Source organism: Pseudophryne corroboree, chromosome 4, assembly GCF_028390025.1.
Source record: "Pseudophryne corroboree isolate aPseCor3 chromosome 4, aPseCor3.hap2, whole genome shotgun sequence".
NCBI lineage: Eukaryota > Metazoa > Chordata > Amphibia > Anura > Myobatrachidae > Pseudophryne > Pseudophryne corroboree.
In genome coordinates this window covers 311865741-312145200 of record NC_086447.1, presented here as the reverse complement: position 1 = coordinate 312145200, position 279460 = coordinate 311865741, and the positions used below count along the sequence as shown (strand labels likewise).

The following is a 279460-nucleotide window of genomic DNA, read 5'->3' as shown; positions in this document are numbered from 1 at the left end:
CACTCCAATTTATTCTCAGTGCTGCTGCCCAGCTCATCTTCCTTTTCCTCTCCAAATGTAAGTCCACCTCCTTTCTCTTACAAGCCCTACATTGGCTCACCTTCCCTTTCAGAATCCAATTCATGCTTCGCACACTCACTTATAAGGCCCTCTCCCATTCCTCTCCCATTTACTTCTCTGACCTTATCTCCCTTTACACTCCTGCCCGATTGTCCTCTTCACTCCACAAATGCACACCATCTCTTTTGTCAACTGATTACTTCCTCCCATTCCTGTCTCCAAGATTTTGCATGTGCTGCTCCCTATCTCTGGAATTCTCTACCTCTCCTCATTAAACTCTACACCTCTTTACAAAACTTCAAATGGGCTCTCAAGACCCATTTCATCAAATCCAGCCATCTTTCATCCTAAACCTCACCTTCATACTTACTGTCTACCCCATCTGTGTAAGTTGTCACGAGCAGGGCATTCTCGCCTCATGTGCTTTTCCTTCTCTTACTTAGACTATCTTCTACTCCTTTGATCGGCACCTAGACCTTGGCTTCGGCCACCCTAATACTTATTTCAGTGTTATGCCCACTGATTCAGCAATGTTTATATACCTTGTACTTGCGCTACATTGTCTTGTGCTGTAAGTTGCTGTTTTTCTTGTTGTGCCCATTTGTTTATGTACTTTGTTAAAGTTATTAATATTTAAAAACCAGTGCAATCGTAAATGTAACCGGACACAACTCTGATGAGGAGAAGTGTAGCACTTAACCTTAACTGAACACGTTACAAGTGTACTGCGCTCCAACCCGCAAACATTTAATAATGTAAAAAGGGAAAAACAGATACAGATCGCAGTAATAATTGATCAAACAATAAACACAATTATACAGAGAAATGCAAGTACAGTATAATACACCAATAAGGGCTTACAGGCAACAGACCAAATACATACACTGGCGCCACTGAATCCAGGTCTCAGTCATCTAACAAGATGACCTCTGAGAAAGGTGACTGAAACCTCGGCCAGGTGCGTGTCTTTTTATACAATGTTCCAAAAACAGTATAATGGGGAATGTAAGCTCTTCTTCCATTGGTCCACTGGCGGGACATATTCAGTACACCGAGGGTCGTTGGTCAGTTTGAACACTGGACGATGCCTAATCTTGGGATGTGATTACAGTTGTTTACCTCTAGGCTCCCACCTAATGACCAGTTCAAACCAACCACAGTATCATACAGGGTTTTGATATTAGTGTGTAGTGTAGATGAATCAGCGTGGCTGATTCGGTGTGGGATGAAAGATTTCAAAGGGTGAAAATTTCTAAGGGTGCCGTTTATGACTTATACTGGACGGAAACTGAAAGGAAACACCAAATGAAGGCAAAAAAAAAACCTTCACAAACCAACAATACTTGGACTGCAGCTACAAATGTTTGTCCACTCCTAATATTCTCCAATCCTCACTTACTCAGGAAACTATACATTCACTTTCTGCAAAAACACCTGCAATGCAAATTTGACTCGGACCCTGCAAATACCTGGAAAACAAATGTTTAATTGAGAAGCATTGTTAATGAAGTAACACTGACTTACAGTTTGCTAACACTGTGTAATTTTCCATCTAACAGCAGCAAAATATTTGATTTACTGTTAACCTGTATACAATAACCATATTTTACATACTTGCAAATCGTACTTATTTCTGCATATTTCACTGCTTTCTCATTCAGCCACCACTCTTCCTCCTATTCTCATTTTACTACCACTATTTACCCCATCCACACTATGGCCAGGCTGGCAACCCCCATTAATCCTTGTCTTCCTAATCCTTTATTCTGTCCCCTGGTACCACCTCTATCCCTCTCTCCCAGTCTCCTACATCTCATCCTCTCTCCTCTGTCTACCATCCTCCCCTCTGCCTCCCTTCCCATTTTCTTCTGTTTCGCCATTGCAATTAACTTCTGCCCCTTCACAGGCTCTCTACCCCACCACTCAACCCTGCTCTCTCCCTCCTCTGCCTGTCACCTCACCTCTCCTCCACCAGTATCATACAGCACTCCCTCCCTGCCTCACTCCTGCATTCTCCCTTCCTAGCCAAGTACCCAGCACCATCATTACACCCTCTTTATCCTTCCTTCCACATTAATCTTACCTCAGCGCTACAGCAATCCTGATAATCTCATTCACATCTCTCCCACAGACTCCTACCCCCTATCCTGTGCCCTCTGTAATGCCAGATCTGTTTGCAACAAACTGGCCCCCACTCATGACCTTTACATTTCCAACTCCCTGCACCTCCTGGCCATTACAGAAACCTGGATTACTCCCTATGAAACCACTTCTCCTGCTGCTCTCTCTGCTGGGGGCCTCACATTCTCACACACACCCCGACCCGGGGGTCGCCGTGGGGGTGGTGTTGGGATCCTTTAACCCTCAAGCTACACATACCAACTTATACCTCCAGAACCATTCCTTACATTCTCTACATTTGAGGTCCATGCAATACGCCTCTACCAATCTTCGAGTTGCTGTCATTTACCATCCACCTGGCATTTCCTCCAAATTCCTCAACAACTTTGCTTCCTGGCTACCTCACTTCCTCTTTACTGACATTCCCTCCACTATTCTAGGTGATTTCAACATCCCTATTGATAACCCCACAAAATCACCTGCCTCTAAACTCCTTAACCTCACCCCTTCACTTGGTCTCTCCCAGTGGACCACCTCACCCTCGCATGTGAACGGGAGCTCACTGGATCTGGTTTTCACTCACCGCTGTGATATTTCTGATTTCTCCAATTCCCCTTTTCCCCTCTCTGACCACCACCTGCTCTCTTTCAACTTATCTATCTCTGCTTCCCCATCTCTCCCTCCTAAGGCTACCATCACTAAGCGTAACATTGAGGCTATTGACGCCTCATCCCTATCCTCCCTGTTTGACTCGCTTCTCTCTCCTCTTCTCTCTCTCACATGCCCTGAACAAGCCATAACCCTATACAATGCATCTCTTACTCCTGCCCTTGACTCTGTAGCTCCGCCAACCACTATTCACCCTCGCAGAGCAACACCTCAACCCTAACACACCAAATGCACCAGATATCTTCAAAAATGCTCACATACTGCCGAGAGACAGTGAAGGAAATCACGCTCTAAAGCAGACTTCCTCCATTTCAAATTTATGCTCTCTTCCTTCAGTACTGCCCTATCCCTTGCTAAACAATCATACTTCAAAATCCTTATCTCTACTCAGTCTTCCAACCCCCGGGGCCTCTTTGCCACTGTTAACTCCCTCCTCTGCCCACCACCACCTCCTCTCCCTTCCTGATTGTCTGCGCTTGACTTTGCCACTTATTTCACATCCAAGATTGACTCCATACATCAGGACATCACATCCCACCAGACCAGCAACCTGCCACCACCTTTCTCTTGCCACCCCTCCCCTTCCCTCTTACCAACTCTGGCATCTATCTCCCATGTATCTGGTGAGAAAGTCATGGCCCTCCTCCATCCCCCCACAACCTCCCCACTTGACCCTATCCCCTCCCACCTCCTCCGCTACCTCTCTCCTTCTGCCTGTTCCAATCTTGCCCACCTTCTTAATCTCTCCCTCTCATCAGGCACTGTCCCCTCAGCTTTTAAGCACGCTCTTGTCTCCCCTATTCTTAAAAAACCTACCCTTGATCCAAACACTCTCTCCAACTATCGACCCATCTCTCTCCTCCCTTTTGCCTCCAAACTTCTTGAGTGTATTGTCTATAATTGCCTCACTGCCTTTCTTTCCTCTCACTCCCTGCTTGACCCATTCCAGTCTGGTTTCCATTCTCTCCACTCCACTGAAACTGCCCTCACAAAAGTATGCAATGACCTCCATGCAGCCAAAGCTAAGGGCCACTACTCTCTGCTTATTCTTCTTGACCTCTCTGCTGCTTTTGACATTGTGGACCACCCTCTCCTTCTGCAAATCCTTCACTCTCTTGGTCTGCATGATACTGCCCTCTCCTGGCTGTCCTCCTACCTCTCTGATCATTCCTTCTCTGTCTCCTCTCATGATGCTACCTCCCTCCCACTTCCACTAACTGTTGGTGTCCCCCAAGGCTCTGTTCTTGGTCCTCTCCTTTTCTCTCTCTATACGTCCTCTTTAGGTGAACTCATTAGTTCTTTTAACTTCCAATACCACCTCTATGCTGATGACACTCAAATCTACCTCTCCTCCCTTGACCTCTCCCCCGCTCTCCTCACTCGTACCTCCAACTGTCTTTCTGCTATCTCTTCTTAGATGTCACAGCGCTTTCTTAAACTCAACATGTCTAAGACTGAGCTGAGTATCTTCCCACCCTACCGCACAACCTCACCTCCCACAATCTCATTATCCATTGATGGCACGACTATCTCCTCTAGCCGCCAGGTACGCTGTCTTGGCGTAATCCTTGACTCCTCCATCTACTTCAAACCGCACATTCAGCATCTCTCACAAACCTGTCATTTTCATCTCAAAAACATTTCCAGAATCAGATCTTTTCTCACCCAGGATGCCACTAAGATCATTATTCACTCACTGATTATTTCCAGACTGGACTACTGTAATCTCCTCCTAACTGGCCTCCCTGACAGTTACTTTGCTCCACTCCAATCTATCCTCAACGCTGCTGCCCGGCTCATCTTCCTCACCAAATGCACTACGTCCACCTCCCCTCTCCTACAAGCACTTCACTGGCTTCCCTTCCCTTTCAGAATCCAATTCAAACTTCTCACACTCACAAAGCCCTCACCCACTCCTCTCCCATTTACATCTCTGACCTTATCTCCCTTTACTCTCCCACCCGCCCTCTTCGCTCTGCTAATGCACGCCGACTCTCCTGTCCTCTGATTACTACCTCCCACTCCTATCTCCAAGATTTTTCACAAGCTGCTCCCTTTCTCTGGAATTCTTTACCTCTCCCCCTCAGACTCTCCACCTCTCTACAAAACTTCAAACACGCTCTTAAGACCCACTTCTTTACCAAACCCAGCCAAATCTCATCCTAACCCTCTGTTCCACGCTCTCTATGTACCCCATCTGTGTCACCCCTGTCTGTCCACCCCTCCCCTTAGAATGTAAGCTCTCACGAGTAGGGCCCTCTTCCCTCATGTGCTTATCCTTTTCTTACTTTAATAATCCTCAACTGCCCAAATCCCGCAGTTTTTTGGCCACCTTGGAACTTATCTCTATGTTGTTTACTAGTGTAGTTATGCTTAGTTACCCTGTACTTGTCCTATATTGTCTTCAACTGTAAGTCACTTTTTTCCTGTTTTGATTATGTGCATATGTACTCTGTAATTGGTTGCTGCGGAACCCTTGTGGTGCCATATAAATAAAGGATAATAATAATAATATACCTGAATCCGGTATCGCTAATAACTTGTTGTCGCAATATGTGACAATATCCTCACAACCACCGGATTACTACTTATATGATCCTGAACAATTTGATCCCACACATGGTGTCATTATGCAGTCCCATCCCTGTATTACACGTATGGCTGGATATCTAATGACACTATATATATATTGTAACACTGTAGGGGTGCAAGGTGCCTTTTCCTGGGGAATATGGCAGGACGCAGCAGCTGAGGAACAACACAAGTCCAGTTTCTGGTACAACTGACCCCGGCCAGTTTTATTGAAACAGAAAATAAAACAAACCCCAAAATAAAAATACCTTGCCTGTCCGGCACTAACTAAACATAAGATGTTCCTAACTGTCACTAAACAAAACACAGAGTTCTTCAGTACATACTGTATAGCTTACTTGCATCAGAAAGCGTGTCTCTCACACACAGATCCTGCAGCCTTCCCAGGCAGTCTGCCCATACTAATCAGGTTAGAAGCACTATATCACTCTTACACAGCTGAAACCCTGATTAGCCCTCTGTGAGGCCAAAGACCCGAACTGGGCCCAATGTCTAGAACTCGCCTTATCTCTCTCTCAGAGCCTTTACCCAGCTTTTACAGCAAACTGAAAAGGTTCAGACAAAACAAAAAGCATTTTTCCTAGAAGTTAACATTTTCTAAAACATGTAAGACAAGAACCTGGGACAAATATACCTGCCCTCAAACACTATCCCAGTGTTCTTGTCACATATCCCCCTCCCCTGTTTCGACCTAGGGGCCGGAACACTTGTAGCCCCCAAACAGAAGATGCGAGACAATGCATCTGCGTTGGCCAATTGTGTTCCCGGTCTATGTTCGACAGTAAACTTAAAGTCCTGCAACGCTAGAAACCATCTAGTTACACGAGCATTCTTGCCTCTATTTACATACATCCATTTTAAAGGGGCATGGTCTGTCACTAGTCTGAATTGTCTACCCAAGAGGTAATATCTCAAGGTATCTAGTGCCCACTTAATGGCCAAAGCCTCCTTTTCCACAATGGCATACCTTTTTTTCATGCTCATTGAGTTTCCTACTCAAATAAATGATAGGGTGTTCGTCCCCATCTCTGGTTTGGGACAGCACAGCACCTATCCCTACCTCTGAGGCATCTGTCTGTACCACAAATTCTTTTGAAAAATCTGGTGTTATCAACACCGGTTGTGAACACAAAGCCACTTTTAACGCTTGGAACGCCTTTTCTGCATCAGGGTTCCATTTCACCACATTTGACTGCTTCCCTTTGGTAAGGTCTGACAACGGCACCGCTGTGGTCGCAAAATTAGGAATAAACCGTCTATAGTACCCAGTAATTCCCAAAAAAGCCCTTACCTGTTTTTTATTCACTGGACGAGGCCAGTTTTGAATAGCATCAACTTTATTCAATTGGGGCCTAATCAGACCTCTGCCTATGGTGAAGCCCAAGTATTTGACCTCCTCCATTGCGAGGCAGCACTTCTTTGGGTTAGCAGTTAACCCTGCCTCTCTGATTGAGTCCAGTACTGCTTGTACTTTAACCAAATGTGACCCCCAGTCTGTACTGTGAATTACCACATCATCCAAATAGGCAGCTGCATATTTTCTATGGGGCCTCAAAATTTTATCCATCGCCCGTTGAAAGGTTGCTGGAGCCCCATGCAACCCAAAGGGTAACATCTTATACTGGTACAGCCCCTCCGGAACCGAAAAGGCTGTTTTTTCTTTGGCGCTATCAGATAAAGGTATTTGCCAGTAACCTTTGGTCAGGTCCAATGTGGTGAGAAACCTGGCTGTTCCCAGCCTTTCTACAAGCTCAACCACACGGGGCATGGGGTATGCGTCAAACTTGGACACCTCATTTAACTTACGAAAGTCATTACAGAAGCGTATGCTACCGTCGGGCTTCGGGATGAGCACTATGGGACTGGACCACTCACTGTTAGACTCCTCTATGACTCCAAGTTCTAACATGTTTTTAACTTCCTTAGAAATAGCTTCTCGCTGAGCTTTAGGAATCCTATATGGCTTTAAATGAACCCTGACCCCTGGTTCTGTGACAATGTCATGTTTTATTATGGTCGTTCGGCCAGGCAGCTCTGAAAATACCTCCCTATTTTGGATGAGAAATTCTTTAACCTGATTGTTCTGATCAGCTGATAATGTCTCTGACACCTTCACTGCGGGAAGCAACCGGGGTGAAGACACCGAAGGGCAAGGCTCCGCTGACAGAGACAACCTATCTTTCCAGGGTTTGATTAAGTTAACATGGTAGATCTGTTCGGGTTTTCTCTTTCCCGGCTGGTATACTTTGTAATTAACCTCATTCACTTTTTCCCTAATCTCAAATGGACCCTGCCATTTAGCTAGGAATTTGCTTTCCACAGTGGGTACCAAAACAAGAACTCTATCTCCAGGAGCAAATTCCCGTATCTTGGCACTCCGGTTATAGACCCTCTGTTGAGCACTTTGGGCCTGTTCCATGTGCTCTCTGACAACAGGTACCACGGCTGCAATCCTATCCTGCATTTGTGTTACATGCTCAATAACGCTTCTATAAGGAGTGGGCTGTCCTTCCCACGTCTCTTTGGCAACATCCAACAGCCCTCTGGGGTGTCTACCATACAACAAATCAAATGGAGAAACCCCCGTAGAGGACTGAGGAACTTCTCTGATGGCCATTAACAAGTAGGGCAACAAACAATCCCAGTTTTTCCCATCTCTCTCAACAACCTTTTTTAACATACTTTTTAATGTTTTATTAAACCTTTCCACCAACCCGTCAGTTTGGGGATGGTAGATGGACGTCCTGAGGTGAGTGACCTTAAATAACTTGCACAATTCTTTCATGATCCTTGACATAAATGGAGTACCTTGGTCAGTCAAAATTTCTTTTGGTATTCCCACTCTACTAAATACCTGCACCAGCTCCCTAGCTATCGCCCTGGTTGTGATAGTGCGTAAAGGGACAGCCTCAGGATATCGAGTGGCATAGTCCATAATTACCAGGATATACTGATGGCCCCGAGCAGACTTTAACAAGGGCCCCACGAGATCCATGGCTATTCTGTCAAACGGGACCTCTATAATAGGCATGGGAACTAGTGGGCTCCTGAAATGGGGTCTAGGGGCATGATACTGGCATTCAGGACAGGAAGAACAATATTCAGACACTTCTTTATAAACCCCTGGCCAAAAGAACCTTTGTAAAACTCTTTCAGTGGTTTTTTCTGCCCCTAAATGTCCTGCGGTAACGTGACTATGAGCTAAATCTAGTACCGTTCTCCGATAAGGCTGGGGAACTACCAGCTGTTCCACCACATCCTCACCCCTTTTGACAATGTGGTACAAGAGCTCATTACAGATGGCCATGTGGGGATACGTAACCCTGTCACCTGGTACCACAGGTTCCCCATTAACAATCTTAACATTCTCTCTAGCCTTTATTAAGGTAGGATCCTTTAACTGTTCAGACGCAAACAGATCCTTCTTTACCTCCAGGTCAGGCACGCTTTCAGTTCTAACTACTATGTCTCTGTTCCCGGCAAGAGGGTCCTCACTGGACTCCCCATCTGTCACTTCCCCAGCCAAACTAGCAAAAGGCAAAGGGCCAGAAAGTTCCGAAGACCCACGTACATCCATAAAATCACCGGTATTATCAACTGGCTTTTTACTTCTCACATCTGTTGATAACCGTGATTCCCACAGTTTCCAAAAATGAGGAAAATCCCTCCCTATTATGGCCTCATGCACCAAGGTAGGGACCAGTCCCACTTTAACCATTGCTGACCCACAACAAGTTTCTATATTCACCTCAGCAGTGGCATAATGTTGGGTATCCCCATGTATGCAAGTTACCCCAATAGGTATTTGCTGGACCTTTAAGGGGTTCACTAACCCAGCTTTCACGAGGGTAACTAAACTTCCTGAATCTAGCAAGGCCTCTACCCGGTTACCTTCTAAGAACACATCACACATTTGTTTTTCCAGCTCAGGTGAAGGTACCACAGTACAGGCTAACCTAGCAAAGAAAGATATTCTGCGACATTCAAAGGCAGCATCACATTGCATGGGTTCTTGCGTGACTGGGCAATTGGCAATAACATGACCTGGCATACCACACCTAAAACATTTAACCACACGATTATCAACCCATTTGGGCAGCATAGACCGTTCTAGCCCCATTGGCCTGTTTCCAGGGCCAGTGTTTACAGTCTCTCCAGCCTTGCGTTCTCTTAACCGCCCAGCAACGTTTTCCCACGGAACAGTCTTACCAGTCTTTACTGAAGGGCGCTGTCGAGGATCTATGGGTTGCTGGGTGGTCATCAGTAGTTCCTCTGCTGCCAAATACCTCTCTACCATGTCCACTAATTGGTCAGCAGTACCCGGGTTTCCATGGCTCACCCACTTGCGCAGGACCATGGGCAAAGATCTCAAGTAGCGGTCCATGACGACTCTTTCCACCATCTGGGGACCAGTTAATGTCTCTGGCTGTAGCCATTTTTTTGTTAGCTGAATAAGGTCGTGCATCTGGGAGCGCGGAGGCTTCTCCGTGGCGTACAGCCAACGGTGCACCCGTTGTGCTCGTACTGACAGCGTGACTCCCAGGCGGGTCAGGATCTCAGTCTTTAGTTTATCATAGTCCCGAGCCTCAGCAGGGCTTAAATCAAAGTAAGCTTTTTGGGGCTCACCTGACAGGAAAGGTGCCAGCAGACTGGCCCACTGTGCTTTCGGCCAGTTCTCACGCTCGGCAGTCCTTTCAAACGTGGTCAGATAGGCCTCCACATCATCAGCCTCTGTCATTTTCTGCAGGAAGTGACTGGCTCGTATAGAACTAGAGCTGGTTGGAGCACTGACGGCCACATCTCCAACCCGAGCTGCAAGTCTCTGCACCACTTCTGCTAAGGCCTCTCTATCCTGACGCTGTTGCCTGTAAAGTTCATCAACAACTGCCTGCTGTTGTCTCTTATTTTCCTCCATTGCCACCTGCTGCTGTCTGTTGGCCTCCTGCTGTAGTCTCCAATTTTCCTCCATTGCCACCTGCTGCTGTCGGTTGGCCTCCTGCTGAGCCGCTGTAGCTTGCAGCAAGGCTTTAAGCAGATCCTCCATGTCAACAGATTTTTCAGGCGGCTTTGCAGCTGCTTTCACCCAGGACATATATCAAACCCTCAGGGGTGAGTCTCAGTAACTTCACACTGGGCTGTATCTGCATAAACCACCGTTTTCTGCAGGCCTCACAAAGCTGCTGCTTTCACTTATGCGCAGAACGGCCTGCTCGCATTCTCCACCAAGTTGTAACACTGTAGGGGTGCAAGGTGCCTTTTCCTGGGGAATATGGCAGGACGCAGCAGCTGAGGAACAACACAAGTCCAGTTTCTGGTACAACTGACCCCGGCCAGTTTTATTGAAACAGAAAATAAAACAAACCCCAAAATAAAAATACCTTGCCTGTCCGGCACTAACTAAACATAAGATGTTCCTAACTGTCACTAAACAAAACACAGAGTTCTTCAGTACATACTGTATAGCTTACTTGCATCAGAAAGCGTGTCTCTCACACACAGATCCTGCAGCCTTCCCAGGCAGTCTGCCCATACTAATCAGGTTAGAAGCACTATATCACTCTTACACAGCTGAAACCCTGATTAGCCCTCTGTGAGGCCAAAGACCCGAACTGGGCCCAATGTCTAGAACTCGCCTTATCTCTCTCTCAGAGCCTTTACCCAGCTTTTACAGCAAACTGAAAAGGTTCAGACAAAACAAAAAGCATTTTTCCTAGAAGTTAACATTTTCTAAAACATGTAAGACAAGAACCTGGGACAAATATACCTGCCCTCAAACACTATCCCAGTGTTCTTGTCACAATATATATATATATATTTCACAGATTTTCGTCAGGATAAAAGGTAAGTAACACAGCCAAAACTTAAATACACCCACCAAGTGAAGACACCCCCCCGGCCCATCACAGACGCGGCCAGAATGACGTCACAATAACAAGTGAAAACCATCACCATTAATTACATACAGATGGAGATACTAAAGAATACATAGGAAAAAATATTAGCAGCATTCCACAATATGTAGTATACAGCTGTCAGCAATTGTTGCAAACTACTTAATAGAACTTGTAACGAATAACATCTTATCAATGAGGCTTCTACTAATCACCTTGGTAATTGATCCCAAATTTCTCTACAAACACTAACCTATTAGATATACAGCTTGGTTATCTCAAATATAATTAACCCTTTAACACTGACAATAGATAGAGATTCAAGACCTCAAGGGTAATAGTTAATTGATGTAATACAATTCACCATATGGTATATTTATCCTAAAGTTGGCTTATGGATGTAACCCCCTCTGATTACAAAAATACGTGTAAACCAGGATTCTCATTTAACCCTTTAGGGGCAAGGGTATTCAGTTTGAAAATCCATTTCTGCTTCCCGCTGCAAGAGGAGACGTGATCTGTCCCCCCCTCGTGGATTAGCTGGGATGTGATCTATGATTCTGTAACGGAGAGATGCTAAGTTGTGTTTGGCATTAAAAAAATGCCTAGCAACCGGCTGATCCGTTTTACCTTTCTCCAATGCTTGTCGTATTGAGGTGCGGTGCATAGTCATTCTTTCTTTAAACATCCTATCGGTTTGACCGATATACACTAAACTGCAGGGACAGATGATCATATACACCACAACTTTTGTGGTGCATGTCACCTCTTGCTTAATAGGAATAACTTTACCAGTGTGAGGATGTCTAAATGAACTGCCACTAAGCATATAACTACATGTGGTGCAGTTCGGGCATCTAAAACAGCCCAATTTCTTGGACCTTAAAAAATGTCCAGACAGCCGGTTTGGATCAGTAATGTCCGATTTTAACAACAAATCACGGAGGCTACGTCCTCTAGTATAGCATAATATTGCAGGTTGATAATGATTTAAGCTCGGGATCATTTTTCACAATAGGCCATAAAGTTTTGGTATGTTTTTTAATCATCTGACTGGAAGTATTATAATGATTAACCCAAATAAACTTAGATCTATCATCAGTCCTGTCAACAGAAGTCAACAGTTCACATCTTGATTTTTTAAGAGATTTAGTTTTTTGTTTCAATAGGCTGTTAAGATTATAACCCCTATGGAGAAATTTCAAGACCATATTGTCTAATTGTACAAGGGCTTTTTCACTGTCACTAGTAATACGCAGTACTCTCAGGAACTGCGAATAAGGTAACCCTTCCTTCAGCGGCAATGGATGGCAGCTCTGATATTTTAACAAATTGTTATGATCAGTGGGTTTAGTATAGATAATTGTCTCCACTCTATTATTAACCTTCTGAATTGTTACATCAAGAAAGTTTACCTTCTCCAGACTCATATCATAGGCAAACTTAATAGGATGCTGTCGTTCATTATGCTGGTCTAGAATGGATTTTAGGTCCTCAACAGACCAAGACCATATAATGAGTAGGTCATCAATATATCTTAAGAAGACCTTAAGATCCCTGATGATAGATACTTCTGAAAAAAAGATGTCCTTTTCTACCATGAACATATAACAATTGGCGAAGGATGGTGCCACGGAAGATCCCATGGCACACCCAGCCATCTGATGGTAAAATTTCCCATCAAAACTGCAGAAAAAGTTCAACATTCGGACCTTTATATACCTCATTATCCGTAATAAGTCTCCGAACAGCGCTAAGTCCCTGATCATGTGGGATACTAGTATATAAACCAGTTACGTCTACAGTGCACAGAACCGTATCATCAGTCAGATATGTTAATGTATTCAGCAAGACTAACAACGAGTTGGCATCTTTTAGGAATGTCGGTTCCCGCTGCACACAAGCCTGTAAAAACAAATCCAGATAAATTGAGATGGGCTGATACAATGATCCCCTGGCAGAGATAATTGGTCTGCCAGGTGGATTCACTAAAGACTTATGTATCTTCGGCAAGGTATACAAGGGTAGGGCAACGGGAAAACGCACTGTTAATGCTTTTTGAACCTCACTCGTAATAAAACCCTCTTTCACACCATCATCCAAGATCTTATCCAATTCCTTTTTAAATTTCAAACCAGGATCAGTAGGTAATAAACGATATACCTGATTGTCTGCTAACTGTCTATAGATGTCAGTGCGATAATCACATTTATTTAAAATAGTAATTGAACCACCCTTGTCTGAGCGACGTATCACAATATCATCATAACTTTGCAAATCTTTAATAGCTTGTTTCTCCTCTACAGACATGTTAGAGTACTTTTTTTTACACATTGGGACATCATTTAACACTGCATCATTCAGCAACCTTGAAAACGTTTTAATTGAGCCATTCGATGATGGAGGGTCAAATTGGAAACCAGGCAAAATAGCTTTTAATTTAGCAGGAATCTCACATGCTATATTCGACCCGCCAGCATCGTGTTTGGAAAAAAATTAATTAAGTCGTAGCTTCCTGTTAAGCTTGAAGCCCTCTACCCGCCATTTGAAAGCATCAAAACCAACAGTCGGCACAAATGACAAGCCATAATTCAGAACCTTTAATTCAGCCGAGGTTTGAGTCCTATTAGATAAATTAAATATTAAGTCCTCAGAGGGAGCGGTGGTCTCCAAGCCCCTCTTCTGCCTCTTGTTCTGCCCTGCCCGGTAAACTTTCTTGATGTAACAATTCAGAAGGTTAATAATAGAGTGGAGACAATTATCTATACTAAACCCACTGATCGTAACAATTTGTTAAAATATCAGAGCTGCCATCCATTGCCGCTGAAGGAAGGGTTACCTTATTCGCAGTTCCTGAGAGTACTGCGTATTACTAGTGACAGTGAAAAAGCCCTTGTACAATTAGACAATATGGTCTTGAAATTTCTCCATAGGGGTTATAATCTTAACAGCCTATTGAAACAAAAAACTAAAGCTCTTAAAAAATCAAGATGTGAACTGTTGACTTCTGTTGACAGGACTGATGATAGATCTAAGTTTATTTGGGTTAATCATTATAATACTTCCAGTCAGATGATTAAAAAACATACCAAAACTTTATGGCCTATTGTGAAAAATGATCCCGAGCTTAAATCATTATCAACCTGCAATATTATGCCGTGCTATACTAGGGGACGTAGCCTCCGTGATTTGTTGTTAAAAACGGACATTACTGATCCAAACCGGCTGTCTGGACATTTTTTAAGGTCCAAGAAATTGGGCTGTTTTAGATGCCCGAACTGCACCACATGTAGTTATATGCTTAGTGGCAGTTCATTTAGACATCCTCACACTGGTAAAGTTATTCCTATTAAGCAAGAGGTGACATGCACCACAAAATTTGTGGTGTATATGATCATCTGTCCCTGCAGTTTAGTGTATATCGGTAAAACCGATAGGATGTTTAAAGAAAGAATGACTATGCACCGCACCTCAATACGACAAGCATTGGAGAAAGGTAAAACGGATCAGCCGGTTGCTAGGCATTTTTTAAATGCCAAACACAACTTAGCATCTCTCCGTTACAGAATCATAGATCACATCCCAGCTAATCCACGAGGAGGGGACAGATCACGTCTCCTCTTGCAGCGGGAAGCAGAAATGGATTTTCAAACTGAATACCCTTGCCCCTAAAGGGTTAAATGAGAATCCTGGTTTACACGTATTTTTGTAATCAGAGGGGGTTACATCCATAAGCCAACTTTTGGATAAATATACCATATGGTGAATTGTATTACATCAATTAACTATTACCCTTGAGGTCTTGAATCTCTATCTATTGTCAGTGTTAAAGGGTTAATTATATTTGAGATAACCAAGCTGTATATCTAATAGGTTAGTGTTTGTAGAGAAATTTGGGATCAATTACCAAGGTGATTAGTAGAAGCCTTATTGATAAGATGTTATTCGTTACAAGTTGTATACTACATATTATGGAATGCTGCTAATGTTTTTTCCTATGTATTCTTTAGTATCTCCGTCTGTATGTAATTAATGGTGATGGTTTTCACTTGTTATTGTGACGTCATTGTGGCCTCGTCTGTGACGGGCCGGGGGCGTGTCTTCACTTGGTGGGTGTATTTAAGTTTTGGCTGTGTTACTTACCTTTATCCTGACGAAAATCTGTGAATAAGATTGAAACGTTGAACTCTAGATTGGGGTCCGTGTGATTATTTCAAGTCGTCGTGAGTGCCGCCTTTCCTTGCTATGTGAGGTGACTGACCGTTCCTGGCCAAATACACCCGGAGGGCACCGGACGCAAAATCCCTATGAAGTACAGAGTGGAGTGCCGGCTTCACGATTGATTGATTTATATATATATATATATATATATATATACACACACATACATGCACACACAGTTGACCAGCTGTGTAAAGACTATAGACTATGTGTAACTCATTGTGTAGGGGAAAGGCCAGTACTGTGTAAGCCATAAAGCCAGAATGCATAATACATTTGACATATCACTATTAATTCAAATATCAATGTCTGGTCTGTATTATATTGAATATCACTTAAGATGCACACAAAATTCTGGTATATGCAGGGGTGTGTTTAAGAATGCAGAATTATAGCACACAATCAGGAATCTTCTTATCTTTAGCAATTGTATGGTATCTGGCTTCTTGTTTGTTATACTGTAATTCAGAGACAATGACAGCATAGGATCAATGGGATTATCACCAAATCCCAATTGTTCATGCTAACAATTGAGGCAAACAATGGTATTTGCACATCCAATCAGTCAAAGGTCTATCTTCCATGAATAAAAGAATACCACATTTTATGACACTATGCTTGTTTGGACAGAACAATCTGATATGTTTAGGACACTATTTGATTTGTATTTCTGGTTGGAACACGTTTGAGTGTATATTTTCTGTAAGTAAGAAATATTTGCTATTGTGTTACAGTATGATATTTATTAACAAATGCGTCTTCTACCGTATTACCTATAGCATGCGTATTTGCCGCATACTTCGTAGACGCATCCATTAGTAAATGCCATAGTGTATTCTAAATATCGACATATGCAATTTGACTGTGACATCTTTGTTAGGTGCTGCAGAACCCTTGTGATGCCATATAAGTAAAATAATAATAATAATAATAATACTAAAAAACATGGGCCCTCATTCCGAGTTGTTCGCTCGCAAGGCGATTTTAGCAGAGTTACACACGCTAAGCCGCCGCCTACTGGGAGTGAATCTTAGCTTCTTAAAATTGCGAACGATGTATTCGCAATATTGCGATTACAAACTACTTAGCAGTTTCAGAGTAGCTTCAGACTTACTCGGCATCTGCGATCAGTTCACTGCTTGGCGTTCCTGGTTTGACGTCATAAACACACCCAGCGTTCGCCCAGACACTCCTCCGTTTCTCCAGCCACTCCCGCGTTTTTTCCGGAAACGGTAGCGTTTTTATCCACACGCCCATAAAACGCCGTGTTTCCGCCCAGTAACACCCATTTCCTGTCAATCACACTACGATCGCCGGAGCGAAGAAAAAGCCGTGAGTAAAAAAACTATCTTCATAGCAAAATTACTTGGCGCAGTCGCAGTGCGAACATTGCGCATGCGCACTAAGCGGAAAAACGCTGCGATGCGAAGAAAATTACCGAGCTTACGACTCAGAATGAGGGCCATTGGCCGCTTGTGTCCAATGTCACCACTGTGTTCTTCTCTGAATCAGGTCCTCAGTATTTCAATCACTTAAGGTGAGTACACACTAGACAATTTTGAAACAATAAAAATAAAACATTCCCTTAAAATTTTCCCTGCTGCAGAATGAACGATATAGAGCAGGGGTGGCCAACCAGTCACCGACAAAGAGGCAAGAAAATTATTTGGGTATGTCAAAGAGCCAACACCATGCGTGTAAAAATGGGCTGTGGCCTTATGCCTGCGAGACCATGGTCCTGGTATAAAATACATGAAAAAAGCCAGGTCCAACATAACATACATTGAAAGGGCCAGATCCACATTAAATACATTTTAAAAGCCAGATCCACATAAAATATATTGCAAAAAAGCAAGATCCACAAATAAAACACATTGAAAGGGCCAGATCCACATAAAATACATAGAAAAAGCCAGCCCTTGCCAACTCAAGAACCCCCCCCCCCCCCTCCAGATCTCAGGCAGCCCAGCACTCAGGCAGCATCCCCCCAGCTCTCAGGCAGCCCAGCCCCTCCCTCCAGATCTCAGGCAGACCAGCACTCAGGCAGCATTCGCCCAGCTCTCATTCAGCCCAGCACTCAGGCAGCGTCCCCCCAGTTCTCAGACAGTCCAGCACTCAGGCAGCATCCCCACAGCTATCAGGCAACCCAGCACTCAGGCAGTATCATTTCAGCTCTCAGGCAGCATCCCCTCAGCTCATGCAGTGTGGGTGCCTCCGTGCTGCAAGTGAAGCTTCCTCTGAATAGCTATGCGCTTGTCAGAGCAGGCAGGCTGTTAGTGTCAGGAGTAGGACCAGTGCCAGGTGCAGGAGCCGCATCACGCCATTGAAAGAGCCGCATGCAGCTTGAGAGCCGCGGGTTGCCCACCGCTGATATAGAGCATAAACACTGAGCGATATAGTGAACGATATCATTCATTGACGTCACACCTCCCATCCCTGGACATGCAGTCATGAAAGATATAGCCTAAATTGGTCAGCATGTTCAGTTGATTAAGATAAACTATAACAACCCATGGGAGTGTGCATCATTATTGTTATTGCATACACACTTGACGATATGCATGATAATATCTTTATTGTGCATATTGTCTACTTATATCGTCTAATGTGTATGCACCTTAAAGAAAAGATTCTGGACACTATCAAAACTCAGAAGCCCTCTAAAGTGCCAGAATCCATGTTCTACTTACCAGTTTGGCAGCTGTGATCCCAGGACATGGCTGTGGCGGTTGGCGGCACCCGTAGCACTATTCCCACTACTGGATGCCCCTGCTTCCATGGCTCCCATAAGGACATTTGTGCCACTGTGTTCCACATTTAAAGGGAAAGGGGCCTATTGGTCCTCTTCAGATCCTTCAGGTAGTTAACCCAGTGGCATTTTGACTAAAACTTCCATGCACACTCAGGATACTGAATATATTCCATGTTAATATATTCCAGCACCTGGAAGCTACCAAGGTGGATATTACCATTATCCCCAAACCAAATAAGGACTCATTGATCTGCTCCAAACACTACAACATACAAGAGAGCACAATGAATATTAATGAGATACAAATGTAATTGTTAATGTACAAAATAAAAGATAATGTTTCACAGTATTAGAAAGGGCTCTTTGCATAAAAAGAACTCAAATTGAGTAACTGGTGCAGTCCCACTGTTGCTCCTAAGCATATGCTGGATTATATTGGTGTAGTTCCAGATGTTCAGTTTATGATGCAAAGTGTTGTGGCTGGTTGATTTGTATTGCAAGCACAGCAAGTTGGGTAAATGTAGATTAATGGATCAAGAGCTCTCTATATAGGAGAGCTGTGCTATGCTATCACCTCCCACATTAGATGTATGCTCACCGCACGTTGGATGTGAATCCTCCCCGTAGGCAAGGGAGACCGCCGGATCTTTGAGCTGTGTATGTGTAGCGGGGGACAGTACTCACTTTCGCTCGAGTGTCCTCAGTCAGAAGCGGGAGTTTGTGGCTCAAGTGGGGAGGGAGGGTGCAGCTCTGCAGGCGGAAGATGAGCGGTATATGTCCACTTGTCCAAAATGATTCCCGCGGTGCAGGAGCAATATGCAGCTTTCGGTGCGTAGTGTACTGTAATCACCAGGGGATCCTTGACGCATTTCTCCGCTATCCCAAACAGGTGGTTTCATCAGAAGGTTGTATTCAGTGTGCAAAAAGCCCCATATTTAAATGAGAATCCTCCAATAGGAGCATGTTAATTTGTGCAATGCAGGTGGAACCAATTAGTATCCAGGTTTGTTTGTAAAGGTTTTTATGTAACCAGTAATTTCTCCCTGGATTTATTACATAAAAGTAGCAAATGATAGAATATGGATAATACATAGGCATCTCACTACAGAAATAAATTAGTATAGCACAATATAAAAATATATAAAAAATAAATGGCCATCAGTCTGAAGCATTGTTGGATAATTAACAAGAGAACAAAAATGTCAGATACTCAACATTTTCACTGTGATTTCTGTAGCCTAGTGGGCTAAGGCTGCAATTCACTAAACAGCGAGACCCAGCATACTGGGTTCAAGTTGTGAAGATCTCTTCAAGTTGTTAATTTTAATTTTATATTAATTAACATTTTTATTTTCATTATTTCCTGTGTCTAATTTATATTATTATTATTTATTGAGTATATCAGACACATTTGTAATTGTGAAGATTTATTTTTAGATCAAAAAGATGTTGATAATAAAAAAGAAAATAAGCAACTGCTGAAGGACAACAGCAGACAACTTTATACTGATAACTTCTAGTGCTCAAAAAAGGAAAAGCCCAGATTGGAGCAGTAACTAGTAATGATCACTAAAAGACACAGTAACTACTTAAAGACACAGTGACACATTTTTTAAGAATATGTTGAATTTGTGTATCAAAGATGACTAATATAGCGCTCTTTGAGCATAAAAGAGTCATATAATTAATATTAATAATACATAGGCATCTCAGTACAGAAAGGCATTAGTATAACACAATAATAAATGCATACCTCCCAACATGACCCTCTCCAGGAGGGACAGAATGCTCTGCTCCTGGACTTCCCTCCTAATTTGATTTCCATCACCTGTGCTGAAACACCTTTCTCATCCCTTAACGCAGGCATGTCCAAACTGTGGCCCTCCAGCTGTTGAGAAACTACACATCCCAGCATGCCCTGATACAGCTTTAGCATTCTCTGACAGCAAAACTGTGTCAGGGCATGCTGGAATATGTAGTTTCCCAACAGCTGGAAGGCTGCAGTTTGGACATGCCTGTCTTAACCTGTTTAAAACAGGTGCCGGCAATCTTAAATTAAGAGAATAGTCCAGAAGCAGAGCATTGTGTCCCTCCTGGAGAGGGTCATGTTGGGAGGTATGCAAATGGCCATCAGTCTGAAGCATTGTTGGATAATCAACAAGAGAACAAATATGTCAGATACTCAATGTTCACACTATGTTTCCTATAGCCTAGTGGGCTAAGGCTGCGTTTCACTGACCCAGCATACTGGGATTGAATTCCCTATTGCCATCCTTGATACATCCAGATCAAGTCAGCTTTGTCCTGTCCAGGCAGCTGCTGGATAACAATAGAAGCACAACTGATAACATATCAACAGCCTTAAAATTCCCTCCCTAGCACTCTCTCTGGATGTGGAGAAAGCATTTTACAGGATCACTTTCTGGCAGCTTTTTACAAGCTTTCTTGGCCCTTAATCCTCAACCGTTCTGCTTCCATGGCAGGTATTTTGTCTGATAGTTTTCCTATCAGTAACAGAACCAGACAAAAGGTACAAAACTGCTGAATAGTGCCTCAGATCATGAATATAATTTATATATTTGTACAATTGTTCTGTCATCTGCGCTGCCGTAAAACACTGTGTGTGTGTTTATAATAAATGGATAATAATAAGAAAAAACGGCTGCGCAAAAGTGGAAGAACAACCACCAATGGCTAATGGGGAATAATTAATAATAAGAGCTGACGTGGAAAAAGAGAAGATTTATTATGTTAATAACATTAATTAAGACATTCAAAGTCTACATATAAAATGCAATAAAAAACACATAAAAATAAAATTAAATATGTCAACACCTAGATCATAGGATGTATGAGCTGTAAATACTTAATCTGCTTATTGAGAATGGGAACCACAGAGTCCAGGGTTAATGTAATTGGAATGTCCACAGTTCCAGATAAACAGCCGATCAGTGTGTGGCTGATGGTATATGTCTTGAGAGATTTTCACAGGCAGGTGGACAAATGAATGATTAAGTTATGATTTCCTTCTCCTAGGGCTGGTCCGTACCGAGCGTCCTCGGTATTGCGGTCCTGCAATGCCCAGTGTCCGTCTGCGCGGCGAGGAGATGACTGTATGGTAACCAAGGCAACCAGCGGTAAAGATTGTAGTTATAGCCGCGTTCTAAGAAAAGATGTCAGCAGCCATGCACAGGGCCGATGCATGGGGCTGAAAAACCGGATGGCTTACGGGCAATTCACTGCCTGATATATGGTGGTCTCTCCAATATAATGAAAGGAGTAGCTGACGGCCGTATAATGAGCCGGGATGTGCAGCCGGTGTGGAGCCGGGATATCTGTGGTTCAATGAGCAGTTTGAGCCAAGATGTAGGGCCGGTGTAGAACCAGGATTTCTGTGGCTCAGTGTGCGGCTTGTTACCAAATAGGTAGAATGATCCAGGTGTGCAGAGAGGCGGGGTCCTGACGCGTTTCGTCACAGATCATGTGACTTTGTATGACAAAGGTTTGACAAAGTCACATGATCTGTGACGAAACGCGTAACAAGCCGCACACTGAGCCACAGAAATCCTGGTTCTACACCGGCCCTACATCTTGGCTCAAACTGCTCATTGAACCACAGATATCCCGGCTCCACACCGGCTGCACATCCCGGCTCATTATACGGCCGTCAGCTACTCCTTTCATTATATTGGAGAGACCACCATATATCAGGCAGTGAATTGCCCGTAAGCCATCCGGTTTTTCAGCCCCACGCATCGGCCCTGTGCATGGCTGCTGACATCTTTTCTTAGAACGCGGCTATAACTACAATCTTTACCGCTGGTTGCCTTGGTTACTGTACAGTCATCTCCTCGCCGCGCAGACGGACACTGGGCATTGCAGGACCGCAATACCGAGGACGCTCGGTACGGACCAGCCCTAGGAGAAGGTAATCATAACTTAATCATTAATTTGTCCACCTGCCTGTGAAAATCTCTCAAGAGATATACCATCAGCCACACACCGATCGGCTGTTTATCTGGAACTATGGACATTCCAATTACATTAACCCTGGACTCTGTGGTTCCCATTCTCAATAAGCAGATTAAGTATTTACAGCTCATACATCCTATGATCTAGGTGTTGACATATTTAATTTTATTTTTATGTGTTTTTTATTGCATTTTATATGTAGACTTTGAATGTCTTAATTAATGTTATTAACATAATAAATCTTCTCTTTTTCCACGTCAGCTCTTATTATTAATTATTCCCCATTAGCCATTGGTGGTTGTTCTTCCACTTTTGCGCAGCCGTTTTTTCTTATTATTACAGAACCAGACAAGGCTGTCATTTTCACAGTTGATCTTTGCCTCGATTGTTGAGCCTCTGGCCCCATAGAATATGCTCCAATCCAGATATTACTGGAATTGTCGTCAAAGACTCACATTATAAGATTTCACTCTTCGTGGATGATGTCTTCTATCAACTATTTAGGCATCCATATTACTAAATCATACTCCCAACTTTATAAAGTCAGTGATACCAGACTACATCTCGCTCTGTCACAAACATTACATTTCCTGAGGGGGTCGAGTTAAAGTGGAAAAAATGAATATCCCCCAATACTACTGTACCTTTTTCTGATACTCCCTGTACCCATGCCTGTGTTTTCCGCTCCCTTCAAACCTCCTGCTCCCAATTCATTTGGAACTTTAAAAATCCCTGCATCAGCAAGGATTTATTACATAAACCAAAGTGTGCCGGAGTCAAAACTCGCCACAACTTTTACAGCTATTGTGATGCCACATGGTAAACTGCGTGTAAGCAGAAACAAATGCTGGCTCCTCCGCAGTGACATGGAGCTGGCTTCTGCACTGTGAGGAGCCGGCAGTGCAGCCAGAATGCTGGTCACACCCCCAGGGTGATGTAACAGGGGCTTCCCATGAGGCCACACAATTCCCTGTGAGCCATGCCACCCCTTTACCTCTTTTAACCTCCTTGCCCACTGTTCCAGTGGTGTGGAGAACCCTAGGCTTTCAACCCAGGACTGGTTGTCATTAGGGAGAGGGATCCCATGTTTGCACTCATCCCCACTTCCCTAGGTATTACAGGTCTTGGCTAACCAATCTAGAGCTAACTGACAATATGACAGGATGACTCCACACTATGAATATCTCCCTGCTATAGTCTCACTAACCCAGGCCAGTACTAGTTATTGAAAAACATACCAGCCTAGGGAAGGAAGCTCAGGATCTCATTTTGAGGTGATATCAACACAATTTTTCTTCTTCAATTTTGACGTTTTTACACAATTTACATCAAAGCCTGCACAGATCAGTAAATGCTTGCTGCAAACTCTCCTGCTAGAGGCAGTTCTTTTACTGGCTGAGTTTTCCGTCAGTTTTGCAACGGGTTCTAAAATGTGTGGTTTCTATACTTCAAATGTAAAAAAACATTGATGGGGATCCACAGCTCAATATTGTTCTAAATTTTGTAATAATGTCTGATTCCTGTCAGCTTTCCCTTAGTGTCACGATCCGGGTATCTGGACGCCATTACCTGCCGTTTAGGTGTCTTCTGAGACTGGCCCAGCGTTCTAAGTCCGGATCTCATCTGTGTCAACACTCTGCACATCCCTCCTGTCATTCTGAGACACTACCACAGCGGCGCCATGTTTGAATCCAACATGGCGTCTTCCGTCCTCCGCGGCCTCCGCCGCCGTTACTGTGTTATTGCTGCAGGTTCTCAGAATCATGTATCATGCCTGCCGCGGCCTCTGCTGCCCTCCAAGTGTCTCAGCATATAACTGTCATCTGGCGTCTCCTGTCCTCCGCGGCCGGCGCCGCCATTATCACTATGTTTGCACATTTCATTTCAAACTAGTTTTCCCTCCAGGTTCCAGCATGGGCGCAGCCATGTTGGATTTGATCACATGCTCCAATTCCTCCAATCCACCGTCTCTGGAATCTGCATAATTGCCCAGCCAATGCCTGCATAGCAGCAGGTATAAGTATCCTGTGTCTGGGCCAGATAGATGTCAGTGCTTTGAATGTCATACCTTGTTCCAGTCTCTCTCTCTCCTGTGGCTTGTTTCTCCAGGTTCCAGTTCCTGTCTCCAGCATCCACAAAGAGACCCGCACCTGCTTTCCATCTTGCAGTGCAGCCTGACTCCACAGCCTTCCGTGGCTGTCCAGTTTCCAGCTATCTACTATCTGCTTCCAAGCAGCCAGCTTTCAACTGATTCCAGCTTCTACCAAACACCGGTGCTGATCCAGCGGATCCTATCTTATCAGCAGTATCCACTACCACCGGTAATTATCTATCAGCTATTCTGTTTCTACGCTCCCTAGCATCTCACATCAACCACTCTGTGTTTTATCACCTGGCTGGTTCCATCCAGCATCCACTCCGTGACTTTAGTACCTGGCTGATTCCATTCAGCATCCACCCTGTGTTTCATCACCTGGCTGATTCCACTCAGCATCCACTCCGTGTTTTACCACCTGGCTGGTTCCATCCAGCTGATACAGCAGCATACTCAAGTTACAGATTCATCTGCTACAACTACTGGCATGTTCCTCGGCTATTTCTACAACTACAACCAGGCCTGGTAAGGTGATTCCATCAAAGGACTTTTACATCTGTTCTAAACCTACCAGTGCTCTGAGAAACCTTCTATGGTTATGTATTCCAGGAACTGTGTTATTTGCCACTGTCTTTGCTAAACTTGAATACTGCTTGTTATCACACGGAGTCTGTTAATAAACTTTTATTTTGAATTTTAAACTGGTTGTCATGGTCACACCTTCGGGTAATCATTCTGCACTTACATGTCCAGGGGTCTGATTAAACCTCCCAGGTTTAATTTCATCTCAGCCCCTACAACTGAGGCTTCCTCCCGTCAGCCTAAACCCTCAGTTGTGACACTTAGTAACATAGTTGATGAGGTTGAAAAAAGACAAAATGTCCATCGGGTTCAACCTATATTATAAAATTTTACTTAATTTAAATGCTGTATCCTTGGATATTTCTTTCAGTTATCTAATCCATTTTTAAGCTTATTGACTGAGTCCACCATTACTACCTTTTCTGGCAGAGAATTCCAAATCCTTACTGCTCTTACTGTGAAGAACACTTTCCTCCGTTGTGTATGAAATTTTTTCTCTTCTAACCTCAGGGGGTGTCCACGTGTCCTGGGTAGCGTTTTTTTGATAAACAGATCGTCTGATAATAATAATGTCCCCTCTCAGCCGCCTCTTTTCCAGTGTAAACATATCTAACCTTGTAAGTCTTTCCTCATAATTCAGTGCCTCTAACCCCTTTCGAGTTCCAAGATATCTTTTTTATAGTGACGTGCCCAGAACCGTACACAATATTCCAGGTGTGGCCGTACCTATGATTTATTCAGTGTCAGGATTACACTCTCATCCCTTGTCTCCATTCCCCATTTTATGCATGCTAACACCATATTTGCTTTTGTTGCTGCATTTTGACATTGCGTACTGCTATTAAGTCTCTTATCGATGAGCACACCCAAATCTTTTTCAACTACCGTTATCCCTACATTTTCCCCATTTAATTTCTAGGCTGCCCGATTGTTCTTAGTCCCAAAGTACATAACTTAAAATTTTTCTATATGGAATCTCATTCTCCATTTGTCTGCCAAAACCTCCAGTTTAGATAAGTCATTCCGTCTGTCCTTGTCTGAATCAATCACTCTACATACAGTAGTTTTATTATCGCCTGCGAAAATGGACGCTGTGCTTTCCAAGCCCACTCCTAGGTCATTAATGAATATGTTAAACAGCAATGGCCAGAGTACTAAACCCTGCGGTATTCCACTGAGGCCCAATCAGAGAACATCCCATTAACCCCCACTCGCTGTTCCCTGTTGTACAGCCAATTACTCACCAAAGTACAAATAGTGTTTCCTATGACAAGCTCTCTAATACCCCTTTCAGACTGACAGAGCCAGGTCACACCCGGGAATGTGTTCCTGGACGCATCCCGGGACACAACCCGGTAATGTACCCTTTCACACTGCACTTAGACCTGGGATTGACCCGGGACAGCCCCGTTTACACTGATCCCGGGAAATACCTGAAAATGCATATGTATGTCATTAGAAATGGACATTTTTCTGGCTCACATATATGAGGTCACAATAGACAAGCAAAGGGAGGGGTGGGCCTGCTTTTTCAGAGTCTTCAGAGTCTCCAGTCATTTTAAACATAAACATGCATGAAATCCAAATAATTTTAAAACCTTTTGGGGGATACAAACCATTAACCCCACACCACACAATAAGGAGATAGATGTGACCCTTTCAAAAACAGAAATGAGGTGGATCTATAAGTTAAAAACTTTGGTCCCTCATGGTCTTATTAGCGATTTTGAGTTGAAATGGTTTTTATAAGTGTCTCCTACCCCTACTGCCTTTTAATTGTTTTATCCGCTTTTTAATTGTTTTATTTATCCCCGTATTGTCAAGAAGATTTTCATTATTATTGTAACAAACAAATCTTAAAGTTTTTATGTAGTTACGTATGTACATCTCTGTTTTATTTACATTTATCCTGGATTTCTATGGTGGAACGCATGCACCGCGATTTGGAACGCATGTTAATGTCCGGATGCGTCATTTCCTGGAATAAAGATATCAGCTGACTTCCTGGTTTCCGCTGTGAGACGCACACAGCGGTTTTGGTGACTTCTTCCACATCCGGATACGTCACTTCCGGGTGACGTCACTCCGGAATCGCCAGCTGTATTGAATGAATTTAATTCCACTAGTATTTAAGGACGATTTAGTTAGCACAGCTCCCATGCTTCTGAAGAAGGACATTTGTCCGAAAGCGCTCAAGCAGGGAGACGGTGCAATACGAGGACCTGGAGATTGGAGCTGCGATTTCCAACTGTTGGGGACACCGGAGCTACCGGGGCTTGTGGTGATTATACCCTTTCCAGCAACTTTGTCCATGAGAATTTCCTTGGCACCTATATGTTGTTTTTTGTCGGATGTTTGTGAGTGCATTTTTGTTCATTAAAAATCTTTGTCTTAACGTCTAAGACGGTGTTGCACTATTACTACTACTTTTCTTTTAAGTGACATATGAATAAGAATTCTGCTATGGAGTACAAAGCTGTTTCATCTTAAAGATTGTTGAACCTCGATTCTCTTCATGCAATAAGATCTCATATTTATGTGAGTGGATCTAAGCAAATACCAACATTATCTGTTTCCAACAGGGTTACGCTATGCCTCTATTTGTTTGTCTATTTTAGTGATATTTCATCTATAAAAAGAACCACCTGTGGAATTGAATCCTGCTGTATATTGATTGTGTAAGCAATTTTTTTTGAGGGTGTGGAGTAGCGCCACGTGGAGTCACAACTATTTAGTATTTTATTCTGTTTGAATCACGGTGAAAGGTTCTTTTTTGCCTCCAAGGGCTGCTATTAATATTTAAGCGCACGAAGGGGACTGTTCTTTTCTCTTTACTGTTCAAGTTGTTTCACCTTGTCCTTAGTTGCTGCTAAAATATGTTCACCTTCAGGGACAATAGAAGGGTCCTTTTTGATGAAATGTTTACCACTGATGAGGCTGACTCTGCACTATGTGATGAGGATTTATCCTCAGTTTTACATAAGTTAGATTCAGCACTCATTAAAGAAAACCGCCTATGGTGGGAAATTAATACATTAGAGAGGTATCAAATCGATAAATTAATTCCAAAAGGCCTACAAATTATCAAAGAACCTTCTTTTGGTTCTACCAATTTAGATTTTAGAAAAGAATGGAATTCCATTCTAGACCATTGTTCATTGAGACTAATGGAATTAATTGTTCTAGAGAGAAAAAAAGATTTACAGAAATTAAACGAAGAAATCTCCAATCTTAGAGTTACTATAGACCCACTAATAGATCTGGAGGACGTAAAAGAAGCAGAAATAGAGATAGTACGTAAATTAAATAAAGAGACTAGGGAAATTAAAGAAAGAAAAAGAAAGAAGTATTTAAGAGATAGAGGGTTCACAAATAATACACAGATTGATAGTGAATTCAATATATCACAGAAAGGATATAAGAATAAGAAACAAAAATCCCAAAAAGAGGAAGTTAACAACAGATTACCCAATGGAGAATGGCAAGAAGTAAGAAATAGAAGGAATCGCTATTATAGAGAAAACCAGAGATGGACAGAAATAATTCCATATAATTCTAATTACTATAGGAAGGATAATGGAAGGAATTATTATGCGAACAAAAGAAGGGAAAATTACTATAGAGCAGAGGACCGATGGGAGGAGAATGTTAATCGAAGAAATGCTAACTATCAGGGTACGCATTTTTTAGACAGAACACCGCCACGAAGGAGGTTTGTCTGAATAGGTCTGGTGAAAATACCCCTCCAATTAAAGCGACTAAATTGATACCCAAAACCAAAAAGTTAAAAACTAAAAGGGGTAAAAGAGGGGGTATAAAGAAAAAACGCCCAATTATATCCAAATCTAGGGCCATAAATCAGGATCTAAAGGAAAATAATACAGTGAAAATTTTCAATTTAAGTAAGAGGGTCCTTACGGTGGACGAGAAGAAGGTACTTATGAGGGGGCTCAAATTCTCACCCACCAGTCAACTCGAACCGTTTGAGTTCTATATTGATCTACAGAAGTTTATACGCAAACTCACATTGAAAAAGTTTTTCGCAAATAAGGGAGATTTGGGAATTGAGAGCACTGGAGGTTCCTCGGGCTCTCAATTCAAACCTAAATCAACCTTTTATCCCTCATATGTAAAGGGAAGCTTTATTGATTGTTTCAATAAACTCGTTCTAGACGATGTAGAAAAAACTCTAAGTAAAAAAAGGAGGAAGTGCAACCTTACCAAAAAAGAATGGGTTGCGCTTAAATCACTTAGAGAAGATACAGACTTGGTTATTAAGCCCGCCGATAAAGGCGGTGCTCTTGTACTTATGGATAAGAGTGATTATGTAGCTGAGTTAGATAGACAGTTGGGTGATGGTGTTACATACTCCAAAATTAAATCTGATCCTACCAACAAGATCAGTGAATCACTACACCTATTCACTACTGAAGCTCTATTAAAACAGAGTATTACAAAGGATGAGTTTGAGTTTATCAACATTAAACAACCCTCTATACCAACAATTTACTGTTTACCAAAGGTTCATAAAGACCCTATACACCCACCTGGAAGACCTATAGTATCAGGCACTAATAGCATAACTTTGAACCTATCAATGATCATTGATCATTATCTTCAACCATTGGTAAAAGAGACTAAATCTTATTTGAAAGATACTGGGCAGTTGTTAGCCTTATTAGAAGATTTTGAGTGGAAGGAAAATTATATGCTTATCAGTGCAGATGTATCAACGTTATATACGATTATTGAGGAGGAGAAAGGTTTGGAAGCAGTGTCCTATTTTCTTGACAAATCCGATTATGATAGAAATTTGAAAGATTTTATTTTAGAGGGGATCAAATTTATACTCAGAAATAATTACTTCATTTTTAATGGAAGTTACTATCTTCAACGAGTAGGTACCGCCATGGGCACCAGGTTCGCCCCCAGTTACGCCAATCTCTTCATGGCATTTTGGGAAGATCTTTTTGTATGGCCTGGAGATGTCTTGGGGGCGGACCTGGTGCTATGGCGTCGTTACATAGATGATATTTTATTTGTGTGGGAAGGCAGTTTGGAGGGTTTGAATTCCTTTTTAGATATCCTTGGTATAAACACGTTTAACATCAAACTATCCACCATGGTTAGTTCTAAAGAGATCACCTATTTGGATATATGTATATATATAGAAAATAACCTTTTAAAAACTAAATTATACCGTAAAACTACTGATTCCAATAGTTTTATTGAGCGCACTAGCCAACATCATGAACATTGGCTCGATGGAATTCCATATAGTCAACTGCTCAGAGTCAAAAGAAACTGTACAGACCCTGAAGTTTGTTCTGCACAGTCAAAAGAACTAATGGATAGATTCCTTGAAAAAGGATACCCTAGTGAATTATTAACAAAAGCTCAGGAGAAAGTAGAAGGTACCAATCGACGTGATTTGATAAGGGGGAAAGAGAGGGAAAAACCTCAAGATGACTTCTTAAAATGGTCTTTTATAATGAATTTTAATTCACAACATAAGGAAATTGAATCCACCATAAGAAAACATTGGAAAGTTTTAACTAAAGACCCAACACTAGGTGAATTACTGCCTTCAAAACCAAGATTCATCTATAGGCGGTCCAAATCATTGAAAGATCGGCTAGTTCACAGCTCTATAAAAATTATGAAAAGAAATAGTGTTAGGAGCAAAGGCTTTTTTAGATGCGGGATTTGTGCAATGTGTAAATGCACTAAAGGGTCTAGTAAAATAAAGGATTTTACAGTGAATGGGATTGCTTATCCCATCCGTGATTTTATTACTTGCAATTCACGAAATGTCATTTATGCGATAGAGTGTGATTGCGGATTGATCTATGTTGGGAAGACCAGCCGCAATCTTAAGACCAGACTCTACGAGCATGTCTATAATGTAAGAAAGGGTGTGGAGACTCATACTGTCTCCAGTCATTTTAAACATAAACATGCATGTAATCCAAATAATTTTAAAACCTTTTGGGGGATACGAACCATTAACCCCACACCACGCAATAAGGAGATAGATGTGACCCTTTCAAAAACAGAAATGAGGTGGATCTATAAGTTAAAAACTTTGGTCCCTCATGGTCTTAATAGCGATTTTGAGTTGAAATGGTTTTTATAAGTGTCTCCTACCCCTATTGCCTTTTAATTGTTTTATCCGCTTTTTAATTGTTTTATTTATCCCCGTATTGTCAAGAAGATTTTCATTATTATTGTAACAAACAAATCTTAAAGTTTTTATGTAGTTACGTATGTACATCTCTGTTTTATTTACATTTATGCTGGATTTCTATGGTGGAACGCATGCACCGCGATTTGGAACGCATGTTAATTTCCGGATGCGTCATTTCCTGGAATAAAGATATCAGCTGACTTCCTGGTTTCCGCTGTGAGACGCACACAGCGGTTTTGGTGACTTCTTCCACATCCGGATACGTCACTTCCGGGTGACGTCACTCCGGAATCGCCAGCTGTATTGAATGAATTTAATTCCACTAGTATTTAAGGACGATTTAGTTAGCACAGCTCCCATGCTTCTGAAGAAGGACATTTGTCCGAAAGCGCTCAAGCAGGGAGACGGTGCAATACGAGGACCTGGAGATTGGAGCTGCGATTTCCAACTGTTGGGGACACCGGAGCTACCGGGGCTTGTGGTGATTATACCCTTTGCAGCAACTTTGTCCATGAGAATTTCCTTGGCACCTATATGTTGTTTTTTGTCGGATGTTTGTGAGTGCATTTTTGTTCATTAAAAATCTTTGTCTTAACGTCTAAGACGGTGTTGCACTATTACTACTACTTTTCTTTTAAGTGACATATGAATTAGAGATGAGCGGGTTCGGTTTCTCTGAATCCGAACCCGCACGAACTTCATGTTTTTTTCACGGGTCCGAGCAGACTCGGATCCTCCCGCCTTGCTCGGTTAACCCGAGCGCGCCCGAACGTCATCATGACGCTGTCGGATTCTCGCGAGACTCGGATTCTATATAAGGAGCCGCGCGTCGCCGCCATTTTCACACGTGCATTGAGATTGATAGGGAGAGGACGTGGCTGGCGTCCTCTCCATTTAGATTAGGGTTGAGAGAGAGAGAGAGAGATTGACCTGAGGCTGTGATACTGTAGAAGAGAGTGCAGAGTTTAGTGACTGACGACCACAGTGACCACCAGACAGTGCAGTTGTTTGTTTTATTTAATATATCCGTTCTCTGCCTGAAAAAAACGATACACACAGTGACTCAGTCACATACCATATCTGTGTGCACTGCTCAGCCCAGTGTGCTGCATCAATGTATATATATATCTGACTGTGCTCAGCTCACACAGCTTATAATTGTGGGGGAGACTGGGGAGCACTGCAGTGCCAGTTATAGGTTATAGCAGGAGCCAGGAGTACATAATATTATATTAAAATTAAACAGTGCACACTTTTGCTGCAGGAGTGCCACTGCCAGTGTGACTAGTGACCAGTGACCTGACCACCAGTATATATAATATTAGTAGTATACTATCTCTTTATCAACCAGTCTATATTAGCAGCAGACACAGTACAGTGCGGTAGTTCACGGCTGTGGCTACCTCTGTGTCGGCACTCGGCAGCCCGTCCATAATTGTATATACCACCTAACCGTGGTTTTTTTTTCTTTCTTTATAGTCATACTAGTTACGAGTATACTATCTCTTTATCAACCAGTCTATATTAGCAGCAGACACAGTACAGTGCGGTAGTTCACGGCTGTGGCTACCTCTGTGTTGGCACTCGGCAGCCCGTCCATAATTGTATATACCACCTAACCGTGGTTTTTTTTTCTTTCTTTATAGTCATACTAGTTACGAGTATACTATCTCTTTATCAACCAGTCTATATTAGCAGCAGACACAGTACAGTGCGGTAGTTCACGGCTGTGGCTACCTCTGTGTTGGCACTCGGCAGCCCGTCCATAATTGTATATACCACCTAACCGTGGTTTTTTTTTCTTTCTTTATACATACATACTAGTTACGAGTATACTATCTCTTTATCAACCAGTCTATATATTAGCAGCAGACACAGTACAGTGCGGTAGTTCACGGCTGTGGCTACCTCTGTGTCGGCACTCGGCAGCCCGTCCATAATTGTATATACCACCTAACCGTGGTTTTTTTTTCTTTCTTTATAGTCATACTAGTTACGAGTATACTATCTCTTTATCAACCAGTCTATATTAGCAGCAGACACAGTACAGTGCGGTAGTTCACGACTGTGGCTACCTCTGTGTCGGCACTCGGCAGCCCGTCCATAATTGTATATACCACCTAACCGTGGTTTTTTTTTCTTTCTTTATACATACATACTAGTTACGAGTATACTATCTCTTTATCAACCAGTCTATATATTAGCAGCAGTCACAGTACAGTGCGGTAGTTCACGGCTGTGGCTACCTCTGTGTCGGCACTCGGCAGCCCGTCCATAATTGTATATACCACCTAACCGTGGTTTTTTTTTCTTTCTTTATACATACATACTAGTTACGAGTATACTATCTCTTTATCAACCAGTCTATATATTAGCAGCAGACACAGTACAGTGCGGTAGTTCACGGCTGTGGCTACCTCTGTGTCGGCACTCGGCAGCCCGTCCATAATTGTATATACCACCTAACCGTGGTTTTTTTTTCTTTCTTTATACATACATACTAGTTACGAGTATACTATCTCTTTATCAACCAGTCTATATATTAGCAGCAGACACAGTACAGTGCGGTAGTTCACGGCTGTGGCTACCTCTGTGTCGGCACTCGGCAGCCCGTCCATAATTGTATATACCACCTAACCGTGGTTTTTTTTTCTTTCTTTATACATACATACTAGTTACGAGTATACTATCTCTTTATCAACCAGTCTATATTAGCAGCAGACACAGTACAGTGCGGTAGTTCACGACTGTGGCTACCTCTGTGTCGGCACTCGGCAGCCCGTCCATAATTGTATATACCACCTAACCGTGGTTTTTTTTTCTTTCTTTATACATACATACTAGTTACGAGTATACTATCTCTTTATCAACCAGTCTATATATTAGCAGCAGTCACAGTACAGTGCGGTAGTTCACGGCTGTGGCTACCTCTGTGTCGGCACTCGGCAGCCCGTCCATAATTGTATATACCACCTAACCGTGGTTTTTTTTTCTTTCTTTATACATACATACTAGTTACGAGTATACTATCTCTTTATCAACCAGTCTATATATTAGCAGCAGACACAGTACAGTGCGGTAGTTCACGGCTGTGGCTACCTCTGTGTCGGCACTCGGCAGCCCGTCCATAATTGTATATACCACCTAACCGTGGTTTTTTTTTCTTTCTTTATACATACATACTAGTTACGAGTATACTATCTCTTTATCAACCAGTCTATATATTAGCAGCAGACACAGTACAGTGCGGTAGTTCACGGCTGTGGCTACCTCTGTGTCGGCACTCGGCAGCCCGTCCATAATTGTATATACCACCTAACCGTGGTTTTTTTTTCTTTCTTTATACATACATACTAGTTACGAGTATACTATCTCTTTATCAACCAGTCTATATATTAGCAGCAGACACAGTACAGTGCGGTAGTTCACGGCTGTGGCTACCTCTGTGTCGGCACTCGGCAGCCCGTCCATAATTGTATACTAGTATCCAATCCATCCATCTCCATTGTTTACCTGAGGTGCCTTTTAGTTGTGCCTATTAAAATATGGAGAACAAAAATGTTGAGGTTCCAAAATTAGGGAAAGATCAAGATCCACTTCCACCTCGTGCTGAAGCTGCTGCCACTAGTCATGGCCGAGACGATGAAATGCCAGCAACGTCGTCTGCCAAGGCCGATGCCCAATGTCATAGTACAGAGCATGTCAAATCCAAAACACCAAATATCAGTAAAAAAAGGACTCCAAAACCTAAAATAAAATTGTCGGAGGAGAAGCGTAAACTTGCCAATATGCCATTTACCACACGGAGTGGCAAGGAACGGCTGAGGCCCTGGCCTATGTTCATGGCTAGTGGTTCAGCTTCACATGAGGATGGAAGCACTCAGCCTCTCGCTAGAAAAATGAAAAGACTAAAGCTGGCAAAAGCAGTAGCACCGCAAAGAACTGTGCGTTCTTCGAAATCCCAAATCCACAAGGAGAGTCCGACTCCAATTGTGTCGGTTGCGATGCCTGACCTTCCCAACACTGGACGTGAAGAGCATGCGCCTTCCACCATTTGCACGCCCCCTGCAAGTGATGGAAGGAGCACCCGCAGTCCAGTTCCTGATAGTCAGATTGAAGATGTCAGTGTTGAAGTACACCAGGATGAGGAGGATATGGGTGTTGCTGGCGCTGGGGAGGAAATTGACCAGGAGGATTCTGATGGTGAGGTGGTTTGTTTAAGTCAGGCACCCGGGGAGACACCTGTTGTCCGTGGTAGGAATATGGCCGTTGACATGCCTGGTGAAAATACCAAAAAAATCAGCTCTTCGGTGTGGAAGTATTTCACCAGAAATGCGGACAACAGGTGTCAAGCCGTGTGTTCCCTTTGTCAAGCTGTAATAAGTAGGGGTAAGGACGTTAACCACCTCGGAACATCCTCCCTTATACGTCACCTGCAGCGCATTCATAATAAGTCAGTGACAAGTTCAAAAACTTTGGGTGACAGCGGAAGCAGTCCACTGACCAGTAAATCCCTTCCTCTTGTAACCAAGCTCACGCAAACCACCCCACCAACTCCCTCAGTGTCAATTTCCTCCTTCCCCAGGAATGCCAATAGTCCTAGATGGGCCCGGTGTTTGTGTCGGCCACTAGGGTCGCTTATCTTACTCACACAGCTACCTCATTGCGCCTCTTTTTTTCTTTGCGTCATGTGCTGTTTGGGGAGGGTTTTTTGGAAGGGACATCCTGCGTGACACTGCAGTGACACTCCTAGATGGGCCCGGTGTTTGTGTCGGCCACTAGGGTCGCTTATCTTACTCACACAGCTACCTCATTGCGCCTCTTTTTTTCTTTGCGTCATGTGCTGTTTGGGGAGGGTTTTTTGGAAGGGACATCCTGCGTGACACTGCAGTGCCACTCCTAGATGGGCCCGGTGTTTGTGTCGGCCACTAGGGTCGCTAATCTTACTCACACAGCTACCTCATTGCGCCTCTTTTTTTCTTTGCGTCATGTGCTGTTTGGGGAGGGTTTTTTGGAAGGGCCATCCTGCGTGACACTGCAGTGCCACTCCTAGATGGGCCCGGTGTTTGTGTCGGCCACTAGGGTCGCTTATCTTACTCACACAGCGACCTCGGTGCAAATTTTAGGACTAAAAATAATATTGTGAGGTGTGAGGTATTCAGAATAGACTGAAAATGAGTGGAAATTATGGTTTTTGAGGTTAATAATACTTTGGGATCAAAATGACCGCCAAATTCTATGATTTAAGCTGTTTTTTAGGTTTTTTGGAAAAAAACACCCGAATCCAAAACACACCCGAATCCGACAAAAAAAATTCGGTGAGGTTTTGCCAAAACGCGGTCGAACCCAAAACACGGCCGCGGAACCGAACCCAAAACCAAAACACAAAACCCGAAAAATTTCCGGCGCTCATCTCTAATTATGAATAAGGATTCTGCTATGGAGTACAAAGCTGTTTCATCTTAAAGATTGTTGAACCTCGATTCTCTTCATGCAATAAGATCTCATATTTATGTGAGTGGATCTAAGCAAATACCAACATTATCTGTTTCCAACAGGGTTACGCTATGCCTCTATTTGTTTGTCTATTTTAGTGATATTTCATCTATAAAAAGAACCACCTGTGGAATTGAATCCTGCTGTATATTGATTGTGTAAGCAATTTTTTTTGAGGGTGTGGAGTAGCGCCACGTGGAGTCACAACTATTTAGTATTTTAGATGAGGTCACAATAGACAAGCAAAGGGAGGGGTGGGCCTGCTTTTTCAGAGTCTTCATTTTATTAACAACTTGCTGTTGTGTACGGATAATTCCTCTGGCTTCAAGCAGCTTTGCAATGTTCTTATAAATAATAGCACCCTTCACTGTGCCTGTTATCTGTCTCTTTATTTCCTCCTCCCCCTTATGCTGAGCAGCTCTCTGATCTCCTGATCAGTCCAGGTACCATATTGCCTGTCTCCTACGCTTCCAGGACGCTTCCCCGGGCTCTGGATGATGACATCATCATCTTTTCTGAGCCCAAGAAAACTTCAATGAGAGGCCTTTTAACAGTCCTATGTACTGAATACCGGGTAGAGCCCAGTCACACTACACTGCATCCCGGGACGATCCCGGATTCAACCCAGGTCGAGACCTGGGATGAAATGCCGGGACGCTCGACCTGAGATATTCTTTCAATACCCTTTCACACTGAGCAAATTCCCGGGTTGATGCACATTCATGTGCAATAACCCGGGAAATATTTGTCATTCTGAAAGCAGTGGCGTAACTAGAAATTTTTCTCCCCCAAGCCAAAAAATTCTTCGGCGCCCCCCCCCCCCCCCTAAATGCTCCATAATTGGGAGCAAGAAAGGGCTAAATATGCGCGCGCCAAAAAAAGGGGCGTGGTTTTGTTGGAGTGGGCGTGGTTTCGCATAAAGGGGCCTGGCATTGCAGGAAAAGACTACCTTATACCCCAGTTTTGCAACCTGCACGCCCAGACGTTGGCCACCACAGGAAAGAAAAATAATCCTGATTCATGCCCCTTACATTATTTGTCATTTTTCCTCCTTATAGTAATGCCCAGTATACATTATGCCACATACTGCAATGGCCCTTAGACATTATGCCGCACACAATAATGCACGACACAATATGCACACACTGTAATGCCCCCGACACATTATGCCACACACCGTAATGTCTGTGACACATTATGCCACACACCGTAATGCCTGTGACACATTATGACAGGAATCGCAATGCCCGTTATACATTATGCTACACACTGCAATGCCCCTGATACATTATAGCACATACAATGTCTGTGACACATTATGACACACACCGCAATGTCCGTGATACATTATGCCACACACTGCAATGCCCGATACATTATAGCACATACAATGCCTGTGACACATTATGCCACACACTGCAATGACCTTGAGACATTATACCACAATGCCCGTGATATAGTATACCATACATCGTAATGCCTGTGACACATACCGCAATGCCCTGCCCGTTATACCCTATGCCACACATCGCAATGCCCGTTATGTATTATGCCACACTGCAATGACCCTGAGACATTATACCACATACCACAATGCCCGTGATATAGTATACCACACACCGTAATGCCTGACACATTATGACACACACCGCAATGTCCGTGATACATTATGCCACACACTGCAATGACCCTGAGACATTATACCACATATCACCATGCCCGCGATATAGTATACCATACACCGTAATGCCTGTGACACATTATGACACACACCGCAATGTCCGTGATACATTATGCCACACACCGTAATGTCCATTACACATTAAGTCCTACAGTAAGGCTTCTAATTACTTTTCAATTACCTGCTCGTTGTCAGGGGTTTCATGCACTGGGTGTCATGCTCATTGCCAGGGGTTTCATGCTCTTGGTTCCATGCACGGTGCCAGGGGTTTTCATGCTCAGGGTGTCATGCTCGTTGCCAGGGGTTTCATGCACTGGGTGTCATGCTCGTTGCCAGGTGTTTCATGCACTGGGTGTCATGCTCGTTGCCAGGTGTTTCATGCACTGGGTGTCACGCTCGTTGCTAGGAGGTAGTCCTTGTTGCTAGGGCTGTGCTCCCAGTGCCACATATGTCCCCAGTGCCAGATATTCCCCCACTGTGCCAGGTACTTACATGCCCCAGTGCCAAATATAGTCGTCGTCCCCATGTGCCAGGTACACATATACCCCCCCAGTGCCACATATGCCCCCAGTGCCAGATATTCCCCCCCAGTGCCACATATGCCCCCAGTGCCAGATATGCCCCCAGTGCCATATATTCCCCCCCATTGCCAAATATGCCCCCAGTGCCATATATGCCCCCAGTGCCAGATATTCCCCCCCAGTGCCAGATATTCCCCCCGTGCCATATATGCCCCCAGTGCCAGATATTCCCCCCCAGTGCCATATATTCCCCCCGTGCCATATATGCCCCCAGTGCCAGATATCCCCCCCAGTGCCATATTCCCCCCCCAGTGCCAGATATTCCCCCCAGTGCCAGATATTCCCCCCAGTGCCAGATATGCCCCAGTGCCAGATATCCCCCCCCCCCAGTGCCAGATATTCCCCCCAGTGCCAGATATGCCCCCAGTGCCAGATATGCCCCCAGTGCCAGATATTCCCCCCAGTGCCATATATGCCCCCCGTGCCATATATGCCCCCAGTGCCAGATATCCCCCCCCAGTGCCATATATGCCCCCAGTGCCAGATATTCCCCCCCAGTGCCATATATGCCCCAGTGCCAGATATCCCCCCCCAGTGCCAGATATGTCCCCAGTGCCAGATATTCCCCCCAGTGCCAGAAATGCCCCAGTGCCAGATATGCCCCCCTCCCCCCCCCTGTGCCATATATGCCCCCAGTGCCAGATATCCCCCCCAGTGCCAGATATCCCCCCCCAGTGCCAGATATGCCCCCCCAGTGCCAGATATGCCCCCAGTGCCAGATATTCCCCCCCGTGCCAGATATGCCCCCCTCCCCCCCCCGTGCCATATATGCCCCCAGTGCCAGATATTTACACCCCCCCCCCCGCCGTCGCTTTTTGGAGGGACACGGTGGGCACAGCTCGTCTCTCCTGTGTCCCTCCTGCTGCATCATCTCCGGCGGCCGCGGGTCTAATAGGGGGAAGCCAATTAGAGCTCACGGACGGCACTTCCCCCTATTAGACCCGCGGCCGCCGGAGATGATGCAGCAGGAGGGACACAGGGAGGCGCGCTGTGTGCCCTCCGTGTCCCTCCAAAAAGCGGCTGAGGGAAGGAGACTGCAGACTGACATGCGGACGCTCGTCCGCATGTCAGTCTGCTGTAAATCAGTGGCGCCCCCGCAGCCCCTCGCCCCCAAGCCACCGCGAGGACTGCGGGGGCAGTAGTTACGCCACTGTCTGAAAGGGGTATTAATTTGAAAATTAGTCTCTTAGGTGGGACTTTGTCAAGGGCCTTAGCAAAGTCCAAAAAGACCACATCCACTGCTTTACCCTGATCAATATTATCGCTCACTTTCTCATAGAATCTGGTTTGACATGACCTGTCCCTCACAAAACCAGGCTGATTCCTATTAATAACCTTGGCGGTATACAAGTACTCTAGCATGCTATCCTTTATTATACCTTCCAGTATTTTCCCCACTATAGATGTCAAACTTACCGGTCTATAGTTACCGGGATGAGTTTTAATTCCCTTTTTAAATATTGGGACTACCTCTGCTATACGCCAGTTATTCGGTACCATTACTTTGGAAATCAGCGGATTGCAAAATCGCCAAATAATGCAGCAAAACAACGAACTAACAGTTAGGGCGGGATGCAGCAGTGCTAAAACTGCAGCCAAACCTCAGAAAATGCAGTTTTCAGAGGTTTGTCTGCTTTTCTCGTATCCACCAACTCCTGATTGCGATACATTCCAATGCTTGGATGCGGTGGGCACCACCATCTTTAGAAGCCTATGGGCTTCTTTTTGTGTTTCCCCCTGAGGGACCCAGTCGGATCCCTCCCAGCACTGCCCATGGCAGATGCGTCATTTGATGCATTCGCAAAAGGACTTCCAGGTCCTAAACCCGAAAGTCCTTCTATCACAAAAGACAGCTCTTACCATGACAGCTGTCTTTTGCAATTTTTGTTCAAGCTTAATAAATGGTGTTATTTTTATGATGGCTAGTACCTGTATGTGCTTTAAGCATTTGGAAATCATTTGCATTTGTCCCTGTAAGTATCAGTGTATAACGATTCAAATAATTATAAACAACCTGTCAAGAATAAGGTTTCTTCATCATCCCTTAATTCCATGACATACTGCTAATAGAGTGTGTCTGACATATCCCTCCCTCCTCATGCAGTGTACAGTATGTAACGCAGACATAATACCAGGATAGTATACAGTAGACTGACACACACACAACCACCCCGTTAGCTGTCTGGAAGGTTGCCGGGACACCTGTATGAGCCCCGCTACATGGATGCTACATAGACTATTACATCGCTGTACATCAGCAGCCGCCAGCCGGGCCAGTGTGAGTGTGGCAGGCAGGCAGCCAATGGGAGGGCGGGAGGCCCCGGAAGCCGCCGCTCATACACAGCCAGCAGAGAGGAGGAAGGGACTGCGGAGGCTGCGGGCAGGCTGGAGCATAGAAGCAGCTGCTCACAGGGAAAGCAGCCGGCTTTTTCCGGGCCTTATTCTTCCTGCATCCAGAGGATGATGCCACATCCGACTGCCTCCTCTCAGAGGGGAAGCTTCAGTGAGAGAGCATAGTGCAGCAGCAGTGTGTGAGTAACCCTTCTCCACCCTTCCATGACCCTTCCATGTATACACAGTGTACTTTGCCATATTCACTTGCTGCACATCAGTCTTCCTAGTAGAAGCACAGGCATACTCAGCATACCTCTTCCATGTCACTTGGAGCCAGCAACCTAGGAATGCAAACCCTTTTTTTTTTTCCTTTAATTGGTTTGCAAACACAACATGTTTATTTACAGATGTAGTGACTTGCTGCACTTAGGTACATTGTGATAGCATTATCCCACTCATTGTAATAAAGATTTGATTTGCACCCTGGCTGAATTATTTCAGAAGCCTAACCAGATTAGCATTACCATATGTTGTGCCTCTGTCTTTCAGATTAATGTAAACTATATTTGCAGTTTACAGTATGTTGTTGGATATCACTAATTAAAATAACTGTATACCTAAAGACATTGTTCATTATCAAATCATTTATTTTGTTTATGTTGCTATATATTGTTATCCTTTGTGTCTGCGTACAGAAAATGAAGATGGATACAAGTCATTTCCTAGTTATTAACTCATCCTAATTTTGAGATGCAGCCCCAGATTTTATAGATTTGTCCCTGGACGTGATCCTGTTTTTCAATATTTGGCCAGCTCCATAAACACATTCTTAATTTCCTGCATGTTCAATGCAGTTCTTCCCATCTAATGTTATTATTTGTTATTTATACATTAATGTTTATAGAAGAGGCACGTTTAAGATGAAAAAAAAAATGCATGCTCTAATTCAGTTCTGTAAACCTGTCATGATTTGGGATTGTGGTACTCCAAGAACTACGAGACAGTATTGCATGTCATGTGTTCATTCAACAACTCTGTAAAAATGGCTCCCTTGACAGGATTTTAAAATGTTGCCCACTATGTAATTGAATGTGTTTTAAGAAGTTATTTTATTTGATCTTGCACACATATGCATTCAGTGTAAATGACTGCTATATAATATTAGAACACACTATATACTGAGCAACACACACACACACACACACACACACACACACACACACACACACACACACACACACACACACTGTACTTTACTGGTAAAATTGTTCTGTTTAATCACTTTTAAAGTAATACATGCAGACTATTCAAGAGCTACAGCAGCACTTGCTAGGTTGCACAGTCCCCTATTTCTTACACATGTCTACATTTTGTTACATTGGATTATGAAGTATTGCACTGAATATTGTTTTGTTCTGTGTGTAATATTATCTTGCGAAGCCGCAGGGTGATGAAACCTAGCATATGATTGAAATTGCCTTTCAGGATCTGCAGTATTCATATAAGATGTATTTTACGTGTACAAAACTGTTGCATAGTTCAAATTTTGTATTATAAAAATATTTTAACCTTTTTTTCAAAGTCCCGTGCATCACACACTTTTAATTTTTTTTTCCCTTTTAAACTGATCTGTTAAGAAATTGTAGTTCTATGAAAATGTAATTGTTTAGTAGCAATGACATACCCTATAACTTAAGACCCACTATAATCTTGGTATTTTGTAGAAGTATGTCACTTAAATTTGTGTAGCTGTCCCGTGCATCACGGAGAATAGCCCTATATCCCTTTTACACCAAATTTATAACACAGGTTATTGCTGGGGCAACCTGGGTCCAGATGTGGTGTGAAAGGGTCTACCCAGGTTGTGTTACATGAGATTCTGACCTTGTAGCTCCCAGCACCAACCTGGGTAATTGCGGTTTTAACGGTGTGACCCGCGACACACTAAATGCATACAGAGAGCCGGATCACCGGCACTTGGATATGATGCCATCTCCAAGCGCCGGCAAAGCAAAGACTCTGTGTGAATGATATTTTAAGCCGATATGACACTGCTTGAAACTGTGTTTAAGTAATCCAGGTTGGACCCAGGTTTTTTGGTGTGAAAGGGGTGCAGATGTGACCATGTACATCTCGCCTCCCTGCATGTTAAACAGCCCTTCAAGTTACTTCATGCCGTGGCGTGATTTGATAGCGCCGAGCAGTATTACATGCGACTTTTCCATTAAAGTGCGTATTCGCAAAAGGAGCACAAGCAGGTCATGCTGATATGTGGCATGCCTATATTCTCTATGTGACCGCAGCTGTATCTGCATGTTTCCTAGAAAGCACTGTAATGTACCATTTCAGATGCAGATACAGGCGCAGACGCACCCAGTATATAGGCATTCTACATATCATTTTATATCAGCAGAGTCTGCTTGTGTGTCCTATTCGCAGAGGGTGATACAATGTTTAAAGTGGCTAGCCGCTTCTTGGGCTGATAAGCTTGCCCCCTATCTCGCTGACTAGGCACAAAAAGTATTTGCTGATTTGTCCTCCACTGATGCAGAGAAGTATGATGTTGTCAAACCTGCCATTCTGGCCGGGTCAGGACTCACTCCAGCTGGGAAGGCGCAGCGCTTCCACGAGTGGACCTTACTACCAGGGGTCCAGGTTCGGAAGCAACTTGCAGAACTCGCCAGATAGGGGCAATGTTGGCTCCAGCCGGAGGTCTGCAGTGCTGCACAGATTGTGTAGTCGATAGTTGTCGAGCAGTGCATCGGGACCCCAGGTCGAAGTATGCAGCGATGGGTGGTATACGCTGATCCTCAGAACCTGGAGGAGTTAGCTGTAGTGTTGGAGCGGTATGAAACTGCAGGAAATATGGTAAAAATGCTGGAAAAGAGACCAGGTTATGTGCGTCCCGTTAAGTTGGCACCCCACCGACCTGTGCCCTTGTCTACGCCCACTATTCACATATACCCTGTTGTCATCTGCTCTGAGTGCAGAGAGCCAGGCCACGTAAGGCAGGCCTGTCCAAAATATCAGAGCCTATGGAGTGTGGTGTGGCCAACATGGGATCTATGTACCAGCATTCTGTACTGTGTTTCCCCTGACACCAGACCTCCATTGATGTCAGAGGGGTATATGCAATTGCGGGCGAATTGCGGCACTTTTTCGCCCGTTTTTAAATTCGACACAATTCGACCGTCGAATTCCGACAGGTGGGTGCCGGAATTCGACATATTCAATAAAAAACAAATTTGACAGTTCCGCTGTCGAAAAACGGCTGATTTGACGGATTTTGATTAGATTTTTAAAAATGTTTAAAAAACGAAAAAAAAAAAAAAACGGTAAAAAACCCGAAAAAAAATTGCGTGGGGTCCCCCCTCCTAAGCATAACCAGCCTCGGGCTCTTTGAGCCGGTCCTGGTTGCCAAAATACGGGAAAAAAAATGACAGGGGATCCCCCGTTTTTTTAACAACCAGCACCGGGCTCTGCGCCTGGTCCTGGTGCAAAAAATACGGGGGACAAAAAGAGTAGGGGTCCCCCGTATTTTTTGGACCATCACCGGGCTCCACTAGCTGGACAGATAATGCCACAGCCGGGGGTCACTTTTATACAGCGCCCTGCGGCCGTGGCATTAAATACCCAACTAGTCACCCCTGGCCGGGGTACCCTGGAGGAGTGGGGACCCCTTCAATCAAGGGGTCCCCCCCCCAGCCACCCAAGGGCCAGGGGTGAAGCCCGAGGCTGTCCCCCCCCCCCCCCCCCCCCCATCCAAGGGCCGCGGATGGGGGGTTGATAGCCATGTGTAAAAATGTAAGAATATTGGTTTTTTTTTTGCAGAAGAACTACAAGTCCCAGCAAGCCTCCACCGCAAGCCGGTACTTGGAGAACCACAAGTACCAGCATGCGTGGGGGGGGGGACGGGACGGGCCCGCTGGTACCTGTAGTTCTTCTGCAATAAAAAATACCCAAATAAAAACAGGACACACACACCGTGAAAATACAACTTTATTTCACACATGCCGACACATACATACTTACCTATGTTGACACGCCGACTCTGGCCACGTCTCCAATGTCGACGTCCGGGGTACCTGATAATAAAATTATACTCACCTGATCCAGTGTCCAGTTCTTTTATTGTAATCCACGTACTTGGCAAAACAAAAAAATGCATTAACCCGAACCAGACGGACTGAAAGGGGTCCCATGTTTACACATGGGACCCCTTTCCCCGAATGCAGAGACCCCCCGTGACTCCTGTCACAGAAAGGTCCCTTCAGCCAATCAGGAAGCGCCACTTCGTGGCACTCTCCTGATTGGCTGTATGCGCGTCGGAGCTGTCAGACGCGCATCACACAGCCCCCTCCATTATCTTCAATGGTGGGAACTTTGCGGTCAGCGGTGAGGTCACCCGCGGTCAGCGGCTGACCGCGGGTAACCCCACCGCTGACCGCAAAGTTCCCACCATTGAAACTAATGGAGGGAGCTGTGCGATGCGCTGTCTGCCAACTCAGACGCGCAAAGCCAATCAGGAGAGTGCCACAAAGTGGCGCTTCCTGATTGGCTGAAGGGACCTTTCTGTGATAGGAGTCACGGGGGGGTCTCTGCATTCGGGGAAAGGGGTCCCATGTGTAAACATGGGACCCCTTTCAGTCCGTCTGGTTCGGGTAAATGTGTTTTTTTGTTTTGCCAAGTACGTGGATTATAATAAAAGAACTGGACACTGGATCAGGTGAGTATAATTTTATTTTCAGGTACCCCGGACGTCGACATTGGAGACGAGGCCAGAGTCGGCGTGTCAACATAGGTAAGTATGTGTGTCGGCATGTATGTAATAAAGTTATACTTTCACGGTGTCTGTGTCCTGTTTTTATTTGGGTATTTTTTTTGCAGTAAAACTACAGGTACCAGCGGGCCCGTTTCCCCCCTGCATGCTGGTACTTGTGGTTCTCCAAGTACCGGCTTGCGGGGGAAGCTTGCTGGGACTTGTAGTTCTTCTGTAAAAACCAATATTCTTACATTTTTACACATGGCTATCAGCCCCCCATCCGCAGCCCTTGGATGGGGGGGACAGCCTCGGGCTTCACCCCTGGCCCTTGGGTGGCTGGGGATGACGACCCCTTGATTGAAGGGGTCCCCACTCCTCCAGGGTACCCCGGCCAGGGGTCACTAGTTGGGTATTTAATGCCACGGCCGCAGGGCGCTGTATAAAAGTGACCCCCGGCTGTGGCATTATCTGTCCAGCTAGTGGAGCCCGGTGCTGGTCCAAAAAATATGGGGGACCCCTACTCTTTTTGTCCCCCGTATTTTTTGCACTAGGACCAGGCGCAGAGCCCGGTGCTGGTTGTTACAATACGGGGGATCCCCTGTCATTCCCCCCCCCGTATTTTGGCAACCAGGACCGGCTCAAAGAGCCCGAGGCTGGTTATGCTTAGGAGGGGGGACCCCACGCATTTTTCCCCCTGATTTTTACACCATTCCATTAAAAATAAAAAATAAAAAATAAAATAAAAATAATATTTAAAAAAATATATAAATAATACTTGTGCCTCCTAAATAGACAAACCAAGTACCTAATCCCTTCTAATATAAATATATATGCTATTACCAATAAAAAAACCACAAAAAAAACCACCATGTTTTTAAAATTTTTTATTAGATTCCGCCAGCAAAGTGTGGTGGATTGAAAATGACGAATTTACTGTCTAAAAGCACTGTTGTCGAATTTACAATCTTCAATTGAATATACTTTTGTCGAAATGCCGCTTTTGTACCATTGCAGAAATGTCGAATTTGACAAATGTCGAATTTCAAAAAGTCGAATTTGGAATGGCCGTTTTTTTGGCGAAAAGTACTGTATTGCTTTATCGATTTTTTTTTTTTTTTTTTTTTTTTGGCGGAAATGTCAGTTTTTCGACATTTTCGGGAATTCGACCGCAATTGCATATACCCCAGAGTCTGTTTTGTTGGATGGCTGAGAACTAACTGCTTTATTAGATTCGGAGAGTGAGCTAACCCTGATTTCAAAGGCTGTCCTACCCAGGCCAGTAGAGAAAGTAAAAAGGTTAGTTGAGGTACTCTGTGTAACAGGTTCCACGGAAAACTTCTCCCGCATGTGATTAAGTCTCACCCTAAAGGGGCGCACTTATGAGGTAGTAGCCGTGATTGGGCCCAAGATTTACCTGCTTATATTGGGATGCTATTTCCCAGGATTCGCTGAGCTCTTAAAGGATCCTCAGACAGAACAAGTATAAAGTCCCTAAGGCCCTACCTCAGAAAGTGGGGAGGGGTGTAATAAAACGATCAGTGCTATTTGGAGAAGAAACCCCTGAACAACCAGTGCTGGACAAGAATACTTTTAATCCAGATTGGGGTACTCTCCCGAATGATATAGATCTGCAAAGCTTTGCCCGGGTCCAGCAAAAAAGCTGCCCTCAAGAAAGTTATACTCAACACGGGTGATGCCAAGGGTGTGCTGAAAACCACATTTCCACTGGCTCCTGAGCACCTTCCTAGTTCACCTGGACCTTCGTATTTCTTGTTGGCATATATATTTTCAGCAAAACTATGAAAAGAAGCAGAGCTTTTGGTCTGTAATAACTGGAATGTGTTTTCTGCTCTGCTAGGGCGCATTACCTTGGTGGAGCACGACATAAATACACCTGAATGGTTGGTCATAAATCTGCGACCGTATCAAATTCCTGAGGTGCGGCTTCAAGCTGTCCGACAAGATGTGCAGGAAATGCTTCAGCTTGGGGTCATTGAGGAGTCCAGAAGTGATTGGTCAAGTCCCATTGTCTTAGTCCCCAAGCCTATGGGGCCAATACGTTTTTGTAACGACTTTAAATGTCTGAATCAAGTTTCTGGGTTCAACGCGTACCCGTTACTTTGGGTGGACAAACTGGTAGAAAATTTGGCAAGTAGCAGGTATCTTATGACTTTAGACCTCACGAAGGGGTATTGGAAAATTCCCCTAAGTGAGACCGCCAAGAAGAAGACTGCCTTCTCGACGCCTCATGGCCTGTATCAATATAAACTACTCCCTTTATGCCTTCATAAGGCACCAGCGGCATTCCAGCGTGCCATGGATTGCCTACTACGGCCACACCAGGGTTATGGCGTTTAGACGACATTGCCATATATACCGAAGATTGGGAAACTCACTTGCTTAAAGTCCAAAATGTACTGGACAGCCTAAGACAGCACAGGATTCCGCTAATCCAGTCAAGTGTACCATCGGACTTTCAGAAGCCAATTACATTGGGTATATGATTGGCAATGGACAAGTGAAACCCCAACTACGGAAAGTGGAGGCTGTTAAGTCCTGGCCAAGACCCTCCCACAAAGAAACAACTGAGGACTTTCCTTGGGCTTTTAAGCTATTACCACCATTTCATTCCGCCTTTCATTTCCTGAGCTTGACCGATGACTGAGACCCTTAAGGCTCAGCTGGAAAGAATCCCCTGGTCCGAAATAGCTGAGGCAGACTGGGAAGTTATGAGGATGGCTCTGTGTTCCAATCTGGTTCTATAGGGACCTGATTTCCAGAAACCCTTTGTCCTGCGCCTCCACAACAGGCTTGGGAGCTGTTCTGTCACAGTCCATTGTGAGTAAGAAGCCTATCCTCTACTTAAGTAGGAAACTGCTGCCACGTGAAACAGAGTACGCTATAGTCAAGCTAGAATGTTTGGCGATAAAATGTGCAGTAGAAGCGCTGGCGGTGGACACTGTGGCAGTACAGGCGATCCCATTAGATCACCAGGGCATGGGTGCAGGTCAGGTTTTCTCTCTAAACCTTTTTTACAAGTAGCCCGCAGTACCCGGTGGTTTTGCCAGCAGAGGGGATAAGGCTTAGACCTGGAGCCCCTCCCCCAGCCTCAAGGCGCCATTTCCCGCAAATGTTCCCGCCCTGGAGCTACATATCTGTCTCTCCCTCACTCCCTGGCAGTGTCTGCGGTGCCATTATCCCTCAGCTCACTGTTCCTGGGAATGCTTGGGCAAATCCTCCTATGTTAAGCCGCCTGGTTGTCAGTGCTGTGACTTTACAAGACACTTAAGTATTCTACCTGCCTTTTTTAGTTAGTGTTAGTTAAGAAAGAGTGCATTTAGTCAGGGTTTCCTAGTACAATTACCCTGTGATATACATCCAGTTCTTACTGTATACTGTTATATCTATTGTTATATAGCTGTGTAAGCTAGTCCAGTGCAGTATTATTGTTAGTAATAACCTCTGCACTGTACAGACTGTGGCTATTTGTGTGTGCATTTGATAGCTGAGTGGTGTCCATTTCGTGTCTTTCACTCAACCTGCTATCCCTATATTCTATAACCTGAGGGGGCTTGGTGCATCAGGTTTTATCTAATATAAAGATATACTGTATTACGTATTTTTCTCTGTGATTTAGTCACCATATCTCTCCTTTATCTCTGCTGGTGCTGACTACACTGCGCAGGGGTTTGGGCTAGAGGTATTGTGCTGCTGACAAATTGTAGTGTGTTACCCGATACTGCAAGTTATATCATGTCTGCTTCTGAGGGTAACGGTTCTGGGGCTGAACACACTGCCAGTGTTGCTGAAGCCGCAAATACCTATGAGGAGAATATAGCAACTTTGGGCTCTGGTTCTGGGGACTCCTTGCCCCCCAGTGGGACGGTGGCAACGGGGGCAAATAATGACCCGCCGTGGGCCACTTTTTCCACGCTTCTGCATACGCTAGTTCATAAACTAACATCCCCTATGGGATCCCCAATGCCGGTGCAACCGTTTGTGGTCCCTGCAGCTAACCCGCCGTGGGCGGACGATTTATCTGCTCAAATAAAGAAGTTGAACCAGTCCCTGACTACTAAAAAGTCTGACCGGCGCTCGCCTACGTCCAAGTGGTCCTCTAAGCGAGCGCTTGTCTCCTCACAATCCACTGCTGTCACTGACACCTCGTCGGATAAAGACGGCACTTACACTGACCCCACAGGTTCTGACTCAGACACGGCTGATGGGGAGGGTGGTTCACATGTGGATGTTCCTGATCTTTTGGAGGCTGTTAAGTTGATTTTACAGTGTACGGATGATCCCGAGCCATCCGTTCCTCCTAAGAAACCAGATAGGTTCAAGCGTCAGAAGGTGATTAAACAAGTTTTACCTCACTCTGACCACCTAATTGATATACGTCAGGAACCCTGGGAAAACCCGGGTACGAAGTTTGTGCCTCAAAAGAAGATGCTGGCTCGCTATCCCCTTGCGCTGGAGCTGTCTAAGAATTGGGAAACGCCTCCTCTAGTGGACTCACATGTGGCTAGGATGGTGGTTTCCTCAGCTCTACCGGTCACCACCGTCACGTCTCTAAAAGAGCCTACGGATAAATGTGTGGAGGGTTGTCTGAAAGCGATTTACACCCTCACGGGTGCTGCACAAAGGCCCACTATTGCAGCTACTTGGGCTGCAGAGGCCATTGAAGCATGGGCCTTGGAGTTAGATGCTGAAATCTCCTCTGACCATTCTAGACAATGCTTGTCTTATATTGTCACAGCTTCTCATTGTATTAAAGAGGCGGCTTGTGATGCCGGTATCCTGGCAGCCAAGGCCTCTACTACGTCAGTCCTGGCTCGCCGGATATTGTGGCTGAGGTCCTGGTCTGTGGATCTGGACTCTAGAAAAACCCTGGAGGTTCTCCCTTTTTAAGGGAGATATTCTGTTTGTGGAGGATTTAAATAAGAATGTGGCTGACTTGGCTACTGCCAATACTGCCTGTCTGCCAAAGGTCAGGCGTACAACAAGCAGGCCCGCACTTCCAGACCTGGTGATCCTAAGCCCAAAAGAGCCTGGGCGGCCCGTCAGCCAGCTTCCAAGACAGATAAGCCTGCCGCATGACGGGGCGGGCCTCCCCCTGGGGGATCCCAGGGTGCGGGGCCGGCTTCTAGGGTATACCCAGGAATGGTTGAAGACCACTTCAGATGCCTGGGTACGGGAAGTCGTCACTCGAGGTTACGTCATAGACTTCAAAAACCGACCCCCTCATCGATATTGCCAGACAGATGTCCCGTTGGACAAGACAAAGGCAAACACTCTACATTCGGTAGTACAGACCCTCTTGGATACAGGAGTCGTAGTACAGGTGCTCTTGCGCAGGTACTATTCTCCGCTGTTTCTAGTCCCGAAACCGAATGGGTCCTCCCGGCCCATTCTCAACCTCAAGGCATTGAACAGGTTTGTGAAGGTTTCCAAGTTCCGGATGGAAACCCTTCGCTCTATAGTTCTGGCCTTGGAACCTGGGGACTTCATGGTCTCCCTGGATATACAGGATGCTTACCTTCATATTCCTATAGCAGTGTCTCATCAGCAATACCTGAGATTTGCGATTGGCAACTGCCATTACCAGTTTTGGGCGTTACCTTTTGATTTAACAACGGCTCCGTGAGTCTTTACAAAAGTCATGGCGGTGATGACGGTGGTACTCCGCCGTCAAGGGGTCAGGATACTGCCGTATTTGGACGACTTGTTAATCCTGGCAAATTCCCCAGAACTTCTCCTGCGTCATCTAGATGTGACGGTCCGGTTTCTGCAAGCCCACGGGTGGCTCATCAACTGGAAGAAGTCATCCCTGATCCCTGCTCAGAGCATGGTGCATCTGGGAGCACTGTTGGACACTCACAACCAGCGGTTGTTCCTGTCTCAGGAGAAAGTCCTGAAACTTCAGGACAGGATTCGTTGCTTCCTATCTCGTCCGCAAGTGTCTATACATTCGGCGATGCAGGTGCTGGGCCTCATGGTGTCAGCATTCGACATGGCGGAGTACGCTCCGTTTCGCTCTCGCCCTCTCCAGAGGCTGATTCTAGCCAAATGGGACGGCCTGCCTCACCGGATCAGGTCTCAAATGATCTCATTGACTCCGGCGGTCTGTTTGTCGCTGCTCTGGTGGCTCCGGGACCAGCAACTGAGCAGGGGCCGTCCGTTCTGGATATCCAACTGGGTCCTGTTGACGACAGATGCCAGTCTAAGAGGTTGGGGCGTGTTGCTGGAGCAACACTCCCTTCAGGGGCGGTGGACCAAGGAGGAGTCCCTCCTCTCGATCAATATTCTGGAGTTGCGGGCGGTTTTCAATGCCTTGATCCTTGCCCAGCATTTAATTCAGAACCGTCCTATTTAAGTACAGTCGGACAACGCCACCACAGTGGCTTACATAAATCATCAAGGCGGCACTCGAAGCCGCCTAGCAATGAAGGAAGTCTCACGGATTCTACAGTGGGCAGAACGCCATCTACCGGCCATATCGGCAATATTCATTCCGGGAGTCCTGAATTGGGAAGCGGACTTTCTCAGTCGTCAGGACGTGCATGCCGGCGAGTGGGGCTTCCATCCAGAAGTGTTTCAACTCCTAGTGGAAAGGTGGGGCCTTCAAGATGTAGATCTGATGGCGTCTCGACACAATCACAAGGTTCCGGTCTTCGGAGCAAGGACAAGGGATCCTCAAGCAGCATTCGTGGATGCGCTGGCGGTACCGTGGAGGTTTCGGCTGCCGTACGTGTTCCCTCCGGTGTCGCTCCTGCCCAGGGTAATTCGGAAGTTCAAGCAAGAAAAAGAAATTCTGCTTCTCATAGCTCCAGCGTGGCCCAGACGCACTGGTTCTCAGACCTGCAAGGCCTATCGTCAGAGCGTCCAATTTTACTTCCACAACGCCCAGACCTCCTCGTTCAGGGCCCCTGTGTCTACCAGGACCTAGCCCGGCTGTCTTTGACGGCGATGCTCTTGAAGCTTCTGTCTTAAGGGCTAAAGGGTTTTCTGAGGTGGTCATTCAAACTATGTTGCGGGCCCGGAAACCGGCTTCTGCTTGGATTTACTATAGGGTCTGGCATTTTTACTTTGTTTGGTGCGCATCTAACAATTATGACGCTTCCAAGTTTAGTATAGCCAAGTTGTCGGCTTTTCTTCAGCAGGGCCTGGACTTAGGCCTGCGTCTGGCCTCCCTCAAGGTTCAAATATCTGCCTTGTCGGTGTGGTTTCAGAGAAAAATTTCGACCTTACCTGATGTGCATACCTTTACTCAGGGTGTGTTGCGTATCCAACCTCCCTATGTCCCGCCTGTGGCTTGTTGGTGGTTTTGCGGGAGTTACAAGAGTCTCCGTTTGAACCTCTTGGTTCAGCTGACCTTAAGTGGTTTTCCCTTAAGGTGGTGTTTCTGCTGGCTATTGCTTCAGCTAGAAGAGTGTCGGATTTGGGTGCCTTGTCCTGTAGTTCCCCATATCTGATATTTCACCGTGACCGGGCGGTTCTTAGGACTCGTCCCGGCTATCTACCTAAGGTGGTTTCTTCGTTCACCTTAATCAGGAGATTGTAGTTCCGGCACTTGTTTCTCCTGATCTGTCTCCCAAAGAGCGGTCTTTGGATGTGATACGGGCTCTCCGTATCTATGTGAATAGAACTGCTCTTATTAGGAAATCTGATTCTCTTTTTGTTGTGTTTGGGTTTCTCAAACTGGGCTGGCCTGCTCACAAGCAAACTTTGGCCAGATGGATTAGAATGGTGATTGCACATGCTTATGTGAAGGCTGGTCTCTCTTCTCCTGATCACATTATGGCCCATTCTACTCGGTCTGTTGGACCTTCTTGGGCGTCCCAACGTGGTGCGACCCTTGAACAATTGTGCAAGGCGGCTATGTGGTCCTCTGTGAACACGTTCATAAGGTTCTATGGCCCTCATTCCGAGTTGTTCGCTCGCAAGGCGAATGTAGCAGAGTTACACACGCTAAGCCGCCGCCTACTGGGAGTGAATCTTAGCTTCTTAAAATTGCGACCGACGTACGCGCAATATTGCGATTACAAACGAGTTAGCAGTTTCAGAGTAGCTCCAGACTTACTCTGCCTGTGCGATCATTTCAGTGCTTGTCGTTCCTGGTTGACGTCACAAACACACCCAGCGTTCGCCCAGGCACTCCCACCGTTTCCCCGGCCACTCCTGCGTTTTTTCCGGAAACGGTAGCGTTTTCAGCCACACGCCCCTGAAACGCCGTGTATCCGCCCAGTAACACCCATTTCCTGTCAATCACATTACGATCGCCGGAGCGAAGAAAAAGCCGTGAGTAAAAATACTTTCTTCATAGTAAAGTTACTTGGCGCAGTCGCAGTGCGAACATTGCGCATGCGTACTAAGCGGATTTTCACTGCGATGCGATGAAAAATACCGAGCGAACAACTCGGAATGAGGGCCTATGCCTTCGATACTGTCGCTTCCCAGGATGCTTCCTTTGGACGCAGGGTTCTTGTGCCCGCTACAGTGCGTCCCCTCCCATAAGGAACTGCTTTAGGACATCCCCTATGTCTATCCTTGTGGAGCCCAGTGTACCCCGCTGCAGAAAACGAGTTTTATGGTAAGAACTTACCTTTGTTAAAACTCTTTCTGCGAGGTACACTGGGCTCCACAAGGCGCCCACCCTGACGCACTTAGCTTCTTTGGGTTGGTATGGCATTAGCCGCTGACACTTCTCCTGTCGGGAGAGTGTGGTGTTTGTGGCAACTGGCAGTTGTCGTCTCTTTTACTTGCTACTGCATTGGGCTGGTTAACAAAACTGAGCTTCAGTGCACGGAGGCGGGGTGATATAGGAGGCGGCGCTATGCATCTTGGGAAGAAGGTCAAAGCTTTTGAGCCTGTTGGTGCTTCGGATCAAGATCCTACTCTACACCCCTATGTCTATCCTTGTGGAGCCCAGTGTACCTCGCAGAAAGAGTTTTAACAAAGGTAAGTTCTTACCATAAAACTCGTTTTTTCTATATATACACACACATGCACGGTGTATATTACTTGTGAATATAGCAGGCGGCGTGAATGCTGAGTTCCTGAAGCATGGATTCGGGTAAGGTATGGGAACACTGAACGCAGCATTCTTTGAGGATACTAGCGTGAGCGTTCTAGGAAAACAGCATTCGCACAGCTTGCTATGTGCCACCAGATGAAATATGTGCAGCTGAGTTTTATAGGTGCATGAAGACACTAGACATTGTATAGATAAACCCAGAACAATGCTGTACATCAGTAGTTCCCAAACTTTTTTTTATCACCGCACCCTAGAGAATAAGAATTTTTTTCATAGCACCCCTAGGCCAAACATTTCTTATTGAGAAATAAAATATATATATATATATATATATATATATATATATATATATATATATTCAATTAAGTAAATTGTGTTTATATGTTCTCCTTAGGTTCAATTATGTGGTGAGGGACAGGATTTACTTGTGTTTTTCCATATATTTTATGATAGGCCAAACCAGTGCTGGTGGCTGCCAATCACATTGACCATAAATAATCTGAATTGGCCCTGGACCGCAAAAGACACCTGCTGCTGTACATAGTTTCTCAAGTTCATGATGTCATGATATGTTTGTGTGCCAGGGCTGTTAACCACTGTAGCAACCTTTTACTGAAACGCTGGAATTGTATTATAAACAAATATTTGTTTTCCGACATATTAGTAACTTTTTTGCGATTAATAAAATAGAGATTAAGGAGCAAACGGATCTCGTACAAAATTGTTCACTGCCCCATAAGGGGGTGGTAGTCATGTGACCGCCGGTCAGCTGACCGACAGTCACATGACCTCCTCCGTGAGCCCGACGGCTCACTATCCCGATGGTCGGCATGCCGACCAACAGGGACTATTTCCACTCGTGGGTGTCCACGACACCCATAGAGTGGGAATATAACCCGTGGCGACCGCAGGTCGCCACTGAGCCCGCAGCGTGGCGAGCGCAGCGAGCCCGCAAGGGGCTTGCTGCACTCACCCCTCCCCGCCGGGATCCCGGCGTCGGTATGCTGCCGGGATCCCGGCGTCGGTAAGGTGACCGGCGGTCAGGAGACTGCCGGTCACCCGTACTACACCCCCATAAGGTAGCAAGCACTTTTGTGTGAAATTGGGATTTGGCCAGATGGGCTAACGGTGCGAGATGCAGTTTTTAAGCAATGTTTCTTTATTGAAGCATGTGCAGATTACATATCAAAAATAGATTTGACAGTGATTTACGTCAGACAAATTTAACATATATGACAATAGTGTTACATAGTATATTAACAGAAATAACTATGATATTTTGTGATGTAATATATATCAAAAACAGGTTTGATGTATCTGACAATATTATTATGTGATTTTTCTCTAACGTCCTTGAGGATGCTGGGACTCCGTAAGGACCATGGGGAATAGACGGGCTTCGCATGAGATAGGGCACTTTAAGAAAGCTTTGGATTCTGGGTGTGCACTGGCTCCTCCCTCTATGCCCCTCCTCCAGACCTCAGTTTTACACTGTGCCCAGAGCAAGATGGGTGCACTGCAGAGAGCTCTCCAGAGTTCTCTGCCCTAAAGCATTTTTGTTTGGATTTTTCTTTCTACTTTTTACTACTTTTTCACAGGGAGCACTGCTGGCAACAGGCTCCCTGCATCGAGGGACTGAGGAGAGAGGAGCAGACCTTCTTGTCAAAGATAGGCTCTGCTTCCTCGGCTACTGGACACCATTAGCTCCAGAGGGGGTGAACGCAGGTTCTTACTGGGCGTCCACCCCCGGAGCCGCGCCGCCGTTCTCCTCACAGAGCCAGAAGCACAGAAGTCAGAAGACGTCTCAGGCGGTGGCGCCCTGGGCAGCAATATAAACCTCTGCATGGCAAAAAGACTATATACATGTACAGGTGGGCTCTGTACATGTATATAAAAGAGCCCCCGCCATATTTTACTAAGTTTGAGCGGGACAGAAGCCCGCCGCCGAGGGGGCGGGGCTTCTCCCTCAGCACTCACCAGCGCCATTTTCTCTCCACAGCACTGCTGAGAGGAAGCTCCCCGGACTCTCCCCTGCTTACACACGGTGAAAGGGTGCTTAAAAGAGAGGGGGGGGGGGCACATAATTGGCGGTTTACATATTACACAGTGCTGCTGGGGAAAAACATTTTGTGTTGGTCTCCAGGGTTATTGCGCTGGGGTGTATGCTGGCATATTCTCGCTCTGTCTCTCCAAAGGGCCTTGACAGGGATACTGTCTTCAGAAAAGGGGTTCCCTGTGTGTGTGTGAAGTGTGTCGGTACGCGTGTGTCGACATGTTTGACGAGGAAGGCTCGCTTACTGTGGAGGGGGAGTGTTTGAATGTCAGGTCGCCGTCGGCAACGCCGACACCGGAATGGGTGGATATGCTGAATGTCTTGAATGCAAATGTCAATCTATTGCATAAAAGGTTAGACAAGGCAGAAGCTAGGGATCAGTCAGGTACCGAGTCCATGCCTGTCCCTGTGGCGCCAGGCCCGTCGGGGTCTCAGAAGCGCACCATATCCCAGATCGATGATGACAGATGCCGACACAGATTCTGACTCTAGTGTCGACTATGAAGATGCTAAATTACAGCCGAAGGTGGCAAAAGGTATTCGGTACATGATTATGGCCATTAAAGAGGTTTTGCATATTACTGAGGAACCCCCTGTCCCTGACACGAGGGTACACTTGTATAAAGAGAAAAAGCCTGAAGTCACTTTTCCATCATCATTTGAATTAAGTGAATCGTGCGAAAAGGCTTGGGACTCTCCAGATAGGAGACCACAAGTTCCCAAAAGGATTCTTATGGCGTATCCTTTTCCACAAACTGATAGGATACGCTGGGAATCTTCACCAAAAGTGGACAAGACGCTGACACGCTTGTCCAAAAAGGTGGCACTGCCTTCTCAGGATACGGCTTCCCTCAAGGAACCGGCTGATCGCAGGCAGGAAATTACCTTGAAGCACATTTACACTCACTCCGGTACTATTGCTAGACCGGCTATGGCGTCGGCCTGGGTTTGTAGTGCGGTTCTGGCATGGGCAGATTCCTTATCTACGGAGATTGACACCTTAGATAGGGATGCCATTCAAATGACCATAGAGCATATCAGAGATGCTGCCTTGTATATGAGAGATGCTCAGAGAGACATTTGTTTACTAAGCTCCAGAATAAATGCTATGTCTATTTCTGCTAGGCGACTCCTGTGGACCCGGCAGTGGACGGGAGATGCCGATTCTAAGCGGCACATGGAGTCCTTGCCGTACAAGGGGGAGGAGTTGTTTGGAGATGGCCTCTCGGACCTTGTCTCTACGGCTACGGCTGGTAAGTCGAATTTCTTACCTTCTGTCCCCCCGCAGCATACTAAGAAGGCACCTCATTATCAAATGCAGTCCTTTCGTTCCAATAAAAACAAGAAGGTGCGGGGATCGTCCTTTGTTACCAGAGGAAAAGGCAGGGGAAAGAAGCTGCACACAGCTAGCTCCCAAGAGCAGAAGTCCTCCCCTGCGTCTGCAAAGTCCACCACATGACGCTGGGGCTTCCCGGGGGGAGGCAGATCTGGTGGGGGCTCGTCTTCGGTTTTTCAGCCACGTCTGGGTTCAATCGCAGGTGGATCCCTGGGCAGTAGAGATTGTTGCTCAGGGATACAGGCTAGAATTCGAAGAACCTCCTTGCCGGTTTTTCAAATCGGCTCTGCCGACTTCCCCGTCAGAGAGGGAGTCAGTGTTGACAGCAATCCAAAAATTGTATGTTCAACAGGTGATTGTCACAGTTCCTCATCTCCAGCAGGGAGAGGGATATTATTCAACCCTGTTTGTGGTCCCGAAACCAGACGGTTCGGTCAGGCCCATTTTAAACCTGAAATCTCTGAACTTGTACTTGAAAAGGTTCAAGTTCAAAATGGAATCACTCCGGGCGGTCATCGCCAGCCTGGAGGGGGGGGATTGGATGGTGTCCCTGGACATAAAGAATGCATACCTTCATGTTCCAATATTCCCCCCCCACCCCCCCCCACCCCACCCCACCCCACCCATCAGGCGTTCCTGAGATTTGCAGTGCAGGACTGTCACTACCAATTTCAGACGTTGCCGTTTGGGCTTTCCACGGCCCCAAGGGTTTTTACCAAGGTAATGGCGGAAATGATGGTGCTCCTGCGCAGGCAGGGGGTCACAATTATCCCATACTTGGACGATCTCCTAATAAAGGCGAGATCTCGGGAGAAGTTGCTGGACAGCGTGTCTCTGTCCATGAAGACGTTGCAGCTACACGGCTGGATTCTCAATATACCGAAGTCCCAGCTAGTTCCTACAACGCGTCTGACCTTTCTGGGCCTGATCCTAGACACAGACCAGAAAAAGGTTTTTCTTCCGATAGAAAAGGTTCAGGAACTCATGACCATGGTCAGGAACCTATTGAAACCAAAGAAGGTTTCAGTGCATCAGTGCATGCGGGTCCTGGGGAAGATGGTGGCTTCATACGAGGCCATCCCTTTCGGCAGATTCCATGCGAGGACTTTTCAATGGGACCTCTTGGACAAGTGGTCCGGGTCCCATTTACAAATGCATCAAAGGATCACCCTGTCTCCCAGGACCAGGGTATCTCTCCTGTGGTGGCTGAACAGTGCTCACCTTCTAGAGGGTCGCAGGTTCAGCATTCAGGACTGGGTCCTGGTGACCACGGACGCAAGCCTCCGAGGCTGGGGAGCAGTGGCACTGGGAAGAAATTTCCAAGGTCTCTGGTCAAGCCTGGAGACTTGTCTCCACATCAACGTCCTGGAGTTGAGGGCCATATACAACGCCCTGCGTCAAGCGGAGAACTTTCTTCGGAGAAGACCGGTTCTGATTCAGTCAGACAATGTCACGGCAGTGGCTCATATAAACCGCCAAGGCGGAACAAGGAGCAGAGTGGCCAGGGCAGAAGCAACCAGGATTCTACGCTGGGCGGAAGGCCATGTAAGCGTGCTGTCAGCGGTGTTCATTCCGGGGGTGGACAACTGGGAGGCGGACTTCCTCAGCAGGCACGACCTGCATCCGGGGGAGTGGGGACTTCATCAAGAAGTCTTTGCACAGATCGCGGATCGGTGGGGCCTGCCTCAAATAGACATGATGGCGTCTCGTCTCAACAAAAAGCTAAAGCGGTATTGCGCCAGGTCAAGGGACCCTCAGGCGGTAGCGGTAGACGCTCTGGTGACACCTTGGGTGTTCAGATCGGTCTATGTGTTTCCTCCTCTTCCTCTCATACCCAAGGTGTTGAGAATTGTAAGAATAAGCAGGGTCAGAACAATCCTCATTGTTCCAGATTGGCCACGGAGGACTTGGTATCCGGAACTGCAAGAGTTGCTCACAGAAGATCCGTGGCCTCTTCCTCTAAGGCAGGACCTGTTGCAGCAGGGGCCCTGTCTGTTCCAAGACTTACCGCGGCTGCGTTTGATGGCATGGCGGTTGAACGCCGGATCCTAGCGGAAAAAGGAATTCCAGAGGAAGTCATTCCTACCCTGATCAAAGCTAGGAAAGACGTGACGTTGAAACATTATCACCGTATATGGCGGAAATATGTTTCTTGGTGTGAGACCAGAGCTGCTCCTACGGAGGAGTTCCATTTGGGCCGTCTACTTCACTTCCTTCAAACAGGAGTGACCTTGGGCCTAAAATTAGGGTCCATGAAGGTCCAGATTTTGGCCTTATCCATTTTCTTTCAAAGAGAATTAGCCTCTCTTCCTGAGGTACAGACTTTTGTGAAGGGGGTGCTGCATATTCAGCCTCCCTTTGTGCCTCCGGTGGCGCCTTGGGATCTTAGCGTGGTGTTACGTTTCCTCAAGTCACCTTGGTTTGAACCACTTAAAACTGTGGAGTTGAAATACCTCACGTGGAAAGTGGTCATGTTGTTGGCGTTAGCTTCGGCGAGACGTGTTTCAGAATTGGCAGCTTTTTGCATAAAAGCCCATACTTGGTTTTTCACGTGGATAGGGCAGAGTTGAGGACTCGTCCTCACTTTCTGCGAAAAGTGGCCTACCCTTCACAGGATGAGATGAACTAGACAAATGGATTTCCAAAGCTACTGTGGGTAAGTCCACGTATCTTCCTTCTGCAGCCCCCCCAGCCAGGAAGACCTACTCAGGACCTAACCTACAGTCCTTTCGGACTGCCAAGATTAAGGGCAAAACCAGAGGTTCTTCTACAGCCAGCAGAGGCGCTAGAGGTAAACCACGGTAAACAGCAGCTGCTGGTTCTCGGGAACAGTGCTCAAGCTTTGCTGCCTCAAAGCCTTCAGCATGACAGTGGACCATGATGCCTGGAAGACTGGCAGGTGGGAGCCCGACTAAAAAATTTCAGTCACATCTGGACAACATCATGCCAGGATCCTTGGGTCATACAGATCTTACTTCCCAGGGCTACAGACTGGAGTTTCAGGAGTTCCCACCTCACAGATTCTTCAAATCGGGCTTACTAGTTTCACAAGAGGTATGTATAACCTTACAGGATGCCATTCAAAAACTGGTACAGACTCAGGTCATTGTTCCAGTTCCACCTCATCTACAAAACAAGGGATATTATTCCAACTTGTTTGTAGTACCAAAAACTGGATGGTTCGGTAAGGCCGATTTTGAATCTAAAATCCTTGAACCCGTACTTACGAGTGTTCATATTCAAGAGTATATGAGAGCGGTGATCTCCGGTCTGGAGGAGGGGGAATTCCTAGTGTCTCTGAATATCAAGTATGCGTACCTTCACATTCCGATCTGGCCGCCTCATCAGGCTTATCTACAGTTTGCACTGCAGGACTGTCACTACCAGTTCCAGGCCCTGCCTTTTGGTCTCTCCACGGCACTGAGGGAGTTCACCAAGGTGATGGCAGAGATTATGTTTCTCCTTCGCAAGCAGGGAGTGAACATAGGGGGTCATTCCGAGTTGATCACACGTAGTAACTTTTTGCTGACCGTGTGATCAACTAGACGCCGCCTATGGCTGCGAACACTTGTGCAGCCGAGCTATGCAAAATCATTTTGTGCAGTTTCTGAGTAGCTCTGGAGTTACTTACCCACTGTGATGTCTTCAGCCTGTCATCTCCTGGAATTGACGTCAGACACCCGCCCTGCAAACGCCTGGACACGCCTGTGTTCGCCGCACCACTCCCAGAAAATGGTCAGTTGACGCCCCGGAACGCCTTCCTCCTGTCAATCTTCTTGCGATCACGGCAGCGATAGCTTTCTTCGTTCTGCTTGTCGTTTCACTGGGCAACGACGCGCCTGCGCATTGCGGCCGCCGCAATGGATTTACCGGTAGGTAATTAAAATCCTATTTATTTTTTTCAGTAAGGCTTCTAACCAAACCATCCTAAAAATTATGAAATAACTTTTCTAAAAAAGTTGAAAATGGTGGGACGGCTGGTTGTATCGACATTTGGAGAATGCGTTTCTTGGCCACCGCTAATATAACCAGTAATAATTTGTGTACCCCCTTTGCCACATGAGTGTTCCTAGGTAAGATGCCGAATATAGCCCATTCATTTGCCAATGGTAGGTAAGATACAAAGTGGCAAATTGCATATTATTTGGGTCCAAAACTGGCGCATCACTGGGCATACCCAATGACAGTGTAATAAGTCTGCCCTGAAAGACCTGCATCTGGGACAAAAGTGATCCTCCGCTATTCCCATTAAGTATCTACAATGAGGAGAAAGATATGTTTTGTGGAATATGTTAAGGAAAAGTTTAGCATATGACGCTGCAGGTATCATTCTAATTGAGTTGTTTAGTGTTTGTAACAGTGTCAGTATGGTTAAGGACGGGAATTGGTTTCTCCATTGAGCAAGCCCAGTTGTTATCGGGTCACATTTAGTGGGGTATTTAAGAATAAGTAATGAATGGATATGGCTTTCTTACTTGGAGTTTCTTGAAGTAGTAATTTATCCAGGGGGTAATCCCAGTCTGCCGGCGATAGTTTTCTAGAAAGAGTTGCCACGTAATCTTGTGCTTGGAAGTAAGCTACAAGGAAAGACCTAAGAGCTGGATATTTGGTAAATACTTGCAAAAATAATAGGGGTTTCCTAGTCGAGGGGTCTGTAAATTGCCGAACGGAGGTAAGGCCCATTTCAGACCACAGGGTAAAGGGATCTCTCTTCTCTCCTTTTGTAGATTTATTGACAATAGACAACAACATTTATCAAGTTACCACCATAACTAAACCAATTAAATGCCACTCTCATGCAAAATGTTGGTTAATGAAGCCAGAATACTGTACACCCCCCCCCCCCCCCCCCCATCCAAGTTTTACTAAAATATACTGGTAATTTGTTCTGTCTCGATTCTGTGCTTTACAGCAATGTACACACATTCTCAAGTAGAATTGTTTTTATTTCTCTTACATCCTAGAGGATGCTGGGGTCCATATTAGTGCCATGGAGTATAGACAGGTCCACCAGGAGCCACTGGCACTTTAAGAGTTTGAAAGTGTGGGCTGGCTCCTCCCTCTATGCCCCTCCTACCAGACTCAGTTTAGAAAATGTGCCTGGAGGAGTTGGTCACAGCTAGGGAAGCTCTACTGAGCTTTTCTAGTAAAGTTTATTCTAGAGTTTATTTTTTTTACAGGAGGCTGCTGGCAACAGCCTGCCTGCAACGAGGGACTGAGTGGGGGAGCAGTGTCCGCCCTGCGGGGTCTGAGCCACTGTCTTCGCTGACTGGACATTGAGCCCCAGAGGGGATAGATTGCGCCCCGACACAGAGGAACGCTCACCCCAGCAGCTGTCCGCTACCCCCTTGCAGAGCTGAAGTGTGGCGAGTGAGACACCGACCCCCCCCCCCCTAACAAGCGGGGGGTCAGTGTGAAGATGGCGGCTTCATGGGTAGGAGCGCAGTATTAACTGCGCTCCCAGATGGCTCAGCGGTACTGCGGTGCGGCGCTGTGAGGGGTGCCCCGAGCCAGCACCTGACCCTACACTGACCAAATCAAGCCTGTCGGGGTCTGCGGATCTGAGCCAGCACAAGATCCTCAGGCCAGTATAATCTCAGAAGAGCGGGAAGACAGCGCCATTAAGGGTGCACAGCTTCTCCTCAGAGCGGACTCAGCAGCGTTTCAGCGCCATTTTCCTACCTGCAGTCGGATGCAAGTGGAAGATCAGTCCCTCCAGTGCAACTCCAGCTATCTGTACGGTACCAGGGGGTTGTAGAAGGGAGGGGAGGCTGTGTAAAGGCTGTGTCGCCTATTAAGGGACATAGTCAGCGCTGGTTTAGGGTCTCTCTATACCTATAATAGTGCTGTGTGTGTGGGTTGGCTCCAATCTCTGTGTCTCTCTGCCATTCTTGGGGGGGGGGGACGACGACTCTGTCTGCCCTGTACCCTTTGTGTATGTGGTGTGATTGGTGTGTATTTGCAAACATGTCTAGGGACTCTGTTTCATATGCTGCAGAGGATTTATCTTCTCAGGAAGATCCCATGTAATCAGGATTGCACTGTTGTAGCGCAGATCCCAGCTAGAGAGCCGGATTGGTAGCCTATCTTAGGGGGACTATTTCTCAGATTTCTGAAAGAGTTATTAGAACTGAGCATGCCATTCAGGTACTGCGATTCTCTATAGTTGTATGGTCAGATACTGCTCCCTCAGGGTCTCCTGCGGTACATTCTCACAAACGTGTACTTGCTAACATTGTGCAGGATGACACTGACACCGATTCTGACAATGCAGATGGTGAAGGGGATGTGTTGAGGGGGACAGCATCACTTGCTAAGGGGGTGCAGTTGATGATTGAGGCCGTACGGGATGTGTTGCACATTTCTGACAACTCCTGAGCAGATTGAGGAGGCCTTTTTCACGGATAATAAAAAGCCCCCCCCCCCCCCCCCTCACCTTCCCAGCATCTAAGAAATTAAATGCTATCTTTGAAAGCCTGGGAAAATCCAGAGAAACAATTCCAGAGCCCTAAGAGGGTCTTAGTTGCTTTTCCCTTCCCAGAGGAAGATAGAAAGAAGTGGGAGTCTCCACCGATAGTTGACGCCTCTGTCTCTAGGCTATCAAAACAGGTGGTTTTACCAATCCCGGGATCTACTGTGTTGAAGGACCCGGCAGATCGCAAGGTGGATGCTACGCTAAAATCCATTTACACGGCTTCAGGGGCTATACTGCGGCCTACTATTGCTTGCGCATGGATTTCTAAAGCTATTGCCAGGTGGTCAATCACTCTGCAGGAGGACTTGACTACGATGGATAAAGGTGACGTTGATTTATTTTTACGTAATATTCAGGATTCTGCAGGGTTCCTGGTGGATTCCATGAAGGACCTGGGTTCCATGGCTGCGGGGATCTCCTCCATGTCCATCTCGGCTCGCAGGGGTCTCTGGCTGCGCCAATGGTCTGCGGACGCGGAATCCAGGAAAAGTGTGGAGGGCCTACCATATACAGGTCAGGCTCTCTTTGGGGAGGTGCTGGTTGCCACGGCTACCGCGGTAAGTCTCCTTTCCCCCCCTCAGCTGCGCCGGCTACGAAGAAGCCTTTTAAACCTGCTACGTCACAGTCCTTTCGGCCCACGAGACCTAGAAAGAACAAACAGTCTCACACTTTCTTCAGAGGTGGTCGTGCTAAAGGAAAGAAGCCTTCTCCCAGAGGTTTCCAAGACCAGAAGCCTGCTTCTGGTACCCCAAAGTCCTCAGCATGACGGTGGACAGCTCAGCCTGGAGGAAGGTCAGGTGGGGGCAAGACTCCGACATTTCAGCCACGTCTGGATGTTGTCAGGCCTGGACCCCTGGGTACAAGACATTGTGTCCAGGGGATACAGGCTGGAGTTTCAAATTCTCCCACCTTCTTCAAATCAGGCTTGCCAGCTCCGCTGGCAGACAGAACATTTCTTCTGGAGGCTATCCGAAAATTGGTGGTGTCCGAGGTCATTGTTCCAGTTCCACCCCATCAGTGGAACAAGGGTTACTATTCGAACCTTTTCGTGGTACCGAAGCCGGATGGTTCGGTATGTCCAATTCTGAACCTAAAGTCTTTGAACCCTTATCTCAAGGAGGTCAAATTCAAGATGGAGTCTCTGAGAGCTGTCATCTCAGGACTAACAGAGGGGGAGTTCCTGGTGTCCCTGGTACCTCCATATTCCCATTTGGTCGCCACATCAGGCATATATCAGGTTTGCACTGTTGGACGATCATTATCCGTTTCAGGCGTTGCCGTTCGGCCTCTCCACAGCACCGAGGGTCTTCACCAAGGTTATGGCAGAGATGATGGTTCTCCTCCGCAAGCAAGGGAGGACATAATTCCGTATCTGGATGACCTCCTAATCAAGGCGTCGTCCAGGGAGAAGTTGTTAAGATCCATTGCTCTCACGACACAATTGCTCAAGGAGCACGGTTGGATCCTGAACCTTCCAAAGTCCCATCTGGAGCCTACAAGGAGGCTGTCTTTCCTGGGGATGATCCTAGACATGGAAGTGCAGAGGGTGTTTCTACCAGTGGAGAAAGCATTGGTGATTAAAACAATGGTCCGGGATGTCTTGAGGCCTAACCGGGTATTGGTTCATCAGTGCATCCGCCTTCTGGGGAAGATGGTTGCCTCCTATGAGGCTCTCCAGTTCGGAAGGTTTCATGCTCGATCTTTCCAGCTGGATCTCTTGGACCAGTAGTCGGGATCTCACTACACATGCACCAGAGGATACGTCTGTCACTGAAAGCCAAGATTTTGCTCCTCTGGTGGCTACAACTACCACACCTTCTGGAAGGCAGAAGGTTCAGAGTTCAGGACTGAATCCTTCTCACCACAGATGCAAGTCTAAGAGGTTGGGGAGCAGTCGCTCAGGGGGAAACCTTCCAAGGAATGTGGTCGAATCGGGAAACCCTTCTCCCACTGTACATGGCTCTTAGTCCCAGGATGTTTAACGGTCTTCTGCAAGCAGCACACCTTCTTCAGGATTGGGCTGTTCAGGTGCAGTCGGACAACGTGACCAGTGGCCTACATAAACCGACAAGGCGGAACGAAGAGCAGGGCTGCCATGTCAGAGGTGTCAAAAATACTCCTCTGGGCAGAAAGACACGCAGTGGCGATGCCGGCAATCTTCATTCTGGGAGTAGACAACTGGGAAGCAGACTTCCTCAGCAGACACGATCTCCATCCAGGAGAGTGGGGCCTCCATCCGGAGGTGTTTTGAGGAGGTAACCGGTTGGTGGGGGGTTCCTCACATAGACATGATGGCCTCCCGCCTCAACAAGAAGCTGCAAAGGTACTGTTCCAGGTCGAGAGACCCACAGGCAGTGGCGGTGGACGCACTGGTAACACCGTGGTTGTTCATATCAGTGTATGTGTTCCCTCCACTTCCTCTGATTCCAAGGGTTCTTCAACTGGTAAGAAGAACAAAGGTTCTGGCAATCCTCATTGCATCGGACTGGCCAAGGAGGGCTTGGTACGCGGATCTACAGGATCTTCTGCTGGAAGATCCATGGCCCTTACCTCTTCGGGAGGATCTGCTGCTGCAGGGGCCGTTCGCTTATCAAGACTTACCACAGCTATGTTTGACGGCATGGCGGTTGAGCGCCAGATCTTAGCTCGGAAGGGTATCCCGAGTGAAGTTATTCCTACCCTAATACAGGCTAGGAAGGGGGTAACGTCTAAACATTATCATCGAATTTGGAAAAAATGATTCCTGATGTGAATCCAAGAAATTTCCTGCGGTGGAGTTTCACCTTGGGGGTTTTCTCCTTTTCCTGCAAGCAGGTGTGGCTATGGGACTGAGATTAGGCTCCGTCAAGGTTCAGATCTCTGCTTTGTCTGTTTTCTTCCAGAAACAGTTGGCTGTCCTCCCTGAGGTTCAGACCTTTTTGAAAGGGGTTCTGCACATTCAGCCTCCCTTTGTGGCGCCGACGGCACCCTGGGATCTTGATGTTGTGTTGCAGTTCCTACAATCAGCTTGGTTTGAGCCTCTACAGGAGGCTGACATCAAGTTCCTCACGTGGAAGGTGGTCACTTTGTTGGCCTTGGCTTCTGCTCGATGTGTGTCGGAATTGGGGGCTTTGTCTTGTAAAAGTCCCTACCTGATCTTCCATGAAGATAGGGCGGAACTTAGGACTCGTCCGCAGTTCCTGCCTAAGGTTGCATCGGCATTCCATATCAACCAACCTATTATGGTGCCAGTGGCTACTGACTCCTCAATTGCTTCAAAGGCCTTGGATGTTGTGAGGGCTTTGAAGATTTATGTGAAGAGGACGGCTCGTCATAGAAAATCTGACTCTCTGTTTGTCCTCTATGATCCCAAGAAGATTGGATTAGGTTCACTATCCAGCTTGCGTATTCTACAGCAGGATTGCAGTGTCCAAAATCTGTAAAGGCCCACTCTACTCATAAAGTGGGCTCTTCTTGGGCGGCTGCCGGGGTGTCTCGGCTGTACAGCTTTGCCGAGCAGCAACTTGGTCTGGGTCGAACACATTTGCTAAGTTTTACAAGTTTGATACTTTGGCCTCTGATGACCTCATGTTTGGTCAAGCAGTCTTGCAGGAGCCTCCGCGCTCTCCCTCCCATTCTTGGAGCTTTGGTACATCCCCATGGTACTAATATGGACCCCAGCATCCTCTAGGACGTAAGAGAAAATAGGATTTTAATTACCTACCGGTAAATCCTTTTCTTGTAGTCCGTAGAGGATGCTTGGCGCCCGCCCAGCGCTGCGTTTTCCTGCATTGGTTTTATAATTCAGTACTACCTGGTTCCTAGGTAAGTTCTGCGTTCTTTACTGTTTCAGTACTGGTTCAGCTGTTGCTGAGTATTCCGACATGTTAGCCGGATTTGCCTGTTGTGTGAGCTGGTATGAATCTCGCCACTATCTGTGTAATTCCTTCTCTCGCAGTATGTTGTCTCCTCGGGCACAGTTTCTAGACTGAGTCTGGTAGGAGGGGCATAGAGGGAGGAGCCAGCCCACACTATTAAACTCTTAAAGTGCCAATGGCTCCTGGTGGACCCGTCTATATCCCATGGTACTAATATGGATCCCAGCATCCTCTACGGACTACGAGAAAAGTATTTACCGGTAGGTAATTAAAATCCTATTTTTTTATTGGCCTGTGATGTGAAGCATTGCTGGAATCATATTGTGCATATTTGTGTCATAACCAAGGGCAACACATTATCATATATGTCTATATCACATTCCCTCAGCATGTGGATTACTGCAGTATGCAAATAGAAGATACAACAAATATAGTGCTGACGGTAAATTTTTGTTTTCCTGCCGTGAAGTAGCTGGTGTGTAATTCTTGCAATATGCAAGAAAATATTCAGCAGTCATTTGAAGTCTTATAACGTACAGCACCAGATGCAGTCATTTTGAATTGAGCTAATCCGGTACTGACAGAAGGGCATGAGTCATCCGATATCTCCTCTCATCATGCTCCATGTATTATCCTACTTGGAATTTGGATTTGGTACAGTACCATTAAATAAGCAGAATGTCTCTACGTAAAAAAGATAATTAATACAGAGATGTGCTGATTTGATTCTGTTTATGTTAAAATACGGAATACAATTATTGTAGTAAAAGTTCCAATTTCACCATGATAATCTTAAACTTTTTTTTCTGGAACCTAAAAGAATGTAAACAATATAAGATAATGTAGACAGTGTATTGTAGAACAATGTTATTTTATGGTCTGTAATTAATGAATATCACGTTTTGTTCAAAACAGTTAATTTGCATTATGTTAAGCTGAATGAGCAGTTTATTGAAATGCTTGATATTGTATCAGATTTAGGATACTTCATAATACATTGTTTTTGTAGATTATTGTAAGGGATTATATCATTTGAAATATCTTCAACATCCGACATAATCTTGAGTCACTTATCATTGAGAGTTGTTTATCACTGCTATGCAGACATCAGTGCTCGTTATGTGTTAAAATGAAAACTGACCTGCAGAATGGAAAACAAAGTAGATTTCAATGCTGGGCTATAGACACTCACTATAACCATAGCAACTGTTGAGCTAATTACAGAGTTCAGTGTCTTGTGTTTGGGATCATAGGATGTTTGCAAATGAATTTAGCCTGTGATCCTGAAGTTGATAGATCAGAGTTCCAGCATAGTTTTATCATTGGATAAAAAACAATATATATATAATTGTGTAGAGGTGGTGCGGCACTCCAATGATTTTCACACTAACGCCAAATAGGTGAATGCAACGTTTCAATGCCCGTTTATTAGATCGGCATTTTCGTCAGGTATTAATGAACAATAAAACTGTCTTACCTTAAATAGAAGATATCACCCAGTGTGGCGCGAATACCGCCACGGCGCTGCAAGCCTGGTGGTCGCGCATAGTGAGTGACGTCATGACGCACTGGAAGCGTCCGACGCCACGTGACACAACCCGTAACCAAGCAACATAACAAACAAAAACACAGAGTAACATGTACAGGCGCTCATGGAACTGCTAAACACGGAAAGCGATCCCCACAGGAATATCATGCAAGGTGGAATAATTAGACTAATAAATATACATTAAACACCAAAGCTAAGATAGTTAGTAAATACTATGCAGAGAAATATAGCAAATAACAAAGGCAGGAGGGGACAAAGGTTAGAACTATGCTAACCATACAATATGAGAGAAATGTGCAGTTAGCATCATATTAACAATGAAAAACAGATACCTTAATGTAGTACAACAACTACTAAAACACATCATGCAAATAAAGTTATATTAAGAAAAAGTTACCACACTAACTATTGTTAGCCAGAGTACTAATTCCTGAATGCTCGTTAAGTCCCTTGGGGGCAAGTGTCCCCAAGCGAAAAATCCAACGAGCCTCACATTGCAATAACTTAAGACCACGATTCCCACCACGCAAAGAGTGTGGAATGTGGTCAATCATTCTGTACGTAAGAGAGGCAAGATTGTGAGCCGCCTTTGCGAAATGCCTCGCAACTGGCTGGTCACTCTTACCAGTCGCTAATGCAGCTTTAATAGACGAGCGAGGTGCCGCCATCCGCTCCTTAAAAGGCCGTTCCGTCTTTCCTATGTAGGAAAGACCGCACGGACAAATTATTTGATAGACCGTAAAAATTGAATTACACGTGAGTCTATGATGAATCTGTAAGGTTTTACCAGTTAAAGGATGATAAAAGGAATCACCTGGAATCAAATATTTACAGGTCACACACGTGCATCTTATACAGCCTACTTTACCCCGATAGATACTGGGGACTGGCTCTGTGATGTCTGACTTTACTAATATATCACGGATGTTTGGCCCGCGCTTGTAGCTGGGCATCAATTGTGAATCAGATAAAGAACAGTCGGGATCAGATTTAACAATAGGCCATAGATTTTTAGCTATTTTATTAATCATAGGGCTGGATGTTGTATATTGTGTGACCCAAGGAAAAATAGTTTTCTCATTTCTGGGTTTAGGTTGTAGAAGTGTCATTCTATCAATACCCAATACCTTAAGTTTAGTTTGTTGTAACTGATTATAATCATAGCCACGTGCCAAAAATTTCTGTAACAACATGTCAATCTGAAGTTCAGCTTGCTTGGTGTCAGATGTTATGCGTCTTACTCTAATGAACTGAATAAGGGAGTCCTTTAATTAAGGACCTGGGATGACAACTATTAGATACTAACAAATTATTACGGTCCGTAGGTTTTGAGTAAAGATATGTTGAAATATATCCATCATTGATGGAAATGGCAACATCCAAATAATGGATCTCAGTAGAACTCAATGAAAAGGTGAACTTTACAGGGCTGTCACTAGAATTATATACATTAAGATGGTTAACAAGATCTTTGTTATCACCCTGCCAAAAAAACAAGTAAATCGTCGATGTAACGACAAAAAAATAAAATCCTGTTAGCAATGGAGCTATCTGCAAAAAATATAGAATGTTCTATATCGAAGATAAATATATTTTCTCATACGTCCTAGAGGATGCTGGGGACTCCGTAAGGACCATGGGGTATAGACGGGATCTGCAGGAGACATGGGCACACTATAAGAGTTTGAATGGGTGTGAACTGGCTCCTCTCTCTATGCCACTCCTCCAGACTCCAGTTAGATTATGTGCCCAGGAGAGACTGGACACACACTAGGGGAGCTCTGCTGAGTTTCTCTGAAAGACTTTATGTTAGGTTTTTTATTTTCAGAAAGACCTGCTGGCTACAGGCTCTCTGCTTCGTGGGACTGAGGGGAGAGAAGTCAGACCTACTTCTTCTGAGTTAAGGGCTCTGCTTCTTAGGCTACTGGACACCATTAGCTCCAGAGGGTTCGATCACTTGGTGCACCTAGCTGCTTGTTCCCGGACCCGCGCCGTCACCCCCCTCACAGAAGCCAGAAGAAAGAAGCCGGGTGAGTATTAGAAGAACAGAAGACTTCAGTGACGGCAGAAAACTTCAGAGTCTCAGCGGTACCGCGCTGCGTTCGCGCTGCGCGCCATTGCTCCCACACACCTACGGCAATAGTGAGGCTACAGCGCGCCGAGAAGGGGTGGGGCTTATCCCTCACAACATGATACAGCGCCATTTTCTCCACAGTCCCCGCCAAAGCACTGTGTACAGACTAGCAGTGTAAACGAAGGGGGGCACAGTGATTTAGTGCATAATAGAATAAAATATAGCACTATCTTAGATAATGGGCGTGTAGTCATTGAGTTGTGCATATGTGTCTGTGTTTTCCCTGTCAGATATACCCACTATAGCTTTTAGTGCACATGTGTCGACATGTGTGAGTGCTCTGTGGCAAACAGCTATGGGAATCTCTGTCGGCATCGCTGACTCCTGTTGGTACTTGATTCAGTAGATGCAGTGTCAGCAGGTCGGTAATTGTATGCTTTTCAAAAGTAAACACTGTATGGGAGACACAGTAGTATGTGGGTGACCCTGTCGGCACCAACTGTTATTACTGGGTGTAAATTAACATGCTGTAACTAACTTATACCTGTATATATATTTATATGTATATGTATGGTACGGTTCCATGGGCCTGTAGCTCGAGCACAGACATGGTAGTATTTGTGGGGGAGTGATATTAAAATTATATATGTATACTTCCCTCGGACCCCTCGGGGTCGCAAGAATGTTATTTTGCCTGGTTACTACTCACTGCTGTCGATGAATACTAGGTTTTCTGCCGACCATAAGGTTTCCTGGTTAGATCCACAACTGGGGCATTCAGTACATGGTCATACACATTCAGAACACATTAATGTCACTGGGGAATCGGCGGTTCCGGACAATCTGCTTATATGTATGATATATATATATATATTCATATTATGATTTCTAATGAATGCTGAAGTAAAAGTATTCCTTCTCATGTGCTGGTCGCTCTGTTGATAAAGCTCTAGGTCGGTCGTGACGAGTTGGTCTCAGATCCTCACAAGGAGTCCGAGTGTTTATTCTTTTCCCACCGCGGATAGAATACTGTGAAAGTCAACTTCTGGTCGGCACGGGGCCCAGTCACAAAGGATCGTATACAGGAAGCTAAGTGATATTTTATTTCTATGCTTTGAAGTTATTTGCATTACATGCGCATGGGGGAGTGCTTGTATTTGGAAAGGCATCCGATAAAATTACCCTAGAGAGAGAGGGGATTTTTCTTATGTTGGTTCTTCTCTATAACATTGCGGCAGGCTGCCGTGCGACTACAGGAGGTGTGGCCGGAGGAATGCTGAGGCTGACTCCGAGAGATACTGGAGTTTTTCCCTGTGACGGTGTATCGCTGTTTGGGGATGCCTCAGTTAATTCACTCTTGGCGGATACCACTGGTAAGTCTACCTTCGTGAGTTAGATTCCCTCACAACGGTTGGTGACGCATTCTTTTGTGGGATGCAGTAATTTTAACCGGTTCGATAGCGTTCTTTTTTCCCTTTTGCAGATCGTGGAAGGTGAAAAGGTAAGAGTTCTGCAGCCTTGTTAGGTTCGCAGAAGCGGATATCGTATTCTGTTTCTACCACATCCACCGCATGTCGCTGGGTCTATCTGGCTGGAGCACACACCGGTGGGAACTTCAGTCAGTCCGGAAATGGACTTGGACCTGTGAGTTAATAATAGAATCCAGAGGGGGACATACTGGAGTTTTCAGATGATTCCCCTCACTGTTTTTTTCAAATAGATTTTACCGATTCCCCTCTGGAAGGGGAGGTAGTACGCAACGCCATACCAGAGTTGCATCAGGTTCAGGACATGGTCCTGCTGTCCCTGTTAAAAAAAATAAAAAAATAAATAAAAGAAAAACAAAGATTTCTACTTACGAAGTTGAACTAAAGAATGGAATCTCTCAGGCCAGGGAGCTCCAGCACGTAAAGGTAGAAAAGGGTTTAAATGCGTTTTTTCTCCGCATTCAGCTTACCTGGGTTGGTATGCAGGATTGTCTTTGCCATTTCACCGGAGTGATGGAAGTATGATGGTTTTCTTTCAATAGTAAGAGCCATTGTTGTTCTGTACTGAGACGCTCTCCTGATTACGGCGAGGTCAAGAAACCAGTGGTGCAAATCGTTGTTTCTCTCTGACTGTTCTTCAACACAGGGAATGGCTGTTGTTCCCAACGACGCAGATGTCGGAGGTGGGTATCAGAGTAGATACTGAAAGGTTGAGGTTCTGTGTTTTCCTGTGGAAAGAGGTCTGAGGATCCAGAGTCGGATCAGATTTGCAGTGACATTCCATCAATATGTTCAGTTGATGAAGAAGATGGGTGCGGCCTACGAGGCCTTTTCGGTGAGCAGGTCAAATGCCAGAGTGGTTTTCACAGGACCAGTTGGAAATGTGGTCCGGGTCTCACCTACACATGCACCGGAATATAATCCTAATGGCCAGGATATCGCTCCTGTGGTGTCTGCACAGTTCTCACCTCCTAGAGGGATGAAGGTTCGGGATCCAGGATTAGATCCTGGTGTCCATGCATGCAGATCTCCGAGGTTGGGGAGCAGTCTTTGCAAGGGAAGTATTTCCAGAGGAAAAGGTCAAGCTGGTAAGCTTGTCTGCAGTAAGCTTTCTTGAATTAAGAGCTATTTTCAACGAACATATTCTTCGTGATCTGCCCGTGTTAATTCTGTCGGACGACTTGACAGCAGTGGCGTAAGTAAGCCGCTAGGGCGGAACAAGGAGAAAAGCGGCAATGGCAGAAGCCGCAAAAGTTTTCCGCTGGGTGGAAAGACAGGTGAACGCTATATTGGCAGTCTTCGTTCCGGATGTAAACGACGGAGAAATAGATTTCCTCTGCAGATGCGATCTCCATCCGGGAGAAATACAGTCGTCATCGAGAAGTTTTCACAGAAGTGACAAGTCTTTGAGGAGTGCCTCAATTGGACATGTTGGCGTCTCGCCTCAACGAGAGACCTCAGGGATATTGTTCCAGGTCAAGGGACACTCAAGCTATAGCAGTGGATGCCCTCGTGACACCTTGGGTGTTTTCAGTTGGTCTATGTGTCCCCTCCGCTTTCACTCTTTCTGAAGGTGATAAACATAAGAAGAACAAAGGTTCAGGCGATCCTCATTGTTCCGGTCTAGCCAAGGAGGGCTTGGTATCCAGTTCTTCAAGATTTACTTATAGAAGATCCCTGGCCTCTTCCTCTACGTGAGGAACTGTTACAGCAAGATCCGGGCGTGTATCAAGACTTACCACGGCTGCGTTTGACGGCGTGGAGGTTGAACGCCATATCCTAGCCCGAAAGGGTATTCCCAGTGAAGTAATTTCCACACTTCTTCAGGCTAGAAAAGATAGAAAATATGCGTCTTGGTGTGAATCCAAGAAGGCTCCTACGGAAGACTTTCAGCTGGGTCGTTCTTCTCCATTCTTTGCAAGAAGGTGTGGATGCAGGCCTAAAGTTAAGCTCCATTTCAGTGCAGTTTTGGCCTTATAAAATTTCTTTAAAAAAAAAAAAAAGAATTGGCCACCATTTCCGAAAGTTCAGACTTTCGTGAAAGGAGTACTGCACATCCAACCTTCATTTGTGCCCCCATTGGCACCGTGGGACCTTGACGTGGTGTTGCGTTTTCTTGTGTCACACTGATTGGAACCTTTGTGAAAGGTTGTGTTAAAATTTCTCTCTTGGAAAGTGGTCATGCTATTGGCTTTGGCATCCGCAAGGGGGGTGTCGGAAGTAGCGGCTTTGTCTCACAAGAGCCCCTGTTTGATTTTCCATGTGGATAGAGCGGAATTGAGAACTCGGATAATAGTTCTGCCAAAAGTGGTTTCTGGGTTTCGCAGAAATCAGCCTATTTTGATGCCTGTGGTTACTTAGGCATTAGCTGATTCAAAGTCTCTCGATGTAGTCAGGGCTTTGAACATTTAGGTCGCCAATTTGGCTCAGATTGGGGAAACAGAGGCTCTGTTTGTCCGGTATGCTCCCAGCATGATTGGGGCGCCTGCGTCTATGCAGTCTGTTACACGCTAGATCTGTGATACGATTCGGCGTGCTCGTTCTACGGCTGGATTGCCGTTACCGAAGTCGGTGGAGACCTATTCTACTAGGAAGATGGGCTCTTCTTGGGCGGATGCCCGAGGAGTCTCGGCGGTTCAACTTTGCCGAGCGCCTACTTGGTCGGGTTCAAACACTTTTGCTAAGCTCTACAAGTTTGATACCATGGCTGATGGGGACCTCATGTTTGCTCAATCGGTGCTGCAGAGTCGTCCGCACTCTCCCGCCCGGTCTGGAGCTTTGGTATAAACCCCATGGTCCTTACGGAGTCCCCAGCATCCTCTAGGACATGGGTCTTCAACCTGCGGCCCTCCAGCTGCTGTGGAACTACACATCCCAGCATGCCTTGTCTCGGTTTTACCATGCCTTAATAGCAAAACTGTGGCAGGGCATGCTGGGAGGTGTAGTTCCACAGCTGCTGGAGGGCCGCAGGTTGAAGACCCATGCTCTAGGACGTATATGAGGAAATAGGATTTTAATACCTACCGGTAAATCCTTTTCTCTTAGTCCGTAGAGGATGCTGGGCGCCTGTCGCAGTGTGTTCTGTGTCTGCAGTTATTGGTTATGGTTACACTCTTGTGGTGTTTCTTTTCTGTCAGGCTGTTGCTGACGTTGTTCATGCCATGGCATGCAGTGTCTTATTATTGGTTGTGTTACATATTCTCTCAGCATATGGCTGTGTATTTTTCATGCCGTTGGCTGGTGTTCTATTGAATGCCACGCTCTGCGGTATGTTCGAGGTGTGAGCTGGTATGACACTCACCGTGTTTAAACAATAAATTCTTTCCTCGAAATGTCCGTCTACCTGGGCACAGTTCTCTATCTCGAGTCTGGAGGAGGGGCATAGAGGGAGGAGCCAGTTCACACCCATTCAAAGTCTTATAGTGTGCCCATGTCTCCTGCAGATCCCGTCTATACCCCATGGTCCTTACGGAGTCCCCAGAATACTCTACGGACTAAGAGAAAATAATTTACCGGTAGGTATTAAAATCCTATTTGCATATGAGGGGGCTACCACCGCCCCCATAGCACATCCAACTAGCTGTAAATAAAATGCCACATCGTATAGAATTTTTTTTTTTTGTCAGAATAAACCGTAACAGATCTAATATAAACCCAATGTCAGGACCGTTGTAAGACCTCTGTCTATTCAAAAAACGTCCCACAGCCGCCAAACCAAGGGTGTGTGGTATGACGGTATACAGACTGACTACATCGATAGTAAACATGGTAACATCAGAAGTAAGTCTAGGCAAAGCCGAAAGTTTAACTAATAAAGATGCTGTATCCAGCAAATACCTCGGATGTTCCCTTATGTACGGTTGTAATATACTATCTACATATACCAAAGCAGGTTGAGTAAGGCGACCACGGGTAGCAATTATAGGCCTACCCGGGGGGGTCAATAAGAGATTTATGAATCTTCGGGATAGTGTAAAAAAGGGGAACCAAAGGATATGCTGGAAGTAATGCTTTGAATAAATGATCAGAAATTAACCTATTGTCCACAGCCTGTTTCAAAATGAAGGACATTACTTCCAGCATATCCTAACTATCCTAACTATTGCTAACAGGATTTTATTTTTTTGTCGTTACATCGACGATTTACTTGTTTTTTTTGGCAGGGTGATAACAAAGATCTTGTTAACCATCTTAATGTACATAATTCTAGTGACAGCCCTGTAAAGTTCACCTTTTCATTGAGTTCTACTGAGATCCATTATTTGGATGTTGCCATTTCCATCAATGATGGATATATTTCAACAAATCTTTACTCAAAACCTACGGACCGTAATAATTTGTTAGTACAGGTTGAGTATCCCATATCCAAATATTCCGAAATACGGAATATTCCGAAATACGGACTTTTTTGAGTGAGACTGAGATAGTGAAACCTTTGTTTTTTGATGGCTCAATGTACACAAACTTTGTTTAATTCACAAAGTTATTAAAAATATTGTATTAAATGACCTTCAGGCTGTGTGTATAAGGTGTATATGAAACATAAATGAATTGTGTGAATGTAGACACACTTTGTTTAATGCACAAAGTTATAAAAAATATTGTCTAAAATGACCTTCAGGCTGTGTGTATAAGGTGTATATGAAACATAAATGCATTCTGTGCTTAGATTTAGGTCCCATCACCATGATATCTCATTATGGGACGCAATTATTCCAAAATACGGAAAAATCCGATATCCAAAATACCTCTGGTCCCAAGCATTTTGGATAAGGGATACTCAACCTGTATCTAATAGTTGTCATCCCAGGTCCTTAAAGAAAAGGACTCCCTAATTCACAGTTCATTAGAGTAAGACGCATAACATCTGACACCAAGCAAGCTGAACTTCAGATTGACATGTTGTTACAGAAATTTTTGGCACGTGGCTATGATTATAATCAGTTACAACAAACTAAACTTAAGGTATTGGGTATTGATAGAATGACACTTCTACAACCTAAACCCAGAAATGAGAAAATTATTTTTCCTTGGGTCACACAATATACAACATCCAGCCCTATGATTAATAAAATAGCTAAAAATCAATGGCCTATTGTTAAATCTGATCCCGACTGTTCTTTATCTGATTCACAATTGATGCCCAGCTACAAGCGCGGGCCAAACATCCGTGATATATTAGTAAAGTCAGACATCACAGAGCCAGTCCCCAGTATCTATCGGGGTAAAGTAGGCTGTATAAGATGCACGTGTGTGACCTGTAAATATTTGATTCCAGGTGATTCCTTTTATCATCCTTTAACTGGTAAAACCTTACAGATTCATCATAGACTCAATTTTTACGGTCTATCAAATAATTTGTCCGTGCGGTCTTTCCTACATAGGAAAGACGGAACGGTCTTTTAAGGAGCGGATGGCGGCACATCGCTCGTCTATTAAAGCCGCATTAGCGACTGGTAAGAGTGACCAGCCAGTTGTGAGGCATTTCGCAAAGGCGGCTCACAATCTTGCCTCTCTTAAGTACAGAATGATTGACCACATTCCACACTCTTTGCGTGGTGGGAATCGTGGTCTTAAGTTATTGCAATGTGAGGCTCGTTGGATTTTTCGCTTGGGGACACTTGCCCCCAAGGGACTTAACGAGCATTCAGGAATTAGTACTCTGGCTAACAATAGTTAGTGTGGTAACTTTTTCTTATATAACTTTATTTGCATGTTGTGTTTTAGTAGTTGTTGTACTACATTAAGGTATCTGTTTTTCATTGTTAATATGATGCTACTTGCACATTTCTCTCATATTGTATGTTTAGCATAGTTCTAACCTTTGTCCCCTCCTGCCTTTGTTATTTGCTATATTTCTCTGCATAGTATTTACTAACTATCTTAGCTTTGGTGTTTAATGTATATTTATTAGTCTAATTATTCCACCTTGCATGATATTCCTGTGGGGATCGCTTTCCGTGTTTAGCAGTTCCATGAGCGCCTGTACATGTTACTCTGTGCTTTTGTTTGTTATGTTGCTTGGTTACGGGTTGTGTCACGTGGCGTCGGACGCTTCCAGTGCGTCATGACGTCACTCACTATGCGCGACCACCGGGCTTGCAGCGCCGCGGCGGTATTCGCGCCACACTGGGTGATATCTTCTATTTAAGGTAAGACAGTTTTATTGTTCATTAATACCTGACGAAAATGCCGATCTAATAAACGGGCATTGAAACGTTGCATTCACCTATTTGGCGTTAGTGTGAAAATCATTGGAGTGCCGCACCACCTCTACACCATTATCTGCCATTGGAGTGCCGCACCACCTCTACACCATTATCTGCTTTGCTGTGAGGGCACCCAGTGTAACACTGCATTATGTAGCTGTGCCGGACCCCGACTGCTCTCTCTCTCTGTATATATATATATATATATATATCTCTCTCTATATATATATATCTATCTATCTCTATATATATATATATCTCTATATATCTCTCTCTCTCTCTCTCTCTCTATATATATATATATATATATATATATATATATATATATATATATATATATATATATATATATATAAAATCTACCATAGAAAGGATTCCACTCAGAGACTTGTAGTGATTAAACATAGATGACATATTTCACGATCGATGTTTTGGGATGCAATCCCCTTTGTCAAGATCTCACCAAAGCAAAAAAAAAAGATCTTGATAAAGGGGGTTGCACCTCGAAACACCGATCGAGGAATACATCATCTATGTTTTATTATTACAAGTCTCTGAGTACCATCCTTTCTATGGTAGACTGTGCATTGTTTGGTTGGATGGGGCACCGGGGCACCTTATCCACATGTGAGTGCCAGCAGATATGTCCGCTATATATATAAACTCACAAACATCTAATGGGAAAGGTTGCATACCTGTTTGCATAGTGCATCCTGTGCTTTATCGCAGTTTGCATGCTCTAGAAATACACATACCTATGACTCTCCATTACCCATATTTGTGTATTTCAGTTGCATCTCCATTTTTGACTGACAGGACATAGGGGGTAATTCAGGTGCGTTTTCTGCATCCCTGCGATCAGGTAGTCGCTCTCTAAAAGGGTAGGGGAAAATCGCTGTACAAGTGTGTGTTCGGATGTGTAGCAGAGCTGCACAAATTAATTTTGTGCATTCTCTGCGCAGACCAAGACTTACTCTTCCAGTGCGATGATCAGGGGCGGAGCTGACGTCAGAAACCCTCCCTCCAAACGCCTGGTCCCTACTGCGTTTTTCCGGACACTCCTTGAAAATGGTCAGTTTCCACCCACAAATGCCCTCTTCCTGTCAATCACGTCGTGATTGCCGGTGCGTTAGGATTTTTCACACCATACCGTCGCTGGCCTGCGCCCCCCGACGCTGCATCCCGTCGTGCCTGTGCATTGCGGTCCATGTGCAGTTCAGACCTGAACGCCCGCTGTGCGGAAACGCACAGCAGCGATCGGGTCTGAATTTGCCCCATAACTGGGTGTTCTGACATAGGCAATGTTCAGTGAGGGTGGGTGGGCGCACCTGCAGGCTATGCTGAGTTGGCATTAAGCGTATATGTGGCTGGAGACCCGGCCATTATGAGAAGATGGCAGCTGTGGAACTGAAGGGGTTAACCCTCGTGCTGCTGCGCTATTTTCAAATGAACTACCGGTGCTAGGTTGCCAATTTCAAATGACCTACCTGTGCCAGAGCTAGCATATTTAATAAACAGTCATGTGCCCCTGTTTAAAATGCACTTATATAGTGTAAAAGTGTATTAAAAGAATTTTACTGGAATGACCTGCAGCTATGCTGCATTGCCTTGGTGTGTAAAGCCTGGTGCTGAGCGCCAGATACAGTATTTCACATTGTGTTTAATGTGTATGTGTATAAAGTAAGAAATGTACTTTATGAATGTATTACAAAGGTATTTTGTTTCATAAGGAATTACCATTTGGAACAGATTATTCTCATAACATTCTCACAATGGAAGTGTTAATGACTGTATTCTAAGATCAGCAAAGGCTAACGGGATTTTAAAGCACTTTATATTAAATGCAGTCTAGGGGTTCTGTGTTTCTCTGTGTAACATGTACAGCAGGTATATTTGAGGAAGACATGTCCTAATTCTGTTACTGTTGAGTGGTAGATACTGTATATGAAAGGAGGAATGCAATTGACTAGTTGCTTTGAAATGTAAGATGTATTTATATTATGGAGACAGTTGTATAATTTGTCTACTAGTCTTACATGAAGACAACATGAAGGATTGTACTTTTGTGGGTGTAGTATGTTATGCCGGCGGCCAACATACCGGCGCCGGAATCCCGACCGCCATCTTACCGACAGCTGGGTGAGCGCAAATGAGCTCCTTGCGGGCTCACTGCGCTCACCACGCTGCGGGCACGGTGGCGCGCTACGCAGGCCATGCTATCTATTCTCCCTCCAGGGACCCCCAAGAGGGAGAAAAGCTGTCGGGATTTCGGCGTCGGTATGCTGGTCGTCGGGAGCCCGGCTGCCGGCAAACTGAAGACCACCCTACTTTTGTGACATCTGTATGCTGTGATTGGCCCAAGTATCTTTTGCAAATGGTTTCTATTTTTAAAGACATTGAGACCTTAACAGCTTGCCTTAAGATGCCTGCATTTGCTTGTATCCTGTGACTACCAGAATAGTGCCAAACGCTCCTCAGTTCTAAAACTGTTCTGGAATGAACCCAGTGACTCCGAGCTGAAACCCACTGCCTGTTACCCAGTGCAGATTGTTCCATAGTTAGGGACCAGTGGGAATTAGCCAACACTACCCGGGAGGTGTTCCAGCAGCATGTTACACATACCCAGACGTAGGCTGTTGTGCTGCCAGTATTACTAAGCACTAACCACAGTTTATAGTGTGCTTCTGTATCACCATTCACCTTTGCTGGGCTATAACCTCAGACTCCAGTCACTCATTGCTGTCTGCCCGGTGTGCACAATAGTGTATCTGATTCCTCTGGTTTTCAGCTTCTGCATTTGTCATTGTGCTCAGAACTCTCCTGCTACTCCAGGGTGCATTTCCTATTGCTCACCTACAGCCTACCAGGTGCACAGTGTCATCAGTCTGCATACCTCCCAACTGTCCCGATTTTTTTGGGGGGACTGTCCTGCTGTTCCACCCGCGAGTCGCAGTGTCCCGCTGTGGGGGGGAGTTGGGAGGCTCCTGTCACCCGCTGCCCTGCTTAGCAGAGCAGCTGTGAATAGATGCTGTGTGCATGCTCACAGCGTCTATTCATGAGAGGCAGAGGGACTGGGGGCATGCCAGCAGCTCATAGAGCGGTCAGGTCTGAATCAGCCCCCATGTCCAGAGAGCTGCACCGATGTGGATGCATCACTCGTTCACTTATTCACTCACTCAAGTTTAACCAGACCTGCCCAGTGGCCCTAGCCCAGACTCTAAAACAAATCCCAGACCTGACATTTGTTCTGTCCAATAGATTCGGTGTGAAAACAAACCAAAGTGGCAGAATCAATGCAAAATCTAATGCAATAGCTGCAAGAGTTTTCTACCTGTATGGACTCTCTCCAAACTACCATTGAGTGTATTGGTTCTGTTTCTCAAGTACTTCAAACCAAACCTAACTCCTCCAATCCCTGTCTTCATCTACCTACACACGTGAGATTCGATGGTCATCCTTAGTCTTGTAGCGGATGCTTTAATAAGCATGCAGTGCTATTTGCACTGCAACCTAATTATTCTCCTGCCAACTGGAGACTGAAAAACTTTTTTTCCCCTAATTAACCCCCAGGCTTCTGAGTCTGTACGACTTGGGATTCTCAGAGAACAGCTTATCCAATTGCAAACTCAGTTAACCAGTACACTACTGGTATTGCCTGAATTCTTGAGGAGACCCTTGGGCATTGTTCAATTTACAAACCAAGGAATGGTGTCAGGGGGCAAACTGTAGTTTCAGGCACCTATAAGCAATCCCAAGTTCCAAGAAAGGATTTCAAGTCTTTCAGCTTCATGGAGGAGTTCTATATCTATTGGTCCCAGTGAGGGACCTTTGTCTGCCGGCCCCAAGGAGGAAATTCTGTCTGCCGGCTGCTGCCCAGCCTAAGTTGCTTCACAGTAGCGCCACAGCCCGGGAGGGTATATTGTCTGCCTGGCCCAGTCAGGAACTTAAAACTGCCAGAGGGTGCCATCCCTCCAGCCAGCTGCCCTTGCCTTTGGGTATGAGGTTTCCTGTTGCCCTTGCCCTTGGGCATGAGGTTTCCTGTTGCCCTTGCCTTTGGGCATGAGGTTTCCTGTTGCCCTTGCCTTTGGGCATGAGGTTTCCTGTTGCCCTTGCCTTTGGGCATTCGGCTTCCTGTTGCCCTTGCCTTTTGGGCATGAGGTTTGCTGTTGTCCTTGCCTTTTGGGCATGAGGTTTCCTGTTGCCCTTGCCTTTGGGCATGAGGTTTCCTGTTCCCCTTGCCTTTGGGCATGAGGTTTCCTGTTGCCCTTGCCTTTGGGCATGAGGCTTCCTGTTGCCCTTGCCTTTGGGCATGAGGCTTCCTGTTGCCCTTGCCTTTTGGGCATGAGGTTTGCTGTTGCCCTTGCCTTTTGGGCATGAGGTTTCCTGTTGCCCTTGCCTTTTGGGCATGAGATTTCCTGTTGCCCTTGCCTTTAGGCATGAGGTTTCCTGATGCCCTTGCCTTTGGGCATGAGGTTTCTTGTTGCCCTTGCCTTTGGTCATGAAGTTCAGGCATGAGGAAAGTAACAGTTGTATCAGCCACTAGTCCAATGGTCCTTAGATAGACCAGTTCAGATCGTCCAGTGCCAGAGATCCATGAAGGGATAGCTGAGGCTCTGGTCCTGTCAGGACCATCTGAGAGTTCGGTCCAGTTAGGAACATCTGAGAGTCTGGTCCTGGTATGGTCATCTGATATTCTTGCCCAGCGAGGGCCCGCTAAGCTCCCGCCCAGTCTAATCCTTTTGAGTAACCAGTGTCTGCTCAACCTCAGTTCTTCCAGCTGATAACCAGTTTTCTGCCTATTACTACAAGAATCTTAACCAATTCAGAACTCTGGTGCGCCAATGCCACATACATTTCCTGACCATCTGATGCTCAATCCTCGAGTTCTTAGGATCCTGAACAAATTTAGTGTTTCTTGGACTGATGCATTAAAGACCTCCAAGCTGTTAAGAAGAGACATATGCCAAAGTGTGAACAACATCCACGTGTCCTCAAAAGTACGCCATGGTTCCACAACTTTGTTTACTTCTGGATCCTTGATAAATCGTCGTTCCATGAATGCTCTGCTTGATATGAATACTGCTATCTCTGAGAAAAGGTGCCCAATGCTAATATTGAACTTGACTCTGATTCCGACAGTGAATTTGTGGACAAATCAATTTACATAATGGGGCATCCCATCCTTCCAAGCCATATTTCTCTGACGTCCTAGTGGATGCTGGGAACTCCGTAAGGACCATGGGGAATAGACGGGCTCCGCAGGAGACTGGGCACTCTAAAAGAAAGATTAGGTACTAACTGGTGTGCACTGGCTCCTCCCTCTATGCCCCTCCTCCAGACCTCAGTTAGATTTCTGTGCCCGGCCGAGCTGGATGCACACTAGGGGCTCTCCTGAGCTCCTAGAAAGAAAGTATATGTTAGGTTTTTTATTTTACAGTGAGACCTGCTGGCAACAGGCTCATTGCAACGAGGGACTAAGGGGAGAAGAAGCGAACCTACCTGCTTGCAGCTAGCTTGGGCTTCTTAGGCTACTGGACACCATTAGCTCCAGAGGGATCGACCGCAGGACCCGTCCTTGGTGTTCGTTCCCGGAGCCGCGCCGCCGTCCCCCTTACAGAGCCAGAAGCATGAAGATGGTCCGGAAAATTGTCGGCAGAAGACTTCAGTCTTCACCAAGGTAGCGCACAGCACTGCAGCTGTGCGCCATTGCTCCTCATACACACTTCACACTCCGGTCACTGAGGGTGCAGGGCGCTGGGGGGTGCGCCCTGAGCAGCAATAAAAACACCTTGGCTGGCAAAATAATCACAATATATAGCCCCAAAGGCTATATATGTGATAATTACCCCTGCCAGAATCCATAAAAAAGCGGGAGAAAAGTCCGCGAAAAAGGGGCGGAGCTATCTCCCTCGGCACACTGGCGCCATTTTCTCTTCACAGTGTAGCTGGAAGACAGCTCCCCAGGCTCTCCCCTGTAGTTTTCAGGCTCAAAGGGTTAAAAAGAGAGGGGGGGCACTAAATTTAGGCGCAATATTGTTTATACAAGCAGCTATTGGGGAAAATTCACTCAGTGATAGTGTTTATCCCTACATTATATAGCGCTCTGGTGTGTGCTGGCATACTCTCTCTCTGTCTCCCCAAAGGGCTGTGTGGGGTCCTGTCCTCAGAGCATTCCCTGTGTGTGTGCGGTGTGTCGGTACGGCTGTGTCGACATGTTTGATGAGGAGGCTTATGTGGAGGCGGAGCAGATGCCAATAAATGGGATGTCGCCCCCTGTGGGCCGACACCAGAGTGGATGGATAGGTGGAAGGTATTAACCGACAGTGTCAACTCCTTACATAAAAGGCTCGATGACGTAACAGCTATGGGACAGCCGGCTTCTCAGCCCGCGCCTGCCCAGGCGTCTCAAAGGCCATCAGGGGCTCAAAAACGCCCGCTCCCTCAGATGGCAGACACAGATGTCGACACGGAGTTTGACTCCAGTGTCGACGAGGTTGAGACATATACACAATCCACTAGGAACATCCGTTACATGATCCCGGCAATAAAAAATGTGTTACACATTTCTGACATTAACTCAAGTACCACTAAAAAAGGGTTTTATGTTTGGGGAGAAAAAGCAGGCAGTGTTTTGTTCCCCCAACAAATGAGTGAATGAAGTGTGAAAAAGCGTGGGTTCCCCCGATAAGAAACTGGTAATTTCTAAAAAGTTACTGATGGCGTACCTTTTCCCGCCAGAGGATAAGTTACGCTGGGAGATATCCCCTAGGGTGGATAAGGCGCTCACACGTTTGTCAAAAAAGGTGGCACTGCCGTCTTAGGATACGGCCACTTTGAAGGTACCTGCTGATAAAAAGCAGGAGGCTATCCTGAAGTCTGTATTTACACACTCAGGTACTAGACTGAGACCTGCAGATAGTGCTGCTGCAGCGTGGTCTGTAACCCTGTCAAACAGGGATACTGTTTTGCGAACATAAGTCGTCGTCTTATATATGAGGGATGCACAGAGGGATATTTTGCCGGCCGGCATCCAGAATTAATGCAATGTCCATTCTGTCAGGAGGGTATTAGAGACCCGACACTGGACAGGTGATGCTGACTTTAAAAGGCACATAGAGCCTTATAAGGGTGAGGAATTGTTTGGGGATGGTCTCTGGGACCTCGTATCCACAGCAACAGCTGGGAAGAAAATTTTTTACCTCAGGTTTCCTCACAGCCTAAGAAAGCACTGTATTATCAAGTACAGTCCTTTCGGCTTCAGAAAAGCAAGCGGGTCAAAGGCGCTTCCTTTATGCACAGAGACGAGGGAAGAGGGAAAAAGCTGCACCAGTCAGCCAGTTCCCAGAATCAAAATTCTTCCCCCGCTTCCTCTGAGTCCACCGCATGACGCGGGGGCTCCACAGGCGTAGCCAGGTACTGTGGGGGGCCGCCTCAAAAATTTCAGCGATCAGTGGGCTCGCTCCCAGGTGGATCCCTGGATCCTTCAAGTAGTATCTCAGGGGTACAGGCTGGAATTCGAGGCGTCTCCCCCCCGCCGTTTTCCTCAAATCTGCCTTACCGACAACTCCCTCAGGCAGGGAGGCTGTACTAGAGGCAATTCACAAGCTGTATTCCCAGCCGGTGATAGTCAAGGTGCCCCTACTTCAACAAGGACGGGGTTACTATTCCACACTGTTTGTGGTACCGAAACCGGACGGTTCAGTGAGACCCATTTTAAATTTGAAGTCCTTGAACACATACATAAAAATATCCAAGTTCAAGATGGAATCGCTCAGGGCGGTTATTGCAAGCCTGGAGGAGGGGGATTACATGGTATCCCTGGACATCAAGGATGCTTACCTACATGTCCCCATTTACCATCCTCACCAGGAGTACCTCAGATTTGTGGTACAGGATTGCCATTACCAATTCCAAACACTGCCGTTTGGACTGTCCACGGCACCGAGGGTCTTTACCAAGGTAATGGCAGAAATGATGATACTCCTTCGAAAAAAGGGAGTTTTTATTTATCCCGTACTTGGACGATCTCCTTATAAAGGCGAGGTCCATGGAGCAGTTGTGGGTCGGAGTAGCACTATCTCGGGAAGTGCTACAACAGCACGGATGGATTCTATACATTCCAAAGTCACAGCTGGTTCCTACCACACGCCTGCTGTTCCTGGGGATGGTTCTGGACACAGAACAGAAAAAAGTGTTTCTCCCGCAGGAGAAAGCCAAGGAGCTGTCATCTCTAGTCAGAGACCTCCTGAAACCAAAACAGGTATCGGTGCATCACTGCACACGAGTCCTGGGAAAAATGGTAGCTTCTTACGAAGCAAAATTCCATTCGGCAGGTTCCATGCAAGAACCTTTCAGTGGGACCTCTTGGACAAGTGGTCGGGATCGCATCTTCAGATGCATCGGCTGATAACCCTGTCTCCAAGGACCAGGGTATCTCTACTGTGGTGGCTGCAGAGTGCTCATCTTCAAGAGTGCCGCAGATTCGGCATACAGGACTGGGTCCTGGTAACCACGGATGCCAGCCTTCGAGGCTGGGGGCAGTCACACAGGGAAGAAATTTCCAAGGACTTTGGTCAAGTCAGGAGTCGTCCCTACACATAAATATTCTGGAACTGAGGGCCATTTACAATGCCCTAAGTCTGGCAAGGCCTCTGCTTCAAAACCAGCCGGTACTGATCCAATCAGACAACATCACGGCAGTCGCCCATGTAAACCGACAGGGCGGCACAAGAAGCAGGATGGCGATGACAGAAGCCACAAGGATTCTCCGATGGGCGGAAAATCACGTCTTAGCACTGTCAGCAGTGTTCATTCCGGGAGTGGACAACTGGGAAGCAGACTTCCTCAGCAGACACGACCGACACCCGGGAGAGTGGGGACTTCATCCAGAAGTCTTCCAACTGTTGGTAAACCGTTGGGAAAGGCCACAGGTGGACATGATGGCGTCCCGCCTAAACAAAAAACTAGATATTGCGCCAGGTCAAGGGACCCTCAGGCAATAGCTGTGGACGCTCTAGTGACACCGTGGGTGTACCAGTCGGTTTATGTATTCCCTCCTCTGCCTCTCATACCAAAGGTACTGAGAATAATAAGAAAATGAGGAGTAAGAACGATGCTCGTGGTTCCGGATGGGCCAAGAAGAGCTTGGTACCCAGAACTTCAAGAAATAATATCAGAGGACCTATGGCCTCTACCGCTCAGACAGGATCTGCTACAGCAGGGGCCCTGTCTGTTCCAAGACTTACTGCGGCTGCGTTGGACGGCATGGCGGTTGAATTCCGGATCCTAAAGCAAAAGGGCATTCCGGAGGAAGTCATTCCTACGCTGATAAAAGCCAGGAAAGAAGTAACCGCAAACCATTATCACCGTATTTGGCGAAAATATGTTGCGTGGTGTGAGGCCAGGAAGGCCCCAACAGAGGAATTTCAGCTGGGTCGTTTTCTGCACTTCCTACAGTCAGGAGTGACTATGGGCCTAAACTTGGGTTCCATTAAGGTCCAGATTTCGGCTCTGTCGATTTTCTTCCAGAAAGAACTGGCTTCACTGCCTGGAGTTCAGACATTTGTAAAGGGAGTGCTACATATTCAGCCCCTTTTTTGTGCCTTCTGTGGCACCTTGGGATCTCAACGTGGTGTTGAGTTTCTTAAAATCACATTGGTTTGAGCCACTTAAAACTGTGGATTTGAAATATCTCACGTGGAAAGTGGTCATGTTATTGGCCTTGGCTTCGGCCAGGCGTGTGTCAGAATTGACGGCTTTGTCATGTAAAAGCCCTTATCTGATTTTCCATATGGATAGGGCAGAATTGAGGACTCGTCCCCAGTTTCTCCCTAAGGTGGTATCAGTTTTTCACTTGAACCAACCTATTGTAGTGCCTGCGGCTACTAGGGACTTGGAAGATTCCAAGTTACTGGACGTAGTCAGGGCCTTAAAAATTTATATTTCCAGGACGGCTGGAGTCAGGAAAACTGACTCGTTTTTTATCCTGTAGGCACCCAACAAAATAGGTGCTCCTGCTTCTAAGCAGACTATTGCTCGCTGAATTTGTAGCACAATTCAGCTGGAGCATTCTGCGGCTGGATTGCCGCATCCTAAATCAGTAACAGCCCATTCCATGAGGAAAGTGGGCTCATATTGTGCGGCTGCCCGAGGGGTCTTGGCTTTACAACTTTGCCGAGCTGCAACTTGGTCAGGGGCAAACACGTTTGCTAAATTCTACAAATTTGATACCCTGGCTGAGGAGGACCTTGAGTTCTCTCATTCGGTGCTGCAGAGTCATCCGCACTCTCCCGCCCGTTTGGGAGCTTTGGTATAATCCCCATGGTCCTTACGGAGTTCCCAGCATCCACTAGGACGTCAGAGAAAATAAGATTTTACTCACCGGTAAATCTATTTCTCGTAGTCCGTAGTGGATGCTGGGCGCCCATCCCAAGTGCGGATTGTCTGCAATACTTGTATATAGTTATTGCCTAACTAAAGGGTTATTGTTGAGCCATCTGTTGAGAGGCTCAGTTATATTTCATACTGTTAACTGGGTATAGTATCACTAGTTATACGGTGTGATTGGTGTGGCTGGTATGAGTCTTACCCGGGATTCAAAATCCTTCCTTATTGTGTCAGCTCTTCCGGGCACAGTATCCTAACTGAGGTCTGGAGGAGGGGCATAGAGGGAGGAGCCAGTGCACTCCAGATAGTACCTAATCTTTCTTTTAGGATGCCCAGTCTCCTGCGGAGCCCGTCTATTCCCCATGGTCCTTACGGAGTTCCCAGCATCCACTATGGACTAGGAGAAATAGATTTACCGGTGAGTAAAATCTTTTTTTTTTTTCCCAGGAGGCAGTCCCAGCATCTCCAGTGAGATTTAAAGGTTATTGGAGAAAGAGAAGGAGCAAGAATCATCTCGAGAGGATAAGGATTCCGCTCCTGTTTGCTCAATTATTATTCATACCTCTTCCAAGACTTCTCCAGTTACTATAAGTACATACTTTCATCTCAAGTTTTTTCTGAAACCCAAATGGTGTCCAGTGGCCACCTTGAAAGTGAGGGGAATTACTGTGACATGCCGGACTGGCTGTTCTGTTATCTTACCTGGCACTGCCACTTCCTTGCCTGCATCTGCTTTCCAAGGTATCTGGATGTGTCCCATACTGTGCTGCTGCCAGTTTCTTTTTGTTTCCTTCATGTGAAACCACCGCCACCAAAATAAGGCATCGCCATCTTGCCTGAGATTTAACAATTTTAGACCTGATTCCCTGCTTCCTTGCACAAGAGTCCAGTGACCTATCAGCAGCCAGTGCTCCCTATAGTCTCTCCCTGGCCACTACTCATTCCCCGAACAACGTGTGCAATAACCTGCTTGCTAATTCCAGTCTGCAGCTAACAGAGTTTGGCTCCCCAGTCTTCTGTGTATTCTGATGAGGACATCTCTGTTAATCCAATAATAATCCAGTTCACAGAAATAATAATCCAGGGCAAAAGTAAAGTTTTATTTACAGTAGATATCCAATTGATACATCATGTGGACAGTTCTAAAATTAATAACTGTCCCCTAATATTGTTATATTTTTATACTTTAACAGTTAATATGCAGATTTATCTGAATCAAATCACACATATAAGATACACCGTAAAATATGTAATTCATTGTAAATACATGGTAAGTGGCTAAGAACTCACGCATGGATTTAACGTGGTAACTCCAAGTCTGGGGCATTTTGGTTCCTGTAATGGACAAAACATCTTATGTTGTGCTTAGAACATCTCAGTACATTCTCTATAATGATAAAAGTCTCCTCATGAAGTTTGGTATATTGTCTAAGGTTATATGCATCTATGAGAATCACAGTTTCTAATAAAATGCTATTATATACAGGTTGAGTATCCCTTATCCAAAATGCTTGGGACCAGAGGTATTTTGGGTATCGGATTTTTCCGTATTTTGGAATAATTGCATACCATAATGAGATATCATGGTGATGGGACCTAAATATAAGCACAGAATGCATTTATGTTACATATACACCTTCTAAACACAGCCTGAAGGTTATTTTAGACAATATTTTTATAACTTTGTGCATTAAACAAAGTGTGTGTACATTCACACAAATCATTTATGTTTCATATACACCTTATACACACAGCCTAAAGGTCATTTAATACAATATTTTTAATAACTTTGTGTATTAAACAAAGTTTGTGTACATTGAGCATCAGAAAACAAAGGTTTCACTATCTCACTCTCACTCAAAAAAGTCCGTATTTCGGAATATTCCGTATTTCGGAATATTTGGATATGGGAAACTCAACCTGTAAATGCTTCTGACTGAAGTGAATCCATTTTATCACAACTTATAACTAATACATCTACTTTTCCCTACCTATATTTATCAACTACCATGAACTCCTATATTTCTTCCACCTCAGTGCTCCATTTGATATGTGTAGTTTATATCACATATCTAACCCCTCCTCCACCCCTATTGAAAACTAAGAGAATTGGTATAGGAAAACAAGTACAGACACCTGGATTCGGATATAAGGGGTAATTCTGAGTTGATCGCAGCAGCAAGCTTGTTAGCAATTGGGCAAAACCATGTGCACTGCAGGGGGAGCAGATATAACATGTGCAGAGAGAGTTAGATTTGGGTGGGTTATTTTGTTTCTGTGCAGGGTAAATACTGCCTGCTTTATTTTTACACTGCAAATTAGATTTCAGTTTGAATGCACCCCACCCAAATCTAACTCTCTCTGCACATGTTATATCTTCCCCTCCTGCAGTGCACATGGTTTTGCTAACAACTTTGCTGCTGCGATCAACTCAGAATTAGGCCTATAGTCCACACTCAACATGTAAAGCTAAAGAAGTCCCTAATCGTCAATCATTTCATATAGTAGGAGATCAGATGAGGGAGATGCTTCTGGAACCATTCTCACAATTATGCATTCTTCTGGTGTCTTCATTTTCCATTGTATTTCCCCTTCCAAAGGGCGTGCTGCAAGGCTGCAACTCTTTTCCAATATAGCTAAGTGATCTATCATAAATACCCATCATGGGGGTAAATTTACTAAATTGGGAGTTCTATTTAAGATGGGATGTTGCCCATAGCAACCAATCAGATTTCAGGTATTATCTTGTAGAAGGTGCTAGATAAATGAGAAGTAGAATCTCATTGGTTGATATGGGCAACATCCCATCTTAAATAGAACTCCCATCTTAGTAAATTTACCCTATGGTGTCAAATAGGTTTCCCAGGTCTCTAATATGGTGCATACATGTATCATGAATACCCACTGGCCTTCAGTAGAGGTAGGCCTTCATTCCGCCAATTGATAAACATTTTCTGACAACAGATATATGGTTGGTAATGACTAAGTGCACATTGCACAGTTGTAAGTGTATCACCTTGGGTATAACATTGCATGGTTTGTTGAAGCCAGATTGTCATTTATTCCTTTATCAATCTGTAACATTTGCTATAAATGGGATTTCTTCAGGAATTTCAATTACATTTTTCTCATAAACACAGAAATTAAGGAATGTACCGTAAACAAAAACATTTCCAGCAGGTAACATGGGAAACCCGCTAAACCACAATTTGTTTCCTCTGGGTGCTTATCACTATTGCTCCTAAAAATTCATGTTGTATATTTGTTAGTTTCCTTGTTACTATATGTGTATAGTATTGTATATGATAATTATCATTTGGAATGGGAGGGCTGAGAAATATAAAGTTACTGAGACACTCCCACTGCTAGTCCCTGCTACTGAGAGCTCTCATAGCTTCCCGTGTGTTCGTAATGTGCTGCCAATATTACTAAGCACTATCTACATTCTCCAGTGTGTTCCTGTTGTGCTGCCAGTATTACGAAGCCCTATCCACAGTCTTCTGTGTGCTGCTGTTACACTCCAGATGCTGGTTATGACTACTGAGCTCTCTCACAGTCTACATTGTGTTCCTATGGTGCTTCAAGTACCAGCTAATATTACTGAGTGTCTCAGTCTATGTTGCCAGTATTAATAAACACTTACTTTTCAGTGTGCTCCTGTGTCACCTTCACTTTTGCTGGGCGCTAAACGTAGACTCCAGTTACTCATTGATTCCTCGGGTATGGGTCGATCCAACTTAGGTCGACAGTCATTAGGTCTACCACTGAAGGTCGACATGGGCATTAGGTCGACATGCACTATGTCAACATGGGACTTAGGGCGACATGTACTAATTCGACAGGTGAAAAGGTCGAAATGAAGTTTTGGACTTTTTTTGGTGTTGTTTTCTTCGTAAAGTGACGGGGAACCCCAATTAGTGCACCGTGTCCCCTCGCTTCGCTTGGCACAGGTTACCGTTCTAATCATAGTCCACGTGGATCGTCAACTATGGAAAAATCCCCCCCCCCCAAAAAAAAATAAATGTGAAAAACTCATGTCGACCTTTTGACATGTCGACCTAGTACATGTCGACCTTATGACCATATCGACCTTCAGTGGTCGACCTAATGACTGTCAACCTAAGCTGTGTCGACCTAACGACCGTATCCCGATTCCTCATTGTGCTCATAGCTTTCATGCTACGCGATAGAGCATTTCCTATTGCTTTGCAGTCTCCGTTGCAGCCTACCAGGTACACATAATCATCAGCCTGCAGTCTCACCTACAGCCTTTTTAGTGCACATTGGGGGTCATTCAGACCTGATCGCTAGGGTGTGTTTTTTGCATCCCTGTGATAAGGTAGCCGCCGCCTACAGGGGGGGGGGTATGGAGTGTGTGGAGGTGTGCGATCGCATTTGTAGCAGAACTGCAAAAAGATCAGTTTGTGCAGTTTCTACTCAGCCCAGGGCTTACTCTGCCGCTGTGATGATCAGGCCGGAGCTGACATCAGAAACCCTCCTTCCAAACCCCTGGATCCTCCTGCATTTTCCCGGACACTCCTCTAAAACGGTCAGTTGCCACCCACAAACGGCCTCTTCCTGTCAGTCACCTTGCGATCGCTTTGTTCGCACCATCCCTTCGCTGCCCGGCTCTCACCGTTGCTGCGGACTGATACGCATTGCGGATCATACACATGCGCAGTTCAGACCCGATCGTCCGCTGTGTGACAATGCACAGCAGCGATCGGGTCTGAATTAAACCCATTGTTGACAGCCTGCATTACCTGTTACCTCATTACAACAGCGTGCTTGTCTTTTTCAGCCTGCGTACCTGCTTGCAATGCCCTAGCCTGCATGTTTCTGTTTGCCATGTTAGCCCTGCACATTCCTTACTGCGGTCTCGATCTATATTCTACTGTGTACAGTCTCTACCAGTGTCTTCCTATATGCTATAGTTACCACTGCCTGTTAATATCATCGTGCAGTACCTGTCTCAGCCTGCAGGCTTGCAGTGTTCTTTTTTTTTTTTTTAAACATCATCTGCAGGGGACCCATATTCCTACTGTTTTTTGACTGTCTATATTCCTTTCCTATCGTATCACGTCTCCTGTTCAATGTCCATAGGGTAGAACCAATTGTAAAAGCATCACTCATTTACTCATTCACTCCAGTTTAATTAGACCTGCCCAGTGGCCCTAGCCCAGAGTCCGAAACCCAAACCTGACAGCTCAGAGTCCTGAATGTATGTTCTTGTGTTTCAGGAAAGACTAGTAAAAGCATTGCACTTTTACATTTCATTGATAAACACAATTGGAAGTGCCAGGTTTTAGATCCCAACTCTAAAGCCCTGAGAAACTCTCACAACACTCAGAAACGGAAATTGTAAGAAAATACAGATGTGTCCTCATACATCTAGCTTCAATACACCACGCAGCGCGAGATGCCAGAGGGGAGCGAGCTGCCAGGTCACATGCAACTCTGCTAGTGTCGGGCGTCTTTTTCTGCAAAAAAAAAAGTCTTAATCGCAACGTGATGTGACCAGTGATGCACCAGGAGACTGTGCTGATTAATTTGATATGCAACACTTGTATAACTGTCCTGACACACCCACAATTTTGCTGCTACTTCCCAGTACCTCCCAGGAAACGGCTGCTTTTTGTCAATCACTTGCTAATTAATCCTCATTGCGAGCGTAATCGCAAAACAATCACTGCAGTTTACTGATAATCGCTCAATTGCAAGAATTCGCCATAGCGTACAACTATGAATCAGGTCAAGAGTGCAGTCTTTCGTACAGGAATCATACTTTCTCCTCATTCACTTGAACCAGTGAACATAAACATTAAAGTGTCACTCTGAGACAATTGGATATTATTTCACCTATTGGATCTGTAGTTGAAAAAAATAAGATTTTACTCACCGGTAAATCTATTTCTCGTAGTCCGTAGTGGATGCTGGGAACTCCGTAAGGACCATGGGGAATAGCGGCTCCGCAGGAGACTGGGCACAACTAAAAGAAAGCTTTTAGACTACCCGGTGTGCACTGGCTCCTCCCACTATGACCCTCCTCCAAGCTTCAGTTAGGATACTGTGCCCGGAAGAGCTGACACAATAAGGAAGGATTTTGAATCCCGGGTAAGACTCATACCAGCCACACCAATCACACCGTATAACTTGTGATACTATACCCAGTTAACAGTATGAAATATAACTGAGCCTCTCAACAGATGGCTCAACAATAACCCTTAGTTAGGCAATAACTACATACAAGTATTGCAGACAATCCGCACTTGGGATGGGCGCCCAGCATCCACTACGGACTACGAGAAATAGATTTACCGGTGAGTAAAATCTTATTTTCTCTGACGTCCTAGTGGATGCTGGGAACTCCGTAAGGACCATGGGGATTATACCAAAGCTCCCAAACGGGCGGGAGAGTGCGGATGACTCTGCAGCACCGAATGAGAGAACTCAAGGTCCTCCTCAGCCAGGGTATCAAATTTGTAGAATTTTGCAAACGTGTTTGCCCCTGACCAAGTTGCAGCTCGGCAAAGTTGTAAAGCCGAGACCCCTCGTGCAGCCGCCCAAGATGAGCCCACTTTCCTCGTGGAATGGGCTTTTACTGATTTAGGATGCGGCAATCCAGCCGCAGAATGCTCCAGCTGAATTGTGCTACAAATTCAGCGAGCAATAGTCTGCTTAGAAGCAGGAGCACCTATTTTGTTGGGTGCCTACAGGATAAAAAGCGAGTCAGTTTTCCTGACTCCAGCCGTCCTGGAAATATAAATTTTTAAGGCCCTGACTACGTCCAGTAACGTGGAATCTTCCAAGTCCCTAGTAGCCGCAGGCACTACAATAGGTTGGTTTAAGTGAAAAGCTGATACCACCTTAGGGAGAAACTGGGGACGAGTCCTCAATTCTGCCCTATCCATATGGAAAATCAGATAAGGGCTTTTACATGACAAAGCCGCCAATTCTGACACACGCCTGGCCGAAGCCAAGGCCAATAACATGACCACTTTCCACGTGAGATATTTCAAATCCACAGTTTTAAGTGGCTCAAACCAATGTGATTTTAGGAAACTCAACACCACGTTGAGATCCCAAGGTGCCACAGGAGGCACAAAAGGGGGCTGAATATGTAGCACTCCCTTTACAAATGTCTGAACTCCAGGCAGTGAAGCCAGTTCTTTCTGGAAGAAAATCGACAGAGCCGAAATCTGGACCTTAATGGAACCCAAGTTTAGGCCCATAGTCACTCCTGACTGTAGGAAGTGCAGAAAGCGACCCAGCTGAAATTCCTCTGTTGGGGCCTTCCTGGCCTCACACCATGCAACATATTTTCGCCAAATACGGTGATAATGGTTTGCGGTTACTTCTTTCCTGGCTTTTATCAGCGTAGGAATGACTTCCTCCGGTATGCCTTTTTCCTTTAGGATCCGGAATTCAACCGCCATGCCGTCAAACGCAGCCGCGGTAAGTATTGGAACAGACAGGGCCCCTGCTGTAGCAGATCCTGTCTGAGCGGTAGAGGCCATGGGTCCTCTGATATCATTTCTTGAAGTTCTGGGTACCAAGCTCTTCTTGGCCCATCCGGAACCACGAGTATCGTTCTTACTCCTCGTTTTCTTATTATTCTCAGTACCTTTAGTATGAGAGGCAGAGGAGGGAATACATAAACCGACTGGTACACCCACGGTGTCACTAGAGCGTCCACAGCTATTGCCTGAGGGTCCCTTGACCTGGCGCAATATCTAGTTTTTTGTATAGGTGGGACGCCATCATGTCCACCTGTGGCCTTTCCCAACGGTTTACCAACAGTTGGAAGACTTCTGGATGAAGTCCCCACTCTCCCGGGTGTAGGTCGTGTCTGCTGAGGAAGTCTGCTTCCCAGTTGTCCACTCCCGGAATGAACACTGCTGACAGTGCTAAGACGTGATTCTCCGCCCATCGGAGAATCCTTGTGGCTTCTGCCATCGCCATCCTGCTTCTTGTGCCGCCCTGTCGGCGACTGCCGTGATGTTGTCTGATTGGGTCAGTGCCGGCTGGTTTTGAAGCAGAGGCCTTGCCAGACTTAGGGCATTGTAAATGGCCCTCAGTTCCAGAATATTTATGTGTAGGGACGACTCCTGACTTGACCAAAGTCCTTGGAAATTTCTTCCCTGTGTGACTGACCCCCAGCTTCGAAGGCTGGCATCCGTGGTTACCAGGACCCAGTCCTGTATGCCGAATCTGCGGCCCTCTTGAAGATGAGCACTCTGCAGCCACCACAGTAGAGATACCCTGGTCCTTGGAGACAGGGTTATTAGCCGATGCATCTGAAGATGCGATCCCGACCACTTGTCCAAGAGGTCCCACTGAAAGGTTCTTGCATGGAACCTGCCGAATGGAATTTTGCTTCGTAAGAAGCTACCATTTTTCCCAGGACTCGTGTGCAGTGATGCACCGATACCTGTTTTGGTTTCAGGAGGTCTCTGACTAGAGATGACAGCTCCTTGGCTTTCTCCTGCGGGAGAAACACTTTTTTCTGTTCTGTGTCCAGAACCATCCCCAGGAACAGTAGGCGTGTGGTAGGAACCAGCTGTGACTTTGGAATGTATAGAATCCATCCGTGCTGTTGTAGCACTTCCCGAGATAGTGCTACTCCGACCAACAACTGCTCCTTGGACCTTGCCTTTATAAGGAGATCGTCCAAGTACGGGATAATTAAAACTCCCTTTTTTCGAAGGAGTATCATCATTTCTGCCATTACCTTGGCAGTGTTTGGAATTGGTAATGGCAATCCTGTACCACAAATCTGAGGTACTCCTGGTGAGGATGGTAAATGGGGACATGTAGGTAAGCATCCTTGATGTCCAGGGATACCATGTAATCCCCCTCCTCCAGGCTTGCAATAACCGCCCTGAGCGATTCCATCTTGAACTTGAATATTTTCATGTATGTGTTCAAGGATTTCAAATTTAAAATGGGTCTCACCGAACCGTCCGGTTTCGGTACCACAAACAGTGTGGAATAGTAACCCCGTCCTTGTTGAAGTAGGGGCACCTTGACTATCACCTGCTGGGAATACAGCTTGTGAATTGCCTCTAGCACAGCCTCCCTGCCTGAGGGAGTTGTCGGCAAGGCAGATTTGAGGAAACGGCGGGGGGGAGACGCCTCGAATTCCAGCTTGTACCCCTGAGATACTACTTGAAGGATCCAGGGATCCACCTGTGAGCGATCCCACTGATCGCTGAAATTTTTGAGGCGGCCCCCCACCGTACCTGGCTACGCCTGTGGAGCCCCCGCGTCATGCGGTGGACTCAGAGGAAGCGGGGGAAGAATTTTGATTCTGGGAACTGGCTGACTGGTGCAGCTTTTTCCCTCTTCCCTCGTCTCTGTGCAGAAAGGAAGCGCCTTTGACCCGCTTGCATTTCTGAAGCCGAAAGGACTGTACCTGATAATACAGTGCTTTCTTAGGATGTGAGGAAACCTGAGGTAAAATTTTTCTTCCCAGCTGTTGCTGTGGATACGAGGTCCCAGAGACCATCCCCAAACAATTCCTCACCCTTATAAGGCTCTATGTGCCTTTTAAATTCAGCATTACCTGTCCAGTGTCGGGTCTCTAATACCCTCCTGACAGAATGGACATTGCATTAATTCTGGATGCCAGCCGGCAAAATATCCCTCTGTGCATCCCTCATATATAAGACGACGTCTTATGTTCGCAAAATAGTATCCCTGTTCGACAGGGTCACAGACCACGCTGCAGCAGCACTATTTGCAGGTCTCAGTCTAGTACCTGAGTGTGTAAATACAGACTTCAGGATAGCCTCCTGCTTTTTATCAGCAGGTACCTTCAAAGTGGCCGTATCCTAAGACGGCAGTGCCACCTTTTTTGACAAACGTGTGAGCGCCTTATCCACCCTAGGGGATATCTCCCAGCGTAACTTATCCTCTGGCGGGAAATGGTACGCCATCAGTAACTTTTTAGAAATTACCATTTTCTTATCGGGGGAACCCACGCTTTTTCACACTACATTCACTCATTTGATGGGGGAACAAAACACTGCCTGCTTTTTCTCCCCAAACATAAAACCCTTTTTTAGTGGTACTTGGGTTAATGTCAGAAATGTGTAACACATTTTTTATTGCCGGGATCATGTAACTGATGTTCCTAGTGAATTGTGTATATGTCTCAACCTCGTCGACACTGGAGTCAGACTCCGTGTCGACATCTGTGTCTGCCATCTGAGGGAGCGGGCGTTTTTGAGCCCCTGATGGCCTTTGAGACGCCTGGGCAGGCGCGGGCTGAGAAGCCGGCTGTCCCATAGCTGTTACGTCATCCAGCCTTTTATGTAAGGAATTGACACTGTCGGTTTATACCTTCCACCTATCCATCCACTCTGCTGTCGGCCCCACAGGGGGCGACATCACATTTATCGGCATCTGCTCTGCCATCTCATAAGCCTCCTCATCAAACGTGTCGACACAGCCGTACCGACACACCGCACACACACAGGGAATGCTCTGACTGAGGACAGGACCCCACACAGCCCTTTGGAGAGACAGAGAGAGAGTATGCCAGCACACACCAGAGCGCTATATAATTAGGGATTAACACTATATTGAGTGAATTTTTCCCAATAGCTGCTTGTATATACAATATTGCGCCTAAATTTAGTGCCCCCCTCTCTTTTTAACCCTTTGAGCCTGCAAACTACAGGGGAGAGCCTGGGGAGCTGTCTTCCAGCTGTACTGTGAAGAGAAAATGGCGCCAGTGTGCTGAGAGAGATAGCTCCGCCCCTTTTTCGCGGACTTTTCTCCCGCTTTTTTATGGATTCTGGCAGGGGTATTTATCACATATATAGCCTCTGGGGCTATATATTGTGATATATTTGCCAGCCAAGGTGTTTTTATTGCTGCTCAGGGCGCCCCCCCCAGCGCCCTGCACCCTCAGTGACCGGAGTGTGAAGTGTGCATGAGGAGCAATGGCGCACAGCTGCAGTGCTGTGCGCTACCTTGGTGAAGACTGATGTCTTCTGCCGCCGATTTTCCGGACCTCTTCTTGCTTCTGGCTCTGTAAGGGGGACGGTGGCGCGGCTCCGGGAACGAACACCAAGGCCAGTTCCATGCGGTCGATCCCTCTGGAGCTAATGGTGTCCAGTAGCCTAAGAAGCCCAAGCTAGCTGCAAGCAGGTAGGTTCGCTTCTTCTCCCCTTAGTCCCTCGATGCAGTGAGCCTGTTGCCAACAGGTCTCACTGTAAAATAAAAAACCTAAAATAAACTTTCTTTCTAGGAGCTCAGGAGAGCCCCTAGTGTGCATCCAGCTCGGCCGGGCACAGAAATCTAACTGAGGCTTGGAGGAGGGTCATAGTGGGAGGAGCCAGTGCACACCAGGTAGTCTAAAAGCTTTCTTTTAGTTGTGCCCAGTCTCCTGCGGAGCCGCTATTCCCCATGGTCCTTACGGAGTTCCCAGCATCCACTAGGACGTCAGAGAAATAGGTTTTTAATACCTACCGGTAAATCCTTTTCTCTTAGTCCGTAGAGGATGCTGGGGACTCCATAAGGACCATGGGGTATAGACGGGATCCACAGGAGACATGGGCACTTTAAGACATTCAAAGGGTGTGACCTGGCTCCTCCCTCTATGCCCCTCCTCCAGACTCCAGTTTAAGGAACTGTGCCCAGGAAGACGGACATTTCGAGGAAACAATTTATTGTTAAATCATGGTGAGCATCTTACCAGCTCACACCGCAAGCATGCCGCAGAACGTGGCATTCAATAGAACCCAAGCCAACGGCATAAAGAATTATTAGCAATATGCTGATAAAACACTGTAACACAACCTGCGGTAGGTATTAAAATCCTATTTTCTCATACGTCCTAGAGGATGCTGGGAACTCCATAAGGACCATGGGGTTTATACCAAAGCTCCAAAACGGGTGGGAGAGTGCGGATGACTCTGCAGCATCGATTGACCAAACATGAGGTCCACATCAGCCAGGGTAACAAACTTGTAAAATTTAGCAAAAGTGTTTGAACCCGACCAATTAGCTGCTCGGCAGAGTTGTAATGGCGAGACTCCCCGGGCAGCCGCCCAGAATGAGACCACCTGTCTGGTAGAGTGGGCCTTCACTGATTTCGGTAACTGCAATCCAGCCGTAGAATAAGCATGCTGATCCGTAGTAGAGATGCTTGGAAGCAGGAGTCCCAATCTTGTTAGACGCATCCAGGACAAACAGAGCGTCTGTTTTCCTCAGACGAGCCGTCCTGGTGACATAAATCTTCAAGGTCCTAACTTCATCGAGAGATTTTTACTCAGCGAAGGTGTCAGTAACCACTGGCACCCCAATAGGTTGGTTCATGTGAAAAGATGAAACCACCTTTGACAGAAATTGTTCTTGAGTCCTCAACATTGCTCTATCATCATGGAAGATTAAATACGGCTCTTGTGAGACCAGGCCGCCAACTCAGACACCCGCCTTGCAGTTGCTAAGGCCAATAGTATGACCACTTTCCAAGTGAAAATTTTCAACTCTATCTTCTGCAAAGGTCCAACTCAACATGAGTGGGGCACAAATGGAGGTTGGATGTGCAGCATGCCTTTCACAAAAGTCTGAACTTCTGGAAGGGAGGCCCATTCTTTTTGAAAGAAAATGATACAGACAAAATTTGAACTTTAATTGAGCCTAACGTTCGTCCCGCATCCACACCTGCTTGTAGGAAATGGAGAAAACGCCCTAGCTGAAATTCTTCCATACAAGCTTTCCTGGATTCACACCAAGACACATATTTTCTCCAATTATGGTGGTAATGTTCCACCGTTACTCCTTTCCTAGCCTGAAGAAGTGTGGGAATGATTTCACTGGGAATATCCTTTCGGGTTAGTATCCGGCGTCCAACCGCCAAGCCGTCAACCGTAGCCGCGGTAAGACTTGATACACGCATGGCCCCTGCTGTAAGGGAGCCTCTCGTAGAGGAAGGGGCCAGGTATCTCCTATGAGTGATTCTTGAAAACCTGGATACCAAGCCCTTCTTGGCCAGACCAGAACAATGAGGAACGCCTGAGCCTCCGTTCTTCTTATGATCTTTAGCATTTTCGGAAATAGTAGAAGTGGAGGGAATACATACACCGACTGAAACACCCACGGTGTCACTAGTGCATCCACTGCTATTGCTTGATGGTCCCTCGACCAGGAATAAGATCACTGAGTTTTCTTGTTGAGACGAGACGCCATCATGTCTATTTGAGGAATTCCCCAAAGACTTGTCACTTCCGTGAAGACCTCTTGACGAAGACTCCTGTCTCCTAGATGGAGAACATGTCTGCTGAGGAAGTCAGCTTCCCAGTTGTCTACTCTTGGAACGAACCTTGCTGACAGAGCGCTTGTATGTTTTTTCCGCCTCGCGGAAAACCCTTTTGGCTTCTGCCATTGTTACACCGTTTTTCGTTTGTAGAAAAAATGTTGTAAACGGCACTTAACTCTAAACCGTTTATGTGGTGACAAGAGTCCTAACTTGACCCTCTTTCTTGGAAGTTTTCCCCCTGTGTGACTGCTCCCCAGCCCCGGAGTCATACATCCGTGGTCACCAGGATCCAGTTCTGGATCTCGAACCTGCGCCCTTTTATGCAAGGAGAAAGGCGCAGCCCTCAAAGGAATGAGATTCTGGTCTTGGAAAACAGGATTACCCTCCGAGGTATGTGTAGATGGGAACCGGACCATCTGTCCAACAGGTCCCCTCAGAACACCCTGGCCTAAAACCTGCCAAATGAATGGCCTCATAGGCCGCAACCATCTTCACCAGCAACCGAATGCTTGGAAGGATTGACCCACTTGCTGATCTGACCAGACTCTGGATCATCAGGACCTTTTCCACTGGAAGACAACAAAACTCTCAGCCGTTCTGTATCCAGTATTATTCCCAAAACCCCGACAACCGCGTTGTTGGGATTAACAGTGATTCTGGCAAATTCCGGAGCCAACCATGTTGTCGAAGAAGTGTCAGGAAGAGTGCAATGTCTTGCACCAACTGGTTTCTTAATCTCGCCGTTATCAGGAGACCGTCACAGTACGGGAAAAGTGTGACTCCTTATAAGTGAAGGAAAACCCTCATTACCGCCACCACCTTGGTGAAAATGGTAAAGACAATCCTGAATTGCACCCTCAGACAAGCTAATGCGGAGGAAAACCTAATTAGACCACCTTTATCCTTCAACCAAATTGGAGATCACTGCCCTGAGAGACTCCATCTTGAATTTGGACTTCTTTAAGAAGAAATTGAGGGATTTCAGATTTAGGATTGGCCTGAATAGTAGCCTGTTCCTAATTTTGACAGGGACACCAGGACAATGACCTGATATTGACACAACCCTTGTTGCTTCGCCTAGCCACCTCCCCTTCCGGAGACGAAGTGGTAAGGTCGATTTGAAAAAAACAGTGAGGGCAAACTTCTGGAAACTCCAGTATGCCCCCTTGGGATACTATTCTTAAAACCCACGGGTCCAGGTTCGATCCAGGACTGACTGAAGAGTTTTAGACGTGTTCCCACCGGTGTGGGTTCCCTCGAGAGACCCAGCATTATGGTGTGTATGTGGCAGAGACAGATGATGATTTTTCCCGTAATCTTGAAGAGGCAGCTGACCTTTTCCTTTTTCTCCTTCCTGTACCTGCAAAGAAAGGGGAATCTGTATCTGTTCGGCTGAAATGACCGCATCCTACAATGATGCGTCATCATCCGTTGTGAGGGAACATAGGACCAGAAGGTAGACTTACCAGCGGCATCTGCCGAGATCAGAGTAACTAGGCCGTCACCAAACCAGGCATTACCTGCATAGAGAAGATTCTATTTCCTTTTGGAATCAGCATCAGCCTTCTATTGGTGAATCCACAACGCCCTCCTAGCCGAGACCGCCATGGCATTGGCCCTCAAACCCAAGAGTCCTATATCTTGCAGTTGCACGAAAGTATGCTGCTACAACTCCCCCATTTGCATGCAATGGCAGGTCTAACTCACATACGCGTGGACACATAATTAGAATATCATATAGCTTCCTGCATGCGATCCTTTGTGACAGGACCCCGTGCAGAACAGGGGTTCCCACTTCATTCTATCCTTGGCGGGAAAATAATAACAATCGCAATTCCCTTGAGGACTTGAAACCACCCTGTCAGGACTGACCTAGACTTTTTGAAACAGAGCGCTCAGCACATGAGAAGAAGGAATGTCACCTCAGTATTTATTATAAATGTTTTTCTACACATATATATATATATATATACACACACACACACACACACACACACACACACACACACACACACACACACACACACATATCTCCTCATATATGGACACTTTTGTCAGGAACACAGGGTCCCTAGTGACGTGAATATACGTTCTTAATGTGTGTAAATCATGTACTGATTGCTATATAATTGGATCTAATCAGGAAACATTACGGTCGACCTAAGCAATAGTATCCGTGTCGATCTCAGGGAGTAGTAACTGGGTAAAATAACCAATTTTTTTGCGACCTCGAGGGGTCTGAAAGAGATATAGCTATGACTATGACAATCATAGATATTTCTACGTCTGTGGCTGGGTCACAGATTTATGTAAACTTACTACATATATTCATGTATAGTTTCTGATATGCATCATATTATCATTCAAATTCTTTACCCAGTCAGATATTGGTGGTGCCGACAGGGCCACCCACACACATCAGAGTCCCCCATATAGTTTACTTTTGTGGAAAAACATTCATGTACCAATATGTTGACACATATGTACCCAGTATCCTCCGGAGACGGCGGTGCCGACAGGTCACTCCCCCAGTCGTTTGTGGGAAGCACCCTGCCCCAGACACGCCGACATGTGTGTACTAAACACCTACTGACATATAGGGGACAGACTCTCAGTAATTTCTGTCAGAGCAAACACATAGAGGGTTTTTCAGCTTATCACCCAGCGCTTAAAGACTGTTCTGAACACTTATACAATGCCCAAACCTGCAGCCCATATATATTAACATATATTTTACCACATTTACTGCGCCCCCCTCCCTCGTTTTACACCCTGATACTGCCAGCAGTGTGAGGAAGAGCCAGCGTTTGTGATAGAGAAAATGGCGCTGGCTGAGTGAACTGTGAGGGCTAAGCAATGGCGCGCTTCAGACCCGCAATTTTTGTCAAAATCTTTATACTGGCGGGGGTTAGGACAGTGCCCTGGCACTATGTCCCCTGTTGCCAGTCAAAATTGAGGTTATTTATGCTGCCCAGGGCGCCCCCCCTGCGCCCTGCACCCTGTAGTGCCTCTGTGTGGGAGCATGGCGCGCAGCGCGGCCACTGTGCGGTATCTCATATGCCGTCTCTGAAGTCTTCTGATCTTCTTCTACTCACCTGACTTCTGACTCTGCAAGGGGGGTGACGGCGGGCTCTGGGAGTGAGCCCCTAGGCGTACCTAGTGTTCCAAACCCTCAGGAGCTAATGGTGTCCTGTAGCCAAGAAGCAGAGCCTTTAAACTCCCTAGAAGTAGGTCTGACTTCTCTCCCCTAAGTCCCACGATGCAGGGAGACCGTTGCCAGCAGCCTCTCTGAAAAAAAAAAACCTAACATAAAGTATTTTCCGAGAAACTCAGTAGAGCTCCTCAGATGTGCATCCAGTCTGCCTGGGCACAGATCTAAAACTGGAGTCTGGAGGAGGGGCATAGAGGGAGGAGCCAGGTCACACCCTTTGAAAGTCTTAAAGTGCCCATGTCTCCTGCGGATCCCGTCTATACCCCATGGTCCTTATGGAGTCCCCAGCATCCCCTAGGACGTATGAGAAAAATCATATTCATATATTGGGGAGCCACCAATTTATCAATTTATTTGTAAAATCTGATCATAGTGATTAGTTTAGCAATTACCAAAATGAAGTAAGATCTCTATGAAGAGAGCAGCAAACTATATAGTTCATATGTCAATTGACATTCTGTTACTTTCAGATTCATTCATTCATTCATTCATTCATTTCCATATCTTAACCGGAGGTTGTGCCATCTAAACGTCATGGTTAGTTTGTAAACCGGCTCAAAGCATATAAAGAATAACAACTGTCAATGCTAACTGCCTGAGTGAAGCTAGCTTGCCCGTATAATATTAAACATGAATCTGCTAACCAGATCATCAGTGGACTTGATATGTTTGCTAGGGCTGGCTCGAGGGCCTCTTAAGCAGAACAGCCAAATGGGGCCCACCCCATTAGGGGTACTGGCCTGGCAGTATTCACATTGATATCACCCCCTTAGTTTACAGATGCTTCACCTCTTTCCTCCCCACAGCTCTTCTCCACCTGCCCCAGCCCATCTAAGTTCGCCTTCTCTCCATCCAGGGGGTAAATTTACTAAGATGGGAGTTCTATTTAAGATGGGATGTTGCCCATAGCAACCAATCAGATTCTACTTCTCATTTATCTAGCACCTTCTAGATGATAGTACCTGGAATCTGATTGGTTGCTATGGGCAACATCCCATCTTAAATAGAACTCCCATCTTACAAAATTTACCCCCAAGTCCCCATAGTAAGCCCTCCTTCTCTCTGTCCCAGTTCCCAAAGCAAGCCTGCCTTCTCTCTGTCCCAGTTCCCACAGCAAGCCTGCCTTCTCTCTGTCCCAGTTCCCACAGCAAGCCTGCCTTCTCTCTGTCCCAGTTCCCACAGCAAGCCTGCCTTCTCTCTGTCCCAGTTCCCACAGCAAGCCTGCCTTCTCTCTGTCCCAGTTCCCACAGCAAGCCTGCCTTCTCTCTGTACCAGTTCCCACAGCAAGCCTGCCAACTCTCTATCCCAGTCTCCACAGCAAGGCTGTCGTCTGTCTGTCCCAGTCTCTACAGCAAGCTTGCCTTCACTCTCTGTCCCCATAGCAACCACACCTCTCAGTCCCCACAGCAAGCCCGTCATCTCCTTCCCAGTCCCCACCACATTCCTTATCCACTCATCTTCTCTGTCTCAGTCCCCACAGCCCTTTTGCACCCACCTTCTTTGTCCCTGTTCCCACTGCCCTTCTTGGTCAAGTTAGCAGTTTGCACTTTTAAGTGGTAGGGCAGGAGCTGAGAGCAGAAGCTGGCTCGCAGCATTGGCAGCTAGGAGGAAGATGTGCACTGCAGTCATGACACCTCCTAATTTCAACAAATACAGCATGGCGGCACCATAGCAACCAATCAGATTCTACTTCTCATTTATCTAGCACCTTCTAGATGATAGTACATGGAATCTGATTGGTTGCTATGGGCAACATCCCATCTTAAATAGAACTCCCATCTTAGTAAATTTACCCCCAAGTCCCCATAGTAAGCCCGCCTTCTCTCTGTCCCAGTTCCCACAGCAAGCCTGCCTTCTCTCTGTCCCAGTTCCCACAGCAAGCCTGCCTTCTCTCTGTCCCAGTTCCCACAGCAAGCCTGCCTTCTCTCTGTCTCAGTTCCACAGCAAGCCTGCCATTTCTCTGTGCCAGTTCCCACAGTAAGCCTGCCTTCTCTCTGTACCAGTTCCCACAGCAAGCCTGCCATTTCTCTGTACCAGTTCACACAGCAAGCCTGCCATTTCTCTGTACCAGTTCCCACAGTAAGCCTGCCATTTCTCTGTACCAGTTCACACAGCAAGCCTGCCATTTCTCTGTACCAGTTCCCACAGTAAGCCTGCCATTTCTCTTTACCAGTTCACACAGCAGGCCTGCCATTTCTCTGTACCAGTTCACACAGCAAGCCTGCCTTCTCTCTGTGCCAGTTCCCACAGTAAGCCTGCCATTTCTCTGTACCAGTTCACACAGCAAGCCTGCCATTTCTCTGTACCAGTTCCCACAGTAAGCCTGCCATTTCTCTGTACCAGTTCACACAGCAAGCCTGCCATTTCTCTGTGCCAGTTCCCACAGTAAGCCTGCCTTCTCTCTGTACCAGTTCCCACAGCAAGCCTGCCATTTCTCTGTACCAGTTCACACAGCAAGACTGCCATTTCTCTGTACCAGTTCCCACAGTAAGCCTGCTATTTCTCTGTACCAGTTCACACAGCAAGCCTGCCATTTCTCTGTACCAGTTCCCACAGTAAGCCTGCCATTTCTCTGTACCAGTTCACACAGCAGGCCTGCCATTTCTCTGTACCAGTTCACACAGCAAGCCTGCCTTCTCTCTGTGCCAGTTCCCACAGTAAGCCTGCCATTTCTCTGTGCCAGTTCCCACAGTAAGCCTGCCATTTCTCTGTGCCAGTTCCCACAGTAAGCCTGCCTTCTCTCTGTACCAGTTCCCACAGCAAGCCTGCCATTTCTCTGTACCAGTTCACACAGCAAGCCTGCCATTTCTCTGTACCAGTTCACAGAGCAAGCCTGCCATTTCTCTGTGCCAGTTCCCACAGTAAGCCTGCCATTTCTCTGTGCCAGTTCCCACAGTAAGCCTGCCATTTCTCTATACCAGTTCCCACAGCAGGCCTGCCATTTCTCTGTACCAGTTCCCACAGCAGGCCTGCCATTTCTCTGTACCTGTTCCCACCGCAGGCCTACCATTTCTCTGTACCTGTTCCCACAGCAAGCCTGTCTTCTCTCTGTACCTGTTCCCACAGCAAGCCTGCCTTCTCTCTGTACCAGTTCCCACAGCAAGCCTGCCATTTCTCTGTACCAGTTCACACAGCAAGCCTGCCTTCTCTCTGTGCCAGTTCCCACAGTAAGCCTGCCTTCTCTCTGTGCCAGTTCACACAGCAAGCCTGCCTTCTCTCTGTACCAGTTCACACAACAAGCCTGCCTTCTCTCTGTGCCAGTTCCCACAGTAAGCCTGCCATTTCTCTGTGCCAGTTCCCACAGTAAGCCTGCCATTTCTCTGTGCCAGTTCCCACAGCAGGCCTGCCATTTCTCTGTACCAGTTCCCACAGCAGGCCTGCCCTTTCTCTGTACCTGTTCCCACAGCAAGCCTGCCTTCTCTCTGTACCAGTTCCCACAGCAAGCCTGCCATTTCTCTGTGCCAGTTCCCACAGTAAGCCTGCCATTTCTCTGTGCCAGTTCCCACAGTAAGCCTGCCTTCTCTCTGTACCAGTTCCCACAGCAAGCCTGCCATTTCTCTGTACCAGTTCACACAGCAAGCCTGCCATTTCTCTGTACCAGTTCACAGAGCAAGCCTGCCATTTCTCTGTGCCAGTTCCCACAGTAAGCCTGCCATTTCTCTGTGCCAGTTCCCACAGTAAGCCTGCCATTTCTCTATACCAGTTCCCACAGCAGGCCTGCCATTTCTCTGTACCAGTTCCCACAGCAGGCCTGCCATTTCTCTGTACCTGTTCCCACCGCAGGCCTACCATTTCTCTGTACCTGTTCCCACAGCAAGCCTGTCTTCTCTCTGTACCTGTTCCCACAGCAAGCCTGCCTTCTCTCTGTACCAGTTCCCACAGCAAGCCTGCCATTTCTCTGTACCAGTTCACACAGCAAGCCTGCCTTCTCTCTGTGCCAGTTCCCACAGTAAGCCTGCCTTCTCTCTGTGCCAGTTCACACAGCAAGCCTGCCTTCTCTCTGTACCAGTTCACACAACAAGCCTGCCTTCTCTCTGTGCCAGTTCCCACAGTAAGCCTGCCATTTCTCTGTGCCAGTTCCCACAGTAAGCCTGCCATTTCTCTGTGCCAGTTCCCACAGCAGGCCTGCCATTTCTCTGTACCAGTTCCCACAGCAGGCCTGCCCTTTCTCTGTACCTGTTCCCACAGCAAGCCTGCCTTCTCTCTGTACCAGTTCCCACAGCAAGCCTGCCTTCTCTCTGTACAAGTTCACACAGCAAGCCTGCCTTCTCTCTGTACCAGTACCCACAACAAGCCTACCAACTCTCTATCCCAGTCTCCACAGCAAGACCGTCCTCTGTCTGTCCCAGTCCCCACAGCATGCTACCTTCTCTTGGTCCCTGTCCCCACAGCAAGGCCGTCCTCTGTCTGTCCCAGTCCCTACAGCAAGCCTGCCTTCACTCTCTGTCCCCATAGCAACCACACCTCTCAGTTCCCACAGCAAGCCTGTCATCTCCTTCCCAGTCCCCACCACATCCCTTATCCACCCATCTTCTCTGTCTCAGTCCCCACAGCCCTTTTGCACCCACCTTCTTTGTCCCTGTTCCCACTGCCCTACTTGGTCAAGTTAGCAGTTTGCACTTTTAAGTGGTAGGGCAGGAGCTGAGAGCAGAAGCTGGCTTGCAGCATTGGCAGCTAGGAGGAAGATTTGCACTGCAGTCATGACACCTCCTAATTTCAACAAATACAGCATGGCGGCATTGAGGTATCATCCTTACATACTGTATTTTATATAGCTTTCATATTTCTATTAGGCTATGTGCCTGATTCTGGGTCACACGCAACAGTGTTTATTGGTGGTTGCCTGTCTGCATGTTTATACAGGGGCTTACAGACTTGTGTACATTCATGCAGCTGAATGTGCATGGAGTGAGACACCCACTTTCAGTGTCCATGCACGCTGTTACACCAATTGGTGCGTCCTTATTCGCCACCATTTATTGCACCATTGGAACTTTCATCAACCCTGTAGCATGCACAGTTTCACCGTCTGACTAAGGCCTCATGTGCCTACGGCTGTGCGTTTAGGAAAGCAGCCGCCTTCATTGACATGCCTGTGAACACTGGATCAGTGATGCCTTGTCACCTCATTCCTGATTCTCCTCGGTAAGTGAAGGGTGGTCTCAGTTTACCGGCTGTCGGGATCGCGGCGCACCGTATACCGATGCCGGAATCCCGACAGCCGGCATACCGACACCTTTTCTCCCTCTTGGGTGTCCACGACCCCTCTGGAGGGAGAATAGATAGCGTGGCGCACGTAGCGAGCCCGCAAGAGGCTCATTTGCGCTTGCCCAGCTGTCGGTATGCTGGCGGTCAGGATTCCGGCGCCGGTATGCTGGCCACCAGCATACCCTACTACACCCGTAAGTGAAGACTGGATCAATGATGCCTGGTTAGCACCTTCCTGGGTTTCCTCCGCAAATGAAGACTGGATCAGTGATGCCTGGTTAGCTGCTTCTACGAAAATAGGTAACTAGGCACCACTAATGCAGTGTCCATGTAACGAGTAGCCCCAGGAGATTGACTTCTGTATTTTACAACTGCACTTACCCATTTGAACTCTGGTAAAGTTGCCAGCCTGGCACATATGTCCTTCTATTCTTCAATTTTACTTTCATGTATGTGACACATACACTGTGCATTAACCACTTGCCTGGGCTTTACCTAACATGGTTGCATCTGATGTGACCAGTTAGAAACGCTGACTGGGCGGCTACTGGAAGAGAATCTTTCAGCAGCTGCCACTCTCAGAGGGACCTCTCAGCCCCTCTGCTTCCTGGTTCCCTTCCCCAGCTCTTGCCGTGCAGCTGATCACTGCTGATCAGGCAGCCTAGCAGCATCGCACACCCTGCGGCTGCAGAGATTAGCAGCCATTGGGGAAATTTAAAAGTCAACCATCCCCTTTCCTCTGGACACCCTGTGATTACAGAGAGGCGCGGACACCAGAAAAATGTAAAGTTGTGATGGTCACAATGTTCCGATCATCGATGGTAAGATATATCGTACATAGGGGGTCATTCCGAGTTGTTCGCTCACAAGCTGCTTTTAGCAGCATTGCACACGCTAAGCCGCCGCCTACTGGGACTGAATCTTAGCTTCTTAAAATTGCGAACGAAAGATTCGCATTATTGCGAAAATACATCTCTGTGCAGTTTCTGAGTAGCTCGAGACTTACTCTGCATCTGCAATCAGTTCAGTGCTTGTCGTTCCTGGTTTGACGTCACAAACACACCCAGCGTTCGCCCAGACACTCCTCCGTTTCTCCAGCCACTCCCGCGTTTTTCCCAGAAACGGTAGCGTTTTTTCCCACACACCCATAAAACGGCCTGTTTCCGCCCAGAAACACCCACTTCCTGTCAATCACATTACGATCACCAGAGCAAAGAAAAAACCGTGAGTAAAATTCCTAACTGCATAGCAAATTTACTTGGCGCAGTCGCAGTGCGGACATTGCGCATGCGCACTAAGCGGAAAATCGCTGCGATGCGAAAAAATGTACCGAGCGAACAACTCGGAATGACCTCCATAGTGGGAATTCAATCAGCATGAAACATTTTCAGATGCGAAAAATTTAAGTTTTAGGGCAGCACAGACGGTGTAATAGTTAGCATTACTGCCTCACAGCACTGAGGTCATGGGTTCGATTCCCACCATGGCCCTAACTGTGTGGAGTGTGTATATTCTCCCGGTGCGTGCGTGGGTTTCCTCTGGTTTCCTCCCACAATCCAAAAATTTACTGGTAGGTTAATTGGCTCCCTACAAATTAACCTTAGCGTGAATGTGTGTGCTTGTACGTGTGGTAGGGAATATAGATTGTAAGCTCCACTGGGGCAGGGACTAATGTGAATGGACAAATACTCTCTGTTAAGTGCTGCGGAATGTGTGTGCACTATATAAATAACTGGTAATAAATAAATTACGTTTTTGCGACTTTTTTCAGATTTCTCACAATTTTATTTTGCACAATTCAAGTAACCCCCGTTTTTTGCTTCCACAAAGTGTACGGACCTATGCATTTTCGCGTTCACTTCACAAAAATGTGACTGATATCTGGGATTTTTTTTCCACCTGCCTCGGGCAGTTGAAGAAAAAATCACTGAGTGCCGGCTTTCGGGGCTAATTGGATAGCCCCTGGGGGATCGATTAGCCGTGTTAAATTACTGCGGCTGATTGAATTCCCAACATAGGGTTCTATTCAATTGATGTGTGATCCTCTCCGGCGGAGAGGATCTGACACTGCACTATTCAATTTGCGTACATTTCCGACAGCTCTAGCCCATTTTCGACAATGCCGATACAACTATTTTCTGCAGCGGGGTACACTGGTATTACACAGGGAATTACATCGGGGTGTAGAGCTGGATCTTGATCCGAGGCACCAACAGGCTAAAGCTTTGACTGTTCCCAGGATGCATTGCACTGCCTCCTCTATAACCCTGCCTCCAGGCACTGGAGCTCAGTTCGTAAGTTGGTGCCTGCAGTGCAGGTCACTAACAGGTGGGGCTGCGCTTGGCAGCCCTGAAAGGAGCTTTTTAAGAAGACTTCAAGGGCCGCAGCACTATTTATGTCAGTCTGACATTCTGTGCATCGGCTCCCTCACCTCCCCAGCAGCGCTGCATACTCCCGTGGCCGGGTTCCCGGGTACTTGCAGCGGAGGGGCATCGTTCATCAGGCACACCACCGCTGACGCTCCCCAGGATAGCGTGGCTGCACATCAGGGAGGAGGTAAGAGGGTCCCCCAGGTGGGACCCGCCGGTTAATCGCGGTCCCAGGAGACGGGCCGCACCGCTGTCGTTGACACTGTACTGCACTATATCCACCAGGGCAAGGGAGCACAGGTCGGATTTACTAAAATCCGTTTGATATAGGCTCCACAGTACGCGGTGGTGAGGACCAGCATAGAGGATAAGACGCAGACCTGTAGCCCCTCCCCCAGCTCCGGACGCCATCTACTGTTGGTGTTCCCACCCTGGAGCTGCATTTCACTCTCCCTCACTCCCTGACAGAGATTTTGGCGCCATCTTCATTACTAGCTGGGCTGATCTCCGGGACTGCAGGGCTCTGTCGCCTCTGTAAAGCTGCCTGTCTCATCAGCGCTCTGCATTTACAGGCACTTAAGTATTCTACATGTTATTTTAGACAGTGTTAGTTTAGAACAGGTGTACTGATATCTGAATATTTTAGTACAAGTATTCTGTGATATACACCCAGTATCTACTGTGCATTATTATATCTATACTCATACATATTTATATGTAGTTTTACTAGTCCAGTGCAGTTTTATTGTTTATATGTAATAACTTCTGCATTGTACATGTGACAGAGTGTGGGATTCCATTCTCCTGTATCACATATTGCTATCACTATATTCTGTACTCTGAGGGGCTAGGTGTGTCAGGGTCCATATATATAAATAAATAAATATATATATATATATATATATATATATATATATATATATATATAGGCAAAAAAGTATTTGGACAGCCACTTAAAAAGATGAGAGAAGTCTGTAATTTCCATTATAGGTGCACTTCAACTGTGAGAGACAGAATCTGAAAAAAATACCCAGGAGATCACATTGTATGATTTTTAAGCACTTTACTTGTATGTTCTTGTGGAAAATAAATATTTGGACACCTACCAAGCAGCAAGATTTCTGGCTCTCACAGACCTGTTACTTCTTCTTTAAAAAGCTCTTCTATCCTCCACTCGTTACCTGTATTAATGGCACCTGTTTGAACTGGTTATCTGTATAAGACACCTGTCCACATCCTGAAACAGTCAGACTGCCACCTCTCTACCATGGCCAACTCCACACCAGGGACAAAATTGTAGAGCTGCACAAGGCTGGGATGAGCTGCTCGACAATAGGCAAGCAGCTTGGTGAGAAGAGATCAACTGTTGGCGCAATTATTAAAAAATGGAAAAAATACAAGTTCACTGACCATCTACCTCGACCTGGGGCTCCATTCAAGATCTAACCTCGTGGGGTATCAATGAGCTTGAGAATGGTGAGGAATCAGCCCAGAACTACACGGGGGGACCTGGTCAATGACCTCAAGAGAGCTGGGACCACAGTCACAAAGGTTACCATAAGTAACACACTACGTTGTCATGGATTGAAATCCTGCAGCGCCTGAAAGGTCCCCCTGCTTAAGCCAGCACATGTCCAGGCCCGTCTAAAGTTTGCCAGGGACCATCTGGATGATCCAGAGGAGGATTGGGAGAATGTAATGTGGTCAGATAAGAACAAAATCAAAATTTTTGGTAAAAACTCCACTCACCGTGTTTGGAGGGAGAAGAATGATGAATGGCATCCCAAGAACACCATACCCACTGTGAAGCTTGGGGGTGGATACATCATGCTTTGGGGCTGCTTTTTTGCAAAGGGGACTGGACGACTGATCCGTATTAAGGAGAGGATGAATGGGGCCGTGTATCGTGAGATTTTGGGCAAAAACCTCCTTCCCTCAGTAAGAGCATTGAAGATGGAACGTGACTGGGTCTTCCAGCATGACAATGACCCCAAACACACCACCCGAGCAAATAAGGAGTGGCTCCGTAAGAAGCATTTCAAGGTCCTGAAGTGGCCTAGACAGTCTCCAGACCTCAACCCAATAGAAAATCTGTGGAGTGAGTTGAAAGTCCGTGTTTCCCGGCGACAGCCCCAATACATGACAGATCTAGAGAAGATCTGCATGGAAGAGTGGGCCAAAATACCTGCTACAGTGTGTGCAAACCTGGTCAAGAACTACAGGAAACGTTTGACCTCTGTAATTGCCAACTGAGGTTATATTACAAAGTATTGAGTTAAACTTTTTGATGGTCCAAATATTTATTTTCCGCAAGAATATACAAATTGTTTAAAAATCATACAATGTGATTTCCTAGTTTTTTTTTTTTTTTCAGATTCTGTCTCTCACAGTTGAAGTGTACCTATGATGGAAATTACAGACCTCTCTCATCTTTTTAAGAGCGTCAACTTGCACAATCGGTGGCGCCTTGCTAAAGTTTTCACCCCCTTGGCTTTTTACCTATTTTGTTACATTACAACCTGCAATTTTTTTTTTATTTTTTTTTTATGTGATGGATCTGCACAAAATAGTCTTAAGTTGGTGAAGTGAAATGAGAAAAATGTATCTAAAATTTTTTTTAGAAATAAAAATTTAGAAAATTGGCATGTGCATATGTATTCATCCCCTTTGCTATGAAGCCCCTCAAAAGTTCTGGTGCAACCAATTAGCCTTCAGAAGTCACATAATTAGTGAAATGTGTCACATGATCTGTCAGTATAAACACGCCTTTTCTGAAAGGCCCCAGGGGCTGCAACACCACTAAGCAAGAAGCATCACATCATGAAGACCAAGGAGCTCTCCAAACAAGTCAGGGACAAAGTTGTTGAGTAGTACAAGTCAGGGTTGGGTTATAAAAAAAATATTGAAGTCTTTGATGATCCCCCAGAGCACGATCAAATCCATCATCTTCAAATGGAAAGAACATGGTACCACAACAAATCTGCCAAGATAGGGCCAGCCACCAAAACTCACAGACCGTGCAAGGAGGGCATTAATCAGAGAGGCAGCACAGAGACAAAAGGTAAACCTGAAGGCGCTGCAGAGTTCCACAACAGAGACTGGTGTATGTGACCACAATAAGCCGTACACTCCGTAGAGCTGAGCTTTATGGAAGAGTGGCCAGAAAAAAGCCATTACTTAGTGTTAAAAATAAGAAGGCACGTTTTGAGTTTTCCAAAGTTCATGTGGACGACTCCCCAAATGTATGGAGGAAGGTGCTCTAGTCAGATGAGACTAAAACTGAATTTATTCAGCCACCAAGTAAAACGCTATGTCTGGCACAAACCCAACACATCCCATCACCCCAAGAACACCATTCCCACAGTGAAACATGGTGGTGGCAGCATCATGCTGTGGGGATGTTTTTCAGCAGCAGGGACTGGTAAACTGATTCGAGTCGAGGGAAAGATGGAAGGTGCTAAATACATGGATATTCTTGAGCAAAACCTGTTTCAGTCTGCCTGTGATTTGAGACTGGGATGGAGGTTCACCTTCCAGCAGGTCAATGACTCGAAGCATACTGCTAAAGCAACACACTCGAGTGGTTTAAGGGAAAACATTTAAAGTGTTGGAATGGCCTAGTCAAAGCCCAGATATCAATCCAAATAAGAATCTGTGGTCAGACTTGAAGATTGCTGTTCACAAGCGGAAACCATCCAACATGAAGGAGCTGGAGCAGTTTTGCCTTGAGGAATGGGCAAAAGTCCCAGTGGCAAGATGTCACAAGCTCATAGAGACTTATCCAAAGCGACTTGCAGCTGTAGTTGCCGCAAAAGGTGGCTCTACAAAGTACTGACTTTAGAGGGGTGAATAGTAATGCACGCTGAAGTTTTCTGTTATTTTATCCTATTTATTGTTTGCTTCACAATAAAAAAAAACATCTTCAAAGTTGTAGCCATGTTCTGTGAATGAAATGATGCAAACCTTCAAACAATCCATTTTAATTCCAGGTTGTGAGGCAACAAAACATGAAAAATGCAAAGGGGGTGAATACTTTAGCAAGGCACTGTATGATTTGGTATTTTTACTGTGTGTTTCAGTCACCTCATACCGCTTAAATCCTCTGTTTTGTGTCCTGTGTTTACTGTCGCATAACATAGGGGGTTATTTGCAGGTATTGTGTTTGTCTGGCTATATTGTACTGTTACGCCCTAAGGCTACATTCCTTTTAACGTCTGCCACACAGAGCGGGAAATCCGTGGACGTTTCTGCATCCTGCAGTACTGGCACCACGGATTTACCTGAGGGAGAAGTTTTAGCTGCTGGTTCAGGCGCTGAGTGCCATACACCCAGTCAACCTGCAGCACTTGTGGCCAATCAGGACCCACCTTGGGCAGCGTTCCCAAGTATGCTGACTAAACTTGTGACACGTCTTATGCCCCTTGTGGGACCTCCTGTGCCATTGCAGCCACATATTGCTACTGTAGTTAATCCGCCCTGGGCGGACACTCTGTCTACCCAATAACAACAATTAAATCAATCTTTGGTTAGACAAATGTCTACCCCACGCCTCTCTGGGGCCAAGGGGTCATCTAAACAGGCCATTTCTTCCTCACAATCCACTAATATTTCGGATAATTCTTCCGATGAGGATGGGGAATATACTGATCCGTCAGACACTGTACAGTTGCTTCTGATGAGGAATCTACAACCCAGGTTGATGATACTGACCTAGTGGAGGCTATTCAGCTAATTCTTCAAATAGATGATGACATTGAGCCTACTACTGCGTTTAAGAAACCTGATAAGTTCAAACGTCAGAAGGTTGCTAAAATAGTCTTACCACATTCTGACCATTTAATTGACATACGTCAGGAATCCTGGTCGTCTCTGGAAAGAAATTTTCCCTGTCTAAAAAGAGGCTAGCTTGTTATCCTATCCCTGCGGAGTTGAGTAACAAGTGGGAAACTCCACCGCCGGTGGACTCTCATGCCGCCCGTCTTCTGGTGTCATCTACTCTGCCTTTCACCACTGTCACCTGACTGAAGGAACCAATGGATAAGTATGTGGAGGGATGCTTGAGGTCTATTTACTCTCTTACTGGTGCGGTACATAGACCCACTATGGAAGCCTCCTGGGCTGCGAAAGGAATTGAAGCATGGGTTCAGGCAACTGAGGATGAGCTGCCTTAGGATTTTTCTGACACTGCCAGACAATGGGGGTCATTCCGAGTTGTTCGCTAGCAGATTTCGGTCGCAGCGATCACGCAAAAATATCGTCACTTCTGCGTATGTGGCGCAATGCGCACGTGCGTCATACTATTACAACGAACAATGTAGTTTCACACAAGGTCTAGAGAAGCTTTTCAGTCGCATGCTGGCCGCAGAGTGATTGACAGTAAGTGGGCGTTTCTGAGTGTCGACTGACCTTTTTTAGGGAGTGAGCGGAAAAACGCAGGCGTGTCAGATAAAAACGCAGGCGTGGCTGTGGCAACATAGGCGTGGCTGGGGAAACGTTGGCGTGGCTGGCCGAACGCAGGGCGTGTTTGTGACGTCAAAGCAGGAGCTGAATAGTCTGAAGTGATCGCAAGCGCTGAGTAGGTCTGGAGCTACTCTGAAACTGCACAAAATTATTTTGTAGCCGCTCTGCGATCCTTTCGTTCGCACTTCTGCTAAGCTAAAATATACTCCCAGAGGGCGACGGCTTAGCATTTGCACGGCTGCTAAAAGCAGCTAGCGAGCGAACAACTCAGAATACCACCAATATCTCTTATATTACCACAGCCTCCCACTATATTCAGGAGGCGGACTCTGATGCAGGTGTAATGGCGGCCAAGGCATCTACTACGTCTATCCTGGCTCGTCGAATTATGTGGTTGAGGTCTTGGAAGGTGGATCTGGACTCCAAAAAGACCTTGGAGGTGCTCCCTTTTAAAGGAGACATCCTATTTGGGGAGAATCTAAACAAGATTGTAACTGACTTGGCTACTGCCAAGACTGCGTGTCTCCCAAATACTAAGCCTTCTGCTCCAAAGGCTAAGAGTACCACCTTTTCGTTCCTTTTGACCTCCAGGGAAAGCAAAGGGTCAAGCGTATCAGCGACAGGCTTGTGCTTCCAAAACCACTAAGCCAAAATCTAAACAATCCTGGTCCGCCCATCAGCCTGCTTCCAAACAAGACAATCCTGCTGCATGATGGGGCGGGCTTCCCCCTGGGGGACCCCAGAGTGAGAGGCCGCCTTCTGCAGTTTGCCCAAGCCTGGTTAAAGACCACTTCGGACGCCTGTGTGCGGGAAGTTGTCTCACGGGTACGCAATCTCTTTCAAGAGATGTCCCCCTCACCAGTTTTGCACAGCGGTTATCCCTGTGGATCCGTTCAAAGCGCAAGCTCTACACTTGGTTGAGAGGCAGGGGATACTATTCGACCCTGTTTCTAGTTCCGAAGCCAAATGGGTCCTTCTGGCCTATACTCAACCTCAAATCATTGAACAAGTTTGTGAGAGTATCCAAATTCCATATGGAAACTCTGCGCTCTATAGTGCTGGCCATGGAACCCGATGACTATATATGGTTTCCCTGGACATACAGGATGCTTACCTGCACATACCTATTGCCATGTCGTATCAACAATATCTGCGGTTTGCTATTGGCAACTTACATTATCAATTCCAGGCACTGCCTTTTGGATTGGCCACGGACCCTCGGATCTTCACCAAAGTCATGGCCGTAATGACGGCTCTTCTCCGGCGTCATGGAATCAGGATCCTGCCGTATCTGGATGACTGGCTGATCCTGGCGAACTCCCAAGAGGTTCTCCTCAGTCTTCTCGAACTGACGGTCCAATTCCTATTAGCCAACGGGTGGCTCATCAACTGGAAAAAGTCCTCGCTGGTCCCTGCTCGGACCATGGTGCACCTGGGGGCACTACTGGACACACACAGCCAACGATTGTTTCTGTCTCCAGAGAAAGTCCTGAAACTTCAGGACAGGATCAGATATTTCCTCTCTCACACAAGAGTGTCGATACACCCGGCAATTCAAGTACTAGGCCTCATGGTGTCGGCTTTCCACATGGTAGAGTACACTCAATTTCATTCCCGCCCTCTGCAGAGGTTAATCCTTTCCAAGTGGGATTGCCTGCCTCATCGGATCTGGTCTCAAATTATCTCCTTGACTCCGGAGGTTTGTCTGTCACTAAGCTGGTGGCTACAAGACCAACAGTTGACAGTTGAGCAGGGGCCGTCCCTTCTGGATCTCCAACTGGGTCCTCCTGACAACGGATGCCAGTCTGCGGGGTTGGGGCGCGGTGTTGGAGCAACACTCTCTCCAGGGTCGGTGGACCAGGGAGGAATCTCTCCTCCCGATAATCAAACATTCTGGAATTGCGGGCAGTGTTCAATGCGTTGACACTGGCCCGGCCTCTAGTACAGAACAGGCCTGTTCAAGTACAGACAGCGCCACCACGGTGGCATACATAAACCATCAAGGCGGCACTGAAAGCCGCATGGCAATGCTGGAAGTATCAAAAATCCTCCGTAGGGTGGAACGCCATCTGCCAGCAATATCGGCAGTGTTCATCCCCGGAGTCCTCAACTGGGAAGCGGATTTCCTCAGTTGTCAGGACATTCACGCCGGAGAGTGGAGTCTTCATCCAGAAGTCTTTCAACTCCTAGTGGACAAGTGGGGCCTACCAGATGTAGACCTGATGGCGTCTCGACACAATCACAAGGTTCTGGTCTTCGGATCAAGGACAAGGGATCCTCAAACAACGTTCGTGGACGCACTGGCAATTCCATGGAACTTTCGGCTGCCCTACGTGTTCCCTATAGTTTCACTCCTGCCCAGGGTACTACAGACGTTCAAGCAAGAAAAAGAAATACTACTACTAGTCGCTCCAGCGTGGCCCAGACGGCATTGGTTCTCAGACATGCAGGGTCTATCGATAGAGCTACCTTTTCTACTTCCTCAATGTCCAGACCTCCTCGTTCAAGGCCCTTGTGTCTATCCGGACCTGGCCAGACTGGCTTTGACGGCGTGGCTCTTGAAGCTTTACTCCTGAGGCCCAAGGGATTCTCCGAGGCAGTTATTCAAACTATGTTGAAGGCCCGCAAACCGGCTTCTGCACGGATTTATTACAGGGTCTGGAACTCTTACTTCACATGGTGTGCTGCTAAGAATTATGATACCTATTCGTTCAGAACTTCTAGGCTTTTGGCTTTTCTGCAATAAGGCCTAGATTTAGGCCTTCGTCTGACCTCCCTCAAGGTTCATATATCTGCCTTGTTTGTGTGGTTTCAGAGGAAAATTGCATCTATTACTGATGTTCATACTTTCAGGGCGTTTTACGGATTCATCCTCCCTATGTTCCTCCTGTGGCTCCATGGGATCTGTCTGTTGGCTTAAATGCTCTACAAGAGTCTCCATTTGAACCTCTTGAGTCTGTGGATCTTAAATGTCTTACACTTAAGGTCATGTTTTTACTGGCTATTGCCTCTGCTAGGAGGGTGTCGGACTTAGGTGCCTTGTCCTGCCGTCCACCCTTTCTGATTTTTCACTGCGACCGGGCAGTTCTTCGAACTCGCCCTGGTTATCTACCCAAGGTGGTATCATCTTTTCATCTTAACCAAGAGATTGTGGTTCCGGCCTTTAGCTCTTCTGGTTTGTCTTCCAAAGAGCGGTCTTTAGATGTGGTATGGGCTCTCCGTATCTACATAGAGAGGACTGCCTCCCTCAGGAGGTCAGATATCCTTTTTGTACTTTCTGGTTTTCACAAACGTGGCTGGCCTGCAAATAAGCAAACCTTGGCTAAATGGATTAGAATGATGATTGCACAGGCTGGTCTTCGAGCTCCTGCTGCTATCAAAGCCCATTCTACCCGGTCTGTTGGACCTTCTTGGATGGCCCGCCGAGGCGTGTATGCTGAAAAATTGTGCATGGAGGCTATGTGGTCCTCTGTGAACACGTTCATCCGGTTCTATGCCTTTGATACTTCCGCCTCCCAGGATGCTTCCTTTGGACAACGGGTTCTTGTACCCGCTACAGTGCATCCCCTCCCATAAGGAACTGCTTTAGGACATCCCCGATGTTTTTCCCTGTGGAATACCAGTGTACCCTGCTGCAGAAAAGGAGATTTATCGTAGTCTTACCATAGTTACATCTCTTTCTGTGCGGTACCCTGGATTCCACGGGGCGCCCACCCTGACGTACTTAGCTTCTTTGGGTTTGTATGGCACATTAGCCCCTAGTCCCTTCATCTGTCGTGAGAATGTGGTTCTATGTGACTAACATCTACCGTCTCTTTACCTGGTTAACGAAACTGAGCTCCAGTGCCTGGAGGCGGAGTTATAGAGGAGGCGGTGCAATGCATCCTGGGAACAGTCAAAGCTTTAGCCCGTTGGTGCCTCTGATCAAGATCCAGCCCTATACCCCGATGTAATTTCCTATGGAATCCAGTGTACCTCGCAGAAAGAGATTTAAATATGGTAAGTCTACCCTAAATCATTTTCTCTAGCATCCATAAGGGCTATTGGGGGAAATTAGTATGATGGGGTATAGACGGGGTCCAAAGGAGCCAGTACACTTTAAATTTCTTCAACCGGATGTACTGGCTCCTCCCCTCTATGCTCCCTCCCACAGACCGTTTAGAAAAAAGCGGCCTCTGGAGAGGATGCACATCTCTGTAGTTCCAGAGAGTTTTCTTCAATTTCTTTTAAAACTTTTATTTTTGGTATGCTGTCTGGACTACAGCATACCTGCGCCGTGGGAGTTGGGGGGGGGGGGAGCCGTCACTGGCCTTACGAGGTGCAGAGCCGCTTCCCCGCTGCAGGACCTCCGTCCTGAGGGGTTGTTGTTCAGCGGGGCACTGCGCCTTGGCTGCACACCGCACACCCCTAATGCTGCCTGATGGTGACATCGGTGGTGAGTACAAACCGTGGGCCCCGCTAGGGGGTTCATCGGGCGCGGCGTACAGGACCCTCCCTGGGGGGTCCTGCTAGCATCCCCCATGTGTAAACTGGCACAAAACTGCCTGACTAGCACTTGTGTGATGTTTTAAGCGATTTAGAAGACTTTGCCAGTATTAGTGAGTCAATAAGATTCGGTTTTGAGAACCGAGTAAAACCGAGTAAAACCGAATCCGCTCATCACTATAAAAAATATGTACATCTGCGGCGCCATTGGAGGAGGCGGAGCTTCCTCAGAGCGGGACTTGGGGTGTTTTGGCACCTTCCTCTGCTTACTGCAGCCATCTTACAGCACACACACAGCGCTTCCTTCCTCACAAACACGTTGGGAAACTGGTACATGGTGTAGCAAAGGGGGAGAGCCGCTTGTGTACACTATCCTGAGCATATTTAGAATTGCAATTGTTAGTGTTTACTTTGACTTACAGAGCTGACAGTCTCACTGGGGCTGTGCAGCTCAGGGTGTGTTGGTATCATCCCTGTCTCTGTATCCTCTCACATACAGTAGGGCAGGCTTGCATAATATCTATCTATGTGTATGTTATTGTGCTTACTGTGAAATATGAGTAAGCACAAGCTGTGCAGTATATGTCACACCAGATTCTCTCCATTATCTAATGACTGTTTCCTGTGAACAATCTAGTTAATCTTCACAAATTAGTGAAGAGGCTAGGGGAGAGGGTTCAGAGTCCCACTGGTTAGGGTCTCTTAATACTATGATATCAGATATATCTTCCCAGCTCACTGCTAATTTGCAGAAGACTCAGCTACTGCAACAAGCTGTTGCAGATTAAGCTGCTAGGGCAGATGCATAGCCTCCCTCTCTCATGCAGGTCCCCAGAAACGTGGTTTACTTGCACTACTATCTGATACAGATGATGATATACAAGATGATGGGTATAATCTGGATCCCGTTAGTGGGGATCCCGATTCTACTCAGGGTATTGAACCCCTCAATTTGGCTATAAGGAATGTATTAAAGCTCCCTCAAGAGGACGCTGCATCACAGCAGTTGTTTTTCTTTGTACAAAACAAGCCCAATGTCACTTTCCCTGATTCTCCAGAGTTAGATGACTTATTCAAACAGGCCTGGAAAAATCCAGACAAAAAAACTCCAAGTGTCCAAAAAGTTTTTGCACACTTTCCCTTAAAGTAGAAAATTTTGGGAGGAACCCCCATGGCGTGGATGTCTGTCTCTCGCCTGTCTAAGAAGGTGGTGCTGCCTGCCCTGGGCTCTTTTACCATGAAGGATTCCGGGAATCGGAAGATAGAGGCTACCCTAAAGTCTATATACACTGCAGCGGGATTCTCACAAAGACCGGATATTGCTGGTTGCTGGATGACCCATGCTATTCATTCTTGGGCCATTCAAATTCAGGGGGGTCTCTCGGGGGATATGCCCTTTGTTACTATGTTAACCCTACTGAAGCACATTCCTTGAATCCTTATTTGAGGAGTTCAAGTTCAAAATGGAATACCTGCGAGCAGTGATTGCGGGCCTGGAAGAACAGGAATTTCTGGTCTCCTTGGATACCAAGGATGCCTATCTCCATATTCCGATTTGGCCTCCTCATCAGGTGTACTTGCAGTTTGCCCTGCTGAACAGTCACTTCGAATTCCAGGCACTGCCCTTTGGCCTGTCAACAGCCCCGAGGGTATTCACGAAGGTGATGGCGGAGATGATGCTTCAACTCCAGGTCCAGGGTATCAGTGTGGTCGCTTATATGGTCGATCTTCTGATAAAGGCGTGATCCAGGGAGCTTTTGTTGCTCCATATCGACTGCACCATCCGTCTTTTGTCTGACCATGGGTGGATCCTCAACTTACAGAAGTCCCACCTGGAGCCAACTCAGAGGCTCCTCTTCCTGGGGATGCTGCAGGATACTGTGGCCCAGAAGGTGTTTCTGCCAGAGGACAATGCGAAAACATTTCAGGAGATGGTCCGCATGGTGCTCCGACCTACTCGAGTGTCCATACATCTCTGCATAAGATTGGTGAGAAAGATGGTTGCCTCATACAAGGCAATCCAGTATGGGAGGTTCCATGCCAGAACGTTTCAGTTGGATCTCCTGAGCAAGTGGTCCGGATCGCATCTCCAGATGCACCAGATGATTCAGCTGTCACATCGGGCCAGGATTTCCCTCCTGTGGTGGCTACAATCCCCCAATTTCCAGGAGGGCATGAGTTTTGGGATTCAGGATTGAACCATCCTCCTGACGGATGCGAGTCTGAGAGGATGGGGAGCTATCACTAAAGGGGCTTAGTTCCACTGCAGGTGGTCAGCCAATCAACATTCTGGAACTTCGGGCAATGCTCTACTTCAAGCCTCTCCTACTCAAGGATCATGCAGTCCAGGTACAGTCGGACAACGCCACGGCAGTGGCATATATCAATCGACAAGGAGGGATAAAAAGCAGACCTTGCATGCGAGAGGTGTCAAAGATACTCCTCTGGGTGGAAAGAAATGCAAGAGCCATGTCAGCAATCTTCATTCCGAGTGTGGACAACTGGGAGGCGGACTTCCTGAGTCGTCACGATCTCCACCCGGGGGAGTGGGGGCTCCACCATATTGTGTTCCAGCAGATCATCGTCCGGTGGGGTTGCCCACAAATAGACATGATGGCTTCTCGTCTCAACAAGAAACTTCCCTGGTATTGCTCAAGGACCAGGGACCCTCAGGCAAGGGCAGTGGACGCACTGGCGTCGCCTTGGCCGTACCGGCTGGTATACCTGTTTCCTCCAATCCCATTGGTCCCAAGAGTGCTAAAGCGAATCAGGAATCAAGGTGTCCAGGCAATTCTGATTGCCCCGGATTGGCCTCGGAAGGCATGGTATGCGGATCCTCTGGACATGTTCGTTGAAGACCCTTGGCTTCTACCCGGACTTACGTTGACTTCGATTGATGGCATGGAGGTTGAGCGGAACATCCTAGCTTACAAGGGCCTTTCCAAGAAGGTTATTGCAACCATGGTTCAGGCCAGGAAACCTGTGACGTCAAAACACTGTCATCAAATCTGGAGGAGATATGTCTCTTGGTGCGAGGAATGCACGTATCCGCCTGCAGAGTTTCACTTGGGACGTTTCCTGCAGACTGGTGTGGATAAGGGCTTGCGTCTGGGTTCCATTAAGGTTCAGATTTCAGCTCTCTCCATTTTCTTTCAGAAGAAATTGGCAGTGTTGCCAGAAGTTCAGACCTTCTTGCAAGGGGGGGTACTCCACATATACGACCTCCCTTTACGCCGCCTACGGCGCCCTGGGATCTGGATATAGTGTTGAAATTTCTACAGTCCTCCTGGTTTGAACCTCTGATGACGGTAGAAGACAAGTACCTCGCGTGGAAGATGGTGATGTTACTGGCCCTGGCTTCTGGTCGACGTGTTTCAGAATTGGGGGCATTATCGTGTAAAAGTCCCTACTTGGTCTTTTACCAACGACAGAGCGGAGCTCCGGACTAGACAGCAGTTCTTGCTGAAGGTTGTCTCCGCGTTTCATCTGAATCAACCTAATGTGGTTCCGTCCAGTTCTGACGCTTCTGCTCCTCCAGAGGCATTGGATGCTGTGCGGGCCTTGAAGATCTATATCAAGCGCACAGTTCGGGTCAGAAAAACGGATTCCTTGTTCGTGCTCTATGATGCGCAGAAAAAGGGTTGCCCTGCTTCAAAGCAGTCAATTGCTCGTTGGATTAGGCTTACTATCCAACAGGCCTATGTGTCGGCAGCCTTACCTGTTCCTAAGTCTTTAAAAGCCCACTCTACAAGATCAGTGGGCTCTTGCTGGGCGGCTGCCTGTGGAGTCTCGGCCTTGCAACTATGCTGAGCTGCTACCTGGTCGGGAAACAACACTTTTTTTTGTGAAGTTTTACAAAGAGGATACCCTGGCCAAAGAGGATACCCAGTTTGGGCAGGCGGTGCTGCAGCAGTCTCCGCACTTTCCCGCCCGTTCTGGAAGCTTTGGGACGTCCCCATCGTACTAGTTTCCCCCAATATTCCTTATGGATGCTAGAGAAAATAGGATTTTAATACCTACCGGTAAATCTCTTTCTCGTAGTCCATAAGGGATATTGGGCGCCCACCTCAGTGTGTGGACTTTTCTGCAGGTTCGTGTTCTATAGTTACCTGTTAAGTTGTTGTTGTTGTTGTTGTTGTTGTTACCAGCCGTTTCTGGTTGTTGTATGTTAGTGGTGTGCTGGTGTGTAAATCTCACCACCCTTTCTGTTATCATGTTTTCTTCTCTCATATATGTCCTTTCTCCTTCGGGCACGTTTTTACCTATAACTGCCTGTGAGAGAGGCCATAGAGGGAAGGAGCCAGCACACCCAGTTGAAGAAATTTAAAGTGCACTGTCTCCTTTGGGCCCCATCGTACTAGTTTTCCCCAGTATCCCTTATGGACTACGAGAAAAGGATTTACTGGTAGGTATTAAAATCCTATTTTAAAGTCAGATCGGCATTGCCGAAAACGGGCCAAAAACCTGTCTAAAATGGCCGCAAATCTGACAAAACACATGGATCCTCGGCTAATCCGCACAAGTCGGAAAAAGGGCAACTGACTTGAATAGGTTGAATCCAGATTCGACCTAAAAAGTCGAAAAATTCAATTTTTCCGACTTGTCGAATCAATTGAATAGACCCCAGAAATGTTAAACCAAGGTTTTTTTAAATTTTTATATACACTGCTCAAAAAAATAAAGGGAACACTTAACCTAGATCTGAATGAATGAAATATTCTTATTAAATACTTTGTTCTTTACATAGTTGAATGTGCCGACAACAAAATCACACAAAAATTATCAATGGAAATCAAATTTATTAACCCATGGAAGTCTGGATTTGGAGTCACACTCAAAATTAAAGTGGAAAATAACACACTACAGGCTGATCCAACTTTGATGTAATGTCCTTAAAACAAAACAAGTCAAAATGAGGCTGAGTAGTGTGTATGGCCTCCATGTGCCTGTATGACCTCCCTACAACGCCTGGGCATGCTCCTGATGAGGTGGCGGATGGTCTCCTGAGGGATCTCCTCCCAGACCTGGACTAAAGCATCTGCCAACTCCTGGAAGTCTGTGGTGCAATGTTGCATTGGTGGATGGAGCGAGACAGGATGTCCCAGATGTGCTCAATTGGATTCAGGTCTGGGGAACTGGCGGGCCAGTCCATAGCATCAATGCCTTCGTCTTGCAGGAACTGCTGACACACTCCAGCCACATGAGGTCTAGCATTGTCTTGCATTAGGAGGAACCCAGGGCCAACCGCACCAGCATATGGTCTCACAAGGGGTCTGAGGATCTCATCTCGGTACCTAATGGCAGTCAGGCTACCTCTGGCGAGCACATGGAGGGCTGTGCGGCCCCCCAAAGAAATGCCACCCCACACCATTACTGACCCACTGCCATACCGGTCATGCTGAAGGATGTTGCAGGCAGCAGAACGTTCTCCTTGGCGTCTCCAGACTCTGTCACGTCTGTCACATGCGCTCAGTGAGAACCTGCTTTCATCTGTGAAGAGCACAGGGCGCCAGTGACGAATTTGCCAATCTTGGTGTTCTCTGGCAAATGCCAAACGTCCTGCACGGTGTTGGGCTGTAAGCACAACCCCCACCTGTGGACGTCGGGCCACGTCGGGCCTCATGGAGTCTGTTTCTGATCGTTTGAGTAGACACTGCACATTTGTGGCTTGCTGGAGGTCATTTTGCAGGGCTCTGGCAGTGCTCCTCCTGTTCCTCCTTGCACAAAGGCGGAGGTAGCGGTACTCCTGCTGGGTTGTTGCCCTCCTACGGCCTCCTCCACGACTCCCGATGTACTGGCCTGTCTCCTGGTAGCGCCTCCATGCTCTGGACACTACACTGACAGACACAGCAAACCTTCTTGCCACAGCTCGCATTGATGTGCCATCCTGGATGAGCTGCACTACCTGAGCCACTTGTATGGGTTGTAGACTCCGTCTCATGCTACCACTAGAGTGAAAGCACCGCCAGCTTTCAAAAGTGACCAAACCATCAGCCAGAAAGCATAGGAGCTGAGAAGTGGTCTGTGGTCATCACCTGCAGAACAACTCCTTTATTGGGGGTGTCTTTCTAATTGCCTCTAATTTCCACCTGTTGTCTATTCCATTTGCACAACAGCATGTGAAATTGATTGTCAATCAGTGTTGCTTCCTAAGTGGACAGTTTGATTTCACAGAAGTGTGATTGACTTGGAGTTACATTGTGTTGGCTCATAAGTATACATACCCTAGCAGAATTTGTGATTTTCTGGCCATTTGTCAGAGAATATGAATGATAACTCACAAACCTTTTTTTCACTCATGGTTAGTGGTTGGGTGAAGCAATTTATTGTCAAACAACTTTGTTTACTCTTTTTAAATCATAATGACAACAGAAACTACTTAATACTATGTATTGCCCCCTTTAACATCAGTGACAGCTTGAAGTCTTTTGTGGTAGTTGTGGATGAGGCTTTTTATTTTCTCAGATGGTAAAGCTGCCCATTCTTCTTGGCAAAAAGCCTCAAATTCCTTTAAATTCTTGGGCTGACTTGCATGAACTGCCCGTTTGAGATCTCCCCAGAGTGGCTCAATGATATTGAGGTCAGAAGACTGAGATGGCCACTCTAGAACCTTCACTTTAATGTAACGTTTATGGTTGTGGCCAAAAAGTTCAATTTTGGTCTCATCACTCCAAATGACTTTGTTCCAGAAGTTTTGAGGCTTGTCTCTGTGCTGTTTGGAGTATTGTAAGCGGGACGCTTTGTGGCATTTGCTTAGTAATGGCTTTCTTCTGGCGACTCGACCATGCATCCCATTTTTCTTCAAATGCCTCCTTATTGTGCATCTTGAAACAACCACACCACTTTTTTTCCAGAGAGTCCTGTATTTCTGCTGAAGTTATTTGTACATTTTTCTTTGCATCCTGAACAATTTTCCTGGAAGTTGTGGATGAAATTTTTATTGGTCTACCTGACCGTGATTTGGTTTCCACAGAAACACTCATTTTCCACTTCTTAATTAGAGTTTGAACACTGCTGATTGGCATTCTCAATTGCTTGGATATCTTTTTGTATCCCTTTCCTGTTTTATACAGTTCAATTACCTTTTCCCGCAGATCCTTTGACAATTCTTTTGCTTTCCCCATGACTCAGAATCCAGACACATCAGTGCAGCACTGGATGAAAGATGCAAGGGTCTTTCAGGAGTCCAGAAACTCACTGACCTTTTATACACACACACTGATTACAAGCAAACAGATCACAGGTGAGGATGGTTACCTTTAGTAGCCATTCAAATCCGTTTGTGTCAACTTGTGTGCATGTTATCAGGCCAAAATCTCCAGGGTATGTAAACTTTTGATCAGGGTCATTTGGGTAGTTTCTGTTGTCATTATGATTTAAAAAGAGTAAACACAGTTGTTTGACAATAAATGGCTTCACCCAACCACTAACCATGAGTGAAAGAAAAGATATCATTCATATTCTCTGACAAATGGCCAGAAAATCACAAATTCTGCTAGGGTATGTAAACTTATGAGCACAACTATCTATCTATCTATCTATCTATCTATCTATCTATCTATCTATCTATCTATCTATCTATCTATATATATCTTCTTAACCTGATTTAAACATAAAAACAACAAAATATGACCGTTGCTGGCATTTTTGGGGGAAACAAATATTAGCCACTTAAGTGAATGCTAAGTTTTAAACCAGTATAGTGTTTAAAGTCTTGAACTTATAATATAAGTGCCTTCTAAGGTAAATAAGCCGGTTTTGGCAAAAGCACCTGTGGGAATTATAAATCCATACTCCTGAAAGATTTTGCAATATAAATATACAGTAGCTTGCATAGACAGCTTCATAGGCCCCCTAAGGTCAGATGGTTAACCTTCTTATGAACCTTACCAGTCATGAAACTCATTTAAGTTTATTGATTGTTTTGGTATTACCATCAGTATTTTATGCTTGACTGTTCAGTATTTTCCTTACATTCCATTTCAAGGCTGTATTATAATATAATTGTCTCTGCATGTGGATCCTTATTGTTTAACAATACAATATACATATAGTTTCTTCCTCTTTTTTTTGTTTGTGGTCCTTGTTTTAGTTTTTAATGTGTGCTGGAGCTGTCCATTACATGACTTGCTTAGTTGTATCATTATTGGTTGGACTATATTCTATTTGTTGGCAATGTTATTACCTATTTGTACTGTCTTCTTCTTTTTTTTATATCCTTTTTATGTGTCTTGCTGCTGTTTGAAACGTTTGAATAAATATCAAAACCCCCCAAAAATTGTGTGTTACTATTCGTAAGTAATATACAAAGACATTGTGACACAACTAGATTACAGATAATATTTGCTATTTGCCAGTAATGTATCTGGATGGCATAATTACAATAACCAATTATGGTGCAGATGTATTAAGCCTGGAGAAGTGATGAAGAAGTGATAAGTGGAATGTGACAACGCACCAGCCAATCAGCTCCTGTCATTTTTCAAACCCGTAATGATTGGCTGTTGCGTTATCACCTTCCACTTATCACTGCTTTATCACTTCATCAGGATTAATACATCTACCCCATATTCTTTGTCCTCCTTGTGCTGTCACTTTTTATATAATCTAGATAATGTGTAAAAATGTTAAAAGTGTTAATATCATTTTTAATTGTCAATTATTTACAAAGATGGACTGTTTCCCGGGTGTGGTATGGTATGCTGGCGGTCGGGCTCCCGGCGACCAGCATACCGGCGCCGGGAGCCCGACCGCCGGCTTACCGACAGTGTGGCGAGTGCAAATGAGCCCCTTGCGGGCTCGCCACGCTGCGGGCACGGTGGCGCGCCACGCTATTTTATTCTCCCTCCAGGGGGGTCATGGACCCCCACGAGGGAGAATAAGTGTCGGTATGCTGGCTGTCGGGATTCCGGCAGCCGGCATACTGAAGACCACCCCTGTTTCCCACCTTGGGAAGAAATCAGGGTTCCATTGACCAGTATTGTTGCCTACACACTCACAAGCAAAACCTTTGCGTGAGAATAAAACATCTTTACGAAGGACATAAATTTAAATAAATAAATGTTGTGATCATTAAATGAGAAACCGGTGATTTTAATAGAAATGTGAACTAAGCATCTATTTATTTATTTTAATAACCACTCTTCTACATTTAGAGCACTTCAGTATCCTGTGGAACTTGCGATCCATTCTTCGTCCAGCGCTGACTTTGTAGTGATCCGGGCAAATGATTGTGTTGCAACATGCCAGGCCTCCATCTCACCCAGAGCAGTCTGCTTTTCCATCCCCCATTGGAATGGGCAAAAAGCAAATAGTACTTCCTGTGCAGCCTCACTCACAGACAAAATTAGCCCTTGCATGCCAAGCAACGTCCCTGGATGTCACACAGGATGAAATTGTGGAACAAGATCCGTCCTTGGAAGATCTGTGTAAACCTCTTTCTTGTAAGCTGTGTAATGTCACCCTAAATTCTGCACAGCAAGCTCAGGCACACTATCAGGTGAGGATGCTGGGTTGTTTGCTTTACAAGCTGTTTCTTTCTTCCAAAGATAAACTCAGAAGTCCTAGAAACGTGGACAGCATTCTATACGTGTAGTCTGACTGAACATCAATTTTTACGGTGGCATTTTGTGACCACTGCCATCGCCTGTTTTGCCTTACACCCTATAGAGGTGTGCTGACATTGCAGCCAGTCAGAATATAATTTTCATATTTCACATCCAATAAATGGTCATATTTCACATCTAATAAATGCAAACATCTAGTTGGTTGATTTAGGGTGGGTACACACTGATAGATATATCTGCAGATCAATTGATCTGCAGATATATCTATAGACGGATTCATCAGGGACTGACGTCATGAACTGGACGCCCACCCAGTTTAGCTGTCAGTCACCGCCGGCTGCCGCAGTTTGTGTACGGGCAGTCGGTTGTTTGCTCGTACACACACACAGCGGTGTGCCAATATATCGGTCTATATATTGGCTGTCGGCTATGCTGCGGGGCCAACGCGATATGTCTGTGAATGACGGAGTTCACAGACATATCGTCCGTGCACACTGTCCAACGGACCCGCGATATACCGGCCATTCAATAGAACAGCTGATATATCAGTCAGTGTGTACCCACCTTTAGGACAATGCATTTACCCATGCTCCATTTCTTAAACCCCCATCCCCATTGTGCTGAAGGTGAAAGAAGTGCAGTTTTAAGATTCAGCAAATGAGAATAAAATCATGCAATGTGTTAGTTTTCCATCCTGTCTTCTTTAACACAGCACATATTGCCATGGTTTTGTTGCTGTTAAGTAGGATTTTCTTTTGTTAGGTTTTCATATGAAAAACAGTTCATATATACAGCTTTGTGGCATTTTTTTGACATGTGGGGCGGGATGCAATGGCGGCCGTGCAGGATGCCTGCCTAATTTGAATGTTATTTTAAAGGGGCAATCACTTACAAGGCAAAAGCATGCCTTGTAAGTGATTGCCCCTTTAAAAAAACGTCAAAGTACGGCCATCATCCCGCATGGCCGCCAAACTCGTACAGCATTACATCCCGCCCATGGTCTTGGGAGATTCAATTCTGCCCAATGCCTACGAAGTGCATCACAAAGCCGATGATGCGAAGGCACTTTGTGACCAGTAACTCATAGAGATGCTGTGGAAAAATAGTAATGATGGCTACCTTAATATATGGTGATGTGTGCAGTAGAACCAACCTGGTTTTGTCTTTTAACTCTAGCAGCTAAATCGACTAAATCACGGCGGTGCCTGCAACTTGCCTATAGCTCATCCACGTCTATCTGTCTGCTTTTGTATGTATGTATTATTATTCCTTATGTTAACTTGCTTATATAGAATTACAGCGCCCTTACAATGCTCCAGTTAAGATTTCCCAAGTGGCACAATAGGGATCTAGAAATGTGTATTCAACAACTTTACTGCTGAGCGTTTTCTCATCCTTTTTTTTTCTTTTTTCTCTTGCGTCCTAGAGGATGCTGGGGACTCCGTAAGGACCATGGGGAATAGACGGGCTCCGCAGGAGACATGGGCACTAAAAAGAACTTTAGATATGGGTGTGCACTGGCTCCTCCCTCTATGCCCCTCCTCCAGACCTCAGTTTGATACTGTGCCCAGAGGAGACTGGGTGCACTACAGGGAGCTCTCCTGAGTTTCCTGAAAGAAAGAATTTTTGTTAGGTTTTTTATTTTCAGGGAGCCTGCTGGCAATAGGCTCCCTGCATCGAGGGACTGAGGAGAGAGAAGCAGACCTACTTAAATGCTAAGCTCTGCTTCTTAGGCTACTGGACACCATTAGCTCCAGAGGGAGTCGGAACGCAGGTCTCTCCTAGCTGTTCGTCCCGGAGCCGTGCCGCCGTCCTCCTCACAGAGCCGGAAGATAGAAGCCGGGTGAGTATAAGAAGATAGAAGACTTCAGAGGCGGCAGAAGACTTCAGATCATCACTGAGGCAACGCGCAGCGGTAACTCTGCGCGCCATTGCTCCCACCCAAAACACACACGGCAGGCACTGTAAGGATGCAGGGCGCAGGGGGGGCGCCCTGGGCAGCAATTTACACCTCTGGGACTGGTAAAACTAGGTATATTAGCTCTGCGGGCTGTATATGGGTATCCCCCGCCAGTTTTTGAATGGATTCGAGCGGGACCGAAGCCCCCCTGCTGAACACGGTGACAGAGGGGTTTAAAGAAGGGGGGGGGGGGGGCACATAATTTGTCGCAATCAAGATATATATATATATATATATATATATATATATAGTCCAAAAGAAAGATACGGCACTCCAGGACTAATATAACATGCCTAAAGGCAGCAGAAAATAAAGCTGACGGCGCAGCCTGTTATGTCAACGTTTCATTTAATTTCTTAAATTTCGTCAGGACAGTATCAAATACAAAACAAAACCGCTTACCTTAAATACATACACCACATACAGATTAATCCACGCAGCACGTGCGGGTCCTGGACGGGGACTAGTGACGTCACGGTCAAGCGACGTGCGCCCTCCGGCGCCGTTGTCATAGTAACCCGTCTGAGTTAGCCGCACCAGTGCTGAGAGTATAAAAACAAATCATAATCAAAAAACACACATAAACACAATCCAGACATGTGTCTAACACCTTAAAGGAAAAAAATATAAATCAAATCCACAATATGATGAGAGCTGAGCATAACATAATTATGTGGATAACCAGTATAAACTAATACCTTAAAGTTATCCCAATAATTGTATATATAAAGAGACCAAGCGGTCCCAATTCTCTTATGGTAAACACATAATGGGGATATCCCCCAATATAGATCAGAACTCATGAATATGATAGAAGTGCAAGTTCCCACTAGTACCAGATAACTATTAAGGAACTACAGAAGGCCACCAACCCTACAAGGTATATTGAAAATACAATAACTGGAGATATATATATATATAAGACACAAAGCTTCAGAGAATTTCTCATGATGTCAAAACAGGAAAAAATTACAAAAAACAACCTAAATTATTGGATTCATTAAGCCCATAAGGGGCCAAGGTCCGTAGTTCGAAGATCCAACGGGCTTCCTTGCGTAATAACACTGCTCCTCGATCCCCCCCTCGGATGTCACAGGGAACATGGGCAATGATTTTGTGTCGCAAACTGGCCAGGGGGTGCTTGGCCTCACGGAAATGTCGGGCTACCGGCTGTTCTTGATGGGTACCCTCCAGTGCCGAACGGATGGCTTGGCGATGTAATGCCATTCTTTCCTTAAATTGGCGGATGGTCTTGCCGATGTAGAGTAGTCCACATGGACACTTAATGTAATAGATTACAAATGTACTTTCACAGGACAAGATATGTTTAATGCGAATTTGCTTGCCCGAATGTGGATGACTAAAAGTAGAACCACATTCCATGGATCTACAGGTGGTGCAGCCCAAGCACTTGTAGCACCCCGGTTGTCGTGATAAGAAAGTCCTTTGAGTGGTATTTTCCATATGAGAGGTGTCATTTCTGACTAAAATATCACGGAGATTACGTTTGCGTTTATAGCTGGGCATAAGCTTGCAATGTTTGATGGATTTAAGGTCAGGGTCAGCGGTAAGTACGGGCCATAAACTTTTACCCATCTGCATATTTTGCTGGTTGAAAGGATGATATTCCTGTACGAATGGTATTCTGTTGTCATTTTTATGGCTTGATGTCTTAATAGCAAGAAGTTCTTGTCTCGGAATATTTAGCACTTGCTCCTTAATTGTTCGTAGTTGAGTAACATCGTACCCCCGGACCACAAAGTCCTGTATCATCATGTCTATGCGCTTTTCCGCCTTCGCAAGAGTGTCACAAGTGCGAACAGCTCGTAAGAACTGTGATTTCGGTAAGCTACCTGTAACGAAGCCCGGGTGTTGGCTAAAAAAAGGCGCTATCTGGGAATTTTGGTTTCCAAAGTTATTAGCGCTGGGTGTGTGCTGGCATACTCTCTCTCTGTCTCTCCTAAGGGCCTTGTGGGGGACCTGTCTCCAGATTAGAGAATTCCCTGTGTGTGTGGGGTGTCGGTACGCGTGTGTCGGCATGTCTGAAGCGGAAGGCTCTTCTAGGGAGGAGGTAGAGCAAATGAGTGTGGTGTCTCCGTCGGCAACGCCGACACCTGACTGGATGGATATGTGGAATGTTTTAAATGCAAATGTGAATTTATTACACAAGAGGTTGGACAAAGCAGAGTCCAGGGAATGTAATTTTACTATGTCGCAGGGGCCTTCTGGGTCTCAAAAGCGCCCACTATCCCAGGTTGTAGACACGGATACCGACACGGATTCTGACTCCAGTGTCGACTATGAAGATGCGAAGTTACAGCCAAAATTGGCTAAAAGTATTCATTATATGATTATTGCAATAAAAGAGGTGTTGCATATCACAGATGACCCCTCTGTCCCTGACACGAGGGTGTGCATGTATAAGGAAAAGAAACCTGAGGTAACCTTTCCCCCTTCTCATGAGCTGAACGAGTAATTTGAAAAGGCTTGGGAATCTTCGGACAAAAAACTGCAGATTCCCAAAAGGATTCTTATGGCGTATCCTTTCCCGGCTAAGGACAGGATACGGTGGGAATCCTCCCCAAGGGTGGACAAAGCGTTGACACGTTTATCCAAAAAGGTAGCGCTGCCATCTCAAGATACCGCAACCCTCAAGGATCCTGCTGATCGCAGACAGGAGACTACCTTGAAGTCAATTTACACACATACTGGTACATTACTCAGACCAGCGATAGCGTCGGCTTGGGTTTGTAGCGCTGTAGCAGCGTGGACAGATACCTTATCTGCTGATATAGATACGCTGGATAAGGAAACCATTTTATTGACCCTGGGTCATATTAAGGATGCTGTCCTATATATGAGAGATGCTCAGAGAGACGTTGGCCTACTGGGGTCCAGAGCCAACTCTATGGCGATTTCTGCTAGACGAGCCCTATGGACCCGACAATGGACGGGTGATGCCGACTCGAAGAGGCATATGGAGGTTTTGCCTTAAAAGGGTGAGGAATTGTTTGGGGAAGGTCTCACGGACCTGGTTTCCACAGCTACTGCAGGTAAATCAACTTTTCTGCCTTATGTTTCCTCACAACCTAAGAAAACGCCACATTATCAGATGCAGTCCTTTCGATCGCATAAACCCAAGAGAGTACGGGGATCTTCCTTTCTTGCCAGAGATAAGGGCAGGGGGAAAAAGCTGCCAACTACAGCTAGTTCCCAGGAGCAGAAGTCCTCCCCGGCCTCTACAAAATACACCGCATGACGCTGGGGCTCCGCTGAGGGAATCCGCCCCAGTAGGGGCACGTCTTCGACTTTTCAGCCACGTCTGGGTTCACTCACAGGTAGATCCCTGGGCAATAGAAATTGTTTCCCAGGGTTACAAGCTGGAATTCGAAGAGGTGCCTCCTCGCCGTTTTTTCAAATCGGCCCTACCGGCTTCTTCCCCAGAGAGGGAGATAGCTTTAAATGCAATTCAAAAATTGTCTTCAACAAGTGGTGGTCAAGGTTCCCCTGCTTCAGCAGGGGATGGGGTATTACTCAACCCTGTTTGTGGTCCCGAAACCGGACGGTTCGGTCAGACCCATTTTAAATTTAAAATCCTTAAACCTATACTTAAAAAGGTTCAAGTTCACGATGGAATCGCTCAGGGCGGTCATAGCCAGCCTGGAAGGGGGGGATTATATGGTGTCCCTGGACATAAAGGATGCATACCTTCATGTCCCCATATATCCGCCTCATCAGGCGTTCCTGAGATTTGCTGTACAGGATTGTCATTACCAATTTCAGACGTTGCCGTTTAGGCTCTCCACGGCCCGAGGATTTTCACCAAGGTAATGGCGGAAATGATGGTGCTCCTGCGCAAGCAGGGTGTCACAATTATCCCGTACTTGGACGATCTCCTAATAAAAGCGAGATCAAGAGAGCAGTTGCTGAACAGCGTATCGCTTTTCCTGAGGGGGTTGCAGCAGCACGGCTGGATTCTCAATATCCCGAAGTCACAGTTGGTTCCGACGACCCGTTTGCCTTTCTTAGGCATGATTCTGGATACAGTAGAGAAAATGGTTTATCTCCCGATGGAAAAGGCCCAAGAACTCATGAGTTTGGTCAGGGACCTCTTGAAGCCAAACAGGATGTCGGTGCATCACTGCACTCGAGTTCTGGGAAAGATGGTGACGTCTTACGAGGCCATTCCGTTCGGCAGGTTCCATGCAAGGACTTTTCAGTGGGACCTTCTGGACAAGTGGTCCGGGTCACATCTACAGATTCATCAGATGATCACCCTGTTCCCCAGGGCCAGGGTATCTCTCCTGTGGTGGCTGCAAAGTGCTCCCCTTCTAGAGGGTCGCAGGTTCGGCATTCAGGACTGGGTTCTGATAACCACGGACGCGAGCCTCCGAGGTTGGGGAGCAGTCACACAGGGAGGAAACTTCCAAGGTCTCTGGTCAAGCCAGGAGGCTTGTCTTCACATCAACGTACTGGAGTTAAGGGCCATATACAACGGCCTTCGTCAAGCGGAGACTTTGCTTCGCGACCTACCGGTTCTGATTCAGTCAGACAACATCACCGCAGTGGCTCATGTAAACCGCCAAGGCGGAACAAAGAGAAGAGTGGCAATGGCTGGGCGGAAAATCATGTAAGCGCTCTGACAGCAGTCTTCATTCCGGGAGTGGACAACTGGGAAGCAGACTTCCTCAGCAGACACGATCTACATCCAGGAGAGTGGGGACTTTATCAGGAATTCTTCGCAGAGATTGCAAGTCAGTGGGGACTGCCTCAGATAGACATGATGGCGTGACGCCTCAACAAAAAGCTACCGAGGTATTGCGCCAGGTCAGGGGACCCTCAGGCGGTAGCAGTGGACGCCCTGGTGACACCGTGGGTGTTCCAGTCGGTCTATGTGTTTCCTCCTCTTCCTCTCATCTCCAAGATATTGAGAATCATAAGACGAAGAGGAGTACAGACAATTCTCATTGTTCCATATTGGCCTCGAAGGGCCTGGTATCCGGATCTGCAGGAAATGCTCACAGAAGATCCGTGGCCTCTTCCTCTCAGAGAGGACCTGTTACGACAGGGGCCCTGTCTGTTCCAAGACTTACCGCGGCTGCGTTTGACGGCATGGCGGTTGAACGCTGGATCCTAGCGGAAAAGGGCATTCCGGATGAGGTCATTCCTACTCTGATAAAGGCTAGGAAGGACGTGACAGCAAAACATTATCACCGTATTTGGAGGAAGTATGTCTCTTGGTGTGAGTCCAGAAATGCACCTCCGGAAGAATTCCATCTGGGCCGTTTCATTCACTTCCTACAGAATGGAGTGAATTTGGGCCTAAAATTAGGCTCCATTAAGGTTCAGATTTCGGCCCTATCCATTTTCTTTCAGAAGGAATTGGCTTCTCTTCCGGAAGTACAGACTTTTGTGAAGGGAGTGCTGCATATCCAGCCTCCTTTTGTACCTCCAGTGGCACCCTGGGACCTTAACGTGGTGTTGCGGTTCCTTAAGTCTCACTGGTTTGAACCTCTTAAAATGGTGGAATTATAGTATCTCACTTGGAAAGTGGTCATGTTGTTGGCCTTGGCATCGGCAAGGCGAGTGTCTGAATTGGCGGCTTTATCTCACAAAAGCCTCTATCTGGTTTTCCATGTGGATAGAGCAGAGTTGCGGACTCGTCCTCAGTTTTTGCCCAAGGTGGTTTCATCTTTTCATATGAACCAACCTATTGTGGTGCCTGTGGCTACGCAGGACTTGGAGGATTCCGAGTCCCTTGATGTGGTCAGGGCATTGAAAATTTATGTGGCCAGAACGGCTCGGGTGAGGAAAACAGAGGCACTGTTTGTCCTGTATGCAGCCAACAAGGTTGGCGCTCCTGCTTCTAAGCAGACTATTGCTCGCTGGATCTGTAACACGATTCAGCAGGCTCATTCTACGGCTGGATTGCCGTTACCAAATTCTGTAAAGGCCCATTCCACTAGGAAGGTGGGCTCTTCCTGGGCGGCTGCCCGAGGTGTCTCGGCATTACTGCTTTGCCGAAGAGCGACTTGGGTTCAAACACCTTTGCAGAGTTCTACAAGTTTGATACCCTGGCTGATGAGGACCTCATGTTTGCTCAATCGGTGCTGCAGAGTCATCCGCACTCTCCCGCCCGTTTTGGAGCTTTGGTATAATCCCCATGGTCCTTACGGAGTCCCCAGCATCCTCTAGGACGTTAGAGAAAATAAGATTTTAAACCTACCGGTAAATCTTTTTCTCCTAGTCCGTAGAGGATGCTGGGTGCCCGTCCCAGTGCGGACTACATTCTGCAAGACTTGTATATAGTTTCTGCTTACATAAGGGTTATGTTACGGTTTTGATCAGTCTCGGGCTGATGCTGTTTTGTTTCATACTGTTGACTGGTTTGTATACCCATGTTATACGGTGTGGATGGTGTGGGCTGGTATGAATCTTGCCCTTAGATTACCAAAAATCCTTTCCTCGTACTGTCCGTCGTCTCTGGGCACAGTTTCTCTAACTGAGGTCTGGAGGAGGGGCATAGAGGGAGGAGCCAGTGCACACCCATATCTAAAGTTCTTTTTAGTGCCCATGTCTCCTGCGGAGCCCGTCTATTCCCCATGGTCCTTACGGAAGACTGTTTTCAGAAAGTATTCTTTGTATTTTCAGAAATATACCATTGGTATATTTTTCATTCTAAATATTTAGTGGTTCTTGTTTCACCAATAATCCTCCTTTCCAAAATAGTAACTATGAGGATTCTATTGGGTTTATTTACGAAGTGTTGAGTTGTGAAACCCCGTGCTTAGGCCCTCATTCCGAGTTGTTCGCTCACTAGCTGCTTTTAGCAGCCGTGCAAACGCTAAGCCGCAGCCCTCTGGGAGTGTATCTTAGCTTAGCAGAAGTGCGAACGAAAGGATCGCACAGCGGCTACAAAAAAGCTCCAGACCTACTCCTACCTTGCGATCACTTCAGACTATTTACTTCCTGTTTTGACGTCACAAACACGCCCTGTGTTCGGCCAGCCACTCCTGCGTTTTTATCTGGCACGCCTGCGTTTTTACACACACTTCGCGAAAACGGTCAGTTACCACCCAGAAACACCCACTTCCTGTCAATCACTCAACGATCAGCAGTGCGACTGAAAAGCGTCGCTAGACCTTGTGTGAAACTGCATGGGCTTTTGTGAAAGTATGTCACACGTGCGCACTGCGCATCATACGCATGCGCAGAAGTGCTGATTTTTTTACCTGATCGCTGCGCTGCGAACAAAGGCAGCTAGCGATCAACTCGGAATGAGGGCCTTTGTGTTTATGCCCTGTATTTAATAGGGCAATTAATTTACTAGCTGTGTCTTGCTAGTAAAAGCATTGCCCTTTTAAATGTCAGGCATAAGCACAATTCAAATCTTTGTAAATAAACTCTACATATGTGTTTTCATAAATCCAGCCTCAATGCGCCACACAGTGCGAGATGCCTGGCGTGAGTGAGCTGGGTATTTTTTTTTGGGGGGGAAGGCAAAAATGCATCTAAGGGTGCCTACACACCAGCGCGACGCAGCTCAGACCACGATCACTAGCTGATCATGGTCCGATCCCCCCCCTTCCCCGCCAGCTCCCTGCTGCCTGATGCGCTGCAGATGCGCACAGGAAGCAGAGAGTGGGTCTCCCGATACCGATCCGATGCACTGTGACATGTATTCACCGTGCATCGGATCGTGTGATCTTAACTGCAGCAGTCAAGATCTCCGATCCGACGCGCGAGCACATTTCTGCAACGATTCCCATCCAATCGCTCGCACAACGCATCAAAATCTGGGCCATCGGGACAAAATCGTCCTGCTGTGTACCCATACTTACTCACAGTGCGATGCAGCTACACACCAGGAGACTGTGCTGATTAATCTGATATGAGACACTGTATATATCTGTGTGCAACTCAGTCTTATACAAGCACAATGGAACTTGGCATGGAAAAAACTGTAACCGCTGCATCGTAGCACTTCATATACAGATTATGAGACTCTGTCACACACAGATATGCAAATGTTGCATATCAAACTGGGACTAAGAATCATTGTTAGCAAAAAGATGCCTAATGCTAGCAGGGCCTCTCGGGACCAGGCGGGCTGAGAAGGGCTGTTTGGCGTGACTGCATCAGTGATGTATGAGGACACATCTGTATAGTATGTAGGTTTTGGCAAAATAAATCTGCACTTGAAATGAAATTCTTTTTTTTTTTTTAAACGAGTTGGGGATATATGGGGTGATGCCGGGATCCCGACAGCCAGAATGCCGACAAGGGGTTGAGGGCTATTCCTATCCCCTGGGTGTCCACGTCACCCATGGAGTGGGAATAGAACCTGTAGCCAGCCACCGAGCCTGCAGCGTGGCAAGCTGAGCGAGTCCGCAGGGGTCTTTGTTGCGCTCGCCCCCTGTCGGCATACTGATGGTCGGGATCCCGGCGACGGTATGCTGACCGCCAGGATCCTGACCACCGGTCTCGCATACCCACTGTCATAAGAGATTTATATCCCCCTCTGTCTGTGAAAAATGTTAGGTTTTTTGTGTATTGCTTCAGTCATAGGTGGTCATTCCGAGTTGATCGCTAGCTGTTTTCGGTCGCTGCGCCACGATCAGGCAAAAAAATGGCAATTCTGCGCATGCGGCGCAATGCGCATGCGAAACGTACTTTCACAACGGCCGTTACAGTTTCACACAAGCTCTAGCGACGCTTTTCATTCGCACTGCTGGCCGCAGAGTGATTGACAGAAAGTGGGTGTTTCTGGGAGGTAACTGACCGTTTTCGGGGCGAGTGTGTGTAAAAACGCAGGCATGCCAGATAAAAACGCAGGTGTGGCTGGGGAAACGTAGGCGTGACTGGGCGAACGCAGGGCGTGTTCGTGACTTCAAAACAGGAACTAAATAGTCTGCAGTGTTGCAAGCTAGGAGTAGGTCTCGAGCTGCTCAGAAACTGCAGAATCTTTTTTTGTAGCAGCGCTGCAATCCTTTTGTTCGCACTTCTGCTAAGCTAAGATACACTCCCAGAGGGCGGCGGCTTAGCGTTTGCACGGCTGCTAAAAGCAGCTAGCGAACAACTCGGAATGAGGGCCATTGTCTGGTGATCACCAGGCAATAACTACTAAGGAGCCACACTGTCTAAAGGCTCCCACCTTTCCAAAACTTTTAACCGCATATGTGCGTGTGTGGGCCAGTATGGTGGAGATAGGGCATATTTTTGATAGCGTGGTGTTATGTTGTCTGGTGGTCAGAGATGTTTACGAGACACATAATTTTATGGACCTTTTATGTACCTTTCTACAGGTGCAGTTTTTTGCGTGATTGGGCACATAGGGGGGTATTCAATTATCTCCAGTAATCTGCTGTTGAATTCACCCCCCTGCCTATTCAATTGCAGGCCATTTTCACCTGTTTTTAAGGCATTTTTGCCAATGCCTTTTCACCTTTTTGTTTGTGTGAAAAGGCATTGGTGAATAATGCCTCAAAATCTGCAAAAATGGCCTGCATTTTCACCAGCGCAGGTGAGAAAACATGTGTATTCGCCGATCCACATGTTTTTTGCTCCTGCTGACTTTTTCGCCTAGGTCCCTGCTATTGAATAGGGCGAATCCCTATTCGCCCTAAGAATAGCAAAAAGTCGATTTTTTTGCCTAGGTGAAAAAAATTTACCTAATTATATACCCCCCATAGTGTCCTCCCACTCGTATACAGAAAATATGTTTTCAGTAGCGTGGGGTAGCATTGCCTACAATAAGTATGAAGGGGCCTTAACATTTAAAAGAGGGTATCCCCCTTAATTATTAGTATCCAGATTGGGGGAGATCTTCCCCCATACCTGGACTACATTATTTTTCTATAGTGAAGGGGGTTAATGTCTGGTGACATTAGCTTTTCTGTGGCCACAACATTAGAAAGAGTGGACTCTCTCTAGTTCTACGTGGTGGGCTTTGGGAAGTAAAGCCCGCCCTCCACCCACCCTTTCATTTTTTTTTTTTACTTTACAAAAGTTGCGTAGACGCGCTAGGTGATCTGGCCTAGTAGCTGCCTGGCTTCCCCAGCAGTCTGCAAAACTGGTGGGGGATAGGTAAAAACATTTTTTTTCTTTAGCCCAGAGGTTGATGTATATCCATGCTTGGCCACAGGTGACTTAAGTACCTCAGTCAATTTGATTTAACCATCTATGCTGAGCCATGGATATACTTAAATGCTGGACCATTAGGGTGCCTTGAGGGCCACGTTTAGGAACCTCTGCTTTAGCCCCTTACTGCAGGATATGCGGAGCTCTCTGTCAGTCTTGTATATCTGGAGGATAAGTCCCACTCGTCCTCTGCAGAGAAGGGGTTAAGGGGTGTAGACCGTTCTCAATAAATCTTAAGTTCATTTTTATGTTTTTATTTAATACTTTACTATAAATTCAAAACGACACATAACAGTAGACTTTTAACTTTTAGAGAAATGGATTAAGTCTTTTTATACTGATATGGGCTGGGATGTAATAAAGTCAGAGTTTAGCGACCGTGCTTGATGCTGGCCGAACTCGGACATTTTTTAAAGGGGCAGTCATTTACAAGACATGGTTTAGCCTTGTAAATGATTGCCCCTTTAAAAAAAAAGTCTGAGTTCAGCCTGCATACTGCACGTCCGCTAAACTCGGACTTCATTACATCCCACCCATTATGTTTTTATTTTAGATATAAAATAGAAAGTAAAGTGAGCACTTATTGACATTTTTATTATCAACACTATAATTTTTTAGGGCAAAAACCACAGCAAGAAATTACGCAATTACCGTGCATCAAGTAGTTGTCCTGCTTCATCAAGATTGAGCCATTCTATAGAGACTGTATCACCTGGCTCTTCCTCACCAAATGTAAGTGATTGGCTAAGATGTTTCATGTACTGAACACTGGTAGTGGTGCATTGCCACATATGTGCACGGATCACCCAGTGAAATATGTAGCTTTTTGCGAAAGGATCATGTCACAAATCAATTGTAAATATAAATTAAGCATTCATATACAGTTTGTCTTCCATATGCAAAATTCTCAAATACAGATTTTTTTTGACTATGTCTGAGATAGTGACACCTTTGATTTCTGATGGATGCACAAAATTATTAAAAATATTGTATCAAATTACCTTTGGACTGTGTGTATTAGGTATACATGAAACAGTGCATTCTGTGTTTAGACATGGGTCCCATCCCCAAGATATCTCATTATAATATGCAAATATTCCAACATACGGAAACATCCGATATCCAAAATACCTCTGTTAACAAGCATTTTGGCTATGGCCCTAGTAAAGATAAATGACTAGAGTGTGGTGCTTCTGCAGTACATTTCTATTTGCATAAATATGCCTAGTGTTCTACCTTGTGCATACACAGGGTACAGCAATAGTCCTGATTTTAGGATAACACGCTAGAATCTAAAATCTTTTGAAGAATTGTAAGTCCCGTCGGAAATAGTTATTGTAGAAAGAACAAATACACAATTTCTGTACTGTGGGCCTAATTCAGATCTGATCGCAGCTGCAAATTTGTTAGCTAATGTGCAAAACCATGTGCACTGCAGGGGGGGGGCAGATATAACATGTGCAGAGAGAGTTAAGGCCCATACACACTTGACGATGCACACGTCGTTAACGACTTCCCTTGAACTTCCCTTGAACAGCTGAGCAAACGACATGAGCATACACACTACCAACGACCAAAGACCATTCATCGTTGAAGCATCCAAGCTGAACAGTTTATTAAAATAATGAGCTGGGAACAGGGCTGGTGAATAGTGGCTTGGTCGTTGGTCGTTCACACGATACACATTCAACGACGTCTCTGGTTGGTAACGACCATAGTGGAAATTGAGCATACATGCTCCACAGATTAGCGAGGGTCGTTAACGTCCCGCGGGGCCGCGCATCGGTGGTCGTCAGATGCATACACACTTGACGATATAATGAGCGACGTCGTTGATGAGGGCTGAAATGAACGACGTCGCTCATTTTATCGTCAAGTGTGTATGGGCCTTTAGATTTGGGTGGGGTGTGTGCAAACTGAAATCTAAATTGCAGTGTAAAAATAAAGCAGACAGTATTTACCTGAACAGAAACAATGTAACCCACCTAAATCTAACTTTCTCTGCACATGTTATATCTGCCCCCCCTGCAGTGCTCATGGTTTTGCCTATTAGCTAACAAATTTGCTGCTGCGATCTTATCTGAATTACCCCCTTTGTTAAATGTATCACGTGTTCCTTTATTAGTTGAGTAATTGTGTGTACTGTATATAAATATACTTCATCAGTTGCACCCATGTGGTAAAACAAAACTGCACCAATGAAAGTATAGGACAGCTCCAAATTACCTGCGCTGCTAGCGTACCCACAAAAATAAGCTCTGTCATAGGAAAAAGGGATCCTAACAGCTGCCTGCAGACTCACCTGTAAAAGCTCTTACTCTTACTTTTTTTTTTTTTTTCTGCATGTGGCCTCATCAGGAGATGCAATGTTATCATCCTGCAGATATCGCCTTCTTGGTGTGCTGAGCCATGCACTTTCTGTTCAGAAATTGCCATTGGTGACCCAGTAGTAAATGAAAGGCATCTTGTAAGCTTAGTATACAGGCTTCTGACTAAAAACATTTCAGGATAGATTGTCAAGTGTTTAAATTGGGGGTAATTCAAACCTGATCGCTCGCTAGCTGGACTTACTCAGCCGCTGCAATCACTTCAGCCTGTCCAGGACCGAAATTGACGTCAGTCACCCGCCCTGCAAACGATAGGGAATGCCTGCGTTTTTCCAACCACTCCCAGAAAACGGTCAGTTGACACCCACAAACGCCTTCTTCCTGTCAATCACCTTGCGATCGCCCGTGTGAATGGATTCTTTGCACAAACCCATTGCAGAGCAACAAACCACTTTGTACCTGTGTGACGCGCCTTCGCATTGTGGTGCATACGCTTGCGCAGTTCTGACCTGATTACAGTGCTGGAAAAACCTCTAGCAATCTGAATTACCCCCATTATACAGTCATTTGGAGCTGTATCTATAGCAAAGTATTTGAAAAGAATGTACATTTATTAACTACTCCTAAGATCATTTTAAAGTGACCCCTAAGATAAACTGGCTAGTGTACGAGGGTACCCAAAAGAAACAGGAATCATGTTCTAGAGGGTGGGTCACTTGTAGTATGGGATTCCGCAGCTACAGATGTGTCCTCTTGCATCTTTGTTCTGTTCACTATAGGTCACGTTACACATAACGTGTGAGTGCCATGTGACTCGGTAGCACCAAGCATCTTTTTTTGCAATTTTTTCTACAAAAAATGCGTCTTAGATGCAAAATAACGCAATCGGATGCACAAGCTGCTTCTGTTGATTAAAATAATATGCAGCGTCCCTATATTCTGTGTGTGCCTGCAACTGTATTTGCATTCAAAATTCTATGCTTCAGCGTTTTCCTGAATGTGGCATTTTCAGATACAGATACAGCCACAATTACACACAGAATATAGGCATGCAGCATATCATTTTACTCAGCAGAGGCCTATCTGGGTGCGAATACATAAAATGCCACTACCTAGGTACGTGTATAGAAAATGCGCCTATAAAGGCATGCCTATATGAAATTCACCTGTACAGGTGGGTCTCTGTATGCGCCTGTTCATGCACTGGTTCCAGGAGGAAGGCAAGAATAAGCACAAAATCTAAAATGGCAGGAACTCCAGGAGAGGGTCATTAACTTCACTCTTTAGAATGCAAGCCATTGTACTGGAAATATTTTGACTTTTCCTTTTACATAGATGTAGCATGTTATGCGAGATTGTATATTCTGTCTATGAAAAGTTACCATTTTAATATCTTTATACTATTTAAAAAAAAGTTAGTTTTAATCTGTAGATATCATAGAACAGTCATAAGTATTAAGCATCGGCCACAAGAGGGCACCATGACTTAATTCTTAATTTCAAAGAAATGCCTCTTTTAATAAATACTAAAAAGTTCATATTTACACTTTTTAGGAGGCATGTAAATTAATTTCTGTATTTGCCTTAAGTGGATGCAACTCTAAATGTATAGATGAGACTTATTTTTTTTTTTGTAGGTTTGTTTTGTTTTTCTTTGGCGTTGAAACATTTAAAAGGGTTAAGTTGCCCATACACTAGGATGAAGGGGCACGATATCGACACATAGGGCCGACGTATCGTGAGTAAGTGAACCACATCATGCGTGGTCCACTTATGATTGCGATTTAAGGTGCGTTCCCGGGGGGTCGTAAGCAGGGTTTTCAGATCTTACCTGCAGCAAGTAAGATCTGGCCCTGTCGCTTGCAGTTATGTGGAAGATGTACTAAGCAGTGAAAAAAGTGTAGTCAGTCAGTGGAGAAGTTGCCCATGGAAACCAATCAGCTACTGTATAATTCGATAATATACAAATTATAAATGTTACTTCAGTGCTGATTGGTTGCCATGGTAAACTTCTCCACTGGCTCACTTCACTCTTTTCACTGCTTCGTTCATCTCCCCTTATGTGCTTTAACGTTAGATCGCATGTGATCTAACGTTAGCACATCATGAGTGAGGTGACCTGGACTCATGTGCCAGCGACAGGCGGGTAGTTGAAGGGGTATCGCATGCGACGGAGTGCATCCGATACCTCTTCCTAGTAGTGTATGGGCACCTTTAGGAAGATCATTAGATCTGATTACCGGCTCCTTGCCCATTTAGGTGGTGTTTCCTCAGAGTGTATGGTACTGAATGGAAGTGCCTTCTTTAACGCTTTTTCTTTAATGAGGGGATATAGTTACTAAAGTGCGGGTTAATGGAAGTGGAGAGGTTGCCCATAGCAACCAATCAGATTCTAGCTATTATTTAATAGAAGGTGCTAGATAAATCATAAGTAGAATCCAGTATTATTGGTTGCTATGGGCAACATCTACACATCTATAAAAACCTGTAAGTATGCAGCATTAGAATATTTGTGGTAATGTTTTTTGTTTTTTTTTTGCTATAAATTATTTTAATTGTTTAGCAAATGTGGATTTTGACAAAATGATAACTTATGTAGTCTAAGAATAAAATCATTTATTGTAATTGATCCAGGTAACAGCCCCAAAATCTGGCGGGCGTGTGATTCTTGCCACTGAAAATGACTACTGCAAACTGTGTGATGCCTCGTTCAGCTCCCCAGTGGTCGCTCAAGCACACTACCAAGGAAAGAACCATGCCAAAAGGTTACGTCTAGCGGAGACCCCAGCAAATGCCATTATGTAGGTGTACATGTCACCATGACTACTAGTTCTGAGCATGGATAGATAAATGCAAGCAAATTTTGTATTCAAACATATTATGTCATTACAGATTGTCTTTTTACATTTGGCTAAATAATTTCTTGTACTGTAGGGTTTCTGGGCATCTGTAATTGTTGATAACCATTAAAGAGCCTCAGTATCAGCAATGGGCCTGATTCACAGATGGACACAACGTCAATGTTGTGAGCACTGCGCAGTGGAGTGTATATTACTCAAAAGAAACATGCATGTAAAATATTGTGATTATGCCGATACTGTATATGGAGAATTCTCATCCTCTGGAGATGCAGCCATTTCTGCTTCAGCAGCATACAAGCCTGGGTTACCTTTAGTCATCATCATCATCAGCGAGTACGTGCGCCTGCTCCCTAAATGAGGGTTCCTCTTCCCACTCCTGTTTCACCTCTCCAGTAGCAGGGGTCAGTGAGTGCTAATTGTGTGTGACTGCATAGCACATTTGTGTGTGAATTTACACAAGATACACTCAGCGAGTGGGCTTATGTTCAACAGCCCCTGTGAGTAGAAGTAAATATTGAAAGCATTCGGAGTGTAGATTTGTAATGTAAAGTGCATGATTACTGATTCATACCAACACTGTTTTATCTAAATTGTATTACTTTTATCTTTTGTATTTTTATAGTAATTGCTTAGGTAGGAGCAATGACTGTGTAGGAGCCAAACAGTATATAACAGGACATGCATGCTAAAAACAGGACTATCTCTGTAGATATACAGATGTAGCCATGCTTATTGTTGCTGCGATACAGCATGCTGGGACATGGCTTGCTGCATGGAATTAATGGAGCGATCGCTGGCTGTGAATAGTTGCAGCCTGGCACACCATGCAGCATGCCGTGATACAACGTGCCGCATGGCAGTAAGATGAGCATGGCTACATCTGTATACTAGTAATACTATGGAAGAGACTGTTTCATTGTCTCAGATTCCTTATAAAAGTAATGGGGGTTGTATATCAGAGAGAATTGGATCAAAGCCCAGTGTCTGGGGGGTCAGGGAATTCCAATCGGTTGGAAATCCTCAATTCACAGATACTGAACAAAAATGATTGGCGATTTCAGGGATTTGTAACTTACTATAATCCCCTGATTTCCCAACTTATCGATGATCATTGATGTCTGCCGATCGGCGGTTTTGATCGATCTTATCGACATCGGAAATCATCCAGCTGATGTATAACCCATGTGGTTTCTTCACTCCCAGTAACCAACTTAAACATGAGCTAAAAATAGCTTCATTGGTTTTCAGCATCGTTTCTATAATAAGATAGTTCTTGTTGCATGTATATAAGTAAGCAGCAGATAATGAAGTGTTGCATTTTCATCAGCAATACCGCGTATTATTGTAATTTTATCACAATCAGGGACTCTGCAGAAGGCAAAAGGAGAACGCGGAAAGAAGGCAGTGAACATAAGATGATGCAGAATCGAAGAAATGTCTGTTCTGTACAGAATAATACAGGTATGCATTCAGGGAGACTTGTCCAGACTGGTTCTGAGAATAGACCTCCGAGTAATGGGTTACTGTTACCATGGTAACAGATGAAGGATCTGCTCGTCTTGGGGATGTTAAATGCATATTGTACAGTGACAAGCACATTGCAGAAAATGTATTTGAATTTAAATTAACTGCCTCCTATATAATGTATGCAAAATATAGGACATAAACCGTATTCAATCAATATTTAGTAGGAAGAGGTCTGTGTTTCAAACTGAAAGACTTGACCAGTATAAAAAAGTTATTTCTTTTACAGTCTTTTACCGAAATGTAACATTCCCTTGACGTTACAAAAAAAAATAATCTATTATCTATTAACTTCTAAGATTACCATAACAGAACTGTACCAGACTTGAATATTTCCATTCTCTTAATTAAAATTGTGCCTAATGTTCGTAAAGCATGCCAAGTTTGCAGTAACAGTTCTTAATCACAGTTATTTTTAATGATATCGCTGATAAACCATATGGTAGATTTCTGTTCCTTCACTGTTTGCAGTTTAAAACAAAAATAAAAATGTATATTTTATGTGTTTCTTTAAGTGGACTTTTAATTTGATGAAATGAAATGCATTGCATTGATGAGCCCAAATGAAATGAAAATATATACTCCATATTGTATTTAAACAAACAGGAGGGTTCTGAAGTGCTCCTTTCTGGCTCAAGAGTGTACATTTAGGAGTGCTTCAGCATGTATTTTCAGATTAGATTCCATAACCAAGAAAGTAGAAGTGTGGCCAACTGCTGCTTTTGCATTTCAATTTTATGGTTGTTTTAATTGTGAAAGTATCAGAATTTAGCTAAAACATCTACAATTTGGGAAATAACTACTACTACTTAAAGATTGTTGTTGTTTTTTATTTTAAAAGAATTTTATAGAAATAATACATATTTTTAGAATATAATACATTTTTATTATTATACTATTAACTTCTTGTTTGTACACATAGGACTTAATAATATAAACTAAAAGACCCTAGGGCAGTGGTCCTCAAACTGTGTGCTGGGGTGCCTTTGTGTACTTGCAGGGGTGCCTTGGTTTATTGGTCCAGGACCAATTCAGTTATTTATGGTGAGAGTAATAGGGAAAACCAGCGCTAGTAGCTACCAATCATAACATATTCAGACAAACAGAAGCAAATCTTGTCCTTCACTGCATAACTGAACCCAACAATAAAATAAACACAATTTACTTAATTTAATATTTCTTTCTAAATTTCTCAATAAGAAACATTTGACCCAGGGGTGCTGTGAAAAAAATTCTGATACTCTAGGGTGGCATGATTTTAAAAAGTTTGGGAACCACTGTCCCGTGGGCACATCTGGTACAATGCTATTATTGAAGGAAATTGTGGTCATTTACAATCTCATTACTTTGTTTATCGTACCCAGCAGACTATTTGTAACCACACAAAATGAACAGTTAATGTTTTTCATTTACAAAAAAAAAAAAATACAAAGAAACAATAAAATAACAAATAATAGAAAACAAACCGGTAAAAGCAGCAATAAAGTAAAAAAAAAAAAAAAAGACAGATGGATTTTGTACACTTTTAGATATTCATACTATGCAAGAACATGTGGTACAGTAAGTGTATGTAATTGTGTATGTGGCCAGGCAGAGCATCTTGGATACAGAAGTGTAAGTAAAGGAACATGCTTATAAGATACATTATAAGTGGTATCTAGTTTCTGTTAGATTAAAAAAAAATAGTTTTAAGCCCATCTCCCTTCATGTAGGCATTAGGCCTATAGAATAGTTTCAAAGAAAAAATGTTCACATCTGTGTTCCGCAAATAAATAGGCCTATAACTGGCACACAAAGTAAAGTCTTTATTGGTCTTTGGAATGACAATATTAATGGACCTGGTGGTTTTTTTTTTTATTGAACTTTTATCCATACATAATAGTGTTAAACAGCTGCGTTAAATGTGGGGGGAAAAGTGAGGAAAATTCCGTAATATTACATTGAGAAACCTTCAGGGTCTGGTACATACAAAAACTGTTGGGACTTAAAGGCCAGGGTGACTTTTTGCAATTTAGTGTGAGAATGGAGGGACGATCGTTCTCTGAAGTCAGCAGGTGTCCAAATAAGTTTGTATCATGGAAGGAATGAAGGGGCGAGTTGGGCTTTCAAAGATTACAGAGTGATTTAAAAAAGAATTATTATTCTTATGTTGCTCTCATTGCTGGACTAGAGCTGCTTTTTGGCCCTGGCATTGGGGTGCGGTGCACGTCACAATGGACGTGGACACTTCTCATGGGGATGTACTGCGAGTCTGGGGGGACGACACTTGCAGCACGCCCCCTTCTTTCTTACAGACAAGCACTTCGGGCGAGGGAGCAAAAGAGAGAGCTGGAAGCTGCGCTACATGGGGCTATCCCGGCTTTCTGTGTGGCTGGACCGACCCAACAGTCCATCGACCCTTCTGGCATTTGCCAAATGGCCAGTACAGCCCTGGTTTCTCTTTTTGTTCTCGATAACTAAAATAGTTTGGGAATCCTTTTTAGCTTTTAATTGATTGTCCAAAAACAGGTCAACCTTATGCCTCTATTCATAGAAACAATGACCCAGCAAAGTCTGTTTTTCTACAAGGATGTGACCTTTGAAGTTATTTTGGCCTCTCCCAGCAGTAACTGCTGTGAAAGTGGAACCAACAAATCTGACTGCTGCCTAAGTGGAGACTTATTTAATAATGCTTCCTTATTATGGATTTGTGAGCTTCGAAAGTAGGGAGTGATACAACAAGTAAACACAATGCTTGGTATTCTGGGATCTGGTCGGGATCCTGGCAGTCGAAACACTGACGCCGGAATCCCGACACTGTTCGGAAAGCTGGCACTGACATTCCGACTAGGATGACGTTCCAGGTGCTGGAATCCCAAACCAGAGATTGCCAGGCCGCTGGAGAGGTAAGCCCTGTGTGTTCTAGGTTTATGCTGTAGGACGGAGGTGTTAGGTTTTAGGCACCACAAGGGAGGGTCAGGGTAGGGCCTTGGGGAGGGAGGGGGGGGGAGTTGTTAGGTTTAGGCTGTGGGGAGGGAGAGTTAGGGTTAGGGGGCATTGGGAAAAGGCAACTATACCTACCTTGCCCTTGTCGGGATTCTCCTCATCAGGTTGCCACGATGGTTTTCTAACCACAGCCATATTAGACCCAACCCAGTATTCAAATGTAATCTTGCATAAACCACACACAACAGTAAAAAAATCATTGGTGCAATCAGACTCAGGGTGAATTCATAGCATAATTTAAAGTTACTGAACACTATTGCAGTTGGCATGTTATATATGAAAACAAAAAACAACTAAAGGGACTGTGTTCTGAAACATTTCTGCAGCAGTGGACAAGACACTTATGTAAGCACCAGGGTGGCAGAAACCAAGGATTAGGTGTCATTGTAGGGAGTATGGAGTAGAAGATAGTTTACAGTAAGTAAGAAAAGGAAAAACACGAGGGTAGAGGGCGCTGCTTGGGAAATGAGCTTCCCGAGAAAAATAAAAGTACTGTTAAGTTTTGAAAAGTTAGCAAACAACAGAGAACATTTCTGGGAGTGTTGAAGCCCTTAGCTTTTATTGAAATTTATGTAACCACTTGCCTGCCGTGGTTGTATCAGATGCAACCACACCAGGCTGGGTTATCCCTGACATGGTCACATCAGGTGCGACCAGTCAAAAAGCTCACGGTGCAGGGCTGCTGGAAGAGAATCCAGCAGCTGGTGCTCACAGAGGGACCTACCAGTCCCTCTGCTTCTTGGCTCCCTCCCCCAGCTGCTACAATCACACACACAGGCAATGTAGCAGAGCGGGACACACGAGCTGCATACTTCATAGTGATACAGGAACTGATCGGCACAGAATTCCTCTCCTAGGTGCCTGCCAGATGGGATCCAGAAAGGATCAATGGCTGTAGAGGACTGATGGGTTTCATGGGTTACTGGGCTGTCACGGCTTCTAGGGGAAGTCACTTTACGAAGAAAACACCAAAAACAGTAATAAAAACCATGTCAACCTTTTTCCATGTCGACCTAGTGACCATGTCAACCTAATGACCATGTCGACCATTAGTGGTCAACACCACCCTGGTTCTGTCCCGGTGGCTTGCTGCTCTCGCCACAGGTTCTATTTCCAATCTATGGGTGTCGCGGACACCCACGAGTGGGAATAGCCACTGTTAGCCGGCATTTCGGGTGGCGGCATTGTCAGCGGTCGGGATTCTGGCGTTGGTATCCTGGCCGCCGGTATTCCGACTGCCGGCAACCTAACTGCATCCCATGTTTGGGCGTTGCAATTACAGTTGGTCTTCATATGAAAAGTTGTAAATGTAGCCAATACTAGTTCGTAGTGGATCACAGTTTAGGGTCAGATAGCTGGTCACCAGGGCAGGGCCTTGGAGGTGTTAAAGATTTTAGGAGTGAAAACTTTCTCTTCCTAAAACTGAGAAGTTGCAATTTCTTGTACTTACGTGTACATTTTATATGTCCCCTGCTATTGATATTTCCACCCATATTGTAAGGTTGTTTGACTTGTGTACCAATTTGGACAGAACAATGTTCATGAAATTATTAAAGCATTGCATGTTAACCTAGGACTCTACATGGAGATAAGTCTTTTTATTAATATGTCACTTTCAAGTTAATGGACCAGACCATTCTCTTTGTCTTTGTACTGTGGCACCCAAATGAAAATATATTGTATTGCCTGGTGTTTTTTGGAAGGTCGACATACTTTTGCCAAGTTAACTGTGTATTATACTGACTTTAATATACATTTTTTTTCCCTTTAGGTCCATATTTCAATCCCCGTTCTCGTCAGAGAATTCCTAGGGACCTGGCTATGTGCGTAACCCCCAGTGGACAGTTTTACTGTTCAATGTGCAATGCAGGAGCCAGCGAAGAGCTAGAGTTCAGGCAGCATCTGGAGACAAAGCAGCACAAAAGCAAAGTTTCTGAGCAGCGTTACCGCAGCGAGATGGAAAATTTGGGATACATGTAGTGAAGTAACCACTATCAAGTTGTGTTTTTACGCTGTTGCTTTAATTATTTATTTATTTTTATTACCATTTTTCCTTACAGCCATTTCATAAGGTGGAGGTATTTCAAATGCTAAACAATGAGACTTTGAAGCTCTGGAGGGTAAATTTAATGCACTATGTTTGGCTCTTTTATACTGAAGAAATGACTAGACCTTATCATGTTTTATTTAAATAGTTATAAGGTAACCATAAAAGACGCAATACTGTTACGTGATTCTGCAGCATCAGGTTATGGAAATGGTGATTGCTAATTGTGCATCTCAAATGGATATCCCTTTTCACAACCTCACACTACTATGTATTCTTTACACTGTGGGCTTGGTAGCTTTTATTCCAAAGAACACTGTTTATGAGATGTTACATGTCTGTAGTGGGTTGTACAAGCAGTGGATAAAAAAAATGGAAACAAAGATAAAAGGCAATGGCTTCATTAGCTAGAATTTTGCTGGAGGTTTGCACATGAAAGTCACTCAGCTGGTGCCTGTGGAAATCACTTTTCCATGTGGTATTACAGAATATCCGATAAAAGTTTGACTGGGATTAAAGTTGGGAACTGACAAGACCATGCTGTATGGATAACATCATACTTTACAAACCAAAGTATGATAAAGTAATAACCAAAAGCATTTGGATAGGACATTGCCCTCCTGGAAGAAACTCCCTCCTACCAGGGAAGAAATGGGATGAAGATGACCACTACGTACCACTAAGTAGTGTATAGTATTGACCCTGCCTTCTAAAGGAATGACTGTACCCATACTGTGCAAGCAAAATGCCCTCCACAATGTTAATGAACCACCAGAACCTTTACTGTAGGGAACAAACATTTAGAGCTTGTTGGCACCAAGTGTGCAATTGACTATTGTCAAGAACTTGAGTAAGAATGATTAATTCGTCCATATCTTGTTTCCGTGTAACTCGGCAGTACGCTGTCTGTGCTTCTGCGACCACTGAACTCACAAATCTAGAGTGCCAGGTATCCTCATGATCATCATTGTTTATTTGTAAGGTGTCACAAAACTCTGCAGCGCAGAACAGTCAGAGTTACTGTACAATAATATAAAATACAATTGCACATAAAGATAACAAGTACAGATGATGTTGATGAAGAAAGTGCAGACATGAGACAAGGGGCAGAGAGTGGCCCTGCTGGTGAGAGCTTACAGTTTCGAGGATGATCGTCTGTTTATGCTCTAGAACCCAACTAAAATGTACTGCTTCATGGAATTCAGTTGAACCATTTTTCTGGTTAAGCTGATCATGCTACAGGTTGAAATGAGCAGTTGATCTGCCATTGCACTCTACCTTTATGTGTTGCTTACAGTTCTGGAACATGCACTTCTGACTTTTGCTGACAATATTTTCCCTTGAAGTTCCATACTGACATCACCTTCACCTCAGCTGCTTATAAAACATTAGCAAGTTGACCTATCTTTGCCATTAGAGGTCCTGCAAAACGCATCCCAGATATTATCCTTTCTTTAAAGTCACAGTCTTCTTACAGCAGTACTAGTTATAATTATAGGATGCCAGGCCAGTCAAGAACATGAGATTGACCACGCTGGGATGTACTTTGCTTAATGAACACACAAGCTACAACTGGGTGGAAGCCCTTGCTTTCAGTATACTTGGAGTCCTTCATTTACTGTACACAAGTTTTCTTCAAGTTTTTTTTTGCCCACCATCTATACATGAGTAAAGTGGGAACACTAAAGATAGTTCAGACATGTACAACATGTAGTTCCAAGCATGGTTCCAAAACTTCTATATTGTGTTTTACTGTTGAATGCTCAAGGACTAATTGCTGTGTTTGCAACAACAAACATTAACCAATCATTTCTCTTAATAGTTTGTTGCTAAGGGGCATTTAATGAATTACTGTGCAATGAATTGTTTTTTTTTTTCTCTCAATAGGTAAGTTTTTATATTTCTTCACTTTGCACTTAAATCCTTTGCTGCTCTAGGTACAGTGACAACAGCAAGAAAATACTATGGGACTTTGGCCAGTAATTTCTTAATGGAGATCATCCCTTATTTGTTTCATGAACTACTACTATTTACTTTGGGAATTATATAAAAAGCTTTCCTATGTATCTGCTGTTACTGATTCAATTTTATAATTATACATGTGATACATGTAGTATAATTTTCTCCTCTTTTCCTGTTACTTATGGGACAGATTCATTCAGCTCTATTGCTGCACCTGTTCTCTGTTGTTAAACCTTATTAAGATCCTTGTCAGGTAATGCCATATCGGGTATTAACCCTTAACAGAGTTTGATGAATCTGCCCATCTGTCTCTTGGCTCCAGTTACCACATTAGATGAGACTCAGGGCAGCAGTTTACTGCCCTTTCGCTTCTACTATTCCACACAATCCATAATGCGGAACTTCTAAGAAGGTAATGAAACTAAATAATGCTGCTTTAAAGAACACAATTACTGCACAATCCCTGCCACAGTGATCTGTTACTAAAACATATCACTGGGTGGGATTAGTATTTTTGTCTTAGAGAATGAAGGATTTTGACATATGTATCTGTTTTTTTAACGCTGCCACACTTTGTTCCTGTGTGGTACTGTATGTATATTTATAGGAAATGTAGTTTTGCTGTTCCATGTATGTTGATGAAATTATATTTTCTTTATAACGCACAGAGAAAAATAATAAGCATAAAATACAAGCTGGGTCTGGCATTTATTTATGAATGGTTATATGCATTTTAATCTAAGACATACTGTAATTACCAGTATAACCAAATCCATAAATCCATATGCATAGAAAAGCTATACACAAAATGTAGGGCTTGGGTACAAGAACCTTGATCCTCCGCCTGATTCAGAACACAATGTTGATGTGCGCATTGGAGCGTTTTGTTGCTACTGCGGATGTGTTTAAGTCACACTGTGCATGTGTCGCAATGGACTCGCGGCAGCGGTTGCAGCGAGGATTTATTCACAAAATGATTGACAGGGAGCATTTGTGGGAGGTAATGGGGGAGTGGTGACACAAACGCAGGCATTTCATGGGCGTGACACAGCTTGTGAATGCAATCCTGTATGCTGTGCGATCATAGAATTTCTTGAGAAAGCTGATTATAAACTGTTGTTTGCACAGGGGAATGTGTATCACAGCTTTGAGAGAGGTAAATTACCAATCAGATCCTGTCATTTTACAGGTTGTGTTTGAGAAATGGCAGGAGCTGATTTGTTGGTACTTTGTCTTTCCAAGCTTTGATACCTAACCCCCACATGCAGCAGATCTCAGACGCCTTCAGTGGGTGCCTTAATACAAATCCTGACGGCTGTGACATTTGCACATTTTCCACAGCTGCTGGGTGCTAAATTGCAGCTACAAAGGCATTTGCGTACATCTCTGAATCAAGTCCTCACTTTCCAAAAATGTAAAATTTCATGCACAGGTCTTTAATAATTGCAAAGTAAGTTTAAAAAAAGTTTAAACCCCTAACCCTAGCTTTATGTAATTGAACCCTTATCTATTTCCCTGCTGCTCAGTGCCGGATTTCCCACTAGGCACATGAGGCAGGGTGCCTAGGGGCGACACGTCAGGTAGGGTGAGTTCGGGGGTAACATTTAGCCCTTACCTAAATGTAATGTATGAAGCTGATTGGGAGTCTCTCAGTCGGGTGGGGGCGGGCTTCTGCTGGTGGACTCCAGTCTCCAGCTGTGAGTGGTGGCCGCAGTCTGGCGGGTGGGGGCAGTGTTGGGGCCTGTTGTTTCTGCGGTGGTCTCATTGCTGGCCGGAAAAGCAGCCTGGGAGATTTGTGCTGCCGCCGTTTGCCTTGGTCCCCAGGTGGGACAAGAGAGGCCTCCTGCCAGTGCCCCTTCTTATATTATGGGCTGCTGCTGCCTGGCAGTATTGGCCTTAGACTATCATCCCTGTCCCAGGCCCGGGCTCCTCGACCGTCACCTCCCCACTATGCTCCTCTCCAGGCTCAGACGTGCCGCCAGCGGGAAGGAGGGGGGGGGAGGCTGCATGGTGGCTAAGTGGCCTGTGACACTGAGACCTGGAGCGTTGGGTGCACCTATACCATGAGAAGTGATATCTTGTAGTAAGTTATGTATAGATTCTAATTCTGTAGGGAAGGGGTGCACATTTTATTCTATAGGGGGCATATTATATTATATTCTATAGGGGACATATTCTATTCTATAGTGGGCACATATGTTCTATAGGGAAGGAGGCACATTATATTCTATGTGGAGGGGGGCACTCTATATTCTATAGGGAGGCACATTATATTCTCTACTATAGGTAGGGGGGCACATTATATTCTATTCTATAGGGAAGGGGTCACATTATATTCTATACTATGGGGAGGGAGGAGGCAAATTATATTTTAAAATATAGGGAGGCACATATTTTATACTATGGGAGGGGGCACAAAATGAACTCTTTAATATTTGGAGGGTCGGCCAATAATGTTGTGCCTAGGGGCGGCCTGACCCCTAAATTCGCCTCTGCTGCTGCTGACATCACAGGTTCTGTTTCACATGTGCGGAAAGCCTCATACAGTAATCATTTTATTTACTTCTTTTTAAAATGCCCATACACAGTTTGATCTATCACCTTGGCCATTTGCCAGTCATTTTGTATCTATCAGATTTTGTCAATCTATACATTCTTACATACAGTATTATTATTATTATTATTATTATTATTATTATTATTATCCTTTATGTATATGGTGTCACATGATATCCGCAGCACCAAATTACAGGTAGCCAAGTTTCAAAGATTATGGCGGCTGGACAATGATCTTGCAATATGTGGTCACCTTCTACACTTTGAAAGATCCTCAACAGGTCTTGAACATTTTGTGCCTAGATATGCTGTAATTTATTACCTGTAAGCTCCAGAATGGCCTATTTGACTGTCCGTATCATAGCATATAAGACCAAAGGAGATAAGAACTGTGTTGGTGAATAAATTTGATTACTAAACCAAGAATAAAAATTAAGTAAATATCGAATTTCTCATACGTCCTAGAGGATGCTGGGGACTCCAAAAGGACCATGGGGTATAGACGGGATCCGCTGGAGACATGGGCACTTTAAGAATTGAAATGGGTGTGAACTGGCTCCTCCCTCTATGCCCCTCCTCCAGACCTCCACAGTAATTTGGTGCTATTATCATTGGATAAAAAAGTGCTAACAGGTCTGAGGCAGTGTGTATAAAGTCTCAGTACTGGGATAGGCGCTGGAGTGTGAGCTTGTAAACTCCCTCTGTGTTTCTCTGACAGGCTTTCCTGTGGGTCTGTCCCCTATAGCCAGTGTGTTGGTGTGTGTCGGTACGTGTGTGTCGACATGTCTGAGGCTGAGTGCTCCTCCCCGGAGGAAGTTGCAGTACGTTGAATGCAAATGTGGCGTTATTGACTAAAAGGCTGGATAAATCTGATTCTCAGACCCAAACATGGAGAACATCCATGGAGGACGCCTTGTCTCAGGTCCAGACCCCCTCAGGGTCACAAAAGCGTTCATTTACCCAGATAGCAGATACTGATACCGACATGGACTCTGACTCCAGTGTCGACTATAGTGATGCCAGTTTAAATCCGAAACTGGTTAAGAGTATTCAGTACATGATTGTGGCAATTAAAGACGTATCACATATCACAGAAGTCCCTACTATTCCTGATACAAGGGTCTGTTTGTATAAGGGTAAAAAATCTGAGGTGACGTTTCCCCCCTCTCATGAGCTGAACACTCTGTTTGAAAAAGCTTGGGAATTTCCTGACAAAAGATTGCAGATTCCCAAAAGAATTCTAATGGCATACCCATTTTCCTCTGAGGACAGGGAAAAGTGGGAGTCATTCCCCAATGTGGACAAGGCTCTGTCGCGGCTGTCCAAAAAGGTGGCGCTTCCGTCTCCTGACACAGCTGCCCTAAAGGACCCTGCGGATCGTAAGCAGGAAACTACCTTAAATCCATTTGTCACTGCTCAAGCCTGCCGTGGCATCGGCATGGGTGAGTAGCGCTATTGGTAAGTGGGCAGATAACTTGGCATCTGACATAGATACCCTGGATAGGGATAGCATTCTTTTGACTCTCGGTTATATCAGGGATGCTGCAGCTTACCTAAAGGATGCGGCGAGGGATATTGGCCTGTTGGGATCAAGGGCCAATGCCATGGCAGTGTCGGCCAGGAGAGCACTGTGGATTCATCAATGGAATGCTGATGCAGACTCTAAGAAAGCTATGGAGGCTCTCCCGTATAAGGGTGGTGTCTTATTTGGTGACGGCCTCGCTGATCTGGTGTCTACGGCTACCGCGGGTAAGTCATATTTTCTTCCTTATGTCCCTGCACAACAGAAAAAGGCGCCTCACTTATCAGATGCAGTCCTTTCGGCCCAATAAATACGAAAAAGGAAGAGGGTCGTCCTTCCTTGCCTCAAAAGGTAGAGGAAGGGGAAAAAGGTCGCCTGCTGTGGCAGGTTCCCAGGAGCAGAAGTCCTCCCCGGCCTCTGCCAAGTCCACCGCATGACGCTGGGGCTCCTCTACAGGAGTCCGCACCGGTGGGGGCAAGTCTCCGACTCTTCAGTCAGGTCTGGTTTCACTCGGGCCTGGATCCTTGGGTTTTAGAAATAGTGTCCAAAGGGTACAAACTGGAGTTTCAAGACATGACCCCCAACCATTTTTCAAATCAGCCTTGCCAGTTTCTCTGCCAGAAAGGGAAGTAGTGTGCGCTGCGATACAAAAACTGTGTCAATAGCGAGTCATTGTCACGGTACCCCCGTCACAACTGGGAGAAGGGTTTTATTCGAGCTTGTTCGTCGTCCCAAAGCCGGATGGCTCGGTCAGACCGATCCTGAACCTAAAATCCCTCAATCTATATTTGAAAAGTTTCAAATTCAAGATGGAATCTCTTCGAGCAGTGATCTCCAGTCTGGAAGGGGGGATTTTATGGCATCAGTCGACATCAAAGATGCCTACCTACATGTCCCAATATATCCTCCACATCAAGCTTTCCTGAAGTTTGCTGTTCAGGATTGTCATTACCAATTTCAGACGTTGCCGTTTGGTCTTTCCACGGCTCCGAGGATTTTCACCAAAGTAATGGCGGAAATGATGGTGCTCCTACGCAAGCAGGGTGTCACAATTATCCCATACTTGGACGATCTCCTGATAAAGGCGAGATCAAAGGAGCAGTTGCTAAGAAACGTTGCGCTCTCCCTGACAGTTCTGCAACAACATGGTTGATCCTAAATTTGCCAAAGTCACAGTTGATTCCGACAACACGGCTGTTTTTCTTGGGCATGATCCTGGACACGGAACTGCAGAGAGTGTTTCTCCCAGGGGAAAAAGCTCTGGAAATCCAGAACATGGTCAGGGAGATTCTGAAACCGGCAAGAGTGTCGATTCATCAATGCACTCGGGTGCTGGGGAACATGGTTGCAGCCTACGAAGCCATTCCGTTTGGCAGGTTCCATGCCCGGGTGTTTCAGTGGGACCTGTTGGACAAGAGGTCCGGGTCTCACCTGCACATGCACCGGAAAATAAGCCTATCTTCCAGGACCAGAATATCTCTCCTGTGGTGGCTTCAAAGTTCTCACCTCCAAGAGGGACGCAGGTTCGGGATCCAGGATTGGGTCCTGGTGACCACGGAGGCTAGCCTCCGGGGCTGGGGAGCAGTCACACAGGGAAAACATTTCCAGGGAAAATGGTCAAGCCAGGAAGCTTGTCTGCACATAAACATTCTGGAATTAAGAGCCATCTACAACCGCCTTCTACAAGTGGAACACCACCTTCGCGGTCTGCCTGTCCTGATTCAGTCGGACAACATAACAGCAGTGGCGTACATAAACCGCCAGGGTGGAACAAAGAGCAGAGCGGCAATGGCGGTGGCCACAAAAGTTCTCCGCTGGGCGGAAAAACATGTAAGCGCTCTGTCAGCGGTCTTCATTCCGGGCATGGACAACTGAGAAGCAGACTTCCTCAGCAGACACGATCTCCATCCAGGAGAGTGGGGTCTTCATCAAGAGGTCTTTGCAGAAGTGACAATTCATTGGGGAATTCCTCAAATAGACATGATGGCATCTCGCCTCAACAAGAAGCTTCAGAGATATTGTTCCAGGTCGAGGGACCCTCAAGCCAGTGCAGTGGACGCCCTGGTTACTCTGTGGGTGTTTCAGTCGGTGTATGTATTCCCTCCACTTCCACTCATTCCAAAGGTGATAAGGATCATAAGAAGAACAATGGTTCAGGCGATACTCATTGTTCCAGATTGGCCACGGAGGGCCTGGTATCCGGATCTTCAGGAATTACTCGTAGGAGATCCCTGGCCTCTTCCTCTAAGAGAGGATCTGTTACTGCAAGGGCCGTGCGTGTTACAGGACTTACCGCGGTTGCGTTTGACGGTGTGGCGGTTGAACGCCAAATCCTAGCTCGGAAAGGTATTCCCGGGGAAGTCATCCCCACTCTGCTTAAAGCTAGAAAGGAGGTTACGGCGAAGCATTAGCACCGTATTTGGAGAAAGTATGTGTCTTGGTGTGAATCCAAGAAGGCTCCTACGGAAGAATTTCAGCTGGGTCGTTTTCTCCATTTTTTTGCAGGCAGGTGTGGATGCGGGCCTAAAATTAGGCTCCATTAAAGTGCAGATTTCGGCCTTATCTATTTTCTTTCAAAAAGAATTGACCACCCTTCCAGAGGTTCAGACTTTCGTGAAAGGAGTGCTGCACATCCAACCTCCGTTTATGCCCCCAGTGGCACCATGGAACCTTAACGCGGTGTTGCAGTTTCTTATTTCACACTGGTTTGAACCTTTACGAAAGGTTGAGTTAAAATTTCTCACTTGGAAAGTGGTCATGCTTTTGGCCTTGGCGTCCGCAAGGCGGGTGTCGGAATTAGCGGCTTTGTCTCACAAGAGCCCCTATTTGATCTTCCATGTGGATAGAGCGGAATTGAGAACTCGTCAACAATTTCTGCCAAAGGTGGTTTCGGCGTTTCACATGAACCAACCTATTGTGGTGCCTGTGACTACGGAAGCCTTGGCTGATTCAAAGTCTCTCGATGTAGTCAGAGCTTTGAAAATTTATGTTGCCAGAACGGCTCAGATTAGGAAATCAGAGGCTCTGTTTGTCCTATATGCTCCCAACAAAATTGGGGCTCCTGCTTCTAAGCAGACTATTGCACGCTGGATCTGTAATACGCTTCGGCATGCTCATTCTACGGCTGGATTGCAGTTGCCGAAGTCGGTAAAGGCCCATTCTACCAGGAAGGTGGGCTCATCTTGGGCGGCTGCCCGAGGAGTCTCGGCACTTCAACTTTGCCGAGCAGCTACTTGGTCGGGTTCAAACACTTTTGCTAAGTTCTACAAGTTTGATACCCTGGCTGATGAGGACCTCATGTTTGCTCAATCGATGCTGCAGAGTCGTCCGCACTCTCCCGCCCGGTCTGGAGCTTTGGTATAAACCCCATGGTCCTTTTGGAGTCCCCAGCATCCTCTATGACGTATGAGAAAATAGGATTTTAATACCTACCGGTAAATCCTTTTCTCCTAGTCCGTAGAGGATGCTGGGCACCCGTCCCAGTGCGGACTGTATCTGCAGTACGTGTTGATAGTTATTGCTTTTGTTACACAGAGGTTGTGTTTCAGTCATGTTCAGCCTGTTGCTGGTTTTGGTTCATGCTGTTAACTGGTATTTTCTTAAAAACCATGTTGTACGGTGTGTTGTGGTGTGAGCTGGCTCACCCTTAGTTTAACAAAAATCCTTTTCCTCGAAATGTCCGTCTCCCTGGGCACAGTTCCTATAACTGAGGTCTGGAGGAGGGGCATAGAGGGAGGAGCCAGTTCACACCCATTTAAAGTCTTAAAGTGCCCATGTCTCCTGCGGATCCCGTCTATACCCCATGGTCCTTTTGGAGTCCCCAGCATCCTCTACGGACTAGGAGAAAAGGATTTACCGGTAGGTATTAAAATCCTATTTTCTCTTACGTCCTAGAGGATGCTGGGGTCCACATTAGTACCATGGGGTATAGACTGGTCCCTTGGGAGCCATGGGCACTTTAAGAGTTTAATAGTGTGGGCTGGCTCTTCCCTCTATGCCCCTCCTACCAGACTCAGTTTAGAAAATGTGCCCGGTGGAGTCTGTCACAGCTAGGGGAGCACATAGGAGTTTTACTAGTTTTATTATTTTTCTAAGAGTGTTAGGTACAGGAAGGCTGCTGGCAGCAGCCTCCCTGCTTCATTGGACTTAGGGGGGGGAGTAGGAACAAAGTCTAGAAGTTAATGGTTCTCTATCTCCGCTGACAGGACACTGGGCTCCTTAAGGTGCTGATCGCAAGCCCACGAGGAGACCGCTCACTTCCGCAGCACGGCCGCCACCCCCAGAGCCAGAAGATAGAAGAGTGGTTAGGATGACGCGGCGACCCAGTAAGCGGGTCGCTGGCAGGAATGACAGCACAAGGGTGGGAGCGCAGCTCTGACAGGCTGCACTCTGGAGGGCTCAGCGGTACTTGATGTGCGGCACTGTGAGGGGCGCCCTGGGCTAGCGCAAATACCCTATACTGGTCACATATGCTAACAGGGGCTAATCCCACTGTTAGCAGCTAAATCACCTCAGGCCAATATAATCAGTAAAAGCGGGAAGACGCGCCATTACAGGGGGCGGGCTTCTCCTCAGAGCAGATCCAGCACTCACCAGCGCCATTTTCTCCCTGCAGATCACACTGAAGAGACGCTGACAGGGAGCGCTGCCCTCCACATAACTCCAGCATACCTCTGCGGTATCGGGGCGTTATAGACAGTGGGGGGGGGGGGAGTGCAATAATCACTGTTTAATCTATTAAGGTTATTCAATCAGTTTAGTGTATAAACTGCCTACTGGGGCGCTGTGTGGCTGGCTCCATATACTTTGTGTCTCTCTGAAGGTACTCTGAGGGAAACTGTGTCTGCATTTTTGTGTGTATGTGTGGGTTTGTATAGCTCACATAACCATGTCTAGAAACTCTGTATCTTGTGCTGCAGAGTGTGTATCTTCTCCTGAAGAGTCTATTCCATGTACTCAGGACTGTAGTATACTGTCTCAGCCTTCTGAATCCGAACCCCCATGAGTGGATTCTATTAGGGGAATGATATCCCAGATTTCATCTCGGATAGCTCAAAATGACACTGAAACACAGGTTTTGAGAAAGTCTGTTGAGGTTTTTTTCGTATTCAGCTCCCACTACCTCTTCAAAGACCACAATTGTTTACCCTAAGAAGCGTGCTCTTGCCCAGATAATGCAAGCTGACACTGATACCGACTCTGATACAGGGTCCGGTGATAGGGATATAAAGGGGGGAGATGCATCCCTTGCTAAGGGGGTGCAACGCATGATTGAGCCTATTAGGGATATTTTACGCATTACTGATAAGGTACCTGAGCAAGTAGAGGAGGCTTACTTTACTGACAATAAGAAATCCTCCCTTACATTCCCTGCATCTAAGGAATTAAACGCATTGTTTGAAAAATCCTGGGAAAACCCAGAGAAAAAAATCCAGATCCCATAAAGGGTTCTCATTGCTTTTCCTTTCCCTGAGGACAGGAAAAAGTGGGAAATCCCACCTGTAGTAGACAATTCTGTATCTAGGATGTCTAAAAAAGTGGTTTTACCTGTCCCTGGGTCCACCGTTTTAAGAGAGTCGGCTAACCGTAAGATTGAGACTACGCTCAAATCACTATACACAGCTACTGGCGTAGCTTTAAGACCCACTATTGCTTGTGCGTGGATTTCTAAATCCATAGTAAAGTGGTCAGGCACATTACTAGAGGAATTAGATTCTATGTATTGACTTGTTTTTACGTCACATACAGGATTTTGCAGGTTTCATGGTAGAGGCCATGAAGGACCTGTTCCATCTTAGGCCCTCATTCCGAGTTGTTCGCTCGGTAATTTTCTTCGCATCGCAGCGATTTTCCGCTAATTGCGCATGCGCAATGTTCGCACTGCGACTGCGCCAAGTAAATTTGCTAAGAAGTTTGGTATTTTACTCACGGCATTACAAGGTTTTTTTCTTCGTTCTGGTGATCGTAGTGTGATTGACAGGAAGTGGGTGTTTCTGGGCGGAAACTGGACGTTTTATGGGTGTGTGTGAAAAAACTATGCCGTTTCTGGGAAAAACGCGGGAGTGGCTGGAGAAACGGGGGAGTGTCTGGCCGAACGCTGGGTGTGTTTGTGACGTCAAACCAGGAACGAAACTGACTGAAATGATCACAGTGGCAGAGTAAGTATCGAGCTACTCAGAAACTGCAAAGAAATTTCTATTAGCAATTTAGAGAATCTTTCGTTCGCAATTTTGCTAAGCTAAGATTCACTCCCAGTAGGCGGCGGCTTAGCGTGTGCAATGCTGCTAAAAGCAGCTTGCGAGCGAACAACTCGGAATGAGGGCCTTAATGCGAGGGCTTCTACCATGGCTGTCTCGGCATGCAGGGGACTTTGGCTGCGCCAATGGCCTGCGGATGCAGAATCAAAGAAGAGTGTGGAGAACCTACCCTTCACAGGTCAGGCTCTGTTTGGGGAAGCGTTAGATGCGTGGATCTCCATGGCAACTGCGGGTAAGTCAACATTTCTTACCTCAGCAACACCACCGACTAGGAAATCTTATCCTACGTCTACAATGCAGTCCTTTCGGACAGCGAAAGTTAAAAAGTCCAAACCCCCTTCCACTTTCTTTAGAGGAGGTCGGGGGAAATCCAGAAAACCTGCACCAACAGGTTCACAGGAACAGAAACCTGGTTCTGCTTCCTCAAAATCCTCGGCATGACAGTGGACTTCCCAGCCTGGAGATCGGGCAGGTGGGACGAAGACTAAGAAATTTCAGTCATGTCTGGGCGTCATCAGACCTGGACCCCTGGGTACAAGATATTGTTACTCAGGGGTACAGACTGGAGTTTCAAGAACTCCCACCTCACAGATTCTTCAAATCAGGCTTACCAGCTTTGCTGACAAAAAGTGCTATCCTACAGGAAGCCATTCCAACATTGCTAAAGTCAAATGTCATTGTTCCAGTTCCACCTCACTTAACAAACAAGGGTTATTACTCTAAACTGTTTGTGGTACCGAAGCCGGATGGTTCCGTCAGGCCAATGTTGGTGGTCATTCCGAGTTGATCGCAGCCAGCAACTTTTTGCTGCTGCTGCGATCAACTAGTATACGCCTATGGGGGAGTGTATTTTAGCTTAGCAGGGCTGCGATCGCTTGTGCAGCCCTGCTAAGCTAAAACATTTCAAGCAAAAGAAGACTAAGCCTGGATATACTTACCCTGTGCGACGATCTCTGCGATGCTGGGGCCGGCTTTGACGTCAGACATCCGCCCTCCATTCTTCTGGACACGCCTGCATTTTCTTCTCCACTCCCCGAAAACGGTCTCCAAAGGTCCGGATCCGCCCAGGTACGCCTTCTTTCTGTCAATCTTTGCGGTCGGCTATGTGACCGCTTCCTTCGTAGGACGCGACATAACGTCGCCGGGCAATGTCGCGCACGTGCATTGCAGCCGCCGTGCATGCGCATTCCGGACCTGTTCGCACCTCAGCAACAAACCTCTGCGTGCGAACGGGTCGGAATGACCCCCATTGAACCTAAAGTCATTGAACCCTTATTTGAGGGAATTCAATTTCAAGATGAAGTCTCTGAGAGCGGTGATCTCAGGTCTGGAGGAGGGGGAATTTCTAGTATCCCTAGATATCAAGGATGTGTACCTTCACATTTCCAATCTGGCTGCCTCACCAGGCTTATCTAAGATTTGCGCTGCTTGACTGTCACGATCAGTTCCAGGTACTGCCGTTTGGCCTCTCCATGGCACCGAGGGTGTTCACCAAGGTCATGGCGGAGATGATGCTACTCCGCAAGCAGGGTGTGAACATAATTCCTTATCTAGACGATCTGCTGATAAAAGCATCTTCCAGGGAGAAGCTGTTGCAGAGCATTGCTCTCTCAACTCAACTACTCTTGGATCATGGATGGATCCTGAATCTTCCAAAGTAGCATTTGGAGCCGACAAGGAGACTGTCCTTCCTGGGGATAATCCTCGACATGGAAGTACAGAGGTTGTTTCTGCCGGCGGAGACAACGCTGGTGATACAAACAATGGTCCGGGATGTCCTGAAGACAGCCCAGGTATCGGTTCATCAGTGCATTCGCCTTCTGGGGAAGATGGTGGCCTTCTACGAGGCTCTACAGTACGGAAGATTTCATGCGCTGTCTTTCCAGCTGGATCTCCTGGACAAATGGTCGGGATCTCATCTTCACATGCACCAGAGGATACGTCTGTCACCAAAAGCCAGAATCTCACTTCTCTGGTGGATGCAAACTTCTCACCTACTAGAGGGCCGCAGTTTCGGGATTTAGAATTGGATCCTCCTAACCACGGATGCAAGTCTCAGAGGTTGGGGTGCAGTCACCCAAGGGGAAAACTTCCAAGGAAGGTGGTCAAATCTGGAATCCATCCTTCAGATAAACATTATGGAACTAAGGGCCGTGTACAATGGTCTTCTACAAGCGGCACATCTTCTGAAAGATCGGGCCATTCAGGTTCAGTTGGACAATGTAACGACAGTGGCCTACATAAACCGGCAAGGCGGAACGAAGAGCAGAGCTGCAATGTCAGAGGTAACAAGAACCATCCTCTAGGCGGAAAAGCACGCGGTGGCACTGTCAGCAATCTTCATTCCAGGAGTGGACAACTGGGAAGCGGACTTCCTCAGCAGACACGATCTTCATCCAGGAGAGTGAGGCCTCCACCCGGAGGTGTTGGCGGAGGTGACAAGTCTTTGTCAAATAGACATGATGGCCTTCCGCCTCAACAAGAAGTTTCGGAGAGGTACTGTTCCAGGTCGAGAGACACACAGGCAGTGGTGGTGGACACCCTGGTAACTCCGTGGGTGTTCAAGTCAGTGTATGTGTTCCCTCCACTTCCACTCATCCCAAGGATTCTCAAACTAATAAAAACAACAAGCGTTCAGGCAATCCTCATTGCTCCGGACTGGCCAAGAAGGGCTTGGTACGCGGATCTTCTGGAGTTACTGCTGGAAGATCCGAGGCCTCTTCCTTTTCGAGAGGGCCTTCTGCAACAGGGGACGATTGCTTATCAAGACTTACCACAGCTACGTTTGACGGCATGGAGGTTGAACGCCAGATCTTAGCTCGGAAGGGCATTCCGAACAAAGTTATTCCTACCCAGATACAGGCTAGGAAAGGAGTAACGTCTAAACACTACCATTGAATTTGGAAAAAGTACGTGTCTTGGTGTGAATCCAAGAAGTTTTCTACGGTGGAGTTTCAACTAGGGCAGTTTCTCCTCTTTCTACAAGCAGGTGTGGATATGGGCCCGCGTTTGGGCTCCATAAAAGTCCAGATTTCAGCCTTGTCCATTTTCTTCCAGAAACAATTGGCTGTCCTCCCTGATGTTCAGTTTTTCTTAAAAGGGGTTCTGCACATCCATCCTCCCTTTATGCCCCCTACAGCACATTAGGATCTTAATGTGGTGCTGAAGTTCCTGCAGTCGGATTGGTTCGAACCTTTACAGGAGGTTGATGTCAAGTTCCTTACTTGGAAGGCGGTCACACTATTGGCATTGGCATCTGCTAGACGTGTGTCGGAATCGGGGGCATTGTCCTGCAAGAGTCCCTATTTAATTTTCCACGAAGATAGAGCTGAGCTCAGGAAGCATCAGCAATTTCTTCCGAAAGTTGTCTTTTCATATCAGCCAACCTATTGTGGTGCCAGTGGCTTCTGCCTCCTCAGTTACTTCAAAGTCCTTGGATGTTGTAAGGGCTTTGAAGATTTATGTGAAGAGAACTTCTCGTCACAGAAAGTTGGACGCTTTGTTTGTCCTTTATGATCTTAACAGGGTTGGGTGTCCTGCTTCTAAGCAGACGATTTCCCGCTGGATCAGGTTTACAATCCAGCATGCTTATTTTACGGCAGGCTTGCTGTGTCCAAAATCTGTTAAGGCCCACTCTACTCGTAAAGTGGGTTCTTCCTGGGCGGCTGCCCGGGGTGTCTCAGCTTTACAACTTTGCTGAGCGGCTACTTGGTCAGGATCGAACACGTTCGATACTTTGGCCTCTGAGGACCTAAAGTTTGGTCAATCGGTTCTGCAGGAGCCTCCGCGCTCTCCCTCCCATACTGGGAGCTTTGGTACATCCCCATGGTACTAATGTGGACCCCAGAATCACCTAGGACGTAAGAGAAAATAGGATTTGAATTACCTACCAGTAAATCCTTTTCTCGTAGTCCGTAGAGGATGCTGGGCGCCCAGCGTTTCGTTTTCCTGCATTTGTTACTTAGTTAAGTACTGCATTGTTACTTGGTTAAGTACTGTTGTTCAGCCGTTGCTGAATTGTTTCAAGCTGGTTAGCTTGGCTTTCTGTTGTTACTGTATGTGTGAGCTGGTGTGAATCTCACCACTATCTGTGTATTTCCTTCTCTCAAAGTATGTCCGTCTCCTCGGGCACAGTTTCTAGACTGAGTCTGGTAGGAGGGGCATAGAGGGAGGAGCCAGCCCACACTATTAAACTATTAAAGTGCCCATGGCTCCCAAGGGACCCGTCTATACACCATGGTACTAATGTGAACCCCAGCATCCTCTACGGACTACGAGAAAAGGATTTACTGGTAGGTAATTAAAATCCTATTTTTATGAATACACAGTATTAAAAACATATAATAAATACACATATGTAAAAACTTTAGAATTAGATTGATATACCAAGATCAGCTATAAAGCAACATGCACCAAATACAAATTCTACCTAAGGAATTCTTTAGCTGTCTCTTGTAAGAATGTATTTAAATACATTGATATACTGTACAAAAGATGGTATAGAGAAAATAGCTGTTGATCATAGACTGATACTGGAAGAGAAGAAAGAGGCTGATTATATACTGATACTGCAAGAGAAGAAAGCGGCTGATCATAGACTGATACTGCAAGAGAAGAAAGCGGCTGATCATAGACTGATACTGGAAGAGAAGAAAGCGGCTGATCATAGACTGATACTGCAAGAGAAGAAAGCGGCTGATCATAGACTGATACTGCAAGAGAAGAAAGCGGCTGATCATAGACTGATACTGCAAGAGAAGAAAGCGGCTGATCATAGACTGATACTGCAAGAGAAGAAAGCGGCTGATCATAGTCTGATACTGCAAGAGAAGAAAGCGGCTGATCATAGACTGATACTGCAAGAGAAGAAAGCGGCTGATTATATACTGATATTGCAAGAGAAGAAAGCGGCTGATCATAGACTGATACTGCAAGAGAAGAAAGCGGCTGATTATATACTGATATTGCAAGAGAAGAAAGCGGCTGATCATAGACTGATACTGCAAGAGAAGAAAGCGGCTGATCATAGACTGATACTGCAAGAGAAGAAAGCGGCTGATCATAGACTGATACTGCAAGAGAAGAAAGCGGCTGATCATAGACTGATACTGCAAGAGAAGAAAGCGGCTGATCATAGACTGATACTGCAAGAGAAGAAAGCGGCTGATCATAGACTGATACTGCAAGAGAAGAAAGCGGCTGATCATAGGGGGTCATTCCGAGTTGTTCGCTCGTTATATTTTTCTCGTAATGGAGCGATTAGTCGCTAATGCGCATGCGCAATGTCCGCAGTGCGACTGCGCCAAGTAAATTTGCTATGCAGTTAGGTATTGTACTCACGGCATTACAAGGTTTTTTCTTCGTTCTGGTGATCGTAATGTGATTGACAGGAAGTGAGTGTTTCTGGGCGGAAACTGGCCGTTTTATGGGTGTGTGCGAAAAAACGCTACCGTGTCTGGGAAAAACGCGGGAGTGGCTGGAGAAACGGAGGAGTGTCTGGCCGAACGCTGGGAGTGTTTGTGACGTCAAACCAGGAACGAAACTGACTGAACTGATCGCAGTTGCCGAGTAAGTGTGGAGCTACTCAGAAACTGCTAAGAAGTGTCTATTCGCAATTTTGCTAATCTTTCATTCGCAATTTTGATATGCTACGATTCACTCCCAGTAGGCGGCGGCTTAGCGTGTACAAAGCTGCTAAAAGCAGCTTGCGAGCGAACAACTCGGAATGAGGGCCATAGACTGATACTGCAAGAGAAGAAAGCGGCTGATCATAGACTGATACTGCAAGAGAAGAAAGCGGCTGATTGTATACTGATACTGCAAGAAAAGAAAGCGGCTGATTATATACTGATACTGCAAGAAAAGAAAGCGGCTGATTATATACTGATACTGCAAGAAAAGAAAGCGGCTGATTATATACTGATACTGCAAGAAAAGAAAGCGGCTGATTATATACTGATACTGCAAGAAAAGAAAGCGGCTGATTATATACTGATACTGCAAGAAAAGAAAGCGGCTGATTATATACTGATACTGCAAGAAAAGAAAGCGGCTGATTATATACTTATACTGCAAGAAAAGAAAGCGGCTGATTATATACTGATACTGCAAGAAAAGAAAGCGGCTGATCATAGACTGATATTGCAAGAGAAGAAAGCGCCTGATTATATACTGATACTGCAAGAGAAGAAAGCGGCTGATTATATACTGATACTGCAAGAAAAGAAAGCTGCTGATCGTAGGGCCTAATTCCAACCAGATCGTAGATGTGCGGTCAGTGGTGAGGTTACTTTTGGTCAACCGCTGACCGCAAAGTTGCCACCATTGGCTACAATGGAGCGCATAGGCGCTACATTGTATCTGTGCCGTGTGCAGCCTGACAGACACTACAGGAGCACACAGCCAATCAGGAGAGTGCCACGACGTGGCGCTCCCTGATTGGCTGAAGGGACCCTCTTTGACAGGAGTCAGGGGGGGTCCTGGCAGTCGGGGAAAGGGGTCCCATGTGTAAACATGGGACCCCTTTCAGTGCATGGTCGGGTTTCCGTTTTATTATTTTGCCAAGTACGTGGATTATACAAAGGTCTGATTCTACACTGGATTATGTGAGTATAATTTTATTCACAGGTACCCCAAGGATTCTACATGGAGAAGAGGACCGAGCCTCGTGGGAACATAGGTAAGTATGTATGTATGGAGGTGTGCATGTATGTAATAAACTTATACTTTCACGTGTGTGTGTCCTGTTTTTTGGGGGGTATTTTTTTAGTAGTAGTACTACAGGTACCAGCGGGCCCGGTTTTCCACCGCATGCTGGTACTTGTGGTTCTCCAAGTACCAGCTTGCGGGGGAGGCTTCCTGGGACTTGTAGTACTGCTACTAAAAACAATATTCACATTTTTTCACAAGGCTATCAGCCCCCCATCCACCACCCTTGGATGGGGGGGGACAGCCTCGGGCTTCACCCCTGGCCCTTGGGTGGCTGGAGGGGGGGACCCCTTGATTTAAGGGGTTCCCATTCCAGGGTACCCCGGCCAGGGGTGACTAGTTGGGTATGTAATGCCAGGGCCGCAGGGACCAGTATAAAAGTGTCCCCCGGCTGTGGCATTATGTATCTAGCTAGTGGAGCCCGGTGCTGGTTTCAAAAATATGGGGGACCCCTACGCTTTTTGTTCCCCGTATTTTTGGAACCAGGACCAGGCGCAGAGCCCGGTGCTGGTTGATTAAATATGGGGGAACCCCTGTCATTTTCCCCCCCATATTTTTCCAACCAGGACCGGCTCAAAGAGCCCGAAGCTGGTTATGCTTAGGAGGGGGGACCCCACGCAATTTTTTTTCCAGTTTTTACACTAAACAGACCCTTTCCAATAGATAACCATGCACAGATCTCACTGATCCGTGCATGGTTATCCAAACTCGACTGGAAAAAGCAGGTCTATTTTTTTGCCCTTTTTTTTAACGCATCTAAAAAAAAACAGACCCGCACTTGAGCACTCAGAAACTAACACCCAAATACGAATGAATAGTGAATGCCCGTATTGTATGAAATAACAGCCGTGTTTGACCGATGGTCTATTCATTCATATTTCGGAACTTTGCAAATCAAACCATTACGAATAGTCCAAACACTGCCGAGATTGGTGCTTAGTGAATTCCCGGATTGGGACTTAGAAAAAAAAACACAAATCGTACAAACTCGGATTTTTAGTAAATACTGGCCCGTGTGTTAAAGACAAGCGGGGGAAGGCACTTGGGGAGGTGGTTAGCCATACCCGCCACCCCCCGAGGGTTATCCATAGCCACCATCTCCTGAGGGATAGCTATAACCATCCCCTCCCCCACCCCCAAGGGTTACAATAGGGGACAGGGGAGGGTAAAAGTACTTACTCAGTCTGCTGTCGGGCTCTTTAGTGTCGGAATGCCGCAGTTGGTCATGTAACATCCCAACCGCCAGTATTTTGAATGTATTCCAGGCAAACAGATGCAAAACCATAGTAATTTGCACACGTAATTGCCTCTTGGTTTTTTGTAAGAAAAGGAGAATTTCCATTGAGTTGCAAATTGCAGTAGTATAGGTGAAATCTCCCAAAAAGTTTTGAAACACAAATGATCTGTATACAAGTCTCTATAAAATGTACTAAGCACCAAATTCACAAACAACACACACAAAAAAAATCACTGAATATCATGGGTGCCTTTGGCCTTCCCTACTAGAGCTAACAGCCAAATGCTGAATAGATTAAGCCATTCCTGGTACATCTGGGAAGTGTGTACCAGGGTAATAATCAATTAAATTGCCTCATTCTAAAGTAAGAATACAGTCTTTGCCATAATATAAATTATATTAATAAATGCCCCCTTTATAACACACAAAATGTTCTCCCAAATAAATTAAATAATTAAATATTGCCTACTTATCAATAAAATATAAGTATTGTGCAGTCTTATTGAGATAATAACTTTTGATAACAACAAAAACTACCACTCCTGGCTGGCGGAATCCAGTTGTCCGATGGCACTTACAAAGCCCTACAGTGTCATCATTGTTAGACCTGCTCCTGGAGGGGCCATTTGCAGTGTCCCCACCCATGGTCGGACTTTCTTGGGATGCCTGGCCTCGCACTATGACTGGGCTGGGGCTTCAAGCGTTTGTCTACCATCCGGATAATTACCTACACCTCAGAAACTTGGTTCTGCATACTAATCTTCTAATTGAACTGAAGATCAGTTCACCACCATTCTCTCCTAGTGGCCTTTTGCGGTCAGTGCTGGCTGTGGATATCCAGAGACACTTACTTGCCACCCCCACCCAGCTTTAGTTATCTGGCCCTGCTGCTCCTGGGTATGATTATTAGACCCCTGAGAGATCCCAATCACCTATAGTGCATCCTCCATTTACCTCTACTGGAGGACATCACTGTGTATATTGGGCTCTGTTTACCACCTAACGGCCACATTGTCCTGTTTTTCCTGGCTGTTCCAGAGTAGAGACCTCCACCACAAAAGCTTTTGTTAGACACTCTTGACCCAACCACCTTGCTTCTACTGCCATTACACTGTGACCACTTAATTTGGGGAAAATGCAACACAGGTTATCCCTTCATTACCTGGACCTCTTTAATTCACATCTGCAGTATGCTGTGGCATTAACCCTAACCTTAGCCACTAGTGAAAGATATAAAAGGCTCCTCTAAAAAGTTGTCAACTCTAGCCCCACTCTCCAACTTCTTTCCTATCCCTTTAATGCGCATCTTCTTCCAGAGCTTCCACAGACAGGCTTTCACAGACAACCATGATGTCTTCTCCAGAACCATTTGACCATTCTCTAGCTACTGCTCTAGAGTTGAATCCCTTCCCAATCTCCCATGAGTAGCTTGATGACATCATGAGGCACCTCAGGTCATTACAAGAAACTACATTCAACAAGACATTCAAGTCCTAGAACAAAAGAATTAGGAGCATCCCTTAATTAGTACTTCCTCAAGGTATCGTTGATTGCCTTATGAAGATATTCAATGAGCTCCTGGAAAAAGGCAAAAGGCTCCTGGAAAAAGGTTCTTGCATCCTCAAGGTTCACAATCTGAACAACAAGCCAAGGGCATCATATGTTGATTGCTTTACACTATTAAAGCGGAGAGTCCCATGAGAGTAAGAGGCCTGGAGAAAACTCAAAATCCAGATTTTATAGGACCTGGCATACACTGCAACAGTGACTGATTTTACATGCTCTCACAACCTGACTTAAAAAAAGAAATATCAAGTTTTACTGGGGTTTTACTTTAAGTATACACATTTCCAATAATGAAATATATAATAATAATAATAATAATAATAATAATAATAATCTTTAAGAACATGAGAAGCTGTATACCTTCTGTTCTGCACTTCAACTAGGGCAGCTCTCCATTCCTAACTGGCTCAATCCTACAATATTCACTGCTCCACTTCCTCAGAGGGAATCCTGGCAGAAAAATCCAGAAGGCACCTATGCTGTGGACACCTGGTGTTACCTGATTGACTCCTTGTCCTGTAATACTGTATTTTCTCTCACTACACCTGGTTTTCTATTACTTATTCTTCATTGGCAAGATATTGCTTGATCGCTTTACTCATCATTTCTTTCCCATCTCCTCCCATTTTCTCAAAATGATTGCCCAAGTATTTTAGACTCATTCCCTTAATTATGTTGGTAGATCCATATGTGTATCTATTTTTGGTCATTGAGTCACTTGATCACTAGTACCCCTAGTCACTATTGTTTCTGCTGTTATTTGTTGACCACGTGCCCCTTTTAGATTTCCATTGCACACCAACGATTCTCTTTTGTCAATCTATATACTCCTAACCAAGGTTAGGAAACTTTCTTAAGCACATTCATTGGCTGGTCTTCATGACAACTTAGAAGAGGATCCTAGTTGTGGGAGGAGATTCTAACCAAGCACTGGAGCCATATCTTGATACATATTTTGGGGAAGCTCCCAGATCCTCCCTTAAGGAGGCCTGCAATATTAGAAGTACCCATCTTAGTTACCAGATCATAAATGCTTGATATCTGCTCCATCCAGCAGAGAAGGATTTTATTTTTTATTCCTGACCCCATGGCACATAATTCTGCATAGACCATTTCCTTTTAGGACATGTCAATTTGGATCTCCTGACAGATGATGCCATAGGTCAAATCACAGACTTCGATCTTGCACCAATTTTTCTCAGTCTTTATGTTCTAAAGCTTTTCCCCAGATACAGGAATTGGCAATGTAATGAGCAACTTCTACAAGACATATATAGTAAATCAAACTTAAAGAGTCAGTCAAAGACTATTTTTCTCTTAATATCAATGGTGACACCTCCCCGGTCACCTCTGGGAAGCACACAAATGTATCACATATGGAAAGTGCATCCAATTAGTATCCTTTCTTAAGAAGCATAAGACTGACTGACTGTAGGGATGCTCTTCTCTCTAAAATACATGCTCTGGAGGTTGCCATGAGTCATCTTTGTTGGCTCCTGACGTCTTTCTCGAGTTAAATATTGAACAAACTATTCAATGACAAACACAAAACGAGAGTTCCAATGCTGTAGATTTAAATACTACAAGTGGGGTAACAAGCCAGAGCTTGGTAGAGTAGGCAAAGCATTTGTAACTTGTATGGTAGGTGGATTATGCATAGTATCCATGGCCTTTTGGTACAGTATATTGTTTAGGTACAGCATATGTGCCACAGTGCCATTGCATTTCCTTGGAATGCCCCAGCCTATGAAAAGTTATATATGAAAAAAAAAAATTCTTTCTACAATGTGTTATTTGATTTACATAAGCAAGGTGCATATTTGATCTGTAGTCATGCCAAGCAGCTGCATCATGACTATCGAGAGGAACCTTACCCTTAGTCACACTGCTGCTCTTCTTTTTTTGCAAATTGATTTTTATTAAAGAGTATGAACAAGGCATACATCATTAACTGTTGAAACTCAAAGCAAGTAACTTTTCACAACATGTATCAAAGCCTTCAGTACAGGATACCTAAAAGAACAGAAAACAAAGCCAGTTGCGGCCATGTATAGTAAATCCAGTATATCAGAAAAGTAGACAACATAATATATAAAACCACATTACTCTGAGTCAACAGGCTGTTACCAGAAATCAGGTATCTTGTTAATAGCAGAGCAAATAATAAAAGAACAAGGCAAACAGAGAAAATCAAGGACTGGGGATAGCAATCAGCAGAGTTTGAAGGAGATACAAGATTTTGGGTAATATGTTCATCTTGATAACTCCTACTCTGCCTATCCATAAGATTCTTTTCCCACCCCAAGTAGTGAGGTCTGACTGAAGTTTAGCAAATAAGAGAGGGAAATTGGAATGAAATACTTGGGAAAGGTCTCTATTTAACGTCATCCCCAAATACTTTAGCTGCGTAGGATGCCATTTGAAGGGGAAAATAGTTTGGAGGACCTGCAAACTTGTCTGATTTAATGTCGGGTTCATGGCTACAGACTTGGCTAATTTAACTTTAAAGTTTGAGAGGGCTCCAAACCACTTAAACTCCATAAGAAGGTTAGGTATAGAAGTCAGCAGGTGTGAAATTACTGCAAGAAGGTCGTCCGCAAATAAAGCAAGTTTATACTCTCTATTACCCACTGTCATTCCTGTAATGTTAACATTCTGTCGAATGGCTCTCGCAAGGGCCTCCATGCATAAAACAAATATCAACGGGGACAGTAGACACCCCTGATGAGTGACATTCACAATAAGAATCCAATCAGAAAGCTCCCCATTGACGCAAACCCGGGCTGAGGGTCTAGTGTATAATGCCCGAATTCTCTGAAAGCCCACTGGCCCCAGACCCAAATGCTCGAACTCCTAAAAGGAAGTCCCAATCCACCCTGTCGAATGCCTTCTCTGCATCAGTTGAAAGTAAAATAGAGGGAGAATCATAGCCGGAGACAAAAATGTTGCAGCTCGATGTTCTCGCAGTGCCCTAGCCAATAACTTTCCAGGTTTATTTCCCCAGAGAAAGTAGCGACTGCGACATTTTCGCACGTCCATTTTAAGTTTATTTGTCATGAAGGAATTAAGTTCCTTCCTTGCCTCTAATAAGGAGTGAAGAGCCTCTGTAGAGGGGAGAGATTTGTGCAAAAGTTCAAGAGACTGGATTTTATATATCAATGCGTCCCTCGGTGGTAGATGCTGCTTTCTTAAATAGGCACCCAGCTGAATAAATTTGCCTTTTATTACACACTTGTGCGCCTCCCAAACCATAACCTTGGAGACCTCATCGCTATCATTTGTGTCGATATAGTCCTTTAGTGCCTCCCTAATTTGCTGTTGACAGTGCGAATCTTGGAGGAGTAAGTCGTTCAATCTCCACGTATATGAATTAGGGTGTGACGTGGAGAGGCTTAGTTTCAGAGAGATTGGAGCATGGTCCATCCAGGAAATATTACCAATGGCGGAAGTTTCAGCGAGGTGTAAGAATCTATGTGAAATAAAGAGATAATTAAGCCTAGTGTAACTATTATGAGGGTGCGAGTAGAAAGTGTAATCCCATGTGGAATGGTATTAGGTACGCCATACATCAATAAGCTGAAAGTTATGAAAAAGTTTTCTAACCCTACGATGCAATTTGTTGGAGTACTGCGGTGCTGGAGTAGAGGAGTCCAACTGGGGATCCAGAGCCAATTCAGGTCACCACCAAATATCAAAACCCCTTTAATATGGGACTGAGCCAGGTTAAACACTTTGTCTAGGAAAGCCAGTTGGGCTCTATTTGGGGTGTAAACATTAAGAAAGGTAAAATCATTACCGAGGATCTTACAGTCCAAAAGCAAAGCCCTACCCGGCACCAAGTGGTGACTCACTACATCTGAAAGAACTACATGCTTAGCAAACATAATTGCCACTCCCAGTGTTTTACCTTCTGTATTATTGGAAGCATAGCCGGTGGTTAAGTCTCTATTCCTGAAAGAAGGGACAGCACCTTCCTTAAAATGTGTTTCCTGTAGGAAGGCGACATACGCTTTCTCCAGCTTCAACTCCCTTAAGGCCCGCGACCTTCTCTCAGGAATATTGAGTCCCTTGACATTAATTGAAACTACATTTAAACTAGTCATTATAACGTTTCAAAGTAGAGACACAAGCTTAGTACTTCAGTAGGTAGAGCTATGGTAAAATTCCAAAAACAAGACACAACCAACAGGTCGAAAGTCACAAAAATCAGGATAAAATAGATACACCACATTCAGAGTTCATAAATAGCAACATTTATAACTTGAGTGACTATCAACTAACAGAAGAAGAAAATTAAGTTTTAAGTAAGGGTTTCAAATTTGCACTAACCAACAAAGCTGACAATTTTGAAGTGTTTGTAGACTTACAAAGATTTGTTCGCAAATTAGCCCTTAAAAGATTTTTTTCTGGACATGAGACTAAAGATAAAAATATCCCTGATAGCAATTTTAGTGTCTTTAAACGCAAATCCACCTTTTTTCCTAAGCATAAAAGGGGTTGATTTGTAGAAAGCTTTGAAAATCTTTGAAAAAATTATTTGGAACATTGTCAATTTAAAGTCCCCAGGAATAACAATCTCACCAAAAAAACAAAGAGAAGCTATTACGAGTTTAAGGAGGAATGAACAAATTGTGATAAAACCCACTGATAAAGGCGGGGGTGTTTTGATCTTAAATCGTGATGATTATCATAGGGAAGTGATGAGGCAATTATCAGTAAAAGACACCTATAAAAAACTAAGAGGAGATCCAAAAAGCAATATTCATAAAAAACTGGATAATCTAATTCAACTTTATACTGGATTGGGATCTCTCACTGATGAGGAAGCTACATATATTAAGATAGAGAAGCCGGCTATACTGGTTATATACATGTTGCCCAAAATACATAAAAGTTTTAGGGAACCGCCAGGGCGACCCATAGTAGCTGGAACCTCATCAGTAACTGCCAATCTATCACACCTCTTAGATTCCAAACTACAGCCAATGGTTTTGGGATCTAAATCATATATAAAGGATACTATTGACGTCATTAATAAATTACAACATATTAATTGGTCATCTGAGTACATCATGGTATCAGCCGATGTTTCATTGTTATACACAATGACGTTAAATAAAAGTAATGTTGAAATTATTTAGACCTGACGATTTATATTGAAAATAACCAATTATGCACACCTAATTATATTAAAATTACGGACTGTAATTCATACATTCACTTTATGAGTAACCATCACTATAATTGGATTAAAAATATTCCTTATGGCCAATTACAGAGATTGCGGAGGAACTGCAGTCAAATAGAAACATTTAACACTGATGCAGAATTAATGACCAGTCATTTTATGGAGAAAGGGTATGATGCGCAATTAGTTAACCAGGCGAAAGAAAAGTGTAAAAACCTAGAGCGCAAAACCCTATTACAGGTTGAGTATCCCATATCCAAATATTCCAAAATACGGAATTTTTTGAGTGAGATAGTGAAACTTTTGTTTTCTGATGGCTCAATGTACACAAACTTTGTTTAATACACAAAGTTATTCAAAATATTGTATTAAATGACCTCCAGGCTGTGTGTGTAAGGTGTATATGAAACATAAATGAATTGTGTGAATTTACACACAATTTGTTTAATGCACAAAGTTATGAAACATATTGGCTAAAATTACCTTCAGGCTGGGTGTATAAGGTGTATATGAAACATAAATGCATTCTGCGCTTAGACTTGGGTCCCATCGCCATGATATGTAATTATGGTATGCAATTATTCTAAAATACAGAAAAATCCGATATCCAAAATACTTCTGGTCCCAAGCATTTTGGATAAGGGATACTCAACCTGTACAGAGTAAAAATAAACAATAATAGTGGGAATCAGGATGTAAGATTTATTATGAAGTATAATTCAAATAGAAAACATCATCAAACGGCATTGGAAGTTGCTTCAAAGTGATACCCTCCTGGATGGACATATACGAAAAAATCCTGTCTTTACATGTAGGAGGGCAGACAATATAAAAACAGCTTTTGTAGAGAGTGCACTTCCAATTAAGAGAATGATCACTAGGTCTGCTTCCAAAGGTTTCCACAGATGTGGATCATGCGCTATGTGCACCAGGTGTAAAATAGATCTTAAAGTAACTTCATATAAATCACAAGTCACTGGTAAATTATATTCCATCAAAGACGTTATTACCTGCAATAGCAGGAATGAGATCTACCTATTGGAATGTAGTTGTGGGCTACAATACGTAGGAAGAACGGGGAGGAAACTACGAGAACTCTTGAGGGAACACTGTGGAAACATTTCCAGAAGATGTGATAGCCACAGTGTCTCCTTGCACTTTAAAGAAAAACATGAGTGCAAACTAGATTCCCTCAGAAATTTCTGTGGTATTAAAGTCTCCGCTATAAACTGGAGGACGTGTGATATTGAAGGCACGTTAGACAAGTTAGAAGTGAGAACAATCTATGAATTACAAACCCTGACCCCTAAGGAGTTAAATGTTGATTTTGAGACCAAGTGGTTTTTGTAATGTGATGTTGAATTTTAGAACCCATCAGGAAGCATGTATATTTTATCACTAATATGTTTCTTTATGTGTTTGTGGGTTTTATTGAATCAGTCATGAAATTGGATCAATATGTCAACGTGGATGAAACTTGCACTAAGAAAGACCTTGCAGGATAAACAAATCTGGACATTAACTTGAATCGGAACTATCGGACTGTCAAATAAGACCATACATTAGAATGATGTATTTAAAACCATCGGACTGTATGTTACCATCTGGAGGTGATTGAAAATAGTTCATCATCAAATAGCGAATAGCCATATTTGTAAGATGTGTTTTTTAAGTAAAATCCATATGCACTATTGAACTTTTTGATTTTAGATGTAGGATTGTGTAGCCCATCATCTTTGTTTTAATGTCGATAATATATTTCAGCGGGCTGAGGATGAACCACCATGCAATTTGGGATTTAAATTATGAGGATACGAATGGTTACTCCTAATTTATATTGAAATATTCTTAGAGCGGAACAAGAAATTGAGGAGTATGTAATATATTTTGAGTCAAATGACTATATCAACATGCAAGGTTGTGAATAATCAGCTTGTTTGTGAAGTCGACATATTATTCTAAAGTTTATCATATATTTTTAATATTGATGATCATATGTAATAGGTTAAACTGTTACGAGCTGGCTAGGAGCCATCATGGGAATTCAGGGTTCTTTTTTTATAGCAAACATTCATTTACAATGAGGCTTAAAGCACACCTAAGCTGTGTAGTTAGTTAATCACATATTTGTGGATGGGTATTTGTGTGTAAAGCATATTTAAGCTGTGCAGTCACCTATACATGTATAATTAAGAGGCTAGCAAGGGCATGTGAAAGCCGTGCAGCTAGCTAGTTGAACACCTGGGTGCAAGATGGCAATTACTTGGCTCGGTTAGAAATATATGTTTGTTTTTAAACTGTGATTATTATTTTTGTATTATAGATATGGTTTTGTGGTATTAATTATGTTTTGGAAAAGAAATATAAAAAAGCTAATTATTTATAACACCTGGTTGGCCGGCTCACAGCTGAGAGATGGGCCTTTATGGGTTTAAATATCCGGACCCTGTGGGATAGACGACATAACCTGAAAAATGGGCAGGAGTGCTCCAAAACGCGTTGTTGCCTGCCGTTCTGCCATATACTGTTTTTATTTGCCAGCTCTCCAGGCAACTGATTGGGATCCGAAAATAAAGGGAGAAGTGGGGTGACTACCGCTACAGAGGGTTACCAGCACCTATCTCTACAATAGGACCATATTGATGTGAGACTATGAAACTATATGTATGCTGGCTTTTTCGTTTTGTTTTTTTTGTGCCCTGGAATGCTGCTGTAGAAATCAGGGCTTTTTAAAAGTATTTTTTAAAAATCACTCATATTCCTGTGAAGACCTCTGTACCTAGAGGGAGTGAAAGAAACCTTGATGTGCATTCGAGAAAGGAATTTGATGTAAGTTTACTTCCTTTTTTTGGCTGCAATAGAAAAGTTTAAAGAAACCGCTACATGCATGCGGGACTGAACTAAAATGTAAGTTCGTCTCTACAGTGTTTTAGTGCAGATCCATATTGGTGATTCAAAGCTATACTACATGCTGACTGGGGTGTGGGGTGTGGAATTGACATGATAGACTTGGGAGAGCAAGAGGCTGGTTACCATTTTAAAATTTCAAAAGACCCATAGAGACAAGAAAAAGAGAGAGAAGAGAAGAGAAAAAGACAAAAAGCATAGAGAACAGCTGAGCAGAAAATTACAATATAACAATATAAGAAAAAGAAAAATTGTACCAAAAACACCGCTCCCGGAAAACAAAGAGGCAGAAGACTTGCTTCCGCATCTAAGTCCGGGATCAAACCTTGCGGTGCAATCGGTGCAACAGGGGGGGGGGGGGGGAGCGGATCCACCACCGACACAGAGAGAAACATAACATTAATAGTGCACAGTCCTATCAAGGTGTGACAAAAGTCCATAAATGCAGTTCAAGGTAAACAAATAAAAAAAAAAAGGATAACCATTGTAAACCAAATTGACATTGGACATATATACGATCTTGGTAATTGTAATAAAATATCTACCCTACCAACCGAGAAAATAACAAAAACAAACAAATTGGAACCATGGAAAATGGAATATCATCCGCTACAGTGTCCATCAATGCAGTAATAAAGGCGTTGAATCTTATTACAAGAGGTGTAGCCACCCCTGGCCATGCATCTCATGGTGTCATGGTCATATACTAAATGTATGACCAGGAGGCCATGAAGGGAACATAAGCATCATCCAATAAGGCCATCACAAAATGAATGTTACCAGTATCTAAAAGGGTGAGCTCATAGGAAAAGTTTGAACCCTGGTATCAAATGGTCAGGCAAGAAACTACTATACCATCACCTAGACATCATAAATGAAGTAAACATAAGTCTCAAATTTTGGCAGCTGGAGAGGATGATGAAGAGGCAGGCGAAAGAGTTGTTGGGTGACTTCTATTCTGAGTCAATGAGGGGGAGCCCACAACTTGGAACGGAGGATCAACCTGCAGAGCTTGAGGAGGAGAAATCCGTTAACTGATGGAATGCCAGTCAGGCAGTCATATAATGTCCAAGTCCAAGGCAGAACAGAAAGGGGCAACATCTTCTGGACCACGGATTGTGGCCGCTCTTCCTCCAGAGGTGGCCGTGAGACTGAACGAGAACCCCCACCTGTATTTTATATTCTTATTACGTAGAACATCCGTCAGGGGCTTCAGATGGCGTCTCGACTGTAGAGTGTGCCACGAGAGATCTTGGAAGATTTGAATGGGCCGCCCATTAAATTCCAGGCCTTCTGAATTATGCATTCTGTGAATTATCCTTTTGATGAAAATAAAGTAGGCGACAGATTATGTCCCTTGGTTTCTCTGACTGTAAACCCTTAGGTCTCAACCCTATCAAAGACAATAGAGTCATTCGGATCATTTCCAAAATCTCGTTGAAGATTTTGGTAAGAACATCTGGAATACTCTGCTGTGAGATGTCTTCAGGGATACCCTGTACCCGCAAATTGTTACAACGCCTCCTATTGTCGATATCATCTAAATGGTCTTGTAGATTCTGAATTTCTTCTGCTTGGAGCTGTATTGTATGCACCAGGATTGGTGAAAAGAGTGGGACTTTTCTCCATTAGTTTCTAAAGTGTCCAGTCGCGAGCCCAACTGCTTCACCTCCATTCTCAATGTAGACACCTCGGAATGTACCACGTCTCGTAGCTTGCGTTCTAAAGATTCAAAATCCCCTTTAGTTGGAATATATGCTTTAGTAGGCAGTGATTGGAGAAGCCTGAGGAGCTTTTGCATGTCTTGTTTATCCTCCAAGCTTTGAGTGTTTGACGGGGTCCGAACTCCAGAGGAGAATTCTGAGGCGGCTGAGTGAGCGGGCGAGGTGGGCTTTGAAGGGGCTGACATCTCTGAGTCCTGCTGTGAAGTAAAATAATGTCTAAGATCTGAATGAGAATGAGCCTTAGGGAGGCCTGTACTGTTCTTTCCACCTTTACACTTTCGACGACTCATGAAAAAGCAAGAATCCCCCTATTCGCCAGGAATGAATTGCCAAATAGAAGACTCCGTGGGACTAACGTCAAAGCAGAAGGCTCTCAGCTGGGCTCAAGGAGGGAGATATGGAAAAGTCCTGAATCAATTACCTCATAGCAGATAGGATGTCAATGTTCCTTGAGCATTATAATCAGAAGAGGATCCGGTCACGGCAGGGTTATTTATTCTGAACTGTGATTACATAGGTAAAAGTGTCGGGTGGTATCAGCCACTCCTCCACAAGAAGGTCTTACATAGTCGATAAAGGAGGTGTCATCTCCCGGCAGAGAGGAACAGACTTACATATCAGCAGTGGCTGCTACTCCTGGCGGGCCAGGAGTAATGGTGTAAGCACTTCTAAAAAAGTCTGAAAAAACTGAAAAAAGGGGAAGGTGCGATTGTAACAGTCACCTCTAGGGGGAGCTCCATGCTCAATAATCACTTGCAGTTTGAGAAAATAAAAAACAATACAAATTCAGGCCTGCAGAAAAAGTAATGTGCCCTCTAGTTAGAGCTACTGTATATCAGCAGCACAGAACAATTTGAAGGCAGGAAAGTGGGACTGATCACATACTGTATAATGATGTGAAAAAATTAAAACACTGGTATGCTTAAGTAATGTACAGTGGGGCCAGCAGCATTCAATGTACTACAGAATGAGAGTAGGATGGGGGAGGGGGACGAGCACATGAGCGCAGTGACTCGCTGTTTCCCTTCAAGCAGGCTAGGAAGTACAGGCAGGACTAAGGCTTAGACCCCCCAAATGACACACTTATCTGCACTGCTGGCCACCAGCCGCATCCCAGGAGCCGCTGTGTGAAAGCTCCTTCACTCCAAGATGGCCACCGCCAGCGGGCTCCCACGGACACCTCTTCAGCTAGCCGCCGCACAGGATCATCATCCTCCAGAGTCCAGCGACACATCCGCACCTGCCAGATCCTCCACTAAGGCACCACGAGCAGGGGACATGTAGCAAACGGGAGCTGCGGGTGGAAGCGCGGCACCCGAACCCTCCAGGAACCAGGCCGGATGTCACTAACATTGAGGTCCCATAGTGGGGAGGCTGCAACCCGCAAGGACTGAATTATTCTGTCTCCCGGCTCTGCAGCTCACCCCCGCCAATACAGTGCACTGAGGACAACTACAGAGCTCTTGGAAGGTGGTTGCAGGAGCTGTGATCAGCCAGAGTTCTCCTGGGACACATCCTCCCAGCTAGATGGTTAAGCCACGCCCCCCCTGCTGCTTCCTTTTTTGTAAGGGTATTGCAGTCAGATTCCAGAGACCTCTTGCAGCTGGGTAGAGGAAATTATCTAAGGCTTGGTGAAAAAATCAAGTTGCAGAGAGGACACATGACTAAATAACAGATTTTGTTAATGTTGACCACCCATGTATGTTGAACTGAAACATGATCCTGTTGTTTATCTCTCCAATCAAAAGGCATGATTATCACCTAAACTGCAATTGTTTTCTTCTCTAGAAAAAAATGATTCAAATATTTATGGTAAAAATATTAACCAAAGTGGTCACTTGAGCTACACTATCTAGAACAGATTTTTCATACGTTCCTTAAATATGCACATCAACAGTTATGAGATATAGAGGTTTATTTAATTACTTCTTTATTTACAATGTGACCTACCATGGCTTAGCATTGTGACATGCTTAAAGTTTTTTTGAGGCCTACTGTTTTTCTTTCAAATTTGTACCTTCTTTGTCTTTTATTCATAGGACTTTATGGTGTCTCTTAACTACATGGGGTCTGGTTGGAGAATCTGTAATTTGCTCACCTAGTTGACTGCTTAAATGGGGTTTTAGGGGTTACACTGGATTATCTGTATTCAGTACATTTACATTGATATTGACCCATATTACTTGAATAAACTATTATATGTTAAGAGATCTGAGTCTGTTGGAGTGGGAGTTTTTCTCATTGAGCTGAGCATGGCAACCCAAGTAGTGACGTAAGACTTGCAGTTATCAAATATCTCAATAATTTAGGGACTCTGTGTAATGATAGATATACAATCGACTACAGATCTAAAGTTCTGTAGAAGAATCTTGCTTCTTAATTCCTCTCTGAGTGCTTCTTATCTCTAGAACTGTCCCGCTTGATCTTCATCATACTCTCACCGTCTTCCTTCCACTCTAAACCTTCCATTCTAAATAATTACTAATTACAGCACGTGCACAAAACATATTGCTAATAGTGCTTATAACTAATCTAAATCTACTTATTTTTTCTCCTTGACAGTAAGAATATTTTAAATTCCCTATCCTACGTGTAGGTGTTTAAATTCAAAGATAAAGCTATTCCGTTTTCAAAGGATAAATCATAATCATTAGTTCTCATGCAGAAACTCACATTATGACAGATATCCAAAGTTTTTCACCTGAAGCAGAAAGCAAGATGGATCTGTAAATAACTGTATTATTCTGAATATTTGGGAGAGACATAATAAATCAAAATAATGGAAGTCTGCTTAGAACTGGAATATGAGTGCTGCATAAGTAACTATTATAGTTTTAGCTGGTGTCTTTTTAAAACTTATTTTTTATTGGAGGTAAGTAAATTCCAATAACAGTGATATACAGTAATAACATTTCTAACTCTTCAAGATTAGAAGAAAACAAAAGGGTAGCAACCTCCTCATCTCAGTGTTGATGAACATAATAACTATCATGCATTATCAAATTGCAACAAATTACCATTGCATTATTTATAGACAGCTATGGGGGAAAAATATTCACGATTCATAACTGCACAGATATATTGAGGTTGTTCCCTGGCCTGCTGTTGCTGTTCCTTCTAGCAAAGCATTTAATGTCCTTATTCAATATGCTGGTGATTGAAACTTAAACAGAGTAGGTAGTGATTTTATTTTAAAATATATATTTTGCTATATTTCCATTATTAATCCATAAATTATGTCCACTGTATTTATTAAGTGAAGCAGTTTGTGAACAGATGGGCATAGAATTGTCATGATTTTATGAGGTGTTGTATGATAATTAGAGGACCTTAAGCCCCTGGCTATGTTTGACTGCTCTCTTGCTTGACGATTCTGCACCACGCTTTGTACTTTCCACCTAGTCACATGCGGGGAGCAGTTCAAGGGTCGCGACCTGTGGGCTTCTGGCTCAAATGATCATGTTGACTTTCGAGGGTTCCTGGGAAGACAATGGAAGTACATTAGACTCTGCCTTGACACTGCCATTGCATACCATACCATAGACCAGTGGTTCTCAAACGCAGTCCTCAGGACCCCACACAGTTTATGTTTGTTCAGATAACCTAGCAGGTGCACAGGTGTACTCATTACTCACTGATACATTTTAAAAAATACACAGGTGGGTCTAATTATTTAATTTGCAATTCTATGAGTAAACCTGGAAAACATGAACTGTTTGGGGTCCTGAGGATGAGTTTGGGAACCATAGACTGACACAGCATTCACTTAGCCCTCTTCTGTGACACTAGTATACTGTATTTAATATTTTGAAACATTGTTATCTACTTGCTATCTATGATACTCAGTAGGCCCCTCACAGTCACTAAGCATAACATTTCAGAATCATATTGAACAGCTTATACAGCTTATATAGCCAGGACACCATTTTCATATTTATCACGAGCAGTCAGTGTATTTGTATCAGAGTTACCGAAATTACCTATCTCCTCATGTGACAACTGCCATTAAATATGTTGGTTGTTTAAATGGATTACAAACACATCTGTATATATATTTACACATGTACAGTACAGCTTTATACAAAATAGACATTACTTAATTCATGTGCAATATATAATATATTTTACCGCTAGGGGAAACTATAATAAAACCTTTTTGAAGCATTGGGCACAATTAAGTATAACTGTATATTGCACTTTATGTCATTACTAGTATAATGGACCCTCTCCCCCCACCTCCTTTCACTTACCCTGACCTCATTCGCCCAGCTGCCATCTTGCACCTTCACCCTGTCCCTCAAGGTGTGGAAGCTGTTAGCAGGGAAGGGGAGGGTGTGCTACTTCCACTGTGCATTTGAATCTCAGGACAGGCCACTCAAGATTAATTTCTAGATTTAATTATAGTAATGGTCTAATGTTGCCATACTTACAGTTTTGCTGTTTAACTGTTGCACTTTGTGGAGAGCTATTAGTTGATTAAAATTAACATGTTACCTTCATGAAACCTTCTAGATGTATATGTAACATGGAGTTTAAAATAATGCTGTGTATTATTAGTCACCTGCTCTCAGTGGACTTATTACCGACATTTATATAAAAAATGAATTCCTATAGGCACCTGAGCACCTCTAGCGACACTGGCCCATAGAGGTAAGAGATCACTGGTCACTTCAGTCTCTGCACTTGGTTTGCTTGCATCGTTGAACTGAAAGCAGTGATTTGGGCTGTCAGTTTCACTGATGAAAAACATAACTAAAATAAAATCTAATAATAAATCTTATTTAATAAAAAATTAAGTAAATATACCTTAACATTATAATATTTTTAAAAATGCACTGGGATAGAAAATACCTGAAGTTAGGTGGATCCACAGCTAGTAAAGTGATGGATTGGGAACGTATTGTCACACCCAGGTGAATGCTTAGGTTTATTTAAACCAAAAACTTTCACTGTGCTGTAGTCCTTTTAAAGGAAAAAGTTACACCTATAAAACTGTAAAATAACACACAGGTAAAGCAACTGTACAGTATGAGTTCCTGAAGCCTATTCCTGTGTTAACCATAACACAATCTGGTGTTAGCAAGGTTTCTTTGCCATCATTGTGATCAGAGCATTAATAGCATCCCGCTGTTGGTGGATACATAATTCACTGTCTTTAATTTGGTTTCTGGTTCCCATGCTTCATAGTATCAACTCTCCACTGGCTCCCCAATTGGCATCACTTCTCTACTAAGATATTGGTGGAGGTAAATAAAAGGGTAAAATGTTGCAATCCATTTAATGCTTAGAAAAAGATACAGCTATGATATGGCATGGTTAACCCATTGTTTCACACTAACACCTTCCTAAAATAGCTTAACAGAACAGGTATCACAATAATATTGGTACCACCTTAATGTTTGTTAAATAGGTGAAATATAGAATTGGCAGCTGAATTCACAGATGAAAATACCAGTTTTTGGTGGGGCTCAGTGTATTAACTTAAATAAAAGACAATGGTTTATTGCTGCTAATTGTTGTAGCCATGGTTAGTTAATTTATGTAAGCACTGTATAAAACAGCCTAATAATGCATATAGTTTCCCTTAAAGCAGTGGTTCCCAAACTTTTTTAAATCATGGCACCCTAGAGTATCAGAATTTTTTTCACGGCACCCCTAGGTCAAATGTTTCTTATTGAGAAATTTAGAAAGAAATATTAAATTAAGTAAATTGTGTTTATTTCATTGTTGGGTTCAATTGTGCGTTGAAGGACAAGATTTACTTCTGTTTGTCCAAATATGTTATGATTAGCAGCTACCAGCATTGGTTTTCCCTATTACATTGACCATAAATAGCTGAATTGATCCTGGACCACCAATCCAAAGCACCCTTGCAAGTACCCTGAGGCATCCCAGAGTGCCACGGCACACCGTTTGAGAACCACTGCCTTAAAGTATGCATTTGATACTTACTACTCTGTATATTTACCTATATGCCACTGGGAGTTTCCATTCACCTGGAAGAATCAATGTCACATTTATTAACATCTCACCTTTTACTGACATAGCAATGCAGTTGCTCCACCTACTCTTCAGGTTGTACACCCTAGCACCTGACAAGTGGGCAGAATATCTATTGTTATAAAATTGGAACCTGATTGCAGCGTGCGGGAAAATGTCACACATAACGTGTATTTCATGCACAGTGTCACACATTCCATTAGGCGTGCTTTTCATGCGCATGCCACAGCGATGGCACAGAAGGGTACTGGTAACCAGATTGGAGTATAAACATAATGGGGTGGGAGTGGGAGAAGTGGCTGACATGACCCAGCAGATATATAGTCCATTTATTTACTGGTAATAAATAGTTTAATATCTAATATAGTGGAAAAATTGACAGGTGCATAACCGTAAAGTGATAACAATGACAGCTGAAATGCTGGTATATTAGCTGCAAGCAGATAAGTAGCAGGGAAGTTAGAATTGTTTATATCCCAATGCCTAGTATAGGTGACACCTGGAAAACCCTTGGGGAATAAGTAAATCATTATTGAATTCTAAAAACGTTTTCCTGTAGAGGAAGTAGAATAAGGAACCCTCCGCGTGAGATCCTTAGCTTCAGGAGTAATTTAATGATGTCTGAAATTACCACTTACTGGCCAAAAAATCTTACTGACTTATTGAAACATTCTTATATGAATAGGACCATTATGTTACCTAAATTACTGTTCCATTAGTTTCAGGGAGAATTGCGTATATGCCGTAAAGGAGCCAGTAAGAGATCTGAGTCTCTAATGGTACCTTTTATTTCACCACAGCAATCGGTGTTAAATGTATTTATTTAAAGAAAAACATTATCTTAGAGATAACTATTCTGTGTTAAGTGCTGTATTCATATACCCCAAAGTGTCAAACCCAGGAGAAGGGACGACAGGTGAGAGCTACCTGGGTTATGGTTGTGGCAAGATTCAGCTCCCTTGAGTTTCTGGTACTTTTGGGTGAGTAGTTAATCCCTAAAACAAAACACTTAACTAGAGTCATTTTTAAAGTAACTTTTCCTTACTATGCAATCATAAACCCTATGTTTAGTCTTTTCCTATCCTTGCTTATTGTTTTAAATACCGTTGGTTTAAATTGTTGTTCTTGTCTGCAGGGCTTCTTTTATCATTAGAACAATTTTACCGTTTCTTTTCCAGAATTGTGTAAACTAAAGTGCATATCAAGCGGCAACATAACTGAGAAAAGACTTTCAAGAATTATTACTTTCAAAGGCATAAGATCCCTTAGGTACATGTTTTGGAAAATTGTATCACAGCACGTTATTCAACTTTTGGTTCATTTTTATAAAGTGAAACAAGAACACTATAGGCATGCTAAGCCAATCATTCCGTGCTTGAGATATACTTTTCAAAGGCATATAACAGCGATACATAAACGGGTTGTGATTGGGAGAGCGGCAGTTAGCAGGATGCCGGCGGTCAGAATACCTACCCCAGCATCCTGACTGCCAAAATCCCGACAGGGGTGACAACAGTTAGTAACCCTAACCTTCCCCCTCCTGCTAACTCTTCCTCACCACAGCCTAACCCTAACCTACCCTCAAAAAATCTAATCTAGTAATATCCCTGTTTCTGTTCTTGCCCTGTTAGATCACATATACTGTACAACGCTCACTAACACAACACATATGATTAAATTAAGGTGTAGCACTTTAGGACTTTCTGATCTGCATAGTCTTATCTAGGTTTTCACATATTCTGGACCAAGGCCATATCCAAAGCTTTGTGGGCCCCATAGCAACATTTTAAATGGGCCTCCACCCTAATGCTTGCAAAGAGACACCTTTCTCTGCAGCTGTTCATTTTATGCCCCATAATAATGCCCTAGTTAATTTTATGCCCCATAGCAGTATGTCCATGGTATGCAGTCTCTAGGTTGACATGTTCTAGCTCGACAGGTGAAAAGCTCGACATGAGTTTTTCAATTTTTTTTCTTTTTTGAAACCTTTTCATACTTTACGATCCACGTGGACTACGATTGGGAACGGTAACCTATGCCAAGCGCAGCGGTAGCAGAGTGAGACACTTTGCCCGAAGCATGGCGAACGAAGAGAGCCATACGAGAGGACACTGTGCACTAATTGGGGTTCCTGGTCACTGTAGGTCGAAAAAGACACCACATTTTTTTAAAACTCATGTCGACCCTTTGACCTGTTGACCTAGACCATGTTGACATAGGGACCTTGTCGACCTAGTTACTGTCAACCAATAGTGGTCGACCTAGACACTCAACCTAAATGTGGTCGACCTTGCATTCCACACCCATGTCCCATAGTAGTGTCCTAGTTCATTAATGTCCTATAGTAGTTTCCCAGTACATTGTACAGTATGTCCCATAATAGTGCCCTAGTTTACAATATGCCACATTATAGTGCTGCCAGTACACATTACGCACACGGTGTCAATACACATTATGCCATATACAGATGGGTCCATGTTTATCTTGACCTTTCATAGGATTAACTGAGACTGGGCAGTCGGAGTTAATTCCCTGCTGTAATGACTTAATCCCCTGCTGTATTGTATTGCAGCTGAGAACAATAGATGAAGAGTTTATGTTAATAAACCATGTTGTGCCTAGGCGCAGCAAACTAGCCAAGATAACCATGGACCCATCTGTATTGTCCCCAGAACATATTATATCACATTACACAGTGTCCTGAGTTCATAATGCCCCATTGTAGTGCCTTCATTTCATATTATGCCACATTGTAGGGGCCCCAGATCATTGTATTGCTCATTGTAGTGCCTCCTGTTTCAAATTATGCCACCCAGGTCATATTATGTTCTTATTATGCCATACTATAGTGCCTCCAGTTCATATTGTGCAACATTACAGTGCCTTAGCTGATATTATGTAACATGACAGTGTCCTCCAGTTCATACTATACCACATTACAGTGCCCAGTTCCCCCGTTACTATTATAACATCCACTACAAAGATAATTCACTGAAAATGGAATGTCACCCCATTTAGGCATAGCAACAGGTCAAACCCATTTGCTTAGCAGGCAATTCTGGGAACTTGGCAGACAACTGTAACAGTGATGTGGGGTGAGGCAGAGCCTTTGCTGTCAAACTAATGTTTGCGCCAGAGTTTAGACTGTATAATGTATATGAAAAATACAAAGAATAATATGTTAGAAATATCTTCTTTGTATTAGTCTAATAATTATTATAGTCAAAACTCTAAAGTAAACAGTCTGTGGCAGGTGAGGCACCTCCCTTTTCTGCACTTCTCTCATAAAAACCTCACCAAATTTCCAGGAGTTTATACTGCTGCACCTTTGCATAATGCCCACATGAACCCTTGGGCTCATATAGTGTGTGTAAATGTGGCTCTGGTACTAGCCAGTGCCTCCTGAGCCTTTTACCTCACCCCCGTGAACTGTATAAGTTTTATCCGGGGGCCACCCATGCACACACTATAGCTACTACGCCCATGTCCTGGACCTACTATAAGCATAAAGTCATAGTAACTGGAAATTCAATCAAACAGCCAATGTTTTTCCAATCATCAAATTTGTTATTGCTTTTCATATGGCATCTCAAAATGTATGCCAAGCCTTGCAGCATATATGACAAAGGTAGTTGTAGTCATCAATAGTTGCGGTACTAATTGACAACTGAAGGAGGCAAATGTTGACAGTTTGGGGTAGAACAAGAGGGATGGAGTTGCAGAGGTAAGGAGTAGTTAAAAAGAAAGTTGTGATATAAGTTAGCTCAGGGAAGTGTATACGGCAGAGAGGAGACTTTACATAAAGATGATGGCAGTATTACAGGTGCATCTATCACCTATCATGCAGGGGCAAATTATAGCACAAGGGGGCCTCCCTCCAGCCCTGCCTTGTGCCTGCAAATGGGTTCCTCCTCTGTGGAGCCATCTTCACAGTGATACTAGAGAAGACGGTGCACACGTGCAAGAAAGCAAAGACTGGCATAGTACCAGAGCATTTGCTTTTACTGCACAGTGCCACCTTTCCAAAGATGTCTCTCTGGATATGCAATGTGGGGACCCACAGGACTCTGGGCGGTGTACTCTGCACCCATTATAAAAACACCAATGCTATCATGCCAACATAGGGGGCCGATTCAATTAGCTGCAGAAGCTACCAGAACGTAGGTGTGAACACAATCTGCTTACCGCAATGCATGGAAAAATGCCAACTACAGCTCATGGCTACATCCATAAGAGTCCATTCATTATTTAGTTTTGTCCTGTTTCCCCCTCTGAATTATCCACGTGCTACCTACTTTACATAGCATCGTGTAGATATATTATGCTGTCTCTGACTGAGCAGTCAGTTACATGGAAATAGAAAAGGTGGGGGGGGGGGCTGGACTGCACACCCTATTACTAAAGATATCAATAGGTGCTATCATGCTGAGACTTCTAATACTATGCTGGAGGAAGAGAGATGCAGATGCACACTCCTAGCACTAAGAACACTGATAGTAAAAATAATTTAAATAAACCCTCACAATTAACATGGAGTATAATTGAAGTTCTTAGCACACATTTGCTCAAATATGCGGGCCAATGTACCTTGACTGAGTACATTGATAAGGCCCTATTTAGAGGTAAGTCCTGAATAAATTTATAGAATGTGATAGTATTAGGAATGTTAGGGACCCATGTGATGAAGTCACCTGGTCGCGGTACATGGGCCTGCATATTTGTGCAAATGTGTGCTAAGAACTTCAATTATACGCCATGTTAATTATGAGGATTTATTGTAATTATTTTTATCAGTGTTCATAGTGCTAGGAGTGTGCATCTGCATCTCTCTTCCTCCAGTTACATGGAAATGGCAGATATACCTATCACTTTTATGTACAATGCTGAGATACATTACATGCAGCTACAAAACATTTATTACGTGAGGATGTGTATGTTTTCAACATGAGCAGCATAGCTGTTTAATTCTTCCATGAACATGACCCACTGTCTCACAGTACATTAACAATTTGCTTTAGGACCTGGGGAAATGTTCTGGCCATTAGAGGCTTTGTTGCACAAATGACTAAGCAGCATGGCTGATGCGGACTGCAACATCAGACTAGTATTATTCCTTCACATTGTTCCCATGAAAATGGAGTACACATATGTGTGGCTTGTATATGTATGGCCCGGGGTGCTCTGCTAGGCTGAGAAGAAATTACATTCTGCCATTAACAGATAATAATAATAATAATAATAATAATATACTCATATCAAAATAGAGGGTCCTGAGCTTCCCATCAAATAACTTGTATAAAATGACTGTAAAAGCATAGTCACAATAAAATACTCAACTAAAAGTGTGATAGTTACAGTATATAAAACAAAGTTTTGCTATTGGCACTAAGAAAAATATACTGCAAATCAGCTACAAACACACAGATTTGCGGTATACAGTATTATCGTTCGCGTCAACGGCAAATGTCCTTCTGCTTTGTATACATATATGGCATTAATACTGTCATGCAGCTGGAATCATGGGATCGTTATGGGACCCCGGCGGGCCGCACCCCGGCGGCCAGGAGACTGACGTCAGGATTCCGGCGGTGAGCGCAGCATGTCCCCTTGTGGGCTTGCTGTGCTCCCCATACAGCAGGCCCGGTGTCGCTCCCCTATTTAAATGTTAGACTGCTCCGCAGCTCCACCTCTGGAGCCACCAGTGATAGTAAGATTGGTTCAGCGTGCTTATCAGGATCAGCAGCCTAGGGCCCTACAATTCTAAGGGCTTTGAGCAGGGGAAGACTGGGCCAGAGGCCTCTGGAGCTTCTTGGAAAACAGATAGAGAATGCTGCCTGGCCACTCAGCATTCTCTACCTGCCTCCCAGCCTGCAGCCAGACAATGAATGACTGTCAGCGTGACGATTGGTGGATGGCTGGAGTTATCCACCAATCAGAGTGCTGACAGCCATTCACTGTATGGAAGCATAGTGAGAAATGGCGCAGTACCGCAGGAGGGGTAAGTTATATTTTGTTTACAAAATGTAAACCTCTGAATGGACTGGGGTAGGGGCCCCAGTGCATTGCTTTGCCCAGGGCCTAAAATGTTGTTAAGACAGCCCTGGTCAAGATCACCTGTCACTAAATACTCAGGTTACGTGGGTGCAGCATCTGAACACAAAAAGCCTCAGCAATGACAATTGAGGACCCTCCTAGGGTACAATGGACACTGAGAGGCTCTGATTATCCTAAAAACTTACCCTAATGTGAATGGCAAATATTATCTCAGTGGACAGAGAAATTACCAAACTCTCACAGTAATCCCGTAATCTCTGACATTTTTAATCGACCCCCCTTTTATGACTTGTAAGGACAGCTCTTGCAAATGCATGATCCCCTTTGAAATCCATTTTGTGTGCCCCTATGTCATAGGAAAGGCCAAGTTACTGCCATAGTGATGTATTTTCTGAGGGTTGGACAAGTCTATCTGTTGCAGGATCTTCAAGCAAAGTGCAGCAACTATAGGGGGTAATTCCAAGTTGATCGCAGCAGGATTTTTGATAGCAATTGGGCAAAACCATGTGCACTGCAGGGGAGGCAGATATAACATGTGCAGAAAGAGTTAGATTTGGGTGGGTTATTTTATTTCTGTGCAGGGTAAATACTGGCTGCTTTATTTTTACACTGCAAATTAGATTGCAGATTGAACACACCCCACCCAAATCTAACTCTCTCTGCACATGTTATATCTGCCTCCCCTGCAGTGCACATGGTTTTGCCCAATTGCTAAAAAAATCCTGCTGCGATCAACTTGGAATTACCCCCATAGTTATTAGCGGTTTCATAGTCACATGTCTGCTGCACTGCCTGCTACACATGGGGGATAATCCAGACCTGATCGCTAGGTTGCTTTTTTTGCAGCCCTGCGATCAGATAGTCACCACCTACAGGGGGAGGGGAAAACTTCTGTGCAGGTGTGCGATCGCATTTGTAGCAGAGCTGCACAAACATCAGTTTGTGCAGTTTCTGCTCAGCCCAGCACTTACTCTGCCGCTGCAATTAATTCCTGGTGATCGGGGCTGGAGCTGGCGTCAGACACCCTCCCTCCAAACGCCTGAGCCCGCCTGCGTTTTTCCGGACACCCCTGTAACATGGTGAGTTGCCACCCACAAACGGCCTCTTTCTGTCAATAAGCTTGTGTTGTGCAATCGCTTTTTTTCACACCATCCCATCACTAGGCACCGATTGCCGGTGCAGTCGTCCAACGCGCCGGTGCATTGCGGTGCATACACATGCGCAGTTCAGATCTGATCCCCAGCTGTGTGAAAATGCACAGCAGCGATCAGGTCTGAATTATCCCCATAGACATGTATGTGAACTTCCTATACCCAGTTTACAGTGGCGTAACTAGAAGTTTTTCTCCCCCAAGCCAAAAAATTCTTCGGCGCCCCCCCCAATCCCCCATAATTGGCACCATGAAAGGGACAAACATGCGCGCGCCGAAGGCGTGCGCCGCCAAAAAGGGGGTGTGGCTTCGTTGGAATGGGCGTGGCTTTGCATAAAAGGGCGTGGTATTGCAGGAAAAGACTTCCTTATACCCCAGTTTTGCAACCTGCACGCCCAGATGTTAGCCACCACTGGAAAGAAAAATAATCCTGATTCATGCCCCTTACATTATTTGTCATTTTTCCTCCTTATAGTAATGCCCAGTAAACATTATGCCACATACTGCAATGGCCCTTAGACATTATTCCACGCACAATAATGCACATGACACATTATGCCACACACCGTAATGCCCCCGACACATTATGCCACACACCGTAATGCCTGTGACACATTATGCCACACACCGTAATGCCTGTGACACATTATGCCACACACCGTAATGCCTGTGACACATGACGACAGGAATCGCAAAGCCCGTTATACATTATGCTACACACTGCAATGCCCCTGATAGATTATAGCACATACAATGCCTGTGACACATTATGACACACACTGCAATGACCCTGAGACATTATACAACATACCACAATGCCCGTGATATAGTATACAACACACAGTAATGCCCGACACATTATGACACAAACCGCAATGTCTGTGATACATTATGCCACACACTGCAATGACCCTGAGACATTATACCACATATCACAATGCCCGTGATATAGTATACCATACACCATAATACCTGTGACACATACCGCAATGCCCGTTATACATTATGCCACACTGCAATGCCCCTGAGACATTATACCACATACCACAATGCACGTGATATAGTATGCCACATACCGTAATGCCTGTGACACATTATGACATACACCGCAATGTCCGTGATACATTATGCCACACACCGTAATGCCCATTACACATTAAGTCCTACAGTAAGGCTTCTAATTACTTTTAAATTACCTGCTTGTTGCCAGGGGTTTCATGCTCTTGGTTCTATGCACGGTGCCAGGGGTTTTCATGCTCAGGGTGTCATGCTCGTTGCCAGGTGTTTCATGCACTGGGTGTCATGCTCGTTGCCAGGAGTTTCATGCACTGGGTGTCATGCTCGTTGCTAGGGGGTAGTGCTTGTTGCTAGGGCTGTGCTCCCAGTGCCACATATGTCCCCAGTGCCACATATTCCCCCACGGTGCCAGGTACTCATATGCCCCCAGTGCCAAATATAGCCCCCCCCCCATGTGCCAGGTACACATGCAGTGCCATATATCCCCCTCAGTACCCCCCCCAGTGCCATATATGCCCCCTCAGTGCCATATATGCCCCCACACTTCCCCCCCAGTGCCATATATACCCCTTCAGTGCCCCCCAGTGCCATATATGCCCCCTCAGTGCCCCCTGTGCCATACATGCCCCCTCAGTGCCATATATGCCCCCTCAGTGCCCCTGTGCCATACATGCCCCCTCAGTGCCATATATGCCCCCTCAGTGCCCCCTGTGCCATACATGCCCCCTCAGTGCCATATATGCCCCCTGTGCCATACATGCCCCCTCAGTGCCATATATGCCCTCAGTGCCATATATGCCCCCTGTGCCATACGTGCCCCCTCAGTGTCCCCCCCCTCGCTGCTGTGAAGGAGGGACAAGGAGGGCACAGAACGCGCCTCTCTCATGTCCCTCCTGCATCTCTCTGGTCTAATAAAGGAAGTGCCGGTTCGTGAGCCAATCAGAGCTCACGAACGGCACTTCCATTATTAGACCAGACGGACGGAGACGAAGGATGGACACTGGAGAGGCGCGCGCGGCGCGCTGTGCCCTCCGTGTCCCGTTACAGCAGGGAGGGAGAGGAGCCAGCAGATTGACATGCGGACGCTCGTCCGCATGTCAATCTGCTCTAAATCAGTGGCGGCGCCCCCGCAGCCCCTCGCCCCCAAGCCACCGCGAGGGCTGCGGGGGCAGTAGTTACGCCACTGCCAGTTTATTAAGAAAGAGAAGGTTGGGAGAAGGGCATGAACTGCAGGGTCCATGAGTTTCACTGTCCATTAATTATTGTGGGTACAGAATCACAATCTCATCTCATGATTACAATAGTAGTGACAGCCAGCAAACCCCCCCCCCCCCCCCCCCCACACACACAAAAAGTTGTTTTTGTTTTTGCTATTATTTTTATGATTGTGGGCTGGAAGCGGGGCAAGTTGGCTAGTCAGCAATAGACAATTGACCTTATCACTGCAGATCATTAAACAGACCATTGCGGGTTTAGCTGAACAAATTTGGTTGTATATCTCCCTCATTGCATGCACTGAAATAAAGGTGTATAGTCACCGCATGCAGAGGTGTACGTATCTTGCAGTAGACTTGCCCCCCTGTACACTTTGCTATCACTACTAGTCAGCATCATCATGATACATTTGCACCAGCCTATACAGTACTTGGTGTAATTGATAGGTGTATGTCCATCTTTTCGTGCCTTGGAGTTCTGCTGACATGCTCTTACTGACCTTTACCGGTGTGAGAATGCCTGTTACACAGGGGCGTATCTACCCACTGGCCAGGATGGCACTCGCCAGGGGCGCTGGCAGAAGAGGGGCGCCGCCTGGAGGTGCCACCCGCGGCCAAGGGGTAGACTTACATAGACTAGGCACTAGGCAGTAACCTGTTCATACCGGAGACATGCAGCACAGCAGTCACTCGGTGTAATTAGCGCTGGTGTCTGGCACCACACTTCAGGGAAGCAGCTCTAAAACTACAACTCCCAGCAGCCCTTGCAGACATAGCCTTCTTTAGAACCAGGCAGCACTCCGCGGTTTTTGTAAACAATGGTATAAAGTGTATTCAACACATCAAGTCAAAAATAAAAAACTTGTGCAAAAATAAAAAAAATCTCTACAGCATAGCACCTTGACAAAAACGCCGTAATGGCGTTGAAACGTTGGTGTCCGAAACAGGAGCTATGTCTGCACTTTTGACTTGATGTGTTGAACACACTTTATACTGTACCATTGTTTACAAAAACCGCAGAGTGCTGCCTGGTTCTAAAGAAGGATAGGAGAAGCCATCCAGCCCAGGGAGCCTTAACAAGTGTGTAATATATATACTGTATATATATATATATATATATATATATATATATATATATATATATATATTACACACTTGTAATATATATATATATATATACACTTTTTAAAAAAATAAAGGGAACACTAAAATAACACATCCTAGATCTGAATGAATGAAATATTCTTATTAAATACTTTGTTCTTTACATAGTTGAATGTGCTGACAACAAAATCACACAAAAATTATCAATGGAAATCAAATTTATTAACCCATGGAGGTCTGGATTTGGAGTCACCCTCAAAATTAAAGTGGAAAATTACACTACAGGCTGATCCAACTTTGATGTAATGTCCTTAAAACAAGTCAAAATGAGGCTCAGTAGTGTGTGTGGCCTCCACGTGCCTGTATGACCTCCCTACAACCCACACAAGTGGCTCAGGTAGTGCAGCTCATCCAGGATGGCACATCAATGCGAGCTGTGGCAAGAAGGTTTGCTGTGTCTGTCAGCGTAGTGTCCAGAGCATGGAGGTGCTACCAGGAGACAGGCCAGTACATCAGGAGACGAGGAGGAGGCCGTAGGAGGGCAGCAACCCAGCAGGAGTACCGCTACTTCCGCCTTTATGCAAGGAGGAACAGGAGGAGCACTGCCAGAGCCCTGCAAAATGACCTCCAGCAAGCCAGAAATGTGCATGTGTCTACTCAAACGATCAGAAACAGACTCCATGAGGGTGGTATGAGGGCCCGACGTCCACAGGTGGGGGTTGTGCTTACAGCCCAACACCGTGCAGGACGTTTGGCATTTGCCAGAGAACACCAAGATTGGCAAATTCGCCACTGGCGCCCTGTGCTCTTCACATATGAAAGCAGGTTCTCACTGAGCACATGTGACAGACGTGACAGAGTCTGGAGACGCCAAGGAGAACGTTCTGCTGCCTGAAACATCCTCCAGCATGACCGGTTTGGCAGTGGGTCAGTAATGGTGTGGGGTGGCATTTCTTTGGGGGGCCGCACAGCCCTCCATGTGCTCGCCAGAGGTAGCCTGACTGCCATTAGGTACCGAGATGAGATCCTCAGACCCCTTGTGAGACCATACGCTGGTGCGGTTGGCCCTGGGTTCCTCCTAATGCAAGACAATGCTAGACCTCATGTGGCTGGAGTGTGTCAGCAGTTCCTGCAAGACGAAGGCATTGATGCTATGGACTGGCCTGCCCGTTCCCCAGACCTGAACCCAATTGAGCACATCTGGGACATCATGTCTCGCTCCATCCGCCAACGCCACGTTGCACCACAGACTGTTCAGGAGTTGGCGGATGCTTTAGTCCAGGTCTGGGAGGAGATCACTCAGGAGACCATCTGCCACCTCATCAGGAGCATGCCCAGGCGTTGTAGGGAGGTCATACAGGCATGTGGAGGCCACACACACTACTGAGCCTCATTTTGACTTGTTTTAATGACATTGCATCAAAATTGGATCAGCCTGTAGTGTAGTGTAGTGTAGACCTCCATGGGTTAATAAATTTGATTTCCATTGGTAATTTTTGTGTGATTTTGTTGTCAGTACATTCAACTATGTAAAGAACAAAGTATTTAATAAGAATATTTCATTCATTCAGATCTAGGATGTGTTATTTTAGTGTTCCCTTTATTTTTTTGAGCAGTGTATATATATATATATATATATATATATATATATAAATCTCCAAATAGACAGCACTCCCAGCAAGTACATACAAATGGTGCCTTCCGTTAGGGTCCTGTGCAGGGAACTCCAACAATAGCATACATACGGCGGCACTCCAATAAATCACGCTGATTACGGTGTCAGCGTGATTTATTGGAGTGCCGCCGTATGTATGCTATATATATATATATATATATATATATATACATACACACACACATACATACAAGTAGTAACGGGCGGCACTCCCTGGGTTTCAAAAAAGATACAGCCACACAAGCCTTTGATTGTCAACATTTCAGACGCCTTTATTTATTCTGACGAAAGACGCTAAATAAAGGTGTCTGAAACGTTGACAATCAAAGGCTTGTGTGGCTGTATCTCTGTTGAAACCCGGGGAGTGCTGCCCACTACTACTTGCATCCATTGAGGTTCCGGTGGAACGTGGGATGACACCCAGGTATCTATATATTTAAGTTGAGTGCCAGTCAAACAGAGGACTTTATAAATATATATATATATATATATATATAGATAGATAGAGAGAGTCTCTCTGGGGGCGCCTAATCGTATGACTTTCTATGGGTTAATTCCCTTCACAGTCAAATGGGACTTAAATATAATTGTAATCCTATATTTAATCCAAATACCACAATATATAATTTGTTGAGTACAACCAATGGTTAATATTTACAAAATATAAATCTATTTGTTAAAAAACATTTAAAGATACATAATTTTTTATAAAATTACTCAATAAACAGTGTATATTAAAAATCAATTGTTTCCTTTTATTTCTGGATATGAATAGTCAATCCATACAACACCCAACACCCAAGTCATTCAAGACTTCCTCAGGGGTATAAAAAAAAAACACTAAAATATAAAGCATAAAAAAGGTTGTCTCGGTATCCATACATCATGGTAAAAAATTAGAACAGGGAACATATTTCTACATAATTTACATAAAGGACAAATCAAATCTAATATGGAGGACAAGATGTATAGTTAATACATACATTAGATTTAGAAAATGAAGTGCAGAAGAGCGCCTAATGGTGTTTAAAAATTGTAAAATCAATTCATGTGAAAAAGTGCAAAGTGTAAATTTAAAAAGGATCGACTTAGCTTCCTTGGGAAACTGCTTCAGTCTGATGACAAAGATAAAAAATAAATAAACAAATGTCCTGAAGCAAATGCAGGTAGCATACATACAGAATAAATAGATTAAAATGGCTTATCCCCTTGATGAAGTCCTATGTTACAGGACGAAACGCGTCGGGACTTACAACTCACCCATGACTTCTTTGAATGGACAGATAAGCCATTTTAATCTATTTATTCTGTACATATGCTATCTGCATTTGCTTCAGGACATTTGTTTACGTGTTAACAGGATTGGGCTGCTGCTCACCTTGTGATTCTAATTTGTGGACAGATAAGCTGTTTATTCATTTTTTATCTTTGTCATCAGACTGAAGCAGTTTCCCAAGGAAGCTAAATCGATCCTTTTTAAATTTACAATTTGCACTTTTTCGCATGGTGAATTGATTTTACAATTTTTAAACACCATTAGGAGCTCTTCTGCACTTCATTTTCTACATTTTATCCATATACTGGGCACGAGCTGCCACCCATCAATTCATGGGGGGTGTTAAAATATTCTCTATTTAATTACAATTTTTTTTCACTTAAGCACATTCATTATACTTCATCTTGTGTGTCATTTAGGATTAGCCTTGGTGCTATTCTCCATTTTTTTTACATACATTAGATTATTAATCCAATTAGAAATGGATTCTATCCATAATATACATTTTTTAGGGTATAGTTACAGAATTAATTTCCCAAAGGTCAAACAATGTTTGGGACCTATCAGTGGAAAAATACATATTTATTTTTTGCAATAATATGAGCAAAAGGGGCCAAAAAATGAAGGAAGCAGAGAAATAGCAAAAGAAATTACCACTGAAATCAAAATGGGGATACCATCTTCTTATAGGAGCATTATGGTACCTCATAACAAAATCTATTATATAGGATCCAATGGTAAATACCATGACACTCAGTGTAATTAGCGCAGGTGTCTGGCACCACACTTCAGTGAAGCAGCTCTAAAACTACAACTCGACAGTACATTCGGACACATTCTTAGTATTAGTCACTCATGAGACCTAGAGATATTTTTACTTACTCGATGTTCATCAGTTTTTTGGGATGCTATGTAGTTCTTTTCTAATGATTATCCCTCTGGGTTGTAGTTAGAAGTTATGACCTTAATAATACATTATTAACAGGATTATGACCAGATTGAAGATTAGTAATACTTCCACTACTTATTTTTTGTATTTACTATTATTCTATTTCTTACAGTATATCGTAATAATAATAATAATAATAATACATCTGTAAGGCCACCTAGTATTATAAAATTATGGTAGATCAATTAACATGATTGCTATATGCAATCCAACCTTATTTGTAGATTATCATTAACATTATATCTACTTACTGCAATAGAATTGGTCAGCCCGTATAGAATGATGTCACAATGCACCCTGTGATTGACTAATATTCCTATTCGTCAGAAACCCATTAAACATGTAAGAAGTCAAATTTTCCCATTATAATTGTATTTATCCAATATTCATAGTATGTTAATACAATTTTTTTTGGAGAGTTACCTTTCCCATATGTTCAACTAGGAATCCCGGCTTTTGTAGACAAAGTATTAAAATCCCAAATTGAGGTCCTATTCAGGATCTATAGATAACAAATAGTCAGTTCCCACCTTTGAAGTTAAATTCCTAATCTTATCATAATATCAACATATTAAAATACCTCTCTTGTATGTTCCTCAATAGTGATCCTTCTGGTTTGGCTGTCCAACAAATAGTGAAGTTGGAGGTCTCCAATCCCCTCTATTTATACCACCTTGGGTTTTACATCACTTCCTATTGTTACCTAATTGGTTAATTCTAACAAAGTTACTTAACTCATTGGTTTTTGTATACAGTAGTTTATCTTATATCTTAAACTTAGTGCTACAGTTTGAGCTTAATAGTGCTCATAATCATTGGTAGACCAGTGGTGTTTAATGCGGACTGAAAGCGGGTTTAATTCCCCGTTTGCGTTCCAGCTCCGACTTGCAGCTATTTTCGGGTAGGTCCAAGCCTCCTTTTCATTTTACATTGGTGATTCAGTGTGTAGTTAAGGGGCGCTATCTGCCCGTGCTGTGTGTGTCCTCTATCTAGGAGGTGCTCCACATCCCGGAAGTTCAGGTGCGCTGGCAACTCACTCAAGCTTATAGTGACATGTATTGAAGAGTGCGCTCCACATCCAGGAAGTGTCATTGGCGCTACCTCACAGTAAGTGGAATGCAAGACTTCCGTCTGCGTTCCACAGCAGGAAGAAACCAATGGTTTCATTAAAGTGAACTAGAGTGCTATATTATATCATTCTATGTGGATACTTTTTATATGTAAATTACTCTATGAAGGATTATTTGTATAAGTAGTATGTATGAAAGAAAGAAAGGTCTCTCGAGTGACTTACACTTCACAGTTAATAAATTAACATTTCTCATGTATGACAAAAGGAACCCGTGATACACTAACATCCAACTATCAATTAATGGATGGTAATCACCATAATGCATAATATGCAAATTTGATGAAGAACATAGATGGAATATGCCTTTTGTTATATTATTAACGTTAGTCTTGATATTAGTTTATAAAACCTAATGATAAAAAAACCATTAAAGTAAAATGAAATTAAATGGGAAAACGTGATACTATGTAGAGGATTACATGAGAATTTTTTTATTAATATCAATAAATCAAAATATCTCGATTAGCATATTTAGATTTTTGGATAATACACGTTGGTATCAGATTAGTATTCGCAATTTGACATTAATGAAACCAGGACCCCAAAATACTTAATTTGTGTTATAAAAATGACACAATATCAATACCTTCATTGAGGCCATAGGGTGTCAATGAATTTAGATTGAAGATCCAGTATTATTATTATTGTTTATTTATATGGCGCCACAAGGGTTCCGCAGCGCCCAATTACAGAGTACATAAATAATCAAACAGGAAAACAGCAACTTACAGTTGATGACAGTATAGGACAAGTACAGGGTAAATAAACAAAGTTACATCAGCAGATGACACTGGAATAAGTATCAGGTGGCAGAAGATTGCTGGAGTTGATGCAGTTGAAGATTATTAAAGTAAGAAAGGATAAACACATGAGGGAAGAGGGCCCTGCTCGTGAGAGCTTACATTCTAAAGGGGAGGGGTAGACAGACAGGGGTGACACAGATGGGGTACATGGAGAGTGTAGAACAGAGGGTTAGGATGAGATTTGGCTAGGTTTGGTGAAGAAGTGGGTCTTATGAGCCCGTTTGAAGTTTTGTAGAGAGGTGGAGAGTCTGAGGGGGAGAGGTAGGGAATTCCAGAGAAGTGGTGCAGCACGCAAAAAATCTTGGAGGTAGGAGTGGGAGGAGGTAATCCGTAGGCAGGAAAGTCGTCGTGCCTTAGCAGAGCGAAAAGGACGTGTGGGAATGTAAAGGGAGATAAGATCAGAGATGTAGATGGGAGAGGAGTGGGTGAGGGCTTTGTAAGTGAGTGTGAGAAGCTTGAAATGGATTCTGAAAGGGAAGGGGAGCCAGTGAAGGTCTAATAAGAGAGGAGGGGTAGACATAGTGCGTTTGGTGAGGAAAATGAGCCGGGCAGCAGCATTGAGGATAAATTGGAGTGGAGAGAGGTGTTTGTCAGGAATGCCAGTCAGGAGGAGATTACAGTAATCCAGTCTGGAGATGACCAGTGAGTGGATAAGAGTCTTAGTAGCATCCTGGGCCAGAAAGGGTCTGATCCTGGAAATATTTTTTAGATGAAAATGGCAGGTTTGTGAGAGGTGCTGAATGTGTGGTTTGAAGGAGAGGGAGGAGTCAAGGATTACTCCAAGACAGTGCACAGGCTAGAGGAGATAGTAGTGCCATCAATAGATAATGAGATTGTAGGAGGTGAGGTTATGCGGGAGGGAGGAAAGATGATCAGTTCGGTCTTAGACATGTTAAGTTTAAGAAAGCGCTGGGACATCCAGGAAGAGGTAGCAGAGAGACAGTTGGAGATACGAGTGAGGAGAGCAGGGGAGAGGTCTGGATAGGAAAGATAGATTTGGGTGTCATCAGCATAGAGATGATATTGGAAACCAAAAGAACTAATGAGCTTACCTAGTGAGGATGTATAGAGAGAGAAGAGGAGAGGACCAAGGACAGAACCTTGGGGTACACCTACAGTTAGTGGAAGTGAGGGGGAGGTGGAGTCATGAGAAGAGACAGAGAATGAACGGTCAGAGAGGTAGGAAGACGGCCAAGAGAGGGCAGTGTCGCGCAGACCAATGGAGTGAAGGATTTGCAGTAGGAGAGGATGGTCCACAGTGTCAAAAGCAGCAGAGAGATCAAGTAGAATAAGTAGAGAGTAGTGTACCTTAGATTTAGCAGCATGGAGGTCATTACATACTTTTGTAAGGGCAGTTTCAGTGGAGTGGAGAGGACGGAAGCCAGACTGGAATGGGTCAAGTAGTGAGTGTGAGGAAAGAAAGGAAGTAAGGCGGTTGTAGACAATACGCTCAAGGAGTTTGGAGGCAAAAGGGAGGAGAGAGATGGGTCGGTAGTTGGAGAGAGTGTTTGGATCAAGGGTAGGTTTTTTAAGAATAGGAGAGATGAGTGCATGCTTGAAGGCAGAGGGGACAGTGCCTGATGAGAGGGAGAGATAGAGTGGGTGGGAAAGATGGGAACAAGCAGAAGGAGAGAGGTAGCGGAGGAGGCGGGAGGGGATAGGGTCAAGTGAGGAGGTGGTGAGGGGACAAGAACGAATGAGGGCCATGACTTCCTCTCCAGTTGCATGGGAGAAAGAGGTCAGAGTAGGTGGGAGGGATGGGGAGGGGTGGGGGAAAGCTGGTTACTGATGGTCTGGTGTGATGTGATGTCCTTACGTATGGAGTCAATTTTGGATGTGAAGTAAGTGGCAAAGTCAAGAGCAGAGATTGAGGAAGGGAGACGAGGTGAAGGATGAGAGTATAAGTTTGAAATGGAGGAAGTCTGCCTTAGAGCGTGATTTCCACCAGTGTCGCTCAGCAGTACGTGAGCATTTTTGCAGATATCTGGTGCATTTGGTGTGCCAGGGTTGAGGTGTTAATTTGCGAGGGTGAATAGTGGTCGGTGGAGCAACAGAGTCAAGAGCATAAGTAAGGGATGCATTGTATATGGAAGTGTCTTGTTCAGGGCATGAGAGAGAGAGAATAGGAGAGAGAAGTGAGTCAAACAGGGAGGAGAGGAATGTGGTGTCAATAGCCTCAATGTTACGCTTAGTGATGGTAGCCTTGGGAGGTAGAGATGGGGGAGTCGAGAGAGATAGGTTAAAGGAGAGCTGCTGGTGGTCAGAGAGGGAAATGGGGAATTGGAAAAATCAGAAATATCACAGCGGTGAGTGAAGACCAGATCCAGTAAGCTCCCATTCACATGGGTGGGTGAGGAGGTCCACTGGGAGAGACCAAGTGAAGAGGTGAGGTTAAGGAGTTTAGAGGCAGGGGATTGTGTGGGGATGTCAATAGGGATGTTGAAATCGCCTAGGATAATGGAAGGAATGTCAGAAGTGAGGAAGCCAGGAAGCAAAGTTGTCGATGAATTTGGAAGCAACGCCAGGGGGGCGGTAAATGTCAGCCACTCTAAGAAGGACTGGTTGGAAGAGGCGTATAGTATGGACCTCAAATGTAGAGAATGTAAGGGATGGTTCTGGTGGTATGAGTTGGCCGGAGTAACTAGAAGGTAAAAGGACCCTAACACCACACCCAGGGCGACCCCCAGGTTGGGGTGTGTGTGTGAATGTGAGGCCCCAGCAGACAGAGCAGCAGGAGAAGTAGTGTCAGAGGGCGTAATCCAAGTTTCAGTAATGGCTAGTAGGTGTAGGGAGTTGGAAATGAAAAGGTCATGAGTGGGGACCAGTTTGTAACAAACAGATCTGGCATTCCACAGGGCACAGGATAAGGGGTATGAGTTTGTGGGAGAGATGTGAATGAGATTATCAGGGTTGCTGTAGCGATGAGGAGAGATTAACTTTGAGGGCAGGGATGATGAGAGAGTAGTCATGGTGCGGGTGCCAGAGCTAGGAGGGGAAACTGCAGGAGGTGGGCAGGGAGGGAGGTCAGTGTGATGTGGATGGGGGTGTGGGGAGGTGACAGGGAAGGGAGAGAGGGAGCAAGGCTGAGTGGTGAGGTAGCAGGACCATGGGGTAGACGTGAGTGAAAGTGGGGTAACAGGAAAGGAGGGGAAAGAATACAGAGAGATGGAGGGGAGACAGAGGAGTGGAGGGAGGAGGAGGTGTAGGAGACTAGGGGGGAAGGATAAAGACACATGATTAGGTAGACACTGAGTAATGTGGGGAGTATAAGAAAGCCTTGACATAGTGTTTAGTAGGTAAATAGGTTGAGGGAAAGTGGAAGTAGGAGTGGAGGCTGTAAGGAATTCAGAGTTGAAGAATTGCAGAAATGCAGATTAGAAAAGCAGTGTCGGCTCAATGGGTGTAGATTTAGTATGAAATGAATCAGAAGCGTAGATAAAGTGGGTGTTGAAATGTATTTGGACTGTATGTAATGAAAAGATTGTGAGGTTTAAGAAGCAATGGTGGGTCTGTAAGATTTTTTCGGTGTTTGTAGGTAAGATTGCATTGGTGCAGCTGTGCATGAAAAACAAAATTCCAATAATATAGATACAAGCATTTGTTGGTAAAATGGATGGTTTATGAAATGTCCAAGTAAGGTAGTTCCGTGCTATTTAATCAGATGCAACAATCAGGAGGTGAGTGGTCTGAAGAGTAAGTGACTCACATTTGTTATTAGTTCCTCTGGTTTCTTTGTTTTGTTAGATTGGTGTGCTTCTGTTTTCATTCTTTTTCACTTTGTTTGAACGCTGTTGGAACGCTGCAGTTGTGTGTCAATTTTATCACGCTTTGATAAAAATGCACGCTTAGATCATAAATGCACTACCAAACGGCTTTGCACAGCCTACACCATTGGATTTAAGTAGTGGACTACTACAAGTGAAACCAATAATTGAAATCTGTAACCACACTCCACCCCCTCAAATGCCAGGCAATAAATTAACGTAGAAAAACAACCAGGCATTCCACAAAGATTAAACTGGGTCTATATCATTCTAAACTAAAAAAAAGTACTTCAGAATCACATACTATGCAATAATGTTTCAATTTGCATTACCTAGCAGAATCAGCTTGGCCTATACAAATATATAGTGCAGCAGAATATGTTGGTGGTTGTAGTCAATCAATCAAGTTACCTAGCAGAATCAGCTTGGCCTATACAAATATATAGTGCAGCAGAATATGTTGGTGGTTGTAGTCAATCAATCAAGTTACCTAGCAGAATCAGCTTGGCCTATACAAATATATAGTGCAGCAGAATATGTTGGTGGTTGTAGTCAATCAATCAAGTTACCTAGCAGACTCAGCTTGGCCTATACAAATATATAGTGCAGCAGAATATGTTGGTGGTTGTAGTCAATCAATCAAGTTACCTGTAGATGACAAGAAGAGAAGAGACGCCAATTCACAATCGATATCAGCTGAAGATAAATGAACGCAGTTGGAATGCTGCAGTTGTGTGTCAATTTTATCACGCTTTGACAAAAAAGGAACGCTTAGATCATAAATGCACTGCCAAACGGCTTTGCAGAGCCTACACCATTGGATTTAAGTAGTGGATTCTCTCCTCGAGAGTTGAAGTCCCCTATTACCGCCCCTTATATCTTCTGATATCTGTTCAAGTATAGTGAATTTAAAGCTACTTGCATTCGAATTGTGTTTTTCCAAGAAATGTCTTGGAAGACTATGCATTAGAACTAGAGATGAGCGGGTTCGGTTTCTCTGAATCCGAACCCGCCAGAACTTCATGTTTTTTTTCACGGGTCCGAGCGACTCGGATCTTCCCGCCTTGCTCGGTTAACCCGAGCGCGCCCGAACGTCATCATGACGCTGTCGGATTCTCGCGAGGCTCGGATTCTATCGCGAGACTCGGATTCTATATAAGGAGCCGCGCGTCGCCGCCATTTTCACACGTGCATTGAGATTGATAGGGAGAGGACGTGGCTGGCGTCCTCTCCGTTTAGAATAGATTAGAGAGACACTTGATTTACTAATTTTTGGGAGCATTAGGAGTACTCAGTACAGTGCAGAGTTTTGCTGATAGTGACCAGTGACCACCAGTTTTATTTATAATCCGTTCTCTGCCTGAAAAAAGCGATACACAGCACACAGTGACTCAGTCACATACCATATCTGTGTGCACTGCTCAGGCTCAGGCCAGTGTGCTGCATCATCTATTATCTATATATAATATTATATATATCTGTCTGACTGCTCAGCTCACACAGCTTATAATTGTGGGGGAGACTGGGGAGCACTACTGCAGTGCCAGTTATAGGTTATAGCAGGAGCCAGGAGTACATAATATATTATATAGTGAGTGACCACCAGACACACAGTGCAGTTTATTTAATATATCCGTTCTCTGCCTGAAAAAAGCGATACACACAGTGACTCAGTCAGTCACATACCATATCTGTGTGCACTGCTCAGGCTCAGGCCAGTGTGCTGCATCATCTATATATATTATATATCTGTCTGACTGCTCAGCTCACACAGCTTATAATTGTGGGGGAGACTGGGGAGCACTACTGCAGTGCCAGTTATAGGTTATAGCAGGAGCCAGGAGTACATAATATTATATTAAAATTAAACAGTGCACACTTTTGCTGCAGGAGTGCCACTGCCAGTGTGACTAGTGACCAGTGACCTGACCACCAGTATATATAATATTAGTAGTATACTATCTCTTTATCAACCAGTCTATATTAGCAGCAGACACAGTACAGTGCGGTAGTTCACGGCTGTGGCTACCTCTGTGTCGGCACTCGGCAGCCCGTCCATAATTGTATATACCACCTAACCGTGGTTTTTTTTTCTTTCTTTATACATACATACTAGTTACGAGTATACTATCTCTTTATCAACCAGTCTATATATTAGCAGCAGACACAGTACAGTGCGGTAGTTCACGGCTGTGGCTACCTCTGTGTCGGCACTCGGCAGCCCGTCCATAATTGTATATACCACCTAACCGTGGTTTTTTTTTCTTTCTTTATACATACATACTAGTTACGAGTATACTATCTCTTTATCAACCAGTCTATATATTAGCAGCAGACACAGTACAGTGCGGTAGTTCACGGCTGTGGCTACCTCTGTGTCGGCACTCGGCAGCCCGTCCATAATTGTATATACCACCTAACCGTGGTTTTTTTTTCTTTCTTTATACATACATACTAGTTACGAGTATACTATCTCTTTATCAACCAGTCTATATATTAGCAGCAGACACAGTACAGTGCGGTAGTTCACGGCTGTGGCTACCTCTGTGTCGGCACTCGGCAGCCCGTCCATAATTGTATATACCACCTAACCGTGGTTTTTTTTTCTTTCTTTATACATACATACTAGTTACGAGTATACTATCTCTTTTTCAACCAGTCTATATATTAGCAGCAGACACAGTATAGTGCGGTAGTTCACGGCTGTGGCTACCTCTGTGTCGGCACTCGGCAGCCCGTCCATAATTGTATATACCACCTAACCGTGGTTTTTTTTTCTTTCTTTATACATACATACTAGTTACGAGTATACTATCTCTTTATCAACCAGTCTATATATTAGCAGCAGACACAGTACAGTGCGGTAGTTCACGGCTGTGGCTACCTCTGTGTCGGCACTCGGCAGCCCGTCCATAATTGTATATACCACCTAACCGTGGTTTTTTTTTCTTTCTTTATACATACATACTAGTTACGAGTATACTATCTCTTTATCAACCAGTCTATATATTAGCAGCAGACACAGTACAGTGCGGTAGTTCACGGCTGTGGCTACCTCTGTGTCGGCACTCGGCAGCCCGTCCATAATTGTATATACCACCTAACCGTGGTTTTTTTTTTCTTTCTTTATACATACATACTAGTTACGAGTATACTATCTCTTTATCAACCAGTCTATATTAGCAGCAGACACAGTACAGTGCGGTAGTTCACGGCTGTGGCTACCTCTGTGTCGGCACTCGGCAGCCCGTCCATAATTGTATATACCACCTAACCGTGGTTTTTTTTTCTTTCTTTATACATACATACTAGTTACGAGTATACTATCTCTTTATCAACCAGTCTATATATTAGCAGCAGACACAGTACAGTGCGGTAGTTCACGGCTGTGGCTACCTCTGTGTCGGCACTCGGCAGCCCGTCCATAATTGTATATACCACCTAACCGTGGTTTTTTTTTCTTTCTTTATACATACATACTAGTTACGAGTATACTATCTCTTTATCAACCAGTCTATATATTAGCAGCAGACACAGTACAGTGCGGTAGTTCACGGCTGTGGCTACCTCTGTGTCGGCACTCGGCAGCCCGTCCATAATTGTATATACCACCTAACCGTGGTTTTTTTTTCTTTCTTTATACATACATACTAGTTACGAGTATACTATCTCTTTATCAACCAGTCTATATATTAGCAGCAGACACAGTACAGTGCGGTAGTTCACGGCTGTGGCTACCTCTGTGTCGGCACTCGGCAGCCCGTCCATAATTGTATATACCACCTAACCGTGGTTTTTTTTTCTTTCTTTATACATACATACTAGTTACGAGTATACTATCTCTTTATCAACCAGTCTATATATTAGCAGCAGACACAGTACAGTGCGGTAGTTCACGGCTGTGGCTACCTCTGTGTCGGCACTCGGCAGCCCGTCCATAATTGTATATACCACCTAACCGTGGTTTTTTTTTCTTTCTTTATACATACATACTAGTTACGAGTATACTATCTCTTTATCAACCAGTCTATATTAGCAGCAGACACAGTACAGTGCGGTAGTTCACGGCTGTGGCTACCTCTGTGTCGGCACTCGGCAGCCCGTCCATAATTGTATATACCACCTAACCGTGGTTTTTTTTTTTCTTTCTTTATACATACATACTAGTTACGAGTATACTATCTCTTTATCAACCAGTCTATATATTAGCAGCAGACACAGTACAGTGCGGTAGTTCACGGCTGTGGCTACCTCTGTGTCGGCACTCGGCAGCCCGTCCATAATTGTATATACCACCTAACCGTGGTTTTTTTTTTCTTTCTTTATACATACATACTAGTTACGAGTATACTATCTCTTTATCAACCAGTCTATATATTAGCAGCAGACACAGTACAGTGCGGTAGTTCACGGCTGTGGCTACCTCTGTGTCGGCACTCGGCAGCCCGTCCATAATTGTATATACCACCTAACCGTGTTTTTTTTTTCTTTCTTTATACATACATACTAGTTACGAGTATACTATCTCTTTATCAACCAGTCTATATATTAGCAGCAGACACAGTACAGTGCGGTAGTTCACGGCTGTGGCTACCTCTGTGTCGGCACTCGGCAGCCCGTCCATAATTGTATACTAGTATCCAATCCATCCATCTCCATTGTTTACCTGAGGTGCCTTTTAGTTGTGCCTATTAAAATATGGAGAACAAAAATGTTGAGGTTCCAAAATTAGGGAAAGATCAAGATCCACTTCCACCTCGTGCTGAAGCTGCTGCCACTAGTCATGGCCGAGACGATGAAATGCCAGCAACGTCGTCTGCCAAGGCCGATGCCCAATGTCATAGTACAGAGCATGTCAAATCCAAAACACCAAATATCAGTAAAAAAAGGACTCCAAAACCTAAAATAAAATTGTCGGAGGAGAAGCGTAAACTTGCCAATATGCCATTTACCACACGGAGTGGCAAGGAACGGCTGAGGCCCTGGCCTATGTTCATGGCTAGTGGTTCAGCTTCACATGAGGATGGAAGCACTCAGCCTCTCGCTAGAAAAATGAAAAGACTCAAGCTGGCAAAAGCAGCACAGCAAAGAACTGTGCATTCTTCGAAATCCCAAATCCACAAGGAGAGTCCAATTGTGTCGGTTGCGATGCCTGACCTTCCCAACACTGGACGTGAAGAGCATGCGCCTTCCACCATTTGCACGCCCCCTGCAAGTGCTGGAAGGAGCACCCGCAGTCCAGTTCCTGATAGTCAGATTGAAGATGTCAGTGTTGAAGTACACCAGGATGAGGAGGATATGGGTGTTGCTGGCGCTGGGGAGGAAATTGACCAGGAGGATTCTGATGGTGAGGTGGTTTGTTTAAGTCAGGCACCCGGGGAGACACCTGTTGTCCGTGGGAGGAATATGGCCGTTGACATGCCAGGTGAAAATACCAAAAAAATCAGCTCTTCGGTGTGGAGGTATTTCACCAGAAATGCGGACAACAGGTGTCAAGCCGTGTGTTCCCTTTGTCAAGCTGTAATAAGTAGGGGTAAGGACGTTAACCACCTCGGAACATCCTCCCTTATACGTCACCTGCAGCGCATTCATAATAAGTCAGTGACAAGTTCAAAAACTTTGGGTGACAGCGGAAGCAGTCCACTGACCAGTAAATCCCTTCCTCTTGTAACCAAGCTCACGCAAACCACCCCACCAACTCCCTCAGTGTCAATTTCCTCCTTCCCCAGGAATGCCAATAGTCCTGCAGGCCATGTCACTGGCAATTCTGACGAGTCCTCTCCTGCCTGGGATTCCTCCGATGCATCCTTGCGTGTAACGCCTACTGCTGCTGGCGCTGCTGTTGTTGCCGCTGGGAGTCGATGGTCATCCCAGAGGGGAAGTCGTAAGCCCACTTGTACTACTTCCAGTAAGCAATTGACTGTTCAACAGTCCTTTGCGAGGAAGATGAAATATCACAGCAGTCATCCTACTGCAAAGCGGATAACTGAGTCCTTGACAACTATGTTGGTGTTAGACGTGCGTCCGGTATCCGCCGTTAGTTCACAGGGAACTAGACAATTTATTGAGGCAGTGTGCCCCCGTTACCAAATACCATCTAGGTTCCACTTCTCTAGGCAGGCGATACCGAGAATGTACACGGACGTCAGAAAAAGACTCACCAGTGTCCTAAAAAATGCAGTTGTACCCAATGTCCACTTAACCACGGACATGTGGACAAGTGGAGCAGGGCAGGGTCAGGACTATATGACTGTGACAGCCCACTGGGTAGATGTATGGACTCCCGCCGCAAGAACAGCAGCGGCGGCACCAGTAGCAGCATCTCGCAAACGCCAACTCTTTCCTAGGCAGGCTACGCTTTGTATCACCGCTTTCCAGAATACGCACACAGCTGAAAACCTCTTACGGCAACTGAGGAAGATCATCGCGGAATGGCTTACCCCAATTGGACTCTCCTGTGGATTTGTGGCATCGGACAACGCCAGCAATATTGTGTGTGCATTAAATATGGGCAAATTCCAGCACGTCCCATGTTTTGCACATACCTTGAATTTGGTGGTGCAGAATTTTTTAAAAAACGACAGGGGCGTGCAAGAGATGCTGTCGGTGGCCAGAAAAATTGCGGGACACTTTCGGCGTACAGGCACCACGTACAGAAGACTGGAGCACCACCAAAAACTACTGAACCTGCCCTGCCATCATCTGAAGCAAGAAGTGGTAACGAGGTGGAATTCAACCCTCTATATGCTTCAGAGGTTGGAGGAGCAGCAAAAGGCCATTCAAGCCTATACAATTGAGCACGATATAGTAGGTGGAATGCACCTGTCTCAAGTGCAGTGGAGAATGATTTCAACGTTGTGCAAGGTTCTGATGCCCTTTGAACTTGCCACACGTGAAGTCAGTTCAGACACTGCCAGCCTGAGTCAGGTCATTCCCCTCATCAGGCTTTTGCAGAAGAAGCTGGAGGCATTGAAGAAGGAGCTAAAAGGGAGCGATTCCGCTAGGCATGTGGGACTTGTGGATGCAGCCCTTAATTCGCTTAACAAGGATTCACGGGTGGTCAATCTGTTGAAATCAGAGCACTACATTTTGGCCACCGTGCTCGATCCTAGATTTAAAGCCTACCTTGGATCTCTCTTTCCGGCAGACACAGGTCTGCTGGGGTTGAAAGACCTGCTGGTGACAAAATTGTCAAGTCAAGCGGAACGCGACCTGTCAACATCTCCTCCTTCACATTCTCCCGCAACTGGGGGTGCGAGGAAAAGGCTCAGAATTCCGAGCCCACCCGCTGGCGGTGATGCAGGGCAGTCTGGAGCGACTGCTGATGCTGACATCTGGTCCGGACTGAAGGACCTGTCAACGATTACAGACATGTCGTCTGCTGTCACTGCATATGATTCTCTCCCCATTGAAAGAATGGTGGAGGATTATATGAGTGACCGCATCCAAGTAGGCACGTCACACAGTCCGTACTTATACTGGCAGGAAAAAGAGGCAATTTGGAGGCCCTTGCACAAACTGGCTTTATTCTACCTAAGTTGCCCTCCCACAAGTGTGTACTCCGAAAGAGTGTTTAGTGCCGCCGCTCACCTTGTCAGCAATCGGCGTACGAGGTTACATCCAGAAAATGTGGAGAAGATGATGTTCATTAAAATGAATTATAATCAATTCCTCCGCGGAGACATTGACCAGCAGCAATTGCCTCCACAAAGTACACAGGGAGCTGAGATGGTGGATTCCAGTGGGGACGAATTGATAATCTGTGAGGAGGGGGATGTACACGGTGATATATCGGAGGGTGAAGATGAGGTGGACATCTTGCCTCTGTAGAGCCAGTTTGTGCAAGGAGAGATTAATTGCTTCTTTTTTGGGGGGGGTCCAAACCAACCCGTCATATCAGTCACAGTCGTGTGGCAGACCCAGTCACTGAAATGATGGGTTGGTTAAAGTGTGCATGTCCTGTTTTGTTTATACAACATAAGGGTGGGTGGGAGGGCCCAAGGACAATTCCATCTTGCACCTCTTTTTTCTTTTCTTTTTCTTTGCATCATGTGCTGATTGGGGAGGGTTTTTTGGAAGGGACATCCTGCGTGACACTGCAGTGCCACTCCTAGATGGGCCCGGTGTTTGTGTCGGCCACTAGGGTCGCTAATCTTACTCACACAGTCAGCTACCTCATTGCGCCTCTTTTTTTCTTTGCGTCATGTGCTGTTTGGGGAGGGTTTTTTGGAAGGGACATCCTGCGTGACACTGCAGTGCCACTCCTAGATGGGCCCGGTGTTTGTGTCGGCCACTAGGGTCGCTTATCTTACTCACACAGCTACCTCATTGCGCCTCTTTTTTTCTTTGCGTCATGTGCTGTTTGGGGAGGGTTTTTTGGAAGGGACATCCTGCGTGACACTGCAGTGCCACTCCTAGATGGGCCCGGTGTTTGTGTCGGCCACTAGGGTCGCTAATCTTACTCACACAGCTACCTCATTGCGCCTCTTTTTTTCTTTGCGTCATGTGCTGTTTGGGGAGGGTTTTTTGGAAGGGACATCCTGCGTGACACTGCAGTGCCACTCCTAGATGGGCCCGGTGTTTGTGTCGGCCACTAGGGTCGCTAATCTTACTCACACAGCTACCTCATTGCGCCTCTTTTTTTCTTTGCGTCATGTGCTGTTTGGGGAGGGTTTTTTGGAAGGGACATCCTGCGTGACACTGCAGTGCCACTCCTAGATGGGCCCGGTGTTTGTGTCGGCCACTAGGGTCGCTTATCTTACTCACACAGCGACCTCGGTGCAAATTTTAGGACTAAAAATAATATTGTGAGGTGTGAGGTATTCAGAATAGACTGAAAATGAGTATAAATTATGGTTTTTGAGGTTAATAATACTTTGGGATCAAAATGACCCCCAAATTCTATGATTTAAGCTGTTTTTTAGTGTTTTTTGAAAAAAACACCCGAATCCAAAACACACCCGAATCCGACAAAAAAAATTCGGTGAGGTTTTGCCAAAACGCATTCGAACCCAAAACACGGCCGCGGAACCGAACCCAAAACCAAAACACAAAACCCGAAAAATTTCAGGCGCTCATCTCTAATTAGAACCTTATTTTTAATATTCCTCATATGTTCTAGTATACGTAATTTGAGGTTTCTCTTTGTTTTCCCCACATATATACCGTACCACAATTACAAATTATCCTATAAATCACAAACGTAGAGTTACAATTTAGAGTATCCTTAAGTTTGATTGTTTTTTTTATCCCTTTGGTTTGGATAGTTGGATTTTTTCCATTTGTTTACAGCATTTGCACTTCGTGCAAGGATAACAGCTCATTCTTTTATTGAAAAATGAAATTGCTATTACTTCAGAGGTTCCCTTGATACTCCTAAGTGAACTTGGAGCTACTATACTTTTTAAATTAGGAGCTTTTCTAAACATTAATGTTGGTTTATTAGGAAGATGTGGGCCTAGTATTGGATCCTTTAAAAGTATAACCCAGTATTTATCCAATATATTCTTTATCTTTCTATTTTCGTTATTAAATTGAGTTATGAAGGATTTTCCTCTAGGTGGCTCATTCATAACTTTTGGTTGTTGTTCAATTAGTTGTGATCTTACTTTCTTATAGGCCCTATTTCTTCCTCTTTCTATTTTTCCTTTGTCATATCCTCTTGTAGTAAATCTTTCTGCTAGCACTTTTGATTGACTAATAAAGTCTTCATCTTGACTACAATTTTTTCTAGTCCTTAGGAATTGTGAATATGGCATGTTTTCTTTCCTAGTTGATAGATGGCAACTATCAGCCGGAATGTAACTGTTAGTGTCCGTTTCTTTGAAAAAATTAGATGTTCTGATTTCGCCTGTTGGTAGTCCCTCTAATTGAAGGTTGAGAAAATCTATTTTCTCTCTATCCTGTTTGTGGGTGAACTTTAGATTGTAATTATTGGTGTTCAAATGGGATAAGAACCCCTCGGTATTCGAGTCTTCATTGGTCCAGATTAGTTTTAGATCGTCGATATATCTCCTATAGAACTTGATGTTGTTGTTCTCATATTCTGTATTAGAGATTAATTCATTTTCCCATTGTCCCATCACAATATTGGCATAAGCCAGTGCAAATTTGGTACCCATTGCTGTTCCCTGGCATTGTAAGTAGAAGACCTCTTCAAATTTAAAATAATTATGAACTAGAACGTATTCAATTCCTTTTAGGATGAAATTTCTTTCTTCAGGTTCCATATTATCATCTGTTTTGAGTATCCTTTCAACTGCTTCTATTCCTTTTTTATGTGGAATTGATGAGTACAATGCTTGTACATCAATGGTCAACCATTGGTAGTCGGAATTCCAGTTGACATTTTTCAAATCTCTAAGTAGACTAGTCAAATCCTTCAAGTATGATCTTTGCTTTTTCACATACATTTGAAGTTTCAGATCTAAATAGTGTGACAGATTTGCACTAAGGGAGTCAATGCCAGATATAATTGGTCTCCCCTGGGGGGTTATCCTTGCTTTTGTGAATTTTAGGGATATGGTAGAATGTAGCTAATCTTGGATTTTTGGTATATAGATATTCAAACTCTTTTTCACATACAGTAAGATCCCTTTAGTTTTTGCATACATGAGAAGTTTGTAAAGTATGATCTTATATTCTTCTGTCGGGTCTTTATCCAGTTTTTCGTAGGTAGATGCGTCTAGTAGAATATTAAATGCTTCTTGTAAATAGGTATTTCTATTTTGTACTACGACTGCACCCCTTTATCTGCTTGCTTAATGACAATGGAAGTATCTGATTTTAATTGTTTGCTTTTAACTCTTGGGGTTTCAAGTTATTATCATATCTGTTTTTATCAGTTTTTAAATCCCTAAAATCCTTCTGAACTGCATCATAAAAGATGTCTATGTAGCTCCCTCTAGATTCTACTGGGTAGTACTTCGAGCCACTAGTGGTTTCTTGGTGCTCCCTGGTTTATACATTAATTCTTTTGTTGGGTTTTTAAAAAATGCCTCTGTAAAGTGATATTTCTCACAAATTTGTTGAGGTCATAATAATGTAATATATATATTGCAAAAATTACATTTTCGCAACCTCCTAATTAAATGCCAACTTTTGGGGTGCATACTTAATGGTTCTGTGTTAACAAAGACTACAATAGAGAAAGAATATAAGTCACACTCTCCAATCTAAAGCACAATATTCAGAATAATTGTAATTCACTTCTCCAAATGAGGAGGATCCATTCATTAGGGCATCATTTTTCCATAGGTTTAGAATACATAGGCAACAGATATATGTATCAACATATTCAAGTGTGATATTATTAACAGCAACCCGGCACCATCCGTGCCCAAATCACAACTTGTAATTGTCCATAATATTCTTTGTGATTGTCCATACAAAATGACAAATATCCTCTGTCACCGAACCAAATAATATTTGTTTCCTGAGGTCAATAATCAGTAAATGGGGTCTTTATCATGATCACCAAACAGTGTTTATGTCGGTTGACTTCGGCTGCCTGTTGCACCGTTCAAGGCTGATACCTAAAAATACATAAAAATACATTGTCCCAATCAGAACAAATTCTTAAGCCAATGTGAGGAAACCAACCACTCTCAATTCCACATAGTTTCATTATTCACATACCTGTCCACCCCGACCCCTGGCATGCTTTCCACACCAATGCGCATGTCAGCATGATCTTTCCATTTCCTGTGGGGTCTAAATCTCCCTCCGCCCGGAACACGGAAGTACCGTTTACACCAGGCTTCATATTTCCTACTCTAGGCAATGACTACAGCTCCCAGACTCACTAGCGCCAAACTGCGCCTCTCTACTTCCTCGCTTCTAAGCGTGTCACCATGCGTTCTACCATCAATTACTACTTCCTACTGGACACTCGCCCACAGCTCACGTCACATATTCACATGACATGATGCCACCAAGCAGTCAAACTTTATTCACAGCAGTGTAAACAATAGAATGATGTAGTCATTGATTTCAAGTTTCTCTTTTGCTGACATAACAGGATTTATCTCCCATTAATATTAATATTATGATACTTCTCAGTGAAATTTACTCGCGTGTCCCCTCACAGTGGCTTTTACAATACATATGCATATTAACATAAATTCCACACAAAAAACGTAAAAAATTAATCTATACAAAAAAATTCTTCCCACAACCATTTATAAAAATTACCAAAAATATAATGGTCATGTCCATTATCAAAGCATGATATCAACACCCTAAGGTAATTCTACTTCATAAGTAGTACCTAAAGTTGATATTCTAATTTAACCCCTTAGGGGCCACCGTGTCTATATCAAAGATCCACTGTGCCTCCTTTCTCAGTAGCATCTTGCCTCGATCGCCTCCCCTTAAAAGGGCGGGGACAGGATCTATCAGCATACATCTTAACATTGCTACTGAATTTTTCTTCTGCAGAAAGTGTCTAGCTACTGGCTAATCACTTGTTTCTTCTTGTACTGTCTCCCTGATGGAATGTCTGTGATTTGCCATGCGTTCACGAAAATTTCGAATGGTCTGCCCAACTTAATATAATCCGCATGGGCAAGTTAATATATATATCACATACTTTGAAGTACACGAGAGCCAATGTTTAATTGGGAACTTTACTCCTGTATGTGGGTGTGAGAACTCCTTTCCTGCCAACATTCCACTACAGGTAGTACATCCTGTGCAACAAAACAACCTACATTTCTATTTCTCAACCAAGACTTTGTCGTCTGTTTATCAAAATTTTTTGTAGGGCACATTAAAAGTTGTTTTTTGTAGGGCACATTAAAAATTTAGCCCCCTCTTAAAGGCCACCAGAGTACGTTTGTTTAAACCATGCAAGCTATTATCTTTACTCACAATGGGCCAGTGTTTTTTAACCGCATTTACAAAAGTCATTGCTCTAGTATTGAACTGGGTTGTAATAGTCCAGTGGTACTGCCATATAATTCCAGTGATACTGCCGTATATGTCCAGTGGTACTACCATATAAATCCAGTGATACTGCCATATATGTCCAGTGGTACTGCCATATAATTCCAGTGATACTGCCATATTTGTCCAGTGGTACTGCCATATAAATCCAGTGGTACTGCCGTATAAATCCTGTCCAGTGATACTGCTGTATCAATCCAGTGATACTGCCATATATGTCCAGTGGTACTGTTGTATAAATCCAGTGATACTGCCGCATATGTCCATTGGTACCGCCGTATAAGTCCAGTCAAGTGATACTGCCATATATGTCCAGTGGTACTGCCGTAAAAGTCCAGTGATACTGCCATATAAGTCCAGTCCAGTGATATTGCCATATAAGTGCAGTCCAGTGGTGCTGCCATATAAGTTCAGTTGTGCTGTCCTGTGTTGTATATTATGTACTTCAAATAAAGGGGTTATTAATATTTAATCCAAAATTTTTTTCAGGGTTTGCCCTGTGTGGTGTAGAGGTAGGCTCTCCTGTTCTGCATTTTGTTATATAAATCCAGAAAAATAATGGAGAACAAAAATTTGGAGGATAAAATAGGGAAAGATCAAGAACCTCTTCCTCCTACTACTGCTGCTGCTGCTGGGAGTCGATCGTCATCCTAGAGGGGAAGTCAGAAGATCACTTATACTACTTCAACTAAGCAAATGATTGTCCAACACTCCTTTGCGAGGAAGATGAAATATGTCAGCAGTCATCCTGTTGCAAAGCGGATAACTGAGCCATGACAGCTATGTTGGTGTTAGACGTGCATCCGGTATCTGCCATTATTGCAGTGGGACTGCAGTGCCACTCCTAGATGGGCTAGTAGTTTGGGCCGCCCACTTTTGTCGCTTAGCTTAGTCACCCAGCGACCTCGGTACACCTCTTTTTTTTCTTTGCATTATGTGGTCTTTGGGGCCTAGTTTTTAAAACTGCCATCCTGTCTGCCACTGCAGTGCCACTCCTAGATGGGCCAGGTGTTTGTGCTGCCCACTTGGGTCGCTTAGCTTAGTCATCCAGCGACCTTGGTGCAACCTTTTGGCCTAAAAACAATATTGTGAGGTGTTCAGAATAGACTGGAAATGAGTGGATATGAATGTTATTGAGGTTAATGATACTGTAGGATCAAAATTACCCCCAAATTCTGTAATTTTAGCTGTTTTTATGTTTTTTTCAAAAATCATCCAGATCCAAAACCAAAACCCGAAAGGGTGGTTTTGGCAAAACCAATAGAGAACCAAAACATGAGCGAGGATCCAGATCCAAAACGAAAACACGAAAAGTGCCCACTGCACATCTCTAATATAAACATACATGTTATCATCCGTAAAGTGTATGTAGGCCATCTTGGTGCCTTGCCCAGGAGATGTGATGAAACGTGTTTGCAGGGTTTGGTTGTTGTACAGTGTGTGTAGTGGATTTGGAGCAGTATTAGGGTTATAATAGGGGGAGAACACAGGAGACTGATAATCAAATTAAAGGAGCTTGGCCTAGGAAATACTATTTGCACATGGATAAGTAACTGGTTGGATGGCAGGGTACAGCGAGTAGTGGTCAACGGGTAGTACTCAACCTGGTCCCCAGTAGTCAGCGGAATACCACAAGGGTCCGTACTCGGTCCACTACTGTTCAACATATTTATCAATGACCTAGAAATAGGCCTGGAAAGCACAGTGTCAATCTTTGCAGATGATACTAAACTGTGTAAGGTAATTAACTCGGAATTGGATGTGGAGTCCTTACAGAATGATCTATCTAAACTTGAACTCTGGGCGTCTAAATGGAAAATGAGGTTCAATACAGACAAATGCAAGGTTATGCATTTCGGGACTAAAAACAAACTTGCAGCCTACATACTAAATGGGGAACGGTTAGGTAAAACAGATTTGGAAAAGGATTTGGGGGTACTCATTGATAATAAGCTTAATAACCATAGACAATGTCAAAGCGCAGTAAAGAAGGCAAGTAAGGTACTAGCGTGTATAAAACGGGGAATTGAGTCAACGGACTCGGACGTAATCCTGCCGCTGTATAAAGCATTGGTACGTCCGCACCTGGAATATTGTGTTCAGTTATGGGCACCACTGTATAAAAAAGATATCGTGAACTCGAAAGGGTTCAAAGGTGAGCTACTAAATTGATTAAAGGCCTAGAGGGACTGGATTATGAGGAAAGTCTTAATAGGTTGAATATGTATACACTAGAAAAAAGGCATCTAAGAAGGGATATTATTAATATCTTCAAATATGTAAAGGGGCATTACAAAGAGTTATCAGAGAAATTATTTATTAAAAGAACACAGTTTAGGACACGTGGGCACTCGCTGCGACTGGAGGAGAGAAAGTTCCGAACGCGACGGAGGAAAGGGTTCTTCACTGTTAGGGCAATCAGGATATGGAATTCCCTGCCAGGAAAGGTGGTAATGGTGGACTCTGTAAATGGATTTAAAAAAGGAATGGATACATTTCTGAATGAAAATGATATCCAAGGTTATAATATTTAAAATATCAAAATGGTTAAATCGGGGGTTATATGAGTTATAGTAGTTAACTAGTCATAAAATATTACTCAGCAGGTATGTAGATTCATCACAACTTAATACAGGTTGAACACGATGGGCAAATTGCCTCTTTTCAACCTCAATTACTATGTTACTATGTTACTATCTAATAGTGATATTATATTTCATCAGAGCTTCTGTCATCTCCTGGAGACTTATAGCACATGTTCATCTATCAAAGGAAAAAAGTCCCTAATACTGGGCGATAGCAAGTGAGAAGGTGACAGTTTGTGGAGATATTGAGCCCCATTTAAAACAATAATTATGAGAATAGTCTCTCAGTTCAGTAAGCACTACCATTACTCCTAAATAATGGAAAAGTAACTTAATGATGTTCAGAGTGTATTGATTTGGCTGGATTTTCAGGAACATTACCTCAGCCAGCACTGTTTGCCTACACTGTAGGTAAGCTCATCATTTACTTACTGTATATAGCATCAGCATATTCCGTAGTGCTTTACATAACAGTAATAGAACAGTAATAAAACACAAATGGATAATGACAGACTAAACGGTAAAAGGGCCCTGCTCACAAGCTTACCTGTAAGCAGGAAATAGGCATTTGATACTCAAGCATTTTTATGGTCTCCTCTCCTTGAGAAGCTCGGAGAAGAGACACTGTAGAACTCTTCTGGGGGTGGAGCTGGGTTGTCTCATAAGTAATCCCCATCCCTGTTGCTGCAAAATGATGCGATTAGTGGGTCCACAGGGAGGAGACAGGGTTAGATAATGCAAATTCACATAATGTAGCCCCGTCCCCTCTATATTGAGCCTCCAATCCCAGGTGTAATCTCCTTATCCTGCCTGTTTCACTAGGATGCAGGAGTTTCGCACACTTTTCCATGGGTGCGAGGAACTGGCCAAAAATCATGAGTTTCCCGTAACTTGCAGTAGAGTAGGCAAATATGCATAAGGATACATGCACATATTATATATTGGTCCAGTCAAATTGCAGGTTCTTGGTGGGCTGTATGATCCATGCATGCAGCAAGGTTGGCCTGGGTACAGTGAGATGGTATATGTTCAAGATAACGGCTGTCGGGATCCTGGTAGCCAAACTACAGACGCTGGAATCCCGACACCCATCAGAACACTCACACCAGAATTCAGAACAGGTCAGCACCCTGACGCTGGAATTCCCACAGATGGAATCCCAAAGGTAAGTATAGCCGGGAGGGTTTAGGTTTGACTATGGGGGGTGAGTGAGGGGATTGGGGGTTAGGTTTAGGCTCCTTGGGGATGTTATGTTTAGGCTCCGAAGTGGGTGGTTTAAGGATGGGCACTAAGGGGGGGCGGTTAGGGTTAGGCTGTGGAAAGGGGTGTGTTGTTAAGTTTATGCACTAAGGAACGTGGGTAGAGTTAGGCACTAAGGGGGGAGCTTGGGGTTAGACTGCAGTAAGGGAGGGTTAGAGGGTGGGTGGAATTTGAATACTTACCTCTCCCCTGTCGGGATCTTGACCATTGGGATGCTGGCATGGGCATTGTGACCGCTGACATCCCGTTTGCCAGGATCGTATATTGATCCCAGTGAGATGTATGAGTATAGATAGAGAACATATGTAGAGTTATGTGTGGACTGCATAGAGGGGAGATGATTAGTAGAATAGATTACTGAGGTTATGTGGTTGGTTCTGGAATTTATTAAGCTGCCTAAAGAGATGAGTGTTCAGGGAACAGTTGAAGATTTGGAGACTATAAGAAAGATTTGTTGTGCAAGGGAGGACATTCCACAGAGAGGGTACAGCCCGAATACAGTCCTGTAACTGTGAAAGGGAGCTGGTAATGAGTGTGGCTGAGAGATGCAGAATAAAGAGGTAGAGCTGATAAGCAAAGAGATGTATGTTGGTGTAGTTTGGTTCTTAAAAACTACATTATCACTTTTCAAGGCTTAGTACATCTGGCCCCCTGTGTATTATCTTTTACACGGACGTGTTGTTTTCCAGGAATGTATCAGTATGATAAAACAAAATAGAACAGTAATAAAACACATAAAGCAGTACCTATTTTACTTCTTGTTGTAAAAGCATATAAGAATTATCTGATAGAATTAAACGTTACGTTTATTGTTTATACGTTTATTATACATTTATTTAAAAAGTAAATACTGCACGTAGCATAGGCAAACTTAGAGATGTAAATTTGCTTTATGCAAAATAATATTTTTTTTGTTACCGCTATATACTGTCCTATTGTACTTTTGTACTTTCCTTTTACTGGTAGTCTACGGTCCGTATTGTTTTCAGTTAGCTTTTTGGATTGTTTACTTATGCTTTTGTGTAATTTGTCTAATTAAGTAGTTTCTATTAACGACCAGCTTTATGCTTGTGTAATTCTCTGATAATTGTTTTACTAAATAAAATGCTTTAGCCTACAGTTAACATATAGCTGGGGTTGACATTATTGCATTATTTAGCCCACAAATTATCACATACTTTCTGCTAAAATGAATGGATTGCAGCTATGACAAGCACACGGCACTCTACTATAGCATCTGCAATGCCTGCAAACACTGTCCAGATGGTTCTGTTTAAATGTGTTTCTCCTGGCTGCCGGAGGAAAAAAGTCTTCGCTGACCGAAAGAAAACTGGATATAATGCTTGTTGTAATTCCAGTGCTGTATATAGTACTATGGTTACAGGGTCACATTAATATAAGATGGGAATGTCCTTTAAACATATCTAATAAGTTCACCTTTAATTCATACTTTACTTAATATGCTAATAACTAGTGACCTCAATTAACCAAAAATAATTGGATGCTATATGGTTCATAAAGTATTTGCCTAGAACACTTTTGTCTTTATGTTGTTATAGAACGTTTTAATAAACTGTATAATGATTTTATGCTGCTTCTATATCTTTTTAACACTCTATGGACAAATCTCCTATATGTTTTCAAATCAAGAATTCACATTTACCATGTAACCCTTGAGTAACAGAAAATGAACCAGATATTTCCAACACATCTCTGCATTCTGTTTATCCGCACTGCAAAAGACAGATATATTAGACACTAAAGAGAAAATACATTTTGTGATGAAAGACTCACTAAACATAGACTTGGATACAAACTTTTTAAGTCTTGCCTAAAATAAAGTCAGCATACCGGGACATCATTTATACTAGACCGCAGTGACAAATACTTTTAATTAACTTTGTGGTCAATGAAGGGGGAAGTATTTTGCTGATATCTGCAAGGAGTCTTTACATCAAGCCATAGATACAAGCAGTGATTCTCACAAGGTTAGGATGGCATTTGGAGAATAGGTTATATGAAGCATAAAGAAGTACAAACCAAAGAGGAGAAGAAAGTGCAAATGTTATTTAACTCTTTACTCAGCTGTGGAATAGCTAAAAATTGTAATGTACCCCTGCTTTTATCAAGCAGGACTGTATAAAGAATCATTTAGATCTGTATGGTTTAGTGAACTGAAACATTCAGTACATTATGCTGTCTCATCTTCACAGACATACATTTATATGGTTTAATGTTATAATTATTGGCCAACATAAAATGATGTCAAATTATTAGCAGAATATAAGTCATGCATTGGGATAAGGTAACATGCTCTCCAGGGATGTAGATTAAGAGAGGAGGGGGACAGTGTGCAGGCTCCATCCGGGCCGCCTCATATCTAGCTGACAGAACAGTAGATTCTGAGCACTAGGGTCACTAGAAGAACCTAGCACTGTCCCAAAGTCCAGCACGCATGTGCGGGTCTCCGGGAAAATAGTGTGGTGGCCATTTTACCAGTGATTTTCCTACTGTGATGGGAAAATGGCTTCCGCACCATACATCCAGTGATTTGTTCAGCGGTGCTGCTGCCGGCGCGGGACTCCGTAGGGGTAAGTATTGAAAACTGGGTGCAGAATGTGCAGTGTGGGCCCCCCTGGACCACACACCTTACACCCATGATAGATATTCCACTGATTACTACTCCTCTACACAAGTCACGCAAAACTTAAATTTGTTCTATAACTACAGTAAAACAACCTACTGCATTATATATATATTAAAACTTGCACGTCTCTCCTAAAATGGTGCAATGTAAGTCATTCCTTGAAAACAGAAACACAGGATTTGATAGTAGATAAGAACCACTTGGCCCATCTAGTCTTCCTTCATTGCTATGGATGAATGACTTACAATTATAACAGATTACCTCCCAACTGTCACATTTTTATGGAACTGTCCTGCTGTCCCACCCATGGGTCACGGTAGGTCGGGGGGCAGTTGGGAGACCTCTCTCACCTGCTTCTTTGCTTAGCAGGCCAGCAATAAATATACGCTGTGCATATGTGCACAGTGTCTATTAACTGATAGAGAAGGACAGGGGGCATGGCCAGAACCTCACAGAGCACTAGTCATGTCCCCACATCTGCAAAAATGGGGGAATGGCCTGCGATCGCAGCACTACCCGTGAGGCCATGCCCCCTAGACACATGGCCATGCCCCCTAATTTCAGAGGTGTGCTTCTGTGTCCCACCTCCCAACTTTAGAGAATTGGGAGGTATGTAATAGCACATAGGAAGAAGATATGTAACCTTCTGATGCACCAGGTCTATTTAATAAGACAGCTTGGTTCAGTGAGCTGCATTGGTTCTCTAAGTGTGGCTTTATAACACTGCTCGGGGCAAGCTAAGTACCCAGATGCATTTTTGGACTGAATCATTTCTAGTTGAAACATTGTTAAAACCAAACAATTTTAATATGTCATTTTGTAGTTTTATGGTTCAACTAGTAAGGAATGAAAGATATACAAGTGCCTCATCTATTATTTCCTTGTGATGCTGCAGCCAATAGAAATTATTGTAACTTACTATAGACAGTAAGTCCAGGTGCTGTTCTGCCTATAAGCAGCTTTAGCTCAATTCTGTGAACCTGATTGGTTGCCAGAGTTGAAAGCATGTCAAGCATTAGTCTCAGTGCACTCATCTGTTTATAGGCAGTATATTCCAGTGATAGGTGATGCGACAAGAGTGGAAGGCATTAATAATGAACTAAATCATGCACTAGCCAAGGATAACTATTGGCTTTACTGTATATATGGAAAGCAGCCATAAGTACGGAGCAAAATATAAAACGTCACTTGGGAGATTGCATCCTCAGGTGTATAGGACAGGTATTGTACAGTAATATTCATTTATAATAGACAAGTGATGATAAGAGAACACATCTATACTCCCCTGTAAACTATAGAGTTCTGACATATTCAGTTAGCAATAAAGTGAGAAAGAGGGTATCTCGCACCAGGGATAATATAGTGACAGATGGTGCACTGTATATTGATGGTTAGAAGGTGGTGGTGCGAAATACAAAATTTAACAAGGTAAGAAAAGTTATGAAACATACGTTGACTAATAGCGAAGGCTACAAATACTGTATTTATAAAAATTGTAGTTATATTAAGCATACATTGAAGAGTGTACTGGGAAGAAATATACTGTAGAGATGGAATATCTCCTCTCATCTTAGTGCATATCTCATAAAATTACTATACGTTTCAATCAATACCTTTGAAAGACAAGAGTGCACCCTACCTAAATAACGCTCCTTTCTCCATTTTTGTCTTGGTCATATTCAGTGAGTACTGACACCCTTACTTCAGCGCTCTTCAGAAGAGTTTGAAAATTACAAGAAAACACGGCCACACCCAAACCCCCCCAAAACACACACAGTAAATGAATATGGACATTTGACAATTTCACCTCCCAGCATAAGCTGGCAATAGCATGTATATGTTACATAATGGTGGCAGATGGTGCAGTGAAAGCAATAAGAGGACCAGGCACATGTATCTGAGCCATACTTGCCTACCTGACCCTCTCCATGAGGGAGAAAATGCTCTGTTCCTGGACTTTACTAGTAATGTAGGATTGCCATCACCTGTGGTGAAACACCTTTCTTACCAATTAACTAGCTCACCACAGGTGATGGCAATCATACATTACCAGGAAAGTCCATGAACAGAACATTCCCCTCTCTACAGTATTAGAACGGACAGGACTATGGCAACACGTGCAATGCACTTTTTATGTCAGAGGGATTACATATAATCCACAATAGTCCTGCTGTCTGCTGAACATGTCCGCCCCTCACCATTAGCAGTATAAACTCAGTCGGGACCAGGCACAGAGAGAGGAGCAGCAGCGCACACACAGCACCGCCATCCAGGGCTGAGGAGGAGGACTCCACCACCATGAGGACGCTACTTGGGAGGTAGACAGTGACAAAGAAGCGGCTGATGCTAGTGATAAAAAAGGTTCTATAAAAATTGACACTTTTATAGTCTCAATTAAATAATTATATTGGTAGCTTATTACTCTTTAGTTTAAAATAGCAAACTATCATATACAGGCGTTTGCTATTTTAAACTCTAACAACAAGCTACAGTACCAATAAAAATACAGGTTGAGTATCCCATATCCAAATATTCCGAAATACGGAATATTCCGAAATACGGACTTTTTTGAGTGAGAGTGAGATAGTGAAACCTTTGTTTTTTGATGTCTCAATGTACACAAACTTTGTTTAATACACAAAGTTATTAAAAATATTGTATTAAATGACCTTCAGGCTGTGTGTATAAGGTGTATATGAAACATAAATGAATTGTGTGAATGTAGACACACTTTGTTTAATGCACAAAGTTATAAAAAATATTGGCTAAAATTACCTTCAGGCTGTGTGTATAAGGTGTATATGTAACATAAATGCATTCTGTGCTTAGATTCAGGTCCCATCACCATGATATCTCATTATGGTATGCAATTATTCCAAAATACGGAAAAATCCCATATCCAAAATACCTCTGGTCCCAAGCATTTTGGATATGGGAGACTCAACCTGTATATAATTGAGAATACTAAAGTGGTTATATTTGTTTTTTTAAAAGGACCTTTATTTTTATAGCACTTTTTTTTAATTAAAGTATTTCTTTTTTTTATAGAACCTTTTCTATTGCATCTACAGTACTGCGTCTATCTCTCTATCTCTAGCAAGTGCAGAAAGTAGTTACAGGATCGACAGACTATGTTGATCCCAGGACATAGGTGGCATTTTGGCAGTGTTAACATGCTTCTTACAGTATGTTAACTGGATTGAGAGTACAACTTTAAAAATGCTGCCTAACTACACTATGTAGACAAATGTGATTGGACACCCCCCGACACCACCCTCCGAGGGCGCAAGCGAAATGGTGTTCTCCTGTCTGCAGCAGGCACGTGTTTGTGAAGGTATAAAATGGGTAGAGGGACACTGATTAGATCATTTGCTAACAAAATGGCTTGCTGGAAGGAGCTAACTGAGTTTGAACAGGGGATCATCGTAGGCTGTTTCCAGGGCGACGCTGGACTGGTAAACAGAAAATTCGGTAACTCGGATGGACTGGCCAGATCAGAGTCCAGATCTTAACCCCATTGAGAACCTCTGGGATGAATTGGAGCGACGGGTGTGTTCTAGTCCGACTCAATGTACTTGGACACTGGCAGAATGGCAAATCATACCGCCTGCTGCTGTTCAGGAACTTGTAAACAATTTGCCAAGACGGGTGTCTGCAGTATTCACGCACATGGTGGTTCAACAAGCTGTAAGTAACATGTTGTAAACCTTGTTCACATGTGTGTGCTGCATTCTGGGATTGACATAGTCAGAGTTGATCCTACATATCCATCCCATACAGCGCTCCACCCTCTATTTTGCATTCTTACTCTCTTCCCCATACAATAATTGTAAAATAGTGCTAGATATACTCAATAGGCGGCACTAGACATGCCCAATAGGCTGCGGCAAATAATAAAGGGCAGGAAGTGGGGGGTGGGGCCAAGCAATGGGCAGTAAAAAGGCCATTAAAAGAAGCAGTATAAGCGGCACTAGTATAAGTGCCTCAGTGACAGGGGCGTGCTTTCAGCCCATATGAAAGCACGCCCCTATCACGGAGGCAGATATAATTGGGCACTAGAATGGGAGCTCTCCCTGGTCTTTAGCCCACCACTTCACTGAGACTGACTCCTGCTTATTGCCCACCCCAAGAGAGGCCCCTTGCACGTGTTCCCCTGCACTGCACCTCGGCTCCTGCACCTTGGCTCTGCACTCACGGCCGGCCCTACCATTCATCCAGGTAAGGCATCACACCTAGGAGGGCACCGCAGCCTGACATACCCTTCCACAGTCACTTGGTCCCACAGCTGCCTCGGACACTGTCAGTGTCTCCTGTAACTGGCGCACAGCCCCCCTTCTCTCCAGCGTCCTCGGGCTCATGAACCAGGTGCTCCACCTCTCCAGGTCAGTGTCCCTGCTGCTCTAGTCAGCAGCGCAGAGAGCCGGCGGGGGTGTGTGTGTGGTCTGTATATCCCGCCATCTCCCGATGTCAGTGCTGAGCCCTGCTGTGTACTGACCACTGGGCTGCCCTGCTCTTTGTATTTCATGACTGCGATATGGGCTCTGCTAGAAAGATATGTGCACAGTGCCAGTGTATAAGGGGAGGGGGCAATTACCGCATGTGTGCTGGAGTGTAACGGGAGGGGCTGGGTTATTACTGCTTGTGTGCCAGGGTATAAGGGGTTGATTACTGCGTGTGTGCCAGTGTATGGGGGGGCGGGGGTTACTGCGTGTGTGCCAGGGTGTAAGGTAGTGGCGAAACTACCGGCAGTGCAAGCAGTGCCTTGCATTGGGGCCCACCGCTGTCAAGGGGCCCAAATCCAGCGGCATTTAACCACTTTAGTGGCATGCCCAGAAAATTTCCGGGGTTAGCTGCGCTGTGCAGACTGGCAACCCCGGAAATTTTCCGGGCATGCCAGTGCTCCCCCTCCTTACTCCGCTCAGACGGCCTGGTGGATGTGGGGGCATATCTGGCAACGTGGCGGAATATGTGTATCTGGCACAGTGGGGGAATATCTAGCACTGTGTTGGCAAGTGTATTTGGCAATGTGGGGGCATATCTGGCAACGTGGGGGACTATGTGTATCTGGCACAGTGAGGGCATATCTAGCACTGTGGGGGAATGTGCATTTGGCAATGTGAGGGAATATATCTGGCACTATAAGGGTATATCTGGCACTGTGGGGGAATATGTGTATCTGGCACTGTGGGGGCATGTGTATCTGGCACTGCGGGGGCATATGTGTATCTGGCACTGTGGGGGTATATCTAGCACTGTGGGGGCATATCTGGCACTGTGGGGGCATATGTGTATCTGGCACTGTGCGGGCATATCTGGCACCATGGGGGTATATTTGTATCTGGCACTGCACTATGTGGGTCATATGTGTATTAGGCCCTCACGCCCAATGTGGCATGTGGCCACACCCATAGTTTGCTGTGCGTGTTTCTTCGGCGCGCGCACACAGTACAATTAACAATTGTTTTCTACTTGCACCACTGTATGTACACACACATATATATATATATATATATATATATATATATGCATATGCATATATATATATATATATACACATTTCCGTCTGTCCCAGCACTCCTCACGCTACCCAGCGTCCAGAAAAGCTGCTCACGTGCCTTCTTAGTCAGGAGAATTCTCCCACACACATAGATACCAGTATAAGTAGCACTGAGAGACTTTAATGGAAAGTGAACGTGCTTTAATGCAGAATAAATATCTACATTTAGGGGGTCGCAGCATCCTGACGAAGGGGACGTAGATGTTTATTCTGCATTAAAGCACGTTCACTTTGCATCAAAGTCTCTCAGTGACACACACACACACACACACACACACACACACACACACACACACACACACACACACACACACACACACACACACACACACACACACACACACACACACACACACTACGGATGGTGTAATGGTTAGCATTACTGCCTCACAGCACTGAGGTCATGGGTTCGATTCCCACCATGGCCCTGCGGAGATTATATATTCTCCCCGTACTTGCGTGGGTTTCCTCCGGGTACTCCGGTTTCCTCCACACAATCCAAAAATATACTGGTAGGTTAATTGACTCCCAACAAAAATTAACCCTAGCGTGAATGTGTCTGCATGTACATGTGGTAGGCAATATAGATTGTAAGCTCCACTGGGGCAGGGACTGATGTGAATGGGAAAATATTCTCTGTAAAGTGCTGCGGAATAAGTGTCCGCTATATAAATAATAATAATAATACAATTTATATATTATATGGGAGCATGCAAAGGATCTCTAATTTGGAGTTGGGGGGGGCACCTGGTCCCACTGCTCACTAGTTCCGCCACTGGTATAAGGGGAGGGGGTGAGTTGATTACTGCGTGTATTCCTGGGTATAAGTGGAGGGGTGATTACTGTGTGTGTGCTGGGTATAAGAGGAGGGGAGGGGGGTTATTACGGCATGTGTGCCGGGGTATAAGGAGAGGGGGGGGTGATTACTGTGTGTGAGCTGAGTATAAGAAATGGGGAGGGGGGTTATTACTGCATGTGTGCCGGGGTATAAGGGGAGTGGGGTGATTACTGCAGGGTATAGGGGAGGGGGGGGGGCATTACTGCATGTGTGCCGGGGTATAAGGGGAGGGGGGTGATTACTGCGTGTGTGCCGGGGTATAAGGGGAGGGGTTGATTACTGCATGTGTGCCGGGGTATAAGGGGAGGGGGGTGATTACTGCGTGTTGTGTGCTGGGGTATAATGGAGAGGGGAGGGGGGGATTACTGCGTTTGTGCCGGGGTGTTAAAGCTGATTAACTTTCAGGAAGAAAAAGCAATACCTTAAATGTATAACTAATCAGGCCGCTGCGACCGCTAAGCATGTGTGTGTAAAACCCCTAATTGATGCGTACACATTGCGTAAGCATGCCGTCACGCTGTAAGCACAGAGTAGCTACACGTGGGGCGGAATACACTTTATAACCCCTAGCAGGAAAGTAATACGACACCAATTGTATTTAAAATGTTGGGATCCAACCTACCAACAAATATTTACTCAAAAGGGGGTTACAACAATAATACAATCACATAAGAGAAGAGGCTACAATCAATTAGAGATGTGCACCGGAAATTTTTCGGGTTTTGTGTTATGGTTTTGGATTCGGTTCCGCGGCCGTGTTTTGGATTTGGACGCGTTTTGGCAAAACTTTCCTGAAATTTTTTTGTTGGATTCAAGTGTATTTTGAAATTTGGGTGTTTTTTTCAAAAAACCCTCAAAAACAGCTTAAATCATAGAATTTGGGGTTAATTTTGATCCCATAGTATTATTAACCTCAATAACCATAATTTCCACTCATTTCCAGCCTATTCTGAACACCTCACACCTCACAATATTATTTTTAGTCCTAAAATTTGCACCGAGGTCGCTGGATGACTAAGCTAAGCGACCCAAGTGGCCGGCACAAACACCTGGCCCATCTAGGAGTGGCACTGCAGTGTCAGACAGGATGGCACTTAAAAAAATTAGCCCCAAACATCACATGATGCAGAGATAAATAAATAAAAAAGAGAGGTGCAAGATGGAATTATCCTTGGGCCCTCCCACCCACCCTTATGTTGTATAAACAGGACATGCACACTTTAACAAACCCATCATTTCAGCCACAGGGTCTGTCACACGACAGGCTGAAATTAATGGTTGGTTTGGGCCCCCACCAAAAAAGAAGCAATCAATCTCTCCTTGCACAAACTGGCTCTACAGAGGCAAGATGTCCACCTCCTCCTCATCGTCCGATTCATCACTCTTTTCACTGTGTACATCCCCCTCCTCACAGAGTATTAATTCGTCCCCACTGGAATCCACCATCACAGGTCCCTGTGTACTTTCTGGAGGCAATTGCTGGTGAATGTCTCCACGGAGGAATTGATTATAATTCATTTTGATGAACATCATCTTCACCACATTTTCTGGAAGTAACCTTGTACGCCGATTGCTGAGAAGGTGACCGGCTGCACTAAACACTCTTTCGGAGTACACACTGGAGGGGGGGTGGGGGGGGGGGGGCGGGCAACTTAGGTAAAATAAAGCCAGTTTGTGCAAGGGCCTCCAAATTGCCTCTTTTTCCTGCCAGTATACGTACGGACTGTCTGACGTGCCTACTTGGATGCGGTCACTCATATAATCCTCCACCATTCTTTCAATGGTGACAGAATCATATGCAGTGACAGTAGACGACATGTCAGTAATCGTTGGCAGGTCCTTCAGTCCGGACCAGATGTCAGCACTCGCTCCAGACTGCCCTGCATCACCACCAGCGGGTGGGCTCGGAATTCTTAGCCTTTTCCTCGCAGCCGCAGTTGCGGGAGAATGTGAAGGAGGAGCTGTTGACGGGTCACGTTCCGCTTGACTTGACAAGTGTCTCACCAGCAGGTCTTTGAACATGTGCAGAATTGTGTCTGCCGGAAAGAGAGATACAATGTAGGCTTTAAACCTAGGATCGAGCATGGTGGCCAAAATGTAGTGCTCTGATTTCAACAGATTGACCACCCGTGAATCCTGGTTAAGCGAATTAAGGGCTCCATCCACAAGTCCCACATGCCTAGCGGAATCGCTCCATTTTAGCTCCTCCTTCAATCTCTCCAGCTGCTTCTGCAAAAGCCTGATGAGGGGAATGACCTGACTCAGGCTGGCTGTGTCTGAACTGACTTCACGTGTGGCAAGTTCAAAGGGTTGCAGAACCTTGCACAACGTTGAAATCATTCTCCACTACGCTTGAGTCAGGTGCATTCCCCCTCCTTTGCCTATATCGTAGGCAAATGTATAGGCTTGAATGGCCTTTTGCTGCTCCTCCATCCTCTGAAGCATATAGAGGGTTGAATTCCACCTCGTTACCACCTCTTGCTACAGATGATGGCAGGGCAGGTTCAGGAGTGTTTGCTGGTACTCCAGTCTTCAGCACGCGGTGGCTGAATGCTGAAAGTGGCCCGCAATTCTTCGGGCCACCGACAGAATCTCTTGCACGCCCCTGTCATTTTTTTTTAAATTATGCACCACCAAATTCAATGTATGTGCAAAACATGGTATGTGCTGGAATTTGCCCACATGTAATGCACGCACAATATTGGTGGTGTTGTCCGATGTCACAAATCCCCAGGAGAGTCCAATTGGGGTAAACCATTCTGCGATGATGTTCCTCAGTTTCTGTAAGAGGTTGTCAGCTGTGTGCCTCTTATGGAAAGCGGTGATACACAGCGTAGCCTGCCTAGGAACGAGTTGGCATTTGCGAGATGCTGCTACTTGTGCCGCTGCTGCTTTTCGTGCTGCGGGAGGCAATACATCTACCCAGTGGGCTGTCACAGTCATATAGTCCTGAGTCTGCCCTGCTCCACTTGTCCACATGTCCGTGGTTAAGTGGACATTGGGTACAACTGCCTTTTTAGGACACTGGTGACTCTTTTTCTGATGTCAGTGTACATTCTCGGTATCGCCTGCCTAGAGAAGTGGAACCTAGATGGTATTTGGTACTGGGGACACAGTACCTCAAGTAATTCTCTAATTCCCTGTGAATTAACGGTGGATACCGGACACATATTTAACACCAACACGGCTGCCAAGACCTGAGTTATCCGCTTTGCAGCAGGATGACTGCTGTTATATTTAATCTTCCTTGCAAAGGACTGTTGGACAGTCAATTGCTTACTGGAAGTAGTACAAGTGGTCTTCGGACTTCCCCACTGGGATGACGATCGACTCCCAGCAGCAACAACAGCAGCGCCAGCAGCAGCAGTCGTTACACTCAAGGATCCATCGGAGGAATCCCAGTTAGGAGAGGACTCGTCAGACTTGCCAGTGACATGGCCTGCAGGACTATTGGCGTACCTGTCTAAGGAGGAAATTGACACTGAGGGAGTTGGTGGTGTGGTTTGCAGGAGCTTGGGTACAAGAGGAAGGGATTTAATTGTCAGTGGACTGCTTCAGCTGTCACCCAAAGTTTTTGTACTTGTCAATGACTTCTGATGAATGTGCTCCAGGTGACGTATAAGGGAGGATGTTCCTAGGTGGTTAACATCCTTACCCCTACTTATTACAGCTTGACAAAGGCAACACACGGCTTGACACCTGTTGTCCGCATTTCTGTTCAAATAATTCCACACCGAAGAGGTGATTTTTTTTTGTAATTTGACCAGGCATGACAATGGCCATATTCATCCCACGGACAACAGGTGTCTCCTCGGGTGCTTGACTTAAACAAACCACCTCACCATCAGAATCCTCCTTGTCAATTTCCTCCTCAGCGCCAGTAACACCCATATCCTCATCCTGGTGTACTTCAACAGTGACATCTTCAATTTGACTATCAGGAACTGGACTGTGGGTGCTCCTTCCAGCACTTGCAGGGGGCGTGCAAATGGTGGAAGGCACCACCTCTTCCCGTCCAGTGTTGGGAAGGTCAGGCATCTTGTCACACTCGCGGCGCTGCGGCTGCCGCGCTTACCGCTCCGGGTGCGCAGGGTCTCCCGGTGGTCGCCGCCCCCGGTGGGCACCGGGTTGTTGCGTCTTGCTGGCGCTGCCTCCGGCGGGTTCCCGGGGTGTGGGCGCAGCCATTGCGCCTGGCGTTCATGGGAGCGTGGTGGGCGAGTGACGTCATCGGCCCCTTCCGCCAATTGGTAGAGAGCGGGAAGTTCAAAGGAAGACGCCGCGCAGAGCTCCGGCGCCTGAGTATCGTCTTTTCTATGATCACCTGTGCTAGCAGAGTTCAGTGAGTTCTCTAACTGAACGTCTCCTGTGTACCAGCATTTGCAGAGTATCTCTCAGTGGAACATTCCTTGTGCTTCCAGCGTTTGCAGAGTATCACTCAGTGGAACATTCCTTGTGCTTCCAGCGTTTGCAGAGTATCACTCAGTGGAACATTCCTTGTGCTACCAGCGTTTGCAGAATATCACTCAGTGGAACAATCACTGTGCTACCAGCGTTACAGTGTACCACCTAGTGGAACATTCACTGTTTTACCAGTGTTACAGTGTATCACTCAGTGGAACAATCACTGTGCTACCTGCGTTACAGTGTATCACTTAGTGGGACATTCACTGTGCTACTGGCATTACAGTGTATCACTCAGTGGAACATTCACTGTGCTACCAGCGTTACAGTGTATCACTCAGTGGGACATTCTCTGAGTTACAGTGTTTCTCTTAGGGTGACACCTCCTGTGTTTCCTGTATTACATGATATCTCCAAGTGGAACGCCTTCCATACTTCCAGAGTTACACTGAATTTTAAATCCTCATTCATTTCTTCAACATCGCTCACAAGCTTCTCATTCTTCAAACATCGCTCACAAATTCTTCATTCTTCAGTGTGCTTCACCATCGTTCTCAAATCCTCATTCATTTCTTCAGCATCGCTCACAAGTTCTTCATTCTCCTGTGTGCTTCACCATCGTTCTCAAATCCTCATTCATCTCTTCAGCATCGCTCACAAGTTCTTCATTCTCCTGTGTGCTTCACCATCGTTCTCAAATCACCATTTAATTCTTCAGCATTATCCGCCAGTTATTACGGCTAGTTCTGCATGAGGAAAACCTACATCCAGCAATCCCTGCTCCGGCCCAGCTGTGGTTCCTCCTTCCGATCATCGGAAGAACCCCCGAGTTCTCAACACTCCGAACCCAGGTCAGTGACAGTAAACTCAGGCCACATGGACCCGGGGGATCGGAACCCAGAATCAAGTGCCATCCAAATCTTAGTTTCCCGAGTTCAGAGTCAGGAGGCGGCACAGGGCCAGGTGATGCAGTATCTCCAGGAATTATCCGGCCGGCTGGATCAAATTCAGGCTTCCCTGGCTTCTGTAGTTCCGGCTCCAGTTCCAGTACCCGCTCCAGTGGTTGCCACCAGTAATGTTCAATCCTTGTCCGGAACCAGGTCACGCCTTCAGCTTCCCACTCCCTCTCGCTATAATGGGAATCTAAAGAATTGCTGTGGTTTTCTCAATCAATGCGAGGTGCATTTTGAACTTCTCTCACACAACTTCCCCACGGATCGGGCCAAAGTGGCATACATTATTTCCTTGCTTGAAGGTTCAGTGTTGAATTGGGTGTCTCCGTTGTGGGAGCGATCTGACCCTTTGGTTTCCAGTTACACCAATTTCATCGCGTCATTCCGAAGGATTTTTGACGAGCCCGGCAGAATGACCGCTGCTTCCTCGGACCTGCTCCGAGTCCGTCAAGGCTCCTGTTCAGTGGGACAGTATGTGATTCACTTCCAGACCATAGCCTTGGAACTACGCTGGAATAATGATGCTCTCCGGGCCGCTTTCTGGAACGGGCTCTCCGACCGTCTAAAAGTTGAGCTGGTCACTAGGGATCTGCCAGATTCCTTAGAACAGTTGATCTCACTCTGCGTTAAGGTGGATCTTAGCATGCAGGAATGAGGTGGTGAACGTAGTCGGTCGGATCGATCCAGATTCCGGTCTCTTCCGTCTAAACAAACAGTTACCCCAAGTTCAGATGAACCCATGCAAATCAATCGATCCCGGCTGTCCCCGGAAGAATGACAGCGCTGTCGTGAGGGTAAACTCTGCCTCTACTGTGGAGCCGCGGATCACTTTATCAAATACTGCAAGTCCCGTCCGGGAAACGGGCAGTCCTAGCTTGTTCCGGAGAAGTCGAGTTAGGGGTTACATCTAAATCTTCTCCGACAGTGGATTGTTTACTCTCCGTGTCTCTGTTTTCTGAGTCTATAGCTAAACCTGTTAAAGCCCTGCTGGACTCTGGGGCTGTAGGGAACTTTGTTTCTCTTTCTTGTGTTCAGAGTTTGGGTTTACAGTTACAGTCTGTCAAACGACCTATTACGTTGACCGCCATCAATGGTACCAAAATATCTAATGGTCTTATTACAAGTCGCACAGAGCCAATCAAGCTGCAGGTCGGAGCTCTGCATCAAGAACATCTGGAGTTCCTAGTAATTCCGGAGATGCCTCACGATCTTGTTCTTGGTCTACCTTGGCTTAGAATTCACAACCCTCACGTCGACTGGAAGTCGTCACAAATAGTGTCCTGGAGTTCATTTTGTCACTCTAATTGTCTCACTCCTGTTTACCCGCTCCGTGCATCTTCCAAGTCGGATGAGGAGCTTATTCCAGAGGCCTATCGGGCATTCACAGACGTATTTTCAGAACAGGCGGCCGATCAGTTACCACCGCATAGACCCTGGGACTGTCCCATTGAGCTTATCCCAGGGAGAATGCCACCTCGGGGACGCACATATCCCTTATCATTACCCGATCCCAAGCTATGTCGGACTACATCAAGTCTAATCTGCTGAAAGGATTCATTCGCCCCTCTACCTCCCCGGCTGGAGCAGGTTTCTTTTTCGTGAAGAAGAAGGACGGAGGGTTAAGACGATGTATTGATTATCGTGGCTTAAATGATATCACCATTAAGAACAAATACCCTCTACCGCTAATCACGGAGCTATTTGATAGGGTTCGTGGAGCCCACATTTTCACTAAGCTCGACTTAAGAGGAGCCTATAATTTGATACGTATCCGACAGGGGGACGAATGAAAGACGGCCTTTAATACCAGGGACGGGCATTACGAGTATCTGGTAATGCTGTTTGGCCTCAGCAATGCCCCTGCCGTTTTTCAGGGATTTGTAAATGAAATCTTCCGAGATATGTTATATCAAAGCGTAGTGGTGTACTTGGATGGCATTCTGATATTTTCTAAGAATCTTGCAAAGCACAGAGTACAGGTCAAAGAAGTACTTCTTCGCCTACGAAGGAATCGTCTCTACGGCAAGATTTCCAAATATGTCTTCGAGGTCCCTTCAATTCCATTCCTCGGATATGTCATCTCAGGTACGGAGCTCCGCATGGATCTGGAGAAACTCACTGACATTCGGGACTGGACTCAGCCTCTCTCCTTGAAAGCGGTACAAAGATTTCTGGGCTTTGCATATTACTACCGGAAATTTATAAAGGGATTTTCTACCATTGTTGCACCTATTACTGCCCTAACCAAAAAGGGGTCTGACCCAAGTCACTGGTCTACAGAAGCTGAAGTAGCGTTTGCCCGGTTGAAATCAGCCTTCATGTCTGCTCCGGTACTCCAACAACCAAATTTTTCTAAACCATTCTTCTTGGATGTCGATGCTTCTTCAGTAGGCATCGGTGCCGTTCTTTCACAGTACTCCTCTGATGGGAAGTTACATCCATGTGGTTTCCATTCTTGTAAGTTCTCTCCTGCTGAACGAAACTACACCATTGGAGATCAGGAGCTTTTAGCAATAAAATCTGCCCTAGAAGAATGGAGGTACTTATTGGAAGGTGCTAAACACCTAATTAAGATCTATACCGATCACAAGAACTTGTTGTATATCAAGACGGCCCAGTGCTTGAATTCCCGTCAAGCTAGATAGGCGCTCTTTTTCACTCGATTCTCGTTCGTTATTAAGTACCGGGCCGGGACTCTCAACGCTAAGGCTGATGCTCTGTCTCATTCTTTAACGGCCTCGGATGAGGAGAATTCCTTTTAAAGGGGTTTGATTCTCAGTCCAGTCTCTATTTCAGCAGCTCCCACTACTCTGGGTCCTCCTCCTGGGAGAATGTCTGTACCAGTTGAATTTCGTCCAAAGTTGCTGCAGTGGGCTCATATCTCCAAGTTTTCCTGTCATCCAGGTGTTCAAAAAAGTGTGAATTTCTACGAAGGTCATATTGGTGGGACACCATGAAGAAGGATATACAAGATTATGTCAACTCATGTCCTCAATGTGCTCAGCACAAAACTCTTCGTCTGCCTCATGCGGGGTTGCTTCGTCCACTGTCCATTCCTAAGAAACCCTGGACCCATATTTCCATGGACTTTGTTACCGAATTACCCCTCTCCAAGGGTTACAATACCATCTGGGTGATTATTGACCGCTTTTCTAAAATGGCACATTTTGTTCCATTGTCCGGGTTACCAACGGCTCCCAAGTTGGCTTTACTATTTATACATGAACACTTCCGCCTGCACGGGTTACCTCGGGAGATAGTCTATGATCGAGGGGTACAGTTCACTGCTGGATTCTGGAGGACCCTCTGTTCAGCTTTACAAATAAAACTCAAGTTCTCATCTGCTTACCATCCACAAACCAATGGGCAGACTGAACGCGTCAATCAAGATTTAGAGACTTTTCTCCGCGTTTATCTTTCTCCTTCGCAGGACGATTGGGTGGAACTGTTACCCTGGGCCGAGTTTGCCCATAACCATCTGTATCACTCTTCCACTGGTGAATCTCCATTCTTCATTAATTATGGATTCCATCCACGAGTCCCAGAATTACCCATCTCTCCTTCGGAGGATGTTCCTGCTGCAGCTTCTACTCTCCAGCACTTCAGTCAAATCTGGAGTAAGGTTCATGCTAATCTCAAAAAAATCTCTGGCCGCTACAAATTCTTTGCGGATAGAAAACGGCGAGCAGCTCCTCAATACAAAGTTGGTGACAGGGTATGGCTCTCTACCCGCAATCTTCGTTTAAGAATGCCCGCTATGAAGTTTGCTCCGAGGTTCATCGGTCCTTACCCTGTTTTGCAAGTCCTGAACCCGGTTGTCTGCAAATTGGGGTTGCCTTCCCACTTTCGGGTACCAAATTCGTGGTCGACAGTAACTAGGTCGACAGGGTCTTTAGGTCGACATGTTCTAGGTCGACAGGTCAAAAGGTCGACATGAGTTTTTCACAGTTTTTTCCTTTTTTTGAACCTTTTAATACTTAACAATCCACGTGGACTACGATTGGAACGGTAATCTGTGCCGAGCGAAGCGAAGGCACCATGCGAGGGGACACAGTGCACTAATTGGGGTTCCCGGTCACTCTATGAAGAAAACGACACCAAAATAACATTAAAAACTCTTGTTGACCTTTTGACCTGTCGACCTAGAACATGTCGACCTAAAGACCCTGTCGACCTAGACACCCTGTCGACCTAGTTACTGTCGACCAATAGTGGTCGACCTAGACATTGTCGACCTAGTTACTGTCGACTTTCAATACCACACCCAACATTCACTGTGCTACCAGCGTTACAGTGTATCACTCAGTGGAACAATCACTGTGCTACCTGCGTTACAGTGTATCACTCAGTGGGACATTCACTGTGCTACCGGCGTTACAGTGTATCACTCAGTGGAACATTCACTGTGCTACCAGCGTTACAGTGTATCACTCAGTGGGACATTCTCTGAGTTACAGTGTTTCTCTTAGGGGGACACCTCCTGTGTTTCCTGTATTACATGATATCTCCAAGTGGAACGCCTTCCATACTTCCAGAGTTACACTGAATCTTAAATCCTCATTCATTTCTTCAACATCGCTCACAAGCTTCTCATTCTTCAAACATCGCTCACAAATTCTTCATTCTTCAGTGTGCTTCACCATCGTTCTCAAATCCTCATTCATTTCTTCAGCATCGCTCACAAGTTCTTCTTTCATCTGTGTGCTTCACCATCGTTCTCAAATCCTCATTCATCTCTTCAGCAACGCTCACAAGTTCTTCATTCTTCTGTGTGCTTCACCATCGTTCTCAAATCACCATTTAATTCTTCAGCATTATACGCCAGTTACTACGGATAGTTCTGCATGAGGAAAACCTACATCCGGCCATCCCTGCTTCGGCCAAGCTGTGGTTCCTCCTTCGGATCATCGGAAGAACCCCCGAGTTCTCAACACTCCGAACCCAGGTCAGTGACACATCGCAACCGACACAATTGGACTCTCCTTGGGGATTTGTGATTTAGAAGAACGCACAGTTCTTTGCTGTGCTTTTGCCATCTTAACTCTTTTCAGTTTTCTAGCGGGAGGATGAGTGCTTCCATCCTCATGTGAAGCTGAACCACTAGCCATGAACATAGGCCAGGGCCTCAGCCGTTCCTTGCCACTACATGTCGTAAATGGCATATTGGCAAGTTTACGCTTCTCCTCAGATGCTTTTAATTTAGATTTTTGGGTCATTTTACTGAACTTTAGTTTTTTGGATTTTACATGCTCTCTACTATGACATTGGACATCGGCCTTGGCAGACGACGTTGATGGCATTTCATCGTCTCGGTGGCAGCAGCTTCAGCACAAGGTGGTAGTAGATCTTGATCTTTCCCTATTTTACCCTCCACATTTTTGTTCTCCATTTTTTAATGTGTGGAATTATATGCCAGTAATATATCAATAGCAATAGCCTACTGTACTGTACTATATATGTATACTGTTGGTCACCGAAATGCTGCGTTGTAATACTATATATACTGCTCACAATAATGCAGCACAGATATGGAATGGATACTTGCAGTGACACAGAGCTGCAAGATACAGCAATGGCCTTCTGCACAACTATATACTGTTGGTCACCAAAATGCTGCACTGTAATACTATATACAGTATACTATACTAATGTACCAAAGGCCAACTGCTCAGGTTGTGCAGAAATTGTTCAAGTAAAGAGAAATATAAAGAACAAGCAAATTCAATGGTGGCTAATTTTGCGAATAAAGGATATGAAATATCAAAATTGAATAAGATATCGAAAGAGGTAGAAGGGGTTGAAAGATCAACATTACTAGAAAGGAAAGGAGAGAAAAAATCCCATACCCGAAATTTTCAATTGTCCTTCCACACTCAATTCAATAAACAATACAAAAGGATTGAGGGGATAGTGAGAAAAAACTGGAACATCCTCTTGAAGGGTGACATTTTGGTTAAGATCTTACCACAAAATCCACACTTTACATACAAAAGGGCGCCTAATATTAAGACCACTTTAGTAACCAGTGCTTTGTCCATGGATGGAAAAAGATTTCTACCAAGAAACAAGGGTCTCTGCCGTTGTGGTGAATGTAGGATGAGTAAAGCCTGTCCCAGTATTGAATCAAAAATTACACAGTTCAGTTGGGAACAGAAGAAAATCAGGATAGACGATTTTATAACATGCCATACAGATTATGTAATTTATGCCATTGTCTGTAATTGCAATCTATTATATATAGGCAAAACGAAATGACAGGTCAAAATTAGATGGGCTGAACATGTCAGAAACATCCTGAAAGGCAATGAAAGCCATCCTTTTTCTTTACATTTTAAAGAGAAACACGAGAATTCCCTTAAAGGTTTAAAAAGTTTTCGTGCCATAAAAATGGATCAAAAGTGATTGGAGGACTAGAGAGATAGAGACATTAGGCTAGCCAGGGCTGAAATGAAAAATATATATGATTTTAATAGTCTCAAACCACGTGGTTTGAACCACGATTTTGAGATCAGGTGGTTTTTATAAAGGGATACTGATATAGGAATTCTTTGTTTGTGGTTTTAAACTGTATGTGTTTAAATTGTGTGGTTGGCAGCTGTGCTGTCTTATCACTATCACTTGATCGAATATGCTTATGCTAAGGTCATGTGATGTAAACAAACTATCATCAGCTCATGATCGGAGGCCTGTGGTCATGTGATGATGACGTCATCTACTAGATGTCGCGCTATCACGGCATGCTAACGGGGTCATGATGAGACTTCCACGGTGTGCTGTGTGTGATCGTGGTGGCTGCGCGCTTTGTGTGGTGCTGCCCGCGGGTCGAGCTGACGGGGGACTGGCGGGTGTAATGGCGCGATGCGCCGCAGATCATGCAGTGACACGGTGACGTGTCATTGAGGCCAGTCACGTGATCATAGGTGAACATGTGACCGCGGTAGGGGAACGTCACCCGCGAGTCACATGATTCACAAGTTAAGCCCCGTTCATTAAACAGCTGAGCCGCTTGGGAGAACTTTTATTGGCTGATGACTATGCCAATCATTTTTCCACTTAGTCCAGATTGGTGGATTCATTTTTCGCCAATCAGGCTTTTGGCTATTTAAATACACAGCTTCAGGGCATGTTTGTTTTTCAGCAGATCAGACAAGACATGCTGCATTCCAGGGGTATGTAACTCTTTGATTGATGTTGGAAATCTGCTATTCGGGTTTTAAAGTGAAGAGAAATCTTTGATAATTAGGATAACAATTGTCATATCATGGACAGTGTTCCTAAGTGCTTTTTATAAGTTGTAAATTATATATGAAATGTTGTTGTACTGTGGTGAAACCTTAATTGTAATTTGTATTTACGTTTATAGTGATTCTACACTGTGAATCTTGAAAAAGACACTGCATAGCGTCGAAACGCGTCGACACAGTGTATTTGGGGGGGCCACAGACCAGCCTATCCATAGTGGGGAATAAATAACAATATGATATCCGGGTCTATTGTTATCAGCTGATTACCATCATTGCCTTCCCCATATGGTACGGCTATTTTGTTTACCCTTTTTATTATACTTTGAAAATAAAAAGAGTGTTCTTGTCCTAATTGGATTTTATCTCTGGCTTTGATTTGTCATGAGGGATATCGTTGCTCATCTGCATGTGTGAGGAGCGCTAAAAAGATCACAAAAAGAAACCTTTATGTGCTTTGAACACGCCTTACAGAAGTAAGCATACATTAAGGAATCACTACTATAATTCCTGTACACCATTTTGGGTGCCTTTGGAAAGGAGGTGGATATATGAACTTTCTATCGGGACTATACCTACACCTCCATTCTCCGTTTCACACAGCGGTGAAAGATTCATCTTTATTGCAGTATTACACTATGTTGTGTTTTTTATTTTTATTTTCATATTGATTGGAATACACCTGTCCACGGGGACAAATCCGGATTTCTGGGACATTGAGCGCAAAGTGAGATTGTACCTTTTCTTCCTTGTACAGTATATATAGTAGTACAGTGCAGCATTTTGGTGACCAACAGTATATAGTTGTACAGTGCAGTAGGCCATTGCTGTATCTTGCAGCTCCGTGTCACTGCAAGTATCCATTCCATATCTGTGCTGCATTTTTGTGAGCAGTATATATAGTAGTACAGTGCAGCATTTTGGTGACTAACAGTATATAGTTGTACAGTACAGTAGGCCATTGCTGTATCTTGCAGCTCTGTGTCACTGCAAGTATCCATTCCATATCTGTGCTGCATTTTTGTGAGCAGTATATATAGTAGTACCGTGCAGCATTTTGGTGACCAACAGTATATAGTTGTACAGTACAGTAGGCCATTGCTGTATCTTGCAGCTCCGTGTCACTGCAAGTATCCATTCCATATCTGTGCTGCATTTTTGTGAGCAGTATATATAGTAGTATAGTGCAGCATTTTGGTGACCAACAGTATATAGTTGTACAGTACAGTAGGCCATTGCTGTATCTTGCAGCTCTATGTCACTGCAAGTATCCATTCCATATCTGTGCTGCATTTTTGTGAGCAGTATATATAGTAGTACAGTGCAGCATTTTGGTGACCAACAGTATATAGTTGTACAGTGCAGTAGGCCATTGCTGTATCTTCCAGCTCTGTGTCACTGCAAGTATCCATTCCATATCTGTGCTGCATTTTTGTGAGCAGTATATATAGTAGTACAGTGCAGCATTTTGGTGACCAACAGTATATAGTTGGACAGTACAGTAGGCCATTGCTGTATCTTGCAGCTCTGTGTCACTGCAAGTATCCATTCCATATCTGTACTGCATTTTTGTGAGCAGTATATATAGTAGTACAGTGCAGCATTTTGGTGACCAACAGTATATAGTTGTACAGTGCAGTAGGCCATTGCTGTATCTTCCAGCTCTGTGTCACTGCAAGTATCCATTCCATATCTGTGCTGCATTTTTGTGAGCAGTATATATAGTAGTACAGTGCAGCATTTTGGTGACCAACAGTATATAGTTGGACAGTACAGTAGGCCATTACTGTATCTTGCAGCTCTGTGTCACTGCAAGTATCCATTCCATATCTGTGCTGCATTTTTGTGAGCAGTATATATAGTAGTACAGTGCAGCATTTTGGTGACCAACAGTATATAGTTGTACAGTGCAGTAGGCCATTGCTGTATCTTGCAGCTCTGTGACACTGCAAGTATCCATTCCATATCTGTGCTGCATTTTTGTGAGCAGTATATATATATAGTAGTACAGTGCAGCATTTTGGTGACCAACAGTATATAGTTGTACAGTACAGTAGGCCATTGCTGTATCTTGCAGCTCTATGTCACTGCAAGTATCCATTCCATATCTGTGCTGCATTTTTGTAAACAGTATATATAGTAGTACAGTGCAGCATTTTGGTGACCAACAGTATATAGTTGTACAGTACAGTAGGCCATTGCTGTATCTTGCAGCTCTGTGTCACTGCAAGTATCCATTCCATATCTACATAGTAACATAGTATCTGAGGTTGAAAAAAGACATTTGTCCATCAAGTTCAACCTATTTGTGGTCTCCTATGCACGATGATTTGTCTAAAATTATGACTGATGCTGATTTCAGCCGTTGCATTTTATCCCTTTTTATAGTAACTATAGTGCGTGACTATGCACCATAACCCTGGATATCCTTATCCATTAGGAATTTATCTAACCCATTCTTAAAGGTGTTGACAGAGTCCACCATTACAACTCCCTCAGGCAGGGAATTCCAAACACGCATTGTCCTTACCGTGAAAAGCCTTTACGACGTATTGTGCGGAATCTCCTCTCTTCTACCTTGAGCGGGTGTCCACGAGTCCTATGTGTTGATCTGGCCAAAAACAGGTCCCGCGCTTGCTCTGTGTATTGTCCCCCTTATATATTTGTAGATGTTGATCATATCTCCTCTTAGTCTCCTCTTTTCCAATGTAAACATTCCTAGTCTTTCAAGCCTTTCATTGTATTCCATCCTCTCTATGCCCTTAATTAGTTTGGTTGCCCTCCTCTGAACCTTTTCTAGCTCCAGGATATCCTTTTTGTAGTACGGTGCCCAGAATTGTACACAGTATTCAAGATGTGGCCTCACTAGTGATTTATATAATGGGAGTACAATACTCTCGTCCCTTGCATCAATTCCCCGTTTTATGCATGCTAGTATCTTATTAGCCTTCTTTGCTGCCATCCTACTTTGGGAACTGCTGCTTAGTTTGCTATCTATGAGAACACCTAAGTCTTTTTCCAGTACAGTATCCCATAATTTTACCCCATTCAGTATGTAGGTGTTATTTTTGTTCTTGCTACCACAGTGCATTACCTTACACTTGTCTGTGTTGAAGCGCATTCTCCATTTGGCTGCTCATGCTTCTAATTTAACTAAGTCGTTCTGAAGAGACTCAGCATCCTCCTCTGTATTTATAGCCTTACACAATTTGGTATCATCTGCAAAAATTGACACCATGCTCTCTAGACCTTCTGTTAGGTCGTTAATGAAAATGTTGAACAATAATGGTCCTAATACCGAGCCTTGTGGCACACCACTTAACACTTCAGTCCAATTTGAAAGAGATCCATTAACCACAACGCGCTGCTCTCTATTAACTAACCAATTCTTAACCCAAGTGCATATAGAGCTTCCTAGCCCTTTTTCTTGTAGCTTGTAGATAAGCCACATGTGTGGTACTGTGTCGAAAGCTTTGGCAAAATCTAAATAGATTACATCCACCTCTTTACCCTGATCGAGGTTTGCACTTACTGTTTCATAAAAACTAAGTAAGTTGGTTTGACAGGATCTGTCCTTCACGAATCCATGTTGATTCCTTTTAATGATTTTATCGGCTTCAAGGAACTTCTGAATACTATCCCTTAGAATACCTTGCAGTACTTTCCCCACTATAGATGTAAGACTAACTGGTCTATAGTTTCCCGTTTCAGCTTTACTTCCCTTTTTGAATATAGGCACTACTTCCGCTATACGCCAGTCTTTGGGAATCATACCTGATATAACTGAATCCTTAAAGATCAAAAATAGCGGTCTTGCAAGTTCAGAGTGAAGCTCCATTAGAACCCTTGGGTGAATTCCATCGGGCCCCGGTGACTTATTAATCTTTAAATGTTTTAATCGGTCACAGACTACCTCCTCACTTAAATAAGTACCTATCAGTGGGATATTCTCATTATTTAGGTTGTGTGTTAGTCCCATAATTGGGTCCTCTCTAATAAATACTGTTGAAAAAAATTCATTAAGTATGTCCGCTATGTCATTATAATTTTTGATTAAGACTCCTGACTTGTCTTTTACAGGGCCTATACTCTCCTTCTTTAATCTCTTGCTATTAATGTATTTAAAAAAAAATTTGGGATTCGCTTTGCTTTCCTTTGCTATTAGTTTTTCTGTTTCTACTTTAGCCGCTCTTATTTCTTTTTTTGCATATTTTGTTACAGTCTGTATAGTGCTGAAATGATTCCACATTCCCATCAGATTTGCATTTTTTAAATGCTTGCCTTTTCATACCCATAAGTTCCCTTATTTTTTTATTAAGCCACATCGGTTTATTATTTTGAATCCTTTTTTTTGCTGCTCGTAGGAATAAATTTGAGAGTATTTTTAGCTAGTAGTGATTTTAATACATCCCATTTCTCTGTAGTATTTTTTCGTAGAAACAAACCTTCCCAATCAATATCCTTTAGAGTTTCCCTCATCATTTCAAAGTTGGCTTTACTAAAGTTTAGAGTCCTAGTATAGGACTCTTTATGAAAACTTACATTAATGTGACCTTATTGTGGTCGCTGTTTCCTATGGGTTCCCCCACTTCAATATCGGATACCAATTCCCCATTGTTTGTTAATACCAGGTCTAAGATTGCATTGTACCTGGTGGGTTCCTCAATTAGTTGAACTAAGTAGTTATCATTAAGTGTGTTTAAAAACTTATTACCCCTAGCAATATCACATGAATCATTTTTCCAGTTTATCTCTGGATAGTTAAAATCTCCCATCACCACTATGTCACCTACTCCTGCTGCACTTTCAATTTGCCTCAGTAACAATTCCTTGTCAGATACATTAATACCAGGCGGCCTGTAGCATACCCCCAATACTAACTTTTCTATTCCCTTTTCGCCACATGCAATTTCTACCCATAGTGTCTCGGCCGTATCTACAGTCCCCTCCTGCAAATCCTCCCGTATATCAGGTTTTAAAAATGGTTTTACATAATGACACCCCCCCTCCCTTTTTATTTAGTCTGTCTCTCCTAAACAGCATATAGCCTTCTAGATTGACTGTCCAGTCATGAGATTCGTCCCATCAAGTTTCAGTAATGCCTATAATATCATACTGTTTACTTGCTGCAAGTATTTCTAGTTCGCCATTTTTACCAGTAAGGCTTCTAGCGTTCACATCCATACAACTAAGATAAGTATTTCCTTTTGCGTTAGGGATATCTTTCACCTTATTGTTATCGGTTAGTGCTTTGGTAAAACCTCTTTTAGTACCCATGTTGATACCTTTACCAGCTGCTCTAACCCTCCCCCCAACTTCTCCCCCATTTAATTTACTACCGCCATCCCCACTATTCTCACTATCACGCCCCGTAGTTTCTAGCTAAACCCTCCCCCCAGGCTCCTAGTTTAAAATCTCCTCCAACCTTCTAACCATCCTTCCCCCCAGCACCGCTGCCCCCTCCTCATTCAGGTGCAATCCATCACGACAAAAAAGATGGCACCTGACTGAGAAGTCCGCCCAGTGTTCCAGGAACACAAACCCCTCTTTTCTACACCAATCTCTAAGCCACACATTTACCTCCCTAATCTACCTCTGCCTCCCTGGACTAGCGCGTGGCATGGGTAATATTTCAGAGAATATTACCTTAGATGTCCTTGCCTTAAGTTTCTTACCTAATTCCCTGTAGTCTTTCTTAAGGACATCCCACCTTCCGCTGACTTTGTCATTGGTGCCAACATGCACCAAGACCGCCGGGTCTTTCCCAGCCCCTCCCAACAATCTATCTACCCGGTCCGCGATGTGCCGCACCCGAGAACCTGGGAGACAACAGATTGTACGGCGATCACGGTCCCGGTAGCAGAATGCCCTATCTGCCTTCCTGATGATAGAGTCCCCTACCACCACAATCTGACTAGGTACCTCGCTATCTTTTGTCCCAACTCTGCCAGAAGGGCCGCTCCTCTGGATGCTAGACTAAACAGTCCCCTCCGGCATCATCATTTCCTCACTATCATCCTCTGAATCCTCGTCCAGTCGTGCAAATTTATTCAGGTTTGATAGTCCGGAGATGTCGAGCCTCCCCCTCTTCTTCTTCCTTCTAACTGTGACCCAGTTGGCTCCCTGATTTTCCTCTTCTATCAGTGACCCTTCCCGCAGCTCCTCCACCATTCTATCTAGTTCTTGCTCGAGATTGTGAATCTCCCTCAGTCGCATAACGGTTTGCTCTAGATCCGTTACCTGGGCTTCCAGGGCAACCGTTCGCACACATCTCGTACAGATGTAATCACACTGGGACGGTTGCTCCAGGTGTGCGTACATCTTGCACGACATGCACTGAGTGAGGTCCCCAATCACAGCTCCACCCATAGTGTTTGTAAGTTCTAACTCCCTGTTACTCTCAACAGAAAAGAAGCAAATATATAAAATAAAAATAATAATAATATAAATAAATAAAGAAGACAATGAAGAACAATCTGGAGAAACACTCACTTATACAATAATTAAGTTAGGCTTATACTTATCTATATTTGTGCGGTCCTTGATCCTTCGCTTTTATGCAGCCGTAGTCCCCAGTTCCTCCAGTGGCAGCAGCTGTAATGGCAGCAGTCTACGTCCCCTTCTGTCCTCTCCTCTGATGACTGCAGCAGCTGACTTCCTCAGTCCCCTTTTGTAGCTTGTGCAGCAGCGTCCCTGAAGATTTCTAGTACACACACAAAAACACAGAAACAAAACAGAACAGGCACCCTACACACCAAAAACTCTGCGCCTCACACACTCAGAAAACTCACCCCCTTGCTCACACACTAGTTGCAACCCCTCACACACACACAGTAATCTCAGCCCCTCAGTCACACACTACACTCTGTCCCTCACTCACACAGATTAAAAGGCCCTGATGTCCTTTTTTTTTATTATTTACTTATAGCACTGAGATCGGCAGCAGCAGCAGCAGTAGCAGCACTTGCTGTGCTCCGGTCTCTCTCTATCCCACGGTCCGGCGCCCAATACCTCTATCCGGCACCCCCTCTGGCTCGATCAGGCACCACTCGATCGGGTACCCCTCCGGCCCGACCCGGCAGCTTCTCACTCACTCTCTCACACACGTGCGCACGCGATCGCACGCGTGCCTGACCCCCGCACCCTCACTTCCGGTTCCGGTCACAGCGCCACCTCCGTCTCCTCCTCCACAGCTCCTCCTCCACAGCTCACAGCGTCTCCACAGCCCATTTTTGCTGTGCTGCATTTTTGTGAGCAGTATACAGTATATAGTAGTACAGTGCAGCATTTTGGTGACCAGCAGTATATAGTTGTACAGTACAGTAGGCCATTGCTATTGATATAATAATATTACTGGCATATAATTCCACACATTAAAAAATGGAGAACAAAAATGTGGAGGGTAAAATAGGGAAAGATCAAGATCCACTTCCATCTAGTGCTGAAGCTGCTGCCACTAGTCATGGCCGAGACGATGAAATGCCATCAACTTCGTCTGCCAAGGCCGATGCCCAATGTCATAGTAGAGAGCATGTAAAATCCAAAAAACTAAAGTTCAGTAAAATGACCCAAAAATCTAAATTAAAAGCGTCTGAGGAGAAGCGTAAATTTGCCAATATGCCATTTACGACACGGAGTGGCAAGGAACGGCTGAGGCCCTGGCCTATGTTCATGGCTAGTGGTTCAGCTTCACGTGAGGATGGAAACACTCATCCTCCTACTAGAAAACTGTAAAGAGTTAAGATGGCAAAAGCACAGCAAAGAACTGTGCGTTCTTCTAAATCACAAATCCCCAAGGAGAGGCCAATTGTGTCGGTTGCGATGCCTGACCTTCCCAACACTGGACGGGAAGAGGTGGCTCCTTCCACCATTTGCACGCCCCCTGCAAGTGCTGGAAGGAGCACCCACAGTCCAGTTCCTGATAGTCAAATTGAAGATGTCACTGTTGAAGTACACCAGGATGAGGATATGGGTGTTGCTGGCGCTGAGGAGGAAATTGACAAGGAGGATTCTGATGGTGAGGTGGTTTGTTTAAGTCAGGCACCCGGGGAGACACCTGTTGTCCATGGGATGAATATGGCAGTTGACATGCCTGGTCAAATTACAAAAAAAAATCACCTCTTCGGTATGGAATTATTTTAACAGAAATGCGGACAACAGGTGTCAAGCCGTGTGTTCTCTTTGTCAAGCTGCAATAAGTAGGGGTAAGGACGTTAACCTAGGAACATCCTCCCTTATACATCACCTGGAGCGCATTCATCAGAAGTCATTGACAAGTTCAAAAACTTTGGGTGACAGCGGAAGCAGTCCACTAACAACTATTTTATTTATTTATCAACAGTTTCTTATATAGCGCAGCATATTCCGTTGCGCTTTACAATTAGAACAACAGTAATAGAACAAAACTGGGTAAAAACAGACAGACATAGAGGTAGGAAGGCCCTGCTCGCAAGCTTACAATCTATAGGGAAATAGGCATAGATACACAAGGATAGATGCTACCTATTGCATAATGGTCCACCAGATTGCTAGGTTCTTAATGGGTTGTATGATGATACCCCACAAAGTTATCCAAGTGTCAGGAGGGTGTGAGACTAAAGAAAGACAAGATATGTGATGTTATGAATACTCTACAGAGGATGTAATTAGATAGGGAAGCACTGAAGGTTATGTGGGTGGGTCTGGAATTTGATAGGCTTGTCTGAAGAGGTGAGTTTTCAGGGAACATTTAAAGGTTTGGAGACTAGAGGCGAGTCTTACTGTGCGTGGGTGGGCATTCCACAGAGTGGGTGAAGCCCGGGTAAAGTCCTGTAATTTTGAGTGTGAACAAGTAATGCGTGTGGATGCGAGACGTAGATCTTGTGCAGAGCGGAGAGGTCGGGTAGGGAGATATTTTGAGATGAGTGAAGAGATGTATGTTGGTGCAGTTTGGTTAATAGCCTTGTATGTGAGTAAAAGTATTTTATATTTAATACGGTAGAATACCGGTAACCAATGGAGGGACTGACAGAGCGGATCTGCAGACGATGAACGTCTGGCAAGGAAGATTAGCCTCGCAGCTGCATTCAAAATGGATTGTAGTGGTGAGAGCCTATGTTTGGGAAGACCGGTCAGGAGACTATTACAATAATCAATGCGGGAGATAATGAGAGCATGGATTAGAGTTTTTGCTGTGTCTTGTGTAAGATAAGGGCATATTTTGGATATGTTTCTTAGATGTATGTAACATGATCTTGAGACAGATTGAATGTGGGTAACAAAGGACAGTTCAGAGTCAAGAATGACACCTAGGCAGCGAGCTTGTGGGGTAGGGGTGATTGCAGAGTTCTCAACAGTGATAGAGATATCAGGTTAGAAACTACTATTGGCCGGTGGAAATATAATTAATTCTGTTTTGGAAATATTAAGTTTGAGGTGGCGAGATGTCATCCAAGATGAAATGGCAGAAAGGCATTCAGTGACACGGCCCAATACAGATGGTGACAAATCAGGGGAGGATAGGTAGATTTGAGTATCATCCGCATACAGATGGTACTGAAATCCGAAAGAGTTGATTAGTTTGCCAAGAGATGTGGTATAGATAGAGAAAAGCAGAGGACCTAGGACTGAGCCTTGCGGTACTCCAACTGAGAGAGGTAGCGAAGGAGAGGTGGAATCAGAGAATCGAACACTGAAGGAGCGATTAGATAGGTAGGATGAGAGCCAAGAAAGGGCTGTGTCCTGAATACCTAGGGATTGTAGTGTTTGTATGAGAAGAGAGTGGTCAACAGTGTCAAAAGCAGCAGAGAGATCAAGGAGAATAAGTAGAGAGTAATGTCCTTTAGATTTAGCAGTGACCAAATCATTCACTACCTTAGTCAGTGCTGTCTCTGTGGAGTGTTGGGCACAAAATCCTGACTGAAGTGGGTCCAGTAGGCTGTGTGAGTTAAGAAAGTGTGTGAGGCGAGTGTAGGCAAGTCTCTCCAGTAGCTTGGAGGGGCATGGGAGCTGAGAGATGGGACGGTAGTTAGAGAGAGAGTTCGGGTCAGAGTTTTGTTTTTTCAGAATGGGAGTAATCACTGCATGCTTGTATAGAGAAGGAAAGATACCAGTAGACAGGGAGAGATTACAGATTTTCGTTAAGGTTGGGATGAGCACAGTAGACAGAGCTTTACTAATTTGTGAGGGTATAGAGTCAAGGGGAGAGGTATTAAAGTAGGCAGATGAAAAGAGTGCAGATACTTCATCTTCATTTGTAGGATCAAAGGAAGAGAAGGTGTTAGAGGGTTCAGGCAGGGAATTGAGCATACCATTTCATTTCGGATCTTGTCAATCTTGTCCTTGAAATAGGAAGCAAGATCTTGGGCACTGACAGTGGCTGGTGGGTTAGGTGAGGGAGGGACAAGAAGTGATTTAAATGTATTAAAAAGTCACTTGGGGTTAGAGGCTTGAGCAGAGATGAGAGATTGAAAATATGTTTGTTTGGCAGTGTCCAGAGCAGTACGATAAGAGTGGTAGGTGGTCTTATATGTGAGAAAGTCACTTGAACTACAAGATTTACGCCACTGGCGTTCAACTTTTCGTGAGAGTTTTTGTAAGTGTCTAGTGTATTTAGAGTGCCACGGTTGACATCTAAGTCTACGTGGAGTGTGATGGGTAGCTGGAGCCACTTCATCAAGTGCTGTTACTAGAGTTTGGTTAAGGTGTGACACAGCAGTCTCTGGAGAGGTGAATGTAGAAATTGGTGAAAGCAGTGGTTGCAGAGAGGTAGATAGTTGTTGAAAATTAATAGCGTTAATATTTCTGCGGGTAAGAGGTGTCCTTGTAGACTTTAGGGACATGGAGTTTGAAGTAATGGAGGAGAGCATGCATGTGATAAGGTTGTGATCTGAGAGAGGGAAAGGAGTGTTAGTGAGTTCAGAAACAGAGCATAGTCTGGTGAATACAAGATCAAGGCAGTGGCCCTCCTGATGAGTAGGGGAGTCAGTCCATTGGGAGAGGCCAAGAGAGGAGGTTAGAGAGAGTAGTTTAGAGGCATGGGGAGATTGTGGACTGTCAATAGAGAGATTGAAATCACCCATAATGATGGTGGAGATGTCAGAGGATAGAAAGTGAGGGAGCCATGCAGAAAAATCTTCCAGAAACTTTTTGGGTTGCCCAGGTGGGCGATAGATAGCTGCAACACGCAGAGAGAAAGGGGTGAAAATCCTAATAGAGTGTACTTCAAAGGATGTAAATGTGAGTGAGGGAACAGGTGGTAAAACAATGTGCGTGTAACATTTGGACAGTAATATTCCAACACCCCCTCCTTTGATGTTACCAGGCCTGGGGGTGTGTGTGAAGTGGAGGCCACCATGTGACAGTGCTGCAGGGGAGTCAGTGTCTGATTGTGTGAGCCAGGTTTCTGTTATAGCCAGCATATTGAATTTTTTTGCTATGAAAAGGTCATGAATAGCTGTTAATTTGTTGCAAACAGAGCGTGCATTCCATAAAGCACATTTTAGTGACTTGGAGGTAGATGGGAGACAAGTGATGTTGATAAGGTTTGTTGATTTTATATTCCGTTGTGAATCAGCTGAATGTGAGCGTGGTATGTGGATGGGACCTGGATTTGGGGATATGTCACCAGCTAGTAGAAGCAGAAGAAGAGAGAGATAGGTATAGTTGGGGGAGGTGTGTGATAGTTTCTTATGGTGACAGGTAGAGGATGTGACAGTTAGTGTACATAGATAGGTTAAAAGCTCATGAGTGTTAATAAGAGGGGAGTGGATTAATGAGGCTGCAATGTGTACAGAGCGATACATAACAGGAATAGTGAAGGACGATGTCATTTTATAGAGGATACCATGAAGTGCTATGAGGAAAAACAGTTTGTGGAGCATGGTGTTTATAAAGAGAAAAGTATAGATAGGAAAATGCTTATGGAAATTGTTGATTAAATGGTAGATTTACCTGCTTTCCAATGTTTTTCAATGTTTGTTCAACTGTTGGTTTAACTGTTCTTTTTAAAATTTCCTAACTTTGTAATTTCCAAACTTCGTATATTTCTAAACTTCTGACAACTGCCCCGCAGACAACTGCCCCATAACTGAATGCTAACATATACTAGTTCTAATTTACAAAGGCTTCAGCTGAAGCTAATTGGACATCTAATCAAAGGGCTTATATTACCCTGTGTTAAGTAAACACCAGTCCATGTATGCTAATAAACTCCACTCCACTGACCAACATCCATAGAAGAGATAATATCAGCTATAAGCAAGTACTAATATTCTACAAATACAATTACATACACTGCTAAAATATACATTGGTGTGAATAGAGATCAAGAGTTATAGTTTGCAGGAATCAGCAAGCAGAAATCAACATACATTTGAAAATACAGCATGAAGATGTCTGTGGGTTAATGCAGAGGTGTAGGGATCAGCAAGCAGAAATCAACATACATTTGAAAATACAGCATGAAGATGTCTGTGGGTTAATGCAGAGGTGTAGGGATCAGCAAGCAGAAATCAACATACATTTGAAAATACAGCATGAAGATGTCTGTGGGTTAATGCAGAGGTGTAGGGATCAGCTGTTATGCACTCCAGTGTCTGCAGGAATGTACTGGTGTTTGAACTGTTATGCACTCCAAATGGACTCACAGACAAACTGGGGAATATGACATAACGTACACAGAAGGTGATAGGGTAACAAAATACACACACAGTGAACAGAGAAGCCCAGAGGCTAAGGAACTGGGTATCTCCCTTGTATTAGAACTGCTCAGATGTAAAAAGCAAGATGTTGTGTTTTAATACGTAGAGAACCCGAAATGCCGTTGCTAAGGGCAACAGCAAAACCCTAAAGGGTTACCAACGGGTGTGGCAGTAAACTCCTTGGTCAGAGATGGAATGATAGACACAAGGAGAGCCTCCACAATCCTGATTCTCACTTGCAGTGCACAGGTTTAAGCTTACTGCCACTAAACTGACCCCTGACACCTAGCACAGTGAGACAGGATTAGACAGGCAAGTGTTAGAATACAGCCGCAAACTTGCTAAGTTCACAGAGTAATAACAGAACCCCAGCAAGCTAAACGACTGACTCCAGTCTTACTGCTAGGTCTGGATTGGCAGAGTGTAATACCAAATCCCCAGGCCTATTTGCAGTAAGCAACAAACAAATACAAAGCTACACAGTACTGGCTAACTTTCATGAACTGACTAACCAACAGAGATTCAGCAGCATCTGCTTACCCTGAAAAGAGGCCTTATAAAGCAGGTGCTGTCCACGCCCCACTCAGACTCACAGACTGTGAGCACAAAAACCAGCACCGGATCCCCTGCCGTGCACAGAGCCTATAACCACTGCACAGCAAAAGACCCGAACCGGAGTATCAGCTGCGCTCAGGTTACTCCACTAGCACTTGTCTCCCGGTTGCCATGACGACGTGGCAGCACAGGGCAGGAGACCCTAACAGTACCCCCCCTCTGACGAGGGGTCAAAGAACCCCTACCACCGGGTTTATCGGGGAACTGCGAGAAGAAAGAGCGTATCAGTCTGGGGGCATGAAGATCACAACTGCGCACCCACGACCGCTCCTCCGGGCCATACCCCTTCCAGTGCACCAAAAATGACAGCCGACCCCGAACCACCTTGGAGTCAAGAATCCTTTCAACAACAAACTCCCTCTGGCCACGTATCAGAAGAGGGGAAGGTCTTCCACTGGAAGAAGGATTACTAATCGCCCGTTTTAAAAGGGAACAATGAAATGTTTTATTGATACCCAAAGAACGGGGTAGATCTAACTGAAATGCCACCGGATTGATAACCCTGGTGATCTTATAAGGGCCGATGAACCGGGGCCCTAACTTATGAGATGGCTGTCTCAACTTCAAATTCTTGGTAGACAACCAGACGAAGTCTCCTAATTTGAAGCTGCAGGGTCTTTTCCGCTTATCAAAAACCCTTTTGGTCACTAATGACACAGACACAAGGGCTTTCTTCACTTTCCGCCAAATACCTCTAAGGACCGAAACCACAGAGGAACCACCAGGCGTGGAGTCCAGGGGGTCAAAAGAATTGGCCTTAGGATGATGCCCATACACACAAAGGAAGGGAGAGATCCCTGTAGCAGAGTGAGCCGCGTTGTTATAGGCAAACTCCGCCATGGACAGATGAGCAACCCAGTCAGTCTGACACTTGGAGACATAACACCTGAGGAACTGCTCCAAGGACTGGTTCACCCTTTCAGTCTGCCCATTAGACTGCGGATGGTAGCCTGACGACAAGCTGACAGAAATCTGGAGATCGGAACAAAATGCCCTCCAGAATTTGGCCACAAACTGGGATCCGCGGTCAGAGACCACATCAAGTGGCAACCCGTGGAGACGCACAACATGCAGCATAAATAATTCAGACAGGCGTCTGGCTGATGGCAGCCCAACCAGTGGAACGAAGTGCGCCATCTTCGAAAACCTGTCAACGACAACCCAGATGGCTGTCATCCCCGAGGATTTGGGCAAGTCCACCACAAAATCCATTGAAATGTGGGTCCATGGCTTAGATGGGATAGAGAGTGGATGTAATGGGCCAACAGGAACCCCTCTAGGAGTCTTATTTCGGGCACAGATGTCACATGCCCGAACCCACTGATCCACATCCTTAGCCACCGAGGGCCACCACACCGCCCTAGATAGCAACTCCCGAGTTCTGGCAATACCCGGGTGACCTGCCGACTTCTTGGCATGGAATTCCAGGAACACTCGCTGTCTTAACCTAGGAGGCACAAACAAAAGACCTACCGGAAGGTCTGGAGGAGCCTGCTCCTGTGCTCTAAGGACTAATGATAAGAGGTCCTGGGTAATGCCCACTTTAATACATGATGGGGAAACAATGGGCAACGGCTCCTCGGTGGTCTCCTGGATTGGAGCAAAACTCCGCGAGAGCGCATCAGCCTTGATGTTTTTTTACCCAGGGCGATATGTTATCAAAAAATTAAAGCGAGCAAAAAACAAAGCCCATCGTGCCTGCCTGGCATTGAGACGCTTCGCTGACTCTAAATATGCCAGATTCTTATGGTCAGTGAGAATTGAGACCACAAACTTAGCCCCCTCAAGCCAGTGTCTCCACTCCTCGAGTGCATCCTTAATAGCCAACAATTCCCGGTTACCCACGTCATAATTCATCTCGGCAGGCGAAAATTTACGGGAAAAGTAAGCACAGGGATGAAGGCGATTATCAGACACTCCCATCTGAGAAAGCACTGCCCCAATACCCATCTCAGAGGCATCCACCTCCACCACAAAAGGACGCTCTGGATCTGGGTGTCGCAGCACCTTGGCCGAAACAAATGCCCTTTTGAGACGGGCAAAAGCCGCTTTAGCCTCACAAGACCAGTGAGCAACATCCGCCCCTTTCTTAGTGAGTGCCACCAAGGGCGCCACTATAGACGAAAATCCAGCGATAAATCGTCTATAAAAATTCGCAAAGCCCAGGAAACGCTGAAGCGCCTTCAAACTAGTGGGCTGCACCCAATCCAGGACTGCCTGTACCTTGGAACCCTCCATTTGGAAACCTTCTGGGGAGATAATATATCCTAGAAATGCGATTTGCTGAACTTCAAATTCGCACTTCTCCAGCTTCGCCCCAAGCCGGTGGTCTCTGAGTTTCTGGAGGACTAAGCGTACATGCTTCCGATGTTCCTCCAGGGAATGGGAGAAGATTAGGATGTCATCTAAGTATACAACTAAGAATCTATCCAAATATTCCCTGAGCACATCATTCATGAAATCCTGGAAGACTGCCGGGGCATTACAGAGTCTCAGGACGTGACAGGGAGTACAACCTGCTCTTGGGAAGCTTAGCATTTGGCAACAAATCAATGGCACAGTCATAGGGGCGATGGGGAGGTAGTACCTCTGCAACTTTTTTGGAGAACACGTCCGCAAAATCTGCATAACACCCTGGCAATCCTGGCAAACTTAGCTGCGAGAGCCTGACTGGAAGGCTCAAGCAACTCCTGAAACAATCAGTACCCCAACTAAGAATCTCCCCAGAGACCCAGTCAAATTGAGGATTGTGGGCCCTTAACCAGGGTAACCCCAACACCAATGGGGCAAAAGTACAGACAGTCACATAAAAGGACAATTTTTCAGAGTGTGTGGCTCCAATAAACAAAGAAATCTGGCTAGTGCAAGAGGTAATTTTACCTTGGGATAATGGTTCCCCGTTTAACCCACAAATCTCAATTTTCGATGCCAAGGGTACTAAGGGAACAGAGTGTTTTAGGGCGAATTGGCGGTCCATAAAAACCCCGTCGGCCCCACTGTCCACAAAGGCCTCAGTCTTGACAGTTTGACCGAGGATCTTCAAGGTCACCGGAATGATAAAAGTCTTCTTGGGAAATTCTGACTTCTGGCCTGACAGGATATTTCCCATCACCCTCAGGCCCTGAAGTTTTCCGGCTTTTCTGGGCATGATACTACCACATGACCTTTATTCCCACAAAATTTCAACAGGAGTATTAGGCTGCTGAATATGTTATGCACTCCAGTGTCTGCAGGAATGTACTGGTGTTTGAACTGTTATGCACTCCAAATGGACTCACAGACAAACTGGGGAATATGACATAACGTACACAGAAGGTGATAGGGTAACAAAATACACACACAGTGAACAGAGAAGCCCAGAGGCTAAGGAACTGGGTATCTCCCTTGTATTAGAACTGCTCAGATGTAAAAAGCAAGATGTTGTGTTTTAATACGTAGAGAACCCGAAATGCTGTTGCTAAGGGCAACAGCAAAACCCTAAAGGGTTACCAACGGGTGTGGCAGTAAACTCCTTGGTCAGAGATGGAATGATAGACACAAGGAGAGCCTCCACAATCCTGATTCTCACTTGCAGTGCACAGGTTTAAGCTTACTGCCACTAAACTGACCCCTGACACCTAGCACAGTGAGACAGGATTAGACAGGCAAGTGTTAGAATACAGCCGCAAACTTGCTAAGTTCACAGAGTAATAACAGAACCCCAGCAAGCTAAACGACTGACTCCAGTCTTACTGCTAGGTCTGGATTGGCAGAGTGTAATACCAAATCCCCAGGCCTATTTGCAGTAAGCAACAAACAAATACAAAGCTACACAGTACTGGCTAACTTTCATGAACTGACTAACCAACAGAGATTCAGCAGCATCTGCTTACCCTGAAAAGAGGCCTTATAAAGCAGGTGCTGTCCACGCCCCACTCAGACCTCACAGACTGTGAGCACAAAAACCAGCACCGGATCCCCTGCCGTGCACAGAGCCTATAACCACTGCACAGCAAAAGACCCGAACCGGAGTATCAGCTGCGCTCAGGTTACTCCACTAGCACTTGTCTCCCGGTTGCCATGACGACGTGGCAGCACAGGGCAGGAGACCCTAACATCAGCAAGCAGAAATCAACATACCTGTGAGATGAAAATATATATAGAAAGCTGATCAGTCCATATTCAGTGAGATATATGTAGACTAACTGTTGGTTTAACTGTTCTTTTTAAACTTTCCTAACTTTGTAATTTCCAAACTTCGTATATTTCTAAACTTCTGACAACTGCCCCGCAGACAACTGCCCCATAACAACTAAATCCCTTCCTCTTGTACACAAGCTCCTGCAAACCACACCACCAACTCCTTAGACAGGAAAGCCAATAGTCCTGCAGGCCATGTCACTGGCAAGTCTGACGAGTCCTCTCCTGACTGGGATTCCTCCGATGGATCCTTGAGTGTAACGTCTACTGCTGCTGGCGCTGCTGTTGTTGCTGCTGGGAGTCGATCATCATCCCAGAGGGGAAGTCGGAAGACCACTTGTACTACTTCCAGTAAGCAATTGACTGTCCAACAGTCCTTTGCGAGGAAGATGAAATATCACAGCAGTCATCTTGTTGCAAAGTGGATAACTCAGGCCTTGACTGCTGTGTTGGTGTTAGACGTGCGTCCGGTATCCGGCGTGAGTTCACAGGGACTTAGAGAATTTTTTGAGGTAGTGTGTCCCCGGTACCAAATACCATCTAGGTTCCACTTCTCTAGGCAGGTGATAGCGAGATTTTACCAATTAATATCAGTGATTTATAATTAATTATTAATTATAGTGATCTTGCCAAATGATTCCCGTGATTTTGTCATTTTCTTCCAGTGATTTGGACCAATAATACCATTGATTAGAACGAATAATTCCTGTGATTTTGTCATTTTCTTCCAGTGATTTGGACCAATAATACCATTGATTATTTAGAACGAATAATACCTGTGATATTGAGGTGTTTGTGTCGCTTAGCTTAGCCGTCCAGCGACCACAGTGCACCTCTTTTCTTTGCATCATGTGCTGTTTGGGGCCAATTTTTTTAAGTGTCTTCCTGTCTGACACTGCAGTGCCACTCCTAGATGGGCCAGGTGTTTGTGCCGCCCACTTGGGTCATTTAGCTTAGTCATCCAGCGACCTTGGTGCAAATTTTAGGACTAAAAATAATATTGTGTGGTGTGAGGTGTTCAGAATAGACTGGAAATTAGTGGAAATTACCCCCCAATTTTTATGATTTAAGCTGTTTTTGAGGGTTTTTTGAAAAAAAACACCCGAATCCAAAACACACCCGAATCCGACAAAAAAATTTCAGGGAGGTTTTGCCAAAACGCGTCCGAATCCAAAACACGGCCGTGGAACCGAATCCAAAACTAAAACACAAAACCCGAAAAATTTCCAGTGCACATCTCTATTTCTAAGTCTTTTAATCTAAATTAGACAACATAAATCTTTTCCCTAGTAGCTAGCTACTAATGACATCCTCCCTTTGCTATAATCCCTATTGAATTTGTCAGCTTGGTGTTACCAGCACTGTTGTGGGTTAATGGTTTTTCATTGGGATTTCTTAAAGGATGAAAAGCGTATTTATTAGACTTGGAGCAATGTTATTAGATGTCTTCCTGACTGTGCACACATCTTGGAATGAAATGAATGATCGGTGATTGATTACACTCATTACCTCTTACATTGCTCTGTCTTTGAATATTACATTAAAATTATACCTCTCACTGTGTTTGATAAATATAAGAGAGCAGATATTGTATTTTGATTATCAAGAAAATCAGTTTGACAGAAGCAATGGGATGTCATTTTATTAGCGGTTTTAGTGAGTTAGTTATTTGTACAGTAAACACAATACAACACCAAATATGCTTTCGATTACTTATGAGATTTGTAGGCATATAAATGCAAATAACAGGATTTCAGTTTTCATGCAGTTGTGATAAATATACAACCTACTCCCTTGTGCTTTAGCACTGAATAATCAAAGGTCACTACATTTTTCCACTGTAATGGTCATAAAAATAGGATTTTAAATACCTACCTGTAAATCCTTTTCTCGTAGTCCATAAGGGATATTGGGGACAGATTAGTACAATGGGGTATAGATAAGTCCAAAGGAGCCAGTTCACTTTAAATTTCTTCAACTGGGTGTGCTGGCTCCTCCCCTCTATGCCTCCTCCTACAGGTCAGTTATAGGTAAAACAGTGCCCGAAGGAGAATGACATTCTTGAGAGAAGGAACATAACAACAAAAGGTGTGGAGAGATTTACACACCAGCACACCAACATATAACTTAGTCAGCAACACCTGGCAACATTAACAGCAACAGCTGAACAGGAAACACAGAACAGAGAACCTGCAGAAAGTCACCACACAGAGGCGGGCGCCCAATATCCCTTATGGACTATGAGAAAAGGATTTACCGGTAGGTATTTAAAATCCTATTTTCTCTAGTATCCATAAGGGATTTTGGGGACAGATTAGTACGATGGTGATGCCCGAAAGCTTCCAGAATGGGCGAGAACATGCGGAGACATCTGCAACACCGACTGCCCAAGCTGGGTATCCTCTTTGGCCAGGGTATCAAACTTGTAGAACTTCACAAAGGTGTTCTACCCTGACCAGGTAGCAGCTCGGCATAGTTGTACAGCCGAGACTCCACAGGCTGCCGCCCAGGAAGAGCCCACCGACCTGGTAGAACGGGCCTTCACAGACTGTGGAACAGGTAAGGCTGCCGACGCATAGGCCTGTTGGATTGTAAACCTAATCCAATGAGCATAGTGGCAATGATCTTCTAGGAAAGCCATTTGTGAGCTAGGATGTTCCGCTCAACTTCCATGCAGTGAAACTAAGCCACCGTACGTCCGGGTAGATGAACGGCCCTTGTTGAAGAAGATCCCTTCTTAGTGGTAGAGTCCAAGGGTCCTCTACAGACATGTGCAGAAGAGCCGTGTACCATGCTCTTCGGGGCCAATCCAGGGCAATCAAGATTGCTCTCACTCTTTGATGCCTGATCCGCTTGATCCCCCTTGGGATCAACGGAATCGTAGGAAACAGGTAGACCAGCTGTTAAGGCCAAGGCAATGTCAGTGCATCCATTGCGCTCGCCTGAGGGTCCCTGGTTCGTGAGCAATAGTAGCGAAGCTTCTTGTTGAGGTGAGAGGCCATCAAGTTGATCTGTGGGCATACCCACCTGTCGATCTGTTGAAACACCTGAGGGTGTAGTCCCCACTCCCCCAGGTGGAGGTCGTGGCGACTCAGGAAGTCCACTTCCCAGTTGTCTACTCCCAGAATGAAGATTGCGGACAGTGCTCTTGCATTTCTTTCTGCCCAGAGGAGCATTCTTGACACTTCTCGCATGCAGGCCCTGCTTTTTGTCCTTCCTTGTCGATTGATGTACGCCATGGCCGTGGCATTGTCCGACTGAACCTGGATCACCCGATTCCGGAGTAGAGGGGAGGCCTGAATCAGAGCATTGTAAATGGCCCGAAGTTCCAGGATGTTGATCGTAAGGAGGGCCTCTTGGGCAGACCACCTGCCCTGGAACTACGCCCCCTGGGTGACAGCTCTCCATCCTCTCAGACTCGCATCCATCATGAGGAGGATCCAATCCTGAATCCCAAAGCGTCGACCTTCCAGCAGGTTGGAAGACTATAGCCACCACAGGAGGGAAATCCAGGCCTGGGGTTACAGCCGAATCATCTGGTGCATCTGAAGATGGGAACTGGACCACTTGTTCAGGATGTCCAATTGGAATGGTCTGGCATGAAACCTTCTGAACTGAATCACCTCGTACGAGGCCACCATCTTTACCAACAATTTTATGCAAAGATGAATGGATACTCGAGCAGGTCGGAGCACCATGCGAACCATTTCTTGAAGTGTTCTCACTTTTTCCTCTGGGATGAACACTTTCTGTGCTACCGTATCCAGGAGCATCCACAGAAACAGGAGCCGCTTACACGGTTACAGGTGGGACTTCTGTAGATTGAAGATCCACCCGTGGTGAGACAGAAGTTGGATAGTGCGATCTATATGGAGCAATAGAAGCTCCCTGAAACTCGCTTTTATCAGGAGATCATCCAGGTATGGAATTACGTTGACCCCCTGGACCCTTGGAGCTGTAGATAGGCCGAAGGGTAACACCTGAAACTGGTAGTGATCGTTCAGTAGGGTGAACTGCAGATAGTATAAACAATCCTTGTGTACACACAGATGTCCCGGGAGGTCAATTGTGTGTCACTCCCCGGACGTCTGTGGGCAGACAATATTTCAGGCGCACCAGTATACTGGTTTTAATAGATATTGCCCTAATTCTAATCAGAAAAAGGGACCAAAAGTTTTATATCAATTGCCACTTATTAAAAACAAGCTGCTCCCACTTATAGCCAGAAGTAAACTATACGTTAGTCACAGATATATTATAGAGAGAGCGCTAAACACCTGCAGTGTCTATAAATTATTTGTGCAAAAAAAGAAGTGCCTAAAATACTTTTTGCATATTATAAACAATTTATTACACATAAAAAGCTAGATATTATAATCTTTCACAGCTTTTATATTAATCACGGATTCACATAATGGAAACACTCAGAAAGCTAGATGGTAACTGTAAATAGCTATTGGGACAGTCCTTGGTCTCCAACTCCAATGAGATACATATATTGCCACTCCTAATAACGAATTTTACTTTGTATCACATAACCATGGTTAGTAATTTTGTACAGTTATTAGATCCAGGCTCTGATTCAAGTGCTGAATTTTTTGATTAATGGAGTCAGTCAATATAGGCTCATGCAGTATTCCAATGTCACCTCCCCAGCAGCAGGAGTTCAGATGTTAGGCTCCGGGAAACGCAGTGCCCGGCTGAGGTCAGTACGTGAAGCTGCAATCACTCCGGGAATACGCGACTCCGGCAGAGACACATCGAGCGGCGCGCTGCCGCAGCCGGGCACTGCGTTTCCCGGAGCCTAACATCTGAACTCCTGCTGCTGGGGAGGTGAGCACCACCACCACGATATCCCTTTATTAAAACTCTGGGACATTGGAATACTGCATGAGCCTATATTGACTGACTCCATTAATCAAAAAATTCAGCACTTGAATCAGAACCTGGATAGTTACCATCTAGCTTTCTGAGTGCTTCCATTATGTAAACTGCAGATAGGCCTGATGAGGAGGCCAAATTGGGATATGGAGGAAAGCGTCCTTGATATCCAGGGTCACTAGGAATTCCTGTTGGTCCAGGCCTGCGATCACTGCTCTCAAAGATTCTATCTTGAATTTGAAAACCTTCAGGTAAGGATTCAAGGACTTCAGATTCAGAATGGGCGAACAGACTGGAGTAGTAACCCTGTCCTCATTGTTGTAGGGGTACTGGAACAATGACCTGGAATTGGACCAACTTGTTTATGACCAGTAGTAGCGTACCACGCATATTTTCCAAAGCTGGTAAGCCTGATTTGAAAAATTGTTGGGGAGGAGCACCGCTAAACTCCAGCTTGTAACCCTGAGAGATAAGGTCTCTTACCCAAGCATCTTGGCAGGAACCAACCCAGATGTGGCTGTAGTGATGTAACTGAGCTCCCACCACGAGATCCCCTCAGGGTGGGTGGGCACCGTCATGCTGAAGTCTTTGCGGAAGCAGAATTGGTGCACTGATCCTGAGATCTGGCCATGGCTTGTTTCTTAGGCTTACCTCTGGTGCCTCTAGCTGCGTTGGAGGCCCCCATGGCCCTAGATTGAAATCTAGAGGACTGAAAAGACTGAGTAGATGGCCCCCACAGGTAAAAACCTCAAACACATATGCCCCCACAGTGCCAGATACACATATGCCCCCACAGTGCCATGTCCCCACCAGATAGACAGACAGACAGACAGACAGACAGACAGACAGACAGACAGATGAATTGATAGACAGACAGATGAATTGATAGACAGACAGATAGATAGATAGATAGATAGATAGATAGATAGATAGATAGATAGATAGATCGATCATGTATTTCTGGATATATAGCCTACACGGCACAGTTTAGATCCTGGTGGAATGGTCACTCACAGTCATTGCTGAATCAGACACTAGTTTTCTCACCTGCATATTACTAAAGGTGCGTACACACTTGCCGAGAAAGTAAACAATGTCGCTTATATTTACCGTTCCTGAGCGACATCATTTACTATATTTGAACTGCATGAATGGCCCGGCTGCGGCGTGATGTCACTGAGCGATATGGTCATCATAACGCTTAGTGTGTACGCACTGCCGCTGACCGGCCTGGGAGGGGAAACACTAGGCGACGTAGCTCATAGTGCACATCGCCTAGTGTGTACCCACCTTAACATAATTATTCTACAACAAAATATTGACACTTAGGCACATTTTGAAAAAAAAGAAAAGAAAAAATGTAAGAAAACTTCTGAGTTTGCTTTATTACTGACATAAGTACACTTTTGTTGAACCCACTCAAACTTTAAGACTGAAAAATGAGAACATATATATATAATTATAGGTAAAATGTACCTTTTCTTTAAATTAAATATAGAAATACATAAAATCTTTCACTGCTGCTGGGTATAAAAGGCAGTGATGCTAGGAGTAGTTTACGATTGATAGATGCAAATTTGCTTAAATGTAATAAACAGTAAACAGGAGTGAAGGAAATGTAGGGAAGACTGTAAGGTAGGATTTTTCTCTATAATAGATATATACTGTAGCTGCCGCTGTCAGTCATCTTTATAGCTATCACAAATAATTTAAGTGCATACAATGCACTTAAAATAGTTTCAAGTGCATAGATTTAACATCAGCGATGCAAGTGGGCGGGTACGGCGTACCGTTAAGAATTTAGCCATGGGTACGGTGTACCCACTGCCACCGGGCCACTGCTCAGTGCGCTCAAAGCCGCCGTTACCGCTGCTGCTCTGCGCCGATGCCGCCAAGCCTCCTCATCAGAGCCTCCCCTTCCCAGCCTGCTGGGAGCGTTATCGTGACATAATCACGCTCCCGCGGCTAGTGCGCAGAAGACACTGGGGGCTGGCTGGGCGCTTCTCTCAGTCTCACTCCTCTCCTTAAGCAGCACAGTTAGGAGCACAGAGCACTGGAGCACTGGAACAGGCTCATCTCTCAGAGGGGAGCCTGACTGCCTGAGGTGTAGTACATACTATTTTAACAGTCACAGTGTCAGCGGCCTGGGCCAATGTATGTGGGGGCATTTGTGTATCTGGCACTGTGGGGCAATGTGTATCTGACACTGGGGCATTTGTATATCTGGTACTGTGGGGCAATTTGTATCTGACATTGGGGCATTTGTGTATCTGGCACTGTGGGGCATTTGTGTATCTGGCACTGTGGGGCAATGTGTATCTGACACTGTGGGGTAATGTCTATCTGACACTGTGGGGCAATGTCTATCTGACACTGTGGGGCAATGTCTATCTGATACTGTGGGGCAATGTCTATCTGACACTGTGGGGCAATGTCTATCTGACACTGTGGGGCAATATCTATCTGATACTGTGGGGCAATGTCTATCTGACACTGTGGGGCCATTTGTGTATCTGGCACTGTGGGGCCATTTGTATATCTGGCACTGTGGGGCAATGTGTATCTGGCACTGTGGGGCAATGTGTATCTGGCACTGTGGGGGCAATGTGTATCTGGCACTGTGGGGGCATTTGTGTATCTGGCACTGTGGGGCAATGTGTATCTGACACTGTGGGGGCATTTGTGTATCTGGCACTGTGGGGGCAATGTGTATCTGGCACTGTGGGGCAATGTGTATCTGACACTGTGGGGCAATGTGTATCTGACACTGTGGGGCAATGTGTATCTGACACTGTGGGGCAATGTGTATCTGACACTGTGGGGGCAATGTGTGTCTGACACTGGGGGCAATGTGTATCTTGTACTGTGGGGCAATGTGTATCTGACACTGTGGGGCAATGGGTATCTGACACTGTGGGGCAATGTGTATCTGACACTGTGGGGCAATGGGTATATGACACTGTGGGGCAATGTGTATCTGACACTGTGGGACAATGTGTATCTGACACTGTGGGGCAATGTGTATCTGACACTGGGGCCATTTG

At 44.8% G+C, this 279460-nt stretch overlaps 1 protein-coding gene across 1 annotated transcript; it reads left to right on the top strand.

The window, feature by feature from the left end:
• The first annotated feature begins 41023 nt into the window (after window positions 1-41023).
• On the top strand, window positions 41024-160525 carry ZMAT3 (zinc finger matrin-type 3). Its single transcript, XM_063916301.1, has 6 exons — window positions 41024-41431; window positions 133615-133958; window positions 146744-146857; window positions 151087-151253; window positions 152677-152774; window positions 157594-160525. Exons 2-6 carry the CDS (start codon window positions 133686-133688, stop codon window positions 157800-157802), a joined length of 861 nt encoding a protein of 286 aa, XP_063772371.1. The 5' UTR covers window positions 41024-41431; window positions 133615-133685; the 3' UTR covers window positions 157803-160525.
• Window positions 160526-279460: the final 118935 nt, after the last annotated feature.

Coding starts and splice junctions, on each gene's coding strand:
- ZMAT3 (XM_063916301.1), top strand. CDS start 133,686: ATGATTGTGTTGCAACATGCCAGGCCTCCATCTCACCCAGAGCAGTCT. Junction 151,254..152,676: donor ACCCCAGCAAATGCCATTAT/GTAGGTGTACAT, acceptor TATCACAATCAG/GGACTCTGCAGAAGGCAAAA. Junction 152,775..157,593: donor TTCTGTACAGAATAATACAG/GTATGCATTCAG, acceptor TTTTCCCTTTAG/GTCCATATTTCAATCCCCGT.